The following is a 265532-nucleotide window of genomic DNA, read 5'->3' on the forward strand; positions in this document are numbered from 1 at the left end:
ATTAATTTGAGACACGTTTCCTATGTATGCTATTTCATATATGATGATGATGATGTCCCATACTCCGAGGAGCGTAGGGCACGATGTGGGAGGACCGCTGAGCAGACTAGGCAATGTCCAAGCGGAGGTGGTTTGCCATCGCCTTCCTCCGACCGTAATGAGAATGAATGACGATTATGATGACACAACAATACCCAGTCATCTCGAGGCAGGGAAAATCCCCGATCCCGCCGGGCATTGAAACCGAGACCCCGTGCGAGGGAAGCGGGAACGCTACCGCAAGACCACGAGCTGCGGATTTACATGAATGAGTTTGTATTTGTTCTTGATAACATTGTTATACAGCCCTTGACGCCAATAAACTCACCTACGATGCGTAATATACGTTGCCTTTTATATGTCCTTTTGGTAATATCCTTGGAACAATGAGTCCAACCACCACAACTCTAACGAACTTGCAAATAAGGATAGAACATCGCTCTTATAGCAAAATTTGGAGACATGATAAATCGCCATTCCACATATGAATCATCTTTATGCACAAATACATAACACAAAACTGCGATCGCTAGCAGCTTTCCAATGTAAGTATGGCTTTTAGTACCGGGAATCTACGAAGAGATGTCCGGCTCGCTTTCGATGGATCTCTTTTCATTTAAACAGAGGGGCTGCATCTTTAAGAACTGGAATCTGTCAAGAAAGAAAGGAGTTTGGAATGTATTGGCTGTGGCCTGTAGTAAAGGACCAATCCCGGAATTGTTTCTAGCTTGAGAATCGGAAACCACAGAAAACCATTTTCAAGGTTGCCAGCAGATGTATTAGAACTACTTCGCCTCCCGAATCCAGGGATTGCTAACTCAGAGCCTCACGGCGCAGAGCAGCCCAACACGGTGGCGAATTTGGAAAAACTGGTTGTATATTGTTTCCAAATAAAATAAAAGGAATCACAACAAAAGATAGAATTTTGATATTGCATGTTTTTCCTTTAAATCTACATGTTTCATCGTCTGATATTGCATGAATATATACATATTTTAAGATTTAGTTGTTCCTGGGATTCATGGCTTCAGATATTATACTATTATAACAGCGTAAATACATCTTAGACGAAATGGGAGGGGCACTCAGGGTACAGTCGGTTCGGGCGAATTCATGCAGCCCACTGAAAAAAAAATCACTTAGAAACGAACGAATGTGCTGTCATCGCAGAGTATTTCCGCTCTCCAGAACCCCCTTCCCATCGCTCCGTATCGGAACCGGTTTACAGAATTGAGTACCGTCCCGGTGATCAGACTGTACGATAATTTTGCCAATAATAATAGAATTCTGAGCAAATTTTTAAGGTAATTCAAAAATCAAATGGATCAAATGGCTCTGAGCACTATGGAATTTAACATGTGGGGTCATCAGTCCCCTAGAGCTTAGAACTACTTACTACTTCGAGCCTGCGACCGGAGCGGTTGCGCGGTTCCAGACTGAAGCGCCTAGAACCGCTCTGGCACACCGGTCGGCAAAGAAATGCAACCATCACCGTTTGGGCAACGTGTTTGTTGATCAACGCGATTTTTGGGATACACAAGAAATCCAAGTGTATTTTTATGCGCTGATTTTAATTTAATGTTTGTCTGTAACGATCCCTAGCGTTCCTCTGCTTTGTGAAGTACTGAAATATTGCCACCCGAAAGTTCTACCCGTCTCCAAATAACGACTCTAGTGCTATATGCACGTAATTAAGCTATGACAGTAGTGCTTACATATTTTTAAGTTGTCGTAACGCTACTGGGCGGATCAAAATTCGTTTTCCTCTTGTTTCTTATTAAAAACTTATCCATTATTAGAAACTATCAGAACACCACACAGCACGATAACAATAAACGGTAGCATTTACATTAACTTCAACTGCATGAACTAAAACTTATTAACACCTCAAGTAAGGTCAACAATGGACCATATTTGGTCCTGACTAAAGTAGGAACAGGCGATATCAGATAGTGCTATCGTCATACCGATAATTTAAATCTATCGATGGCCTTGGTGACTACCGATAGTGCGTATCCCTTTTTCATCGTATGATTGACAGTCAAAATATAAGAACGATCAGAAAGTCTCAGTTTGAAGACCCTACAGTCGAGAATTGATATGCCAGTCAGGCAAAATCGTCGTCGACATAGAGGTAATCATCCCACCGAAACATCAGATTGAAGATACCCGTTTGGTAATCCGTAACTGCACATCCTTGTCCGACGGGACTCGTTGGTCCTACAAGGCTTTTTTTTTTTAAAGGACCGATCGTGGATGCTCGAGTGTTTCCTTGGCGTAACTTCTGCGTCACGACATTTGCAACCCCTTCGCATCGTTCCACAAAGTTACTTTCAGACATACTTGCTGCCCTATACATATATTCACCCATAAATGTCTACCAGTGCTCTTCGGCAGCCAAGACAAGAATAACAGCACGTTGGTCCCGTTTGGACGAATTTGATAATATCGTCGCCATTTACCTCATGTACGTCGGAAAGACAACAATGACACACTAATCCCTTACTTACATGTCAATGCTTATATACCCACATCGGGTTCGGGCTACGTTTCAGATGCGCTGCAACAACGCCCTCAGACGGAAACTTTTTGACCTCTTCTTAAACCTTTCAATTTCACTACACGGCAACGAGGTCTTGTGTAATTTCATTTAGGTGATATGGGTTTAGCTAAGTCGTTGGAAGGACAAGGAATAAGCCAGAAACGATCGAAACGAAAGAAGTATATGTCCTGTCAGGTATTGTTCATAATCCATATGTTAGCATTTGACCTCCCTTGAATCTTGGAGCAATTTCCAAGTGCAGACGTGCATGACGTGGATGTAACACTATAGATTTCTTTATCACCAAGAAATTTCGGAGACACGGTGTGCTTACCTTTCTTTCTTAATGACATCATTAAAGTCGAAAATATATGGTGTGTATCTTCAGGTTATTAGTAACAGCTCTGCGGAAATTTTAGATAATCAATTAAACCAAACGATTCGAAACAAATAAAGAAAACCCGTCTGTTTCAGAAATTTTCGTTGTTTATTATTATTTCTCGCTTCACTTACGTTCCATACACATTACACTTCAAACATGGGCGCTAACACTGCGCAATACTTGACACACACCAGACTAAAGAAATAAATGTCTCATAACGCACCTAAGTAAGCCTTACGCTTAGGGTTGCCATATTTACCTGGGACCTCGTTGGGACAGTCTCATATGGGGGCGTAGAACTGAAGTAAAAAGAATTATTTAATATATTTACTTTTTATATGCAATACAATTATATCGAACTTGTTGCGGCAGAAGTACTTGGTACACTATATTTCTCGTAATATTTCACCTTTCTCATCAAATCTTTTTTCCCTTTTACGTACTTAAAAAACTCCTTTCGAGTCACCTTGTGGTTAAACGGACACTGTAAGATTGATTCCACAGTCCGTGACAGCAGTCGATTTCTTTCATGAGCCCACTGGGCCGACACCACTGAAAATACTCTTTCCACAGTAGCTTTGTGTCTGGTAATAGGAAACAAAAAATCATATAATTTTAGCAGTCGGCATTTGCGTTCAGGATTTTCGATTTCCTTAAGAAAGTAAATCCACCTTTCTTCCTCTGAGTGTTTAGACTTCTTTTCTTCCGAGTCAAGCTTAGTTCGTAAAAAGCTCTACAGATACATTTAACCCTGAAAACAATTGCGCCTGAAATTTTCACACAGTTTTCAAGTCAGATATGTATTAGTATTTTCAAGCATCACCCTATCTGGTATTTCAGATAGCATCATCCAAACAAATACTTGATATTCATGAAAAGAAAGGTCCCTTTTCTTAAAGTAATCAAATGTTATGATATAGAAAGCCATTGTCTCTTCCTCAAATTTCGAAACCAAATTGATTATTTCTAGGTTAGGGTCCTTATTCTTTAATTTCTTCAAATTCGTCTTGGTTTGCATGCCAATGAAATTGGCAGTCTTCCCTTTATTCAAACATTTTTGAGTGTCTATTAACATATTTCATATTTCAGTTATCGAGGCTTTATTCTTCTCCAGCCTTTTTATATTTTTTTCAAACAGGCTCGAGATTGACTGCAGAAACATGAAGCAAATTTCACTAATCGGACTACTGAAAAATACATGACATTATTTTAGGCGGCGTTTCTTCGGCGTAAAAATATTGTTGTGATGGGCATCAACGACAGTCGCGTTGTTCTTGAGTGAGATAGAAGAGTCTAATGATTGACATCAACGTTTAAGCAAAACTCTTTCAGCTTCTCTGTACCTACTCTGTATACTGAAAAATAGTTAAATATTTTCATGATGATTATTTCAATTAGACTGTTAAAATTCCAGCAGAGCGCTGTCATTCCTTCAACATGTGTTCCTAGTTCTTCTTTAATTTCGTGAAACATGATCCGTTGGCCGCGTCGATGAAACCCTCCTAAGTTGGCATTCCACCACAAAAAGCGATTAATTTGTGTAATGCAATTTTCAGTTGTGCTAAAGCGTCTAGACAAAGCTTTGCAATTGTCTCCGACGTTTCGTTGTTCAGCGAATGAAACTTCAATAGCGTCTGTTAGTTTCCGTCAGTTTCAGTAAAGTACTGAACAACTTTCCAGCTTTGTGGTACGATGCGTCGGTGCATGTGCCGTGAAACGATTCTTGCAGTTATTTTGTACATGCGGACACGGAGTGTAGTGGGATAATATTTTTTACAATCCCTGTAGCTTTGGTTCTGGCTGTAGACTGCTTTGCGGCGACTGTGGATTCAGGATACATTGTGGCATTTGGTTTCACGATACAGTCAAGTTAAACAAAGGATTGATTATGCTTGACAACCTTATAAGCTGCTGTTATTTCTGCAGCAGCAACGAACAATTCTTCCTGGGTATCATGTTTAATATGAATCTCGAAACAGGCTTTGATGTCGATGCTACTGCGAATCTGTTTGTATGATTCTTCGAAGAAATACGATGGCTCACATCTGCCTTACCTCCGTGAGTTACTGAAGTGAAACAGCTACAAATCTCGCACAACGTGATTGTGACACTTGTACTTGCATTTTTCTTTGATGGGACGTAGGACTTTTCTCAAAATCATTCTGATAACTAGAGTATGAATTTTTTTTTTCATTGACTTTGCTGAAATTGGACTGTGCGCGCCGAATTATTTTAAATGTAACGAATAATTTCGCTCTCATTCCAGAACAGTGACTTGCTGACCAATCAGCAGTAGAATCAGCCCAATAACAAATGAACTTATGCCTTATGATTAAATGAATACGTGGACACACTACAGCGAGTGGGAACGTGTCATTTAGAACAAACTTCGTTCTGTTTTGAGGTCTCTGCTTTTGAACTATAAATGCCGATCTTTTAACCGCTGCCATCTCCTCCATCGTTTTCAGAATTTAATGACCGCCTGGAATGCCATAGTGACCGGCTTAAGCCCAGTCCACACCATCAGCCAATGTTGTATCTGTTGCGCAGCTGAATCGAGCATGAATCTGCACTGCTACGTTTCAGACCCGCAACGTGTTCTCATGTCGCCGGAGTGTATAGTGAGTGTAAAGTGATACAAGATTTGAACCCCATCGAAAGGGCATTCTCTGAAACAATGTTGTACAACATTGCAGGTGTGGACGTGTTAAGGGGAAGTTTGGCTCAATCCGGCAAGCAGCCGTCAGTATTACTGTCTTGCGCTGACGTGGTTGTATTTTATATTTTCCAATACGTGAACGACTGAAATTACTTCCAAACTAACTGTAAATCTTCAGATAAACAACTGCTTATGGGATATTATACTCCAGCACGTGAATGACTGAAATTACTTTGAAACTAGTTGTAGGTATTCAAACGTACAACTGCTTGTGGCATATTACACATATTGAATAAGGAACAGCGGAAAACAAGGACACGCATAAAAATGGAAGAGAAATATACCTGTTGGGAACACAAGAAATTAAAAGAAAGCATCGAGAGTGAGTCTTCAAAAAAAAAAAAAAAAAAAAAGTTCATGAATGACTCGGATATGAACCTCTCATGTTCCCCCAACCCGCCAATCGAGAGACAGCTGTAGAACTGATGTAGAAGAATATATGTTACGATACTAGACTTTTTTTTAAGTTTGTGCTGAGGTCATCGGTCCCTAGGCTACTTAATCCAGCTTAACCTTCATGCGCTCGCGCGGGCGGTGAAGCGACCGCCTTTTTGCAATTTCGCGCCATACTATCTCCACAAAGGTAACGAGGCGGCGGGAGTGACATGTATTCTCTAGTTGCACATTTTTCCGACAGATGCTGCTCAAAGTTCGTCCAAGTCGCACCTCTCTGTCTCACAGAACAAGTTCAAATAGGTCTGAACACGTTCGGCGGTCAGTTTACCGCCTTGCCAGCGCTTACGAGACTTTGTTTTACTCGTCTACTTCGGAATGTAAGTATTTCTTTTTGTAATTCCCTTATAATTCCTCAATTTTATAGACTCTTCCAATTCTCTAGTGAATGTGCATTACTTTCTATAAATTTTTCCAGTCACAAATTCTGTTATTCTTTCTACTTTAGCACTTCATCATTCTAAGAAATTTCTGATGGCAAAAGTAACAATTATTTTTATTTTTTAAAGGGAACGACGAAACCTTACGTCTGATGACATACATAGAATCTTGCCTGAATTGGAGAAAGAGGAAGCAGAGGGGAAAGGCCATGAGGAATCCCTAGAAGATGACGTTCCCGATGACCCAGATTATAAACAAGAAGTGATTGAAGATAATATACATCAAAGTGAGTCGGAAATTGATTTCGAAAACGGGGGAGAAAATGACGTAGATCAACAGGAGCTACCAACAAATGACATCAGATTTTATATAGGTAAGGACATGCAAACTATTTGGGCTAGTAGTGCCAATATTACCAGCACAAAATTAAAGTCAAAAAATATAATCAAAACTCTATCAGGTCCTAGACGACAAGCCAGACAATGTGAAACTCGACTGGAAAGTTTTCAGTGTATAATAACTCCCGAAATGGTAGAAAGGATCGTAAGGTACACGAATATTTGTATTGAAAGGTAAAAATTGGCACGTCAAGCACTGGCAGAAGGAAGCAGTAACTCTGAAGTACGTGAAAGGAATTATAAGCCGACAACAACGGCTGAATTGCTAGCATTGTTTGGTGCTCTGTTTTTGATTGCGGTCAAAAGAGGAAACCGTGCAAATTTCTCTGAATATTTCAATAGCAATGGAACAGGTATGACAATTTTGCGAGCCAATTTCAGCCTAATAGATTTAGACTTTTGCTACGAGCTATAAGATTTGATAACATAACACGAGATTGGAACGTCAAGCAACGGACAAACTTGCTCCTATGCGAGAAATTTTGTCTTCTTTCATTGCTAACAGCCAAAAATCAATCAGTTTAGGGGAATTTGTCACTGTCGATAAGATGTTGGTTGCGTTTAGAGGACGATGTTCATTCATCCAGTGCACGTCTCAAAAACCAGCCAAATACGGGTTAAAATGTATGCATTGTGTGATGCACGCACTTTTTATACATATAATTTAGAAGTGTACTGCGGAAAACAAGTGCCAGGCCCTAACGTACTCTCCTACAAACCATACGACTTGGTTGCTAGATTGGTTGAATGCATAGAAGGAACAAATAGAAATGTAACAACTGATAATTATTTTTCAAGTTACCCGTTGGCTAAATACCTCCTTAGGAAAGGCCTCACTTTTTTAGGTAGGATGAGAAAAAATAAAAACGTTTGAAATATTGTGTGAGATATCCTATGTCTATATTCTATGGAAATATGACCTTTAAAAACGGAAAACCTCAAGAGATTGGTGATAACTCTCGGGCGGTCGGCCGACCGCCAGCGCGAGCGCACGCGTGACTATTTCGAGCGCGAGCGCATGAAGATTAAACTAACTTACGCTAAGGACAACACACACACCCCTGCCCGAGGGAGGACCCTAACCTCCACGGGGGGAAGCCGTGCGAACCGTGACGAGGCGCCTTGGATCCCGCGGCTACCTCGCGTGGTATACTAGAAAACTGACAACTGTTATGAAATTCAATACGGAATAAGAATAAGGAAATGGGAGCTCTAAATTCATTTCTGATTTCCTGTAATTCATTCGGATATCTCTGCAGTGTAGCCCGTAGCCCTAGAAATTGCGATTCTTTTAGTTCTAATGTGTACTCTCCATGTATAAATCTTCCATCAGAATCTTCCTTGCCAAAACTGCCAGATCAAGTGCATTTTTTTAATGGCATCATTAGAATTTATGCAAATACTCACTTGGAAGAACCACTGTCCCATTTAGTTGGGATTTAGTTTCAGTAAAACACGAAATTTTACGGCCCATATCCCAAAAACATTTTCAGTAATGCAGTGTGCATGGCTTAAGACTATATTTGACTAGTCTATCAGCAAGTGATAATGATAGGTTGTCGTAGTCAGGATATAGTTTTATGACATTTCATAACAGAGGAAACGCATCATCTGGTACAAACACGAAAGGGACAAGGATTTTTCTCCTTGGCAATGAGGTGATCTGAGGCAATCCCAGTAATCCGTTTTTGCAATGAAGCATTGCATATTAAAGTACTTCACCAACAGAAATTCTTCCTTGACAGCCCACATCCAAGTATAATAAACTGTATTTGGCATCAGCTACAGCAGGAAATACAATGCTGGAGAACCCGTTATAATAAAAATAAGCTTCTGCTGAGTACTGGAGCCACAGTCAGTACGCTTTTTTCATCGACACTGCCAGCACAGTTACGAAAATTCTATATTCTTGAGAAATCGTGAACCACTGTGAACCATTTAGAGCTCGTGGTGTGGATGTAAAACGTTAAAAACAAGATCATTACTATAAGTCTTTGCTCTTATGAACCTACCTAAATAAAAAGTGTGAATGATATGACTTTAAAAGGCACAGTGACACAAACGATTGTTTTGGTGAATACCATTTCTCGCATGTTTAGGGGATTTAACAATAATTATAAAAAACTAAGTTCCTTACTATTTTCAAATGTTTGTTGTTCTTGCGGAAAATAAGTTACCAACCTTCAAATTTATTTCAGGAGCTGAATGCTGAAAACAACGACGCAGACGTTTAAACATAATAGTCGAAGAACAAGACGAGGAAAAGGCACTATGTGAGACAGAAAGAAATGCTGCTTCCTTCCGTCTACCAATAGTTCGCTCAAAAAACAAAAACAAAAAAAACTCGTAAAAATCCGATGTTTTTACAACGAAGCACTGAAATGCATGAAAACTGTGACCCAAGCTCTGGAAAATAGAGACAGTTTTACAGTCTGTGGGGACTTTGTTGTAAACTCATTGAGGACGAGGTGGAGACCAAATATGAAAATAACAGCAAAAACAAATGTATATATTACCAGTATTCTATTCAGCTTGCAAAGAGGCGCTTATCAAGCGAATGACACGAGATATTTCATTCGACCTAATGATAATGTAAACTCTTTTCCTCTACACAACTTCACATTCCCTCCCCCAATCCAACAGGTAATCAATTTCTTGCGTGCAGTAGCGGTTTCAGCTCCCTCTACCAATTCTGAAAGCGCTTCTCATAGGTTTTCCACCGGTTTGGTGGACATGATTCATCACACTTGCGTTGGAAGTCCTCTGAATACGATTTAGAGAAGTCTTCTGTTAACGATTGCAGGTAGATAGCGCTCTAAGACACACACAGAACACGCATTTGTATATGAGTCAAACGCAGGCTATACCACACAACTGATACAAACCCAGAAAACAACGGAAGAAAAGATTGTGTCGTAAGTGATCTGCCGCAACATTCTCTAGACTGCATCATCAGTCTACCAGTATACAAAACCTCTTTCCAACCCCTCTCAGATGATTAATCCATCTACTTTCTAGCATCCTTTAACGCAGATCCATGTCTCTTTAGAGGCAGATGATTCTTTTTTCCAGGACAGCATTAAAGACAGCGGCCAACTTGTATGTAACTCTATTACCTCAATGGACATACAGCAGAATGCTGTTAAAAACCATGCAGTAACTGTGCTGTAAGGTGTTTGTTAACTGCCACCGCACGGTTGTGACTGTTAGAGAGTACAGAAGCAGAGAGTTTAAAACCGTATACCCACTCTATAAAAATCTATAAGATGGTTGCCGATAACTTGAGGGTCACGCCTGGGCTTTTGATGCGACATAAATTTATTTCTGTAGATTTGGTGGTCGCCCATTTAAACAATATTTTCCAGCTGTCTTATTGCCGTTTACGGAAAATGACTGTTTCCCTGGTTCCCGGTGCTTCCACGTAAACTTTTTCTCGTATTCCTCTTGCTATTACATCCTCGTTCCCATATACAAGAATTTTCCTGCAGGAAGCAGAAGATTGGCAAGTACTCCCTCATTCCCGCTCACTTTCCCCGCATTTTGGCGTATTTTCCCTCATCGTATCTTCCATCAATTTTCACAATTTTATCGATTTTCTACCGTACGATCATGACAAATTGTCGCCACGTATTTTACAATTGCCTGTAAATACAGGACAGTTCTCCAACCATAACTCAAATGCACTATTTTTCTGTATGTGTGTGTGCCTGTATGGGTTTCAGGTGCCCCCTCCCCCCCTCCCCATCAGACCATACTCCAAACCTACTGCTGGGCCGAGCCGAGCGGTCTAAGGCGCCATGTTATTACGGTCAGCGCGGCTCCCTCCGTCGGATGTTAGAGTTCTCCCTCGGGCATGGGTGTGTGTGTTGTCCTTAGCAGAAGTCAGTTTAAGTTAAATTAAGTTCAGAATGGTTCAAATGGCTCTGAGCGTTATGGGACTTAACATCTGAGGTCATCAGTCCCTAAATTAAGTAGTGTGTAAGCTTAAGGACCGATGATCTCAGCAGTTTGGTCCCATAAGACATTACCACAAATTTCCAATTTCCTACCGATCGTGAATCCACCTTCATACACTGCACCAGACGTACAGTGAGTACATCACCTTCGAATCATACCCCATGCATGGTGGATCCACCTTCGAACCCTATCCTGAACATAATGCGCGGTGGATCCACGCTCGATATCTATCTGTGACGTACGTAACCTTTTAGTGGATCCACCTACGACCTCTATCCTGATCCTATCCTGAATCTACCCTGTGCCATGGGGGGCCAGACATGTGCATGGAAGCATCTAAAGAGATTCCGTGATGTGAGTAAAATTGCTACAGAACAGTCTTCGCAGAACGGCAGTCACAGTACTGGAATGAGAATACTGCTCTATATCGTTAGCGTCAGTCAGTACAAGTTCATAACACACATAGTACCCTTTGCGAAAGCAAAATATCCAAATGCATTGATTAAGTGGAACTCGGCTCGTTCTGTTCCTTCACGAGACGTCGAATGTAGCAGGAGTAGTAGCCTCCTACTTCCAGTCAGTTACCAATTAAATCGGAGACAATGTTGAAGGAAGGTTGGTTAAAAACAGAGGAAGAATTATGAGATCCATAGAGAGAGGCCATCTAGAGTTTCTCTCAGGGTCCTTAGCCGATAGATTGAACGAAGGGGCTCGTTTCAAAATAGAGGCCAAGATGTTAGATCTATGAATCTCTGACTTTATCCTACAAATGTGAAAATAATTTGTGATTTCCTTCGACATGTGTGGAGATGGCAAATCGTAATAAAATCTTATCGAATTTATACCTTCTCTCTGCTGATGGGTATTTGCTACACAGAGAAACAGTGATGTAGGCTGTGTAACAGGGTTCGGAATATGTCCATACATATAAGACCCTCACAAAGTAATGGAGTTGGTGGTTTAGCAATGATACAGAAACTGAGAAAATGCTACAATGTCACTCGCTGATAGCATCACAAGATGTATTGCTGATGTGCCAATTCGTCAAGAGTGGTGGATTGCACCTCGAATAATTGGGTAAAATGCGTTAAAGTTACGTAAAACCTGGTAAAATTGCGAAAATTGAAGGAAAATACACAAAATTGATGAAAATAAGACAAAAAATGTAGAGAGGAAGGGTACTTACACGCTCGCTTGGGTGTATTAAAATGCTTCCATCAGTGGGGTTGACAACTGTCCCTGCTCTACGTGCTTAATTCCTGCAGAAGACCCCCTTGCTTCACGTGTGGTTATGCATTGTAAGTCATAAAAATGAAATACGCAGCATCCAAAGATTTCGGGTCATGGTGACTACCGCCCAGGACACCGAAACAGCACTCATATACTTGGGTGCAATATGCACCACTGATATCAGGAATTGATGCTCTGTGCCTTTTCAAACATAGAACACCGAGACATCTGCTACCCCCATCAATGCGGAAGACGAGATTAAATGTACTGTAGAGATGGCTGTTTGAAACACTCCACAATGCCGCAAACTCTTGCAGTTTCCAGTTCAGTTGTCTTCCAAATTTTTGTCAATAAGAAACACCGCAACTGTCGTTTATTTCAACCATCCTGTGTGTTGTGGTAGCAGCTTAGTTTTCACAATGCGAGGTTCAGCTTTCTGTGAGTCAATGGACTGAAGAATGTTAATGTCGATTTAGTACCTGACAAATACCTCCCAGTCATGCTAACAAAAAAAAAATAATAATAATGGATGTGTGCACAGTTGTAGTCATACATTGATTCGATCTATTACAGCAAAGCTACTGTTTCACACAGGTTATGAAACAGCTGCTGGTAAACCTTTCTGGATGTGAGGTTGGGGTCCAAGAAACTCTTGTGTTCCTGACGTTTCGTCCAGGACTACACTGCACATGCTCAGAGACGCTCCTCCGCTGATTCTTGCCGACTGGCCGGTCTGACGTCCCAGAGCAACATACGAGGTCTGTCCACAAAGTAAGATCCGTTTGGTTATGTAAAACAAACGTATGCAGATACAGAAAAAATATTTATTATACAAAAATCTACAACTGTTAATCTACTTTTCTAAAAAGCTTCCGAAATTTTATAGGCACTTGTCATACCGTGGTACAAGTTTTTGTATTCCTTCTTCATAGAAGGTTGCCGCCTGTGTATTCAACCATGTGGCAACATGTTCTTTCAGCTCGTCTTCATCGTTGAAGTGTTGACCACCAAGGACAGATTTTAGGTGTAAGAAGAGATGAAAGTCGCTAGGAGCGAGGTCCGGGTTGTACGGAGGATGATCAAACGCGTCTCAGTGAAATTCCTGTAAGAGTTGTTTGTTTCACCTTCTCCCTTTTCCTATCACCATACAATATAAACATGACATCATACACATCCATTACAGTCACATACACTCAACAGATACGACGCAAGTCTCGTACATTTGGACGAAAATGGTGTCTGCGTACGCGGGAGAAGAGAAGCCTTTCCCATTATGCGGGTGAAGCTGACTCTCGGGCTCACCCGGCTCGTAACGCCACACGACTCTTCCTTTGCTTTCTTTACCATGGAACATTACATTTGACGAGCATGCAAGTTATCTACTCAGATACTTTCCACGCTGCTCAGGAGAAACTAGGGATCTTGTATCAGAGATTTTGAATTTTATTTCGCTTCGATACTGATAGTTCCTACCAGTACTACATGTACACGCGTATTTGCACGCAGCGCCTTATGGCAGAGAACGCTAACAAGGTCCTTGTGAATGCCTCCCACATTAATGGCGACTGACCAGTCACCCAACGGCGCGTCTTCAGCGACGGCCAAGGCCAGCGAGAACACTGCGACGAGTGCCGTGTAACAACTGCCTCCCAGGAGCGCATGCTGTCTGCGACTGGTCGCGGACGCGCGGCCGCCGTCGCCAATCAAAACACCGGCAGCAGTAGCCTGTCCGCCTTCGGCTTTCGCAGAACGTGACGTCTCCAGAAGCCGGTTCCTGGAAGCATCCGACCGCTGCTGCAGCTTCTACCATCCTCAATGGGCGCACATTATGCATACTTCGTCGTGTCACCTCGCGAAATATCACGTCTCAGCAACTTCTTTTCCCGTGCTGCAAAATACGCCAAGGACTACAATTCTCGGGGTGGACGAAATATCAATGAGGCAGCTACTCAAGTAATGCGACTACGAAAGATTTCTACAGTGAGCTAAAAATATAAATAAAACACACGTTTCTTTTAAGTTACCGGGCCTGCTTTATATAGCATTCACATTTCAGTAACAGGTTTTAGCGTCATGAGGAGACGAAACTTTAAATTATTTGTGAGGAGGACTTGATATTAATAGCCGGTATGTACGCGACAGCATGTGTACATACTGTGTTCCAAAACGGCGCGCATAAAAACATAATTTTCCGTTGCTCATACCTCGGGTTCTATTGGCGACCAAAATGTAGGGTCAAGTGTTTTGAATAGCCCTTGGACTAGGAACCGTTTGTATACCCAACAGAATCATTGTCTTAATGTCATTATCCTACAATAAAGAGTGGAAGTGTGAATATTGCACACTTCTTCCTTCTTAGGCAAATGGAGCAGATCGATTGGTTCTTTCTGCATTTGATATGGACTACGGTGGACTTGGTGGGACCTACGTAGGCACCATTCCTTCGTGGGAAAATAAAAAAGGTTTTTTAAGTATTTTCGCCGTCACTAGCGAACCAAAACGCATCCGAAGATTACAAGACACCTACGCACAGCAAATGGCTGAAATTTTTACGAGATAATCATCAGATCCCGATTTCGAACAATCTTGAAAATTTTCTTTACATCTTTATCCGTTTCCAGGATGTTCAGAGTTACATTACTTTTTACATCCTGCTGCAGCAGAGAAAAGAAGGGAACTATTGCAAAAGTGCTCCTATCGGAGCACAAAAAATGCGAATGAGTACCAGTTTATTTAAAAGACTCTGACTGAAAAGGGGGTTTTTCAGCACCATTAAAAATTTTCCCAAAACTTTGGCATGCGAACAGTGGTTGTGTTATAGAAAGAGCGAAGAAAACAATGGAAGTGAGAGAGAAAGAGAGGGACACAATAGTAGTGTAACATAGTTGCCAATGTCAGAGCAGTGTTAGGAAAAGAGTGTAGGAGACAGTGCCGGGATAGCAGGAGGAATAAAGAGAAGGACAAAATGAAAGTGGATGTAGCCTGTGATAATGAGAGATCATATAACAATGGCAAAGACGAAGAGATAGATAGAGACATTGAGAAGAGACAACAGCAGCAGGAGGGAAGAAATGAGATAGCAGTAAGAGAGAGCAAGAGATAGAGACAATGACACTGAGAGGAGACTACAAGGTGCGGCGCTTAAATCCGGACAAACGAGTCTCTTTTTCAAAAGCAAATTTATTAAAACAAAATACAATGAAAATGAAAATGCATTTATATATAAGTAGTGGTATCTTTCAAAAGTAACATTACTCGATGTAACCCTTTCAGCCACCATGACCGTCTCCAATCATGTCCTGAAGCGATCGCACCCACTCTTTAAAACAGCGCTGTCAATCTTCGTGAATGGTGCTTCGATAGCGGAGCGTAGAGATGCGACATTAGGGTGCCTCCTCTTGTTGGTAACTCTTTCGACTACGCTCCAAATATAGTAGTCGAGGGGGCTCAGCCGGCCGAAGTGGCCGTGCGGTTAAAGGCGCTGCAGTCTGGAACCGCAAGGCCGCTACGGTCGCAGGTTCGAATCCTGCCTCGGGCATGGATATTTGTGATGTCCTTAGGTTAGTTAGGTTTAACTAGTTCTAAGTTCTAGGGGACTAATGACCTCAGCAGTTGAGTCCCATAGTGCTCAGAGCCATTTTCGAGGGGGCTCAAATCCGGCCTATTCGGAGGCCAGAAGTCTTTTGACCAGAACATTTCAACTTTATCCGAGAGCCAGTTTTGGACTAAATGGTTCCTATGAGCCGGTGCATCGTCCTGTTGGAAGACATATTGTCTCGCCCGAAGCTACAACGGTCGTCCATGGTTTCACGAAATTCGTCGAAACTTGCAAATAAACTTCTTTTGTGACAATTTGTCCCATTTCAAATAAATGTGGCGGCATGAAATCACCCTCACTGGACACAACACCTAGGACGTGAACCCCGGACTTCTCCGAAACATAATACTTCGCCCCAATGTCGTAGACAGTTGATCTCGGGTACTCGAAGAATTGAACTACCTCAGTGAACGCCCAGCGCGAAGACTTACGACAATCGCGGCTCTTCGGTTGTACTCATCTGTCCGTAGTATCTCGGCCATTTTGAGATTTTGACTGTTCACTAGATGCCTATGGCTTTCAAGAACGCTAATCGCGACCTCCGGCGGAACTACGATATGACCAAAAATTCAAATCGAAATTTGTCCGGATTTAAGCGCTACACCCTGTAGTAGTAAGACAGAAAGAAGGAGACTGAGGCTGTGAGCAGGCAATCAGAGAAAGACAGAGAGAAAATCAGATACCATGAATTGGGCTCAATGAGTGAGTGGAACAGGACAGCTGGGAGTGTATGGTGATGGGCGACTTACAATGACGGACTAATGGGTCTGAGTGAGTTACAATTAGGGGAGCTTGTGGCAGTTTGAGGTGAGCAACATGTTAAAAAAAGTGCGATTATGTTCGAATGCCCAAGTTTTTGGCAAACATTTGAAGGTGGTGAGGAAGGTTGAATGAGGCCGCTGGTACCCCAGTTTTCAGTCAGTCTTTTAAATAAACACTAGCATTGTGCTCCGTTAGGGGCATTTTTCCGCTGGTAATTATTATTATACGTCGTAGTACAACTTTTTACACTGGCATGTGACGTATCACAGTGCAAATAATTGCACGGACCGGTACAAACTGCACTAAAAATTAAATTTAAAAATAAATAAACGCATGATAAGTAGGTATACCAGTAGCTGAAGTTGTGTGATTTTTTTAGATCAGCTGCACTTACATTACACATATCCATCTGGTTGACTTCCTCAGGTTGCTGTGTGTGTACCAGTTTTTCGTACTGAAACACCCAAAACAGAAAAGAGCACACACACACACACACACACACACACACACACACACACACACACACACACACACACACACTGCACATCCCCAGCTTCTCCATATCCTTTCTCGTTGTACACATAATGAGATAATTAAAGATGTTAAACTTTTCTTTTTTCTAGATGTACACTCCTGGAAATTGAAATAAGAACACCGTGAATTCATTGTCCCAGGAAGGGGAAACTTTATTGACACATTCCTGGGGTCAGATACATCACATGATCACACTGACAGAACCACAGGCACATAGACACAGGCAACAGAGCATGCACAATGTCGGCACTAGTACAGTGTATATCCACCTTTCGCAGCAATGCAGGCTGCTATTCTCCCATGGAGACGATCGTAGAGATGCTGGATGTAGTCCTGTGGAACGGCTTGCCATGCCATTTCCACCTGGCGCCTCAGTTGGACCAGCGTTCGTGCTGGACGTGCAGACCGCGTGAGACGACGCTTCATCCAGTCCCAAACATGCTCAATGGGGGACAGATCCGGAGATCTTGCTGGCCAGGGTAGTTTACTTACACCTTCTAGAGCACGTTGGGTGGCACGGGATACATGCGGACGTGCATTGTCCTGTTGGAACAGCAAGTTCCCTTGCCGGTCTAGGAATGGTAGAACGATGGGTTCGATGACGGTTTGGATGTACCGTGCACTATTCAGTGTCCCCTCGACGATCACCAGTGGTGTACGGCCAGTGTAGGAGATCGCTCCCCACACCATGATGCCGGGTGTTGGCCCTGTGTGCCTCGGTCGTATGCAGTCCTGATTGTGGCGCTCACCTGCACGGCGCCAAACACGCATACGACCATCATTGGCACCAAGGCAGAAGCGACTCTCATCGCTGAAGACGACACGTCTCCATTCGTCCCTCCATTCACGCCTGTCGCGACACCACTGGAGGCGGGCTGCACGATGTTGGGGCGTGAGCGGAAGACGGCCTAACGGTGTGCGGGACCTTAGCCCAGCTTCATGGAGACGGTTGCGAATGGTCCTCGCCGATACCCCAGGAGCAACAGTGTCCCTAATTTGCTGGGAAGTGGCGGTGCGGTCCCCTACGGCACTGCGTAGGATCCTACGGTCTTGGCGTGCATCCGTGCGTCGCTGCGGTCCGGTCCCAGGTCGACGGGCACGTGCACCTTCCGCCGACCACTGGCGACAACATCGATGTACTGTGGAGACCTCACGCCCCACGTGTTGAGCAATTCGGCGGTACGTCCACCCGGCCTCCCGCATGCCCACTATACGCCCTCGCTCAAAGTCCGTCAACTGCACATACGGTTCACGTCCACGCTGTCGCGGCATGCTACCAGTGTTAAAGACTGCGATGGAGCTCCGTATGCCACGGCAAACTGGCTGACACTGACGGCGGCGGTGCACAAATGCTGCGCAGCTAGCGCCATTCGACGGCCAACACCGCGGTTCCTGGTGTGTCCGCTGTGCCGTGCGTGTGATCATTGCTTGTACAGCCCTCTCGCAGTGTCCGGAGCAAGTATGGTGGGTCTGACACACCGGTGTCAATGTGTTCTTTTTTCCATTTCCAGGAGTGTATTTTGAATGACATTTTATGCCGTCTTGCTCTTTAATGTCCAATATTATCATATGCTTATCACTAATTGCAGTCATTTTGTGCAAACGTGTATGTTTCAGAAAGTAGAAGCCTTTGTCAGTATGAGTAGTTGAAATACGGCTAAGTCCTAGAAAATTCATTACTATCAGGATATTTTTCTAATTATTCTTAAAATAAGTTATGTTTCATTCTCATTTATTTCTTTAGACAATGAACTGAATTTAATCTTTTCCGTTGTAGTGTCTTTCTGTGTACTTCTCTACCAAGAATTTTTTTTTTTATTTTTACTTCCACAAGCGCGATTAATGAGTTCTGTGAAGAGAGCTTGCTGTATTTTACATGACACCTGTTCTATAAGTCTATTCTGATCGCTTTTTAGCTTCAAGCAGCATTGTTTAATACAGATTCATCAAGGACTCATCTTTACGAATAATTATCGCATCAATCTTGTGTTCATGATTTCCTTGTAATTCTTTAAAGAAATATTGAAATAAATTTTTAAACATGAGGATGACTGCATCTCTCATTTAGTCTATTCATGTGCCACATCTAACTATGCCTTTACCGATCGCATGCAGTAATGCAAAAAACTATTTATTATTATTCAGTATTATATTATGTGTTACATTAGTTTCCTATTTCGCTGTCCTACCCAATACCGTTTCCTCCTTTAGGATAAAATACGCCGTACTACTTTTCATTAGTATAGTGTTCGATACCGAAACAATTTACGTGCAACCATCATGTACGTTAAGGACTCAAATAGTTTGTCTTCGGTCATGGAGACATATTTATAAGGAACAGTCAAATGAAAACGAGACAGATGCAAAAACGTCAGTAAACAGTTTATTATTTCAAAACTAATCGCCATAACTGTTTACACGTTAATCCTACTGCGAGACGGGACGGTCAGTACCCTCACGCGACTGCTACGGTCGCAGGATCGAATACTGCCTCGGGCATGGATGTGTGTGATGTCCTTAGGTTAGGTTTAAGTAGTTCTAAGTTCTAGGGGACTGATGACCTCAGATGTTAAGTTCCATAGTGCTCAGAGCCATTTTTTGAGTACCCTCACTGAAAATTGTTTGCGGTTGCGTGCGATACCCAGACACACACCTCTTCGTCTGAAGCAAATAGACAGCCACGAATGTCTTTCTTTGGGACTCCAAAAATACGGAAATCGCATGGGGAGACATCGGAACTGTATGGAGGATGTGTAGGCTTTTTTCCTGCTGCTTTTCCCGCTTACGTATGTATTTCACACGAATAATTTGACATACATTTAACATTTTTCACATATATTTGTACACATATTTCATTCGTATCTCCAGAGACTTTTGTCCTACAGTTTTAACTGAATCCTTACGAAACTCGGTATTTTGCCAGAAACTGATTATCATTTGAGGAAAAGGACTGTTGTTGGCAACTGTCTCATTCTCCTGTGGTTTACATCACACGACTCGTGAGAGGACGTTACATGTATCTACGGTATTGAGTTGTGTGCTTTATCTTTGGCCCCGAAATATGCTGGCACAGTTATTGGCTCATTGCAAAGTTCATTCTGATGATAAGGTTGATGCACTGTAGAAAGCAAATAAGAGACAGAAGGCGCCACATAATTTCAAAGAATACCAAGTCAAGCAATTGCAGGAAAGAAATACCAACAGTTCATTTTCGGGCGTTTCTAAATGTCACTCATTCTCATTTTCACCTCCACCCATAGTGGTGGTGGTGAAATTTCTATACACATAGAACTTTTATACAAATAATGAGTTATGTATGTATCACATTTCGTTGAAATTGCTCCAGCCGTCCCGAGTTATGCTTTTGTATCACCCCTTTTCACCAAAAGTGCTCAGTCGTAGCAGTTCTCGAAGTGTCTTACTGTTACACGAAGTGTTTCCAGACAGGAAGTGGCATGTGTGTGTATAAATTTCAGATCAGTGTCTATGCACCCGAGTCCCTCACCGGTCGAATCTTGTCTCTAATTCTAAAGGTGAAACGTCACCGTGACTGTCGCCAGTGAGTCTAGCGACTCCGAAAAGCATGAATTAGATTCTAATACCTCTCGTTATCGAATATTTTTACATGCTACGTAGTCTCGTAGTGGTGGTTGGGTACTTTATCCACACAATATTTTTATACAAATAATGAGGTATGTTAGCAGGGTGGTCAGAAACAGTTTGACAAGCTTGTAACGGTGTTACATGGTGGGTTGTGCTGAGAAAGATTTATCAAGGAAAAAATTCGATACGTTCCGATTTAATTGGCGCTGCACTTGGCCAGTCATGCCCTTGAGCGCGCAGATTGAAGCAGCCGCCAGAAGCAGTGCTGCCAAATGTGTTCTTCATTTGATTTCCTCAAACCGAACAAGAGAGCGATACGACAACTGGACGCTGGACGGTTGCAAGAATCGAACTCGATACCGTAGAATAGTTTCCCGCGTTTATTTATTGTCGTTTCCAGCTGTCTGCAAGTATCTCTTTGCCCCGCAGTCCCTGCTCATAGTGCGCCCTCTGACGCCCAGGCGACGCTCGCCTCGGCCGCCACCATGTTGGAAACTTTCGAAACTAGCAGCCGCGGAAGGGCGCCGGGTCCATCACGGCACATCCTTCTTCTCCCACAACGCCACCGTGGGGTAACCACTTCCTGGTCAGATAACTCAGAAAGACATTATTAGTGCCGCCACTCCACGGGGACCTACAGTTAAATTGCTTCAGCTCCTATTTCCTTTTAGCATACATTTGTCTCCATTTAAGAATTAAATTTAAAGATAGCGTGCGTAGAGATAGTGAAGATGTTACATAACTACCGTACCTCCCTTAACAATACAAAATGTAACATACACTATATCTGCCTGGGATGTTATCTCGCAACCTTGAGAAAATCTGAAAGTGAAATATATTGAATTATTCGTAGCCGCCCCGTAGCTCGTGGAATCTGAAAGAAAGTTTGGTGTCCTAACCGGCGGCACGTCTCGAAGATGAGCTGAAAGAAAATTAGTAATTATTTTCTAGTATGGCGCCTAGCAATGATCAGTGTTCCGTCTACTCAGGTCACGTCTACTCAGGACAAGCAAGGTTTATGTTTACATTTAATTATGTACCACACACCAGTTTGAAGTCATGAACAACTATATTTTACTTTCGTTTACAACTTACATAGACTGTTATAGCAAGATGAACCTCAAACAATCGTTCTTTCCTCTTCGAGTCGAAGAACAGAAGAAGTCAAACAGAATACCTAGTTCAGACACAGATTCTCGGATGTCCGTGGAATATTCATCAAGGCATACATTGCAACATAATGCATTTGTTTACTCTTTGGCATACATCGCCAGCCATTCATACAATAATTATCAATACATGACATTTACAAACTTCAAATTCATTACCACCCCAGGAGATACACTACAACCAGCTCAAAAAAGCTCATAGTTGAACACGATGATGTTCAAATTAACTCACACGATATAAAGAAAAATAACTCATACTCCTTCCTTCCTCAGATCCTTAAAACAAGCGGAAAAAGTTAAGAATCCTACTGTGAAGCACATTCAGACCTCTCGAAATACAAAATCAGTTCATAAGTTAAAGAACGGAAATGGTCGTTTACTAGCCAGAATCAAACATCTCCATGATCGAATACTACTTGTTATCCCAGGCAGGTCTGCCTTCTTCCAGAACTTGAGTAGAAATGTCCTGAGTCACTTCCTTGAGGCCGTCACTCAAGAAGACCGAGTCTCCATTTGACTTCCATAGTGTTCCACAACTGTCAGCTTTTCCATTGGCTGAAGGCCATCCCCACCAAAAATACATGTTCCTTAAACTCTACAGACATGATTTGACCACTTCCGAGACTAAGATAATATATTACAACGATATTTAAATAAACAAATCGTCTACTATAAATATAAGTAACAGTTGGTTCATAAATAAATATAAGTTGTTTAAACAATCATCCCTTTTTGACAGAAGCGTCTTTTGGTTCTCTTTTTCAATTGTAGCGACTGCTAACACATGTCATTGATCACTTTTAAATTAGCACAGTTTTAGTAGTACTTGCAATCAACATTTAAATAATGTTGTTGGCAAAATACTAAACCGTTCATTAAATAAATCCGCAAGAGTGACAAAATGTGAGGTACTGCTGCTGTGTTCAGTTGCTGTGTAAATGTGGGGTATACGGTGTTCGCCGTGCGGTGTGGCCGCGTCGTTTGAGGCGCCATGCCACGGATTGCGAGACCCCTCCCGCTGTAGGTTCGACTCCTTCCTCGGGCATGGGTGTGTGTGTTGTCCTTAGCATACGTTAGTTTAAGTAGTGTGTAAGTCTAGGGACAGATGACCTCAGTAGTTTGGTCCCTTAGGAATTCACATATATTTGAACATACGATGTTCTGACAAAAAACTTGTGTAATAAAATAGATATAAAAGACGTCATAAGTCAATAAATAAAATAGATACAGATGAGTGGCTTTCTCATATGATAGCCATAGTGCTATGCTCTCATCCGAGATATAGTATATTGAAGTCATATGAATCGAATAGAAGTTGTTAACTCAGAGGTTCATCGTGTAAATGTTTATTCACTTCTATACTTTTTAAGATATTGAAATATTGTTATATCACTGAGTGTGCCTCATTTTTCTAAAACCGCAAGTGTGTTTAGATCTGCATTAATATTTTATTTAAATTATTCTGGTGTCTCAGAGAGCTAGATTAGATTAGATTAGATTAGATTTTCGTTCCATAGATCCGTGCTGAGGAGATCCTCGTGGATGTGGAACATGTCAATTTTTTTTAAGCTGAAATAACAATACTAATAGTATGAATATATACAATACATCATTTGTTTCTATTAAAAAATTCGTCAATGGAGTAGAAGGAGTTGGCCACTTGTAAGTCTTTCAGGCTCCTTTTAAACTTATCTTTATTTGTAACTAAATTTTTTATGTTTACTGGCAAATTATTGAAGATGAGTATTCCTGAATAGTGGACCCCTTTTTGAACTAAAGTAAGTGCTTTTAAGTCCTTGTGCAGATCATTTTTGTTCCTGGTATTGTATGTATGAGCTGAGCTGTTTGTTGGAAAAAGAGATATATTATTTAGGACAAATTTCATTAATGAGTAAATATACTGAGAGACAGTAGTTAGTATTCCCAGTTCTTTGAAGAGGTTTCTACAGGACGTCCGTGAATTTACTCCACAAATAATACGCATTACACGCTTTTGGACTCTGAAAACTTTTGTTTGACTTGAAGAGTTACCCCAAAATATTATACCATATGACATTATGGAATGAAAGTAGGCAAAGTATGCAAGCTTTTTCATTTTTATGTCGCCTATGTCTGCTACCACTCGAATTACAAATATAGATTTGTTAAGGCTTTTCTGCAGTTCTGTGGTGTGCTCTTCCCAAGTGAATTTGTTATCAAGCTGTAATCCCAGGAATTTAAGACTGTCAACCTCTTCTGTCTACTCTTCTTCGTATTTTATGCATATGCTGGGTGGAAACCTCTTACAGGTTCTGAATTGCATATAGTGAGTCTTTTCGAAGTTTAATGTCAGTGAGTTGGCTTTAAACCATTTATTAATATCCATCAAAATATCATTAGCAGATCTTTCTAGAACTACACTTGACATACTATTTATTGCAATACTTGTGTCATCTGCAAACAAAACGAACTCTGCTTCTGGCAGTGTAACTGATGAGAGATCATTAATGTACACAAGAAAAAGCAATGGCCCTAAGATGGATCCTTGTGGGACACCACATCTAATTTCTTCCCATTCTGATGATGACTGATGACTTAATTCACTAGTCCCTTGCACTGACACCCTTTGTTTCCTGTTAGTGAGGTATGACTTGAACCATTTTGCAGCACTGCCTGTGACGCCATAGAATTCTAATTTACTTAAAAGGATGTTGTGGTTCACACAATCAAATGCCTTTGACAAATCACAGAAAATACCTGCTGCTTGTAATTTCTTATTTAATGAATTAAGTACATTTTCACTGTAGGTGTAAATAGCTTTCTCGATATCACAACCCTTCAGAAGTCCAAACTGTTTTCTTGATAATATGTTATTTGTGGTCAGATGGTTGAACAGCTGCCTGTACATTACTTTTTCTAAAATTTTTGAGAATGTTGGCAAAAGTGAAATCGGTCTGTAGTTTGATGGTATCTCTTTATCCCCTTTCTTGAATAGAGGCTTAACATCTGCATATTTTAGCCAGTCAGGAAATGTCCCAGTTATAATTGACTGGTTACACAAGTAACATAGAATTGTACTAAACTCACAAGAACATGCCTTAATTAACTTTGTTGATATTTCATCGTACCCACTAGAATGCTTTGTTTTTAAAGATTTTACTATGGAAGTTATTTCTTTTGGTGAAGTGAGTGATATATTCATGTACTTGAAGCTATTTGTGAAGGCTAGTTTCAAATATTCAATGGCATTATTTACTGATCCTGAAAGTCCCATTCTATCAGTAACGGATATAAAGTACTTGTTAAATAGATTTGCCACACTATGCCCATCAGTTACTAATGTGCCATCTACCCTTAGTGCTATTTGCTCCTGTTCCTTTCTGGTTCTACCAGTCTGCTCTTTCACTATATCCCATGTTGTTTTTATTTTGTTCCCTGACATTGCTATCTTCTTCTCGTAGTGCATTTGTTTAGACGTCTGAATTACTTTTTTTAATGTTTTACAGTATTCCTTGTATTTAGCTAAATCATCAGCACTGGAGATATTCTTGGTCGACAGATACATTTTCCTTTTTGTCTTACAGGAAATCTTTATTCCTTGTGTAATCCATGGTTTTATTATAGACTTCTGTTTAATTTGAGTAACTTTTAGAGGAAAACAGTTTTCAAACATGGTACTGACATTGTTCATGAATGTGTTATATTTTTCGTTCATGTCATGAGCATTATAAACATCTTTCCAGTTCATATCTTTGAGCAGTTTTCTGAAACACTCAATTTTTGGTTGATTGACTACTCTCCTGTACTCAGATTTATCAGTCTTGATAATCTGCTTAGAATTTACATCTAAAACAAGGAGCTGCATGTCATGATCTGATAGTCCATTTATAACGGGTTTTATGATATGATTTTGTTCCTTTGATTTGTCTATCAAAATTTTATCAATGGCTGTCCTTGAGGATTTAGTGGTCCTAGTTGAAAAGTTTACAGTGTGAGTTAGATTGAAAGACAACATTACTAACTGCAGTGAATGTTTACTGGAAGATTGCACTAGAAAATCTGTATTAAAGTCACCAGCAATCAAAATTTCTTTGTTTCTTCCTGTTAAATAACCCAAAAGAGCTTCTAGATGATCTAAGAATAGATTATAATTTCCTGCAGGTGCTCGGTAAATAGTTATTATTATATAGAATCTGTTATGGAACTCTACTTCTGTTGCACATGCTTCTAGATGCTGCTCTAAACAGAATTTATTAATGTCAATGTTCTTGAATTTATGGCAGTTTTTGATAAATGTGGCAACTCCTCCTCCATCCATATCTACTCTGCAGAAGTAGGAAGCTAGCTTAAATCCTGAAATGTCTAACATATCTATATCAGTGGTCACTTGATGTTCAGAGAGGCAGATTATGTCAATTTGGTTAGATGAATTCATTTCATCGATACAAATGAGTAGTTCATCAGCTATATGAAGCCGTCTTTCAGTTTCTCTCAAAGCCCGCCATTTCTGGGAGCATAGCCGGCTCCCTTAATCTATCGACGCGTCGCAAGTCAAATGTAGTCTTAGAAAGATCAGCCAATAAAATATTTGTGGACATTAATCACTGGTTCCTAGCCAATTCTTTGTCACTAAACTTTGAAAAAACACACTACATGCAGTTCAGAACTTGTAAGGGGTGTCCCAAGAGTATATGTCTAACATACGATGACAAGAAGATAGAAGAAGTGGACAGTGTTAAATTCTTGGGATTACAGCTTGATAATAAATTCAACTGGGAGGAGCACACCACAGAACTGCTGAAGCGTCTTAACAAATCTCTGTTTGCAATGCGAATTTTGTCAGACATAGGGGATATAAAAATGAAAAAGCTGGCATACTATGCTTACTTTCATTCCATAATGTCATATGGGATTATTTTTTGGGGTAATTCATCAAGCCAAGCTAAAGTTTTCCGGGCACAAAAACGTGCAGTGAGAGTTATATGTGGTGTGAACTCAAGAACATCCTGCAGAAGCCTGTTTAGGGAACTAGGGATACTAACTACTGCTTCCCAATATATTTATTCCTTAATGAAATTTGTCATTAAAAATATATCACTTTTTCAAACCAACAGCTCAATTCATGGAATCAATACTAGAAATAAGAATAATCTTCACAAGGATTTAAAGTCACTTACTCTTGTACAAAAAGGTGTGCATTATTCAGGAACACACATTTTCAATAACTTGCCAGCAGCCATAAAAATCTTAACAACCAATGAAATTCAGTTTAAGAGAAGCCTAAAGGATTTATTGGTGGCCAACTCCTTCTACTCCATTGATGAATTTCTTAGTAAAACCAACTGATTTGTATATAAGTACAACATAACTTCTGCACAATTTCAGTGCAGTAATGTGTTCATTGAAAATTTGTGTGTGTGTGTGTGTTAGTATAATCTAACTTCTGCACCATTTCAGTGCAGTAATGTGTTCATTGTAAATAAGTATTACAGTAGTTGTATTACCTTATAAATAAATAAAAAACTTTTTTATTTTAAATTCAGTGCATTAGTATTTGTAAAATTACTCTTAGTGTTCATTAAAAATGACGATCATTCCACTTGGGACCTGTGGAATGGTACATTAGCTTATTTGTTTTAATTGTAAATATTTGTCATGTATTGTTGTTTTTCTGACATGTTCCACATCCTGGAGGACCTCCTCACTACGGATCAATTGGAATGAAAGTAAATCTAATCTAATCTAATCTAATCCAAATTCCCCATACTGGATTTTCCGTACATCCGGTCCATCACAAACGCACGTGGGTCGCCTGAAGCAGCCTTGGCAGCCCATCCGGCCGCATCGTGCTCTTGGCCCTGGGACCTCACAGCACTGCAAACAAATTCATCTTACCTTGCGCCAATTCTAGGCGGCCGATTTGTTTGCCCACATATGTATAACGTTACAGACTACGGCGAAGATCCGAATTACCTATCTAGCGATACGTCCCTTCCACCTCGGTCTTACCAGCGTTCACTAACGGCTTCATTATCAGTTATGCAGTTTGAATGTTGAATAGACGGGGCTCCAGATACATAATGAATTTCTCAAGAGCAAACAGTATGGCCAACGCTTTCAATCCGTAAACCTTGGATCCGCAGCTTAGTGGTGAATTCCCCCAATACATGCAGCTTACCTTCGAATTACGAACTTCCGTACACAGTAGAATAAACCAACAAGATACTGGCACCTGTGATACTACTCTCGTGAAACGTAGGGCATAAAACGGTTCCTTCTTCGCACTAAGGAAAATAAATGGGAACAACCGACGAAACCATAATCCTATTAGAAACTGTGGGTCTTCTCACATTTACCTTACTCCTATCCCTCGCCTCTAGTCAGTCAGAATCCTCTATGTTTTTTGGCTGGATGCCTGGACAATTTCGTTTAAAATGGTCAGGACTCCCACATCTAAGATGCTTATACGTGGTCCCATTCTCTGTAAGGTGGCATTTCCACCCTCCTTAGCAGCATTCGAATCCTGTATCCCGGGTTTCAGTGTACCCGCCCGTAAAAGTTATTAGGAGCTGATACCAGTAAGTGCCCACTCGTAGAGTCACATGTGCCAAGCTAGAATTTTTGTCTAAGACGCATACGTAAAATGTGCTTTGGAATAAGTGTTCAGTTTTGTTATTTTGTTGCGAATTTTAAGCAAGCATTGTTGTTTCTGCATAGAGGCTGACATTTATTTCTGACGTTAATAGTTTTCCTGAGAATATTTCCCTCATCAAGCACAAAAATTATAATTTTGTAATGCGCTCCATGATATGGTATATCCTTCAATAAAAGTTATTCAATATAAGCCCACGTTTACGCTTCCTAAACCTCAAATTCTGTGCGACACGATCTAGCATTCATTTCATTGCAAAGAGTTAACAGCATTCTAATTTGTCTCCTTGTGAACGTTCAGTTTTCGCTAAGATTCAACAAAAATAATTTAGAATCTCGTATTTTAATGGCGCTGTTGACATATGATGCCGTTTCGATATATTTCCGCTTTCTTTTGTTTTCTTCATATCAAGTGTTATGAAATGTTTAATGATACCTTCATACATTTCTGAGTTGTTACAAGGTAAATTAAAGTTCCAGTTACTGGCGTCGCTTAATTACCCGTCTCCTGGTGTAAAATTGTTCAACGTATATTCAAAATGAAGATGCACAAGAAGAGTTTTTGAAACGTCTAAAATAGGCGTTAGTTCTGCTATGACTGTATAGCACACATCCTTAAGTTTATCTGATTCAGTAACAATTCTTTTGTCTGTTAATACAATGGCGCCTTCGAAATTATATTTAGCATAGCTACACTTTCGTGATGTTGCAGGGTCTCTCATCGTATTATGCATAGTTTTACCGAAACATTATCATTCACAAATTCGCATAACTTCTTTTAACAACCACAATTTGCATTCATGTATCTGTTAGTAGTGATATCAACGTTTATTTTCATCCATGGAATGTTTGGATGACAGTATTCTGCATACTTGAGACGAACGTCTGATTGAACTGCTTTCTGTTGTTGTAGCGAATTACACCCATTGCGTTCCTAGAAATCAGTATCTTTGGAGCACTGACGTCTTGCTGCTAGTTGGTGATACCATTTTTAGAGTAATGGTGGCAGACATAGCTGCAGTTAATGCACATGTTCATGGAATTTAAAGTACGCTTGCAAAATACGTCCTAAATCAGAATCATCTGGTGCTTTCCTGACATCAGGGCTTACAACTGTTCTTGGTTTTACCCAAGCAAAATTAACGTTCTGTAGATGCTAACAGAAAGTCAAGGACGTTAAATTAAAACGGGTGCATGAAAAAGATGAAAAAACTGGAAGAACTAATTCAGCATATAGAGAAGTCAAAATAACTTTCGGAGAATATAAGACAAAGGAAACGATCATATACAGGGAGAAAAACAAGTGGCTACCGTGACAGAAAACTAAATAAATGTCAAAAGACATATGGTGAACCAATACTAGAATTATAGTTTAACAGTGCTTTGAAAGACCTGTGATAAAACAAGGTACATAAAGGATCAATACCATTCCTTCTGAATTTCGAAAATCATTACGATAACTAATATCCAAAAGATTATATACAGTTGAATCTATGAGGCATGAGACGCAACAATAGACTTTTAGAAGAATATCGTCCACCTGATGCCGAAGGTGGTAACGACAATTAAATGCAAAGACTACCGCACATTTAACTTGCAATCTCACACATCTTAGCTGCTGACTAGAATAGTTTAAAATGTAATGAAGATCCGTTGCATGACAGTGAGTTTGGCTTTATTGATTGCAAAGGCACCGTAGGAGCAGTTCTTACACTATACATACTGTTATACTGCTAGAAAAATAATGTGTAAAACGGGGGCGGGGGGGGGGGGGGAGGATGGAGACAGGAAGTGGATAATGGACAACAAATCACGAAGACGTTAAGCGAATCTGCTAATTTGAGAGTACGAGATCAGAATAGGACAGAAAATCGTGGCAACCTACACAAATCAGTCAGAAAATTGATGGCCTTTCCCCCCACCCACCACCAACAAATACGTTTAATTCACCCACCTCCTACATCTGAATTTCCCTATCAGAATGCGAGGGCTCGCGGAAAATCTGAAACGACGATGGTCGTATTGCCTTCTCGGTAAAACTATTCTCAACCGCAGCAATTCTTATAGCTGCTCCAAAAATGTGAAGGAAATTATCCATATATCCTCACTGCTACCGCTGTGCATGCACTAAACCACAATGTATTGTGCATCTCCAGATGTTGGCATATTCGCGAAGGTTCATGCAACCCTCTTGCTAGTCGCTGTTTGAAATTAACAGCGTAAATGAAAGTGCAGTGGGATGAGTGGAAAATGTAAATTTTCACGGCCATAAATGTCACTCTTGCTAACGTATTCCCACTATAACCCCATAGTCGAGTGAATTTCCATCATGGGGTGACAGTAATAGTGAAAAGCAGCAATCGACAATAGCTCGAATTTTGAAAATATGTCAGGTCACGTCTCTGAGCGCCATTAGCAAACAAGGTGTGAAATCAGACATTCATCAAAGCTGCAACCCCCTTGAAGATGTTCACTGCACATGGGGACGCAACGTTGGTTATCCTCAAGAAATTCATTCAATCAAGCAACAGTAGCCCCGAATATTTTAATAAGCGTGGTTTCTTCGTGTGTTATTAATATGTACTTCATTCATACGCTGCTATTTATTTCCGCATTCCGCAAAAAGGAAAAAGGGCTAAAACCAGTGTGAAAAAACAGCGTCATTTTACATCAAAAATAAACGTTCTATGTGTTTAATATTTTCTATTTCCTTATAACTGGTATTCCAACACAATATCTAAAGAGGTTGAATAAATCTTTTCACTCATTCAGAGGCTTTATTGTTCTAGGTAAGCGTCATGGCGATGTATGCTGGCATCACTGAGAGGTGCATCCCCTCGCTCCAGTATGTGAACTGTTTGTATTTACGCTAAATACACAGGGGTTATGCTCTTAAGTTTCAGTTAACCGCCCAAAGATCTAGTGAGTTAATAGTCATTATACAATCATATTCAGAAAATAATATATAGGGTAAAAAGACAACAGTTTCGCAAAGTGGTTAGAACTCAGCAATTCACGTAAAAATTAATTTGTAGTGGAACTTTCTATATATTAATAAAAACAGTACCAACACTTGTGTATAGTGTATAGTGTATAGTAACACATCCTTGAAAGTCTTATACCAAAGAGAGATAGTTAAATCTGTGATGATTTGAATACGTAACGCGAGCTTTGACTTTGCTTACACGGAGTGTGACAATGACCTTTTGACTGCACAGCCAGCGTAATGAATATGTTTCCCCTCTCCATTCACGTCATTCCCTTTTTTGTGCTCCGTCATGAAGCAGCTCAGTGTCACAAAAGCAACAGCAACTGTTCATCGCAAAATGTTTTCCGGCTGTGGCGTAGTATAATAACCGCTACCAGTCACAATTTAACACATGGCCAATTTCGGGTTTATGCCCATCTCCAGATGATTTGGATTCAAATGCACGTTTCCATACTCAGTGTTGGAGATCACTGTGTAAACCAAAAAGAAATAATGTGATGTTGACTACATAGATATAATTGAAACATTACGTACTGAATAAGAGAATGTGTTGTAAAATATTATACGTAAGTACTATAATATTTTAAAACACATATCGCTTAGGCACTTCCTAATGTTTCATTTGTGTATATTTACTTGTCATCACATTATCTGTTTTTGATTTAAACAGTGATTTCTACTACTGAATATGGACTCATGTACATGAATATACAAACTAACTGAAGATGGGCATAAGCCCGAAACCATTCCTGTGTTAAGGCCAGGTTCTCATTCGAATGAGCAAAAAATAGGCAAAGCTTCTTTTTGAGACAATGAAAAGACATACAAAGGATCTGTTCAAATGGTTCAAATGACTCTAAGCACTATGGGACTTAACTTCTAAGGTCATCAGTCCCCTAGAACTTAGAACTAATGTAACCTAACTAACCTAAGGACATCACACACATCCATGCCCGAGGCAGGAATCGAACCTGAGGCCGTAGTGGTCGCGTGGCTCCAGACTGTAGAACAGCTCGGCCACCCCGGCCGGCTACAAAGGATCTGTTTGAGGAGTATAATTTATCATGCTTTCAACTTTATTTCAGATTTTCAGTGAAAAAAAATTAAATGACGCTGATAGTTATCATTTGATCAAAGGCCTGTGAGTTTGAAGTACGCAGACTGCGTGCAGTGTAACTCCTTTGGAGTTATCTAAAATCAGTCGATACTGCATTAAATTTATCGCAGCTGATATCTAAGCCCATTGAAATAAATTTAAATTTTTCAATCTTTACGGCCTTACCAAAATTGTTAATATTAACAAAATTCATATATTATTCGTATTAGCTCCCAAGAAAAATGTTTGCTTTTCGGCGGCCAAATATGGAAGTTAATAGATTGAACCACTTTTATTTTATGGTGCACACAGTTTTGAAAAATTTTTTGTCGAGAAAAACCTGTTTAAAGTTTTGGAAGAACTTTTATATGTATTATTAGTTCAGTTTGCGTAAAAACTACTTGTTATTATGTATATTTGATGTCGCTGAAGACGAATCTGGAGTTAGATTTTCAAAATTCATAATAGGTAATCCAAAATGGCGGACCAAAAATTTTTATAACCAGGTCTGATCAAAATTTTACTAAAAAAGTCTTTTCATTACTTAAGTTTAGTCTGCAGTTCCGGGGTCGTATATCAATCCTTCCTCTAACTTGGATGGGTCCTGGAGAGCAATCCCCTCGTTTTGTTGGCTAGAAAAGCCTATCTGCCTGAGCTGGATACTCTGCATTCGGCAGCCTGCACACGTTGTTCGTCAGCTTTTTCGGCCAATACTTTTGTATGCATACTGCAATGTAAATCATTTTGTGAACGTGCGTCACGGCACGACACTTTTCTACCTGAGCTGGGCGTCTCCGGCTTAGAGCGTCCCACGGCGGCCGTGACACTGCTTCAAACAATGGGCTCCAAAAACTTTTGTAACGCGCGGATTAAAAAACCTCTTCATCCCAACACTCCAGACGCATGTACCAGTCGAAGAATGCAACAAAGAAATCGAACTTTCGGCCATTTTGAATGAGAACCTGGCCTTAAATAAAACCAACTTCTATTGTGACTGGTAGCGGTTATTATCCTACACCCTACAAAGGAACAGTCACTGGGTTCAACGGCAACCATAATGGGTAAAATACGTTTTCCAGATGTTCTAGCAATAACAAGCAATGCCAGTGCTATAACATTCCTCTTCAGTAGGACAGGTGAGGTGAAGAGCGACTTCGGCGTCACTCACGTCCTTCACTTTGAAACTTAGATCACTGTTGCCAAGATCGGAACGGATATTACACTGAATGGACTGTCCTTCAAGCAGAAATTGACGCTTTTACTTCTTACACAGAGTATGTGGAGTAAGTATGGTTTGCAGATACGTGTCTTTTTTTTTTTTTTTTTTTTTGTATGACAGAGCTTACGAGGTGTGATAAAGGTAAGGGAAAATTTTGTTTTTCTTCAATAACCTTTAGTTATGCATCAACATAAACGTTTTCCCCTTCAAAGTAATTCCCCTCAAATACAATAAACTTGTTCAAATGGCTCTAAGCACTACGGCACTTAACATCTGAGGTCATCAGTCCCCTAGACTTAGAACTACTTAAACCTAACTAACCTAAGGACAGCACACACATCCATGCCCGAAGCAGGATTCGAACCTGCAACCGTAGCAGCAGCGTGGTTCCGGAGTGAAGCGCCTAGAACCGCTCGGCCACAGCGGCCGGCCAATACACTTGTGCCAGCGCTTTTTCCAATCTTGGAAGCACTTCTGATACTTACTTTTCGTTATGGAGTACAGCTTCTTCAGCGATTCTGTTTTCATTTCATAAGTACTGGCAAAACGACATCCTCTCATCCTTTACTTTAGCCTTGGGAGGAGAAAGAAATTTCAGGTGGCATATCCGAAGAATACTGTGGCTGAGGCAGCATCACGGTTTTATTTTTTGCCAAAAAATCAGGAACAAGCATTGATGTGTGAGCGGGAGCCTTATCGTGATGCTATTTCCACTGGTGGTTTTGCCACAATTGTGGTCGTTCTCTTCTGATTGCTTCATGCCTACGATGGATAACTTACGGGTAGTATTCCTTATCGCCCGTATGACCATGACGCAGGATCTCATGATGCACGATCCCATTGTAATCGAACTCGTCGAATTTTCTCGGTCTTGGTCCTACACGCAGTTTCCATTGGGATGACTGTGCCTTGGTTTCGATGGCATACCCATATACCAATGTTTCGTAAGCTTTTATGATTTTCTTTAGAAATTGTGGATCGCTGTGGACTTCATTCAGCAATTCCTGAGCGAAGTCCACGCAACGTCGTTTTCGGTCGAAATTCAACAATTTCGCAACAAACTTTGCTGCTATACGATTGATGTCCAAAATATCCGGAAAACGTGCTCGGCATGAGCCAAAGGATATGCCGACATCATCAGAAATCTGTCTGACAGAGATTCGGCGATTTTATAGAACAATTTTCTTTAATTCTTCCACACTGTTTTCAGTAACGGATGTGCTGGAGTGCCCAGGGCGGTCTTCGCCTTCAACGTCTTCTCCACCCAAATGAAATTTTTTTACTATTTATAAGCTCTTGTCTCACTCGTGGTAGATTCGTAGAAAGCCACATTCAAGATTTCGAAGACAGTGCTGCACTGTTTTTGCATTTTTCGACCAAAATTTAATGCAAATTCTTTGATCCATCTTTCTCGAAAGTACAATTTCGCCGATCAGTTGATAGCTTTTGCGACTGTCAACAGTAAACGAAATATTCAAAACAGCTGAAAATGCAGACATACATCAGGAACCAACAAGATGAAAAAAAATTTTGAAAACCGAATGTATGACTCCCGCGAAACCAAACAATTCTCGTAACTTTTCGATCACACCTCGTATATGCAGGACGAGTCAAAAGTAACTATACGCACTTCCTGGGTGTAATGAGTGAATAAAAATACCCGTAAAATGTTAAATAAAGTATTATCTCAAATTGTTTTCCTTCAGAGGTACGCAGTAGAGTAGGGAACACAAGTGCAACACTAACAAAATTAATTCTATTCAGAAAGCGAAGGAGTCCGAAATTCAGAACAACAACGTACTGTACATCATGCGGGCTTTCAGATAAAATGAAATGATGTGGATGGTGTGGTGGCCCTCAACTACGTACCCTCAGACTCAAAGTTGAAACATTAAAAGTTTGGGCTGGTTTCGTTGTCTAGGGGCTGGGATACGTAGTTGCCGCGTTAGAAGCCAAATACTGCTGAGTCTACAGTACACAATATGAATATACACATGAATCTAATGGTCGAAGGTTCCTATCACTCGGCAATCGCGAATGTAACGTAGAAATTTATAAGTAGAACATTAAATAGACAAAAAATTGTAATGAGCGTTTGACGCCACATGGGCGACCTGCGCGCCGGATGGGGATAAAATGATGATGGAAACAACAAACACCCAGTCCCTGAGCGGAGAAAATCCCCGACCCAGCCGGGAATCGAACCCAGGTCCCTTAAGACGGTAGTCCGTCACACTGAATATTCAGCTATTGGGGCGGACATAAAACAGACATATATCAAAGGACTAGCGCACAAAAGTAGGCCAGTAGCCTAACGTCTCTGTGCTTTCTAAAACATAGTAAATAATTGACCAGTTTCTTCATGAATAGTATATATCGGATATAAAGAAAGACATAGATGAATAAATATATTTATAAGCATTCTGCTACCGTTTTTTCGTGTAACTGTCGAGTACTTATGGCCTGATGAGACCGATAGTAATCGTCCACTTTGACCTCCAGTAAGTCATGTGCTATTCAAGCTGTTATTGTTGTTGTGGTCTTAAGTCCAGAGACTGGTTTGATGTAGCTCTCCATGCTTCTCTATCCTGTGCAAGATTCTTCATCTCCCAGTACCTACTGCAACCTACATCCTTCTAAATTCATCTCTTGGTCTCCCTCTACGATTTTTACCCTCCACACTGCCCTCCAGTCCTAAATTGGTGATCCCTTGATGCCTCAGAAGAATACGACATACCAACGGATCCCTTTTTCTAGTCAAGTTGTGCCACAAACGCCTCTTCTCCCCAATTCTATTCAATACCTCCCCATTAGTTATATGATCTACCCATGTAATGTTCTGCATTCTTCTGTAGCACCACATTTCGAAAGCTTCTATTCTCTTCTTGTCCAAACTATTTATCGTCCACGTTTCACTTCCATGCATGGCCACACTCCATACAAATTCTTTCAGAAACGACTTCCTGACACTTACATCTATACTCGATGTTAACAAATTTCTCTTCTTCAGAAACGTTTTTCTTGCCATTGCCAATCTACATATTATATCCTCTCTCCTTCGACCATCATCAGTTATTTTACTCCCTAAATAGCAAAACTCCTTTACTACTTTAAGTGTCTCATTTCCTAATCTAATCCCCTCAGCATCACCCGATTTAATTTGACTACATTCCATTATCCTCGTTTTGCTTTTGTTGATGTTCATCTTATATCCTCCTTTCAAGACACTGTCCATTCCGTTCAACTGCTCTTCCAAGTCCTTTGCTGTCTCTGACAGAATTACAATGTCATCGGCGAACCTCAAAGTTTTTACTTCTTCTCCATGAATTTTAATACCTACTCCGAATTTTTCTTTTGTTTCCTTTACTGCTTGCTCAATATACAGATTGAATAACATCGGGGAGAAGCTACAACCCTGTCTCAATTCTTTTCCCAACCACTGCTCCCCTTTCATGCCCCTCGACTCTTATAACTGCCATCTGGTTTCTGTACAAATTGTAAATAGCCTTTCGCTCCCTGTATTTTACCCCTGCCACCTTCAGAATTTGAAAGAGAGTATTCCAATTAACGTTGTCAAAAGCTTTCTCTAAGTCTACAAATGCTAGAAACGTATGTTTTCCTTTTCTTAATCTTTCTTCTAAGATAAGTCGTAAGGTTAGTATTGCCTCACGTGTTCCAACATTTCTACGGAATCCAAACTGATCTTCCCCGAGGTCCACTTCTACCAGTTTTTCCATTCGTCTGTAAAGAATTCGTGTTAGTATTTTGCAGCCGTGGCTTATTAAACTGATAGTTCGGTAATTTTCACATCTGTCAACACCTGCTTTCTTTGGGATTGGAATTATTACATTCTTCTGGAAGTCTGTGGGTATTTCTCCTGTCTCATACATCTTGCTCACCAGATGGTAGAGTTTTGTCATGACTGGCTCTCCCAAGGCCATCAGTAGTTCTAATGGAATGTTGTCTACTCCCGGGGCCTTGTTTCGACTCAGGTCTTTCAGTGCTCTGTCAAACTCTTCACGCAGTATTGTATCTCCCATTTCATCTTCATCTACATCCTCTTCCATTTCCATAATATTGTCCTCAAGTACATCGCCCTTGTATAAACCCTCTATATACTCCTTCTACCTTTCTGCCTTCCCTTCTTTGCTTAGAACTGGGTTGCCATCTGAGCTCTTGATATTCATACAAGTGGTTCTCTTCTCTCCAAAGGTCTCTTTAATTTTCCTGTAGGCAGTATCTATCTTACCCCTAGTGAGACAAGCCTCTACATCCTTACAGTTGTCCTCTAGCCATCCCAGCTTAGCCATTTTGCACTTCCTATCGATCTCATTTTTGAGACGTTTCTATTCCTTTTTGCCTGCTTCATTTACTGCATTTTTATATTTTCTCCTTTCATCAATTAAATTCAATATTTCTTCTGTTACCCAAGGATTTCTATTAGCCCTCGTCTTTTTACCTACTTGATCCTCTGCTGCCTTCACTACTTCATCCCTCAGAGCTACCCATTCTTCTTCTACTGTATTTCTTTCCCCCATTCCTGTCAATTGTTCCCTTATGCTCTCCCTGAAACTCTCTACAACCTCTGGTTCTTTCAGTTTATCCAGGTCCCACCTCCTTAAATTCCCACCTTTTTGCAGTTTCTTCAGTTTCAATCTGCAGTTCATAACCAATAGATTGTGGTCAGAATCCACATCTGCCCTTGGAAATGTCTTACAATTTAAAACCTGGTTCCTAAATCTCTGTCTTACCATTATATAATCTATGTGATACCTTTTTGTGTCTCCAGGATTCTTACAGGTATACAACCTTCTTTTATGATTCTTGAACCAAGTGTTAGCTATGATTAAGTTATGCTCTGTGCAAAATTCTACAAGGCGGCTTCCTCTTTCATTTCTTCCCCCCAATCCATATTCACCTACTATGTTTCCTTCTCTCCCTTTTCCTACTGACGAATTCCAGTCACCAATGACTATTAAATTTTCGTCTACCTTCACTACCTGAATAATTTCTTTTATCTCGTCATACATTTCATCAATTTCTTCATCATCTGCAGAGCTAGTTGGCATATAAACTTGTACTACTGTAGTAGGCATGGGCTTTGTGTCTATCTTGGCCACAATATTGCGTTAACTATGCTGTTTGTAGTAGCTAACCAGCACTCCTATTTTTTTTTATTCATTATTAAACCTACTCCTGCATTACCCCTATTTGATTTTGTATTTATAACCCTGTAATCACCTGACCAAAAGTCTTGTTCCCCCTGCCACCGAACTTCACTAATTCCCACTATATCTAACTTTAACCTATCCATTTCCCTTTTTAAATTTTCTAACCTACCTGCCCGATTAAGGGATCTGACATTCCACGCTCCGATCCGTAGAATGCCAGTTTTCTTTCTCCTGATAACGACGTCCTCTTGAGTAGTCCCCGCCCAGAGATCCGAATGGGGGACTATTTTACCTCCCGAATATTTCACCCAAGAGGACGCCATCATCATTTAATCATACAGTAAAGCTGCATGTCCTCGGGAAAAATTACGGCTGTAGTTTCCCCTTGCTTTCAGCCGTTCGCAGTACCAGCACAGCAAGGCCGTTTTGGTTACTGTTACATGGCCAAATCAGTCAATCATCCAGACTTGTTGCCCCTGCAACTACTGAAAAGGCTGCTGCCCCTCTTTAGGAACCACATGTTTGTCTGGCCTCTCAACAGATAACCCTCCGTTGTGGTTGCACCTACGGTACGGCCATCTGTATCGCTGAGGCACGCGAGCCTCCCCACCAACGGCAAGATCCATGGTTCATGGGGGAAGAAACTCTGATTACACCATCAGAATCATTGTGCAAATGATGGTAATGTACATGTTTCTTTTTGAGGTATCATGATTCATCTGGATACTACGAATTCTATACGAACTGTGGAACGTCTGCCATTAAGGTTTCACAAAGTCCGCCATCTTTGGCACTCCCGGCGTGTCTCCATCATCGACACAGCGTCCCCATGGAATTCCCAGCCACGCCGCTGGTGCTACCTCTGATGCTCAGCTAACGTTCTGCACTACGTGGGTGCTTCTGGGCCGCAGTCCAGGGTGCCACAACTCGCCCATTACCTCACAATCTACTCCAGAACATTTTCAAACTGATGCCCATTTACACAAAGACAGCGACATGGTCGACGTCTTCCTGTTTTAGGAAAGTTGCAAGCCCCATTTATCTCAGTCTGCATGGTTCATCTACCACCTGCATCTACATGCATTCTCTGCAAATGCCCGGTGCAGGATTCATCGAACCACCTTCACAGTAATTCTCTATTTCCAGTCTTGAACGTTGTGCAGAAGAAACGAACATAAAATCTTTCCATGTGTGCTCTGATCTCCCTTATTTTATTCTGATGATCGTTTCTCCCTATGTAGGTCAGCGACAACAAAATATTTCCGCATGCCGAGGAGAAAGGTGGTAATTCAACTGTCGTGCGAAGATTCTGCGGCAGCGAAAAACGACTGTTTCAATTATGCCCATCGTAAATCCTGTATCATGTCCGTAACAGTCTCTCCCCTATTTCTCGATGACACAAAACGTCTTGCTCTTCCTTGAACTTTCTCGATGTACTCCGCCTATCCTTTCTGGCAAGAATACCACACCGGCTGGCGGTACTCCAAAAGAGAACACACAAGTGTAATGTAGGCAGTCTCTTTAGGTGATCTGTTGCATCGTCAAAGTATTCTGCAAACAAAACACAGTCTTTATTTCACCTTCCCCACAACATTTTCTGTGTGTTCTTTTCAATTCAAGTTCTTCGTAACTGTAATTTCTAGGTATTTAATTGAATTTACGGCTTTTAGAGTTGTCTGACTTATCGTGTAACCGAAGTTTAAACGGGTACCTTTCAGCAGTCATGTGGATGACCTCATACTTTTCATTATTTAGTGGAAACTGCCACCATACACATGATGTTGTTGTTGTTGTTGTTGTCTTCAGTCCTGAGACTGGTTTGATGCAGCTCTCCATGCTACTCTATCCTGTGCAAGCTTCTTCATCTCCCAGTACTTACTGCAACCTACATCTTTCTGAATCTGCTTAGTGTATTCATCTCTTGGTCTCCCTCTATGATTTTTACCCTCCACGCTGCCCTCCAATGCTAAATTTGTAATCCCTTGATGCCTCAGAACATGTCCAACTAACCGGTCCCTTCTTCTTGTCAAGTTGTGCCACAAACTCCTCTTCTCCCCAATTCTATTCAATACCTACTCATTAGTTATGTGATCTACCCATCTAATCTTCAGCATTCTTCTGTAGCACCACATTTCGAAAGCTTCTATTCTCTTCTTGTCCAAACTATTTATCGCCCATGTTTCACTTCCATATGTGGCTACACTCCATACAAATACTTTCACAAACGACTTCCTGACACTTAAGTCTATACTCGATGTTAACAAATTTTTCTTCTTCAGAAACGCTTTCCTTGCCATTGCCAGTCTACATTTTATATTCTCTCTACTTCGACCATCATCAGTTATACCTTTTATAAATCGTTTTGCATTTTGTTTTGATCTTCTGATGACTTTACTAGACTATAAACGACAGCATCATCTGCTGAAAACCTAAGATTGTGTCTTAAATCTGTGACCTCTCTGATAGAAGCCGTCACATAACTGAGACGATATTTCGAAAGAACGCAGTCTGAGTACTTTCCGTTTGTGAGGTACAATGTGAAAAGCCTTCTGGATATCTAAAAACTGCTCAGGCATTTTCGGTCCGCTGCTGTAATAGTGTTACATTCTCAATTGTAACCCATGTACGAGCTCTAGGAGACGACCCTAAAGGTAGGAGTCTAGGGGGTTAAGATCATGAGATCTGGCGGACCATGCAGCTGGTCCTGCACTTATCGGGATAAGCAACGCTGACATACTCTCTTGCCTCTCCGATTGAAATATGCAGGAGCAGCGTCGTGCATAAATCATACGTTGGTTCTTGTAGCCAGTGGGACATCATGAAGCAGACCAGCCAGTTCATGTTCCAAAAACTGTCTATACACCCCGCCAGTCAGGCACTGTGGAATAACAACCTGTCCGGGTAACTGACTATGCACGGTACCAAATGTTCACTGAAAAACAACGTTGATATCCTCGTACTGCAACTACGCGAGGACGCTCACGTGCCCACATGTGCACATTACGAGCGTTCATGACACCCGCACGAGTAAAGAGGCTCTCATCCGTAAACAGTACCCCGACGACCGAACAGTGGATCAGTGACATGGAGCTCGAGTAACCACTGACAGAAATTCTGATGTCTACAGTAGTTCAAAAATGGTTCAACTGGCTCTGAGCACTATGGGACTTAACATCGGAGGTCATCAGTCACCTAGAACTTATAACTAATTAAAACTAACTAACCTAAGGACATCACGCACGTCTATGCCCGAGGCAGGATTCGAACGTGCGACCGTAGCGGTCGCGCGGTTCCAGACTGAAGTTCGTAGAACCGATCGGCCACACTGGCCGGCGTCTACAGTAGTCTATAGGCGTCAGGTCATGTACCTTTTGCAGGTGATACGGATGGAATTGCTCCTCCGATGCAGGCGCCACACTGTCGTTTGAGAAAGCCTTACCGTGGCGTACATACGGCGGGTACTTATTTCCAGTTGAGGCTGACCGAACCACGCCGCAACGCGAAAACCGTATTGCTTTAAACACCTGTCCACCTCTGTGAAAGTCTCATGGTTTGGTACTCTTCTGTATGGAAACATTTCCATATACTGTCGTCTTGCAGCTCGTGCATTGCCTTCTACTGCGCCGCACAGAAGATGCACACCCGCATATTCACCATTTTCTGCACTCATTGCATTACCGGCATAATGAATGTATACAATACGTCTGGTGCCGTTACACTACAACATCGCCATAGAGTACAAAGGAATGCACCAAAATCAAGTAAACAAAGGCATTTCGTTTCAAAATCAACAGTGCAGGCGAACATGACACGGCAAAAGCCTGGACTGCCCCATGAAGTAATGCCTTACACAAATGACGTTACCATCATAACTGGGAAATAAAGCAATTTCAGATAAACCTTTTTTTAAAGATTTTGTTTTTATTTTGATACATACAATTCACCCACAAAGTGTATATATTTATTTTTGAATCATCCTGTATATATCAGTACAGCTGGAAGAAACTGTCTGCAACAGTGGCAGCGCGAATGGTGGCTAATGAGGCATAACTGGTCGAGTATGCTGTAAAAGTACAGAACTGTCAACAGTGGTCGACACTCCATGCGATCGACTAATACTGCAAATAACCAACGATTTTTTTCCTACAACAGATAATACAGGCAGTCTAAGGGCACGACAATCTAACACCATTTTCCTATCTATATCTAGTTTAGAACCTTTAATTTGCATAATATCGTAATAAATCCATCGATTAGCCATGTAGTCACTTCCAGACACTTGAGCTCTGTAATGCCTCTATAGAGCAGAGTGGACGACTGCACCTGCAGACTGTGTTCATGTGTTCGTTTCTTGGTGATGTCTTCAAATGTGTAGGTGCTGCAGACTTTTGGTACAGAATCTGCTGTCACGCGATGCTAACTGGGAAGCTGCTTCAGTAAGTTAGGAGCTCCATTAACAGTATTGTTCCATTAGCCATATACAAGTCACTCCTCAGCGTATAGTGCCGACTGAGAAGCTCGTTAGCAAATAGTAACACTTTCAGCAAGTCCTGTCAGCCAAATAGGCCTATGTCATACGAAGCTGTACAATTACTTTAAATTAGTTAACGACGTAATATTACACTGTGCAGAGGCAGCAGTGATGAATTCTTCTCGGGTTATCAGCCGAGTGGTGGCGTCGTCTTGTCGTTGGCGTTGTCTTGTCACATCGCCAGAAGATGATGGGTACGAAACTCATTGAAACGTTGCGACAAGACGACGCCACCACTCGGCTGATAACCCGTGAAGAATTCGTCAGTGGAATACGCAGAGAAAGACTGAAATCGCATACAGAGGCTGCAGCATTGCAAATGTTATATCACTGACAATAGTTGGATCAACTCTATTTTAATTTGATTTTTGTGATACAGTTCTATTTAAACAGAAAAATTGCGTTTTAGATGCCTAAATTAAGTCTTCCAGCAGTTTCCTACTAAAATTTTGAATAGTAAAAATGTTTATATTTTTCGCTATTTTTCAATATCATCAGAGATTGTGTTAAACATGGTTTAAAGCACTTTCAACAGCTGTAAAACATCAACACTTTTCTATTATCACATATCGTATAGTTGCTCGACCGATTAACTTGCTGGTGTTAACTAAAAGAGATGCTGGGATAAATACACATACTCTCTATTGCTAACTGACGCCTCCGTAAATTTCCCGTTCTCCATGACACAGGAAGCAGTCAAGTAGAAAGATTAAATATTGTAGTGAGGTGTGTGACAGTTATTTAAAGTAATAGCCCAAGGTGCGAAGAAGTCATTACCTCTTTTTTTCCGAAACTATTGTGCTCAAGAACTTGCACACACAGTTCGCATGTTGTTCTATGAATAAACGAGAACTGCATCAGAGGTAGTAGCGCCAGAAAACACAGAGTAGATCTGTGGCGAGAGAACTAAACTAATTATTCTTATGTACTGCGTTCTGAGAGAATTTGGCTCAGCCGATATGGCCATGCAGGAAGCCAGTCGCTGTAAACCATTGCGTTTGGCGCCGGACTGCACGGCTACCAGCTGTCATGTTCCGGGGTGTGACGCCATCCTAGCAGACTGGCCTCGGGCCGCCAGCCAGCGGCCATCGGACTCCTGCAGTTAGACGATTAGTGCCCAGGTCCCTGCTGCCACGTAGCACAGCCGTTCTAGGTTCCACCCGGAACCAGACGTCGCTCTGTGCGTCATGTGGAGGGCTCCAATACAAAAGTGCTCTCACATCTTATCCAGTTCTACGAGCCATTGTTGGCTGTGCAATGACCCTGCCTTACTCTCTTCTCTTGTTCTTTATTTTCCACTTTCACCACTCCCTCAGAGTGGTATGAACAAAAACGTGGATGGGAGGACCCACAACCTGTTTATTTAACAATATATAATCATAAATTTGTTTTCTTTACAAATTAACAAATTTGTGAAATGAATAAGCTTTTACAAGAGATATCAAAAGAAAGACAACACAATAATTACAAGGGCCCGGACCTGCAGCCCGCCTGTTATCGGGTGAAACAGCGGTGTTTACTACCGCGCTGGACACAGTTACTCTTATTAAATGCCCTTCTGCAACACATTAAAACATATATAAGTAATATTTATGAGAAGATTGTTTCAATTACTCAAACAGATGACGTAACTTTTTTTAAAAATTTGGAAACTGTATGTCGGAAGTTTCGGGGTTAAGATGCGCACCTATACTTAAAGGTTAAACAAATTAGGAAACAATTATGACAATGATAAGGCTTGATTCAAAGCGAGCAACCTTTTCATTTCAATCAGCAACAAGGTGCGACTGGATCCCAACCAATCCCTTTTGACAATTTTATTCTGACTAAAGCCCTGGTGACAGTTGGCTGTTAATATGTCAAAAGTTAAATTGCTTCTCAGTTATGAATTCCGGTCTGAAGGAACGTTTTAAAACATTACGTATGAGCACTTATTACAAGAGAACTCATTCGTTGGAACCACAAGATCCAGTTAAAAATACACCAATAATGACCCGGTTTTTCAAAGACAGGGACGCACAGCTCAGTACAACAGGTAGTTCAGATTATCTGAAATACAATTTACAATCAACGAATTGAACTGGTTAACATCTAAATCTGCACACAAGACCCGTGTTTTTTAACGGCAACGTGCGCATTGGTAAAATTGTTCCGACTGTATTCCCGACCAGGAACTTATTCATTAAAACATAATGATAGGAAGTGAACTAGAAAGAAAGGGCAATATAATACTAGAAGAAATTTTCAAACGACAACTAGTATCTAGTACAATACTACGCTCTATATTTACGACCAAAGAGCCGACAGGGTAAAACTCTGAGGGTCCGGTACAAACCAGAAAATAATTAGGAGGCCGGGTAGACAATGACACCAATCACCACGAGGATTACAGAATGTTACTCCTCTTCATCACCGAGCAGCTCCATGGAGCCACGGTGCGTCGCGGCGGTTGCTGAGTGGTATCGACGACAGCCAGGTAGACGGGGGCAGGCTGGCCACGAGCGGTCGTCCGACACAAATATTGTCAAACAATTTTTATTTTTATGAGTCATTGTCATCTGACTGGTTTGATGCGGCCCGCCACGAATTCCACTCCTGTGCCAACCGCTTCATCTCAGGGCAGCACTTGCAACCTACAACCTCAATTATTTTCTGTATGTATTCCGATCTCTGTCTTCTTCCACAGTTTTTGACTTCTACGGCTTCCTCTAGTACCATCGAAGTCATTCCCTAATGTCTTAACAGATGTCCTATCATCCTGTTCCTTCCCTTTGTCCGTGTTTTCCACATATCCCTTTCCTCTTCATTTCTGTGCAAAACCTCCTCATTCTTTATCTTATCAGCCTGCCTAATTTTCAACATTCTTATGTAGGACAAAATCTCAAATGCGTGGATTCTATTTTGTTCAGGTTTTGCCACAGTCTATGTTTCACTACCATACAATGCTGTGCTCCAAACACATTCTCAGAAATTTCTTCCTCAAGTAAAGGCCTACTTTTTTTAATCGTCGTGACGAGGTATTCAACAAATAACATCAGCCACATACGTGGTCACGATGACTGAAAAAAAGAAAAAAGTATATATTCAAATCAAATCAAATAGAATAGCATAAAGCATGTGTCTCTTACGTGTTTCTGAATTTTGTGAAAAATTTTATGAAACTGGTTTTACCTATGCTTTAAAGATTAACAAAATAATTGGCTAACTGTGAGTGCATCTGGCCTTTTTTTTGTATCTCCTGATATTGAGTGTTAAATGTGACAATAAGTCAGCACAGCAACGTCAATAATTCTACTTGTATTTTATTTTACTTTATTTTATTCCTACACAGATTGTAAATTTTATTGGAGACCGTAACTGCTTTACTATGTAGACTATGTATTACGTGCCCGCCCGGCTAGCCACGTGGTCTAACGCGCTGCTTTCCGAGCAGGAAGGCGTGCCAGTCTCCAGCACGAATCCGCCCGGCGGATCTATGTCGAGGTCCGGTGTGCTGGCCAGCCTGTGGGTGGTTTTTAAGGCAGTGTTCCATCTACCTCGGCGAATGCGGGCTGGTTCCCCTTATTCCGGCACAGTTACACTGTGTCAGCGATTGCTGTGCAAACACCGTTTCAACGTACGCGTACACAATAATTGTTCTACCAAGCAAACGTTTGGGATTACACTGGTCTGGTATGAGACGTTCCCGTGGGATCCACTGAGGCCAAACTGCACAATAACCCTGGTTTTGTGTAGGGCGGCGGTGGGGTGGGTGGATTGCTGTGGCCTGTTGCGGGGTTGTAAACCACTGAGGGCTAAGGCAGGACGAAGCGTCTCCGTAGTTTCTAGGTCCCCGGTTTAATACACACTTGTATTACAGAATTCTTATAGACAGTGCCACATGACCCACCAATGTGTTCTCTGCAAAGCCTACCTTCATTACACAGTAGTCCTTAATGAATTATGACAAGAGCCTGAACAACAGAAGAAGACATCCTAGGGCATAAATAACATCTCCGAAAATGGTATGTAATTTACTGTACAAGCGATATAGGTTATGTCATAAGTAGCAATTTTTGTATGCCATGTTCTAATTAGGTTCTTCTAAAATAACTTTCATAATGACTAGTTACTAGGTGAAATCTTAGATGTGCTCTAATAAAGGTAGAACAGAAACGATGACTGGTTACTGCTCTTTACCATTTCTAAAGTTATATCACAGTCGTGGAGAGCATTCCACATACCTAATGATAGGAAATTCGATTTGCATTTTCGTTTTTGCAATTTCTGATCCTCATGTCTTTCATGCAACGCCCAGAATAAACAGAAAGGGTCCGTTTGTCTTCCAGTACAAACGAAATAATTTTAGAATTTGTGACGATTAGAGCGCTCCCTAATTAGTCTGGTATAATATTTGCTTAATCAACACTTATTTACAGGGGCAGTAAAATGCGAGAAACATACAGCAAACGTGTAGCAACACACAAGAGAATAGTCCAGTCCGACATGTCGAGACATGCCTTGAAATTTTTGATACTGGAAGAATGAAATACACTGTCAAAATTTTAGCTGTTAAGACTCAGGTGCAAGTGTTTTAAAAAATGTTGAAACTGTTTAAGTCGTAGCTCGACAGGCGGCTGGACCATTGTACACCCCTACCGCAGGTGTAGCAGAATGGACATGTGGAATATGGCAGGAGCAAATCCTTGAAGGCCCGTCGGCAACCAGGTGATGAGTATTATTTAGTTTCGGTCATTTATAACTTACCAGTCTGCATCAACACATTTTACGAACTGTTTACGTACAGCACAAAAAGCAGAGCAACGACCAGCACCACTTCTTGTTATTGTTGGGTCTTCATTCCAAAGACTGGTTTGATGCAGCTCTCGATGCTACTCTATCCTGTGCAAGCCTCTTCATCTCCGAGGAACTACTGCAACCTACATCCTTCTGAATCTGCTTACTGTATGTCCCGGCGTACATCAAGCGCCGGCACATCGGCCTGGAACGCTACAGCAGAGAGGGCTGTAAGACGACGTCAGTGAATAGTACACTGACTAGGACGATACCAAGACAAGAGCGGCATGTGTACGAAGGGAACATAAGCGCTGCACCGCCTAGCCGCGGGGCAGTGGAAGACGAGCCGTCTTACAAAGGCTCCAGCAGTGGCTTATGAACTGTTGTGTTTTGCTTGCATTTCACTTGTATATACCGAAGGACATTGATTATTTGCATGTCACCATTTGCTTGTGACACCCCTTTGAGAATACAAAAATTAACTATTGTCAATTTAACTTACTGTAATAAACTCCATTAGTACGATTTGCTTGAATTGTTGTCCAGAGATCCGAGAAAACAGCTTCCTTGGCACCCTAAATTAGATGAGTGGGCAGGATACTACATGGCGACGAGTTATAAGAAGAACACAGTGACCATGGATTTTTTTTTGTGTGTGTGTGTTTTATTGGCAGCTTAATTCGCTTAATTCTCTCTTCTCTTTTCTTTTCAGGGGTGTTGACTTGCTTAAGCAGTCTCTTATCATGTTTTCGCTAATCAGTGTTTTCAGGTGGGCGTAGCAGAAGTTTCCTTTGCTTTTGTACTTATTTTTCTTGCTTGCTCTGTCTGTTTCTTGTGTCTCTCCCAACATTCCCAACCCCCCTATGCCAACCCTGATCAGGAGCCACAAAAAAAAAAAAAAAAAAAAAAAGGCTCTGAGCACTATGGGACTTAACATCTATGGTCATCAGTCCCCTAAAACATAGAACTACTTAAACCTAACTAACCTAAGGACATCACACAACACCCAGTCATCACGAGGCAGAGAACAGGCGCCACAGCTGCCAGCATTAGATGCAATGCAATCAAGAAAAGGAATTGATCGAACGGTTGCAAGAGTTTGAAGCCCACGTAATTGCTCACAATGTACCAGGTACTGTGAGACTTCCTTATTTCTTGTCCACGGTAGGAAGTGTAGTGTTCCGCCTGCTACAGAACTTATTGGTTCAAATGTTCAAATGTGTGTGAAATCTTATGGGACTTAACTGCTAAGGTCATCAGTCCCTAAGCTTACACACCACTTAACCTAAATTATCCTAAGGACAAACACATACACCCATGCCCGAGGGAGGACTCGAACCTCCGCCGGGACCAGCCGCACAGTCCATGGCTGCAGCGCCCCAGACCGCTCGGCCAATCCCGCGCGGCAGAAGTTATTTCCTAACGCCACTGCTAGTGAACTTTCTTATGATCAGATTGTGGATTTGTTAATTAACTATTATGACCAACAAGTGAATGTCGTAGCAACTAGGTTTCAATTTTTTAATTGTAAAAAGCGCTCAGAACAAACTTATAGTGAGTTGTAACAGATTTTAAGAGTGTGTTGAGGAAATGCAAATTCAAATGTGCTTGTGGTGCTTTAGATTCAGATGTTATGTTGCGTGATGTGATCGTGTACAATGTAACTGATGTCAAACTCAGAAAAGAGATTTTGAAAAAGTCCGATCCATCATTTCAGCAAGGAGTGCAAATAGTAGATCTGTATGATTCCGGTGCCCTGTTTTCTCTGCCTCGTGATGACTGGGTGTTGTGTGATGTCCTTAAGTTAGTTAGGTTTAAGTAGTTCTAAGTTCTGGGGGACTGATGACCATAGATGTTAAGTCCCATAGTGCTCAGAGCCAGTTTTGAACCGGTGCCCTGTCGGCCGATAAATTTGAGCAGTCCGCAATTTGTCGGGTTGAATCCAATGTTTGCGATCGGCTCATTTGGCAGTGGCAACTTGCGCTCGGCACGCCATGTAAACACCTCTCCACACTTCGTAAGCAGCTCGCTGAACAGGCGGCTACACAGGTGAACAGAATTAAGACATACCCTCGGTATTATTCACGACTCAAATGCCAAGACTGCTCCTTCCGAGAAGCACTTTGCTACGCTTGCTGCAACAAAGGACATGTCCAATCCATATGTTTGCAACGGAACAAACACAATAATTCGGTACATTCACAAAAATCTAGTCACAAGGCCCATGTCATTAATGCAGTATATTCGAAGTCTGCAACAGGCATTAGAAAAACTAGCAAGAGAGTAGTATCTTCAGTGCTATGCTAGCTCAACAAACGTGTTGTTCATTTGCTTCCCTGTGCGAAATGTGGGAAATTTCACTTGGACACGGGTGCCTCTGCTACATTGCTGAATCGTTTCACGTATGAAGTGTTAGGCTCCCCACGCCTGCCTAAAATTAGCACGCACCTGATGACTTATAATGAACAAGACACTCCCATTCTCTGAAAATGTACTTTGCCCACCATGTACCGCTCGCATATGTGAACAGTGACTTTTACGGTTCTACAGTCCCACGTTTGTGAGAACGTATTTGGTCTTGAGTGATTTGATTTGTGTGGCTTTAACATCCAGGAAAATATGCTGTCAGTGTCTGCATTCCATGCAAAGGTCAGGGGAGCTAGCTTGCTGCAAGAATTCCCGGAACACTTTTTCTGAAGGTTTAGGCAAGGATAACAATTTTGTTGCACATATTACTCTGAAAGGCAATGCTTGGCCAAACTTTTGCCGGGCCAGAACTGTTCCCATTGCATTATGGGACAAAGTCGCTGCTGAACTTAAGAAATCGCAAGACAGCGGAGCTATTGCGCCCAAGCAAGCTAGTCAGTGGGCAAGTCCACTAGTTTTGCTCCCAAAGCTTCAGGTAGCATTCACCTCTGTGTTGACTTTAAGTCTACCGTCAACTCACTGTGACTGATATTTATCCATTGCCACGCCCAGAGAATCTCATCGACAGATTAGGCGCTGGTCGCTACTTTTCGAAAATTGATTTGCGCTACGCCTATTGTAACGTCTAGTAAGAAACAAAAACAACATATTATGTAGTAATTAGAAAATTAGGTGTATCATATTGTGTCATTGTATAAAATTATGTATTTTTTTTATTATTTATTTTTGAGAACGTCTGCGTCGGCGAGTAATAAAACCGACACAGAAGATAAATGTTAAACAGAGATTAAAAAAGGAACTAGTATATAATACGTGATGAATATGAATGTCTTTGTCTTCTTAATTTGGAAGTTGTGCGAGTAAGATCTCCTGTGTTGTCGTAGAGAACGCTAATGTAGCATTCTTTTGTCGAGACTAAGCAATGTACGCCATTACGTGTGAATTCACAAAGGTCTGTAATCACTGAGATATTTAAATGTTTTAATAGAGTTGTTTAAATGAAAACTTGTATTATTAATTGTTAAAGCTTGCTTGCCTATTATCCCATCCTGTTGAGACATTTTTCAGTTATATAAATATTATCTGTGGTGCTGAGCTGCGTGGAGAACGAAGAGCCGCTGCCGCGGCGTATTTAAACGACTTACAATATAGTCAAGCATACCGCAAGGAAGCGGTAAAATAATAGTAAAATAATATTATTTCTTTTAGCTCCCAGACTGGCAGTGCAGATCAGCAGATTTTATGATGTGTTGCAGGTTGACGCGGGCTGCTGATAGGATATAGTACCAAGTACAAATAAGTTAATGTACCTTCAGAATCTGATAGGAATCTTGCTGTGCTCCGTTCTGGTCTGGCAAACTTTATAGTGACAACGTATTTTTTTTTAATGAGAGTCTCATGTTCTTGGGCTAGTCGTGGTATGAAATAGTATTTTACCGAGAAATAAAATCCACTGCAAACTTGTGTTTTTGAACGATCATACGAACTGTAACATCAGTGTTCATAACAAAGTAATTTCAATTTTCAATAACTATGAAGTAGGGAAGATATATTGATTCTTAGCATGAGTTACAGTTACAAAAAACGTTCCTTTAATTATAGGCCAGATACAGAACAATAAGACTTCAATATATGTATATATATATATATATATATATATATATATATATATATATATATTATTTTGCTAAAAGGTAATGATGATAAAGAAATTCAAAGCACAGCAACGCAAAAAGTATTTCACGTAACTCTTTTCATATATGCGTTGGTACGCTAATAATAATAATAATAAAAATAAATAAACAAAAGAGCAACAATTTACAATCCACGAGTTACGTGAAACTGTCGCCCAAAAACGCGGGGCCCGAATTTGCAGTGGCCACAAACATAAAATTTTATGTATATTTCTTTCAGTGTCTATTGTTATGTATGTATATATATATATATATATATATATATATATATATATATATATATATATATGTATGTATGTATGTATTTAGTGATAAATGTATGTATGTATATCATGATCAATGCCATGTATTAATGAATGTGCAAACACTCTTTCATGACAAAACGTACTACTGCAAGCGAGTCTGAGAAGACGATCCTGATAGTACTGAGAAACTGTAACGACTACGTAATCCGGGGGCAGCCGAACCCCGAGATCAGATAAACTAAAGGTAAGACTACAGTGTAGTTGTCCTGTTTGTAGAAGTTGAGCTCCAGTGAAGTGATCTCATTTCGCTAGTGGTGTGCATATTGTGCGTAGTTTGATGTTAGTGTTTGTGACAGGACAAAGTTGATGGTAGATAGTAATTTTTAGTGTGCAGTGTAGGGTAGCTAAATTAACGTATTTTGTGTGCAAGGGGCAAAACTGTCAGATTTTGTGTTTTAGTAAGCAATTTAGGAATATGGTTAAGTTGCGTAGTCAGCGTCCGAGCAATATGGATACTGAGGAACAACAATTAGTTAGTGCAGGAAATGTAGAACCGGGTACCTTAAGCAGTACAAGTACTCTCTTTGAGGATATAACATGTGAGAATGTGGGGGCAGGGGCACAGGAAGTGGTGCCACCGCCCACTAGTGCTCAAGGAGATGTAGATAAAGAAATTGTACCACCACCAGAAAAGCAGGAACCAGAGAGTGGTAATCTGCCTGGTGGGTATTCACTTCAGGCTATCTTAGAGCGTGTGTTAGATTACCAGGCAAAATTTGCGCAACAACAAGCTGAAAAGGACGAGAAAATTGAGATTTTTCTCGCACAGCAAGCTGAGCGAGATCGCCAATTAACAGAAAATTTACTTGCCCAGCAAGCTGAGCGGGACCAGCAACTTGTGCAATCTTTAGAAATTATGAAAAAGGACATTGCCTGTATGAAACAGAGTTATGAGTCGATACCTAAGGCCGTGCAGGAGTTGACGGAACAGGTCAACAACCTGCAAGTAGCAAACACTAACATGGTAGATGAAATAGGTGTATTAGCCAACCGAGTAGAAAAGCTAGAAATAGATTCCACACAGCTTGTAGAGCAGAAGTGGAACGAACAAGCAACTAAAATCGAAACCGAATTATGGCTAGAAGTGAAGGAGAGTGAGATTGACAAAAATATTAATTCTAAAGTACAAGTAGCCATAGCAAATAGAGATTCCAAATCGTTCAGTACCGCAGTAAATAGTCAGGTACAGAACGATGTGCAAACCATCAAACAAATACTCAGTGAGGATATTCCGCAGTGGCAAGTGAATATGAACAAACGGATATCCGACCTGGAGAAGGGTTTAGCACAAAGCAGAAAGCATTTGGACCAGGAACCTATGTCGCCAACAGCCCATGGTTTTGGCAACGCACAAATTTATACGCGATACAACAATGGGGAATCTGTAGTCGATAATGCGAAGAGCTGTAGCTTCGGTTCGGAGCACACAGCATATGTCCCAGGAGCAAACCCATGTAGTTCAAAAATATTAGTTGAAGAAAGTTTAATCAAAAATAGGCAATTTCAAACATTTACTACTGAACGGAAATCAGTACACCCAGTAGTATTCATAAAAAGCTTTAAAAATATCTTGCCCAGTGTGTGGAACGAAACACAGAAAATTCAATACGTAATGTCATACACTCAAGGTGACGCAGCGTTGTGGGCTACAGAAGTAGCAGACAGCTGCAGGACATACGAACAGTTCGAAAGGGCATTTCTGTCGAAATATTGGTCGCCTTGTATACAAGAGCGGCTAAGAAAAGAAGTATATAATCCCGAACCGTACTCACCCCGTCTTGGGAATTTGAGGCGGTATTTTGAAAAGTATATAAACAAAACGCGCTACTGGGACGAGCCTATATCACCAAGAGACATAATAAGACTACTAAAATCACATTTACCCATTCATATCAAAGAGAAATTAATACATGTACCAGAAAGCGACATGGAAAACTTCCTGTCTGTTCTAGATTCAATAGACTTGATCCAGGAAGACGCAAAATCAGCGTGCGATCACTCGCGGAATAATGGGTCAGGATGTAAACACGACAGAAATAGTAGTGCACAAAACCACAACCATGGAAATGGTGGGGGTGGTAACAAGCGGCAAGAACATTCGCAAAATGGTAGTAATGGTAGAGGCCAGAACGGGTATGGACAACCAACTTATAACAAAAAGCGTCGATTTGACGACCGGTACGAATCCGGAATGTCAGGGACCAACCGCTGGAAAAATGCGCGAGGTCAGTGGCAGAGCAATTATAGTGATAGTAATCGAAATTGGCTGCAGAATCAGCGAAGAAGCCCAGAGCGACAGGGGAATGACCGGTATGACAACAATAGACCACCACCGCAAAACGCGCCTATTGCGCAGCCGTGGCGGCCTACAAATCAGAGTGTACATATAGTGGAGGTCGCGGACAATAGCCGTCCAAGTACCTCACAAGTAAACAATCCAACAAACTAGAATCGGCCTCGATATGCTCTCCATCGATGGCCGAGGGATGGAGTGAGAGCAACACGAGTCATAATAATATACCTGGGATACGTATGCTGCGATACAACGACGGTGTCAGTATGGATAAAGGTCTACTGAACGAACCGCACGAATGTAAGAAGGATAATAACGAAAATGTGCAAGCTATTATCGAAGCGAAAATCAATGATGTTGCAGTGAATATAATCATCGACACAGGTGCCTCAGTAAGTGTAATGAGTATGGAGTTATTTAAAGCACTGGGAAAAGGACATAGCATTCCGACTTTCCTGGTTAATAATTGTAAGGTGTCTGGAGCCATTAGTGCACAGAGCCAATTAGTACCAGGTGCAGGTGGAGATTTGTAAGGAGGGCGAAGCCATAGTGAGCTCGTTCCTCGTTGTTAAAGGATTAAAGGTGGCCTGCATTCTGGGAGTAGATTTTCTCCGTGAGAGGGACGCATTGATCGACCTCTCCTTGGGGAAATTAAGCATAGTTAATAGGGGTAGGAGGATTGAGTTATCTATGATGAAATCGAAGGAGGTACTTGTGCCGTGTTGTAATCGAATCAATATCACCTCGATGATTTTTCACATGCAGCAGACCTCTATTACCCGAATTTAGAGGATCGAAATTTTGAAACAAATGTTGAGGCATTTCAAACCAAAGTGCAGGAATCTGAAGGTTTAAGCGATACACAAAAGCAACAGTTGACGCAGCTGCTATCGGGATATACTATGGTATTTACCGACCGACTAGGAATAGTAAAAGGGTACCACTATCACATAGAGGTGATGCCCCACAAAACATACTGTCGCGCAACTTACTCCATCCCTTGGTCGAGGAGGGAATTAGTAGCTAAAGAGATTCGGAAGATGTTAGAGTGGGATATCATTGAGCCCTCCTTCTCTCCATACAGTAGTCCTCTTGTAGCAGTGGCGAAAGCTAATGGAAAAATCAGGCTAGTGTTAGATGCGAGGGACATCAACAAAATTATTATACCTGTCCGGACTCGTCCAGAGAATTTAGATGAGCAGATACAAAAATTTCATGGAGTGCAGTACTTGACCTCAATCGATCTTAAAAGTTCATATTGGCAAATCCCACTTACACCGGAATCCAGGAAGTACACAGCTTTCATATTCGGAGGGCGGAGTTACCAATTCAAGGTACTTCCCTTCGGATTGAATGTGAGTGCTGGAGTGTTTATTACTGCACTAGACACGGTACTGGGTCCAGACTTGTTAGAAAAAATCACAGTATATGTTGATGATCTGGTAATCGCTACTGCTACTTGGGATGAACATATGGAATTGTTGCATAGAGTACTAGAGAGATTTAGGCAAGCAGGGGTGACAGCAAACCTCGAAAAGTCAAAATTTGGACGAAATAAAATTAAATTTTTAGGCCATCTTATTACACCACTTGGTATCAGCCCAGACAACAAAAAACTAGAGGCGATCCGAGAATTTCCAAGCCCCCGCACTAAGAGACAATTGAAAGCGTTCCTTGGACTTACGTCTTTTTTCAGAAGGTTCGTGCCCAATCAGTTGTTAAATGACGCGTCACTACTAAATCTACTACGAAAAAATGTGCAGTGGGTTTGGACTGACAAATGTCAACAAGCTTTCGAAGCGATTAAAACCGCACTACTGAATGCAAATATTTTGCAGCACCCAGATCTGTCAAAAGATTTTTGTCTTGCGACGGATTCATGTTCCTATGGCTTGGGAGCGTGCCTGTTTCAGTGGGAGGAAGGAAACGACCCGACAACAATAAAGATTATCGGCTTCGCCAGTAGGACTTTAACTAGCTGCGAGAGAGCCTACTCGGCAACCGAACTGGAAGCGCTTGCAGTAGTCTGGGCTGTAAAAAAGTTTAATTATTATCTACAAGGGAAGGAGATTAGAGTGTATAGTGACCACCAGGCGTTAAGTTTTTTGATGTCATGCAAACTATTCCATACTAGACTGAGGAGATGGATGCTTATCTTACAAGAATACCGGATAAAGATTATGTACATAAAAGGCCAAGATAACGTAATAGCGGATGCTCTGTCGCGACTGCCGGTAGGATTACCGGAGTTAGCAGAAATGTTAGAGCAATCCGCGGAGTATAAAGTGCTGTTAGTGCGTGACAATACTTACATGAAGGATTTTCTATATATATGTAAAAACATGTTCGAATTACAGAGATCAGATCCGATGTGGAAAAAAATCATTAATAATATTGAAGAGGGTGTTAACAATAGAGATGAGCGAGGTTTTAAAATAGTGAACCATATTTTGTATCATAAACTTAGCACGAAAGAAGACTGCTGGGCAGTATGTATACCTAACCAGTCGGTAAAAGTTATGATATGGCACACGTACTTGGCATGGGGCCATGCAGGGATTGGAAAGTGTGCAGAAATCATGGCGAGATACTGCTACTTTCCCCGTATGAAACACCAGATTCAGGCAACAGTTAGAACTTGCGTGATATGTCAGAAAGCAAAACACTATAATAGATCCACTAAGTTTGAACTACATCCCATAGTTCCACTCAGGCCGCTTCAACTAGTATCTGTGGATGTAGCAGGTCCCTATCCCATGGCCAGAGGAGGTATGAAATATATACTGGCCATGTACGATATTTTTTCCAAATACTTAGCAATTTATTGCATAAAATCAGCTACTGCCAAAACCATGGTCAGGCGGATCAATCAAGAATACTTGCCTCAAGTGGGAAAACCCGAAGCCATAACGACTGATAATGCCTCTTATTTCACGGGTCGAACTTGGAAAAATTACCTACGGGAACAAAATATACAGCATATTCTGGTATCCCGGTTCCATCCAGAAGCAAGTCTAGTTGAAAGAATATTCAGAGAATTGAATAAGTTCCTTAGAATCTACCTAGGGAACCAACATACAAAATGGCCAGGGTTAGTACCTAAATTTGTAGAAATACACCATTTAACACCCCATTCAAGTACAGGCTACCCACCGGTAGAGATATTGAATGGAGTTACTGAGACACCGAATGAATGGCTCACGCCTTTACCGAGATTACCAGCCAAGGCAGAAACAAGGGAGGAAAAGATGAAAAAGATATGGAACAGACTAACTAGCTGTGCGGCAAAGAAAAAAAGAGGTACGATCGAGGTGTAACTAACGAACAGAAATATAATGTAGGAGACCTAGTACTTATTCGTAACCACCCTAAATCCTCAGCCACCTTAAAACAGAATAGTAAGTGGCAATTGCTATATTCAGGGCCCTTTGAAGTAATAAGCGTGCCACACGAATGTAGCTATTTGTTAGCACATCCCCATACGGGGAAGATCAAAGGATTGTATCCACGTAAAGATGTGAAGTTATTTATCCAGTGACATATCACATATAAAGAGTAATAGTTGTAAGAAGATTTTAATTATGTTTTAGAGTATAAGTATGTTAGTATTAAGGAAGAAATTTGTGTGTAATTAAACTTGGAGGAAGTGGAATCAGAAAGTGAACAATAGCTTACACAGGAAAGATTTTGTTTAAAAACAATTAAAGCCATTAAAATACTATATGCTCATTAAGCAACGAACAATCTTCTTGTTGATAAAGTGAGGATTAATTTCTTGAACCATTTTACAAAGGATTAATTTCTTGAACCATTTTCTATGTGTAGTATGTAAGTGCAATTAATGATGCAATCTTATATAGTAAGGTAACTGTTGTAGTTGTATTAGAATAAGGAACCCTGAGAGAGAGAGTCTCTACTAGCCAAACATTGACTTTGTAATATGCAACAATTATGTGATGTGATGTTTGCTGCCAGTAGTGATTTGAGAACGACACTGGAGCCGAAGCTAATTAAAAACAAGCCCGTTCCGTGGAAACTCCGCTTTGTATGTAGCAATGCTTCAATTGAAGCCTGTGTACTTGGTACACGCCCTTGAATATTCATTACGCGATACGCGAATTAAGTCAACCAATGCGGAACCTACACTGTAGTCATGTAGGAAAAATCATTAAAAATAATGCTAGTGCTAAATGAAGTATTTATTGAGCAATATGCCCAAGTCAAGCTGTCATGCACATGGTAAAATCTGTTTGCTAGATTGGTGATAACCAGGCAAGCTACACTGAAAGGAGGAAAGGAAAACTATGTAAAAAAAAAAAATCACACACCTTTAAAAAATTTACAAAAGGGCCATATACGCCTAGTAACAATATGAAAACTGTGTTGTGATAAGGTAAAAACAAATAGACGCCATGTAGATGAGAGTGATTATGCAAAGAACAGTTAAAAGGTATTAAAAAATAAACTGTGTGCATAAACAATTGAGGAAAGGACGGAATATTGTGTGTAGTAGGGACAGAAAATGACTGTTGTATCTGCACCAATATATACGTCGATAAGTCTAGTGTTGAGTGATAGACTGTCCTAGTGCAGTGCTCAACGAACAATAGACAGTGTATAAAAACAGTAGTTATTGATCCGTTCGGAGTCGATTCAAACAAACATCGCTCGACGGAGACATTTAGTATGTGTGTAACGAAACATTTTCGCGTGTTGAAAGACGCTCTGGCAGTGTATCAACCGTGGGAGTGAGTGAAAATGTGTAGTACAATGTGCGTGTGACGAACCCTGAATACCAGTGTCACAATGCCACAAGAAACCTGTTATCACGCCAAAACATCCTGTGCATACCAGTGAAGCGAAGGCTTACTGAACAATAAACGCTTTTAACAAGTTGCATTTTCTTCCACAGCTAGTAATCTGTGTCCTTAAAGACAGTACACCGTTGTGGAATGTTTGTTTCATGCGCTACGACGGGGAGCCATGCGGAGAAGCAGAGACGAGTGCCGTGCCGCCAGCCAGCCGGTCGCGGTAAACCACTGCAACTCGCCGACATCGGCGAATGGTTCGCCGCGGTTCGCGACTGCTTGGGCGCCACGTCAGCACGACGTCGCTGTTACTGAGAGCCGGTCGTCGAACCCAGCGGCCGTCGGCACGCGGCGTTCCAGACGACGCTACTCAACAATTGCTTCGCGCCGCCAGCTCCGTACAGCATTGTTGTCATTCAAATGAACTATCAACTATGTGTTTAATGTACTAATGAATAGGGTTTATTGGACACGAAATGACGTGACAAACATTTCTCTTTTTTCTTGAGTTACTCAATACAGACTCAAAGTATTCATTGGTTCAGTGATGTATAGATATAATATGTTTTCGTCATGTTAATGAAGTATACCCGCACGAATGCTAGAACATTTTAAAACAATTGTCGTTAGTAAGTGCAGAGACGATTCATTATACTACTGTAAAAATGTGTAATAAGTGACTTTCATTACAATCCAGAACACAAATATGAAAAAGGGGTAGAAAGTATATTGGTAACTAAGAGACTAAAAGTTTAACATGCTCTCACAAATAGCCTTTGTTATATGTGAACATTGGATAGAGTCTGAACTTTTTGTGATCAAACTGGGTATTAAAACAAACCAGGCGAGATGACCATGGCTCCGGCGCAGTTTTCCCAGGTTTTCTGATCGCACGTAGCCCGAATGCGGGAGCCAAATAAATGTAATGACCCTGGGACTAGGTTTACGGTCACCTCGCAAAGTGTAAGAACAGTATAAAAAGTGTAATTAAACCTACAGTGTAAAAGAACTAAGAAGTGTAAAGTGAATGTTCCAACCAAGGTAACAGACAATAACCAAACAGACGTTAGTGGCAGCATATTGCCGAACATTTTCAACGTTAGTCAATTGCTGCCAGGGGGCATTGTAACGTCTAGTAAGAAACAAAAACAACATATTATGTAGTAATTAGAAAATTAGGTGTATCATATTGTGTCATTGTATAAAATTATGTATTTTTTTTATTATTTATTTTTTGAACGTCTGCGTCGGCGAGTAATAAAACCGACACAGAAGATAAATGTTAAACAGAGATTAAAAAAGGAACTAGTATATAATACGTGATGAATATGAATGTCTTTGTCTTCTTAATTTGGAAGTTGTGCGAGTAAGATCTCCTGTGTTGTCGTAGAGAACGCTAATGTAGCATTCTTTTGTCGAGACTAAGCAATGTACGCCATTACGTGTGAATTCACAAAGGTCTGTAATCACTGAGATATTTAAATGTTTTAATAGAGTTGTTTAAATGAAAACTTGTATTATTAATTGTTAAAGCTTGCTTGCCTATTATCCCATCCTGTTGAGACATTTTTCAGTTATATAAATATTATCTGTGGTGCTGAGCTGCGTGGAGAACGAAGAGCCGCTGCCGCGGCGTATTTAAACGACTTACAATATAGTCAAGCATACCGCAAGGAAGCGGTAAAATAATAGTAAAATAATATTATTTCTTTTAGCTCCCAGACTGGCAGTGCAGATCAGCAGATTTTATGATGTGTTGCAGGTTGACGCGGGCTGCTGATAGGATATAGTACCAAGTACAAATAAGTTAATGTACCTTCAGAATCTGATAGGAATCTTGCTGTGCTCCGTTCTGGTCTGGCAAACTTTATAGTGACAACGTATTTTTTTTTAATGAGAGTCTCATGTTCTTGGGCTAGTCGTGGTATGAAATAGTATTTTACCGAGAAATAAAATCCACTGCAAACTTGTGTTTTTGAACGATCATACGAACTGTAACATCAGTGTTCATAACAAAGTAATTTCAATTTTCAATAACTATGAAGTAGGGAAGATATATTGATTCTTAGCATGAGTTACAGTTACAAAAAACGTTCCTTTAATTATAGGCCAGATACAGAACAATAAGACTTCAATATATATATATATATATATATATATATATATATATATATATATATATTATTTTGCTAAAAGGTAATGATGATAAAGAAATTCAAAGCACAGCAACGCAAAAAGTATTTCACGTAACTCTTTTCATATATGCGTTGGTACGCTAATAATAATAATAATAAAAATAAATAAACAAAAGAGCAACAATTTACAATCCACGAGTTACGTGAAACTATCTTCAAATACCGCTCGATGAAGATGTGTGCAATGAATTCTCATTTGGGCTTGTTTAAATATTTGCATTTGCTTTTGGCAGTATTTTCACAATCTCCTCTTTCCAACGGTGTTTGGAACAGCTGATGGTTCAAGTGCCAAACTGTTCAAACTGTTTGGACGATATTGTTGTAGCAAGTTGTACACCTGCAAATTTGCGTGCTTTATTTCGTGTGTTGTATGATGCATCACTAAAGTGTAGACTCGACAAGCATGATTTTTTTTAAAACCTTATTTGAAGCATCTTGGTCATGTCGTGAACAGTCAAGATTGACATCCTCTTCTTTCACATTTGTTAACCATACGAGATTTGACAGTTCCCCGCAATGTCATAGAACTGCAGTGAGTCTCAGGGAAAATGAACTATTATATTCGGTTCATACCGACTACTACACAAATCGAAGCCCCATTGCATCGCTTGCGTCGCAAGGATGTCCCCTTTGTTTGGACAGATGAGTGGCAAGTAGCTTTTCAAAAACTTAAAGATGCATTACTCAGTGATCGATGCTTAGTTCACTTTGATCCTGACAAACCAGTTGTGTTGCTAGTTGACGCTTCCTGCAGTGCTTTCGCACAGAACTGATGATAAAGACAGGCCTATCACTTTCGCATTAAAAGTGTTGTTCAAAACTCAGTGTAACGATTCACAAATTGAGAAAGAGGCTTTGGCTATTGTGTTTGGTGTCACCAAATTACACCACTATTTCTAAGGCAGAAACTTCTACTTAGTAACGGATCACAATCCACTGCAGTCCTTTTTTCATCTGACGAAACCTGTTCCACGTCCGAATTGCACAAAAATTGCAAAGATGGGCTTTATTGTTGTCTCAATACCAGTACGAGATTCTATATCATCCGACAGCTCAACAAGGTAATGTGGACGCACTTTCACGTCTTCCGATTGGCCCTGATACAGATTTTGACGCTTGTTCTGCATCTTGTTGTCACATTGATACTCAGGATTCTGAATTGCTTTAGTCTTTTCCGCTGAACTATAGACAAGTTGCACAGGCCACGGAAGCTGATTCAGATTTGAACATTTTGCTCACTTACATTCGCACATCTTGGTCTCGTTCCTTGCATAGCATGAAGAACTCTGTAGTGCTCCGATACTTTGCACGTCGGCATAGACTCGCTGTACAGAAAGGTTTAATTCTTGTCCAAGATGACACTGGACAGTCACGTGTGTTGATCCCTAAAATTTTGCAAAAAGAAGTGTTCCAGTTACTCCACCAAGTAAACTGTACTTAAGAAACAGGTAGCGCGACGACACTGTACTTGGCAGGGTATGTACACCCAAATAGAACAGATTACGTCACATTGTCATGCATGTGCGGAAAATGTGTCCGCTCCGCACAAAAATTCTCTGTTTGACCTAAGTCGCAATCACCATAGTAACGTGAACACATAGACTTTGCGGGACCTTTTTGGAACGCTCGTTGGTTGATTGTGGTTGACTCGTAAGGCAAGTTTCCTTTTGCTGTGCCAATGAACTCGAGATAGCACAATTCAGGTGTTGTCCTCTACTTTTTGCCTCGAAGGTTTACCTAAAGTCATAGTGTAGGACAATGGCCCTCATTTCACGTCAAATGAATCTGAAACATCTGTGAAGGCAATGGCATACAGTATCTAACTAGTAAACCGTTACATCTACGGTCAAACGGCGAAGCGGAACATTTTGTCAGAACCTTCAAGCAGCAGATGGCCAAACTTCTCTCCGCACACACCCCAGGGATTAAGTATTGCAACTATTTCTCGCCTCCTATCGTTCGCCATCCGTCGTCCGCTATCATGTGCACCGTAATCCTTCTAGGTCTCTTCCCCCAGATTCTAGGATTCCAAGGTCACCGCGGCCACAGCAGCTGCAAGAGAGTGTCATCACGACACCGCGAAACGACCCCATGGAGACGCAGCCTTCGTCTCCTCCACCTCCTCTCGTCCTGCCGATATAGCTGGACTCGCCCACATCGCATAAGCCGCCGCCTTTTACATCTGGTTATTGGCCTCCAGAGGTGGACGCGTACCCTTCTGGTCGTTTTTCGGGGGTCGTTTCCACCAGAGCGAAGGCTGTATGGCGGGGTCCAACCAGAAGCTTGACGTCCCCTGCAGCCACAGCTCCCGGCCCAGCGAAGCGTCCACCCTCCTGACTCTCCCACCGTTGTCGCGGTCCCTACACGACGACGGGTCGTCGCTTTGGAGAGGAGGAATGCTCCGGCGTAACATCAAGCGCCTGTACGTCGGCTTGGAACGTTACAGCAGAGAGGACTATAAGACGACGTCAGCCAATAGTACGCTGACTAGGACGAGACCGAGACAGGGGCGGCATCTATACGAGGAGAACATACGCGCTGCACCGTATAGTCGCGGTCAGTGGAAGACGAGCCGTCTTACAAACGCCCCAGCAGTGGCTTATGAACTATTGTGTTTTGTTTGCATTTAAGTTGTATATACCAAAGGAGATTGATTATTTGCATGTCGCCACCTCTTTGTGAATACGCAAAGTTGATTATTGTCAATCTAACTTACTGTAATAATCTCCATTAATATGATTTGCTTTAATTGTTGTCTAGCGTTCAGAGAAAACAGCTTCCTAGGCGCCTTATATTACACGAGTGGGCAGGATACTGCACTGTATTCATCTCTTGGTCTCCCTCTACGATTTTTACCCCCCACGCTCCGCTCCAGTACTAAACTGGTTATTCCTTGATGCCTCAGAATGTGTCCTAGCAGCCTATCCATTCTTCTAGTTAGGCTTACCACAAATTTCTCTTCTCCCCAGTTATATTCAGTACCTCATAGTTAGTTACGTGATCTATCCAATTAATCTTCATCTTTATTCTATATCACCACATTTAAAAAGCTTCTATTTTCTTCTAAACTGTTATCGTCTATGTTTCACTACCATGCACGGCTACATTCCATACAAATAATTTCAGGAATGCCTTCCTGACACCTAAATCTATGCACAATAATAACAATTTCTCTTCTTCAAAAACGGTTTTCTTGCCATTGCCAGTCTACATTTTATATCCTCCGCACTTCGACCATCATCAGTTATTTTGCTTCCCAAATACACACACCAAAAAGTTTTTCATCACCACAGTTCCCAGAACTCCTGAAGATAGATCTTAACTGTGGATATTGTAACACAGACACAGTCCCTTTGACTGTTCAGAGATATCACTAAACTCCTCCCAAAGATGTACACAACCCTGTACGAGCAGTGCCTATTAGACGATCAGTTCCAGTTATTCCACCAGGAAGGAGGTACACGGCACGTGTTGTCTGTAGTTCAACCATGCCTAGACGGTCAATACCGTGGTTCGATCGCGTCCGCATTGTTACTTTGTGACAGGAAGGGCTCTCAAGGAGGGAAGTGTCCAGGCGTCTCGGAGTGAACCAAAGCGATGTTGTTCGGACATGGAGGAGATACAAAGAGACTGGAACTGTCGATGATATGCCTCGCTCAGGTCGCACAAGGGCTACTACTGCAGTGGATGACCTCTACCTACGGATTATGACTCGGAGAAACCCTGATAGCGACGCCACCATGTTGAATAATGCTTTTCGTGCAGCCACAGGACACCGTGTTACGACTCAAACTGTGCGCAATAGGCTACATGGTGCGCATCTTCACTCCCAACGTCCATGGCGAGGTCCATCTTTGCAACCAAGACACCATGCAGCGCGGTGCAGATAGGCCCAACGAGATGCCGAATGGACCGCTCAGGATTGGCATCACGTTCTCTTCACTGATGAGTGTCGCATATGCCTTCAACCAGACAATCGTCGGTGACGTGTTTGGTGGCAACCCGGTCGGGCTTTACACGTTAGACACACTATCCAGCGAGTACAGCAAGGTGGAGGTTCCCTGTTGTTTTGGGGTGGCATTATGTGAGGTCGACGTACGCCGCTGGTGGTCATGGAAGGCGCCGTAACGGCTGTACGATACGCGAATGCTATCCTCCAACTGAGACTGTAACCATATTGGAGCACATTGGCGAGGCATTCGTCGTCATGGACGACAATTAGCACTCCCATGGTGCACATCTTGTGAATGACTTATTCGCTCGACTAGACTGGCCAGCATGTTCTCCAGACATAAACCCTATCGAACCTGCCTGGGATAGACTGAAAAGGGTTGTTTATGGATGACGTGACTTACCAACCACTCTGAGGGATCTACGCCAGTAGGACAATCTGGACCAACAGTGCCTTGATGAACTTGTGGAGAGTATGCCACGACGAATACAGATGTGCATCAATGCAAGAGGACATGCTACTGGGTATTAGATGTACCGGTGTGTGCAGCAATGTGGACCACCACCTCGGAAGGTCTCGCCGTATGATGGTACAACATGCAATGCATGGTTTTCATGAGCAATAAAAAGATCGGAAAAGATGTTTGTGTTGATCTCTGTTCCAATTTTCTGTACAGGTTCCTGAACTCTCGGAACCGAGGTGATGCAAACCTTTTATTGATGTGTGTAGCAAAACTGATCCATTACTTTAAGTGTCTCATTCCCCAGTATAATTCCTTCAGCATCGACTACATTGCATTATCCTCGTCTTGTTTTTGTGATATTCGTCTTACATCCTCTCATTCAAGATACTGTCCATTCCGTTCAACTGCTCTTCCAAATCCTTTGCTGTCTCTGACAGAATCGCAATGTCATCGGGAAACCTAAAAGTTTTTATTTTTTCTTCCTGGACTTTACTTCATACACCAAATTTTTCTTTGGTTTCACTTTCTGCTTGCACAATTTACAGATTGAATAACATCGTCCATAGCCTCTCTTCTCAACAATTGCTTCCCGTTTGTGCCCCTTGACTCTTATAACCGCTACCTGGTTTCTGTAAAAATTGTAGATAGCCTTTCGCACCTTTATTTTATCCCAGTCACCTTTAGAATTTGAAAGAGAGTATTCTAGTCAACATTGGCAAAAGCTTTCTCTAAGTCTATAAATGCTATAAATAGGTTTGTCTTTCCTTAACCTGTTTTCTACATTTCTTCATAATCCAAACTGATGTTTCCAAAGATCAGCTTCTTCGTTTCTCCATTCTTCTGTAAAGGATTTCTGTTAGTTTTTTGAAACAGTGACTTATTAAACTGATAGTGCGGTATAATTTTGACACCTATCAGCACCTGCTTTCTTTTGACCTGTAATTGTTATAATCTTCTATATAATCTTCTATATAATATTCTTCTATGCAATATTCTTCTATATAATCATTTATAGAGCTTTCATTTAAATCAACAGCACCATTATCCAGTTCAGACAGGAATATTAGAGAGGTGATGTGTAAACAAAAATGAAACATATGTCGCAGCAAACATTTATTTCGTGGAATTTCGCAGGATAGGAAAAAAGTTTACTCCTGTGTCCTTCACAGGAGCAAGCAAATTCACTGTGCATCCGTACAAAAGGTGACCCAGCGACAGACTAACGCTGCGCTGTGAGCAGCAGCCACCCATTCACCCACCGAGGCTGGTGTCCTGCGCCCCATCTGGACAGCACACTCCAACGAAGCTGCAACAGATTTGTCAGGATTACACACAGAACAAGTACACTTCTCGCATGATTTATGGGGAAAGGTAGGGCGAGGGCTCGGGGTGCGGGATAAGATTTATGCGTCGCTTCGAACAGCGAGAAAACATGCTGATGATCAGCGCTTGATACAAATTCACGCAGTTCATCGACAACACAGTTAAGTGTACTGCGTTATCGGCAATCAACCATCTGAATAACTTATGACCGTCCAAATATCTAGGAGCATCTACCTGGAGCGCCTGTGTATGGTACGAACGCAGAAATTAAGTTGTCGGTGTGGTGTCACCGCCAGACACCACACTTGCTAGGTGGTAGCCTTTAAGTCGGCCGCGGTCCCGTAGTATACGTCGGACCCGCGTGTCGCCACTATCAGGATTGCAGACCGAGTGCCGCCACACGGCAGGTCTAGAGAGACTTCCTAGCACTCGCTCCAATTGTACAGCCGACTTTGCTAGCGATGGTTCACTGCCTACTTACGTTCTCATTTGCCGAGACGATAGTTTAGCACAGCCTTCAGCTACGTCATTTGCTACGACCTAGCAAGGCGCCATTATCAGTTATTATTGATATTGTGAATCATGTACCGTCAAAACCGACGTTCATCATTAATGGATTAAAGTTGAGTATTCCACCAGCTACGTCCGTTTTTCTAAATTCTAATTTCCTTGTCCTGTTCCAGACCTCACGCCAGCCTGCATGAGCTAAAACGCGTGCATTTCGGCCTCCTCTAGTAACACGGTGTTGGCTCTCCTGCCAACCACAACATTGGCGACGAGGCAAAACCTCGTACTTCTCTAAACTGCCATGATTTACTTGTGTAATGGCTTCGCCACAATCTCCAGATGTACTGTCCGAATTTTATCGCTTACAGAATCAGCAGATGCAGGCATTACTGGATGCCCTTGGACAGCTCGTCCAGGGTCAACGTGCAATGCAAAACGATGCGGCAGCCGCCGCTCCACAGCTAACGCAGCCACAACACGCTGTTGCACCACCTTTTCGACCTTTTGATGCTGCACTGAAGAGCTGGACGGAGTGGTCACGCCAATTTGGATTCCATCTCGCCGCCTACAGAATTCAAGGTAACGAGCGGCAGCCTTATCTCTTATCATCGGTCGGCATGCAAAAGTACTGTGTGATAGTCAAATTATTTCCCCGACGCGACGTAGCAACTCTGTCCTACGAAGAAATTTTGTCTGCATTAGATGCATATTTCAAAGAATCAATCAATGTAGTTGCGAAACGGTATACCTTCTTTCGTACAAAACGTACGGCAGGTCAGACTAATCGAGAGTGGGTTGCAACCTTGCAACGCCTTACTAGGGATTATGCTTTTGAGTGTCAATGTGGACTCCCTTATTCAGATACTATGGTACGTGATGCAATTGCACAGAACGTTTCTGATGTTTGTATAAGGGAACAGATTTTGAAACTAGCCAATCCCTCCCTTCAACAAGTGATGGACATATTAGATCGGCAGGACACACTTGACTTTGCTCAGGAATCATTTGAAACTTCGCCACCCGTGTGTCAGGTTAACCAGCCCGCCGGGCGAGCTGCACGGAAAAGTAAACAGTCCTCGCACCCGGCCGCGCCGCTGCCGCCAGGCTCTCAGCCACGTGTGCCGCGCCAGCAAGCAAATGCAGTGCTAAAATCATGCCCGCAGTGCGCTACTAGACATTCGCATGAGAATTGCCCGTCACGCCAAGCTATCTGCTTTTTCTGTAATAAAAAAGGACATGTTCAGAGTGTTTGCCAGAAAAAGGTCAGATCGGAAACTCACAACCATTCCAGGCCTTTTGCTTCGCGCCGGATTCGAACCAAGGATACTCAGGCTCGTGAAATTCGCCCATGGAAATTCATGTAGTTCATTCCACTCCGCTCAGTGCCACTCTCTCTAACAGTGACTGTGTTCATCCCACAAATAGTGTGCGTCGACATCGCCGGAAATCCCGTAAAGTCGCCAGTGATTCTGTACCAATGGCAGTTCACGTTGCACGAGACAGTCGCTCTTGTCGTCAGCAGGACAATAAACTTTTTGTAGACTTGGACATTAACGGCAAAGTGATACCCATCCACCTCGATACCGGAGCTGAAGTTTCACTGATCAATCAATACACTTACAAACTGCTGGGCACACCTCCGTTGCGTGCCGCAAATGTTAACTAGCTATTCAGGTCAAGAGATCCCTGTGTTAGGACAGTGCAGCCTTCTTGCAACATACAAAGGGCAAACAAAACTTGTGTCATTTTACGTCCTTCATTCTTCTTCTGCAGTGAACTTGTTTGGTTTCGATTTATTTCAGTTGTTTAACTTGTCTATAGTAAATCAGGTCCTATCAGTGAACCAGACTGTGCCTTCAGACAGTGCTTCTCGTCTATGTGAAGAATTTGCAGACATTTTTGCACCGGGCCTCGGTTGCGCTAAGAACTATAAAGCACATTTGGAACTGAAAGTAAATGCGCAACCGAAATTTTTCAGAGCGCGCAATGTTCCCCACGCATTGCGTGATGAGGTCGCAAAAACATTACACAATTTGGAATCACAAGGTGTAATAGAACGTGTGCAGGCTTCTCTCTGGGCATCACACTTAGTAATTTTGCCAAAACCTTCCGGAAAATTGAGACTTTGTGTTGACTTCAAGGCAACAGTGAATCCACAACTAGTGATTGCAACTTTTCCTTTACCCCGCCCGGAAGATCTTTTTGACAAACTGTGCCCGGGTAAATATTTTTCGAAGTTGGACCTAGCAGATGCGTACTTGCAAATACCGGTGGATGAAGAATCCCATAATTTGAAGCAGCTACAGAGTGTGCTGGGAAAAATAAATTACTATAACAGATATGTGTCACATGCCTCTTCCATTTTAGCTCTGCTTCATCGCTTACGCCGTAAAGGTGTTCCATTCGTCTGGACGACGGAATGCGAACGCGCCTTTCGCCAGTTGAAATCGGCGTTGCTTTCCAATACTTACCATATGCCATTCGACCCCCAGAAGCCCCTTTTGTTGATGGTGGATGCATCGGATTTCGGGATCAATGCTGTGCTTGCGTTTACAAAGATGGATCGCACGATCGCCCTATTGCCTTTGCGTCCAAATTGCTCTCGTCTGCGCAAAGAAATTATTCAAAGATCGAGAAAGAAGCATTGGCTCTCGTATTTGGTGTTACAAAGTTTCATGATTTCTTGTGTGGTCGTCACTTTACGATCATCACAGACCACAAACCTTTGACATGCTTTTTCATCCGAACAAGCCTGTACCTCCATGTACAGCGCCGAAATTCATTCGCTGGTCTATTTTCCTCTCACAGTACCGCTACAATATCTTGTATCGGTCCACTGCTAAGCACGTAAACGCCGATGCGTTGTCCCGTTTGCCTGTTTCTGAGGATAGAGCATTCGATTCCTCCGAACTTGCTTGCATGTTCATTGATTCAGAAACCGATGACGTGGTCGAATCGTTTCCGATTGATTTTCGTCGTGTAGCTACAGCCACAGCTGCAGACCCTGTCCTTGCTACCGTTCTGCGTTTTGTTGCTACGGATCGGGGACCCGTTGGTTCGCCGATTTTTGCTCACAAGGAGAGACTTTTTGTTCGATGTGGTGTTTTGCTGTTGCGTTCTGATAATGATCAGTCCAGGGTCGTTACAGTCCTCTCTCTTACAGCTTATCCACCAAGGACATTGGGGTATAGTGAGAACGAAACAACTTGCTCGTCAGCACTGTACTTGGTTCGGAACGATGTCGCGATTACGAATATGTGCTCTTCTTGCATGGTGTGTGCTGAACAACAATAAGCACCACCGCAGAAATTCTTTGCATGGCCAAAAGCCACTTCCCCTTGACAACGCTTACACATCGATTTTACTGGTCCATTCTGGAATGCTCGATGGTTGGTTGTGGTAGATTCATTCAGTAATTTTCCTTTTGTTGTCCGGATGTCTTCCACGACGTCATCTGCCACCATCCAAGCGTTATCTGCTACCTTTTGCATTGAAGGTCTTCCACAGACTATTGTTTCCGACAATGGCCCACAATTCATGTCCGCAGAATTTCAGTCATTCTGCAAGGCCAATGGTATTCAACATCTGACGTCCGCGCCGTTTACGCCACAGTCAAACGGTGCCCCTGAACGATTGGTCAGGACTTTCAAGTCACAGATGTTGAAGTTGAAAGAGTCGCATTCTCGGGAGGACGCGTTATTGCTCTTTTTGTCCTCGTATCGCTCTCAGCCCCGAGATGGTCGCTCTCCGGCTGAGTTGCTCCACGGTCGTCATCATCGAACCTTGATGTCTTTGCTACATCCGCCGCATCAGGTTCCTGTGCAGCGGCAGACACCTGCTTTTGCTCCAGGCGACGTTGTCTACTATCGCCACTATCGAGGTTCACGGCGTTAGCTCGAAGGGCGCATTCTTCGCTGCCTTGGCCGCGCGATGTATCTGGTTTTGGGGGCCTCTGGTGAGGTGCGTCGGCATCTCAATCAGCTGCACGTCTGTCGTCGCACGGGATCTGCCGCTCCCCGTCTGCTTTCAGCGACTGTGCCGTCCGGTAGGCGCCCTGGGGACCCATCTACTGGCTCGCCTCAGCCCCAGGTGCTACCGACGCTGCCTTCCATTTTGCCACATGGCGACGCGCCGCCGCCGCCGCCTGTTCTCCCGCCGGCGACGCCCGCAGTGGACGCTTCGCTGTAGCCGCCGGGCGCCTTCCTCGGTCACGCGCCGCCGATCGCTTCCCGGGACCAGTTGTCCTCCGACATGGAACTCTTGCCCGCTCCGGACCATGTGTCGTCTTCGCCCGTCGGGTGCCCCGGCCCGACGGAGGTCGACCCTTCGGCCCCTCCTGTCTCTCTACGGGCGCATACACCGCATGTTGGCGTGCACCCTGGAGCAGGTTTTCAGGCGTTTCCAAGCTCCCCGCGGTCCGAATGGCAGGGTGCGGGTGGCACAGCCTCGCCTATTGTTAGGCTCCCCACCTCGTCGCATACGTCAACATGGGGTCCTCCCCACGCCGGGCGGAAGCCTTATACCACAACCGTACGCCGATTTACGGGGGAGGAACGTGGTGTCACCGCCAGACACCACACTTGCTAGGTGGTAGCCTTTAAGTCGGCCGCGGTCCGGTAGTATACGTCGGACCCGCGTGTCGCCACTATCAGGATTGCAGACCGAGTGCCGCCACACGGCAGGTCTAGAGAGATTTCCTAGCACTCGCCGCAGTTGTACAACCGACTTTGCTAGCGATGGTTCACTGCCTACTTACGTTCTCATTTGCCGAGACGATAGTTTAGCACAGCCTTCAGCTACGTCATTTGCTACGACCTAGCAAGGCGCCATTATCAGTTACTATTGATATTGTGAATCATGTACCGTCAAAACCGACGTTCATCATTAATGGATTAAAGTTAAGTATTCCACCGGCTACGTCCGTTTTTCTAAATTCTAATTTTCTTGTCCTGTTCCAGACCTCACGCCAGCCTGCGTGAGCTAAAACGCGTGCATTTCGGCCTCCTCTAGTAACACGGTGTTGGCTCTCCTGTCAACCACAACAGTCGGCATGGCAGAAACCAGTCAACGAAGGAATTCCGAAGAAGTGCAATTTACCTACGAAAGAGTTCAATTATATTCTAGTGAGACACTTATCAAGTAAGGGTCCAAGTACAAGAGCTCAAATGCAAGTAGCTACAGACTTTCGCATGTGAGAAAGTCGACACTTCATACAATTTATTCATATTATCTAACTCAGTTGAATTGTACATACTTGCCTTGATATTATCGTTACAGAAAATCTGAGGCATATGTGACATCGTCCCTCACGTTGACCTCAGGCGAATGGAAATGGAAGTCCAGTCAGTCATACAAATAGTCATACTGTCTTTTGAATTATACATGAAAATGCTGATGCAGATATCCGCCGTATGTTTCTCTGTTACGTCTCTCTTATACGCAAATCAGGAAAGTGTTGCATCAACTCAGCTCCAAGCTCTCCTGAACACTGACGATGAATGTGTATATTGCATCAATAACACAGTCCATCAGATTGCTCATAGATGTCACTGAAAACGCACAAAGATATAAACGACCATATATGCGCAGTGCATGCGACAGATTGGGAAATGCATGCGATCAGTTCCAGTCATAACACCAGGAAGGAAGTACACTAGTTGTGTCGTCTGTAGTTCGGCCACGCCTGGGAGGTCAATTCCTAAGTTTGATCGTTGTTAGAAAGGGCTCTCATCAAGGGAGGTTTCCAGACGTCTCAGAGGGAACCAAAGTGACGTCGTTCGGACATGGAGGAGGTACAGAGATAGAGGAACTGTCGTTAACTTGCCTCGCTCAGGCCGCCCAAAGGCTACTACTGCAGCTGATGACCGCTACGTATACGGATTTCAATTCGGAGGAACCCCGAGAGTAACGCCACCATTCTGAGTTATGATTTTCGTGAAGGCACAGGACGTCGTGTTTCTGCTCAAACTGTACGAAATAGACTGCATGACGTGCAACATCACTCCAGACGTCTATGGCGAAGTCCAACTTTGGCACCTAGACAACTTGGAGCATGGTAGAGATGGGCCCAACAACATACTCTTCAGAACTGGCATTAAGTTCTGTTCATAGATGAGATTCGCAAAAGCCTTCAACCAGACAGTCGTCGGAGACGTTTTTGGAGGCAGTCTGGTCAGCCTGAACATCTTAGACACAACTGTCCAGCGAGTGCAGCAAGTTTGTAGTTCCCTGATGTTTTCGGTTGGCATTATGTGGGGCCAACGTACGCCTAGGGTGGTCACTGATAGCAATCAAACGGCTATACAATACAGGGATGATATGCAGCATTTCGAAGATTGACTCGTCTTAATGGACGTCAATTCTCGCGCTTATGGAGTACATCTTATAAATGTGTTCCTTCATGATAACTAAACCGCTGGATTAGAATAACTAGCATGCTCTCCAGACATGAACCCTATCGCACATGCCTGGGATGCACAGTAATGGGCTGGCTTTCGATGAGATGAACCACCAACCAATCTGAGAGTTCTACGCCATATCGACGTTGAGGAATGGGGCAGTCTGAACCAACACTGCGTTGACGATCTAGTGGACAGTATGACACGACGAATACAGGAATGCTTGAATGCATGAGGACGTGTTACCAGGTATTAGACATACCGTTGTATACTGAAATCTGGAATACAAATTCAGAAAGTCTAGATTATTACTGTGCAACTTGCAATTTTTTTTGTTTTTAAGAGTAAAAAGCCGGAACTCCTACAACCATGGTGATACAAAACTGTTTTTGATGTGTGTATTTGTATGTGAACAGCGCGAGTATGAGTCTAATATTTGGGTTACACATTTCACAAATCAAGACGCCGCTGTTAGTCTGCGCAGAAACCCGCGGCCGGTAGGTGCGCACATAGCAGGGCACACATGGGGAGGGTTACGTCCAGGCGTGTAGAAGAAATGCGGAACACTGGAGGGGAAGTGTCATTCTAAACTGAAGCCTACGCTCGTATTTTTTGTAAATATTAAGTGGGGCCCCTCAACACCCACAATTGCGTGGTGGCCATTCAGAAATATCTGTCACCTCTGCTTTGGTTATTATCTAAAAGAATTCCGCCGAAAATACAGCAATTTATTTTCGCCTGGCATATTAACCATTTGTAACTTCCAGAGGAGCATCGTAAGTGGCGAATTTTGAGTAAAACCTATCACATTTCTCTGGCTGCCACGTTAAAATTTGCTTCTTTTGCCAAAATACACCTTGCTAACATGTTGTGCAGACACAATTGCGATAGAATTCTGAAACAGTGGTTTAATAAGTTTATTAAGTGAGGAACTGAGTTAAAGTAAGTACAACATTTCCGTGACTGTCTTATTCTGATTACGATGTAAAGTTCCTTTGGACATGCATGCATGTCCAAAGTATCAGACATTGCGGCGACTGCACCCGTTATGAAATACATTAAGCGTTTTCGCAACTGCGAATAAGGACAACCATCAGCTTTAGAATGGAATGACTCAAATGAAAATTTGTGCCTGACCGGGGCGCGAGCCTGAGGAAAAGTAAGATCAGCAGCTTATGAAAAAGCACATCGTGGGTACAAAAAACGTGTAATATCTTCACTTACGTTGTTCCAAAACCCATAACATTCCTCGTTTCACCAGCTATCGATGGCCCTTAAAAATTATATTCTTTCACCGAAAAATTCTGTAGTTAGTGGAATAACACGGTGGATAATGAAATTTTGTGTAATAAAGATAGGGCAATATACTCTCCTGTTTACGTGCTATCATTCTCAAAAATCTAATTTCAATATCTAAAACCATATATGAAATATGAGGAATGATGTGGATATTTTCCTCTGGCCTTATCGCTGGCGAGGCGCGATCGCAAATGAGTGTGCTCTGTCAGACCAATTTTCTCGAGATTGGTGACGGACAGACACGTCTACGCAAGTCTAAAAAAAATTAAATATGTTTGATAAATTTCATACGCAGCAACATGTAACATAACATTCATCAAACGAAAAATCATACCTACCTCTATTCTCCATTTCAAACTTTTCTGAATTTCGCGCAGAGCCTTACTTCCACATAAGTATCGCAATAACTGTGACTATTAACGAAATGATGGGCACATAATCATGAACCTGACAGACAAAGCAAACTTTTAACGGATAGTTTCTGGAAAATCGTTTGAGATAGATTGCAGGGCGTGTTCCTCGATTTTGTCATCGCCGACCGGCCGAAAGGTGGCAGACACTTGTCGCACTGCACTTTCAAGAAAACGAATGAACTCGTTCAGCGCTTTGCCTGAAAATTCGTCACTGTGCATCGGCCATCGTATCCTGCGCGAACTCTACATCAGTGCTGACGGGCTTCCTTCGTTCCAGCTGTAGATTGCTTCATACTGGTCGACTCGTTCTCTCTTTCTGAAGCATGCAGCAGTGTAAGGCAAGTCGTGACTTCTTGTTAGTAGATGAAAGGTATGAAATGTGTACGCAATTGCGAATATGAACTACCACCAACTGTATAATGGAATGATGACAATTAAAATTTGTACCGGACTGTGATTCGAACCCGGATTTCCCCGCTTATCGCCAGCGGTCGCCTTACCATTTGGCTATCCGAGCACGACTCACGGTAAGACCCAAACTTCCATATGTCGTCAACCACAACCTGTACTCGTACGTCCATTATAAGGGAGGCGTTATATCTGAAAGTCACTTGCTCGGTGTCGGCAGATAAATACAATACTGCAATGCCTATGTTATTCCGAAAAACTAGCCAAAGAAATTGGTACATCTGTCTAATATCGTGTAGGGCCCCCGCGAGCATGCATAAGTGCCGCAACAGAACGTAGCATGGACTCGGCTAATATCTGAAGCAGTGCTGGATGGAACTGACACCATGAATCCTGCAGGGCTGTCCATAAATCCGTAAGAGTACGAGGGGGTGGAGATCTCCTCTGAACAGCACGTTGCAAGGCATCCAAGATATGCTTAGTAATGTTCAGGTGTGGGAATTTGGTGGCCAGCGGGAGTGTTTAAACTCAGAAGAGTGATCCCGGAGCCACTCTGCAGCAATTCTGGATGTGTGGGGTGTCGCATTGTCCTGTTGGAATTGCCGAAGACCGTCGGAATGCACAATGGACCTGAATGGATGCAGGTGATCAGTCACATACGTGTCACCTGTCAGAGTCGTAACTAGACGCATCAGGGGCCCTATCACTCCACCTGCACACGCCCCCCCCCCTTTACAGAGCCACCATCGACTTGAACAGTCCCCTGCCGACCAGGCAACATGTTACCAGTCTTTAACAGTCCAATGTCAGTGTTGACTGGCCCAGACGAGGCGTAAAGCTTTGTATCGTGCAGTAATAAAGGGTACACGAGTGAGTAGACCTTCGGCTTCGAAAGCCCATGTCGAGAAGTTTCGTTGAATGGTTCGTACGTTGACACTTGTTGACGGCCCAGCACTGACATCTGCAGCAATTTTGCGGAAGAGTTGTACTTCTGTCGCGTTAAACAAGTCTCTTCAGTCGTCGATGGTCCCGTTCTCGCAGGATCTTTTTCCGACCGCAGCGATGTCGGAGATTTGATGTTTTATCGGATTCCTGATACTCACGGTACACTCGTGAAACGGTCGTACGGGAAAATCATCACTTCATCGCTACCTCGGAGATGCTGTGTCCCATTACTCTTGCGCCGACGCTAACACCACGCTCAAACTCACTTAAATATTGATAAGCTGTCAGTGTAGCAGCAGTAATAAGTGCGCCAGACACTTGTCTTATATAGGCCACAGAGGTATACTTCAAGAGTTCTATCCTTAATTCAACATCACTGAGGATTTTCACGAAGACACCTGTCTTAACCAGTGTGGACGTATTTGTTCTTCTACGGCATCCCAAATTTTTCTGTTAAGCAGATCGCTATTCCACTCAATACTATCTTCGTCTTACCTGTGTTTTCCCTCCACCCATTTTCTGCCAAAATGATTCCACAAGAAATCCACTTAATATTCTTCCAACTCTTCCTCAATTTGGCTAGAAGAGCTACAAACACCCTTAGCAATAGTATTTGCCACCTTAGAGATTTTATACGCCTTCCGGAATTTTATTTCGTTTCCTCGTCGCTTCTCCCGCCTAGAAGTTGCACAATAATGGCGGTTCACAGTAGCTCTGACGTACATCTTTCTTCACAAGAACTGTCTTTCTGGTTCCATGATTTCTTTTGCTCCCAGGAACAATGGCACGTCCATGTACTGCCACTTCACTATGCTCTGAATTTCGAACATCGTATTTCAGTTTCAATTGCCGACATTTTTCTATTCCCTACGTCTACAAGTGTTAGGAAGATATCCTGATTATTTCTCCACCGGTCTTCTATTACTAAGCGTAAATTCAGTACTTCTCGTGCAGTACCTTTGTCCCTCCTGAAATTAAACACGTCTCCGTGCTAATCTTCTCATCTCTACGTAACTACACTACTGGCCATTAAAATTGCTACACCACGAAGATGACGTGCTACAGACGCGAAATTTAACTGACAGGAAGAAGATGCTGTGATATGCAAATGATTAGTTTTTCAGAGCATTCACACAAGGTTGGCGCCGGTGGCGACACCTACAACGTGCTGACATGAGGGAAGTTTCCAACCGATTTCTCATACACAAACAGCAGTTGACCGGTCTTGCCTGGTGAAACGTTGTAGTGATGCCTTGTGTAAGGAGGAGAAATGCGTACCATCACGTTTCCGACTTTGATAAAGGTCGGATTGTAGCCTACCGCGATTGCGGTTTATCGTATCGCGACATTGCTGCTCGCGTTGGTCGAGATCCAATGACTGTTAGCAGAATATGGAATCGGTGGGTTCAGGAGGGTAATACGGAACGCCGTGCTGGATCCCAACGGCCTCGTATCACCAGCCGTCGAGATGACAGGCATCTTACCCGCATAGCTGTAACGGATCGTGCTGCCACGTCTCGATCCCTGAGTCAACAGATGGGGACGTTTGCAAGACAATAACCATCTGCACGAACAGTTCGACGACGTTTGCATCAGCATGGACTATCAGCTCGGAGACCATGGCTGCGGTTACCCTTGACGCTGCATCACATGCAGGAGCACCTGCGATGGTGTACTCAACGACGCATCTCGGTCCACGAATGGCAAAACGTCGTTTTTTCTGATGAACCCAGGTTCCGTTTACAGAATCATGATGGTCGCATCCGTGTTTGGCGACATCGCGGTGAACGCACATTGGAAGCGTGTATTCGTCATCGCCATACTGGCGTATCATCCGGCGTGATGGTATGTGGTGTCATTGGTTACACGTCTCGGTCACCTCTTGTTCTTATTGACGGCACTTTGAACAGTGGACGTTACATTTCAGATGTGTTACGACCCGTGGCTCTACCCTTCATTCGATCCCTGTAAACCCTACATTTCAGCAGGATAATGCACGACCGCATGTTGCAGATCCTGTACGGGCATTTCTGGATACAGAAAATGTTCGACTGCTGCCCTGGCCACCACATTCTTCAGATCTCTCACCAATTGAAAACGTCTGGTCAATGGTGGCCGAGCAACTGGCTCGACACAATACGCCAGTCACTACTCTTGATGAGCTGTGGCATCGTGTTGAAGCAGCTAGTTTCTTCTCCGCCTTCCTCATGTCCCACGTTTCAGTTGCATATGGTGCTATGTTCGAGATGTCGACTTTTAAGAATACGGTCCTCACTTATACATCAATGTCTCATACCACAAGAGTTCTTTTGTTGAAGACAACTTTCTTTGCCTGAACTAATCTACTTCATTCCTCCTCCTTCCTAATATTTTTCACCACTTTCGCCTCTGCTTTGTTTATCTTTAAGACTGTTCAGTATGTGTACGCTGCGCATTCCTTGCAATAGGTCTTGCAAGTTCTTCTTCCATCCAGCTAGAAGGGCTGCTTAAGAATAGGCGAGTAAAAAAGTTGAGAGCATGCAGAACACTGAATATCAGGTTCACATTTACCGGAGTGCCATATGCGTTTTAAACATGTGATAGAGTGCAAGATAGGGCTGGTCGCATGCCGTCAGCGCTACAGTTGCCATGATGTTTACCTGCCGAATCGGACCGCTGATAGCGCCAGAGCTTTGTGTTATAATCTGTGTGCACCACGAGTTCATAAACATAATTGCAGACGTCTAGCTGCACTACAAGAAAAAAGTCAGAACAATGAAATGCACACCAGTGTCCAGAGCAAAGAAAGTTGGGGAATTGCTTTTCCGGTACAGTTGTTTTTGATTCTTCGTTCTCTTTTTCTTACCTCCATAAACATTGTTAGAAGGAGATACTGACCTGTCATCGACCACGCAGAAGTAGGGCAGGAAGTCATCGAGGCTCTGAGTGAAGTTGGGCAGCACGCAGTTGGCGAGATGGCGGCACTGTCCGGGACCGCCTACAGCGGTTGTGCACTTACGCAGCTGCAACTCCGTCTGTGAAGAAGAGAAAAAGTCCCTCAGCTTCATGCTGGATATAATACAGGAGACATTGCAGGCGACATAACAACTCTCTGGTATCTTCGTTATCTTCCCCAAGCAAATAAGGGTATATGCCACTAGTCAAGAAATTATTCATTTTTACTATTTCCTCCTAGATGCTACATATACTTAATTTAAAAAAGAATTCAATTGGGGAAGTCCATATGTCATTGAGACCCACTCCTTAACTGTGATATTTCGCTCCTAATTTTATCAGTGGATTTTTGTAGCATTTCGTGAAGCAAAAGATTTTACTTAATACTGTGTATGGGCCATGCGCCTGGAAGACTGGCAATACTTCTCAAAGCATTGGTGTGCCAACAGCCTAATCTCTAAGGTGTTACATCAGCAGACGAAAGACCTTTAATCTTGCGTGCTGTCTAGGCCAGCAGCAGGCGGTGCAAGTGCCACCAGAGATAGCTGGACCTGCGGACCTGTTTGCCCCAATGGGCCACGTGATTACGAGTAGTTCCTGTAGTATTTCCACGTGGCCTGGGTATTTGGAGTGACATAAACTCGCTTCAAGGCATCTTCCGGAAAGATCTGGGGCAGATACTGGATGAGCCCACAGTACTTCAGAGTCTTGATTCGAACCTTCACTACATACGACGCTGCATCAGCCGCTGTCGACCAAGGGAGCCAGCGCATGTCTTCACCATCACCAGGACAAGGCCCCTGCATCGGAAATGACCAGGAGGTTGGTACCGGCTGTGGAACTTTTCTACATTGTTTTGTTGTACTTCCAAGTCAATATTAACTTTACTGTTTCGTCATTATGGCCGTCAGCCTAACTTTGGATTTTTGTGCATTCAGTGCTAACACTGAACTTAAAACTATTGTAATGATAAAGTTTTCTCCAGGAGAGGAGTGTTGTGGTGTATGTACTTTTCAATAAAACTGTTCTACCTTGTTTACCAGGTTTGTGTTCTCATTGTGCCTGCGCTTAACAGATTCGTATTACTGAGACGAAACTACCAACAACTGTATTTTGTTTTGCCGAAAGGAATCTGGAAATTTCGTGGCTGCTTGAAAATTGGGCACTCGATCACGTACCCCTCGCGCCCTCGGAATAGCGCCTCGTGGCTGAGTTGCGCAGAGAAGACGCTTCAGCCGAGGCACAGTATCTTCATTACAGTACACCTCTCGGTAATTTCACAAGACCCTGCATTTAAGTTAGTGTAAAACATTTTCTGTCCAAATTATCTCGAAGACCTGGACAGTGATGAAACAAGTAGCACCTTACCTGGTTGACAGCCAGTTCATAGGACTTTGCAGTTCCATTCACCTCCAGTGTGACGTGTGAGACGTTTTTGATGCTGTCGATCCAGGCGATGTCAGAGATATCCAGTCTCTTCTGCGGTTCTGTAACAGTAATTATCTTAATGAGTAACTGTTTCTTGTCGACTACAACATGTACTGGCCAGTTTTTTGAAACATTGGAGATCCTTACGTAGAGCGAACTGTAGGTTATGTTTGTCCCTTCGGTACACAGACGGGAAGGCAATCCAATTAGGAAGTGACATCCACCACGAAAGCCAGCCTTTTCCTTTTTCAACTATGTGTCCGTGAACCATCTCTGCACTTAAGTCGTCTTTTGTATGAATATCGCGGAATTTGATTTTAAGTTTTCCGTTTATCAGAATAATGAGTCTGTAATTATGCTCATTAACGTATGAATGGACTTGTCTAGACATTTCACACTTTAATCGCGCAAATATATGTATTTATTGCTCGGTGCACTATTTCAATATGTATGTTTGTGTTGATACTGCTGTTGGCTCTACAACAATATGCCCAATACCTGGTGCTTTTAAAATAATGTTCTTGGGGATACAGCCTAAACTCAGCTCTAATAGGATCTCAAATCAGTCACTCCAGTGCTAAAGGAAATACATGCTCAAATGTTAAAACCTCTCCTTCTTGCTTCATACTTCTCATTAGTTTTTAAGTTTCAGCTTGAGTTACCTTCGATTAATGTTAGCACGTATAGCTTACCTCCATGCCTTGTCAGTGTTATTCATAAATCTTTTCACGGCTATTTACAGCTGTCATTTCGAGGAAAAGCAGTTCATAAGAGGTCAGTCATCGAACGTGTGCATAAATAATATCTTTCGCTCTATCAGCATACCAAAGCCCTACCTTTAACCAAACACGTCGAGAAAAACTCAAGGACCACAAATGTGTTAATCATACAAAACATGTTAGTACACAAAACAGAAGACATGTAGCAGTCGAGCTATTATTGTGACATATATCAGCACTTAAAATAAATTCAGACTGAAACAATCATATTATTTACCTAAAACATATCAGTATAAAAAATTAAAGTAAAATTCAAACCTTCCAGATTTTGACAATATTCTCAAATGAACACAAACACTATTTGTAATGTGACAGTTACTTAAAAATATCATACATCAAAGAATGTACATTCGACACTATAGTTTTTTTTAATTTATTGGCCATTTCAAAACTGGAATGTCAATTACGATGATACGAACGTAAGGAAAATACAACAATCAGTCCCCTAGCAGAAAAAAATCTCCGAGCCGGCCGTGAGTCGAAACCGAGTCCCTTCATTTAGCAATCCGCGGCGCTAAACGCGCAGCTACGAGGCGAACGAAATCGACGCACTATTTAAGGATTATTATTACTTCCTACTACCTTATGTATCCAATAATGGTTTGTAAGTTTGATCTAAGAGGTCTGATGTCGAACGCGCGGTTAGAGGTAGTGTTTGACATGAGAGGCACGTGGTCATCACACCGATGTCCTAGCCGTTAAGGACGGCCATCCGTAGTGGAGTCGCTGCTTCACACTCTGTGGTATCGACAGCTACGATGCCACGGCGTAGGTGCAAGTTCGTAGGTTGGCACTACACTGACACCGACGGCAGCGCCCTCTAGCCTGCGCTGTGCAGCTCTACGAGCGCCGCTGAAGATTCAGCCCATTTGATTCCGAGTAGACGACCAAGCAACAATGTTTCTATTTCATAGTGGGCAAGCGTTTGTAACTCGGCGTACGGCTTTGCACCTACGTGCTCGTCTCAGCCAAAGTTAAGTACATAGTAAAACTATTTTTACTTGCAGTACAAAGTGTTCTACCTCGCCTGCTCCTCCTAGCTTCCTACATTCGGCCTACCGTCAGTTTTCAGGAGCAGACCCACGCGCTGCCTTCCAGGCGGGATAAAAAACAATCAAGCACTGTTGAACATTTTTCATTCCATAGCTCAATGGACTCGAATTTTTTCCACCAGCGGAAATTCGCAGCAGTGTCCGATATCCAAACTGTATCCTGCTTGTGACTGTGTGGCATACTGACCACTAAGCCACTACCTGAGTGCATCACCACGGAAAACTATCCAGAGTAAAGCACCTCATGTTGATGCACGAATTAAAAATTACGTTATCTTACTTAACGTGGGTTAACTTTCCGATTCGTAATTGGTTCGTAATACAAGAACGAAGTTTTTGGTGAAGTTCAAAATGGTTCAAATGGCTCTGAGCACTATGGGGACTTAACTGCTGTGGTCATCAGTCCCCTAGAAAAAAATGGTTCAAATGGCTCTGAGCGCTATGGGACTTAACATCTGTGGTCATCAGTCCCCTAGAACTCAGAACTACTTAAACCTAACTATCCTAAGGACAACACACACATCCATGCCCGAGGCAAGATTCGAACCTGCGACCGTAGCGGTTGCGCGGTTCCTGACTATAGCACCTAGAACCACTCGGCCACCCCGGTCGGCCTTTTGGTGAAGTCCTAGTGCGTAAAACAGGCGAGTATCCTTGTATGAGTAACTCTTGTCATTTACGTATGTAGTGTAACATACTAGTTAATTACTTTCCTTCGGGCAGGTATCACAGTCACACAAAATTTATGAAATGATGAAAGACGCACCATCCTCTTTAATTATTGTTTACTTTCCACTACTGACTAATTTTAGTCTATTATGCCATTTTCAAACGGTAGTTGACGGATGAGAACAAGTCAGCAGGCTGTCCAGTGACCAACATACGGAGGGGAAACAGAAAACTTACGACAAGTAGACGTGCACACAATTGGTACAAAAAGAAATTTATTTCTGGAATTCAAATTAACTATAATAGGTATAGATGTACTATCTAATGTGATATACGAAAATTTATGCCAGACCGGGACTCGAACCCTGATTTCCCGCTTGTACTGGCAGGAGAAAACGGACACATTTAGCTTCAGATTGGGTGAAGACAATGTGGGCAAGGATCTAATCCCGAGGCCTGGCCACGATGCCATCCCTCCGCCTCACATAGAGCCTCACATAGGACTGGCCTTTTTTTTCTAGTTTTAGAAAATAAAACATGATAGACATAAATTCAGAGGGAAACAATTCTTTTCGTCTAGGAAGAACGCAATGAGGGAAGGCTCCATAACAAGGGGATAAAGAAAACAGAACTATCGTACACCTTGACGAGTAAAGAAAAAGTGCAACATACTCGCAAATTAAGCACGACAACGTGGAAGCCTCTGCCCCATACACAGGCGAAAAACACGGCTTTCGGGATCCTTGTGACACCCTACTACGTGTTGGACGTAGTGTCTGAGGAGCCATAGGAGAGAATTAGTTTTCGTACGAGGGAAAAAAGAAAAGTCCGAACACAGAAGAAGTTCAACCAAGAAAGCAGTTTCAGCTGATTTGCTAAGGAAGCCAGTCGACGGATACAGTGCCCGTGTTCTCGTCCTGTGTGGTAATGCATCAAGTTGTGTATCGCAAAGACTATTCGCACGGGCGGGCCGAAGTGGCCGCGCGGTTCTGGCGCTGCAGTCTGGAACCGCGAGACCGCAACGGTCGCAGGTTCGAATCCTGCCTCGGGCATGGATGTGTGTGATGTCCTTAGGTTAGTTAGGTTTAACTAGTTCTAAGTTCTAGGGGACTAATGACCTCAGCAGTTGAGTCCCATAGTGCTCAGAGCCATTTGAACCATTTGACTATTCGGACGAGGACCAATGCGATGGAGGCGTTCGCTCTACACTCAGATTATGAATGACCCTATATCACTGGAGGATAGGAATACGAATGTGAAATCACACTGTTTCCCGAATATTAATGGCGCGGAAATTTCAGCAGGGTAGAGGGTTGATTGTACTCCAAAAGGGAAGCAAAGATTTGGTGGTAAGGTGTGTCAGTTACAAAATGTGGGCTCCCAGAAAACTTAGTATATTATAAAATTCACGAATGTGTCGCAATTTTGAGCGCATCCGGCCAACACATGCAGGGGAAGCCAGACTGGCCGGTCACAGACACTTAAATAAGCGATATGTAATGGAATGAGTAACTTGAGTATATATTAAGACGTTACACTGTGTAAACAATGTTGAAGCCTTTACTTTGATAACGGGAAGCTCCAATCCTCCAATGAAAAGGGGCCTCGCTACCACTTCACACTGGAGTAAAATATATGACTTTTCCATAGGATACCACCGAATAATTGGATCAATTTGCGCGATATCATAGTGAGAAGCTTAATTTCTGTGCAACGTAATATACGTTACAGGAAATATAAGAATGTAAGATCCGTTCTCTGTTAAGGAAGCTAAGGAAGCGAGGTTCGTGTGCACGAATTGCCCCTTCAATTCGATTCGTCACCTTTCACTCATTGGGTGCAGCCATTTTCATCGGGTAGCGATCCACGGCAATCCCTAACGATTTGCAGCGAACAACCACCGCTGCCCACGGAATGACAACTTGATGAAAACTCCGCAGGCCGAAAATGTACATACCATTCCTTAGGAATACCGTCGAGTCTCGCCGATTTTTTTGATGGTGAACCAACAATAAGGTGACACAGACCATCTTGAGTAAAGTCACTCAGAAATTCATTAATGCATTTAATGCATGAATAACCACGCAGTACAAGGGAGGAGTAAATGTATCAGGGAAATAATATCAGTAGCACGGACATCATAAAGGTCGGTAAAGTAACTATAGATCGCTCTGGAAATGTCAAGTTGCCAAGTCATTATGTGACCATAGGTGTGTGTGAGGGACGCGATACATTCTCTTTTTCGACGGACCTGCAACCGGATAAGTTGATATAAGGAGATAAATTCATCCCGTAGGAATGAGCCGGATTTTGCTCGCACTCTGAGCTCTTCCATTTAAATGAAAAAGCTTAGCCTTAACATGGCGGACATCCATAATCCATAGGTTATCTTATCTGGCACCTTAAAAAATTGTCGTAAGACGAAATAATAAGATTCCTGGGTCTGCGTGAGGTCCATCGTCATGTCAGCACCGTAACGCATTGACGCAATCCAGAGAAGCAGTTTTGCATCTCCTCACCACTATTCCATAAGAGAAAGCTAACAGTCCTGTAAATACAAGCTACGGGTCAAAACTACTCGAACGACAATCTCGAGGGAAGGATCCTTTAAAAAACTTGTAGTCAACATTCAAGGGAGGCGATACAGTTTTACTGGTTGCGGCACGTGATTTAAGATTACAGATAATTCACAGTGATTAGTGAAACAAGTGAGTATCATGTCCATCGCTAACAATTGCTCATATAAAGAATGAGAAAAATAAAAATTATCGAATTTGCTGATGGAAGTAGCCGTAAAATGAGTACACCTGAGGAGAGTAGGACAGTGACTGATCCACGTATCAGTTACTTGTGAGGAGCACAACAAATCATCCATTTCCTTACTGAAATTTAATATGGCGGTCTGATCCACAGGGCGCAAAACTCAATAAAAATCTACGCCTCACCGAAGTTGCTGCGGAATTTTGTGAAATAAAAGATCTAGATCCTCTTCGTAGAAATGTTGCCGTTGGTGGGGAGGCTTGCGTGCCTCAGCGATACAGATGGCCGTACCGTAGGTGCAACCACAACGGAGGGGTATCTGTTGAGAGGCCAGACAAACATGTGGTTCCTGAAGAGGGGCAGCAGCCTTTTCAGTAGTTGCAGGGGCAACAGTCTGGATGATTGACTAATCTGGCCTTGTAACATTAACCAAAACGGCCTTGCTGTGCTGGTACTGCGAACGGCTGAAAGCAAGGGGAAACTACGGCCGTAATTATTCCCGAGGACATGCAGCTTTACTGTATGATTAAATGATGATGGCGTACTCTTGGGTAAAATATTCCGGAGGTAAAATAGTCCCCCATTCGGATCTCCGGGCGGGGACTACTCAAGAGGACGTCGTTATCAGGAGAAAGAAAACTGGCATTCTACGGATCGGAGCGTGGAATGTCAGATCCCTTAATCGGGCAGGTAGGTTAGAAAATTTAAAAAGGGAAATGGATAGGTTAAAGTTAGATATAGTGGGAATTAGTGAAGTTCGGTGGCAGGAGGAACAAGACTTTTGGTCAGGTGATTACAGGGTTATAAATACAAAATCAAATAGGGGTAATGCAGGAGTAGGTTTAATAATGAATAAAAAAATAGGAGTGCGGGTTAGCTACTACAAACAGCATAGTGAACGCATTATTGTGGCCAAGATAGACACAAAGCCCATGCCTACTACAGTAGTACAAGTTTATATGCCAACTTGCTCTGCAGATGATGAAGAAATTGATGAAATGTATGACGAGATAAAAGAAATTATTCAGGTAGTGAAGGGAGACGAAAATTTAATAGTCATGGGTGACTGGAATTCGTCAGTAGGAAAAGGGAGAGAAGGAAACATAGTAGGTGAATATGGATTGGGGGGAAGAAATGAAAGAGGAAGCCGCCTTGTAGAATTTTGCACAGACCATAACTTAATCATAGCTAACACTTGGTTCAAGAATCATAAAAGAAGGTTGTATACATGGAAGAATCCTGGAGATACTAATAGGTATCAGATAGATTATATAATGGTAAGACAGAGGTTTAGGAACCAGGTTTTAAATTGTAAGACATTTCCAGGGGCAGATGTGGATTCTGACCACAATCTATTGGTTATGAACTGCAGATTGAAACTGAAGAAACTGCAAAAAGGTGTGAATTTAAGGAGATGGGACCTGGATAAACTGAAAGAACCAGAGGTTGTAAAGAGTTTCAGGGAGAGCATAAGGGAACAATTGACAGGAATGGGGGAAAGAAATACAGTAGAAGAAGAATGGGTGGCTCTGAGGGATGAAGTAGTGAAGGCAGCAGAGGATCAAGTAGGTAAAAAGACGAGGGCGAATAGAAATCCTTGGGTAACAGAAGAAATATTGAATTTAATTGATGAAAGGAGAAAATATAAAAATGCAGGAAATGAAGCAGGCAAAAGGGAATACAAACGCCTCAAAAATGAGATCGACAGAAAGTGCAAAATGGCTAAGCAGGGATGGCTAGAGGACAAATGTAAGGATGTAGAGGGTTGTCTCACTAGGGGTAAGATAGATACTGCCTACAGGAAAATTAAAGAGACCTTTGGAGAGAAGAGAACCACTTGTATGAATATCAAGAGCTCAGATGGCAACCCAGTTCTAAGCAAAGAAGGGAAGGCAGAAAGGTGGAAGGAGTATATAGAGGGTTTATACAAGGGCGATGTACTTGAGGACAATATTATGGAAATGGAAGAGGATGTAGATGAAGATGAAATGGGAGATAAGATACTGCGTGAAGAGTTTGACAGAGCACTGAAAGACCTGAGTCGAAACAAGGCCCCGGGAGTAGACAACATTCCATTAGAACTACTGATGGCCTTGGGAGAGCCAGTCATGACAAAACTCTACCATCTGGTGAGCAAGATGTATGAGACAGGCGAAATACCCACAGACTTCAAGAAGAATATAATAATCCCAATACCAAAGAAAGCAGGTGTTGACAGATGTGAAAATTACCGAACTATCAGTTTAATAAGTCACAGCTGCAAAATACTAACGCGAATTCTTTACAGACGAATGGAAAAACTGGTAGAAGCGGACCTCGGGGAAGATCAGTTTGGATTCCGTAGAAATGTTGGAACACGTGAGGCAATACTAACCTTACGACTTATCTTAGAAGAAAGATTAAGAAAAGGCAAACCTACGTTTCTAGCATTTGTAGACTTAGAGAAAGCTTTTGACAACGTTAACTGGAATACTCTCTTTCAAATTCTGAAGGTGGCAGGGGTAAAATACAGGGAGCGAAAGGCTATTTACAATTTGTACAGAAACCAGATGGCAGTTATAAGAGTCGAGGGGCATGAAAGGGAAGCAGGGGTTGGGAAAGGAGTGAGACAGGGTTGTAGCCTCTCCCCGATGTTATTCAATCTGTATATTGAGCAAGCAGTAAAGGAAACAAAAGAAAAATTCGGTGTAGGTATTAAAATTCATGGAGAAGAAGTAAAAACTTTGAGGTTCGCCGATGACATTGTAATTCTGTCAGAGACAGCAAAGGACTTGGAAGAGCAGTTGAACGGAATGGACAGTGTCTTGAAAGGAGGATATAAGATGAACATCAACAAAAGCAAAACGAGGATAATGGAATGTAGTCAAATTAAATCAGGTGATGCTGAGGGGATTAGATTAGGAAATGAGACACTTAAAGTAGTAAAGGAGTTTTGCTATTTAGGGAGTAAAATAACTGATGATGGTCGAAGTAGAGAGGATATAAAATTTAGACTGGCAATGGCAAGGAAAACATTTCTGAAGAAGAGAAATTTGTTAACATCGAGTATAGATTTAAGTGTCAGGAAGTCGTTTCTGAAAGTATTTGTATGGAGTGTAGCCATGTATGGAAGTGAAACATGGACGATAACCAGTTTGGACAAGAAGAGAATAGAAGCTTTCGAAATGTGGTGCTACAGAAGAATGCTGAAGATAAGGTGGGTAGATCACGTAACTAATGAGGAGGTATTGAATAGGATTGGGGAGAAGAGAAGTTTGTGGCACAACTTGACTAGAAGAAGGGATCGGTTGGTAGGACATGTTTTGAGGCATCAAGGGATCACAAATTTAGCATTGGAGGGCAGCGTGGAGGGTAAAAATCGTAGAGGGAGACCAAGAGATCAATACACTAAGCAGATTCAGAAGGATGTAGGTTGCAGTAGGTACTGGGAGATGAAGAAGCTTGCACAGGATAGAGTAGCATGGAGAGCTGCATCAAACCAGTCTCAGGACTGAAGACCACAACAACAACAACATGTGGAATGGCCAGATCCTGAAGGGGCATAAAGAAGAATTAAAAACTTACAAAAAGGGCAGGCTATTTCTCAGCCGCTATCAAGAATTTCGAAATCGGTCAGTGGTATTCCCTCTCTGTAAAATAACAAAGTATCAGTAGATAGTTTAGAAGTCACATCAAGGAAGTCAGAAAAGTCGGAAATAGAAAAATGATCAAATAACATTTCTTTAAAAGTATCACGTCTGCTCTTGAATCATAAATAGACTGCAGCAGCGCCGCAAGTCTAAGATCTGAACTAACTCTGTTCACATTCAAGGTAAGAAAAATACAGGCCTGCATCCTGGTATTACAAAACAATTCAGATGATTACTTGCAAGTGACCTTTAAGGTCGTATATCACAGTCCATGGCAGAGTTAATGGATGAATCGAATGTAAAGTGCTGGATCTCTCCCACCACCCTCTTGCAGCAACTCATGTCAAACTCGTTGTAAAACAAAGCTTAATTCGATAAATTTTAGAGCTGTATCTACATTTGGTGCATATGTAGATTTAGAGAAAGCCTTTGACGATGTTAATTGGACCACACTCCTTGAAATTTTGAAAGTAGCGAGAACAAAATATTGAAAGTAGCAAGGACAAAATAGAGTGAGAGAAAAGTTATTTACAACTTGAACAAAAACTGCAGTCGACGGACATGAAATTGAATTCAGGTAGATTACATTGTATACCCTATCCCCGACGTTATTTAGTCTGTAGCCTGAGCAAGCTATGAAGGAAGCCAAAGAAAAATTTGGAAAGTGAATTAAAGCACAGGGAAACAGAGATAAAAATTTTGAGGTTTGCCGACAATACTGTAATTCTGTCAGAGGCAGACAAGGACTTACGAGAGCAGTTAAACGGAACGGACAGTGTTTAGAAAATAGTTAATAATATCAACACCAACGAAAGTAAAATAAGGGTATGGGAATGTGCTCTAATTAAATCAGGCGATACTGAAGAAATCCGATTAGAAAATGAGATGCTAAAAGTAGTAAACAGTTTCTGGCCTTATCATAACAGTAAAAATAAACCACTCTTCCAGAAGTCTCTGAACATTTCCGTCATCAACAATACGCATCCACGTCTTCTAATGTCATCTGCACCTACCATCAGGTTGGTGCCTCTGTCTTTTCTCATTTCTTCGAATCCAGAGAAGCATTTCCATGGTTCGTCTCTTAACGTGGCTGCATGCTTTGACAACACCTATTCAATTTCCATTACGGTTTGCAGTAGCTTCCACAATGCAATTAATGTAATCTGAATAGAGAGCTAGTCTGCATTCCTAACTCGATTAAAATTCCACATGGCAAAGAAGAGAAAAACTGTGTTTTTAGTGCATGGTAAATAACACCAAACACCTGGAAATTTTGGAATTACAGAAGTCTTTATGAGAAAAGCAGTTGTGCCGTATAGGATTAAGTGTAAGATAACAGATCACGTCAACCACGCACACAAGGTAGCAGTTTGTGACGGTCATGTTTTGGAAACTGACTTTAAGGACCAAATGGTAGCAGATACTTGGAGTCTTTCACATAAACTTGAAACAAACAAGTTGAATCATCCACTGTATTATCAAATGTGAGACGTACCGATGGAACGATGACGACGGACTGGGAAGCATCAGCGCAGTGCTTACTCAGAGCTTTGCTGCCAGCCGATACGACGATGGATGTTACAGCGTTCCATCAGCAACCTCGTTTTGAATTACTAGAGCAGCGAGTGAGTAATAGTGTTGTGATTCCATTTACACAGGAGGTAGCGAAGCTGGAAATAACGAACTTAAACAAGATGAAAGCACCAGGGCGTGATAGAATTACTGAAGAAGTGTTGCATCATATATGTAACAGCGTTATTAAACGAATGTCTTTTGACAGGAAGGTTCCCAGAATCTGCAAAAATCTCTAATATCATTATACTAAAAAAAGGGGAAGGCAAAGATCGAAAGGAACCGAAATCTTACAGGTAGATTTGTTGGTAAATGTTCTGGCCCTAAGTACAGGAAAACCTGTGCCGCCGCCTGAGGGACCACAGACAGGTAGTAAGTAGGCAGAGTCCCCTGCAGTACGGGTCAGGAAAGGAAAGTTCATCAAGAATGCGATAAATGATTCACTGAACATTGTGAACACCTCAGACATCAACTATGTTATAGGCGTAGTGATTCATGTAGCTAGGGCGTTTGATGATCTATGGTAGCCTATGGTGTTCAAAAGACTCAAACAGATGGCCAGTCCAGGGTGTCTCTATCAAAGTCTACGAAACAGGCATGCTCAGTTACAGTGTTCCGGAAAAAAAATGTGAGAAACATCACCAGAAGACCACAGGGCTCCGTTTGCGGTCCAGAGTTCTGGGCTGTTGGCATGCCTAGAGCCTATGGTATATGCCAGTACAAGAGGTAAATTAGAGGAAAATAGCAGGGTAGTTCTTGAAAAACTGAATATCTGGTGCTTAGAAAACAGACTAACCATAGCAGCACACGAAACAATTTCCATGTTAGTAAAAGAAACATTATCAAGAACGAGAAACCTGAGAATCAAAATTAATGACCATCTTGTGAAAGGAGTATGTAGGTACCCCGGTATCAACAAGGACGAAAAGCAAAACTTTCATGCAAAAAGCAAAAGTTTCATGCACATATAGATCTACATCTACATCCATACTCCGCAAGCCACCTGACGGTGTGTGATGGAGGGTACATTGAGTACCTCTACCGGTTCTCTCTTCTATTCCAGTCTCTTATTGTTCGTGGAAAGAAAGATTGTCGGCATTCCTCTTTGTGGGCTCTAATCTCCTTGATTTTATCCTCATGGTCTCTTCGCGAGATATACGTAGGAGGGAGTACCGCTTTCGCGATTACTAAATGATCCTGTAACGAAGCGCGTTGCTCTCCGTTGGATCTTCTCTATATATTCTAGCAACCCTATCTGGTACGGATCCCACACCGGTGAGCAGTATTCAAGCAGAGGGCGGACAAGTGTACTGTCACCTACTTCCTTTCTTTCCGGACTGCATTTCCTTAGGATTCTTCCAATGAATCTCAGTCTGGCATCTGCTTTACGGACGATTAATTTTATATGGTCATTCCATTTTAAATCACTCTATGGTCATTCCATTTTAAATCACTCCTAATGCCTACTCCCAGATAATTTATGGGAATTAACTGCCTCCAGTTGCTGACCTGCTATATTGTAGCTAAATGATAAACGATCTTTCTTTCTCTGTATTCACAGCACATTACACTTGTCTACATTGAGATTCAATTGCCATTCCCTGCATCATGCGTCAGTTCGTTGCAGATCCTCGTGAATTTCAGTACAATATTCCATTGTTACAACCTCTCGATATACTACAGCATCATCCGCAAAAAGCCTCAGTGAACTTCCGATGTTATCCACAAGGTCATTTATATATATTGTGAATAGCAACGGTACTACGACACTCTTACTTCGGAAGATTTCTCTCCATTGAGAATATCTCCATTGAGATATCGCCTGCCAGAAAGGCATTAAAATCCTGAACAGTATAGCAACAACTGTCCAAAGAAGATTTCAACTGCCACCAAGTGCAATAAGAAAATACGCTATTGTGGGCTACGGGTCGAGCGTTTGGCTCATACAGTCAGAAAGTTTAAGGACACTACAGGCTGTACGGCGAACACAGACAAGTGTACTTCTGCGCCTGAAAGGAGCGTATAGAGCAACAGTGTCTGAGATGCTGCTAGTGATGAGGCTACGGCTAGAACTAGCTGTAAGAAAGAGAAGTGCACAATATTAGCTCCAAGAGAGTGAATATGGGAAGGTAAAGAAGAGCCACATTGAATAAAGCAATAAATGCATGCTTTGATAGGCAATGGTGAGAATGGGACAGAGCAGAAACATGGAGGAGATCTTACCAGTTACCTCATAACACATAAGAAAGTTCAAGAAAGTCACGCTTTCTTCCACCCAAGGGAGTTACACTGTGCCTGTCGAGACATGATCTGTATCCCAGTTGCTTACTGAAAATATCACAACGCGCGACAACCATTTGTGCATGTGAGCAGTAACCAGCTCCCCGAACCGTGTTGTGTGGGAATATCCCACTAGACAAGATGTTCCACACTACGGTCTTCGGTAATACAGCAGTCTATAACTTTTTTTTCTTAGTCAACTGTCTCCTGACTAGTTAGATGTGGCCGGCCACGAATTCCACTCCTGTCCCAACCTCTTCATTTCAGTGTAGCACTTGCAACCTACGTCCTCAATTATTTGCTGGATGTATTCGATTATATGTATATGAGTGGGGGTGGAGGATGAGGGCCAGAGGAATGACTTCACACAAAAATTATGAAATCATCATTGGAAGTTAACACAACCTTAAAAACAGGAAGTCTACATCAGACTTTCGAAAAATGATGGACAGCATGCTTGTCGAAGCAGCCAAATATAGAATTTTAAAAAGTGAGTACCTAGACTTATTTTAAGTCATCAGTCTTTTGATTGGTTTGATGTGGCCTGCCACGAATGCCTATCCTGTTCCAATCTCTTCATCTCAAAGTGGCACTTGCAACCTACGTCCTCAATTGTTTGATGTATGTATTCCAATCTCCGTCGTCCTCCACAGTTCTTACCCTATACAGCTCCCTCTTGTACAACAGAAGTTATTCCCTGATGTATTAACAGATGTCCTAACAACCTGTCCCTTCTTCTTGTCAGAGTTTTCCATATATTCCTTTTCTCACCGATTCTGGGGAGATCCTCCTCATTCCATACCTCATCAGTCCACTTAATTTTCAACATTCTCAAATGCTTCGATTCTCGATCTGTTCCGGTTTTGCCACAGTCCATGTTTCTCTTCCAAACATACGTTCTCAGAAATTTCTTCCTCAAGTTAAGGCCTATGATTGACACTAACAGACTTCTCTTGCCCAGGAATACCCTTTTCGACTGTGCTAGACTGCTTTTTATGTCTCCCTGCTCATCATGAATTATTTTGCTACCTAGGCAGCAGAATTCCTTTATTTCATATACTTTGTAATCATCAATCCTGATGTTAACTTTCCCGCTGTTCTCATTTCTCATTGCTACATACATTCAACATATCCTACAACTTAGCTTTCACTGAGGATAGCGATGTCATCAGCGAACCTTATCACCGATATCCTTTCATCTTGAGTTTTAATCCCACTCTTAAAACTTCCTTTAATTTCCTTCCTCGCTTCTTCGATGTACGAGTATAGACTGAACGCTAGGGGCGAAAGGTGACGTCCTTGTTTTACTCCCCTTTTAATCTTCGTCTTCCACCCTTCTTGTTCCCTCTTGGTTCTTGTACCTGCTGTATACCATCCGTCTTTCGCTATAGCTTACCCGTATTTTCCTCACAACTTCGAACATCTTGCACCATTTTACTTTGTCGAACGCTTTTCCCTGATCGACAAATCCAATGAAGGTGTCTTGATTTTTCTTTAGTCTTGATTTCACTATCAACCGCAACGTCAGAATTGCCTCTGTGATGCCCTTCTCTTTACTAAAGCCAACCGATCTTCACCTAACACATCCTCAATTTTCAATTTCCATTCTTCTGTATATTATTCCTGTCAGCAATTTAGATGCATGAGATGTTAAGCTGATTGTGTGATAATTCTCTCACTTTTCGACTCTTGCAATCTTCGGAATAGTGCCGATGATGTTTCTCCGAAAGGCAGATTGTATAACGCTAGACTCATACATCTACATACCAAAGTGTACTTTTTCTACTTATTCTCTTTCATCGATCAAGTGAAGTATTTGTTCTCTTATCCATGGTTTCTTCTGTTACCTTCTTTATATCTATGTTTTTCTTTCCAACTTCGGTGACTGCCCTATTTAGAGATGTCCATACCTCCTCAACGGAACTGCCTACTGAGCTCTTCATTATCGCAGTATCTATAGGCTCAGAATCTTCAAGTGTATCCCTTCATTCCTTAGTTCTTCCGTATCCGCCTTCTTTGTACATGGATTCTTCTTGACCAGTCTCTTAAACTCCAGCCTAGTCTTCATCATCTGATCTGTGATCTGAGTCTGTATCTGCTTCAGGGTGTGCCTTACAAACCAGTAACTTATTCCGGAGTCTCTGCCTGACTATGACGTGATCTAACTGAAATCTTCCCTTATCTCCCGGTCTCTTCCAAGTGGACCTCCTCCGCTTGTTATTCTTGGACAAAGTATTCACTATTACTAGCTAAAATTTATTGCAGAATTCAATTAGTCTTTGGCCTCTCTCATACCTAGTACGAAGCCCATATTCTCTCGTAACCCTTTTTTTCCACTCCTTCCCTGACAGCCACATTCCAGTCCCTCATGACCATTAGATTTCCGCCTCCTTTTATGTGCTGAATTACCCGTTCAGTACCCTCATATGCATTCTCTATCTCTTCATTTTCGGCTTTCGTCGTCGGCATGCATACGAGATCCATAGTTTTCGGTGGTGGTTTGCTGTCTGAACTGATGACAACAACCCTATCGCTGAACTGTTTGCAGTAATTCACTCTCTGCCCTGCCTTCCGATTCATAACGAATCCTACTAAAACTCATCTGACCAGAAATCCTTGTCCTCTTTCCATTTCCTTTCACTGACCCCCCACTACATCTTGATTAAGCGTCTGCTTTCCTACGATGCTCAAACTTTTGACATTCCACGCCTCGACTAGTAGAACGTTTTGCTTTCGTTGTTTATTCACTCTTTTTCTCATGGTCACCTCCCCCTTTTTCAGTCCCCTCTCGGACATCCGAATGTGGAACTACTCCGGGAATCTTTTGCCAATGGAGAGATCATCATGACACTTCTTCAATTACAGCTCACATGTCCTGTGGATACACGTTATGTGTCTTTAATACAGTGGTTTCTGTTGGCTTCTGCATCCTCATGCCATTGATCATGGCTGATTCTTCCACCTTTAGTGGCAGTTTCCACCCCAAGGTCAAGATAGTGCCCTGAAGCTCTGTCCGCTCCTCCTTTCTCTTTGACAAGGCCGTTGGCAGAACGACGGAGACTTTTTATACCGGAAGTTTTCGCCCTCCATTGACGATGATTTTTTATTCTGGTTTCGAAGGCAGGGTTGAGTTGTTTGGGGGAGAAGACCAAACAACTAGGTCATCGGTTTCATCGGATTCGGGATGAAGTCAGCAGTGCCCTTTCAAAAGAACCAACCTGGCATTTGCCTGGAGCAATTAAGGAAATCACGGAAAACCTAAATCAGGATGGCCGAACGCGGGATTGAACAGTCGTCCTCCAGAATGCGAATCCAGTGTGCTAACCACTGCGCCACCTCGCTCCGTCCGAAGGCAGGTTTCGAAGACGGGACTGAGGTCGTTTTGATTACTAATCAAAGAATTTAACCTTTTTTATTTCATTTTTTTCGTCACTGCTCCTTGCATTTGTTCGGGGCGGACGTCCCATGATACCCGTTCAAGTTCATCGTTGATCCATTCACTCAGTTCCTTATTATTATTTTTTTATTTATTATTACAGTGGGCAGCTAACTCCTAGACTGCGGGTAGTTTCTAATGCAGTAAGCAATGAGGAAGTGTGGCATAAGCTAAGCTCGCTGACTGCTAAAATATCGTCTTATGAACCGCATGCCAACATGGCTGAGAGACAAGGAAGAAGACGCCATACTTCATGACAACGGGGAGCTCTTTAGTAGAACAGCCACCTGCAACAACCTTCCGAAGGCTGTGAGGAGATGAGCCTCGGGCGGACCAGGAAGGATTTCCTGAGACGCTGACATCCATCTCCCAATCTCCTCACCTTGAGCGGCACAGGGGCATAGCCGCTGGGGATATTGAGTTGTGCCTCAAAGCACCACCGGATAGCTGTCTAGAATTATAAATTACAAAATTTGTGATCCAGTAATGAAACAGTGCGTAGTAGACCAGAAGCAAGTGCATTTTTTTTCTGGATGAACATATCTGTGTGCGCCAGATGGCCAAATGCTAGTATGTAAACTTTTTCCTGTTCTAAAAATGATTAACTTTTTAAATTTTGTACGTAGAAAATTTACGCAGATTTTTTCCCCTTAACCACCGTAATGCTTAGTTATACCAACCCCTTTTGAAATTATGCTAAAATTTTATGTGCTATATTCGTGTGGAACATTTTGTCTGTTGTAGTCTCTAGATGACAAACTGAAAGAAAATAGCAAATAAATAAACACATAGACAGCGGCTCTGAACACTGGTCTGATTAAATTAGTCAGATGATGGTTATCCCAACCGAAACTTGTCACCACGAATACAAAGAAAAGTAATTTCCGCTTAGATGTCTCTTATTATTCTCGCATAAAGTAAAAATCGCTGAAGTTCCAAAATGTTAATAAAATTTCTTATTCCTTTTTTCTCGTACTACTTTCAGTACCCGCTGCCGTCCCCTCATTGTTTATCCTGAACAGCCGAAATTGCAGATCATCACAAAGAAAATATATTTTCGTGATTGAAAAATGAGATCAATAGTACCCGTGTTCGTTGTGGACGGGATTTTAAAAGAAAAGAACTTTTTGATTCCACGATTGTCTCCCAACAGCTGAATCATAAATCGAGTGGAAATGATTTGAAACATAACCAAAAACAGCATCTGCATGAAATATCAAGAGTCTTTCGTTAAAAACTTTCAAGGCTGGTGAGGAATTGCAATCACATCGGGGACCTTTCGGGAGTGTAACTGGCTCAAACTTTCTCTTCATGGACGATAAAACTAAATGAGTCTGCTCTGATCTGTTCTGGAGAATGAATTCTTGTTGTTATCCATTGCAAGGCCTGACCATCGAGCTCTTCGGAAGGATGGATGGAACAGAAAAAAGAAAAGGCAGCCCATCAACCGCCTTAATCAATGGAATCGGTTTCCAGCAGCGCTCTTGAAACACATCACAAAGATCATGCCACGTTGATGGAAAGCTGTTTTGTCATTGTGCAGGAGTATTTCAGGTTTTGCCATTTTTAAACGTGCTTACGTTGGCTTGAAAACTCTTACAGTTACAGTTTTTGGACATTATTGGAGGCTAAATTGGGTGTAATAGATATTTACCTCGCTCTCTAGATCTTTACCTCGCTCTCTAACGCTCTCATCCTCCTGTACAAAAAAATATGCTGTCTTCTTCATTTTGTTTAATATTTGGAGTTTAGTGAAGTACAGTTTGCCAAGTCACCTGATATCTGCTTTTTGTGGATTTACACTCGATTTAAGTTAATTAAAATAAACACATGTACAACTTACTTTGAGGAATCTGTTGATGATGCGAAGGTCCGGAATTATGTGGGACGCTCCTCAAAGAAGACACTGTAACATACACACAGCAAAAATTATATTAACTTTTAAGATTCAACTGTGCATTTACTAAAATCTGAACATTGAATCAGGCAGTAGAATCATCATGCCTTTCCCACATGATGTAATTTCGGCAGGCAAGTGAAGAACCTAGCAGTACATTAAACACAGTGGTCAGTTTACAAACGTGATAGAACTGTAGTGTTTTAGTTAACCGTAGGGTTTTATCCAAACGTCCCAGAAGAAGTCATCAGTGATATTTTCAGTCTTCTCACTTGTTTGATATGACCCGCCACCAAATGCTCCCCTGCGTCAAGTTCTTCATCTCAGATTAGCTCTTACATCCGACGTCTTCAATTATTTGTTGGAAATACCACAATATAAGTGTTCCCTGTATATTTTACCCTCTACAGTTCCCTCTAGTACCATGGAAGTTATTCCCTGATGTCTTCACACATATCCTGTCTTCCTCTCCTTCTTATTGCTTCTTCTTGTCGGTGTTCTCCATGTGTTCCTTTTCTCGTCTATTCTGTTTGTACGTGACAGAGTAGCGCTGAAAGCTGCAACAAACCATTGAATACCATAACAACAACTACATCTGTTATTCACGTTAACAGGTATTATATTTTGTAACACCTTCAGTATAACGTAACTATTATTAGGTGAATCTTCAACGACTATCAAATTCATACCGAATTTAAGTAAATCTGACCCTTCACAACTGACTGAGGACACTTACGGGCGGAAAATACCAAGTTTCTGACATCATTATTAGCATACAAATTATTCTCTCTTTCATAATTCACTGTACATCCCCAACTTCAGATAAACACATCCATGTTTTCCAATATAATCTACCGCCTTCCATCAGTTGGCACTTCGGGCTTTGCTTATTTCATCGAATACTGAGAAGAATTTCTTTTTTCTTTCAACATGGCTGTATACACTAAATACAAGCATTTAATTTTCATTATAACTTGCAGTAGCTTCCACACTGTACACTATGTGATCAAAAGTATACAGACACCTCAGACACCTGGTTGAAAATGAGTTACAAGTTCGTGCCACCCTCCATCCCGTTATGCTGGAATTCAGTATGGTGTTGGCCCACCGTTACCCTTGATGAGAGCTTCCACTATTCCAGGCACACGTTCAATCAGGTGTGGAAGGTTTCTTGGGGAATGGCAGCTCTTTCTTCACGGAGTGCTGCACTGAGGAGAGGTATCGATGTTGGTCGGTGAGGCCTGGCACGAAGTCAGCGTTGTATAGGATACAGTTCAGGACACTGTGCAGGCCATTCCATTACAGGGATGTTATTGTCGTGTAATCACTCCGCCACAGGCCGTGCATTATGAACAGGTGCTCGATCGTGTTGAAAGATGCAATGGCCATCCCCGAATTAGTCTTCAACAGTGGAAAGCAAGAAGGTGCTTAAAACAACAATGTAGGCCTTTGCTATGATAGTGCCACGAAAAACAACAAGTGGTACAAGACCCCTCCACGAAAAACACGACCATACCATAAAACTACCGCTTCCGAATTTTACTGTTGGCACTACACACGCTGGCAGATGACGTCCACCGGGCATTCGCCATACCCACACCCTGCCAAGAACAGGAGCACGTGAGTTTCTTCTTCCTTCTACACAGGCCACACAGGAAGAAATTTTGCAACCAGCTACAAAGAACATATTGATGCCCTTCGACTCAAAAACTTAAGTAAGTCCAGTTTTGCATCACATGTTGCTCATAATAAACACTCTGTTGATGATATCAATAACAGTCTTTCTGTGCCCTGAGAAAGGACTACAGATGGACCTGCTTGAACAATTAGAAATTTTCATCCACAAATTAAAATCACCCCAAAAAAATCCTGAATGAACAGACTGAGTCAACGGAAAACCTTTTCTTCCAGAATTTCCAGGGTTTCTTGGCACCAAAAAACTCAAAAATGACAATAATTCATCGTCTTGCATCAATCTTGTTCTTCTTGGTGTGCAACGACTATGGTATTCCGTAACTTACAAAACGTTTTTAATTATGTATTAAATATTCACCTCTAGCTATTTACCTTTTCTATGCAGTTAGCAACATTTGCTGAAATGTAAAATCTATACTCGTAATATTAGTATAAAAAAAAATGCAACTCTGGCGATAGACTATTATGTATTAAAACGCAGTATCTGTCATATCCATATTCTTTGTAAAAACATCCAATGTTTACATCCTGTGAGCCAATTTCAAACCAAGAGTAGCTACATACTGTGTTTATTTGTGTACGAAGCTTAATAATGCACGTTATAAGAGCGATCTGATGTGAATACGACTAGGCAGTGCACTGTAAGTACCTAAAACATAAAAACTTTCTGATTCGTAAATTTTTCCTCACCGATTACTGAATTTCCGTCATTTCCGCCAGCAGCACCAGCACTGCATCTATCTACACTTGGTCCACAAGATAATGTTTCTGTAGCCCCTCCATCTGAAGATGAACCTGCAGTGGCTCGAAAACATGTTCATGGCTGAATAAATCATAAAAAAAAGTGACTGGTTGCTGATCTATTACCAGATAAACGATAAAATAAATTAATTGTGGTCAGATGGTGGTTATCATAACTGAAACTGGTCACCACCGATGGAAAATCAAAATCGTTGAAGTTCCAACACGTTACCAAAATTTCTTAGTCCTTTTCTCTTACGTCCCAGTCTTACTTTCACTTCCCATCGCCATTCCCTGATCATCTATCTTGAACAGCCACGAGCGTTCATCCTCACAAAGAAAATTGATTTTATTGGTTGAAAAATGGAGATAATAATACCTGTGTCCACTGTGCACAGATTTTTTCGAAAAAAACTATTTTGATTCGATGATTATCTACCTATTGCTGAAGAATGCATCCAATGGAATTGATTTGAAACATAATCAAACAAATTATATGCAATATATATTAACGGTCTTTCGTTGATAAATTCGAAGGGAATGAGACGAAACTCCATAAAGAAATTCACGTAAAAGCACGAAAGCGTGTACACAGGTTACAACGTAGAAACACTGGCACCATGATGCGTTAAGTGGGCGGGAACTTGAAAATGTGTAATAAAAGTTGGACTTGAAAAAAGTGATGAGGAGACTAAGCAGGACAGGGGCGTTGTCTGATCCAGCTGATCGGAAGACATTCATTTATTACAGAATTTACGACTGTATACGGTACTCAGTAAAAAGTACTACATGTCTTCCTACGGCTTTGAAGTAAGGTGGAAGGCGAAAGGGAGACGGGGGGAGGGGGGGAGGGGGGGAGGGGGGCGAGGAACCAACTGGTTAAACCCAATACCGGTATTTTAATTCTGAATAACTGATATTTTTCAGTTTTTGTTTCTTCTAGGTTATACCAGTTGGCTATTTTATTTTTTACTGATAACCGAGAAAAAAAAAACCGAAAAACTGATCAGTCATAGAAGCAGTGGTAAAATATTTCCTTTTTTTTAAGATAATTTTTATTCACAAAACTTCCATTTGTTTTAAATATTGCGTTGTCATATAAAATGGGAAAAGCGATCAGTGCCATTTGACTAACAATTCCGGCAGAGACGAGCAACCAACACATGACATAAGAACTGGTACAGCATTGCTGAGGCAGTAAAGTCCTTGTTGCCATGTTCCGTGCGCTTAAGGTACGATTGTATGTGCAGTGTGCAAGACTTACCCCACCTCGTCTGTACGGTAGTTTCTCGCACGTAACAGAATGAAAATAGAAAGTAGCTGATCTGTTGCCTGTGTCTACATAACACGCCTGTATATCCTTGCAGTCGTTGAAAACGGACAAATTACACTACTGGCCATTAAAATTGCTACACCAAGAAGAAATGCAGCTGATAAACGGGTATTCATTGGACAAATATATTATACTAGAACTGACATGTGATTACAAAAATGACTCTGAGCACTATGGGACTCAACATCTGTGGTCATAAGTCCCCTAGAACTTAGAACTACTTAAACCTAACTAACCTAAGGACATCACACACATCCATGCCCGAGGCAGGATTCGAACCTGCCACCGTAGCGGTCACGCGGTTCCAGACTGAAGCGCCTTTAACCGCACGGCCACACCGGCCGGCCATGTGATTACATTTTCGCGCAATTTGGGTGCATAGATCCTGAGAAATCAGTACCCAGAACAACCACCTCCGGCCGTAATAACGGCCTTGATACGCCTGGGTATTGAGTCAAACAGAGCTTGGATGGCGTGTACAGGTACACGATACCACAGTTCTTCAAGAGTAGTGATTGGCGTATTGTGGCGAGCCAGTTGCTCGGCCACCATTGACCAGACGTTTCCAATTGGTGAGAGATCTGGAGAATGTGCTGGCCAGGGCAGCAGTCGAACATTTTCTGTATCCATAAAGGCCCGTACAGGATCTGCAACATGCGGTCGTGCATTATCCTGCTGAAATGTAGGGTTTCGCAGGGATCGAATGAAGGGTAGAGCCACGGGTCGTAACACATCTGAAATGTAACGTCCACTGTTCAAAGTGCTGACAATGTGAACAAGAGGTGACCGAGACGTGTAACCAATGGCACCACATACCATCACGCCGGGTGATACGCCAGTATGGCGATGACGAATACACGCTTCCAATGTGCGTTCACCGCGATGTCGCCAAACACGGATGCGACCATCATGACGCTGTAAACAGAACCTGGATTCATCCGAAAAAATGACGTTTTGCCATTCGTGCACCCAGGTTCGTCGTTGAGTACACCATCGCAGGCCCTCCTGTCTGTGATGCAGCATCAAGGATAACCGCAGCCATGGTCTCCGAGCTGATAGTCCATGCTGATGCAAACGTCGTCGAACTGTTCGTGCAGATGGTTCTTGTCTTGCAAACGTCCCCATCTGTTGACTCAGGGATCGAGACGTGGCTGCACGATCGGTTACAGCCATGCGGTTAAGATGCCTGTCATATCGACTGCTAGTGATACGAGGCCGTTGGGATCCAGCACGGCGTTCCGTATTACCCTCCTGAACCCACCGATTCCATATTCTGCTAACAGTCATTGGATCTCGACCAACGCGAGCAGCAGTGTCGCGATACGATAAACCGCAATCGCGGTAGGCTGCAATCCGACCTTTATCAAAGTCGTAAACGTGATGGTACGCATTTCTCCTCCTTACACGAGGCATCACAACGTTTCACCAGGTAAAGCCGGTCAACTGCTGATTGTGTATGAGAAATCGGTTGGAAACTTCCCTCATGTCAGCACGTTGTAGGTGTCGCCAGCGGCGCCAACCTTGTGTGAATTCTCTGAAAATCTAATCATTTGCATATCACAGCATCTTCTTCCTGTCGGTTAAATTTGTCCGCAGCTCGTGGTCGTGCGGTAGCGTTCTCGCTTCCCACGCCCGGGTTCCCGGGTTCGATTCCCGGCGGGGTCAGGGATTTTCTCTGCCTCGTGATGACTGGGTGTTGTGTGATGTCCTTAGGTTCGTTAGGTTTAAGTAGTTCTAAGTTCTAGGGGACTGATGACCATAGAAGTTAAGTCCCATAGTGCTCAGAGCCATTAGAGCCATTTTTTTCGGTTAAATTTCGCGTCTGTAGCACCTTCACTTCGTGATGTAGCAATTTTAATGGCCAATAGTGTAGTTACGAAAAATAGAGTTCTTCATCTTCATTCTTCACCCTTTAGCACCGACTATCCGTAATGCCCAAACAGTGGTATGATCCCCGATTACGACATTATTTTCGAGCGTTTAAAAAAATTTGACATCAGTAGCGGAACAGTGATGACTCCTTGTAGCATTCAACCATGTACCACTTTTAGAGAAAATCAGTGACCAGTGGACAGATGAAGTTTTCTTTTATTTGGCTATTTAACTTAATATTTTGATTCTATTTATTTTGAAACTGAGTGAGTCTTCTAGTTTTTTTTTTTTTTTTTTTTTTTTCAATGTTTGATCGATTTCTGCGTTTACCACAGGAGTTAATGTGAACAAAAAACTGGAAATACGTTATTTCAGAAACTGGTTATTTTGAGCGGTTTTAACAGCAAGGTTAAAAAGACATGGAAAAAATGATATAACTGAAAACCGGATGTTTCAGCCATAACCGCCTACCGTGTTTGAAGTGTGTGGTGCCCGCATTTTTGTTTACTCAGTGTAATAATATATTGATACGGGTTATGCCTGTAGTCCCCACTCTCGCATTAGTCCAAAAACAATAGTAGCAGCGTCCCCACGGCTGAACAGTGCAGTCATATCACACAAATAGCATGTTGATTCAACAATACAGGATCTGTGGGTACCGTAAGGGGTGAAAGCACGAGTTTTTCGTCAGCGGGTATCTGAGGAATTGGTAATATGTAATAATCAGAACTAAAGTAATATATTCACAAACGCTATAATGTTTTTATTTCACAATCAATGGCGAAATGGCACTTACAAAAGAGGGGAAAGAGGCTTCTTACACTATTCATGCAGTACTTCATCAATTTTTATATCTAGATTTTTGTGAATATACATAACCAGTCCGTTTAATCATTTAACTCCCGCTGTGCTGCTTAAGTAAGTCTTAAAATACCACAATGTCGAGAACGAACGTTCAGGTGTTGCTGTAGTTATTGGAATTGTGCAGGTAAGTTTCAGGGTCTTATGGGCCTAGGGAAAAATAATTTCATTTTACCTATTTAAAGATATAATGAAATAAAATAAGTGAATATCTCCTTGGTTAAGGGAATTTCTTCTCTAAATCTTTGTTTCACTGAAGGAAGTCTCTGGTGATGCATCAACATCAGTAGGCCACTGATTTACTAGAGCGTCAACAGCAGTTCGTAAGTCTTTCTGGTAACAATGTTTGTAAGTTTTTTTGGATCCCCTTCCGGTTTAAAAACTTGTCTTTGACTGGCTAATCAAGTAGTCTGTGGAAAGATGAAAAACTGATAGCCTAAAGTACTCTCCAAGGCTCTCTGTTTCGAAGTTACGACGCTGTATTTGTCTCTCCGTGGTTCTTGAAATTATTTCCTTCTAATTCCAGTAAGTTGAGACACAATTTCTGCTTCCTTAGACACTGGATGTAAATTTTCTCGAAAAATTGTCCACTTCCTTTTCTTGAGTCTCACACATACCAATCATTGACAGTGTTTACTCTCGTTTTCTATTGCTCATTTGTGCATATTTCGTCTTTCTATGTTGCTGTGGATTTTTTATTCTGAAGTACGCGAACTTTGGATGCGTTCCCTTTGTTATCAATCTGAATGCACGCGTGCGCTTCTGTGTGTGTGTGTGTGTGTGTGTGTGTGTGTGTGTGTGTGTGTGCGCGCGTGTGTGTGTGTCTGTTTTATTTTGTCCTTGTCGATAGTTCTTTTAGAGTGTTGAATCGTGTTTTGTTACATAGTATTGTTTGGTCATTGATAAATTTTTTGCCCCGTGTTCTAGCTTTTTGGATGGCATAATTTTCTTCTGTTGTTAAAAATGGTACCGGTGATTAATGTGTTTTAGATTTTGGAGGTCAGTTTCTGTGACACTGGGGTGCGGTTGTTTTTAATGATGTGATCTGCAAATGTGGAATGTGCGCTGTCACTTTCCAGTGCTCTTAGAAGTTCTGTGTGTCTAATCGTGAAATTTCTGCATGCTTGTCAGATGTACATTGAATCACAATGTTCCCAGGTAAGTTCTCTTATACCTGCATTTTTAGTGTTGTTGAATATTTTTAATCATTTCTGCAGAGTGTTTGTTTCATATGCCACATGTAAATCTTGTTTTCTCACGGTGTTTCATATTCTGTGTATTACTTTGTTGACAAAAGTCAGGGTGTGCCATGTTTCTTGTTGCCTGTGGTTTCTTCATCTCGTGTGCCGTGTGTGTTCTCTGTTGTATGGTTATTGTTGGTGTGATGTGTCGTGACATTGCTGTGTTTGTTCAGTGTCAGTTGTGTTTTTATTTTATGGTTTATCTTGTCAGCAGTGTTTAAACATTTTCAGTGGCAATCTGACTCATTATGTTTAGTTCTTGTGTGTAGCTGTCTGTATCCACTGGAATTCTGTTCAGTCTGAGTAGGAGGTATCTGAGGCTGGCCTGCTTGTGGGCTGTCAGATAGAATGCCCTGTTGTGAATAACTGTACTGGTTGATTTAGGTTTCCTGTATACTGAGAAGTGGCGTTTATGGTTTTTGCTTTCTATTACGATGTCTAGGAAGTTTAGTTTGTCTTTTTCAGTTTCAAGGGTGAACTGTATTTTTGGATGAGCAGTATTGATGTCTGTGTGTAACTGCAGTATCTGGTCACATGTTCCTTCTGTCAAGAAAATTATCTCGTCGACATAGTGGTGCAAATGTATTATTTTGTACCATTTTGGATTCATATTTTGTTCAAAGATTTTGTTTCCGAGGTACCAATATGCAAAAAATGGTTCAAATGGCTCTGAGCACTATGGGACTTAACTCCTGAGGTCATCAGTCCCCTAGAACTTAGAACTACTTAAACCTAACTAACCTAAGGACATCACACACATCCATGCCCGAGGCAGGATTCGAAACTGCGACCGTAGCGGTCGCGCGGTGCCAGACTGTAGCGCCTAGAACCACTCAGCCACTCCGGTCGGCACCAATATGCAGTGCAGTTATTCTCAACAGGGAAAACCACCTAACAGCTCACAAGCACCTACACAGCTCCTACACAGACTGAATGGAATACCAACGGGAAAAAATGGCTACATACAAGAACTAAACACAGTCGGATAGACTCCCACACAAAATGGATAAAAATAAATATTGCTGACGGACTAAACCATAAAATAAAGTCACAGGTGACACCAAACAAACACAGCAGTGTCACGACACAAAACACCAGAAACAACCACACAATAGACAACACACAAGGCACAATAGGTATAGAAACCTCAAACAACAATAAAATATGGCACACCCTAACATTTGACAGCAAAATAACACACTAATAGGAAACACTGTGATAAAACAAGGTATACTTGTGGCTCATGTACTACACAATGGTCAGTGGATAGTACCAGCACAGTACAGAGACGAGGTACTGCAACCACATGGAGGCCTTTCGGGAGTACAATCGCCCCTGACTTCCTCTATATGGACGATAATTTTCAACTATTCTGCATTGATCTGTTCTGATGGATGAATTCCTCGTATACTCTCCACCTCAGGGACTGACCAGCGAGCTCTTGGTAGCGAATGGAGGCAAGAGGAAAAAGAAATGGTATCCTGTCTGCCCCCCTAAGCAATGGAACTGACTGCCAATAGGGCTTTCCAATCACTTCACAAAGATTATGCCATGTTGATGCAAAGATTTACTGTTGCTGTGCAACAGTTTTTCTAGTTTTGACATTTTTAAATGCGCTTGCATCGGCTTGAGAACTTGTATGCTAAGTGGCTTGTGATCTATCTTTCCTCATTCTCTAACCCTCCTAAATTCCTTTCAAAAATTATGTTGTTATATTCATTTTGTGGACTCTAGTGCAGTACATTTCCCTAAGTCACACGATACTTACAGTCTGTGGAGTTACATTTAATTTAAGTTAATTAAAATAAATACGTGTGCAACTTACTTTGAGGAATATACTGTTGGTGCGAAGGTCGGCGAGTACGTAGGCGGCTCCTCAATGCAGACACTGAAACATAAACACAGTGAAGCGTATCGAATGAATGTTAAAAGTGCACGTGTATACTGAATTAGGCAATAAAATCGTTACACATTTCCCAGACAATGTAATTACGAAAAACAAGTAAAAAACTTTGGACTGCATCAAACTCAACTGCCTGTCTGCAAAGTTGATAAAACCGTAGGGTTTTAGCTAAACCGTATGGTGTTAGGTAAATGTCCCAGAAGAAATCATCACTGACTACTTCAGTCTTGACTGATTCGTTGCAGCCAGTCACAGCTTCCTCTCCTGAGTCAACTTCTTCATGTCAGAGTAGCAGTTAAAGTCTACATCCTCAATTGTTTGCTGCATGTGTTCCAATCTCTGTCTTACTCCAGAGTTTTTACCCTCTTGTACCGTGGAAGTTATTCCCTGATGTCTTAACAATGATTTCTTGTCAGTGTTTCCCATACATTCCTTTCCTCGCCGATTCTGCGGAGAACCTACTCATTCCATATCTCACCATTCCACTTAATTTTCACTATTCTTACGAAGTACCGCATTTCAAATGCTTCGCTATGCTTCACGCCTCTTCTGGTATTCCCACAGTCCATGTTTCTCCACCATACTATGCAGTTCTCCAAACGTACTTTCTCAGAAATTTCTCCCTCAAATTAAGGCCTATGTTTAATACTAGAAGACATTTCTTTACCAGAGCCATTTTTTGGGTGCAGTCATTTCTTCGTCCGTCATGGGTTATTTTGCTGCCTAGGTAGCAGAATTCCGTAACTTCAGCGTGGTCACCAATTTCTCGTTTCCGCCATTTCTAATTACTTTCGTCTGACGTCCACTTACACTCAATCCTTATTCTCTAGTCATTAGAGTGTTCATTCTGTTCAACACATCCTGTAATTATTGTTCACTTTCACTGAGAATACCAGTGTGATCAACGAATCGTGTCACTGATATCCTTCCACCTTGAATTTTAATCGCATTCTTGAATCTTTCATTTCCGTCACTGCTTCTTCAAAAATGGTTCAAATGTTTCTGAGCACTGTGGGACTTAACATCTGAGGTCATCAGTCCCCTAGGACTTAGAACTACTTAAAGCTAACTAACCTAAGGACATCACACACCTCCATGCCCGAGGCAGGATTCGAACCTGTGACCGTAGCGGTCGCGCGGTTCCAGACTGAAGCGCCTAGAACCGCTCGGCCACATCGGCCGGCCAACTGCTTCTTCGATGTATACACTGAACAGTAGGGCGAAGACTACATTCCAGCCTTACACTCATTTTTATCCGTGCACTTCTTTATTGATCTTCCACACTCATTGTTCTCTCTTGGTTCTTGTACATATTGTACGTTACCCGTCTTTTCCTGTAGCTTACCCCTATTTTCCTCAGAGCTCCGGACACTTTGAGCCATTTTACATTGTCCAACGTTTTTCCATGTCGACAAATCCTACGAACGTGTCTTTATTTTTCTTCAGTGTTGCTTCCATTATCAACTGCAAAGTCAGAATTGCTTCTCTCGTGCCTTACCTCTCCTAAAGCCAAAGTGACAGGCATCTAACAGATCAATTTTCTTTTCCATTTTACCGTATATTATTGTTGTCACTAACTTAGCTGCATGAACTGTTAGCTTGCACTTGTCAGGTCTTTCAATCTTAAGAATTATGTGGATAATGTTTTTTTTTTTTTTTTTTCTAAAGTTTGATGACAAATCTTCAGTCTCATACAACGTACACACCAACGTGAATATTTGTTTTGTCCGTACTCCCCGCATCCCCCCCCCCCTTCCGCCCCCAAATGATTTTAGAAATTCAGACGGAAGTCATCTATCCTTCCGATCTTGTTATATTTTAAGTCTTCCAAATCTTTTTTTAAAATTATTATTCTAGTACTGGATCCTCTTCTCTCTTCCCCGTCGACTCCTGTTTCTTCTTATTTCATCACGCCATCAGACAAGTCTTCCCCCTCACAGCAGCCCTCCACCTATCTCCTCTCTTCTCTGCATTTAACAGTGGAATTCATGAAGGATGACTTGACTTTTCCTTCAGCTGAGTTAGTCCTTCCGACAATCGTTCCTTTTTCAGTTTCATCGCATTTTTCACACAGGCATTTCGCCTTAGCTTCCCTCGACTTCCTATTCATTTCATTCCTAAGTCAATTTTATTTCTGTATTCCTGAATTTTCCTGGGATTACTTTCTTCCTTCTTTCGTCGATCAACTGAAATACGAGTATTTCTCCTGTTACCTATGATTTCCCCGCGCTTAATATGTTTCCACAGGACATCTGGCCTGTAACTGAAAAGTATCCTGATTATATCACCATTGGCAAAAGTTTCCAGACTTGTCCCTCATTCGGATCTCCGGGAGGGGAGGCCAACGGGGAGGTGAGAATAAGACTGAATAATCAACGAAAGTGTAGCATTCTATGAGTGAGGAAGCTAAACAATCTGAAAAGGGGAATGCTATGGCTCAATCTGGATATATTGACCGTTAGTGAAGTGAAATAGAAAGAAGAGAGGATAATATTAACAGCAGCAGAAAACAGTAGAACCAAAGTAGGATTCGTTATTAATAGGAAGGTAGAACAGAGAGTTACTTTGAACTGTTTAGTGATAGGGTTATTCTCATCAGATTCTACAGCAATCCAACAACGACAACAATAGTTCAGGTATATATGCCGGTATATATGCCGACGTCGAAAGCAGGAAATGAAGATGTAAAGGGAGATGAAATCTAGTAGTCATGGGTATTGGAATGCGGTTGTAAGGGAAGGAGTGGAAAAAAGGCGCATGAGCGTACCCTCATAGAGGTCTTCAGTGTACTGTTTCCACCTAACCGCTCTCTTGGAATTCCTACTGAACTGTTAATGGTGTCGTTCTTGCTTTCAATTTCTTCGGAAGCTGTTTTTACTTATCTGCATGCTGAGTCAGTCCTGACAATCATTCCTTTTTGGATTTCTATACATTTAGCTTCCCAGTATTTCCTGTTAATTGACTTGTATTTTTGGACACCTGAATTTTCCTGCATATTTTTGTACTTCCTTCTTTCATCGATCAGCTGCAGTATCTCCTCTACTATCCACGTTTTTAGATACCTCCATTCCTCTTGAATCGAAATGCTTACTGAGCTGTTCCTTAGGTAACTTCAAGCGTATTTCCTCATTCCTTGATAATTTCGTACCCCTCTTCTTTGCTCATTGATTCTTCCCTACTGGTCTCTTAAAATTTAGCCTGCTCTTCATCACTGACCTGAGTCTACATCTTTTCCTGGGTACGCCTTCCCATTCAATATCTGATTTTGGAATCTCTACCTGATCATGATGTAATCTAACAGGAACTTTCTAGTATATCCCGGCTTTTTCCAAGTATACCTCCTCATTTGATTCTTGTACAGAGTATCCCCTATTAATTACTAACGGATATTTATTGCAGAACTCAATTAGTCTCTCTCCTCTCTCATTCCTACTACCAATCCCATGTTCTTCGACAAGCCTTTCTTCTACTCCCTCTCCTATTTTTTCCCATTTATTCTAAATGTAAGCAGTGGCAAGGTTCGAACCAGGAACCGAGAACGTTTTGGTTATTAGTCAAGGACGCCATCCCTAGACAAAGGATCGACAATTATTTTTTTAATGTACTCCAATCTACGTATTCCCCTGTAGTATTTACCATCTACAGTTTCGTCTGGTACCATGGAAGTTATTCACTGACGTCTCAAAACATATCCTGTCACCTTCTTCTTCTCAATGTTTTCCATATTCTCCTTTCCTCACCGATTCGGTGCTGAACCTCCTAAGTTCTAATCTGTCCATCTAACTTTCAACATCCTTTTAAAGCGCCACATCGCAAACGCAATGATTCTCTTCTTTTCCTTTTTTCCAACAGTCATTCCGTACTCATCAGATTGCTCATTCCTTTCAACACGCTCCGTAATTGTTCTTCAGTTTGAAGGAGGATAATCAACTCCATCAGTGAATCTTGTCATTGATATCCTCACACCCTTAATTTTAAGCCAACTACCGAATCTTACTTTTATTTCCGTCATTGTTACTTCGATGCATATATTGAATAGTAGGAATGAAAGACTGCACACTTGTCTTACTTTTTTTTTTTTTTTACCCGAGCACTTCGTTCTTCGTCTTCCATTTATATTTTTCCCTCTTGGTGTTCGTACATGTGGTGTGGAGTACAGTTTATTTCTCTTTTCTGAGAATTTCAAACGTCTTGCCGCATTTTACATTGTCCTACTCTTTTTCAAGATGGACAAGACCTATTAATGTATGTTACTTTTTCTTAAGTCTTGCTTCCATGAGAAATCACAATATCAGAATAGTCTTGCTGATGACTTTACTGCTATAATCGACTCCGACAGCGGTATGGAATTATCGCAGCTTGAGATATAATGGAAGTGATCGATTATGGGAGCGAATTCGTTTGCAACACGTTGCGACATACTCTTTGATTCGAACCTAACTTGATACTGCGGAAATTGTATTTTTGTTATATGCAAGACGCAACATTGCTGACTGCAGCTTCCGTGGATAACAAACAAACGCGAAATTGTTTTTTCAGATCTCTGTAACAAATATATATTTCGAATGTTGTAAGCAGGTAAATCCATTACCTCATATACCATAACTTAGGATCTATAACAACTAAAGATCACAGTACGGTAATAGGTATCGTCGGGAACCTTCTCTTTTGACTTATAACAAAACTGTATCACGTAGGGCCAAAGACTCCTCAGTGAAATATCAAAATCCAAATAAATGATGTTTTCTAATATATAAAACTTAAGTTACAGGACAACAGATCGTGTTTAATACCTACAACTGGATTGCAAAAGCATCAGAAGAATCAATATAAAAAAAATATTTGGACATGTTAATTTCAATAGTTTGTTATCCATAATTTTGGAACTATGATCGTTGCATGAAATCTGAAGACCAGTTTTGGAATTGCATGACAAATGCTTTAAGGTGATGCCCAACATTTTACAGTCACTTAAAATTTTGTAAAAATTCCTTTGTTTATTTTGCTAATATGGCACAACGAGACGTCTCAAGAATTGTTGTTACTACTTTTGTATACATTCCAACAGCTATAATTTGCAAATGGCAAACTTTTTTGTGTTAAGAGTATTATAAATCAAAGTATTGCTTGTCACGAGTGGGCTTATTTTTTACTATGAAGTTCATTCCTATACATCGTTTTAGTGACCTTACATCCTGTACTCTGGTGGGGAGAGACACGTCTATATGGCTCTGAGCACTATGGGACTTAATATCTGAGATCATCAGTCCCCTACACTTAGAAAAACCTAATTAACTGAAGGACATCACGCACATCCATGCCCGAGGCAGTATTCGAACCTGCGACAGTAGCAGCAGCTCGGCTCCGGACTGAAGTGTCTAGAACCACTCGGTCACAACGGCTGACTCGACACGCCTATATGTACATTTTTTAAAGACACCAACAGCAGTTCATTGTAGTATGTTATTAGTGTGGATCGCGTGACCTATCACTGATGTAATTTTTGTGAATATCTGGGAAAATTAAGTTGGTAACTATGAAACATTATGGCTGACACTTTCTTATCGTGCGAATCATGATATCTGTGAATTGTGTGAGCGATATTTACCAATAAAGCACATATGGTGAATTATTGTTTCGACTTATTTTATTATTCTTGGAACATAGCACAAGGGAACCCAGGCGCTAATCTCCTGGAATGGACTGCAGCAACTTTAAATACATCTGTGTAATCGATAAAATCCACTGAATGGAATTGTGGTGCCGTGTTAATTTAAGCGGGCTTAGAGCTTAATTTTTTTTTTTGTCACCCAACGATATGAGACTACCGCAGAAGTCGGAGATCGACCATGACACCCCCGTCCGCCCCGTCCCTCGCTATAGGCGACGCCACAGTCAACGTCAGTTCACCGTTAGCGGCGCTATCACATACGTCACACCCATGGACCTCAAGTCACATTACGTGGCGGGACCTCGTGAACCCTAACTGTGATCGTCTGCTGGAGCGGTCACTTTTACTCGGTCCACGCCTACGGAAACATTCGTACATCGGCCTGTTATTCTACGACTACAACTGGCTACGTTTCTGGACTTCCGTGGATTTTGTTTCGGCGGGCTGTATTCTCTTTCTGTCAGGTCAACCCTTCATAAACTTAGTTTAACCATGTGCGTATACAGTGGCGCAAAAATAGGAATGTTTTTTCCGACTACAAATTAATTATTGTTTTCATATTTACGCCATAGAAAAATGGTTCAAATAGCTCTGAGCACTATGGGACTTAACTGCTGTGGTCATCAGTCCCCTAGAACGTAGAACTACTTAAACCTAACTAACCTAAGGACATCACACACATCCATGCCCGAGGCAGGATTCGAACCTGCGACCGTATCGGTCGCGCGGTTCCAGACTGAAGCGCCTAGAACCGCTCGGCCACTCCGGCCGGCACGCCAAAGCAGACAACCTGAAATTTAATACGTAAAGTTTCCAAAGTGCTTTCCTTCTTCAGGATTGTGTAGAGCCGTGACTGAATTCCTTGATGATGTTGATCATTATCTTAGACTTCATGGATCACTCTAAAAATTGCAGTAAAAAGACCCTTGTAGTTTTGCAGATGCAACTTTGAAGTTGCAGATAACCGCATTAGAACTAATCACACGCTTCGAGGTCGGACCTGCAAGATTGTCATTCCGCACCATCTCCGGTGAATCCTACAGGGGAACGATATAATTTCTGAAGATCTCCTGAAAGAAATAGAAGACGCCCACAGTACGATGTGGACGTACTCCATCGCACATGGTGTGCACACTTCGCACGCAGCAGTAAGGAGAGCTGGGCTACAGAGTGTAGTGCTGAAACTGTCGTTGCAGGACAGCTGGACAGGAGCAGAAACTACAAGCGAACAAGTTACCAGAGAAAACAGAAGATTTGCTCGATACAAAGACTTGTTACACATAATGCAGCAAGAAATGGAGTCCAGCTCATTGAATAGCAGCGGGATGAGGCTCTCTATACTAAAGCACGCGACTAGAAGGAGCCGCGTAGCCTCATGTAGCGAAGGGGTTCCAAGTGGGAGTGGGCTGTGTGGCTGCCGCCGGCCGTCCTAAATGCGGCGGCAGAGGTACGGAGGCTCGTGGTATAGAGCGGCTGGAGCCATGGTTCGTCAGGCGCACACTTCTGAGTCCACCGGACACTGCGAGAACCCTGTCGGCGTCGGACGGAAACTTGCAATTCCTTTGCCAGCTTTGACGCCGCTAGGGTGGTGTCGATACATGATACTACACTGCGTAAGCCAGTAGTTTCGGAGCATTCAGTCATGTTGTACAGCCGGTACACATACAAATTCATGTTCCAGCATTTGTTTCTATTTGACCACTTTGACAGGTCCGTCAATAGATTTTTGCACAATAAATCACTGTGCACTGATTGTGCTCCAGTCAATAGCCTTCTGTTGATGAGGTGTAGAAGCAGCTTAGACTCTCAGTAACCCAGTGGGGTCAGTTCTGTTTGTTGACGTACCCACAGAGGTGAGTGTGCCTCATCACTAAACCACACATGATCCTAGGACAGTATTGCTTTTTGAAAGGTTTTAATCATCTCATTTTCAAAAGAATATCGTCGCTCCAGATACCTGTCCTGCAAAAGTTGAGATCGTTGAATTTTGTGAGGAATAAAGTTAAATTTCTCTTTCATTCACTTCTGCAGAGACCGTCTAGAAATCTTGAGCAACTGTGCTGCATGTCTTGTTGATGCAGTGGGCTCCTCACTGAATAAGGCTCGCACTCGTTCACATGCTCCAGGTTTATAACTGAGGCTGGTCGTTCCTGACTGGCCCTTTCTGGAATCACATAGCAATCTGATCTTTTCAAAACAATTCATCAGCCTGTTGAAACAACAGGGAAAACATCAAGCGAAATCTGTATCAAAGGATGCTTAAATTTTGTCAGCCCATTCTGACGTCAGTTCTATACTGTAATCTCAACGAGAAATGTTCATTCCTGATACTGCTGTTCTTGGACCATATGCTTTGTTGAATACACGCTTCACCACACCGATGCGTCCAGAATTTGCCTAATATGTCTTTACGATCAACAAATGCTTTTGCAGTGTTATTCCTTCCATACTGAAATATGAACTGAGACATCAGTGAGTAAGCCACAGAATTTTCAGAGCTACAATACAACAATATAAGAAGGAGAATCATTTATGGCATACAATTAAACCACAGTAGACAAATACTTTCTAACAGCTATTTCTCGTTTTGTGCCACTCTGTACTTTGTGTGTGGTACATTTAATAAATTTTGTTCGTAATTACAACGCTCTGCAGTGGCGACGAGTATTAGCGAACTCACAGTGCACCGATAAATCAGGAGAAATGGATCCGGGTTTTATGATATAGTGGTTCCTATAACAGCAGCAGCAACATCGACAGCAGCTGCCTTACTTCAGCAGCAAACGACAGCGTTGTCTATCAGAAACGAGAAACCTTCGGTAGTACCGGCGTTACCATCGCGCTACGTTAGAATTTTACCAGCGATGTAAGCGGCAGTCGGAATCCTATAAGGACTGTCGCACAGACCTTCAGGACCTTTGTTGTCAATGTGAATTCCTATGCTCCGAATAAACATGTAAAAATTTGTATACAGGCTCAATTATTAGTTGTAGTATCTGCAAGATGCACAGAAAGTGTAATTGATGGTCCTTTCCATTGAGATATTGATGCTCATTGTTGTTTGGAATGAGACGCCCCCACTTAAATCAAATGTTATAGAAATTATGTAAATTTAAAATGTGTGTCCACATGATGTAGGTACCTGATGTGAGGTGAAATTTAGGATGGAGATGTGTGTGTGAGGACGTGGCCCTTGCCTAAGCCATAGAATTAATTATTTCAGTCATATGTAGTGGAGAATAATGATAGTGAGGAAGTATGTATGTGTGATGGGATGCAAAAGTTGATTGATACCCCTGTTAGAGAAATAAGTTGTACTGATTTTGAGAACAGGAAATATTAAGAATATAGGTGATGAAGATGTGAAGCTTGATGTTGGTAATGAGAGTGGCTTTCTGGAATGGGATTGTGTTATTATTAATCTTTGTAGAAGTTATAAAGAGTCCTGTGTGCATGCAGGCTTTAGGACATCCTGATCTTTCTTTAGAAGTGTTGATTAGAATTGCTCAGGCTTTAGAATTCACACAAGGAACAGAAAGCGGCTGGAACGCTCAGTCCGTAGTATCCGCCTCACCGCTGGAGAGAAGGCAACCACTCCTCGTAAGCGGATCAGAAGAACCGAAGGGCTTCGGTAAACTTGCCAGTCCCCGGGAACTTCCCTTCCCGAAGCACTAAAGGCGACAGGCATGCGGACGGAGCAGCGCAACTTCACGTGCACCCGAACTGTTGTTCTCTAGTCGTAGTTTCACTTCTGAGAACTCAACAAGCTATGCACCCGAACGAAAATATTTGTCCAACTTGTTTCAGCCAACATCCTCGCTCCTGCTGTCCACATTGTTGGCTACCTATTTTGGTTGTGGGATTGAAGGTTACGATAGTAGTACATGAAAATCAGCCGCCTCTTGCCGGAACAGAAATAGAGACACGTCAGTGACAGTCGGTGTGATCCCAAGGAAGCAGTGCACAACAAACACACTTTAATAAATCTGGAAAAGTGAAAAACCTGTAACATTATTATTAACGTTAGGTAGGCGTGCCAATGCGGCCACCTTTCAAGTAGATACTTGTTCCCGTCAGATCATCGAAGTTTAGCACTGTCCGAGAATGTCGAGTGCTACTGGCAACCGGGCTGCACTCAGCCCTTGAGCCCTTGCCTTGTGAAGCCAGCCAGCTGAGCAGCCACCTGACTGGAAGTAGGGGCACCGGTCACAAAAACGGCTGGCTGAGTGTAGTACTGACCACGTGCCCCCCCCCCCCCCCCTCCCAACCCGTACCCTCATCCGATGACGCCTAAGGGCTGAGGATGGCACAGCCTCCGGCCTGTTCATATGCTCTTTGTTTGTTTCGTATAGTAGCAACTAGGATGAGGCTCGCTGTACCAAGTACAAACGACGGTGTCATAGCGGTGAGGCTCCAAGTGCAAGTGGGCTGTGTGGCTGCCGCTGGCCGTCCTACACTGCGGCGGCAGACGGCACTCGAAGCCCAGAGTCATTGGAGGCATGGCTCAGTGGGCGCGCACCATTGGGACCGCCAGATCCTGTTCCACCACTATCGGCGTCTAATAGAAACTTGCGATACCGTTACCAACTGTGGGACACCAGCGGGGTGGTATAGATATGAAACACCATGATTATACGTATAATTTAGTGGACACATCAAAGAGGAAGTATGACATGTTTCAGCTATCCGCACAATAGTCTACAGTTGTGAAGAACACAAATAAATAGCTTGCTTCCTACAAAATCAATTTGGTGTATCGATGTAATAGTTCTGTCCACAAAGTAAGATTCATTGTATCTGGTTTTAAGTGAACCAGATATATTTGACAGATTAGTCAACTCAGAGCCTACTGTCCGGATTGCATTGAATATCTCCGACATGATTTGGAACATTTGCATGATAAATCAACATTGCTGTGGAGATAGATGCACAATGTATTTTAAATTCTGGTCATCCGCAGCTGTTGAAAAGCATTATGTTAAGAAGATTTCCACTGAAAGCTGATAAAATTATTGATTTATTGATATACGACCGCTTTCGTTCCCTGAAATATATTAAAAAAGAAAAATGCTCTTTCCCATAGCGGATCAGAGACATATCTTATAATGCTTAGACCGACAGATCAGACAAAGAAACGCCCTGATTTTAGTAGAATACCTTATTTGAGCACACTATTCTAAAAAATAGACAAACGTATGAGGGCTAAAACCATCATTCCAGCCAATTTCACTTTCTCGAATCTAGGTAGCAAACTCAGGCAGAACGGAAAAGTTGTGGTAAATATAATGAGGCGAGTTTATACCGCATTACATAAAATGATTGTCCTAAGAAATACACTAAAGCCCCAAAGAAACTGGTGTCGTCATCCGTGTTCAAATACAGAAATATGTAAACAGGCACAATACGGCGCTACCGTCGGCAACTCCTATATAAGACAAGTGTCCGGCGCAGTTATTAGATCGCTTACTGCTGCTACAATGGCAGGTTATCATGATTTAAATGAGTTTGCACATGGTGTTATAGTTGGCGCACGAGCGATCCGGTAAAAAATCAAATCTCCGACATCGCTGCGGCCGGAAAAAGATCCTGCAAGAATGGGACCAACGACGACTGAAGATATTCAACGTGACAGAAGTGCAACACTTCCGCAAATTGCTGCAGATGTCAGTGCTGGGTCATCAATAAGTGTCAACGTGTGAACCATTCAACGAAATATCATCAATATGGGCTTTCGGAGCCGAAGGCCCACTCGTGTACCCTTGATGACTGCACGACACAAAGCTTTACGCCTCGCCAGGGCCCGTCAACACCGACATTGGACTGTTGATGATTGGAAACATGTTGCCTGGTCGGATGAATCTTGTTTCAAATTGTATCGAGTGGATGGATGTGTACGGGTATGGAGACAACCTCATGAATCCAAGAACCCTGCATGTCAGTAAGGGACTGTTCAAGCTGGTAGGGGCTCTGTAATGGTATAGGGAGTGTGCATTTAGAGTGATATGGGACCGCTGATACGTCTAAATACTACTTTGAGAGGTGACATGTACGTAAGCATCCTGTCTGATCTCCTGCATCCATTCATGTCCATTGTTCATTAAGACCGACTTGGGCAATTCCAGCAGGACAACGCAACACGCCTCCACGCGTCCAGAATAGCTACCGAGTGGCTCCAGGAACACTCTTCTGAGTTTAAGCATTTCCGCTGGCCACCAAACTCGCAAGACATGAACATTATTGAGCATATCTGGGATGCCTTGCAACGTGCTGTTTAGAAGAGATCTCCATCCCTCGTTCTCATTCGGATTTATGGACAGCCCTGCAGGATTCTTTGTGTCATTTCCCTCCAGCACTACTTCAGACATTAGTCGAGTCCATGCCACATCGTGTTGCGGCAGTTCTGCGTGTTGACGGGGGCCCTACACAATATTAGGCAGGTTTACCAGTTTCTTCTGCTCTTCAGTGTATATAGGACAAACTGGTAGGTCATTTCGCAAAATACTTCAAGAACACCTTAATTGAAGTAACCCCGGATCAGATTTAACAACACACTTACGTGAAACGGGACAAAGAGTGACAAGTCCATTAAAAAAGTTTAAAAATACTTTATGATAAAGAAAAAGCCCTATTTTGAATATGTTTGTGGAAGTACAATTTTTATATATAAAAATGAGAATGCACTGTTCAGGTTGAATAATCAATTAGAATTAAAGCAGCATGTCATTCTGGCTTGTTGATTATTTACGTGACTAAGTAACAGTACGTAGGAACATTCAGAAATAAACGGGCTTGTAAAGGGAGCGACCCAGCACTCAGCTTGTTAGTCCGTCTTAGTTGCTTGTGCGGGCCGCTTCCACTCTTCATTACACATTGTACCCTCCCGTCGCACCTGTAAGAAAGTTACACTTAATGCCAACCTACACCGTAAGTTGCACTGACCCCGAATAATCACCTTAGTAATGACTATTTTATAGCCCATTGATCTTTTACAAAAATTTCTCTAGTGGCCCCTCAATATACAATATTTTTTCCTTCTTTTAGATGCTGGAAAATCTTACAACAAGGATCTAAAACTACATTATCCACCCACCAGTAATATTAACGAAATTAATGGATCATGTCTTGGTCATCCTTCGTTTGTCAATGTAATGTAGGTAATATTCAATGAATAATACACGTTGACTAGGAGCGATTGGTGCACCTATGACCTTTAAAAATTGTGAGTAAGATATTACCTTTATTAATTTAATAATCCCCAAAGTTGAACCTTGTATATTCCTCTGTACCATCTATGTTGCTTCTGATGCTGGGGCTACAGGTCGCGAAACCGGTTGTTTACCAATAAAACAACAATTTTACCAGCAGTAAGCGGACTACTTCTTAACGAGGCGCACAACAGCATGGAAAGCAATCAGTGTGTGTGTGCAGCTAGGGCCTCCCATAGGGTAGACTGTTCGCCCAGTGCAAGTCATTTTAGATGACGCCACTTCGACGACTTGCGTGTCGATGAGGATGAAATGATGATGAAGACATCACAACACCCAGTCCCCGAGCGGAAAAAACCTCCGACCCGCCTAGGAATAGAATCCCGGCCCGTTGCATGATATTCTGTCACGCTCGTCACTCTGCTATCGTGGCGGACATATTGAAAGTAGAAGGCGTACAATCAAATTTTTTTATCGGGCGTGTTAGGGTACAGGAATAAAAAGAACCAAAGACGACTTACTTGAAGAAGAGTATCCATGGCGGAGAGCTGAACGCGCTGGGTATCCTGTAATTAAAAGACACATGCCATTTTACTCAACCAATAACCGATATAGTGTATTAGAAAGTTCTCTAAAGCATAGCCGCACTTGAATGCCATTGTATTCAACGAATAATTTAGAAGGAGTATTAGTAAGTTCTCTAAGGTATGACCGCACGTCTTTCGACCAAAAATTGAGTAATGTATTACGCATCCTATCTCGAGGAATAGACTGTTTCGCCATTATTTAATTTTCTCGATCGAACATTGAACGTTATTTGAACATATCCTGCACATCTCACAGAGTGGAAGCACGAGCACAGGATTATAAGCGTTGATGTAAATGATTGCTGAAATCTTGTGTTCTGATCAGAAGAAAATTTGAAAGAAACCTATTAGCAACACACTAATAGTGAAGAGTATTTTTGGTTTGTTGAGCAAGCTCCTGAAATCTGTGTCTGATAATTAGCGGTCACAACAGAGTTACATTTTTCGACAGATGATTAAGACTACTTTGATATTCCAAAGTATGAAATCTGTCATCAAACAGCAGTTTTCTCTTTTATTTCTTTAAAATGACGCGGCATAGAGCCACCATGTCAAACATAAGATGCTGTGAAAGTTGTTAGTTTGGGAACGGTTTATTATAAAACCTTTACGATTGAGCTGAAGATACTCACCTCTTCGGTTCCCTCCAGCACGTTCCAGGTCCACAGCAGACGTGTCGTTAGGCTTCACCACCACCAGTGATGTCACGGGAGTTACGAAGGAGTACTGAAACACACCACAGTGTCATCTCTCTAATCGTTGGTCTCATTCTACAAAGTCCAGTGTTCGTTAGCGCCAACTCCTATATTTCGTGTAAGTCTGTGTATTTATCAGGCCACCTTTAGTATGGATAGGAACTGTGATTGCTGTGTTAAATATGCGAATCGAGTTGATGACCCTTCACTCACGGCTCCATGCAGTGTTGACTTCGGTTTCGCATCTTGGGGCCGTTGCAGATGGGTACCACTGTGGCGGCCAGACAGGGAGATCCGAGGGACACTCAGCTCGAGCCACATCTTCCCTGATCAATCTACTACTGTGGCCACCTCAGGTACTGCCAGCACCTGCTGTCGAGTGGGAGGTCGTCCCATGGTGTGGCCTACACGGTTCGCTTAACGAACAGGTTTCAGCCACTATCTGTGGCTGACGAAGTCCTTGAGCCAAATGAAGTCGATCGCCCTGTTCCAGAGAAAGCCTCTCGGCATCATGCAGAGGGTGCGATTTCTGGCAATTGGGAGCTCCAACGTTAGGCACGTAATGGGGCCACTTAGGGATATGGCTGTGAAGGAGGAGAAGGTATCTAGTGTGCACTCTGTGTGCATAGCGGGAGGTGTCATTCCAAATGTTCGAAATGTGGAACAGGTGTTTCCAGATGCCATGAAGGGCACAGGGTGCAGCCAGCTGCAGGTGGTGGCTCATGTTGATACTAACGACGTGTGTCGCTTTGGATTGGTAGACATTCTCTCTGATTTTGGGTGGATTGCTGAAGTGGTAAAGACTGCCATTCTTGCTTGTGAATGAAGGCGGAGGTCACCACCTGTAGTACAGTCGACAGAACCGACTGTGATCCTTTGGTACAGAGCCAAGTGGAGGATCTAAATCAGAGTTCAGATGCTTCTGCGACCACGTAGGTTGCAGATTCCTCAACTTGTTCCGCAGAGTGGCGGATTTCCGGGTTCCACTAAATATATCAGGAGTCCACTACACACCGAAAGTGGCCCAACAGGTAGCAGGGCTGTGTGGAGGGGACTCGATGGTTTTTTAGGTTAGAGGGTCTCGAGAAAGTGCAGCAAGGGCTTTAGTTTCGAAGGGTGCAGGAAGAACACAGGACAAGGGTAGACATAACAACAATCAGTACTGTAGTAGTAAACTGTCGAAGCTGTGTTCAAAAAGAGCCAGAGCTCCAAGCGCTAAAAGAAAGCACTGAAGCTCAAACTGTTATAGTTACGGTAAGTTGGCTAAAGCCAGAAATGAGTTCAGCCGAAATCTTCGCAAAGGACCTAACCGTGTTCGGGAAGGATAGATTAGAGACAGTTGGTGATAGAATGTTTATCGCTGTGGGAAGTAATTTATCTTGTACACACCTGATCTCACCTCTTCGCAACAGAGAATCCTGACCAGATAGGGAGCATCATAACAGGTACAGGGAATTGTGACCACAAAGTTGTCATAGCTAGACTGAATATCGTAACAGCCGAACCCACCAAAAACAAACGCAAAATACACCTATTTTAAATAAGCAGATAAAATGTCGCTTGACACCTTTATAAGAGACATTCTCCACTCCTTACAGTCTCTCTATGAAAGCGTACACTAGATGTGGTTTAAACTCAAAGAAATAGTATCGATGGAAAGTGAGAGATATACGAAATAAATGGATAAGAGGTTGTACTGATCCGACTTGGTGCACAAAATGGGCCAGAACGCTGTTGAAAAAGCAACGAAAACGCATGGCAAATTTAAAAGAAAGCAAAATTCTCAAGATAGGCGATGTTTTACTGCAGCTTGAAATTTAGAACTGACTTCAACGCGAGATGCCTTTAATAGTTTTCACAACGAAACTCTGTCTTGAAACATGGCAGAAAACGAAAAGAGATTCTAGTCGTATGTAAGGTTCACCAGTGGCAAGACGCAATCAATGCCTTCACTGGGAGGTATCAATGGTTATTTACTGATGACAGAGCCATTTAAGCAGAGATACTAAACACAATTTTCTGAAATTCCTTCAGAAAAAAAGACGAAGCATAGATTTGCAGAATTCTGATCAAGAACAGCTACCAACATGAGGAACTTAGAAGTACAGCCGGTGAAGAATAGTCGGTGTAGCGATGCCCCTTAAAACACTTAAGTTAGGGAAGGCCTGCTGTCCATATTGTATATCAGTCAGGTTCCTTTCAGAGTATACTAATAAAATAGCTGCATACTTGGCTACCATATACGATCGCTCTTTCGAAGAAAGATTAGAAATTTGCTCAAGTCACACCAATACCAAAGAAAGGAAATAGGAATAATCCGCAAAATTACAGACTCATATTACTAACATCGATTTGCAGTAGTATTTTGAAATGCATGCTGTGATCGAACATTATGAATTACCTCGAAGAGAATGATTTATTGTCAAACAGCCAACACGGACTCAGTAAACATCGTTCCTTTGAAACCCAACTAGTTCTTTATTCTTGCGAAGTTGTGAGTGATATAGACAGAGGCTGTCGGATTGATTAAATATTTTTAGATTTCCAGAAGGCTTTTGACACCGTTCCTCACAAGCAACTTCTAATTAAATTGCGTGCCTATGGAATATCGTTTCAGTTGTGTGGCTGATTCGTGATTTCAGTCAGAAAGAGCACAGTTCGTAATATCTGATGGAAAGTCATCGAATAAAGTGGAAGTAATATCTGGTATTCCCTAAAGAAGTGTTATAGGGCCTCTGTTATTCCTGTTCTACATCAACGATTTAGAAGACAATCTGAGCGGTCCTCTTAGATTGTTTGCAGATGATGCTGTCATTCATCGTCATGTAATGTGATCAGATTACCACACCGAATTGTAAAATGATTTAGGCAAGATATCTGAATGGTGCAAAAAGTGGGAATTGACTCTAAATAATGAAAAGTGTGAAGTCATCCACATGAGCACGACAAAGAATCCGCTAAATTTATGTTACAGGATAAACCACACAAATCTAACGCTGTAAACAAGATTAAATACTTAGGGATTACAGTTACCAATAACTTAAATTGGAATAGTCACATAGATAATCTTCGGAGAAAGCAAATCAAAGACTGCAATTTATTGACAGAACACTTAGAAAATGTAACAGGTTTACTAAAGAGACCGCTTAAACTACACTTCTTCTCTCCCTCTTCTGGAGTATTGCTATGTAGCGTGGAATCCGCATTAGACAGGATCGACGGAGGACATAGAAAAAGTTCAAAGACGGGAAGCTCGTTTTGTACTACCGCGAAATAAGAGAGTGAGAGTGCCACGAATTGGGGTGACAGTCATTAAAACAAAGCCGTTTTTCACTACCGCAAGATTTCAGTCACTCAGTCACCAACTTTCTCCTGAGGGCGCGAAAATATTTTGTTGGCGCCCACTTGCTTAGGGAGAAATTATCATCGTAATGAAGTAAGAAAAATCGGAGCTCGCACGGAAAGATTTAAGGGTTTGCTTTTATCTCGCGCTGTCCGAGAGTGGAATGTTAGAAAAGTATCTTGAATGGGGTACGATGAACCATCTGTCAGGCAGTTAATTGTGAATTGCAGAGTAATCATGTATTTCGATTATAAAATCTGGAGATTAACTAAGATAACCCCACATGATAATTTCACGTTGTTTTCCCGTCGTTCAGTCTATTCCATCCCACTCCCATCGTTCTATCAGACATGCACCAGTGTGGCCAAGAATTTACTTTGGACCTTCTTACTGTGTGCAAGTATTTAATTTGAAGAGTATTTCATATCAAATAACTATGGTCGAGCAACAAAATTTATTCAACACACCAAGGAATGAAAGAAATTAGTTGCCAGTGGGCATTGGTTCGTATCAACTGGGCGAATTCAAAATTTGCGCCAGGCTGGAATTCGAACCTGGGCTTTCTACTTACTAGACATACGTGCTGAACAGCGGGCACAGCGGGCACCACAACTGCACGGACTAACCCTGTACGCCTCCCGTCAGACCCAAATTCTCAACTTACGCCATGTAGAGCCCTTTCTCGTTAGCCTCATTAGTTCCAGTACAGATGCACACGAAGCTCGAACTTAACGGAATCGGCGAGATGCCGTGAGTAATGAATGAGCCTCATGAGCAGGGGCACTACATCAGTGGCGTGTGGTATAAGTTGAGAATTTGGGTCTGTCCGATAGAACAGACACCACATATATAAAATTTAATCAGTTTCATGGTATCCTTTTGTATGTGAGTGATCAAAGGCCAGCAAAACAATTAGCTGATGTTTGTTATAGCGCTCTCACATAGGTGTTTAAAAGTCGAAACTTTGCTCAATTTGCCCATGACAGTACATCGTTCTGGGTGCCAGCACAGTGTCGTATAACTGCATGCAAGTGCTTGTAAGATGCCGTGCCATATATACTGATGATTGAAATAATCATATTCCGTCTGGAACCCATTGGTAATTCCTGTGTGACGAAGTCCCCTCTTTGCTAGGACACCAAACAGATTTTGTAGAAGGCAATATCACTGATTCTGTGAATTAGAGATTCGATCCAATCGTGATTTTAACTGTTGATTTATTTTACATGGCTTTTATTCCAGAATAAACGTAAATTTTATAAAGAATTTCTTTTTCATTGAAAATTTGAAACCATCCTCCCAAGAAGTAATTATCCTAAAAGAATATTTGCCCCCGTCATAAACGTTGATTGGAAGGAGTTTTGTTTACCGTTAACGTTTGCTTAGCAATGATAAATCAAAACGCATTTTAAGGAAAGAGGTACAGTCGTGCTCAAAAGTATCCGAACGACGTGAATTGCATTTCGCCTGATTCGCATGCAACCCACATAACGCAGCTGTCTAGCAGGTCCTTTAATCGCTCCTTGGTACAGTCGTTTGACTATTGAAAATGGTTCCAACAAGTCACCACTAGAAAACACTGCTCTGTATCGCAATAACTCAAGATGTAAAGTAATACTACGATACTACAAATATCAGGGAACATCTTATCACAGGTAAGCCTGTCCTTAAGGCTTGTAAGCTCACATTTATTACAATAAATGACATACCTGAAATGTTACCACTCTCATTATTACGTCAGATAGGTAATGCACGTAGTACATTCGTCGTATTCATGATTTCCTCTTCAAAGTAAGATACCGTACTTATTATTTAACACAAAATGGCATTAAAAATTTAAGTTATTCACGTGCAGCTAGTTGAGAATATGTATGAACTTCAAATGACACGACGAACCGTCTCGTTCTGCATATGGATTCAAACCCAGGTCATGCAGACTAAGCAAAGATTTCGTGACTAACAGTCATTCCTGATTAGGCATACAGAGAGTGATATACCTCGATTTTAGACAGTATCAGTTAGCAAATACCAACTTTAAATTACATAACGCAAACATTTTTAACGGACGCGAATTCCTACCCAGCACCCATTGTCCCTGTTAACAAACTACGAGAGATGTTAAATATTGCTTCTTAACAAATAACTTATTTGAAATGCCGTGAGGTAAAGCTTTGTGTTGGACAGAACCTAATAAGATAGATATCGCAGCACAATAAACTGCGACATATCGGATTTTCTCGGCAGTAGCTAGATGCTTTAACTGAAATGATGAGACGAAACATTAATTTATTCCTTCCCAGGACTCCAACCCGGCACCTATCGCTGTTATATTCTAGAGAAAATGAATGTTAAATATGGGTTTGTTGCACCAGCAGCGACATGTGAGCATGTTTGAACTAGAAATAATTTGACGAAGAGTTCAGTGCTGACTGGGAATAGAGCTCCACGCATATCGTTGTTGACTACACACAAAGAGACGTCAGCTACCTAATTTTTCTCCACCAGCAGCTCGGAATAACATCTTGAACTTACAGTGATCTCGCAAATAGTTCTGTGTCTCACTGGGAGTCAAAAACGTCAGATATAGTTAGTGTTGACAACGAATGAAAATACATTAAAAATCGAAATTATTATCCACCAGCAGATAGGTGTTCTCATGCTAGAGCTTGATAATACATAATGAAATCTTTAGTGCCGGGCCAGGATTCGAACCCATTCACGCGCAATGTGTGGAGATGCCCCCCCCCCCCCCCCAAAGAACCATGGACCTTGGTGTTGGTGGGGAGGCTTGCGTGCCTCAGTGATACACATAGCCGTACCGTAGGTGCAACCACAACGGAGAAGTATCTGTTGAGAGGCCAGACAAACGTGTGGATCGCGAAGAGGGGCAGCAGCCTTTTCAGTAGTTGCAGGGGCAACAGTCTGGATGATTGACTGATGTGGCCTTGTAACATTAACCAAAATAGTCTTGCTGTGCTGCTACTGCGAACGGCTGAAAGCAAGGTGAAACTACGGCCGTAATTTTTCCCGAGGGCATGCAGCTTTACTGTATGATTGATGATGATGGCGTCCTCTTGGGTAAAATATTCCGGAGGTAAAATAGTCCCCCATTCGGATCTCCGGGTGGGGACTACTCAAGAGGACGTCGTTATCAGGAGAAAGAAAACTGGCGTTCTACGGATCGGAGCGTGGAATGTCAGATCCCTTAATCGGGCAGGTAGGTTAGAAAATTTAAAAAGGGAAATGGATAGGTTAAAGTTAGATATATTGGGAATTAGTGAAGTTCGGTGGCAGCAGGAACAAGACTTCTGGTCAGGTGAATACAGGGTTATAAATACAAAATCAAATAGGGGTAATGCAGGAGTCGGTTTAATAATGAATAAAAAAATTGGAATGCGGGTAAGCTACTACAAACAGCATAGTGAACGCATTATTGTGGGCAAGATAGACACGAAGCCCATGCCTGCTACAGTAGCACAAGTTTATATGCCAACTAGCTCTGCAGATGACGAAGTAATTGAAGAAATGTATGATGAAATAAAATAAATTATTCAAATAGTGAAGGGAGACGAAAATTTAATAGTCATGGGTGACTGGAATTCGGTAGTAGGAAAAGGGAGAGAAGGAAACGTAGTGGGTGAATATGGATTGGGGGGAAGAAATGAAAGAGGAAGCCGCCTTGTAGAATTTTCCACAGAGCATGACTTAATTATAGCTAACACTTGGTTCAAGAATCATAAAAGAAGGTTGTATACCTGGAAGAATCCTGGAGATACTAAAAGATATCAGATAGATTATATAATGGTAAGACAGAGATTTAGGAACCAGGTTTTAAATTGTAAGACATATCCAGGGGCAGATGTGGACTCTGCTCACAATCTATTGGTTATGAACTGTAGATTAAAACTGAAGAAACTGCAAAAAGGTGGGAATTTAAGGAGATGGGACCTGGATAAACTGAAAGAACCAGAGGTTGTACAGAGTTTCAGGGAGAAGATAAGGGAACAATTGACAGGAATGGGGGAAAGAAATACAGTAGAAGAAGAATGGGTAGCTTTGAGAGATGAAGTAGTGAAGGCAGCAGAGGACCTAGTAGGTAAAAAGACGAGGGCTAGTAGAAATCCTTGGGTAACAGAAGAAATATTGAATTTAATTGATGAAAGGAGAAAATATAAAAATGCAGTAAATGAAGCAGGCAAAAGGGAATACAAACGTCTCAAAAACAAGATCGACAGGATGTGCAAAATGGCTAAGCGGGGATGGTTAGAGGACAAATGTATGGATGTAGAGGGTTATCTCACTAGGGGTAAGATAGATACTGCCTACAGGAAAATTAAAGAGACCTTTGGAGAACAGAGACCACTTGTATGAATATAAAGAGCTCAGATGGAAACCCAGTTCTAAGCAAAGAAGGGAAAGCAGAAAGGTGGAGGGAGTATATAGAGGGCCTATACAAGGGCAATGTACTTGAGGACAATATTGTGGAAATGGAAGAGGATGTAGATGAAGAGGAAGTGGGAGATACGATACTGCGTGAAGAGTTTGACAGAGCACTGAAACACCTGAGTCCAAACAAGGCCCTGGGAGTGGACAACGTTCCATTACAACTACTGACGGCCTTGGGAGAGCCAGTCCTGACAAAACTCTACCATCTGGTGAGCAAGATGTATGAGACAGGCGAAATACCCTCATACTTCAAGAAGAATATAATAATTCCGATCCCAAAGAAAACAGGTGCTGACAGATGTGAAAATTACCGAACAATCAGTTTAATAAGTCACGGATGCAAAATACTAACGCGTATTCTCTACAGACGAATGGAAAAACTGGTAGAAGCTGACCTCGGGGAGTCCATAGAAAAGTTGGAACACGTGAGGCAATACTGACCCTACGACTTATCTTAGAAGCTAGATTAAGGAAAGGCCAACCTACGTTTCTAGCATTTGGTGACTTAGAGAAAGCTTTTGACAATGTTGACTGGAATACTCTCTTTCAAATTCTGAAGGTGGCAGGGGTAAAATACAGGGAGCGAAAGGATATATACAATTTATACAGAAACCAGATGGCAGTTATAAGAGTCGAGGGGCACGAAAGGGAAGCAGTGGTTGGGAAGGGAGTGAGACAGGGTTGTAGCCTATCCCCGATGTTATTCAATCTGTATATTGAGCAGGCAGTGACGGAAACAAAAGAAAAATTCGGAGTAGGTATTAAAATCCATGGAGAAGAAATAAAAACTTTGAGGTTCGCCAATGACATTGTAATTCTGTCACAGACCGCAAAAGACTTGGAAGAGCAGTTGAGCGGAATGGATAGTGTCTTGAAAGGAGGATATAAGATGAACATCAACAAAAGCAAAACGAGGATAATGGAATGTAGTCGAATTAAGTCGGGTGATGCTGAGAGAATTAGATTAGGAAATGGGACACTTAAAGTAATAAAGGAGTTTTGCTATTTGGGGAGCAAAATAACTGATGATGGTCGAAGTAGAGAGGATATAAAATCTAGACTGGCAATGGCAAGGAAAGCGTTTCTGAAGAAGAGAAATTTGTTAACATCGAGTATAGATTTAAGTTCAGGAAGTCGTTTCTGAAAGTATTTGTATGGAGTGTAGCCATGTATGGAAGTGAAACATGGACGATAAATAGATTGGACAAGAAGAGAATAGAAGCTTTCGAAATGTGGTGCTACAGAAGAATGCTGAAGGTTAGATGGGTAGATCATATAACTAATGAGGAGGTGTTGAATAGGATTGGGGAGAAGAGTATTTTGTGGCACAACTTAACTAGAAGAAGGGATCGGTTGGTAGGACATGTTTTGAGGCATCAAGGGATCACAAATTTAGTATTGGAGGGCAGCGTGGAGGGTAAAAATCGTAGAGGGAGACCAAGAGATGAATACACTAAACAGATTCAAAAGGATGTAGGTTGCAGTAGGTACTGGGAGATGAAGAAGCTTGCACAGGACAGAGTAGCATGGAGAGCTGCATCAAACCAGTCTCAGGACTGAACACCACAACAACAACAACATGTAGAGATGTTGAGGAATCTGCAGTTTTGAACAAACAACAAACTGTAACCGAGCTGTATTGTCACGAAGGGATCAAATTCCGCGTTAAGGGCGGTCTGATTTGCATTCCCAGTTCAGAACCAATTTTATCGACATACAGAAGCTCAGAATAAGTGTCCTGTGAGCCTACACAGCATTTGTTTCGTCACTAGAAATAAATAACTAGTATAAGAAAGGTAGTATAAGAATACTTTCTACATGTCGCCACTCCTGACTTTATTGTGGCTCAACCTAACGTCTACTTGGTAGAGAAGGAATATCATTTTTAATGTGAATTTCAGACCACAATGCCATTATATCTTCTTCACTTGGTGTACCCAGAAGAGAATGGAATCTGTCTCTCCCTATCTACAATCATTGACCGAAGTTGGAATCGAACCCAGACCATAGATGTGTGAACCTATCATCAGCCCAACAGACCACCAAATCCTCTTCTCAGAGGCTCATTTTTCTATCATAACGTCGTTGTACGACACTGGCTGAGAAATCTGACACACAGGCTCCCTGTATCAATTTGCACCACGTTCAGTAAATTCATTTACCTGGTTGACCGAATCACCATGAACTAGCTGTCTCGGCTACCCAGTGCAAGCATTCATCTTTATTTTGTAATCACCAAAATAAAATCACGTAACTGCCACCAACACAGAACTGCCAACAGTGTAGGATGCAGAAATTAAAATTGGAAGTGTTCCATTCCACTTGAGGTACTCTATTGCGCTATCGGTTTGTTGAAAACGTCGTGCAGTGCAAAAGAAAAGGTATAACTGTTTGTCTCTCATAAGTATTGACCTGACGATATGCATTATCCCACAGCACTGTGGAATGCAGAACTTCTGGAGGAATTGTTCTTGACTTCCGAGGCTGTTATAGCTATGTGTCAGTCAGTGGCGTAATGGTAAGTATCGCGCGTGGTAGATAAGATGTCGCGAGTTCGAGTACATTAGCTGCTGTATTTTTTAAAACGCAATTCTGCTGTCTGCTAAAATTATCCATCTAATGGAGCTTGTAACATAATTTCCTTCACTTCTCAACCCAAAATAGTCGTATGTGGAAAAAGGGCTAACTTCTGCGACATTTTGTTCATTTCAGGTTTAATAGACAGCCAGACAGTAGATGTATCTCGAAACTTTTGTATTATGTATGGGTAGAGCGCATCGTGCCAAAATACGTCGGAAAAGTATTTTCTACATTATCTGTCGTCTGGTAGTGGCATTTTATTCTTCTTCAAACCTTGTTTGACAGCTTTAACTCAGAACAAGTTTTCTACATGCATGTAATCAATAAACTGCATGTGCATTTTCAGACTGTTATAGATGACATCAGAGAATTCGCTTATATCGTTGATGATTAATTTCTCTGTCATGTTTACTATTGTTTTAACAACATTAAAGGAAACCTTACGAAAATTGTGAACTGTATTATAAAAAATGACATAAAACTACCCACGATAACCTTATGACGAAAGTCTGTTTTAATAAAACTGAGTATCTGTACACAAGCGTGAGGCACTACTACTACTACTACTACTACTACTACTCACCTAGATTTTGATTGGGTCTGTGTTTAATTGGTATGCTGTGTCATACTCAATAGGTATGCAAATGTGGCATTTCATAAATAAAGTTATGTATTCCTAGAAACCCAAAATTAGCTTGTCAGCAGCGGAAAGAGGCGTTACCTGTTGTGCAGCATTTTAAGTTTTTCACCATTGCACTTTGAGCCGAATGTATTTTCTTGCGATTTCCTTATCGATGTTTGATCTGACTGCTTGTAGCTCTTTCACAGAAGGGATAAAAACGCTACACTCAGTGAGACTGGAACTGCGAACCATATCAGACACCTTTTCACAGGTCAGCACGTTACCACAGAGCTGGCGAAGAAGTATGTGTCTTACCTTCCTCTTACGAGAGCAATAATGGCTAGAACTCGTAAACCGCTATTTGAAGGACGAGACTAGTTGCGATTTACACGTGCAACGACTTTCCTGGGCTGAAAACCGTACATTTACAATCTTTTGTTACACCTCAAGTGATAATACCTCAGATTATTCAATGGAAATGACACGTAAAATCAAGTGAACTTTGAGGCTTAATTCCGTGCACACCGGGAAGTAACTCGTCGATCACAGAGTTGCCAAACATACCTTGCCTTGTTGCCAAATCTCAGTTACAATACCAGCAGGAAGAAGACGAACCGATGTGATCTTACAGCTGGCTGGGAAGTGACCATAGCTGGTGTCGCCAAGTCGCGGCTGCTACGGTCTGGAATACGTAATGTGTCTGATTCGCATTTCTGTAACTAGGTTTAGGGACTGGAGCGTAGTTACTAATAATACTCAGAACTGACTGCAAACTAAGCATCATAAATCAGTAACTCTCATAGTTGTTTTCATATTTCTTTCGTAAGTGTAGTCAAAACTAAGAAATTCTTTCACAGACGTTTTCGTGCCTCGCCGATAGTCGAGCACAACAAACAAATAAAAATAAAAAAGAATGTGTGTATGTGTGTGTGTGTGTGTGTGTGTGTGTCAGAGTGAGAGAGAGAGAGAGAGAGAGAGAGAGAGAGAGAGAGAGGGAGATAAAAATCAAAAAGAATGAGAGAGAAAGAGTGAAAAATAGTAAAGAAATTGAATCATGGTGTGTAAAGAAATCTTTCATTAAAATGACACATTCCACATCATTACGAACTATCGTATTCATGATCTATGAAACAAGAATTAATCTAATGTAACGTAATCTAATCATATCATATTGATGACTAGCCATGAAGAGTAATGAAGTATCGAAGTTTTTGCCAATACCAGTAACCAAATCTAAACTTGAAAATAAAACACGAAAGTTTTTGTAATAAACCGGGACTTCTATCAAGACCCTTTCGTCAATGTTAATTAACCACGAAAGATGTCTGATATACCTCTGTTCTGAAGTAACAGTGTGCATGCATTTAAAGATGAAGTGCAGGATGTGAAGTTCTGTGACGGAGATACGAACCCAACACGTAATCGGATTGTTAACTAAGTAAAATCAAATGTTACGTATCGGTTTTTCTTACCAGCTGCTAGGTGCTTGACTCTAAAATAAGGATACAAACATTTGTGCCCAAGCGACAATCGAACTGCTCACCTACCGTGCATCCATAAAGAGATACCGTGCTTAAGTATCAGTTGCTTACTCACCAATAGTAAGATGTGTACGTGTTTAACCAGAAATAACGACACCTATTGCGATTGTTGGCAACGCATGAACAGACATTAAAAATGCACGTTAATTTTCACTAACAGGCCGGTGTGCACGTGATAGGGCTTGAAATGAAATTATGAATGATTTTGTACTGGATCAGGATTCGGACCCATATACTAACCTTTGGAGGAGACATAGAGACGACTACAGTCTTGAGAAAAGGAACAAAATGATTGAACTATACTGTTCCGAGAGATTCAGATCCTCGAAAGAGGAGATACGAATTCGAATCACAGTCTAGCACCAAATTTTTCAACGTCTCTGGTTCAATCAAGTACAAGTAAAGTAAGAGCCCTGTTCCTTTAAATAGCTATCGGTTCATCAAATAAAATAAAATTTTCTAATGTAAGTAAGTTTACTGGCGACTGTATTTCTGTTTACCATGACTTCCGCTGTCATTTCCCAACGTAAACCGGCTCTGCCCAGTTAGTAATGAAGGAACGTGATGTTTAATGCGGATTCTGGATTATTTGATAACAAAAACTCGCTGCCTTTCTTCATTTACTTGCGCCTAGAAATGGCTATCGAGTACAGCCAAACCAAAAAACAAGAGATCTTACTGCCTTCCGATATACGTCGCTGTCAGTTCTTCCGTATGATTTGGTCGACATGACCTGTTTCAAGTTGTGTATGACAGACGATGTTTTAGAAAATCAATAGTTTTCCTTTGCAATAAACAGAAAGATTTTCATTCTAAACTATCCAAGTACAAAATTTTCGCAATATTAGTTCAAATTTAATATTCGCTTCTATAATGTAGGAAAGTATTTCACAGTTGCAAAACTCGCATCCGATTCATTGACCTTACACTTAGTCGCTGCCCATAAATTCTAGCTCAGAGTGACACCAGATTAAGTAGCGTAATGTAGCGAAAACTGTTTTCCAGTGACCTTTCTCACCGGGAAATACGCAATTCATTCATTGGGCTCCATAAGTACACTGTAACAGTAATTTCTGTGTGTATGCAACGCATAAGGATTAGAATTTAGTGGTGCTCTCTCTTCCACTTCTGTATACAATATGCCTGACCTAAACGGGCCTTTTATCATTACAGGCCCTGGGCAGTGCAACATCATTCTGACAACAGTAATGTGCTTATACTGACAACCTGACTGTTCGTTTTACCTGATTTTGTAATCATTTAAATAAAACAACATGACCTTCCAGTGGGAGACATTTCGTCACCCTTTTACTTCTGTGAAATTTGTCAGTAAGCTTTTTGCCTTCCAACCAGTGAAATGCGGTAGAGTACGGCCGGTAAATGATTCACAAACCACGATTTAGTGCTGTTAAGACGATTTATTTAAACGTCACAATACTCGAGGTGCAAATTGTTTGTTATCTTATTTTTGTGACAGGTGGGCATAAGTGATTTCCAAAGACTTTTTATTGTACTGAAATAATCTTTTGTCACAAAGTAACGAGGTAAGTGTTTTATTCGTATATATTTTGTAGGAAACTGTAATCGTGATGGAAGATTATACACCTGAATGTTTGACACAACTGGTAGGAGAAAACGCTGCATATTAACCAAACCCCACGCCTCCTCTCCGTATCCTCTAATGACACGAGCACGAGATTCTCCTCGCATACCGCTACAGAGCTGTTCCAAGCACAGCTGAGAATTGGCAACATCGTCACAAAGATTAGGCAACACTGTGACAGGACAATCACTTCCGCGTATGGTACTGAATTGAATCGCTAAATTCACTTGATATTCCCTTTCCATTTGAATGACTTGTGCTATATAATCCTCATGTAAACTAAGACACCTTGACAGAAAATTCAATTTTTTGCCTAAATAAATGCTATTATTCATATGAGTGACAACTTTTATTACCTTTCACGATGCGTGCTGTCAGCAGTGTGTCCGTAGCCTGGTGGTACCGCCCGTGTCTCGGGTCAGACCGGCACAATCAGTCGTCAGTTGAAACCGTGGTAGGGGCCAGCGTGAGTGAGCATTTTTTTTTTCTGTTATACTTTATGGAGCTGCGAATTTCCAGAAAAAATTCTGTATCGAAATCGGAAGGAAACCCTTATACATCAAATCCTCTTGGTAGTTCGACTCAGTAAGTTGTGTTAATGGTCATAGATCTTGGCTTTGTGACTGCCAAGCAGCTTCGCAATACCAGCGTCTCTGAAGAAATTCGAATCGACCATCAGCGATACGAATTTCAGTATCGTTCTTCACTTAAGACTCACATGCCAGGGTGATAAGTATGAAGGAAATGAACCTCTTGATTTACTATAGGGCCTCTTGCTTAATTTCCACAGTAGCAATTAGGAACTCCCTGCAGACATTTGCTAACAGCGGCTCTAGCAACTTGCTTTTTCTCCGGGTAGCTTCAAATATGGGCAATTTTCCAGAATGAGATTTTCACTCTGCAGCGGAGTGTGCGCTGATATGAAACTTCCTGGCAGATTAAAACTGTGTGCCCGACCGAGACTCGAACTCTGGACCTTTGCCTTTCGCGGGCAAGTGCTCTACCAACTGAGCTACCAAAGCACGACTCACGCCCGGTACTCACAGCTTCACTTCTACCAGTACCTCGTCTCCTACCTTCCAAACTTTACAGAAGCTCTCCTGTGAAACTTGCAGAACTAGCACTCCTGAAAGAAAGGATATTGCGGAGACACGGCTTAGCCACGGCTTGGTAGAGCACTTGCCCGCGAAAGGCAAAGGTCCCGAGTTCGAGTCTCGGTCGGGCACACAGTTTTAATCTGCCAGGAAGTTTCATGGGCAATTTTGTTGCCTTAAATCCAATTGAATATTTTAAATATCACTTGTGAACAGCGTTCACTTCTCCATTAATTAAGGTATAGACCTCAAAACAAGCAATTTGCCTGAGTAGCTATAGAGCAGGTTCTGATAGGTATTGACACAATCTTTTGCATCCATTTACCATAGAGAATCAAAGAAAGAAACCAAACACATTACATTGCATTTACTGTCTGTGCCTTGACTAACACATTTGAATCCATGACAATAATTAATTATTTGAGGAACCTCCCGTGAAAGGAAGAAGAACAGAATTTGTCGCTTTAATTGTAGTGCACTGGATCAGAAACAATGAAATTAATTCTGTGCCACATTGATGTATTGCATTCTAGTATAATAAAATAATCATCAAATAAAAACGGTTTTGTGCCTCCTTTGCTATCAAGAGTGAAACACAAATCGTAGACAGGGTTTATGGGTCACCGCTCAACAACATTAAAGCATTTTACATGGTCGAGAGTGCGGAGTGGAGCAGACGTTGTCGGCAAAAGGCGAGACAATGCAGTGCCTCAGCCACCGCCGGTAGGCAGTAAACGGGTCCCAGAGAACTCAGACGCATGCGGTGTTCAGAGGCAGATGGTCGGCAAAGAAATCTTTCGCTAAACTATTGTTGGACCAAACTATTATTACCAGTGTGACAGAAAGCGAAATCTATTGTAGATTCTCTTGAATTATACTCATAGCTTCAGCACCGAGAGGAAATGAACGATAAAAACATTGTCGACGTGTGCTTGTAGTTACCTGACGTCGTATTAGCTAGTCTCGCGTTTTACCTCAAGACTACGGTCGTCTCATCATTTCAGTTAAAACATCTAGCTACTGCCGAGAAAATCCGATATGTCACAGTTGATTGTGCTTCGATATCTATCTTATTAGGTTCTGTCCAACACAAAGCTTTACCTCACGGCATGTCAAATAAGCTACTTGTTAAGAAGCAATATGTAACATCTCTCGTAGTTTGTTAACAGGGACAATAGGTGCTGGGTAGGAATTCGCGTCCGTTAAAAATGTTTGCGTTATGTAATTTAAAGTTGGTATTTGCTAACTGATACTGTCTAAAATCGAGGTATATCACTCTCTGTATGCCTAATCAGGAATGACTGTTAGTTTCCGTCAGTCACGAAATCTTTGCTTAGTCTGCATGACCTGGGTTTGAATCCATATGCAGAACGATACGGTTCATCGTGTCATTTGAAGTTCATACATATTCTCAACTAGCTGCACGTGAATAACTTAAATTTTTAATGCCATTTTGTGTTAAATAATAAGTACGGTATGTTACTTTGAAGAGGAAATCATGAATACGACGAACGTACTACGTGCATTACCTATCTGACGTAATAATGAGAGTGGTAACATTTCAGGTATGTCATTTATTGTAATAAATGTGAGCTTACAAGCCTTAAGGACAGTCTTACCTGTGATAAGGTGTTCCCTGATATTTGTAGTATCGTAGTATTACTTTACATCTTGAGATATTGCGATACAGTGTTTTCTAGTGGTGACTTGTTGGAACCATTTTCAATAGTCAAACGACTGTACCAAGGAGCGATTAGAGGACCTGCTAGACAGCTGCGTTATGTGGGTTGCATGCGAATCAGGCGAAATGCAATTCACGTCGTTCGGACACTTTTGAGCATACTGTACATGCTCCATCTTCTGTGCATGGTGTTCTGTGATAGCTTGTTTTTCGTGCTTTATGCGTTGCGTTTCCCCATTAATTTCATTATGAGGAGAGAATCCATCCTCTACATGGGTACGAAGTGCACCCGCAAAGACTGCAGTCAAGGAGGAGTTTACACAGAACATCGTCGGCAAGTATAACCGCTACTGAAAACGCTACGGTTAACTATGGAGGGCTACGATCTGCCTTCGCCTTCGTCAGCAAGGAATTTCAGAAAGTCTGCCTCCTGGCTAATATGATAAATGGATGACTTTGAAGTCTCCAAATACACTGAGAACTGGAGTTGGCAGATCAAAGGTTAATTTGGAAAGCTGACGCTACACCGATCTGGATGATATTCATTGTGACTGTGGAGAAGAACAAACTGTTCATCATACGCTTGAAAGCCGACTGTTGTCAGCCTGCCTCTCAGAAGACAAACCTCTTCAAGGAACAGAAAGTGAATTGCAAGTGACCAAGTTTGGGGCAAAAGTAATGTAGTCAAAAATGCATATAATAAGGGTGTTCATAAATTAGTTGTAGAAACGTAAGCTTTCATTGTAAGAAGGATAAACAATTTAGAGAAATGTTTAGCATACCACTGAACGTAGTATACCCTCAATTTTTTTCCCGCCTTACAGTACTTTTGTGTAACGAATTAATAGACACCCTGCATGTACGTTTCTGATACGAGAATAAATAAATTATCAGATTGTGTCAGCGTTACACTGAACTCGTACATTAGTAAGATAATTGGGGCAGTTCGAAAGAATAGCATAAAGTCAAGTTATTGACTGTGTAATATAATGCTCTGTAGAACACGGAGCATTTTTATCACTGAATAACAACCAAATAGAAGCACACAAGAAGTAGAAGATATCCTTTCAGAGTGTACTTACCATTGTAAGGCTTCTTCATTTTCAGTTCGTATGTTGAGCACAGGAAGAATGATTGCTTGGATGCGAAATGGAGAGGGTTGCAAAATATTTCTAGGTTCCTCAGTTAATGCTGGAAAGTACTTTCCAAGTAGGCTTTTGCGGAACGATTGGCACCTACCGCTAAGGCTTTGCCAGGTCACGTTTCTCGGCGCCTCTTGAAGCTGTCCCACACACAGCAGCTTCCTACACGCCCTTGGCCTTTATTCCTTCCCCATTTACAACTACGCCTCCACTTTTCAAGCCAGCAAGTTAGTAAATGACGAAGGGTACGTTATATCAGTTTTAGCGATTTTCTGTCCACTCCATTCCTGTATAGAGAAAGGGTTCTCCGGAAAGGTGTTACCACTTATATGTGATTGACCCTTATTTTCTTTTAGTTTTTATTTCTTTTATTTTATTTATTTTAATATAAAAGCAAACACTTTGTACACAAGTCCAATAGAAACTAGTGTACTTCTTCGATCTGTACTCCTTCGTTCTCAAGGCATGTGCAGAGTCATTTCGCCACGCAGGCCATAGCTCGTTCACACATTTCCGTAGGTTTAGAACGGACAACTTGTATTATGCGTTCTTTGAGGCCATTAACGTCAGTAGGTCTTGTGGCACAAACGCCTTCTTTCACCATTCCCCATAGCCATTAACCACATGGAGTCTTCCAATCGAGCTTCTACCAAATATTTCATCCAGCCAATGTTGAATCTTTAAGGAATAACGTGGTGGTGCACCATCTTGCTGGAAGTAACAGCAAATGTCTGCAACATATCTAGGTGAGAGTTTACCGTTAGTCTTATCACTGAAAAAATATGTTCCAAGAACTCCAAACTTTGAAATGCCTCATTGTACTTTAACTTTCGGAGAGGATCGAATGTACTCTTGTATTTCACAGAGATAGTCTGTACTCCAAATGACGCAATTGTGCTTATTCACGTTGCCACTGACATGAAATGTGGGTTCATCTGACGTAAAAAAACACAATATTAGGGTGTGTGTCCGTTATTTCTAATAACACTTTTGCATCTCGTACAGGAGCAATTTTTCAGCGTCAGACAGGGACTGCATCATTTGAATGTGCTACTGCTTTATTCTCAGATCGGTGTGAAGAATTTTTTAGATACTTGTCCGCGCAATGCCGGTTTCCAATGCTAATCTAGTACTTTATTTTCCTGGACTCCTAATCATTGTACCTGGAACAGTTATGATGCCATGTTCAAATACTTCTTGGATGTCCCCTGTTCCTTTTACAGTCATCGGTCACATAACAAGTTTGCACAAATTTCGCATTCAGTCGAAGGATCGTTAAACGGCTTGAAGAATCCTTATGAAACCATTGCTAAATTGTTTTCCTTTCTATTGAGGGTGATAAGACACTTCCATCGAAGCTGCTGCCTTCGTTCTCTCTTCCAAAGAAAGTCGAGCCGTTATGTCTAGCTTGCAACAAAATAAAGTTTACAATTATGTAGTACCTTATGAGTGGCGACTTCTTTTTGAACAACACTGTATGACTGTCAACATATATATGTGTGCATGCTTATCTTACTCACATGAGCTCTACATGTGATATGTGAGGGACGCAGCAGGTTTGTTGCATTGTTTTCCTCTGATACGAGCGCACTGCATTTTTTAAATATGATGTTTCGAAAACACCATCTCCCAGAGTTCACCGATAGTGAAGGAATTCCGAGTTCGAACTAACAATGGTCTTTATCAGTTGACCACAGTAAGTACTTAGTACTCGTACATAGAGCTAAGCTTACAGATCACTTAAAGCATACTCACCTTAAGAGCGATTTCCTTGGCCCTGTCCTTGAGTGTCTGGTTGGGTGTGGCTGCGTCCATGTCCAGCAGCTGGCGCACAGTGAGGAAGGCCCAGAGGCGCTCTCCAGAGGAGGCCTTCTCCAGCCTGGCTGGCGACCTGTATCGCTGGCGGCCCTCCCCCACCACCACGGGCTCCAGCAACGGCGCCACAGGCCGCAGCCTGCCAGACACCACCAGCTCGCTGCCGCGGAACATAGTCGGGAACCTGGTGCGCGTCAGGGATTCCTCCTCCACCTGCCAGGGACACTCTCATTACTATAGGAGAAATCCGTATGAGGTTAGGTTTGTTCAGTTTGAGGAAAGGAAGTGAACACGTCAGGTAAAGCTGCACCTGGTAGGCTGGTTGAATTTAATGTGCAGCGTTCTGAATGGCGAACTTCAAAGCTAAATAACTCGAATGTTTATCTTAACAACCATTTTTCAGCACAACCTCCCCTGCGACATCCTTACAAACTTTCCAGGCATCTTCTGTACCGTGCTACATACTGGCAATGCCACCACGGAGCAATCAGTCTCACAGTGGACAGTGGTTATTATGTTTTGACTAATGAGTGTCCCATATTTGAAGAACAGAGGCTAGTGCACAAACCCAAATTGAGGTGGCTGAGTTAGTTGACAGCTGTCACACAGACATTTAGTTGTTCGATTTACGAGTATTAGAAATGATATCTTGTTTACGTCCACTCATGGGCGATGCAACAATCATTGCTGTCGAATGTTTTTATACATGTGTGGGAAGATGGGCAATGTAACAATATTTGCTTATTGATTAACATTGCCAGATTATTAAAAAAACACGATTTCAACTTAGAAGTTTTCATTTTACTAGAGCGAATTATCTGTAAGAAATACTATGATCTATATAGAGTGTCACATACTGAATCACACTTTAAATTGATCTGAAGATTACTCAGTAATGAGCCGAAACCGGTAATCAGTAAAGAAAATCTGCGATCGTGACGTAGCATACTTATCCACACGTTCCCAGTCTACTGTCACTGCTTCTTTGCTGATTAGCACAACACTCCCTCCCTCCTTTCATATACTGTCTGGTCCGCCTGTCGCGATATCTGGCGAAGAATGCGGCGTTACCAGAATGAGATTTTCACTCTGTAGCGGCGTGTGCGCCGATATGAAACTTCCTGGCAGATTAAAACTGTGTGCCGGATGGAGACTCGAACTCGGGACCTTTGCCTTTCGCGGACAAATGCACTACCATCTGAGCTACCCAAGCACGACTCACGCCCCGTTCTCACACGTTTGCTTCTGCCAGTACCTCGTCTCCTACCTTCCAAACTTTACAGAAGCTCTCCTGCGAACCTTGCAGAACTAAGGATATTGCGGAGACATGGCTTAGCCAGAGCCTGGGGGATGTTTCCAGAATGAGATTTTCACTCTGAAGCGGAGTGTGCGCTGATATGAAACAATTCGACGTTACATTAAAATGTCCGGATTCTTTCGATCAGACAGTGGGCATTTAAGTGAAATCGAATGAATATTTTTTGCAACACCTAGTACGTGGAAGTTGTAGCGTCAGGCTCTCGAACTCACCTGTCCATCGCCGTACGTGAAGTTGACGCTGGAGAGGAGTGGCGACGCGACCTGCCGGTAGAAGTTGCGCAGCTGCAGGTGGGCGTCCGCCGCCTCGTAGATGCGCCTGCCGAAGCCTCCGTTGCGCAGAGCCAGCCTCCGCAGGAAGCCGAAGTCCGCGTCTTCGCCGAACGCCAGCGTAAACAGCGTCGCTCCCCTCTCCGCGTTGGCGGCGCTGAAGTCGCGCTCGATGTCGTCCGGCGACCCGCTGGGCTGTCCGTCCGTCAGCAGCACCAGCTGCGCCGCCCCCGCCACCTTCTCCGACACCCGGAGCGCCGTCTCCAGCGCGCCGTGCATCGCCGTACCTGCAAGCCGCTCCGTGCTGTCAGCGTACCCTCATTCGTGCGTTCGATTTCCCCGGTTTGGAATGTCTGTTTGGAACACTGTTTGTACAAAAGTGTAGCGAGGACTGTAGGAAAACCGGACAGAAGAGAACTGAAGCGTTTGTGACACGGTACTTGTAACCGATGTTGTAAGCCTCCCTGGCTCAACAAGTAAAATTACGTTAAGATTTCCAAAAGGCTTTCGAAATCGTATCTCAAAATCGGCTTGTAATGAAATTGCGTCTTTGTAGAATATCGTCTCAGTTATGCGAGTGTATTCGTAATTTCCTATCAGAAAGGACGCAGTTCGTACTAACTGACGGAATGGCATAAAATGAAGCAGAACTGATTTCTTCCGTTCCCCAACGCTCCCTGCTCTTCCTTCTCTATACTGTATAAATGATTTGGGAGACAATCTGAGCAGCCATCTTAGATTGATTGCAATGACCCTGTCGTTTACTGACAAGCAAAGTCATCAGAATATCAAAACAAATACTAAACGATTTCGAAAACATATCTGTATAGTGTGAAAATTGGCAATTGGTACTAATTAATGAAAAGTGTGATGTCATCCACATGAGTACTAATAGGAATCCACTAAACTTGTGTTACACAATAACTCAGTTGAATCTAAAGGCCGTAACCAGAATGAGATTTTCACTCTGCAGCGGAGGGTTCGCTGATGTAAAACTTCCTGGCCGATTAAAACTGTGTGCCGGACCGAGACTCGAACTCGGGACCTTTGCCCTACGCGGTTCTCTACCAACTGAGCTACCCAAGCACGACTCATGCCGCGTCCTTACAGATTTACTTCTGCCACTATCTCGTCTCCTACCTTCCAAACTTTACAGAAGCTCTCCTGCAAACCTTTCAGAACTAGCACTCCTGATAGAAAGGATATATTAAGTATGTCGTCGACCAAAAGGACCAAGTACCTCATTATATGCCATGCATGGAACTGCGTGCTTTGATTACCGAAATGGCGCTTCTGGATACCTGTGAACTGCAGCATGGCGACAGTCCGGGTTATACGTATGTAACGGGACACTCGGCGAGTAGACTTGATAGAGTGTATGTGACACGAGCTCTACGGACAGCGATACTGGATGCCGAAATCTGGCCAGCGGCTTTTACGGGATCATATGGCGTACGTCTGTACGATTTCACTAACGCGTCAGAAGACATGGCGGAGTAAGGGTCACTGGAAAATGAACAGTGCACTTTAAAGTGACGCTGCATGTCGCCGGTCGATAGAGGCGGTCTGGGAGACCTGAGTTCGCCGCCAACGAGCATACACCTCGGTTCTCCAGTGGTGGATGAAATGCGCAAAACCAACGTTACGGAGAACATTGATACGATACGGGCAGGACAAATCGCAGTGGAACCGCACGACGGCAGATTTTTATTTTACAGCCCTAAGGGAGCTGATGACCCACCAACCATCGCCGGAAAGGCATACGGCCATGCGCAGGATAAAAGTCAAGTTATTACAGCTGACGAGACTAAGAATGGAAGGGATAACGGTCCGGGCGAGATTGACGGACACAGTTGCTGCCGAAGCCCCCTTCATGCACCACGTAGTACGTGAACGCCAACGACGACGAAAGACATTGATCAAGGAACTAATCTCTGAAACTGGCCAGCAAGTTGTGAACCAGCGTGATATTGCGCATGTGTTTACTGACTATTTCCGCCAGTTATATTGACCTGTACAAGTGAACCACGAGACACTACATGATGTCATCTCGGAAATGCCAGATAGAGGACCACTACTGAATGCAGAGACTTTCATCACAGCGATAACGGAGGACGAGCTGACAGACGCAATTGCCAGGGGGCTCCGAACAAGTCCCCAGGACAGGACGGCTTCCCAATTGAATTTTACCGCGCCTTTGCATACCTCATGGAACGGACCTGGTTTCAGATGTACAACGAACTCCTGTTACCGCAGACTAAGATACCTGCCGAATTCACGGAGGGTACCATCATCCCAATACCCAAACCACGCGGTGGCAGAAGGCCAGGAGATTATAGACCACTCACTCTCTTGAACTGCGACTATAAGATTTTCGCGCGCATCCTTGGGGCTCGCCTGCGGTCTCCACTTTCTGACTCCTCATAGATTAAACATGCCTCGGCGGTAAGAGTAACGCACAATCGGCGCTCGGTGACTACCGAGATATCATCGCATTAGCAGCGGCATGCCGAGTGCGTGGGGCACTAGTCGCTATTGACTTCGGTCATGCGCTCGACAGAGTGGATCATATCTTTCTGCACGCAGTGATGGGTAGGTTGGGAATCCCACAGGCCTTCATTCTAGTGATCATGTGACTGTTACACGGCTTGCGATCAAAGGTCTCGGTGAATGGGCGGGGCACTGACTACATTCTTGTTTCAAGGTCAGTTCGTCATGGTTGCCCCCTTTCAATATTTTTGTATGCAATGGCTTTGGAACCCTGTCTATATGGTCTCCGAAGACGGTTGGAGGGAGTGCCGTTGCCACAACTGACCTTTCATTGCCGGGCTTATGCTAACGATGTGATGCTAGTGGCAAGGACAGGCGACGAAGTACGTACAGCGTTGGCTAGGATACAGCGACACGGGATGGCGGCAGGAAGCGTGCTTAATCTACAGAAGTCACGCTGCATGAATGTCGGTCGAGGATTCCAACCGGGGAAGGAAGGCCCGCTCATGTTAGTTAAGACCATGAAACGTCTAGGTGTTAAGTTCCACACGGATGTGCAGCGGACAGCAGCGCATAACTACCGACGCATATTGAAGCTGATGCGGACAATGGTGCTGTTACAGAAATTAAGAGCGTTGGATATGATTCAGAGGGTGACCTATGTTAACGTATACCTAGCACCGAGACTCACTCACCTAGCGCATGTCCTGCCTTTAACGCGCACAATGGCATCACGGATACAAGCAACTTTCGGAACCTACGTGAGTGTGGGACAACTGTTTAAGACCCAATACACAACGCTTACGCTACCACCTGGAGAGGGTGGACTAGGTCTAGTGAACGTATATGAAAAGGCACGGGCGTTATTCGTCAGTACGATTTTCCGACAGTGGCGCGGTCAATTCCGCAATATCTCGGGTGCGTTGGCCGATGTACTAGCGCCCACTTTAACGCGGCCCCCAGTCAATGTGGACCATATTTCGCCGAAGATATTTTTTTTTTTAGCTATGTCAGAGAATCCTTCCCATCAACACGACTACCGACGACGCGAGATGTATACCAACTCTTACTGCGCCGGTGCCCCAGAAATACCCTGGAAAAGAAGTACCCAGACAAGAACTGGCGACAGATATGGCGCGTTATACGGAACGTTTACCTCCCAACGTCGGTACGCTCAACATGGTATGTGGTGGTAAATAGGAAGTTCGCAACGAATCAACGGCGGCACGCGATTCATTTGGCAGACACTCCACTATGTTTAGGCTCCGCAACAGTGGACACTGATGAACATCGTTTAGCATGTAGTGGGACGGCTCTGGTGTGGCACTTGGCACAACAGATATTGGCGTTCCTGTTACGCTCCGCCCCTCACACAATTTGATCAAACACTTTTTTTTCCAAGAATCTTATTTTCCGGTCCAAAAAAACCAATGCAGTGGCATGGGTACGGGGAATGGTTGTGGGCTACGTCTATAACGAATCGCAAAAGGACCAAATGGATTTTTGGCATTTTCTCCTGGATGGACACACGAAGCTGCAACAGCATAAGAAATATAGGCAAGACTTAGCTAGTTACTTGCGACTTACATTTGCCGACCCGCCGACCAGATGGGGTGTGACAGGTGAGAGATGAGATAGACGAAGAAGCCGAGATAGACATCGATCACACTTACGGACCCTTAGTTAATTTCGAGAAGACGACCCAGTCTTACACCAACGTCTGGAGAACGAGTCGATAGATGGCTCTCTTGCTCTATCGAACGTCGGGTCGTGAGCAGGTGTCGCCCCCGACACGAATTTCATTTCATTGCTACAGGAGCATGTTTCTTTTGTATTTGTACTATCCGCGATGTCTTCATGTCTTTCATTTGGACATTTTCAGTTTTATTCGTTTCCTTACTTAATTAATTTTCTAACTAGCCACTATTTGTCAACATTTCGACATTGTAGATACTATTTATGCGATAGTACAACAAAATATATGTCAGCAAAGGTTGTAAGTCCGACGTTGAATAACAAAAATAGTTGGTAGAGAACATGCCCGCGAAAGGCAAAGGTCCCGAGTTCGAGCCAAGGTCCGGCACACAGTTTTGATCTGCCATGAAGTTTCCTAAAAGCCGTAACTTAACTAAATACCTGGGAATTACAATTACGAACAACTTAAAATGGAAAGAACACACTGGAAACGTTGTGGCGAAGGGGAACCGAAGATTGCGTTTCGCTGGCAGAACGCTTAGAAGATGGAACAGATCTACTGAAGAGACTGCCTAGACTAAGCTTGTCCGTTTTCTTTTTGCGTATTGTTGCATGGATTAACGGAGTACATTCAGAAAGGTCAAAGAAGGGCAGCACGTTTTGTACTGTCAAGAAATAGGGGAGAGAATGTGACGGACATGATACAGGATTTCGGGTGGACATCATTGAAGCAAAGGCGTTTCTCGTTGCGGCGCGATCTTCTCACGAAATTTCAATCACAGCTTTGTCCTCTGAATGTGAAAATATTTTGTTGACGCCAACCTACATAGGGAGAGACTATCATCGTAACAAAAAAGGGAAATCAGAGTTCGCACTGGAGGATCGTTTTCCTTCGGGCTGTTAGAGAGTGGAATAACAGAGAATTTTTGTGAAGGTGGTTCGATGATCCCTCTGCCAGGTACTTAGGTGTGAATTTCAGAGTATCCATGGAGATGCAGATGTATATGTAAAACAGAAAAATATTTTTTGTACTGAAAAAATTAATAATTGAGGAGTTTGTACAAAAAAGTGCAAAATTAATATTAAGAGAAATAAGCACAATTTTCGTTTAAAAATAGAGAATACGCTATGTTCTTTTATAAACTCTGTACTAGTAGTACATAGGTCGTAACTAATAAGAATCTTGTGTCTTCGTGTCTTTTGACATTCTTGTCTGTCTTGTGTATCTTATCGATCTTGTAAGCATGAATTATTTTCGGAGTGTAAAATATGTATCTCAAAGGGATTCGGTTTATTCTTTCATGAGAATTATTCGTCCACATATGAGCCCGAGATGTTAATTTTTCGTGATCATGACGCTGACTAGCCATGTATTCACGTATGAAATAAGAGATTGAAAACAGTTCGACATTTATAGTGAAAGTTAATTTTACTGTTCATAGGGGAAAAGGTGATACGTTTTTAAAACATAAATATCAGTGACAGTGTGGGAACCCTTTCATTTAATTGCGAAGACTCATTAACGTCATAGTATTCGATCACCTACTTCTATTCCCGTAGCCAATTGAACAAGAGTGTGTACAATAACTGGCCCGGCTCTCGGCAAATTTCAGTGTTATTTGTGAACTTCAGTTTACTTAATTGTGGGTCGGTGTTAATAAAATATTGGGGACTTTGCATAAGAAAGTGACTAATAAATTAACAACAAGGACAGATAAGCATAAGCACTATTTCTTATTTTTATGAGGTTACCCCAAACCTGACAATATAAACCTCAGGCCACGTCGCAACACCGAGGACTAAAGTACAACAACACAAAGAAACATCATTCACTGTGGAAGGATGTTGAAAATCAGGTGAACTGATAAAGACTAAAAAGGTTCTCCGCACAATCAGTGACCAGAGAAACACGTGCAAAGATTGACAAGAAGAAGTGACTGGACGGTGCATGCGTTATGAGTTCAAGGAACAATTTACATGGTACTTGACGGCCCTGTAGAGAGTAAACGCTGTAGGGGAATACGGAAATTAGGATGTGTTGTGTATGAGATTTCAGTCTTTCTCGGCGTATTCCACAGATGAATTTTTCTCGGGTTATCAGCCGAGTGGTGGCGTCGTCACCACTCGGCTGATAACCCGAGAAAAATTCATCAGAATGTCTTGTGGTCTTCAATTCGAGGACTGATCTGAAGCAGCTCTCCATGCTACTGTATCCTGTGCAAGCCTCTTCATTTCCGAACAACTACTGCAATCTACATCCTTCTGAATCTACTTAGTGTACTCATCTCTTTGTTTCCCTCAAATAACGAACTGGTGGTCCCTTGATGTCCCAGAATGTGTCCTATCAACCGACCCCTTCTTTTAGTAAAGTTTTGCTACAAATTTGTCTTCAGAATTCTGACAGTGCCTCCTTATTAGTTACATGATCTACCTGCCTAATCTTTAGCATTGTTCTGTAACATTACATTTCAAAACATTCTACTCCCTTTTTGTCTACACTGTTTGTCGTTCATGTTTCGCTTCCATACATGGCTAAACCTCAAAAAATACGTTAAAAAAAGACTTCCTATTCTCGATGTTAACAAATTTCTTATCTTGAGAAACACTTTCCTTGCTATTGCCAGTCTACACTTTAAAAATCCTCTTTGCTCCAGCCATCACCAGTTATTTTCCTGCCAAAATAGCAAAACTCATCTACTGTTTCAAGTATCTCGCTTCCTACTCCAATCCCTCAGCATCTATTCATTTACGTCGACTACATTCCATTATCCTTGTTTTGTTTTTGTTGCTGTTTATCTTACATTCTCCTTTCAAGTGTCTGCCTATTCCGTTCATAAGCTCTTCAAAAGTCAGGGTTTTTATTTCTTCTACCACAACTTTTATTCCTGCTCCAAATATTTGTTTGGTTTCCTTTACCGCTTGCTCAATGTACAGGTTGAATAGTATCGGGGATAGGCTACAACCCTCTTTCACTCCCTTCTTAACCACTGCTTTCCTTTCATGCCTCTCGAACCTTATAACTGCTGTCTGGTTTCTGCAAGTTGCAAACAGCCTTTCGCTCTTTGTATTTTACCCATGATCCCTTCAGAATTTTAGAGAGGAAAGCAGAATATATCGAGCAAAACATTGAGGGCCGTGGGTGCTAGGGCTACTATGAGATGAGGGCACTGGCACAGGAAAGGAATCAGTGAAGCGCTGTTCCAGTCCAGTCATACGACGGACTGGAGCCCGGATTTTTACGTAAGTGTAGACTGTGGACCCATGCCATGTATCAGAGAGATAGCAGCGAGGAAGGTGGAAGCGCGCGGATCGGCAGGCGACAGTCAATCGAACTGGCGACGCCGGCGATCCGGAACAGCGGCTTGGACTCGCCAACGAGACAGCGTTTCTGCGCCGGCGCCAAGTTATTTTGCGCGAGCTGTACCACCAATCACCTCGTCACGCAATATTTCACGGAAGCTCAAGCGGAAGTATATCACAGGCTAAAGAAACCCTTTCCAAATGTTACTATACGTAATACAGGGTAATCCAACTATTTAACGCATGGCGATACATCGATAACAATAACAGAGGATGTGGACGAAATTCAAAATTTCCATCGCTGTCGCCCAAGCGCAGTGAAGCGAAATCTGGTGCTTGCATGTCGATGCATAAGTGAGATATCTCCTGTCATACGTGAAATGACTGATTCTGTGCATCAGCCATTTTATTTGTTAGAAGTTAACAAACGCCGTTTTGTCATAAACACAGAGAACATTTTGTCAGCGATGAAATCAAAAATATCCAAATGTCAACAATGTTCACAGATGGCCTCAGCAGTTTGAAGATTCAGCATGTTTGTACAAAGAAAAAGTTACCGGTTGGCCAAGTTTAACGGCACAAAACGTTGAAAGAATAGCACGTTGTTCGTGTGACTAAGTTGAGTCATATACAGCATCTATAAAGTTTGTAAAAATGTTTCGAACATCCTTTTAAACACTCTCGAGTTCTTATAGATTTATCGATATATGTTGTAATAGTTATACTAATTTTAAATTACCCCTTACAATCAACTGGGCAACGGCTTTGCCGCAGTGGATACACCGGTTCCCGTGAGATCACTAAAGTTAAGCGCTGTTGGGCGTGGCCGGCACTTTGATGGGTGACCATCCAGCCGCCATGTGCTATTGCCATTTTTCGGGGTGCACTCAGCCTCCTTATGCCAATTGAGGAGCTACTCGACCGAACAGTTTCGGCTTCGGTCAAGAATACCATCATAACGGCCGGGAGAGCGGTGTGCTGACCCCACGCCGCTCCCATCCTCATCCTCCTCTGAGGATGACAAGGCGGTCGGATGGTCCCGGTAGGCCACTCGTGGCCTGAAGACGGAGTGCCTTACAATCAACTACGTAAGATATTCAGATTTATTGGCGCAGTTGATATACAAGCCACGTACCAAAGTGACGTGGGTATAAGAATGCAGCCCTTAAGAGCTTTTTATTAATTTATTGTTGTTATACAGGATGGTCAGAAACAGATTCAAAATCTGTGATGCAGTTGCACGAAAGGCTGCGCTGAGAAGTAATCATTAAGAAAAAAAATATTCGAATACGTTGTTCTGTTTCCGAGTTAATTAGTATTGAAGTTAGCCAATCATGCCGTTGGGCGCGCAAATTCAAGCGGTCCGCCAGAGATAGTGTCACCACACGTGTGCTTGGTTCGGAAATGAGAGGGATACAAAAATTGGGCTTCGGATGGTAGTAACGATCGAACCAGAGCCTAAGGCTGACCAGCCCCGTGCGCTGTGAGAACAACTGACACTGGGTGTGTCTGGAGAGCCGCTTGAATTTGAGCACCCAACGGCATGACTGGCTAACTTCAATACTAATTAACTCGCAAACGGCACAACGTATCGAATTTTTTCTTAACAATTACTTCTGAGCACAACCTACCCTGTAACACCTTTACAAGATTTTCAGACTGCTTCTAACCACCGAGTATAGGGAGACTTAGAAAAGAAGGAAACTTCCGTGGCACTTTATTAGGAATACTCCAGCAAAGGGAAATATTAATTGCCTTGTCACAAGCCGGCGAAGATTACGGCAGGAGGCCGTTATTTTGTTACTGTTTGCAAAGTTCCTGTTAGCAACCCTACTGGCGAGGATTTAACGCCAGAGAGATAGCTACGTAATTTATTAATATTTGCCTTAGTGTTTTACTGACTTTGGATTTATTCCCAGTCATTTTTTTCGTTATCAAGCAGTGTGCAAGAACAAGACTACAGGAACAAAGTAGAATTGTGATGACGATACGGCACTCTCTAAGAAGAAAGAAAAGCAGGACGACAACCACACTAGTGAAAGATATGTAAAGAAGAAATTTTGCTGAACGAAATGAAGAGCTAGACGAGGAGCAAAGGAGGTGAAAATAAAAGTCAAATAACTTAAAAAAGTGTAGCCTATTTAGTAGTGCGCCAGACTCCGAAACACACACACGAGAAGATTTGCGATCCTTGGTCTGGTACAACAGCCAATTGTCCTTAGACGGTATCTCACCCTCGTTTAGGTAAGTCCTGGAATGGTTCCCGGTCATTGCTCAGGAAATATGATACATACAAATAGTTAACATTTAATGACACACAGAACAAAATTACCACTACTCATACAGAGATTGCGCACACTACTTCCTTCCCTCCTCATTAGTTGCGTGATCTACCCACCTTATCTTCAGCATTCTTCTGTAGCACCACATTTCGAAAGCTTCTATTCTCTTCTTGTCCAAACTGGTTATCGTCCATGTTTCACTTCCATACATGGCTACACTCCATACAAATACTTTCAGAAACGACTTCCTGACATTTAAATCTATACTCGATGTTAACAAATTTCTCTTCTTCAGAAAGGCTTTCCTTGCCATTGCCAGTCTACATTTTATATCCTCTCTACTTCGACCATCATCATAGGATTGGGGAGAAGAGAAGTTTGTGGCACAACTTGACAAGAAGAAGGGATCGGTTGGTAGCACATGTTTTGAGGCATCAAGGGATCACAAATTTAGCATTGGAGGGCAGCGTGGAGGGTAAAAATCGTAGAGGGAGACCAAGAGATGAATACACTAAGCAGATTCAGAAGGATGTAGGTTGCAGTAGGTACTGGGAGATGAAGAAGCTTGCACAGGATAGAGTAGCATGGAGAACTGCATCAAACCAGTCTCAGGACTGAAGACCACAACAACAACAACTTCCTTCTCTTTGGTTACCTGACGACAGAAAGCTCATCAGGCCACAGAGTTAACATTAAAATTTGCCAAATCATGAAAACAGTGGACGTCACACGATGGATAAGAGCCAAAAAAAAAAAAAAAAACAAAAAAAAAAGAGAGGTGCAGGATGTTACAGCATCAGTGTACTGGATACCTCAAATTCGAAACACCAAACAGACAGTTATTGCAAAACTCACCAAGAATCCAACTACGTGCAATATTTGCAACAACACCCAACCCACGTACTCACATAAATGTAAGACACTCCTCCTATTCCAAATAGAAACTGAGAATAGAATCAGAAGAGAAGGAGGTATATTTGGGAAAGGCCGGGAGATACGGGAAGATTTCAGTTAGATTTCATCATGGTCAGACAGATTTCGAAACCAGATAAAGATTCGGATCACAGTTTAGTAGTGATGAAGAGTACGCTGAAGTTTAAGAGATTGGTCAGAAAGATTCAATACGCAAAGAAGTGGAATACAGACGAACTAAGGAATTAAGAGTTATTCTTGAAGTTCTCCCAAGCTTCAGATACTGCAGTAAGGAATAGTTCAGTGAGCAGTTCAGCTGAAGACGAATGGACATCTCTAAAAGGGCCAATCACGAAAGTTGGAGAGAAAAACGTAGATACAAAGAAGAAACCATGAGAAACTGCGAAGAAACCATGAGTAACACAAGAAATACTTCAGCTGATCGACGAAAGAAGAAATGCAAACAATTTTCAGGGAAATTAAGGAATACAAAAATACAAGTCACAGGAATGGAATAAATTGGCAATGCAGGAAAGCTAGGGCGAAATGGTTGCATGGAAAATGTGAAGAATTCGATAAAGAAGTAAGTGTCGGAAGAACTAACTCAGCATATAGAAAACGCAAAACATCCTTCGGTGACATTAATACCTAGGGTTGCAATGAGAACTCCGCTGTCAAATGCAGAGGAGAGCGCGTATAGGTGGAAAGATTACTCTGGAGACATCCATGAGGGGGAAGACATGCCTGATGCCTTGACAGAAGAAGAAACAGGAGCCGATGTGGAAGAGTTAGGGGATCCAATATTAGAATCAGAATTTAAATGAGCTTTGGAACACTTAGATCGAATAAGACACAAGGGATAGATAATAATCCATCAGAATTTCTAAAATCATTGAGGAAAGTGGCAACAAAAGGATTACTCATGTTGGTGTATAGAATGTATGAGCCTGGCGATATACCATCTGCCTTTCGGAAAAGCATCATCCACACGATTCCGAAGACTGCAAGTAGCAACAAGTGAGAGATTTATTGCACAGTCATGATAACAGCTCATGCATTCCAGTTGCTAACAAGAATAATACGCAGAAGAATGGAAAAGAAAAATGCTGATGTGTTGTATGACTATCATTTTGGCTTTAGAAACGGAATCGGCGCCAGAGTGGCAACTCTGGCGTTGCAGTTGATAATGGAAGCAAGACTAAAGAAAAATCAAGACACGTTCACAGGATCTGCCGACCTGTGAAAAGCGTTCGTCAATATCAAATTGTTCAAGATGTTCGAAATTCTGATAAAAATAGGGGTGAGCTACAGGGAGAGATGAGTAATACGACCGATGGACGGGCCAGGAGGACTAGCCACAGAAAAGGGGCATTCCTGGCCAACAAAAGTCTACTAGAATCAAACATCGGCCTTATTTTGGAAGACAAATTTCTGAGAATCTTTTTCTGGATCACAGAATTGTATGGTAGTGAAACATGGCTACGGGAAAACTGGAATAGAAGAGAAGAGAAGCATTTGAGATGTGCAGCGACAAAGAATGTAGAAAATTAACTGGACTTACAAGGTAAGGAATGAAGAGGTTCTTCGCAGACTCGGCAAGCAAAGGAATGTACGGTAAACGCTGATAAGAAGAAGGGACAGGATGGTACGACATCTGTTAAGATATCAGGGAATAACTTACATTGTACTAAAGGGAGCTGTAGAGGTTAGGATACATCCAGCGTAGAACTGAGGACGTGGGTTGGAATCGCTGCTCTGAGATGAAGAGGATGACACGGAAGGGGAGTTCAAGGGGAGGGGGGGCATGAAACCATTCAGAAAACTGATGAATAAAACAAAGGAAAGTAGCCATCTGTCAAAGAAAGAAATACCGAGACTGCCAACTTCTTTGGTAAAAAGTCGGATACTGTAGGACAGTACTCTTTAAGCGATTTTTCCCTTCAAAGATGCCTGCATTTACTTTTCATTCGGCCGGCCGAAGTGGACGTGCGGTTCTAGGCGCTGCAGTCTGGAACCGCGAGAACGCTACGGTCGCAGGTTCGAATCCTGCCTCGGGCATGGATGTGTGTGATGTCCTTAGGTTAGTTAGGTTTAACTAGTTCTAAGTTCTAGGGGAATAATGACCTGAGAAGTTGAGTCCCATAGTGCTCAGAGCCATTTGAACCATTTGAACTTTTCAGTCAGTGGACTGGATTTCTGGAGTCTTGAATTAGGTGGAAAGTCGAGCACGGAGTTTCATGGTAACACACAGCAGTAATTAATATGACATGTGAGAATAATTCAAACGCTGAGTAACGTGGGGAAACGTTCCGCTGGTGAAGAGATTGTGGTAGGAAATTATTACCGAGGTAATAAGGTGATTCAGAGTAAATGAAACAATTACGGATAACATAAGCGCGACATTTATAAGGAATGTTAGCTTACGTCATTTACACTAAATCTCTCGGGTGTAACTGTACTCTTTAAATCAAGATGAACAGTAAACTACTTTCTATAAATATCATTTGGTAATAATCCAAAATACTTGCCCATAGTGAAGGTTTTATCGAAATAATGGTGAAGAGTGTGAGTAATAACTTCAACTGTTGGGCCTTAGACTTCATGCTTGTCAAATAAATAGTCACTTTATTACTTGCTTGACTTGGCCTAAATTATGTAACACGGAGATTCCACTACAGCTGATCATCTGAATTAATATTGCTGATGATTGTTTAAATTGAGAAATAAACTGCGTGGCTGCTCCCGTCGGGGTTCGAGTCCTCCCTCGGGCATGGGTGTGTGTGTTGTCCACAGCGTAAGTTAGTTTAAGTTAGATTAAGTAGTGCGTAAGCTTAGGGACCGATGACCTCAGCAGTTTAGTCCCATAAGATATTACCACAAAACTTTTTGTCAACGTTCGTGTTTTTAATTGTATGTGAACTCTACGACCAAAATAAAAGTAATAAAGTCTGATTGCCTTAATTAAACCGGGGGCATATAGCATCCGGAAAATATAGGGACAGGACTGGGGGCTAACATTTTTCAGAACAGTCTAATAATCACAGGGTAGAAGGAGCATCGGCGAAATAATGCTTTCCAGTAGGTAACAGGTCAGTTAGTTGTGGAGATCCTGCAACATGTCAACATTCAGCATCTTTTCTTTCAGTGACAGTCCATATCTAGTTAGTAATTAACTAGTGTTTATACAATCCCGAAGCAGCCTCTGAAGGCAGGTAGTGACCACCAAGTGGGTATATATTGAATGGGGACTGATACTGCACCAGTGTTACAAGAAAAAACATAACTCGTTGAATTAAGCTCTTCCGCTTCTCTTGGATAAGAGAGCGACAGTAACTCATGGTGAATTACTGTCGTTCTCTTCCCAATCAGACGCGGAAGAACGTAATTCTACATCTACATCTACATCCATACTCCGCAAGCCACCTGACGGTGTGTGGCGGAGGATACCTTGAGTACCTCTATCGTTTCTCCCTTCTATTCCAGTCTCGTATCGTTCGTGGAAAGAAGGATTGTCGGTATGCCTCTGTGTAGGTTCTAACCTCTTTGATTTTATCCTCATGGTCTCTTCGCGAGATATACGTAGGAGGGAGCAATCTACTGCTTGACTCCTCGGTGAAGGTATGTTCTCGAAACTTCAACAAAAGCCCGTACCGAGCTACTGAGCGTCTCTCCTGCAGAGTCTTCCACTGGAGTTTATGTATCATATCCGTAACGCTTTCGCGATTAATAAATGATCCTGTAACGAAGCGCGCTGCTCTCCGTTGGATCTTCTCTATCTCTTCTATCAACCCTATCTGGTACGGATATCACACTGCTGAGCAGTATTCAAGCAGTGGGCGAACAAGCGTACTGTAACCTACTTCCTTTGTTTTCGGATTGCGTTTCCTCGGGATTCTTCCAATGAATCTCAGTCTGGCATCTACTTTACCGACGATCAACTTCATATGATCATTCCATTTTAAATCACTCCTAATGCGTACTCCCAGATAATTTATGGAATTAACTGCTTCCAGTTGCTGACCTGGTATATTGTAGCTAAATGATAAGGGATCTTTCTTTCTATGTATTCGCAGCACATTACACTTTTCTACATTGAGATTCAATTGCCATTCCCTGCACCATGCGTCAATTCGCTGCAGATCCTCCTACATTTCAGTACAATTTTCCAGTGTTACAACCTCTCGATATACGAGAGCATCATCCGCAAAAAGCCTCAGTGAACTTCCGATGTCATCCACAAGGTGATTTATACATATTGCGAATAGCAACGGTCCTACGACACTCCCCTGCGGCACACCTGAAATCACTCTTACTTCGGAAGACTTCTCTCTATTGGGAATGACATGCTGCGTTGTGTTATCTAGGAACTCTTCAATCCAATCACACAATTGGTCTGATAGTCCATATGCTCTTACTTTGTTCATTAAACGACTGTGGGGAACTGTATCGAACGCCTTGCGGAAGTCAAGAAACACGGCATCTACCTGTGAACCCGTGTCTATTGCCCTCTGAGTCTCGTGGACGAATAGCGCGAGCTGGGTTTCACACGATCGCCTTTTTCGAAACCCATGCTGATTCCTAAAGAGTTAATTTCTAGTCTCCAGAAAAGTCATTATACTCGAACATAATACGTGTTCCAAAATTCTACATCTGATCGACGTTAGACATATAGGTCTACAGTTCTGCACATCTGTTCGACGTCCCTTCTTGAAAACGGGGATTACTGTGCCCTTTTCCAATCCTTTGGAACGCTACGCTCTTCTAGAGACCTACGGTACACCGCTGCAAGAAGGGGGGCAAAGTCCTTCGCGTACTCTGTGTAAAATCGAACTGGTATCCCATCAGGTCCAGCGGCCTTTCCTCTCTTGAGCGATTTTAATTGTTTCTCTATCCCTCTGTCGTCTATTTCGATATCTACCATTTTGTCATCTGTGCGACAATGTGCGACATGTTGGTTCTTGTAACATTTGAGCAGTATCAGTCCCTATTCAATAGGATATACACTAGGTGGTCACTACAAACCTCCGAAGGATTTTATAAGACTGTACAAACACTGCGCTGAATTTAATGTCAGAATTTGACAAGGAACTCGAAGTATTCTCAGAGTGCACAGCTCACCTCCCCCGGCCTTCAGAGATGTGACGTAGTCCTTAGCGAGCACGACGTTTTCAGGGGTGGCGGCGACCACAGCGGCGGTGTCGTCGCCTTCACCGGACACGTGCTGGTCAGGCGAGGAGGGAGGGACCTCCACGTCGGCACCTGGCCACCACACCTGTCGACAAAGCCAATGTATTCCCTTGTGTAAACGCGACACGTTTTCAGAGGATTGCCGTGAATATATCGAACAAAGGTGTCGAACAGGAGAGATGAAGCTACCAAAAATCAGAAATTAATTCACTGTATTCTTTGTGCAACTGTGTGCAAGGTGTGTATTGTTACACTTCCTAAAAAAAATAGTGAAGTATCCAGAAGACATGGTCGGATATCAATATTACTTAGTACAAACCATTTGCAAATAAATAACAGATTAGAATTGCAATTGACTGTGAGAGGCAGAACGGCCGCCGAGTGCAATATTTTTGTTCGTGATTAGCGGTGCTGCCGAGCCTGAGAGGGCATATAAGAGGCGTGAAGAGCGTCAGATGTTGACTAATAACTGTGAAGGACATGCAAATGCAGCCTGCTCGTGGAAGAAAACGTTATCGGCGCCATGACAGACTTTGAAAAGGACCTCTTGTGGATCTCCGTTTCCCCAGCTGGTAGAATGGCGCATTATCAAGAATTGTGGAGCGGTCGGATGTGACAGTAAATCGATGATCGACTACGTGGGAATGCGAGGACAGCGTACTCGTCGTCAAGATTCCGGTCGGCCATGTCTGGCCATCGAAGGGAGGATGGCGTATTGAGCACCAAACATGTTGTAAGCCCTTCCACCTGTGCCTGCCATCCGCGAACAAGTACACTACTGGCCATTAAAATTGCTACACCACGAAGATGACGTGCTACAGACGCGAAATTTAACCGACAGGAAGAAGATGCTGTGATATGCAAATGATTAGCTTTTCAGAGCATTCACACAAGGTTGGCGCCGGTGGCGACACCTACAACGCGCTGACATGAGGAAAGTTTCCATCCGATTTCTCATACACAAACAGCAGTTGACCGGCGTTGCCTGGTGAAACGTTCTTGTGATGCCTCGTGTAAGTTGGAGAAATGAGTACCATCATGTTTCCGACTTTGCTAAAGGTCGGATTGTAGCCTATCGCCATTGCGGTTTATCGCATCGCGACATTGCTGCTCGCGTTGGTCGAGATCCAGTGACTGTTAGCAGAATATGGAATCGGTGTGTTCAGGAGGGTAATACGGAACGCCGTGCTGGATCCAAACGGCCTCGTATCATTAGCAGTCGAGTTGACAGGCGTCTTATCCGCATGGCTGTAACGGATCGTGCAGCCACGTCTCGATACCTGAGTCAACAGATGGGGACGTTTGCAAGACAACAACCACCTGCACGAACAGTTCGACGACGTTTGCAGCAGCATGGACTATCAGCTCGGAGACAATGGCTGCGGTTACCCTCGACGCTGCATCGCAGACAGGAGCGCCTGTGGTGTTGTACTCAACGACGAACCTGAGTGCACGAATGGCAAAACTTCATTTTTTCGGATGAACCCAGGTTCTGTTTACAGCATCACGATGGATGGCGGCGTATGACCCGGCGTGATGGTATGGGGTGCCATTGGTTACACTTCTCGGTCACCTCTTGTTCGCATTGACGCCACTTAGAACAGTGGACGTTACATTTCAGATGTGTTACAACCCGTGGCTCTACCCTTCATTCGATCCCTGCGAAACCCTACATTTCAGCAGGATAGTGCACGACCACATGTTTCAGGTCCTGTGCGGGCCTTTCTGGATACATAAAATGTTCGACTGCTACCCTGGCTAGCACATTCTCCAGATCTCTCACCAATTGGAAACGTCTGGTCAATGGTGGCCGAGCAACTGGCTCGTCACAATACGCCAGTCACTACTCTTGATGAACTGTGGTATCGTGTTGAAGCAGTATGGGCAGCTGCACCTGTACACGCCATCCAAGCTCTGTTTGACTCAATGCCCAGGCGAATCAAAGCCGTTATTACGGCCAGAGGCGGTTGTTCTGGGTACTGATTTGTCAGGATCTATGCACCCAAATTGCGTGGAAATGTAATCACATGTCAGTTCTAGTGTAACATATTTGTCCAATGAATACCCGTTTATCGTCTGCACTTCTTCTTGGTTTAGCAATTTTAATGGCCAGTAGTGTAATTGCCTGCCTGCAAAATTCTGTGTCATCCTGCACCATTGGCTGGAGAACAGCAACAGCCAGAAACGGCAATTAGTATCGTAGGCTGATCAGCAGAAGTATCACACAAAGGCCACGAGGAGGAAATTTCTGAGAATATACGTTTGGAGCGCAGTACTACGTATGGTAGTGAAACATGGACTGTGGGAAATGTGCTGGCGCAAGCTGTCACCAGGACACCAATTTTGCCAGCTTCATAATAAGTGCCCTAATGAGTGTCTCTTTTGTTTCGATACTCGAGTACTCGAACCGGACACCTAAAAAGTATGTGTTAGGTACCTCTGCTACGGCGACGAGTTTTGGTTAGACACGACTGAAAATTTAGATTCTATTGAACTCAGTGATTTACCAAAACTGAGGAAAAATGGGTGCCATATTACAATTAATTTTTGCTCGTTTGGTTAATAGTATGGCACTAAAACAGCACAAAGTAAGAATATAAATTTAATTTGTCATAATAAAAGAGCTACAGATTGGTGTTCGAAGAAAAATTTGTATATCTTAATTTTAATTCAAAAAGGTCTCGAACATAACCCAACAACAAATGGACTATCAATTGGACAGAACACGTGCACACGTGGAACTGCCAGAAATTTCCTTTCCTAACGTATGAAAATTTTTAAAGTTAGTTACAAAACATGGAAAATCTGTAAATAAATTCCTAACAAAAAAGTTTCTCCAAAAAGTAGCAATAGACAATGTGGTAGGATTCTGATGTTGTATGAATAGCATCCAAAGACACTACAAACATACTTTTTTATCTGTGGTTGTAATTACTATCGAAATATGTTGAGCTGATAAAGCTGTAAATGCAAAATATTCAAAGCATGAAGATTTTCCTCGTTGCGAAAATCAGCAGAACAGATTGGGAAATCCATTACCGCGATCAGCTAACTGAAATCCATTATATACTTGTACGATGTTACTGTGTATATGAGGATGATTTACTCGTTTAGGATGTGAGGCATGGTGACGTATGTGCAGGTCAGAAGAAAGAAGATAGAATGCTTTCTTTTGAGGTAATAGTTTAAATTATAGAGTTTCTTTTTGAATAACTGCCTACGTTAAACATCATTATGTTATTAACCATCAAATTTATAAATTTTTATATACAATTTTAAGTAATAATCGTAAGACAACTTCAGTGACGAGGGATGCCCTAGATTTAAGTAGAGAATAATAACAGGTTACGTTTATGTTAGCATTGAATACGATACTCAAACATTCTATGTAAGTTATTTTACACAGTCTAAGCTTTGATTCCTCTTTTGTCAGCACAGCTTAACGCAGTGCCATATTAACACCGTGTTTCAGCAGATGCCACTAGCTGCTCTGTCGAAGGTTTCTCAGAGAGATGTTTATTTACGTTTCTTTTCTATTTTTGATAAAGTAGAATTATTAAGTTTTTTTGGAGCTGGTAATCGAACACACTCGGTGTACTTTACACACCAATATGTTATTAACATCGTAAAAACTTTTGTCACTGCCTGTATGCATAAGATACCATCCTTGTGAGGAAAATAAATTATTATTAAGGGACAAACACATAATTCCCGCAATATATGAGGTTTCAGATGCTTTTGGCCACACGTAAACGTATGTTCGTCCTTACCCGCGATGCAGAGGAGAACGTGATGAGCGTGAAGTTATCTTGCGGGCGCAGCTCGTCCAGGATGGAGACCATGGCCTGCCTCAGCTGGTCTATCTTGCGGCCGCCCATCGACCCACTCACGTCCAGCACGAACACGACGTACTTGGGCAGCGGCGGCAGGTCCGCCGGCGAGTAGAAGTGCACGAAGTAGCCGTCATCACTAACCTGCTCAGAGGAAATATGACAACTGCGGCACAACGACATGGCAGTACTAAGTAATAGCCTGGAAAAGCAACGTTATCCATATGAGAAAGATCTGGTGGCCACAGCGAAAGGAGAGCCAAGATAAAAGTAACCGAGTGCCGTTAGGAATGAAGCAACGTATAACAGAGTAGGCAGTGTCATGCAACAGCGGAAAGGTCCTCCGACGTTGTAAAAGAGAAACGTACATATCTGACTGGTGTCTGTTCTGTCGGACATGTCCGCACAACAGATGCCACTCAGATATCTACGTTTATGAAAGAAGAGGGGCAAGCGTCCTCAACGTTTGTTTCAGTGCGGATGCACAAATATCATCCCAACTCCTACGGAAATTAAGATTTGAAGAGGGATGCTGCACTGCAGCGTGCAATATATTCGAAATTTTACTCGGTCAGGGACCGCGTCCACGCGTTCGAAGCGGTTGCTGTTCAAGAATCAGTACGAGATCCTCACTCTCCCGCGGTGCAGGGGCGGTTTAGGCTTGTACCATGTCCCTGGCAAAGCGATAGCCCTTTTTGTCAGCTCTCAAAGGTGCTGTGGCGCCGTTGTCCCACGTTGCTCGCCAGCCTGTTGCTGGAAGCCCTTGCACCACGCTCTCTCTCGGCCCGTATCTAGCTTTCAGACATCCTATCGTCCTTCTTTTACATCCGCCATTTTTCCTCGAACTGCTATGTCCGTACTGCGACACTGCCAACGCGCCTCGTGTCTATGTGAACTACAGCTTTCTTCACCAAGAGAGGACGCAGAATGTGGTTGACGGAAAGCATCCCCACGTCGACTGGAGTGCATCTGGCGAACGCTATGCGCTCCTTGTATTGCCTCTGACGTCCAGTCTACATGTTACCTTACGGTGAATTAGAAGCAAGTATACCGATTATGCCTTCACGGGATTCACCTTTACGGACTCAGGATACTTCACACAAACGACGACGAGCTCCTTGAAGTGGATTTGAGGACACGCAGTTCACTACTTGTTTGCTATCGGCGAGAAAAAGACCTTCAATTTCGGGAATTCCTTAATGAATAACATTGTGCAGTTGTCATCAACCCCAAATACAGACTGTTTTCTTTGTAGTGTTTTTCTTAACTCGCTCCGAAGTTAGGGTGTAAGTGATCCATGCCTTTTTTTACTCTTGCTATGTAATGTTCGTCCCCGAGAAAATATGAATCGATAGCCCCACTCAGTGTCCGAATTGGTGTTGCCTCCTCCTCGCGATGCCGGTTTCCTGTTACGCGTGGCGATGTTAACGAAACAATAGCAAAAAATACAAAACCGCTAGTGAATTGTGGTGCGGATATCTTGCTGTTAATTGATATTTATTCGATGCAGCCAAATGACACGATCTCTTGAAGTCAACAAATTATGCAAAAATGTTCGCGACATCGCCTACCGTAACTCTAGCTACAAGTATGCACAAAAATGACTAGTGATGTGAAGTAATTTCAAAGTCCCTAAACTTTGTCTTAATTACTGAATAACTTAAACAGTTTCATCATACATGACGTAATGTTTTCCAGACTAAATACGAGCCAAGTCTACCTTCCCATCAGTCGCTAAATTTTAGCTTTAGAATTTCGACAGTTTTCATGCAAACTGCGGCCCTTTCCTACTGAATAGCACGCCGTCAATTGTTTCATAAACCTTTAAATTCTCTGTTAATTAGAAATAGAATTAATAAATCAAATTTATGAGGATATTTATCCTTTACTCAACATTTGTGGCCGTGGCCTATTAAGTTTAATGTTCTCACGATGAATTTTCACTCTTGAGCGACGAGTGCACTGATTAGAAACTTCATGGAAATGAAAACTATGTGGCGGTCCTCGTGTCTTAAGAGCGGCACCTGTCGCAGGTAGGTGTTCTACCGACTGAGCACTACTCTCGACTCGCCCTCACAGCTTTACTTCCTCGAGTATCTCTCTCATAAATATCCTGCGGCACTAGAACTTCTGGAAGAAAAGACCTGGCGTAAAAGTAGCCTATGCGATTGTTTCCAAGATGAGTTTCCATTCTGCAGCGTTGAGAGGTTTGTCAGAGCTCTACTCGGACTCGAGTCCCGCTCTGGCGCACAGTTTTAATCTGCCATGAAATTTCAAATCAGTGTACATTCCGGCCCAAATCCGATCGGGGACCTACAATTTTTATCCTGGAATCCGAACCACAAGTCCTGGCGAATTTTCACATCATTATTAAGCGAAGTTTCATATCAGTGCGCACTCCGCTGCAGAGTGAAAATGTCATTCCGTAAGCGAAGCCTAGGTTAAATACTGGTCTGCAATATTTCGTGCTCCGACTGAAATTCGACCTCTTGATCTTTCGGCTTCCAGGGAAGGTCTTACCATTAGATGATTATGCCCCATTCATAGCGTTAAACCACCCAGGGGCTCATGGTTCTATCATGAGCGTGTGCACGGCACCCACAGGACCCCGAGCTTTTGCAGCACGTTCTTCCCTTCTGGGCTGCATTTCCTTCCCCATCCCCCCTCACTCCCCATCCTTGCTCTTTCCGTGCTGCTCCCTCCTACCTCTCTCACAGTGTTCGTGATTACGTCGACCTTGCTATCCATATGATTTCCTGTATCCCTTGCAGTTTTGTTGCCCATGTCTTTTCTCTTTCCTTGCTGACGTCCTTGGTCTCCATTTGGGGTTGGGCCTCCACTTCTAAATTTTCTGTCTGCAGTGTGAGCCATTCGGGGAAGAACTTCTTTCCTTGGTTCCGCTCCTCCCTTCCTTCCCCTCTTCCTTCCTTGCGGTAGCCCCCCCCCCCCCTCTACCCTGCAATGTCACCAACATGTGTAACCAATCCGTGTGGTGGGGATGTTACGTACTCATCTAGCTGAGTCCCCTGACAATACAGCTATCGCACTTTTAATACCTGAGTTGTTTACTCCCCGTGTATGCCCAGAAGTGGTTGCTTATCATTCTGGAGCGTTGTAACTCCCAGCAACAGCCACCATACCAGATGGTGCTTGCTGAGGCTGTGGGGGCCCCATGGGGAGAGCCTCTGATCGGAGTGGATGTATGAGGGCCGAAGGTTTGAATATGAAACGTATAAGCTCCAAAAATCTGGCCATTCTTCTACAGCCATCTCTTCGAATGGTAACAGATCATTGAATGCTCCTTTCTTATGACCCTTCCCTGACTAGGCTCGCCGGATTGGGATGAAACAGTTCCCGCTACCTGGTCTGCTTTAGGATGGACGGGACCACCACAAACTTTTTTTCTTTTTTTAAGTAAAATATCGAAGCGCAGTCTCTCAATAAGATGGTTTCCCTGTTGACCAAAACTTGCCACCCAGTCTGCAGCTTTCGTACTTGTGGTCGTCTTGGCGATATCCCGTGTCCATTATACCCCACCAGTCACTGAATATGGTCCACTTTTTTTCATAGGAATTGAGGCGTAGCGCCGTATAACGATCCTGCCTTGGAGGCAGGGAGATGTGTCTAAGAGCTGGATAGTGACAGATGGTGGTGCGAGACTGGACGCGCACGTAGTTTATGTGTCAGCCGATAGAGGACAATATTGGATAGGGGACTGATCTAATTTCGATTGTGCCCACTGGAGTGCACTAAAGTAATAGAACGTTTTTCATAAACTTTTCTAGTATTTTCATAAAATGTTATTATGTCATTTTGTGTATGTAAAATGTTATAAATGTGATTTAGCCGTATGAATGATGCGTGAGTGTGGTTTAAGGTTAATATGAAGATAATTGTTTAACGAGTTATCTAGTAGGATTTAGTGTGGGAACATCTCAAAGAAGTATGGATATGAACAAAGGGGATTTTTGTAGAATAGGTTTGCAAAGTAAGTTTATGGTAAAGGGAAAGTTAATTCAGGTATAAATAACAATAATAAATATGCATAAACAAAGCTTCAGCATATTAGACAATTACGTCGGTAAAAGTTGTAGTCGTTAGATTTACTATTTTGCGATTGGTTATTGATGAAAAGCGCGGACTGACGCGGGATAATGTTGTTTTGCTATTGGCTGTTGAGTAAATTGACCAATGGTAAAGCAATATTCTTCGCGCGCCTTTCTCTGCTGGTAGAGAAGACAGAGTATTCTAGAGAAGGGTCGAAGCCTAGCCATGAAAGAGATTGGACGTGTGCAGTAGTAGTTCCGATGGAAATGATAAGTTGCCGGATCTAGCAAGTGTTTCATACATCAAAAGTGTTGTAAGGTGACGGCAGAATTATTCCGATGTGTGTGTAGAATTTTCGGAATTTTTAAGTGAATTTTGTGACGAGAAAAGACATAAATTCCGCGTGGAGTATTGAGCAGGTCGATTATGAGTGACTGTGTCAAGTCCGGATTATGAGTGACTGTGTCAAGACTAGCACAGGCTTGGCAGTGATACTTGTTCATCTAAGTTTCAGAATATATTAATTGAGGACAAAATTTCCAAACTTTCATTGGTGTGAAAACTTTCTCCCGAAACGTAGATTAGTAATTTAAATTGCAGCCTGGTTCACGTCGAAGTACAGTAGGTTTCATTCATCTTTCCTACTGATGATCTGCTGAGACAATGTTCACAGGTAGGTGCAGGTCCGTCGTAAAGGGACGGAAAGAACCGTGCCGCCGCAGAATGTCTCCTTTAAACTGATAAGGAACTGCAGGTCAATCTGAAATGACGGTGTGTTCATTTTATTTGTGTTGTGGAGAAAGGTCATAAGGACAATGGCACCGATATCGGCATATTTATTCTGTTTGAGAAAGATATCCTTCCAGGAAGATCAAGGTTACGCGTCATCAGTGTGACGTGAAGCCATACATCCCACCACCCATGAGGTGCTTCTGGTGCTTGCATTTTGAGCACACGTCTTCCTGATGCACGGCGGCCTCTCTGTGTGGTGACTGTGGACACTCACTCCACGAGGGGAGCCCCTGTGTTGTACTGTCTGTGTGTGTTAATTGTCAAGGCATTGACTCTCCACGCTCACCAGGTTTCCCAGCTAATAAAAGAGGAAAGAAAATACAAGAGTATGACTGAAGCTCGTCAGAAATTTTACCGACTTTGTCCTGTTTGATGACTTCTACTTTTGCCTCTGTTACTTCCTTTCCCCATCCTCCCCCTTCTTTACCTCTGTCCAGGCCCCCTCTCCTCTCCCTTTTCCTGGCAATTCCCACGTCCTTCCCTCTGGGTGCCATTCCCCCTCCCTGGCCGAAGAAGTGCCCCTGTTCTTCGGCGCCCGCCAATGATAGGGCTCCCTCAGAGGATGCCTCTTTGAGGTCAGAGGCCAAGGCACACACTTTTTCCATAAGATGAGTGCAACAGCCATAAGTGTTTTATAAAATGCATTTTAACCATCAGCTGTTTATTTGTCCTATTATATACCGGTTTCAGTTATTAACCATCATCCAGGATGTAGGGTACAACAGATTTCACTTGATAATTTCGATATGGTCCAGCTTCAGAGGAATTTGGAATGCTTTAAAGCAAACTATTGTACCCTACATCCTGGATAGTGGTTAATAACTGGAACCGGTAGATGATTAATAGGGCAAATAAACAGCTGATGTTTAAAAGACATTTTATAGAATGGCACACACAGTCTGTGTGCCCAGAATTCGCCTGCTCTCTTTCAGTTCCCGATCTTGCAGAAGCCTGCTCTCTCTCTGTGCCCTGCCTCCTAAACCTATGAAAGAGAAGAAGAAGAAACACAAGTTCTAGGACAAACCCCGATCCGCCTTTCAATGGCCCAAGACGTACCATCTCACCCCTCCCCCAATAACCTCATATTTATGGGTGTCACGCCATCCTCATTGGTGACAAATGGTGACTCAGTGTCATGATTGGCTCCAGCCCATTTGCCTCCCATCTGGATTCCCGTTCCTATGCTTACTCAGTAGAACTGTAATTGATACTGCCGTCAACTCCCAGAGTTGCAATCCCTTATTGCCCTTTACACAGCAGCTCCAGAAATCTCACTGTATTAATGCTCAGTCACACACCCTTTGTGGGTTCTGTGTTTTATGTTCAAACTGGGTGGGTCCTTTGAGGGCTTCCAGTGGTGTGAACACTTTGGTCCATATGGATATTGTTGTTACATGGATCCCATTTCATACCACTCTGGAAGTAGTTGCTGTCCAAGTCAACTTGGACTCTGTAGTCACAGACAGGTCACATAATTCTTCTGCCCCAACTGGCAGTTCCCCTTTCTCTTCCCCTTCCTTGGAGATTTGAATGCCCATCATCCTTTGTGAGTCAGTGCTTTTTCATCTAGTCACTGGCTCCTCTTTGATCATTTTCTTGGGGACCATGACCTGTGTCTTTTTAATAACGGTTCCCTTACGCATTTTAGTGTTGCATATGGCACTTTTTCTGCCATTGATCTGTCACTCTAATCTCCTCCTCTTCATCCTTCTTTACACTGGCCACAACACGATGATCTGTGTGACAAAGATCACTTCCCGTTGATTCTCTCGTATCCTTTCCGGCTCCTGGTGACCAGGTTACCCCACTGGACTTTCCATCGTGCTGACTGGCCTCTATACACCTCCCAGATAGTTTCCCCACAACCTTTGCCGAGTACTATTGATGACATCGCCCATGATCTGTCCAATAAGATAACAAAGACTGCTGGCGTCGCCATTCCTAACTTGACAGGCCTCGTTCACCGTCGGCCAGTTCCATAGTGGATCTTGGCCATTGCTACCACTATCCATGATCATAGTCGCACCTTGCAACATCTTAAGCAGCACCCATCCTCTGCTGGTCTTATTACTTTTAAATGTCTTCATGCCAAACCAATTACTTACTTAAACGGAGAAAATGGGTGTATTGGGAACGCTTTGTCTCCTTTGTAGGTTCTTCTGTCTCTTCATCATGTGTGTGGGCTACACTCCACACCTCACAAGGTTGTCAGTGGCAGTCTTACATTCCAGGCCTTGCCCTTCGAGGTGGCCTTTGTACAGATCCATTAGTTCTCATGGAACACCTCATGACCCATTTTGTGATGGGTCAGCATCAGCCTCCTATCAAGCAGCCTTCCTTTTCAAGAAACAGTGGTCTGAAGCTTCCCACTTATATTTTATTCCTTGTCAGACGGAATCCTTCAGTGAACCTTTTAATGAATGGAAGCTTCTTCTGGCCCTCTCTGGTTCCTACATTTCAGCTCCTGGCCTGATTCTATACATAACTAATTGCTTCAACACCTCATTTCTCCACAACGACAGGTGTTTAACTGTATTTGGCTCCGAGGTATTTTCCCCTCTCAATGAAGAGATAGTATGAAGAGACAATATTGTGGTTCCTGCTCTTAAGCCTGGCAAGGATCCATCGTCTCTTGATAGTTACCAGCCAGTGAGCCTGACTGATGTCTCTGTCAGTTACTAAACTGCTGGCGGCTTGTCAGCTCAATCAGGTCTTTACCTCTTGAGACATCTTCTTACCAGTGCATCGTTTTGGAGGGGAGGTCTCTAATCAGTCATCTGCTTTGACTGGAAACCGCTATTCGACAGGCCTTTTCTCAGTGTTGCTATCTTATCACAGTCCTCTTCAATCTTCATAAGGAAAACGACAAAGCTTGGCGCCATCACATCCTCCTTACGCTGCATGAGTGGGGCCTATGGGGCCCCCTTCCAGTTTTTATTTAACCATTCCTGTCCCACCAGTCATTTGGCGTCTGGGTTGGTATTGTTCTCGGCTCTACGCAGACCCAGGATAATGGCATTCCATAGGGCTCCACATTAAGTGTTCCCCTTTTTCTCATAGCTATTGATGGTCTTGTGGCCTCTGCTGGACCATTGGTATGTGGACATTTCGTGTATTTGGGCTGCCTCCCACTCGGTGGTCTCTGCAGAAGAGTGGCTCCAGGATGCCATCCAGCACGCTTCCACTGTTTTCAGTTCTCTCCCTTAAGTCGAGGGTGGTGCATTTCTGTCACCATACTATGGCCCATCCTGATTTACAGCTCTACCTCAAAGCCCGCCACCTGACCATGGTGCCCCAGTTCTGTTTCTTAGGTCTGCTTGGTGACAAGAAGATCACTTGATTGCCCATATTGATCATCTGAATATTGGCTGCTTTCGTAAACTCACTGTTCTTCACTTCCTTGCTCATAGCTCTTGGGGTGCAGATTGTCTGATCCTTCTCCATCTACAATGGGCAGTAGTTCTGTCTCATCTGGACACTGGTTGTCAAGTTTGTGGATCAGTTGCCCCTTCCACACCACTCCTCTTGGACCTGGTTCACCATTGTGGTATCTGTTTAGCAACTAATGCGTCCCACAGTGGCCCTGGTGAAGGTCTTCTGGTTGACACTGGGATTCCGCCCCGTTCAATTCTGTAGTGCCATCTCTGATTTCCTGTGGCATCACTATCTGATTTTTCGCTGCTCCTCGCTTCTACTCTATTCTTTTCATTGCTCTACACCGTCACACACCCACTGCCTCAGCTGGGTTTACTGGTTGGGTTCCATCTTGCTTCTCTCAGCCTTGACTTCCATCTTCCCTCGTCCGCTTCCTCACATTCTCTCCCGATCACCCTCCCCCCCCCCCCTCCTCCCTTGGTTAGTTCCTCAGCCCCAGATTCATATGGATTTCTGAGGTTTGAAAGCTTTTATTGCTCCAGTGGTGTTCCATTGTTTGCTCTGAACCCTCTTACAGGAGTTTCAAGATGCCATTGTTCCCTACACCTTTGGCTCTAAATCCACCAATTATGTACAACATGCCTTCATGTCTTCTGTTAGCAAGGAACACCATCTCTCGTCGCCACGTGTGGTGGTGTTTATTGCGGAATTGATGAAAATCTATAGAACCATCTGCTTCATTAAACAGTCCTCACTCACCCAAGTTTTGTTATGTACAGACTCAATGAGTAGCTTCATAGTTTTTGCCACAACTCCTTGGACTCTGCCATGCATGATCTTCTCGTATATCTTGTTGATGCTGCTTGTTTGGTTGATTTCCTGGACACATAGGTACTGATCGTCTGGCTCAGGGGGCGACCACCTACCCCCCATTGTCCGTGACCCCTCTGGGGTGGGTTTGGGGCTTTGTATCAAATCCCTTTTTACTCAATCGTGGGCCAGATCTTGGGAGGCTACCTCACTGTCCAATAAACTTCGCGCCATCAAGAAGACCCACCATATGGCTTCTTCCCTCTACCTCTCCCAGCTGGAATCTACCATCCTCTGCCATCTTTGTATTGACCATACTAGGCTGACTCATGGGTTTTTGTGCAATGAGTCACCCGCAGGCCTCTCCTTTTAGTGACCCATATTTTGCTGGACTTCCCCCACGTTTTGGCCCTTCACACTAAACGTGTCCTCCCACCGTCTTTGTCTCGGTTGTTAGCTGACGACTGTCACATGGTTACATCCGTCCTCAGTTTTCTTCCAAAAAGTGGTTTCTCGACTGAGGTATCAGTCGAATTTTCCTCTGGAATTTAACTAGGGTAGGCCTTAATTATAGAGATCCTGACCTTGCCTCCACACCGGCTCTCCCAGCCTTTTCCCCACATTAGTCCATTGTCCTGTTTTGTTTCCCCTTTTCTTGGGTCTTCTTCCCCTGGAGCTGTCCGCATTGCATGGTCATAATGGTCTGGTATGGTATGGTTGTCGGGACAAGTCGGTGGCGGTGCTCTTCCTGTTTCCATCCATCCCCCCCCCCCCCCCCACCCTGCTCTTTACTTTTATTGCTGCCCTGACATCCCTCTTCCCTCTTTGTTTGCACGTTATCCCTTTACCTTGACTGAACTGTGCTCTTTGTGTTGTTCCCCCCTTGATTACTGCCATCTTAGACCGTGGGACCGATGACCTCACTGTCTGATTTCCCTCTTCCCCAAAAAAATCAGCCAACCACCAACCATAACATTGAACAATACAATACACCTAGGAAGTGAATGTTACCGTTATGCTAAGCAAAAGAAAGGTTTGGAGCACCTTTTGAAGCGGTACTGTGAGTACGCTTTGTGAATAATGCAGCTAATGGGCATGTGGAAGGCAACAAGCTTTTTATTCCGATTACTTTTCAATGTGTCACACTTCGTCGTCCTCTCTGTATCTTTCTAGTATGTATGAGGGCATGCTGTGTGAATGTCTTCTGCTTAGATAGGTGAAGGGCTGTTTAAAAGGATCGTCAGTAGATGCGATAGGCTTCTCAAAAGAGAAACTAGGGAAGCTTGAGGCACTTCGGAAAAGTCGGTTCTGAGGGTGGAGGTTGGCCTTCAGCCAATAGGAACGTGGCAGTTCGAACGACGGCAGGGGTCGCCGGTAGGTAGCGTGGCGGAGAGTGTGGTGGCCCGGACAGCTGAGGAGAGGACGCAGTGCGGAGACGCTCCGTCTGGAAGGTGGTGAGACGTGAAATGCAGTACACCACAGCAGATACAGTTCGCGAACCAACTTTCCCTCTTAGGCTCGTCTCACGAGCGTACTTGAAAATTATGTGCTCAAACTTCTCTGTGGGTAGCTTCCCAGCTCTAAGCGGTCGCGCTTTTCCATTTCTGTAGTAGCGGTATTTTGCGCAGTGTTTCGCGGTGTGCTTCAGCGTGGCGACTCATGGAAGGGTTGTGCACTGGCGTGCGATACTGAATTCTCTCCATCTCCTCATAGTGTGACCATTGATAGGCTGATAATACGAGACCAATTAGTCATCTTACGAGTAATACTTGTCAGCATCCTTGATGGTACGGACCAGTGATTCCAAATTATGTTCAATTATAACATCTAAATTTGTAATAAAATTTCAGTCACCTAAAAAAAAAAGAAGAAAAAACAGTTGAAATTTTCAGATAATTACCTCTCGTCTCCCAAAGCTCAAATCCTTAATTGCAAGAGTAAGAACCTCCTTATTACCTTAGTAAATAATGCCAAATCAACTAACATTCCCCCCGTTTTTTGGTAACACAGTAGGAATGTGGACGCAGGCCTGAAAAAATGCTAGCGATTGCGTCCCCCGTTACTGAGTGCGTTGGTTCTGTGTGCGTGTCTTGTTATCCGTTGCATGCACTAGTGTTTTATCAGTAATTAAAAATCAGGGTCGTACTCTCACGAAATATTATCATACACATTCAACAATGGCATCCAATAGGGGAGATAAGAATATTGTGTCATACTAGTGTATGAGCACCAAATAACCAAGCAGGCAAGCAGCGCAGACCACCAACGTAAACCAGAAAGTCGGTTACCGCGCATTTTGTGTGTGTGCGTGTTTTTTTTTTCTGAATCCCACAGTCCTACGTAATTCAAAAGTGATATAACCACTATTGATTGCCCCCAGTTTTGAAATGCGGAATAAATTAGATACAGTAGTGGAATGAGTATGTACCATTCTAGGACTACAAGAAACGGATGCCGTAAGAACGAAAACAATCGGTAAATGTACTAACACTTGATTTTGTGTAACTGATCATTCACAATCTAAAATTAATGACAACAATAAATTATTGTATTTGTATGCAGTGACACTGATGCCCGACTGTCTGTTAAAGAAAAGAAACAAAGAATGCTAATCCTCATCGCTGTTTTATTCGTGAAATGTTATGAAAAAATATACATGAAAAACTCAAAAATGATGCGATTGGAGACGAATTTAGGGTGACGCATACTAGTTTATTTGTTTCACCCACCCAAACAAGGGATGTCTGGGATCCGTTTCCTATGTTTCTTCTTCTCCGCTTCTGCACCTGCTTTCCTGCGAATACTTAGTGGTGCTATATCCATAATTTGGTGCATTTTACTGACAGCAGTTGGTCGTAGACAACCTGTCACAGCGCGACAAGAGTCGTTCAAACCTGTATCAACGTGTTTGGCATGTACACACTTTTGCCAGACTGGAGCAGAATACTCCACTGCGGAGAAACATAGCGCCAGGGCAGATGTTCGAAAAGCTTTTGGCTGAGCGCCCCAGGTGGTTCCTGCAAGGAGACGGATGGTGTTGTTGTGCGCAGGCACTTCGAGCTGTACTTCTTCGCAGTGAACTTATAACGTAAGGGAGCAGTCCCTTACTCCAAGGTATTTGGGAGTATCGCAGTGGTATTGAAAGGTCTCTGTTGGATTCCTTTCATGTTTAATTTCTCAAATTTGTTGTCTTTTAAGGAATAAATTCCTCTTCTAAATTTACTGTGGCGTTTCTGACTATCTGGGAGGAGACTGAGTAGTGGAACGTGTTACTTTTACACGTAAACAAGAACGATCTCTCACACTACTACACTTTAAAGCACAGTTTATATGTAATTCTTATATGTAATTCATGTCACACAGTCTCATACGGAACCTACATCCGCTTTCTGTTATATACTGTATATGATAAGATACTGTCATCCCCCTTCCCTTCTGTGTGAGAGGATGAATGATCAAATGTGTTTGTAGCTGCATGCTTGAGGGTAGCAGACAAGGCTGTCTGCTAGAGAACAGTAGGACCAACGTTGAAACAGGTAGCTACGCTTCCTAAAAGCAGAGAGGTTTCCATTCTTAGTATGGTCCGGTCCGTCCCCTGTCATGTTGGTATAGGAAGCTGCCCCTCTGGCGCCTTCCGTTGGTCTTTGTGAGCGACTCTCAGGAGCACGCTGGGTAGTTCGGTGGTAGTCGGCAGTTGGAGTCCAGTAGTAGCGCAGGGCAGTCCAGCAGTTGCAGTCTGGCGGTGCGAGCGTCTGAAGTGGTAAGATCTCCGGCCAAGCGAGTGTCTGTTAAGTCCATAGGACAATGGATTTGTTAAGTTCAGGTTAACTGAGAATTTAATCATTTTATTTCGGGTTAGCTTTAAAATAGCTAAGGTTATCTTTAATTGCAGCGGAGTGTAGTTCTCGTGTCCAGTTCAGATTAATTTGCGGTAGTTGCTTTGTTACTACTTTGTGAGTAAAGTGGAACCACGTGTTGGTCAGTAACTCTAAGTAAGATCAATCTTAAATGCAAATGCTTGTGTGATTATAACGTATCGTCTTGAAAAGATTTTGAATATACCAACTTTTCTTTATGTTCAACCCACGTGGCGTGTACTTTGTGAGACCAGTACCACGTGCTTATATAACTGTTTGACCCATCAGGTTAATAGTAGGACGTTAGTAACCAGTTCGAGGTTTTTGTTTTGTAATTCGCTTTTTGATCTAATTTATTTTTATTATCTAAATTATTGCGGAGTTATACGCTTTCTGTAAACCAAGTTGACCACGTGAAGGGTAATTACAAGACGGACAGGATTGTGCTATGAAAGTAATCTCTGAATCTGTTTGTAGTGATTAACTTTCTCTTGCATGCGTTTCAATGTTCTTTGTGTGTTGTTTTATGAATGCAGTGTTATATCCAGTCTCCCAATCTTGACTCCATATTTTATGTGTTCCGTAATATTCCAATCTCACAGTCTCACAATCGTAAATAAGGCACCAGCTCAGTTATAACTCACGTATAATATGCTGAAATTTCAATGAACAATCTTTAAAATAAATTTGCAAATATAAACTGATTTCTTTCTTTTTATTTAAATTCTCCTTTTATATAGATATATTACCGGTTGTTGTATGACTGTAAAAGATTATAATCAATGATAGTCTGATTGGTAATGTGGTAAACCTAGACTAGTTACCCAGTCGTGAAACAGTGGGCCAGTAAACGCACGGTTAACCTCACAAGACAGCTCACAGTTTTAAACCGCTTTCATGGTCTAATTAGCACCCGATTTCAGCATACCAAATTCAAGTCACAATCTTACGCAATTCAGCAAAGCAAATTAGAGTTACAATCTTTCACATGGCGACCCTGTTCTGTGATTCCGCTAGACTCTGGAATCTCTGAGACGTTAGATTGCGAGCGTGTTATAATCTTAATTTTTTTCCCCTACAGCGCTCAAACAACTTTTGCGTTGTTTCCGAGCAGACGTTCAAAAGATTCACGGCGTTGTTGAGCGGCGTTGTGTTGTTTGGCTTGTTGTTTTGTTTTCTATATTTGTGTGTTTTATATGTGTGTGTGTTTTTTTGTTCTCGCTTGTACATTGCACTGTTTCGATCAAAGAGAAAAATTTGTTTTGCGTGTGAAAAAGTGCGTACTAGGTTGGGTATCTTTCTTGTGACTGTCGTAATTTTTGGGGGACACATTTATTGAGATTAGTGTGTTGCGTACTGGGTGTAAATTGCACTAATGCTGACACGTAACCAAGCTAAAAGTAAGCGGTCCGACAACTTAAGCAACATGGACCAAGGGGATAATTTGATTTCCAATATTAACGCGTCGGGCGGTTCCGAAAATGCAATGGGGAATACTTCAGACGAAATGCAAAACAGCACGAACGGCCTCACATCAGAGTCACAAATTAATGTGCCTCCAACTAACCAAATTGATTTGGCAGAACTCGTGAAAGCCTTATTACAACAAAATAAAGAATCGTTTCGAGAACAAAAAGAATTATCAGAAAAATTGTTCCGAGAACAAAAAGAATCCGAAAAATCGATCCGCGAGCTAGGCGAACAAATGACGCAGAAATCTGAAAAATCGATCCGCGAGCTAGGCGAACAAATAGACGAAAAATTAATCCAGCAGACAAATAAAGTTGACAAGTCGATGCAGAGAGTGTCCGATGATATCTCACAAAGAATAAACAATCTGGCAAGTGAAATAAAAAGCGATATTATGAAAGAATTAGGCCGTACATTTGAACAAATCGATGACCGTCTGCAAGCCCTAGAACAGAGCAAGCGGTGTGGCGAGGCCGAATCTAAAGAAAGCGAAGAACGGCTACTTAGGAATTTCCAAGAGCTGAGAGAACAATGCCAAAGAGATCGTCAGCAGGTACTCTCGAGGGTCCAGAAGGCTGAAACGCATTGTCCCACGGTCGTTAGCAACACAATAGCGGACAACAGTTTAGCGATCCACGCGTTGGAACTGCAGGTCGAACAATTGAAGCAGACTGGGGCGGAGGACAAGAGACAAATAGATGAGAAGATCGCGGCATTAGCGGACATTGTAGGCACGATGAAGCTGACGGAAAGCGAGAACAATATCACACAGGTAGCGGCCGCAGAGACCGAAGAAGTGCGTTCGCTTCTTAAATTCCAGAAGGGACAGTTTGAAGTGAACAGACAGCACAAAGCTGTAACAGGCGATTTACAAGAACGCGTGGCGCATCTGGAAAACCGCATGGCGTGTGATTCCGAACTCGCCAATAGCAATAAAAATAGCCGTACGAACAGTGCAGAGAGGGACTCCGGCCACGAGGGAGATTTTGACGACAGGGAAGAATGTAATTTAAGGGGCAGACATGAGACAAATAGAAACATTCAAGGGCCTCGCCAGGAGGAAATGCGGGGATTTGATTTCAAACATTTCCTTACGGTAAGAAAATTTGAGATATTCCGAAATTCTCAAAAAGGCATACATCCACGAGCATGGCTCGAGCAATTTGAGTTCTGTCTTCCTCCCGACTGGGCAAGTTCACATAAAATAGAGTATATGTGTGGCTATTTGGAAGGCGAACCGGCGAGTCGTATGAGGTCGGCAGCGCGTCACTGCAACTCCACTCGGGAGTTTCGACAAGCCTTTCTCTCCGCCTATTGGTCGGAAGCGGCACAAGATAGGGTCAAACATGGCATAATTATGCTACCAAATTGGAACCAGTCTGGTTTCGGCAGCCCTGCACGCCTATTCGACCACATGCTGCAGGCAAATCAATTTTTATACGACCCATACGGGCCTGCGGAACTAATTAGGATATGCATCACCAAATTGCCGATGCACTTGCGGCACGTCATTCTTGCGGGACGATGCAAAGAGGACGTGGAAACGTTTAAAACGCTTCTCCAAGAGTTGGAATACAATACACCAGAATGCCCGCCTAATCAGGCACAAAGTTATTACGGGGCTCAGCAGCGCGATCGCAGTCGTGGCCGTATTACTAATCAACGGCGCGACTGGTCGTCGCGACGCGAACGAAACAATAATCGAGACAGGCCGTATAGAAACTGGGGTAACAGTCGCGAACACAGATGGAGCAACAGAAATGATAGAGGATGGGGACAAGATCGTGAACGCAACAGGTACGGCAACCAGCATCGTTACTACGATGAACACGGTGGGAGTAGAATTGTAGGCGGAGCCCCACATGATGTCGAAATTCGGCCGGCCAACCCTAGACATAATCCAGTAAATGGAAATGAACGAAACCGGCAATGACAAACGATCAGCCCAGAAGGCGCCAATCGGAACAAATGAGCGACATGGCAAATGAGTACATAGGATTTATAGAGAGGAGAATGAATTGATTAGTTTAAATTTGTGGCGTATGAATTTTGAATAATATGTTAGTAAAAATAATGATAAAGATATTTTTATGTGATTGATTGAAGTGATGTTGTTAATTTGTTTTCTTTCCTTGTGCAATTAGGATTTAGTTTGATTCAAACGTAAAGATAAAAGGTTTCCTTGTGAACAAGTGAAATGCTTTTTTTTGTGTCAATTGAAAAGAGTCGCTCCTGAGAGAAGCAAGATCGTTGCTGAAATTGCAAGAACTCAGGGGAATATCCGATCTGTGGGTATTATGGGTCTGGCAAACCCAGGTCCCCAGCTGTTAGTAGCCGTGTTTCCAATTTTCTGTTTTCAGTGCTACTATCTATCTATTACTATTCTATATCTGTCAGTATAAATGAGGATCTCTTACTATAGTATGCGTGCTGTATGAATATTTTAAGATAGGAGAACTCTGAGAAAGGAATGAGTAAGTTTGGAATCTTGAAAACAGGATGCGATAATACGATTGTTTAACCATTGGCTTCCCAATATGCGATGATATGTTAATATTGATGATATATGTTTTTTTGTTCTTTATAGCTGAGTACGTAAAGTGATGTCTGTGGATTTCGTAAGTAGTATATTGATTCCCTTCAAGGTGAAAGAAGAATTGTGGTTTGTGTAATTTACGTGGTCCTAAAATATTATTGTGGTAGTCAAATATGAGAAGTTTTTTTTTTTCAGCAAATGGAGAATGGAACGGAAATGTGGATCCTTTTTGTAGTCTTCACTGATGTTGAGCCAAAGCCTGAAAAATTATTCTGCGTTAATACTTGTCCTAGAAAAGCGACGTTTATGTGTTTTGCTGATGCTGTGAGCATTACAGCCTACTGTTTTCGCTGGTGCGGGATGCACTGCAGCTTATATGATTTGTACTGAGGAAATTTCCCCCTTGAAGGTAGAGGATGATTAAATAATTTTGATTATGGGAACGAAGGAAAGCTTGGTTTAAGGTAATAAGGATGAAGCAAAACATTTGTCATTTAAACTACAGGAGGATTCGGATCTTTTGTGTCTGTTGTAAGTTCAATATGTTAAGATGATACTGTTTTACAGAATAGAGGTGACCACAATTTTGCCATTCATGAGAAATGAATCCAGAATAACCACCACAGGAGAAATAACTGATTTGAAGGCGAAAGGTAACGTAAAGAAGGAACGAAATCGAAGCAAAATGGGTAAGAGAATGTAATATAACCTGTATAATGCAAATAATTTAACCTTCTCAGAGCCATCTGTGTGATTAATTCTAGTGATAACGTAATTTTAGATGAAATTTTCTTACTGTTTTATGCGTGAATCTATGAGTATGATAAATGTATTATTGCGAGTCTCTTTTCAGGTGTGCGAACTGGTATAAATGTTTTTGTGTGTAAATAACCATTGTTCTTTTTACTGTGTATGTTTAAGGAAAGTTTCTCCATATTTATCATGTGACAAGACGTAGGCAGCGAGCGTCAAGAAGAGTACGAAGTAAAAAAAAATGTTGTAGTGGTATATACACGGTGTTGAAATAGCATTGAAGTAGCTTGTTGGATAATTAGTAGTGGATAGAAGTAGAATATTGAGTAATGCATGTTTAGGGGTAGTTAGTTTGTAGAATAGACAACAGGTGTGCATGTGTGTGTGTAAATAACATGTGAACCCCATGCTCTCCTAACCTATACTTGCGCAAGACATAACCCTATTCATTTTAGTGAATTAATAAGTGGCATTTGATTTATTAAAACACAAGTGAACCACATTAGTGATGTGGATTTAAATATTATGTTGTCAATTCATTTAATTTTTATTTTTACATTGTAAAGTCATTTCACTTTTATTTTTTATATTGTCAAGTCATTTAACTTTTAATTTTATATTGTCGATTCATATAACTTTGTTCTTAAAAATTGTGAAAGACAATACTAAGTGGTATTATGTATGACATTGTGTAATCACATAAGGATGATAAAAAAAAAAAAAAAAAAAATTTCTGTGAATGCAGTTGAGAACGTGAAAGCGAACCGGCAAAACTCTTAAGAGACAGCGGGAGCAGCCAGCTAGTTGTAAACTGGCGGGTTTCCCAGCGGGACACGCTGTCAGCCAGGCCACTTCGGGAGCGCGGCCGACAACAAAAGACCCTACGCCGCAAACACTTTCCTTATACCTGCAGCTAATGGGCGGCCGCCCCGCGCGACCCTAGCTGAAGGGAATGACCTGAGATGGGCGAGCGGTCCACCGCGCGGAAATCCATCTCCTGGCAACGCACCTCACGCACGCGACCGTGACGAGACGGCCGCGGTGAAACAAAACAAGGGGCGTGGAGCCTTTTGACAGGTACTGTCCAAAGAAACTTGCAGACGTCAACGACGCCTATCGACATTTCCTGACGGATGCCTACTGTCAAGCGACAGTAATTCATGGTTAGATGTTCTCTGGTCGCTAAGGGTGACACGAAGAAGAGCCATTGAAGTGTCATCCTTGCCCAGGAATATCAACCTGGCATGTCAATCGAGGATACTGCACGAATTTGACAATACAAACATGGAACAAAATCGAGATGTACGTGACACAAGAGAAACTTCATGAGAGGGCAGAGACGGCGGGATCGCACGCAACAGATGGACAAAAATCCCTACTGACAGCTGCGACGACGAACCCCCTCCCCCTCCCCTTATATTGTGCCACGGAACAGTGTAACTAGTGAGTGTATCAGTGAACAGTGATTATACGGTTCTTAGTTCAATGCATATACGTGTGTTTCTGTCACAGAAACTTTGACTCGTGTGTTTTGCAGGGACTCGATTTATTGATGTTTATTAAACTCTGACTCTTGTATTTTGCAGGTGTTCTATATTTTTGTTTTGTTTTGAAACTTTGACTCTTGCATTTTGCAGGTGTTTTATTTATTGGTGTTTTGTTTTAGATGTTGACTATTGTACTGTTTTATTGATCAATGTTTGTTCTTGTGTTAGCTATTAGATTTGTGTTATTTTGTTTGGTAAATTCATTGCTGTGGCACTGCTTCCTTTATCAGTCAGATTGCTATTCATTCTCATTGGACTGTGATCGATTAGCCTTTGCATGGGGCATATTTATTGTGAGGAACCCCTTAAGGGTAACAATCACACAATTATTGTACTTTCAGTATAATGACACAGTGCTCATTGTTTGCTAACTAACTGAAATATTGTAGAGTGATTAAATTAGTGCCACATAGTTAGGTTAATCCTACAGATTATTAGTTTTATAAGATATAGAATTTTTTTGCGATAACCACTTAGTAAAACATGTTTTTTTTTGTCGATTTTTTGCTTTTGCGAATTGTGCATTGTAATGTTCTACTTTATGATACTGATGTTATTTGATGTTCTTTTTTTTAATTGCTGTGGCACCTTTGCTATTTTCATAAATTTTGCCTGTTAATAAACAGTCATAAATTCGCCTGTGATCAGTTGGCTCTTGCAATGAGCAAATACTGGTGAACTCCATAAGGGTAACAACCAGAAATTGTTTTCATATTAATGACACAGGAACCATTGTTTTTACTTGCTGACCGATTTAGGTCTACATGATCTTTTAAATAGGTGTCACAGATTGTGTGTTTTTATTTTTCTCTCTTTGAAATTGGTAGATTGTAAAGATGTTTGAAATTATTGTGTTTTAGCAAGTAGCTGGTGACCTTTTGCCTTTTTCTTTACACTTTTGGTTTAAGTAGGGTGTGAGAAGCCTGCTTGGGAATGTCCTAGCATGGCCAGAAAATTCCCTGCACAGTCTTTTCCCGGAGCGTTGGGGTTATGAAAGGTCTCTGTTGGATTCCTTTCATGTTTAATTTCTCAAATTTGTTGTCTTTTAAGGAATAAATTCCTCTTCTAAATTTACTGTGGCGTTTCTGACTATCTGGGAGGAGACTGAGTAGTGGAACGTGTTACTTTTACACGTAAACAAGAACGATCTCTCACACTACTACACTTTAAAGCACAGTTTATATGTAATTCTTATATGTAATTCATGTCACACAGTCTCATACGGAACCTACATCCGCTTTCTGTTATATACTGTATATGATAAGATACTGTCATCCCCCTTCCCTTCTGTGTGAGAGGATGAATGATCAAATGTGTTTGTAGCTGCATGCTTGAGGGTAGCAGACAAGGCTGTCTGCTAGAGAACAGTAGGACCAACGTTGAAACAGGTAGCTACGCTTCCTAAAAGCAGAGAGGTTTCCATTCTTAGTATGGTCCGGTCCGTCCCCTGTCATGTTGGTATAGGAAGCTGCCCCTCTGGCGCCTTCCGTTGGTCTTTGTGAGCGACTCTCAGGAGCACGCTGGGTAGTTCGGTGGTAGTCGGCAGTTGGAGTCCAGTAGTAGCGCAGGGCAGTCCAGCAGTTGCAGTCTGGCGGTGCGAGCGTCTGAAGTGGTAAGATCTCCGGCCAAGCGCGTGTCTGTTAAGTCCATAGGACAATGGATTTGTTAAGTTCAGGTTAACTGAGAATTTAATCATTTTATTTCGGGTTAGCTTTAAAATAGCTAAGGTTATCTTTAATTGCAGCGGAGTGTAGTTCTCGTGTCCAGTTCAGATTAATTTGCGGTAGTTGCTTTGTTACTACTTTGTGAGTAAAGTGGAACCACGTGTTGGTCAGTAACTCTAAGTAAGATCAATCTTAAATGCAAATGCTTGTGTGATTATAACGTATCGTCTTGAAAAGATTTTGAATATACCAACTTTTCTTTATGTTCAACCCACGTGGCGTGTACTTTGTGAGACCAGTACCACGTGCTTATATAACTGTTTGACCCATCAGGTTAATAGTAGGACGTTAGTAACCAGTTCGAGGTTTTTGTTTTGTAATTCGCTTTTTGATCTAATTTATTTTTATTATCTAAATTATTGCGGAGTTATACGCTTTCTGTAAACCAAGTTGACCACGTGAAGGGTAATTACAAGACGGACAGGATTGTGCTATGAAAGTAATCTCTGAATCTGTTTGTAGTGATTAACTTTCTCTTGCATGCGTTTCAATGTTCTTTGTGTGTTGTTTTATGAATGCAGTGTTATATCCAGTCTCCCAATCTTGACTCCATATTTTATGTGTTCCGTAATATTCCAATCTCACAGTCTCACAATCGTAAATAAGGCACCAGCTCAGTTATAACTCACGTATAATATGCTGAAATTTCAATGAACAATCTTTAAAATAAATTTGCAAATATAAACTGATTTCTTTCTTTTTATTTAAATTCTCCTTTTATATAGATATATTACCGGTTGTTGTATGACTGTAAAAGATTATAATCAATGATAGTCTGATTGGTAATGTGGTAAACCTAGACTAGTTACCCAGTCGTGAAACAGTGGGCCAGTAAACGCACGGTTAACCTCACAAGACAGCTCACAGTTTTAAACCGCTTTCATGGTCTAATTAGCACCCGATTTCAGCATACCAAATTCAAGTCACAATCTTACGCAATTCAGCAAAGCAAATTAGAGTTACAATCTTTCAGTATAGCTGTTCTCCTCTCCAAGTGAAGTTCAGTTTTATTTTAGCATTTCTATTTCATATAGGGTGAACAATTTGTGTCATTGCAGGATTTGGCCTTAGCTGGTTAACATTATAGTACTTAGCCAGCTTTCTGAGATCTCTTGTTCCAGGTTCTCCACCTCCTCAAAGGTTTTACCTTGGGCAGCAATTGCTGTTTCGTCAGCACAAATAAATCCTCTACTTGGTTGGTTGGTTGTTCGTGTGAACCTTATACAACAACGGTGATAGCACGATTCCCTGAGGGAAACTATTTTTCTGAATCTTCCATCGACTTTTCTTATTTTATAGTGTGACGAAGGATCTCCTACTTTGCAGAAAACATTGGATGAACTGTGTTAAACGACAATCCTTTGTTGTTGGATACACTTTTCAAAGCAGATTTTTCGGGTTGGCCATATCGTAAGGTGCAGAGAGTTCAACGAAAACAACACCTGTGACTTGACCTGTTTCATAGCCATCCTCAATGTGTTGGACTAAATTAAGGATCTGTTCACAACAAGTCATTCCTTGATGAAAGCCTGACTGCTCTTGTGAGCCTTTTGTCGATTTAGAATCAACCTTTCGAGTATCTTGCACAAATGGCAAAGAAGAGAAACTGGACGAACGTTTTTGGTTCTGTTAGCTCATTCCAGGCTTTAGAAGTTCTACTACTTTGTCTTTGCAACAAATCTTGAGACTTTGAAATTTTGAAATACAGGTGTTCATACGATTTAATGTCCACTGTTTTGTAGTAGTTCAAAACAATGTAATTTGTTCTGTCCGTAGTTCGTCTAAGCCTACAGCTGTATGGTTCTCATAGGCTTGAATACTGTATTCAGTACGTTTAAGTTGAAAGGAGTAGCGGAGCAGTCTTTCTCATCAGCAAGTCTCGGGTGATTGAAATATATAGCTTTTGGTTTGCAATTGAGAACTGATTGATGGACAGTTTTATAAAATCTTCAAGAGATTAGGAGCAGCAATTGTTGGGTTACTTTGAGGGTATTCAAGAATATCCATACTTTTCGATTGTTCTCTTTCATATATAGATTTGGTACTAGGTCGCATCGTTTTTTACTTCTGGAAGCTAATTCAATATAAGGGAGATCTTCACCTGTTTGGATTCTTTCCTCAGAGAATGGATCATTCTCTCCAAGAGAGTCCTGAAATCTTGAAGTCCTGGTATGTGGTTCGTTCTTCATCATCTTGGGATACACTTGTGAGATGACTTGAACTTATTTAATATATTCGCCATACATCTCCGGATATGGACCGAGTTTTAGGACTTCCATATCAAGTTACTGTGTGAAATTCTCCCATTGTGCTGTTTGAAGTAGACAATCTCTGGTTTCATACCTGCTTCATCCGAAGAAATAATAGGTCGATGTTGCATGTGCTTCACTGACTTGCAAACATTCTTACTTACTTGCTGTGCAAGAGGTTTACTGACAAAAGTGTTATCTGAGTTATATCCACGACGCCATATGGCACTGCTGAAGGATGGTGACATCTTCAGGTCATTGATTAACACCAGCCCCATTTGTTAATCCAGTCTTCCACTTCTTCTCCAGTTTTATATGTTTAACTTTAGCCCCGTGATGTACTGTGGCAGTTAAAGTCACCAACTGACTGTGAGTGTAAGTTAGGCAGTTCAAGTGGCTCCATGAAGCCTAAGTTAGGTGGTTTACCGACAGAGGTCACCATGCATGACTGGATCTCAACCGCCAGGAGCTCTATGTCGTAAAGTGATGTTGGGCCTACTGAAATGATGTTTGGACCACGTTTTACTGTACACTGCTCTACCATTCTTTGTATTTCATCTTTCATTGATGAGATTCATTCCACTAATTTTGTATGAGTTTAAACGTTCGTAAAATAACCATAATCAGTTCGAACTCCACAGCTGATTGACGTCAACGTGTATGACTTACGAGAAACACAACAACTACATTGATACACATTCATGAATGCCTCGTTATGACCGTTTCTTGATTTAAGACGTATAGGTGTCTCGTGTAAAACAATATAGGCAAAATCTGGAGATGTCATATAAACATTCTGCCGACCGCATGTCGGAAGTAGGGCGAGCAGTAAGTGCATGAGACACAGCACCCATGTCTTTACACGTCTTTCGACAGAATGTTTATATACTGACGGAAAGAGTTGTGCGACATAAACGAAAGATGTTAGGCGTGTTTCTACATCTGAAACATGATTTCTATTCCATTTTCGTGTTAGTCGCATAATAATCGCTTTAGTACGCCACTATAAGGCTGCAAATCATGTTTGGTTTAAGTATACGCTGTGATGGTCGAAGGTGTTTGTTACCTATGAGAGTGGATATAGTGAGACGGCGTTACTCAAGGACGTCTTTAAGGTGAAAAAGGTTCATTTATCAACACCTCACTGAGTTTGAATAAGATCGTGTAATAAATCTACCAGAAGCTGAATGTTCCTTTTCCAATATTGCAGAAAGACTTGCCAAAATTGTGGCAGTGGTGGTCATGAGAATGCAGATTCGCAAGGAGACCGGACTCCAAATGTCCACAAGGCACTACCAGCAACGAAGACAATAAGTACGGTGTATGGGTCTGGTGCATCGTGCTGCATCTGCAGCAGCAATTTGAGGAGCATTTGGCACCACGCTGACACCACGAACTATTCGATTACTTCAATGACAACTCTGAACCACATGCGCGATAGCGTGTATTCCCCAGACCCCAGATCACTGCCATTTGTGACATCAATAGTTTCAAGCGAGAGCTAGTTAGAGGGCAGGGCGGACGTCTGTTGTGTATTCTCACGAAAGCTTGTTCCGCCTCGTTGGCTGTGATGGCCGTGTATAGGTTAGAAGGAGGCCAATTAATGGCCTGCAATCAACCTTTCTTCGTGCTAGACTCACTGGATCTGCACCTGGGGTTATCGTCTGGGGTGAGATTTCGTAGGACAGCAGGAGCACTCTCGTGGTTATTCCACGCACCCTGGCAGCAAATTTGCACGTCAGTCTGCTGGTTCGATGTTAGGTGCTGCCATTCATGAATGCCATTTCAGGGGGTGTTTCCCAATAAGATAACGCTCGCCCACGTATCGCTGTTGTAACCCAGCATGCTCTAAGAGCGTTGACATGTTTTCTTGGCCTGCTGGATCACCAGATCTGCCTCCAGTCGAGCACATGGTGCATCATCGGACGACAACTCCAGCTTCATCCACAAACAGCATTAACCTTTGCTGTATTGACCTACCAAATGCAACAGGCATAGAACTTCATGCCACAATATGACATGCGGATCTGTACAACACAATGTATGCACGTTTGCATGCTTGCATTCAGCATTCTGGCAGTTACACAGGTTATTAATGTACCAGCATTTCACGTTAGCAGTGGCTTATCTTGTGCATACATTAACCTATGATCTTTCAGTGTTAAACATTTAAATATGTTATTTAGACAAATGTATTCCAGAAATTTCATTACTCTGGATAAATTTTTTTTTGGTGTTGCGATTTTTTTTCCGTCAGTGCATTATCCTCGTATCCAGTTTTTGCCTCTAAAGTTACACAGCACAACTCGGCATCATGATGATGTTCTAACGAACGAAACCGGTCGTAATACAAAAAATATGTATCAACGGGGCTGTGGTGGTTCGCATTAACTATTAATATTGGTATCTAAGTTAAGGACGATGAGCTGCCAGAAATTGTTGATGAACGACGAGAGGGGTGACTCACGAGTATCTGGTTGGGGCTGGCGGCGTGGTCGACGTCGTACCGCACCAGCAGCTGTCCCTGCACGCCCTCCGCCCTCAGCGCCGCCTGCTCCTCCCTGCTGGGAGACCACCGCACCACGGCTGTCGTGGGCGAAGGCCTCTCCGTGTGCGCCAGAGGGTTAGCTGCAGGAAGAATCATATGTAGTACGCGTTACGGCATACTATTAAATTGTTCTTTATTCGCTACTTCAATCCTCGTTACTGTAAGAAACTGCAAGTAGGCACCACACAGTTATCCACGAAATGATTTACAGTAGGGTAGATTATTAAGACAAATACAACGTGTGATTTAGATTATCGCACTATGTTGAAATAGAGGTCGAAGAATCCAAGTAATGAAAGCTACTGACCGATGAGATGCGTGAACGCACGAATGGGAGGATTTGCTACATACACTGACGGAAAAAAAAGATCGCAGCACCAAGTAACAGTTGCGTGACATAAACGAAAGTTGCTGGGCGAGTTTCTGCATCTGAAAGATTATGTCTATTCAAATTTTGCGGCCGTCGCCTAAGAGTGGCACTAGTAGCCTCTCTATGAGGCTGCAAATCATTTTCAAGGGTGAGACTGGACGTAGTAAGTTGATGTCAGTCAAGAATGCCTGCCGGCCGCTGTGGCCGAGCGGTTCTAGGCGCTTCAGTCTGGAACCGCGTGACCGCTACGGTCGCAGGTTCTAATCCTGCCTCGGGCGTGGATGTTGTGATGTCCTTAGGTTGGTTAGGTTTAAGTAGTTCCATGTTTTAGGGAACTCATGACCTGAGATGTTAAGCCCCATAGTGCTCAGAGCCATTTGAACCATTTTGAACCAAGAATGCCTTTAGGGCGACAAAGACCCTTTATCAACACCGAACTGCGTTTCAACGTGATCGTGTAAATACGGCTACGAGGAGTTGGATGTTATTCCTGCGATATTGCAGAATGACTTGTCAGGAATCTACACACTGACAGCGGTGGTCAAGAGAAATTCTGGTCGCACGAAGAGCGGACTACGGACGGCTACGTGGCACTATCGAGAGATGTGTGGCTCTGGCGCATCGTACTGCATCTGTAGCACCAATTTAAGCAGCCTTTGGCATCACAGCGACACAGTGAACTATTACAAATCGGTTACTTCAAAGTCAGCTCTAACGTGTACTCCACAAACCACCAACATCTGCGACTTCAGTATTATCAAGCGAGAGCTCCTTGGATGGCAGAGTGGAGGTATGTTTTGTTGTCTGATGAAGACTGTTTCTGCCTCGCTGCCAGTGATGGCCGTACTTTGGTTAACAGGAGGCCTTTTACGACCTGCAACCAACTTGTCCGTGTGCTAGATACACTGGACCAGGCACACCTGAGGAAATGGTCTGGAGTGCGATTTCGAATGACAGCTGGAGCGCTCTCGTGGTTATCCGATGCGCCCTGACTGCAAACTTGTACGTCATTTCGGTGATTCGATCTGTTGTGCTGCCATTTATGAAAAGCCATCCAGGGGTGTTTTTCAATAGGATAAAGATTTCCCCCATTCACCTGTGAGAAGCCAACATGCTTTGTAGAGTGTCGACATGTTGCCTTGGCCTGTTCGAGCACATATGGGACATCTTCGGACAACAACTCCAGCATCATCCACAAACAGTATTAACCGTCCCTGTATTGACCGATCGAGTGCAACAGGCATGGAACTCCATCCAGCATACGTATATTACAATGCGTGCACGTTTGCATCCTTGCATTCCACATTCTGGCCGCTACACCGGTTGTCGACATACCAGCATTTCATATTTGCAATGGCTTATATCGCGGTTTCATTAACCTACGATCTTGCAATGCTAATCACATAAATACGTTACTAGACAAATGTGCTCCCGAAATTTCGTTTCTCTATATTAATTACTTTTTGGTGTTGCGATTTTTTCCGCCAGTGTAGTACTACACTCACGTGCCAAGTTTCTGAGCTTTGGGGAGACGAAGGGAGGGGGAAGGGGGCGGGGGAAGAGTCTCTTATTACTGACCACATAGGACAGCCAATTGTTGTAGACATCGGCGATGATTCCTAGCACATTTCTAATTACCTATTTTGGCCATAGCCATCATCAGATCAAAATAAAACTCAGTTTCATGGAAGTGTGCAGCGAAAGACGGACAGTTTCTTACAAAATAAACCTCAGTGGCATAGAAAAACAAAATTTAGTAATCATCAGACTTATTAATGTTACCACTTTATAACAGATACTTACCGAGCCAGTACTGTTTATATGAATTTCTGACATATTTGGCCCTCAGGTAGGAAACGGTCATATACAACATTCTCTACGGCAACATTTTTATTAATTTAGGTCACTGAGTGGTACACTAGGAAAAAAAACATCGTGAACTGAAGCTACAACAACACTGGAACCTTTTAGACTTCAGGACCATCTGGCATTTTTTTTTTTTTTTTTTTTTTTCCGAAGCCAAGTGGTTTTAAGATTCAGGCCAGCTGGACCAGCGACAGAAATACAGAATACCGTCTGCTATCTGCTGTCGTTGTGGGCCCGGGATGTAGTAAGGAATTTTTACAAGGAAGTAGATACGAATCGGGAATTACTATACAGACGATTCTGGCCACAAACGGAGAAGTCCACTGGCATAAACGACTTTCACAAAGAGCAGACTGTAGTGGCCCCGATCGTGAACTGAAGCTACAACAACACTGCGAATCACAACATCACAAACGGCGAAGTTCGTTGGCCGTTCGCGTGCTACTATCGTGAGCATCTGTGGAAAGTGGTTGTAGGACGGTAAAGTCAGGAGTAGGCAACAACGTGTTAGAAGTCCAAGCGTCATTACGAACCTTTGGAAGTCGGAGAATTGCCCAGTATGCAAAGCAGGATACGCAGCGATCTACGGCAGATGTGGTCACACAGTACTATGCTGGTGCAGGTACAAGCGCCCCCGACCAAACTTCACCGCACATTGTTCGAGATGACGCTTCGCATTAACGACCCCTAAGTGTTCTCTCTTTGACCCAACGACGTCGTCCATTAACACTGCAATGGTCACGGTATCATCGATATTGTACAGTCGATCAATAGAAACGGGTCCCCTGGTCGGATGAACTACGTTTCTTATTACATCAGGTCGATGGTGATGTCGGGGTGCTCGAAACGTGCACCGCGGCACGGACACAGACTGGTGGAGCCAGCGTTACACCATGGGGACGTTGACCCCAATTTCCATTGGACATGTGATGGCAGTCGAAGGCACCAAGACAGGTGTGGACTACATGAAGATTACCATGGATCACCTGCATCATCCGTAGTGTCCTTCCAGTCTGTGACAGCGTCTTCCCGCAGCATAACTGTCTGTGTCACAGGTCCAGAATCTGGTTACAGTGTGCCGGCCGCGGTGGCCGTGCGGTTCTAGGCGCTTCAGTCCGGAACCGCGGGACTGCTACGGTCGCAGGTTCGAATCCTGCCTCGGGCATGGATGTGTGTGATGTCCTTAGGTTAGTTAGGTTTAAGTAGTTCTAAGTTCAAGGGGACTGATGACCTAATATGTTAAGTCCCATAGTGCTCCGAGCCATCTGGTTACAGTGATTAGAGGGTCGTGACAGTGACCTCACGTTGATGTCTTGGCCACCAAATTCGCCTCATCTGAATTCGCATCTGAGACGCTACCGTGTGCCAGCTGCGCCCTACGTATCACCGGCCCACAATTTTCGTGAATTGCCTGACATGTACGTAGACATCTGGTACCACATACCTGCGGAAGTCTACAAAGGATACGTCGAATCCGTGCAATGCAGAATCGCTGCTGGTCCAGCAAGCTATTAAGAACGTGGTCATAATGTTTTGGCTCGCCAGTGTCTTTCTCCCATGTGCTATAGCTAAGCAACTAAGTTTTTATCAAACAGTATAAATCACAGTATCTGTTGTCAGTGTGTATTTCTTTATATTATTCTACACAATACCACACAAAATTCTAAATGTACGTGTGGAATGGAGGTGTGAATTAGGTGATTTTACCTGTAAGTATATGTCATCAGTGCATACACACAAATTGCAAATGAAACAGCAGAAGTTGGTAGCAATGGTGTACTTACTAGAGTTCTCTTCGTCTAAGACCTCGTTGCTCTGCTGCAGACTGGGGACTTCGAGGAGGGTGATGTCACTCGTCTCGTTGATGTGCACCTCCACAGATAAGTCGTTCACGATCTGTGTCAAAAGATGGAAGTAAAGCGCTGCGAACGCACTGTCACTGGGTAAACAAAGTTCTATGAAAATATTCATGCACCTAACTTAAGTTCAATACGTTAGTGACAATAACTGGTAATGTTGAGTACAATCAGATCCTCGATTTTGATTCCACACATTTCAAGCAAAATTTGTACAACAGGACTTCACAACGCATCTTGCATACTAAAAACATGTATGCAACATGATTTCGTCTTGCAAATGTTTTCAGGACAAAGAGGCCGTCAAAGAATGACAGTTTGACAACACTGTAATCACCTGTGCGACAGTAAAGTCTACTCCAGACAACTGTCATTCTAGCAGTTGAACAAATTATCATTTGTGTGATGGTAGGGTGTATGGCTTGATGCGGACGCTGCTCAGGCCTGAAGTCTCAAACGGACAACAATTCAAAGATAACTTTAAATATTCCATGAAAGCTTTTATGCATCGAGCCAACGTCACATCACGTTCCACACTTCATTTCTTCTATTATCGCTTACAGTTATTTACAAAGAAACTGGACTGCACATTCCCTGTCGAAAATGTGAAGTGCATAAATTAAAATGTCACTCACAGTAATCTCTATTAGCTACATGTTAGTGAACACGTAAATGGTAAAACATTCATCCTAAATAAAGACAAACGAAGACCACATTATAAGTCAAAACAGCCATCCTTGCGATACACAAGTTTTTAACTTGATAACAGGTCGGAAAAAGGTAACTCCCACCTTGTACAGGACTGGCCTTAAAGGCTCAAGCATTAGTGTACGGCAATGACTTCTACTTTTGGAAACTGGAAATTTGCGGTAAGGTCTTACGGGACGAAACTGCTGGGGTCCTCAGTCCCTAAGCTTACGCACTACTTAATCTAACTTAAACGAACTTACGCTAAGGATAACACACACACCCATGCCCGAGGGAGGACTCGAACCTCCGACGGTGGGAGCCGCGTGGACCGTGACAAGGCGCCTAAGACCGAGCGGCTACCCCGCGCGGCACTTCTATTTTTGGTATCACGTTAGCTGGGAGACCTTGAGACACAGCTTCAGACGTCTAACTGAAAATGGTTTTCCTTCCTTCGTAAATATTATACCTACGACTCCAAATTTGTCCCAAGTGAATCAGGTTAATATAGTTGTCTGATTTTTTATGTCGAAGAGAATGTACAAATTCCAATGTTAGCATATAATTTGCTCTTGATTAGCACCAAGGTCCTAAGCTCAATGTCCCAGTCATATGTATCTATCACCACCACCAGGGTCACTTGCCTCCTTTCCATAAAACCGTTCTGAGATTTAACTCGGACTGTAGCTTGCAGTATCATTTCAGTGTGACGCACAGTGCTTCCAAAGTCTAAGCACTGGTGCAGTTTGGAGTTGAGTGCAACAATGATCTACTCAGATAATGCACAACTCATTAACCCACGCGGCTCGTCTGTTCTGTGGTAGAATGAGAATGACAACTAACTGCAGTTACTGAGTAGAGCAGACGTACCTGTCCGGGATTGAGGTTGACGCGCAGGTGGTAGACGCCCAGCTCCCTCTGCAGCAGCTCCTCGTACGTCAGGTTGAAGGTCACCTTCTCCTGAGCCTCTACATTCACCGACACGGACACCACGTTTGAGTCCCTGGTGCTGAAACGTAGAAATGTTGCATCTGTAAACCATTGTTCTAAGCAACTGATCGTCGCTTAAGGGCTGATGGATATCCAGCCTAACACGATAAAAGAAGAGAGCTCACTATCTGTGCCCTTTGTCAAACTCTGAAAACACTAAGCACATCGACTGCAAGAAAGCCAATTACTTGTATGTGGCAAATTTCTGACATAGACACTTCCATTTTACTGTGACCGCCTTATTGCAGTCTTGCTGTCTAATCTTTTGACATTTATCTTCCTGCTACTGTTTTTGGGTTAACAATCTACTTGTTGGTTCAATGCGGCACTCCCCGAATTCCACTCATGTTCCACCCGCTTCAACTCGGAGCAGCCTACGTTCTCAATTATTTGCTGGACATAGCTTCTACTCTGCACAAGTCCCTTCACTGATATTCCCCACTAGTGCTGTCACCGTTTCTTCGCCTTGTCAGTGTTTTGCTTACGTTACGTCATCCTCCAGTTCTCGAGAAAACAACCTTATTGGTTACCTTGTAAGTCCCCTTGTTTTAAAATTGCTCTACAGCTAATGTTCAACATTCGTCTGCAGCATCACATCTCAAACGCTACAACTCTCTTCTTTTTCTTTTCCCCAGTACATAACCAACATAAAATGATGTGCTCCAAATGTACATTCTCAGAAATTTTCCTCGACAGTTTGAGGCCGATGTTTGGTACATGTAAACTTCTCTTGGCCAGGAGTGCCCTTATTGCCAGTGCTAATCTGCTTTTTATGTTTATTCCTTGCTTCGCTCGTCATACAGTGTTTAGCTTCCAAGGTAGCAGAATTCGTTAATTTCCGTAACTTCGTGGTCCCCAATTTTGATGTTAATTTCATCGCTAGTCTCATTTCTATTAATCCTCATTTGTTTCGCCTTTTTAGGATCTACAATCAGTCCATATTTTGTAATCATGAGACTGTTCGTTCTGTTCAACACGTTCTGTAATTCTTCTTCATTTTGACTGAGGATTGTAATGTCATCAGTGACTTTTATCAATGATATTCTTTCACCCTGAATTTTAATCCCATTTTTAAGTCTTTCTTCTATTTCCGTCATTGCTTCTCCGATGTATAGATTGAACAGTAAGGGCGAAAGACTATACTCCTGTCTTATAGTCTTTCCAATCTGAGCACTTCATTCTCGGTCTTTTAGTCTTATTGTTCCTTCTTGCTTCTTGTACAAACTGTATATTATCTGTTTCTTTCTGTAGTTTCCTTCTATTTTTTTTTAAGAATTTCGGACGCGTTGCACCATTTTACATCGTCTAGCGCTTTTTCCAGGTCGACAAACCCTATAACCCTTGAGGTTTTTAAGTCTTGCTTCCATTGTCATTCCCAACGTCATAACTGCCTGCCTGGTACGCTTACCTTTCCGAAAGCTCATATCGCTGCAGCATATCCTCTACATCGCCGATATGCGCACAATCCCTGTTCATCTCCTCTAGTATGCGCGTGACACCACTTTCCAATCTCTTATTCAGCGTTACTGAAAACCCGGCCCCCTCTCCAACTCCATTTTAAGTATTTTGCATCCCAGTGCACCGATAGGTCGTACAGACGAAACTTTCCAAAACCAAGTCAATAACTACAGGATGAGCCATTCGTAGCTCTTCTGATCAGCACTTCCACAGTAACCACTCATGGCCACTCCACTCAATTCACTGAAGCTCGAACAATGCCGCAGAAGTTGTGAAGCGCGTCCTTCAAGTACGAGCTACAGAAGTACAGATTGCTGCCCCGGAAATGAGCTGCTGTTATAACCAGTGGTAAGTATATCGGTATTATTATCCGGGCACCACAGACTTTGAATTTGAGCGTTAAAGTCAGTAACCAGTGTTCGTTACTGCTTACATTCCTACGACAAATGCTCCGTATTTCCAAACTTACTAGGCTACGAGTGCAACATTACTCGTTAACTACGTGGTAGAAGTAACCACGCTGAGGCCCCTACCTGAGCTGTACGTGCGCGGCGCCCTGCCCGGCCTGCACGGCCTGCTGGTACTCGTCTCGCGCCTCCTCCTTCCCCTTCACGTACGCCTCGTACGCCTTGCCGTCCATCTCTCTGCAACAAGACAACACGTCACCTTACAGTGCACACCCTGTCACTGGCGCAATTCGTGACACCACACATAAGAGAAGTTTCGCTGGTAGCTGGTCTGCAACTCACATGACGAATCCCGATATGAAGGCAGTCTCCGGCAGGACGGCGTCGAAGCTGATTTCTCTGGACACGTTGGCGGTGTTGGCCACCCTGCTGGTCACCACAGTCTTGGCGTACCGGTTCCGCACGTGGCTCACCACATGGAGGCTGTACACGTCCGGCGGTGGATACTCCTGAAACAAGGCGTAAATCTAGTGTTATGTATAAGAAAAAAAGTTATGATTTAAAATATCACTGACTTTGGAGGCGACTCTCTGGCCATTCTGTGGCAACCAAATCAGAATTTTCAGTGGGTTTTCCTTTTCCTGACCTTGTCCCGTGTCTTCGCAGTAGGCTTGTTGAAAGTGTCCACTATAATTGGCCATCATCCATTTATTTTGTTCTTATATAGCTTCCTCTCGCGAGCAGTCTTTGCTATCATATCTGTGACACACTCATCCCCTTCGTCATTTCCATGGCCACTTGAGCTATATAAGTCTATCTGCCTGAGGCCTTTGAGGCATCGGCCAACGCCTAGCCTTGCAGGTTGTAAGGAAAACAAGGCGTTCTGCTTCAGTCTATTCCGTATGGGCTGTCCCGGGAGTAAAGGTTTGTTTTCCTCTTGTCGTATATTGAGAGGGAGCAAGCCATGCATGGAAGCAACGGGCTTCTATTAACGATATCAAACATACACAGCCCATCTCTACGCGCCTCTTCCGCAATACAAGGTAACGCGTTTCTTTATTTACAACCTGCCACACTATACTGGAAATCTGTGGTCGCTTAGGGTATGTTGTCGAATGAGTATTTGACAGAAAGCCACGGTTACAATCAATGTGGCGCAGATCCCGTTCTGTTTATGTGCTGTTTGATTCGTGATACTCTGCGGCAAGACCATACCTCATTCACCAAATGTTTTCCTTTATATATTCGTTTTAATACTCGCTGTAACGATTTTAAGTGTTTATTACCCCTGAGATTGGACATGGTGAATTGTTGTTAGTCAAGAATAGCTTCAAGGCGAAAAAACGCCAATATAAAAACCTCACTGAGTTTGAACGAGATCATGCAATAGCGGTACGAGAAGCTGGATGTTTCTTCTGCGATACTGCAGAAAGACTTGGCAGGAACGAGCCACTATATGTGACTGCTGGCACCGTTAGTCACGAGACTGCCAAGTGGCACTACCCAGAGGGAAGACCATCATATCCGGCTTATGGTTCTGGCTCGTCGTACTGCATCTGCAGCTGCAATTTGATTAGACATTTGCACCAAAATGACGGAGCTAACTGTTAGAAATGAACTTGTTGTAGCTGGGATTTACAGTCATAAATTTTTTTTAAGGACATCATCTTTCTGCCAGTGACTGTTATAAGTTTTTATTACACTATTGCAATTTCGGCCTTAGGCCATTATCAAGTGCTGCTGAAAAATACAATTTAAAAAATTATTTTACAGATTCATTATGTATCTCGATGTTGTGCCTATTATACAAGACATTTAAACTATGTAGCCACGTTACTTACATATTATAACTTTAAGCCATGTCAATGTAATGTATGCACCGGCTGGCAGCAGCGTAATATGCTGTTCTACAGCCTACCGAAAAGTTAAAAAACATAATAAGAATAGAAACAAACAAGAAAAACAGGCGATAAAACTTTGACATTGCAAAAAACTGTAAAATGGTGGTAAGATGTGGAATTTAAAATATAAAAACACTCCAGTGACAATGCGGATGAAGAAGCAGACAGGCACAATTAAAAAACACGGCGACAGTCTGGTTTCCATTCGCACGAAATAAAAAACACAACTAGTGACAGTACGGCAGCTGTTCGCAACACTGACAGGGTACGCACAACACTGAACACTCACTCATAACAGCACTATACAGGTGACACGGCGGCAGATGGCGGGACGGGGGACGGGGGGGGGGGGGGGAGGAGGAGGACCCGGACCTATGATGGGGAAGCCAATGGAGGGAGTGGACAAAGAAAAGAGGGGGCTGGGTGGCGCGAGAAGGAGTGGGAAAGGCAGTGGAGGGGAGAGCAGAAAGGACTCAAGGGAGCGAAGGGAGGCAGAGAGAGGGTAGGCAGGGAAAAAACAGGGTGAAGGGGGGAAGAGGGAGCCCAGGGAAACGACAAAGGAAAGGAGGGGGAGGTGAGGATTAGAGTTGATAGCAGTGATAAATGGAGGGAGAGAGGTATCATCCGGGAGGGTTTGTATATCTTTTTTTTTCTTTATTGTTATTTTTAAACCTGTTTACAGGCAGGCCAGCAGCAGCATACTACGCCGCTCTTTGACCTCAGAGAAACACAAAAGATACAAATGAAGACATTTAGAGAAAAAAACATGGTGGACATAGAAACGGAGACAAACACTTTTTAAAATACATGGAGCCATTCACGGGCGTAGAGTCCAAGATAAAATTTGGTCAGACACCTGGACACATACATAGACGAAGAGTGTTACACGTGAATTTAGGTGCACAAAACTAATAACACTGAACCACTGCACAAAATGACGGGACACACTGAAACACGAGGCGTTGATCTCCGGCGCGCGAAAGTTCACTAACCATGTATGAGTCCGGGGACCTGCCAAGAAAGGAGGAGGGGGTGGGAGAGGGAGAGGGGAGAGCAGATGCCATGGGCAGGGGAGATAGGGGGAAGGGAGGAAGGGGGAGGGGAAGCCCGGGGGAAGAGGGGTGGAGGAAGGGGAGGGTGGAAAAGGAAAGAGAAGGGAGGGAGGGTGCCTAAAGGAAAGGACACAGGAAGTAGGGGGGGAGGATCAAAGTTGATAGGAGGGGTAGATGGAGGGGAGGAGGACATCATCAGGGAGGGGGATCTGGCGGAAGCCACCTTGGGAGAGGGTAAGGAGGGTGGAGAGATGGAGACCGGATGGGACGTAGAAATACAGGCGAGGCAGCAGGCGGGGGTGGGAGAGGATGGGTGAGACAAGCGGGTGAGGAGGATCGAGTTTGCGGGAGGTGTACAGGATCCATATCCTTTCAAGGAAAAGGAGGAGGTGGGGGAAGGGGATGAGATCATACAGGATCCGCGTGGGGGAGGGAAGACGGATGCGATAGGCCAGGCGGAGAGCATGGCGTTCAAGGATTTGGAGGGATTTATAAAAGGTAGGGGGGTCAGAGATCCAAGCCAGATAGGCGTAACAAAGGATAGGGCGGATGAGGGATTTATGGGAGGATGGTGGAGGGGTCCAGACCCCACGTACGGCCGGAAAGGAGTTTGAGGAGACGGAGTCGGGAGCGTGCCTTGGCTTGGATTGTCCGGAGATGGGGAGTCCAGGAGAGGCGATGGTCGAGGGTGACGCCAAGATACACTCCTGGAAATGGAAAAAAGAACACATTGACACCGGTGTGTCAGATCCACCATACTTGCTCCGGACATTGCGAGAGGGCTGTACAAGCAATGATCACACGCACGGCACAGCGGACACACCAGGAACCGCGGTGTTAGCCGTCGAATGGCGCTAGCTGCGCAGCATTTGTGCACCGCCGCCGTCAGTGTCAGCCAGTTTGCCGTGGCATACGGAGCTCCATCGCAGTCTTTAACACTGGTAGCATGCCGCGACAGCGTGGACGTGAACCGTATGTGCAGTTGACGGACTTTGAGCGAGGGCGTATAGTGGGCATGCGGGAGGCCGGGTGGACGTACCGCCGAATTGCTCAACACGTGGGGCGTGAGGTCTCCACAGTACATCGATGTTGTCGCCAGTGGTCGGCGGAAGGTGCACGTGCCCGTCGACCTGGGACCGCACCGCAGCGACGCACGGATGCACGCCAAGACCGTAGGATCCTACGCAGTGCCGTAGGGGACCGCACCGCCACTTCCCAGCAAATTAGGGACACTGTTGCTCCTGGGGTATCGGCGAGGACCATTCGCAACCGTCTCCATGAAGCTGGGCTACGGTCCCGCACACTATTAGGCCGTCTTCCGCTCACGCCCCTACATCGTGCAGCCCGCCTCCAGTGGTGTCGCGACAGGCGTGAATGGAGGGACGAATGGAGACGTGTCGTCTTCAGCGATGAGAGTCGCTTCTGCCTTGGTGCTAATGATGGTCGTATGCGTGTTTGGCGCCGTGCAGGTGAGCGCCACAATCAGGACTGCATACGACCGAGGCACACAGGGCCAACACCCGGCATCATGGTGTGGGGAGCGATCTCCTACACTGGCCGTACACCACTGGTGATCGTCGAGGGGACACTGAATAGTGCATGGTACATCCAAACCGTCATCGAACCCATCGTTCTACCATTCCTAGACCGGCAAGGGAACTTGCTGTTCCAACAGGACAAGGCACATCCGCATGTATCCCGTGCCACCCAACGTGCTCTAGAAGGTGTAAGTGAACTACCCTGGCCAGCAAGATCTCCGGATCTGTCCCCCATTGAGCATGTTTGGGACTGGATGAAGCGTCGTCTCACGCGGTCTGCACGTCCAGCACGAACGCTGGTCCAACTGAGGCGCCAGGTGGAAATGGCATGGCAAGCCGTTCCACAGGACTACATCCAGCATCTCTACGATCGTCTCCATGGGAGAATAGCAGCCTGCATTGCTGCGAAAGGTGGATATACACTGTACTAGTGCCGACATTGTGCATGCTCTGTTGCCTGTGTCTATGTGCCTGTGGTTCTGTCAGTGTGATCATGTGATGTATCTGACCCCAGGAATGTGTCAATAAAGTTTCCCCTTCCTGGGACAATGAATTCACGGTGTTCTTATTTCAATTTCCAGGAGTGTACTTAAGGGTGGGAGTGAGGGCAATAGGACGGCCATAGATGGTGAGATAGAAATCAAGGAGGCGGAAGGAAGGGGTGGTTTTGCCTGCAATGATCGCCTGGGTTTTGGAGGGATTGACCTTGAGCAACCACTGGTTACACCAAGCGGTGAACCGGTCAAGATGGGATTGGAGAAGGTGTTGGTAGCGCTGCAAGGTGGGGGCAAGGGCAAGGAAGGCGGTGTCATCGGCAAACTGGAGAAGGTGGACGGGGGGTGACGGCGGCGGCATGTCTGCTGTGTACAAAAGGTACAGAAGGGGAGAGAGGACGGAGCCTTGGGGCACACCGGCGGAGGGGAAAAAGGTGTAGGAATCCGTGTTATGGATGGTGACGTAGGAAGGACGGTGGGAGAGAAAGGAGCCGATCAGACGGACGTAGGTAATGGGAAGGGCGAAGGCTTGGAGCTTGAAGAGGAGACCGGAATGCCATATGCAGTCATAAGCACGTTCGAGGTCCAGGGAGAAGAAGATTGCAGAGTGACGGGAATTAAGCTGTACTTTGTATATCGTTGTCAATGCTGTTAAATACACTTGTGACATTGTTACACAGTGCGAGCATACATATTCAAACATCGTAAAACAACATAATCTGAGCCGGCCGCGGTGGTCTAGCGGTTCTAGGCGCTCAGTCCGGAACCGCGGGACTGCTACGGTCGCAGGTTCGAATCCTGCCTCGGGCATGGATGTGTGTGATGTCCTTAGGTTAGTTAGGTTTAAGTAGTTCTAAGTTCTAGGGGAATGATGACCATAGCTGTTAAGTCCCATAGTGCTCAGAGCCATTTGAACATAATCTGTAAGTGCACATGTTCGTTAAACCATCACTAGTCACAAATGCATTAGACCACAGCTGCACACTACCATTTGCAATCTACTAATAACCGTTTTGGTGCGTAAACGGATTACAAATAGTGTTTTGCTATGTATGGAGCGCCATTGCAGTCCAGCGACTGTACTAGGAAGCAAAAAGTATGCCCTTGTTGCGCAATTATGAAGTCTGCTATAAAATCTTATGTGACTTATTCTTAAACCATCGTACATAAACGTGAGAATTACGCATCGAATTACTTACAAATGAATTACTTCACGGACAACTCCGAGCCAGACGTCCTAAGGCGTGCATTCCACTTATCACAAACCACCGCCATTTGCGACTTCAGTGGTGCCAAGCGAGTGCCCATTGGAGGGCAGGGTGGAGGTCTGTTGCGTTTTTCTTAGGGAAGCTTATTCTGCTCTGGTGGCCGTGATGTCCGTGTGTTGGATAGGAGTAGGCCACTTGTGTGCCTGCTACCAACCTGTCTCCATGCTAGACTCGCTGTACCTACACCTGGGATCATGGTCAGGGGTGCGATTGCATATGATAGTAGGAGCACTCTAGTGGTTCCCAAGCACACTGATTGCAAATCTGTACGTCAGTCTGACGATTCGGCCCATTGTGCTGCAATTTATGAACAGCATTCGAGGAAGTGTTTTCTAACAGGATAACGCTCCCCCACATACGGCTGTTGTAACCCAGCATGGTCTACCGTGTGTCGACATGTTATCTTGGCCTGCTCGATCACCAGATCTGTCTCAAAACGAACACATATTGGACATAATTGGTTGACAACTCCAGCACTAAACGTCCCTGATTAACCGACCAAGTAGAACAGGTATGGAACTCCATCCCACAAACTGACAGCCGACACCTGTACAACTCAATGCATACACGTTTGCATGCTTACATTTAACATTCTGATGATTACACCGGTTGTTAATGAACCAGCATTTCGCATTTGTAATGGCTTTTCTCGCGCTTACCTGTGATCTTGCAGTGTTAATCACTTAAATACGTTACTCCGACAAATGTATTTCACAAATCTCATTACATTAATCACTTGTTGGTGTTGCAATTTTTTCCCTCAGTATATACGCAGGGTGTCCGTAGTTAAAGTTTCTGTTTCTTGTAGAAAGAGAATCACTGCTCTAAACGACGCTAAATTTGAACAACATGCTATTGACGCAGGGGTAACGTCATGCAACAAAATGAATGTGTAAATGGGATCAGCGAAAGGTGTCTTCTGCGAATATTGCTTTCTATCGCATTCAGTCCTTTCCACAGCTCCATGTACAGTTTCATGCTAATAACATCAAAACCAGTTACAATTCTTCGAGTGGTGGCTTCGAAAATTGCAAAGTGATGCGACGTTTCTGTGTCACGTTCTGTATACGGATGAAGCGTCGTTAACAAACCACGGGCAAATCGATCTGAGTTACACAACCGGTCGCTTGAAAATCTGCGCTGGCTGAGAGAAGTGAATACACAACGAAAATGGTCTGTCAACACGTGGTTCAGGCTTCTCAAGAATATCATCATTTGTCCCTGTTTTAGTGATGGTGTCCTAAATCCCCATAAGTTCCTAACAGATACGCTGCAGCAATTCTTGGAACATATCCCTCTGCACATAATGCAATATATGTGGTACCAACATATCGGATGTTCTGCCCATGCCGCACAGATGATCTCAGACATCCTTAACTGAACATTTGAAGGTCGTTGGATCGGTGATGCAGGAGACGCCAAATGCTTTGCCTATTCACGTCAGCAAACGACTCTTACAGAACTAAGTGAACAGGGCGAGCGTGGAACATCGCATCCCAAGACGGTATTCGCCATCTGTACGGGCGACTGGGCGCCACAGTCAGCGCCTGCTTTGCCGCCGGTGGAGCTTCACCACGTAATAATATGGGTGTTTGAGCACGGGCCGATATCTGGCTCCTGAGAACCGTACGTGCTATTGATCTGTAAATCACTCCATATGAACTGTTGCAGCTATAAATCTTGAGAGAATTGGTAAGCTCTAAAAAGGTGTACTAATTTTTTTTCAGGCAGTATATGTCCGTGTATCAGGACGCATTCGGTTCATTTATGTGGATGCCAAAGCCTGTTCCCGAAGAGCTGGTTGAGTTGCAGACATTCCGGGTAGTTGGGACATGATGCGACTGAGTTTGCTTCCATATTCACCGGATGTGAAGCTAGCTGGTTGTGTCCTCAATGCTCTAAAGAAGCCGTATTGCTTCTACTTTGGATCCTTCGCGACAGAAAAGCGCTCTGACGAGAACATTGTTCAAAAATGTTCAAATGTTTGGGAAACCTTATGGGACTTAACTGCTAAGGTCATCAGTCCCTAAGCTTACACACTACTTAACCTAAATTATCCTACGGACAAAACATACACACCCATGCCCGAGGGAGGACTCGAACCTCCGCCGGGACGAGTCGCACAGTCCGTAACTGTAGCGCCTTAGACCGGACGAGAACATTCTCATACCTGCCGATCTTGCATTTTTACCTGTCTTGACCACAAACAATGCTGATGTACCGGCAACACATACGTTGCAATCCTATGATACAATTCTAGTATAGCTTTCCGTTTTTTTTATATACTACGTCCGTCCAAAGTAAAGTTCTTGTCATATTGAGTAAATAGCAAATCATGAAATATTTTTAATCCTTTTTTGACGTTCCAGTAATCAAGCTGACAACAGCTCCAACCCAGCATTTGAATATTTTTCCTTTACGATATGCTTTATTACACCATCTAGATTTCAACCTCAAGTCATTTTCAAGTGCTACAAATATCAAAAATCATCGAACTTGTATGGAACACAACTCATCGTTACAATATATCGTGTTTATAAAACCGAAACTGTATAGTGTAACTATGACTTGTGTTCCACATAGGTCACTTGACAATTGAAAATGGCCTAAGGCTGAAATCTATATCTTGTAATAGAGAATATTATTTAGTTAAATGGCGGTTATATCTTTACAGTATTTGAAGGTCCCTTACCAACTGTCGAGTATGTAGAAAAACCGATCGACACCCTGTTGTGAAATGAAGCAAGGTAGTACTTTCTCTGTAATGTCGCTTGAACAGCCAGTCATTTCGTTTTATTTTAAAATACGAAACCTGTTATCCCTTGTAGTAGTTTTTGCTATTTTGAACACTATTTTGAACACTATTTTGAACATTCGTAACAATTTTTGACTAGGCAGCAGCAATAAACTGACTCTCTTAGTGTCTTCTGGCACGTTCTAGCGAAACTCAGTTGGAAGAACTCTGTCCCGCAAGTACCTATATCCATTTCCAGAATGAATTTTTCGTCCTTTAGCAGTGTGTGCACTGATTTGAAATTTCCTGACAGATTAAAACGTTGTGCCGCACAGAGACTCGAACCTGAGACCTTTGCCTTTTGAAGGCAAATGCTCTGCCGGCTGAGCGATTCAAGTACAACTTACGACCCGCCCTCACAGCGAAGGGCACAGGAAAAGGAAAAGGTCCTAGATTCGATTGTGGGTCCGGCACAAAGTTTTAACCTGTCAGGAAGTTATATATATTCTCATTCGATTTTCAGCTCGACACACACTACTGAGTTGTGTGCTTCGGTCCATACAGAGAAACCTTTGGTACGGACTAAACCAAACTTAACTTAGACCTCTTTCAAAAAAAAATGCATAGTGATACACTGCAGATAAATAAATGGATAACCAGATCACAAAATGGTTCAAATGGCTCTGAGCACTATGGGACTCAACTGCTGAGGTCATAAGTCCCCTAGAACTTAGAACTACTTAAACCTAACTAACCTAAGGACAACACACACATCCATGCCCGAGGCAGAATTCGAACCTGCGACCGTAGCGGTCGCGCGGTTCCAGGCTGTAGCGCCAGAACCGCTCGGCCACCAGCGGCCGGCAACCAGATCACATTTTAACGAGTGTGAAACTTAATTTTCTGAAGTTCACAAATCCACAGCGGGCGTGGAGGTGTTCAGCAACAGTCTCTCCACCGACGGTCTCAAGAGAAATACGGCCCTGCAACGAACTTGTCACGAAAGTCAGGTCGTCCGCCACACTTCGCGAACGCATGGCTCCGTACAGAGCCCACGGGAAATCAGTACGTAACAGGAAAGGTACCAAATGAAGACCTTAACTTTGTCGCAGAGAACTTGCATGAAATGCTTTTTTATTCCAGTCTCCTATCACAAATGAATTCTTTAGACGATGACCGGTTTCAGTATGTAATGACCATCCTCAGATCTAAAATATATACATCTAGTGAGCAGTGTGTCTTTTAACATGAAACAGCAATATGTATCACAATATACTGTCATATAACCAGGGAAATGTAAAGGTAAAATATGTTATAACCGCAAATTCACCATAAAAAAGGGTCGGACGTATACTCTTCATATATTCCTTTTAATAATTTTACGTGGGTAACTGCATTTATCTTTTAATGTATCACAATTGGTTTCTATGATAGTCATCAATTTTAATAAGTCTGCTACATGCATGTTATCTAATGTGCTTTTATCAGATTATGTTTTTGCGTAAATGATGACTACATATAAGCAAGCCCACAGTAGCGACATCTAGGGAGGGTGTAGGCAAACAAGTTTCTGGATGCTACTGTACCTCAGTAGCTAGTTGTCAATAATCACTATGTGGACGATGTGGCCTATTCTACAACATATTTTAAATCTATGTGACGATGCTGTGCTGATTATATTTATATGTTTTGACGATACCATTATGGCCGTATCACTTTAGGATATGGTGTAAAAAAGGTAGGTTATACCATATTTTATCTGAACATTTCCCTGGTTGTATGACAGTATATTGTGATAAATATTGCTGTTTTATGTTAAAAGACACACTGCTCACTAGATGTATATATTTATATATTTTAGACCTGAGGATGGTCATCGTCTAAAGAATTCATTTGTGATCAGAGACTGGAATAAAAAAGCATTTTACAGTATTGAATCACTGTTTGTATACGCGATTATGTCGCAGTTGGTGGAACTTGCATGAATTTAAAAGCGCAGCCAAGAATTATTTAACTCGTCTGAAATAGTTACTCGCTGTCCGCCAGAGGCCGCTGCTGGCACTCGTAAGACATGCAGCGTCACGTGCTGAGTGTGGGGTACGCGCCTCGGCCTGTCTTTCTCGTCGGCCTCGCTTCTCCGCGTCTGTTGTCAATAGCTTTCGTCACAGGCTCTCTGATGTCATGCGTATGCTGCCGCTTTCCCCAACGGCGTCAGCGCGAGAGAAGAGCGTACTGCGTTCCGGCCGCATTTCATAATCGGGAACAAGAAAATAGTGTACAGATAAACGCCAACACTCTGTCACAAAACCTGTGTCAAATATAAGACATATCCAACAAGATATTGATTTTTTTCTGTTCCTAACATGCATAAGTGAAGCCGAAAATATTAGCTCATCGTAAGAATATGTTATATTTCATGTAGGTTCTTTTGTGTATCGTTCAAGAACGACCACTTTTAAATTGTAGAGAAAATTATCACATGTATGTAAAAAACTGTACTCTGAGATGTATAGTGTGAAAGTAAATCAGAATTTTAGTAATAATTATGCATAAAACTTTAGTATTGTAGAACGTATAATCTTCAGTTTATCTAATAATTATCATTTTAATCATCAGATGCGCAGCTAAAACAAACTCTGAGAGGTTACTTAAAATAAACTATTATAATGTCGTAGGACTTTGTAAATTAAAAAAGGAAATTCTTTCCTATAATGTTCCTACTGCTGACATAACTAAAACAGCTGTTATGAAATAATCTTTTTAATGAGCAATTTTAGGCAATATATTTGCACTAGAATGCAAGTCAGTATTAGCAATTCAAATGGCTCTGAGCACTATGGGACTTAACTTCTAAGGTCATCAGTCCCCTAGAACTTAGAACTACTTAAACCTAACTAACCTAAGGACATCACACACATCCATGCCCGAGGCAGGATTCGAACCTGCGACCGTAGCGGTCACGCGGTTCCAGACTGTAGCGCCTTTAACCGCTTGGCCACACCGGCCGGCCAGTATTAGCAGATGTAGGTTAAAAAGACAGTCATGCAAAATAATGAGTGTCGTTCATGTAATACCCTGGTGAAACTATAAAATCCGACCTTACTTCTCTTCCGTTAAAAAAAAATTTAACTGATTTCAGAAGAGGAATGACGAGTTACAAACATTGAAAGAAATATGTGTGGATTCTACACATGTCACGATTAATTCTGATATGCTTATCATTTACTTCTCTCACCGGAAACTTAAAACCTAGTGAAGCAAAATTAGCAGCAAGTAATAATGTCGGGCTTATATAGAAGGCGGTCAAATGAAAGCATGTAAAGCATTCATTATTTCAAAAGTGATCGCCATAACTGTTAATGCAATTATCCCACTGTGACACAGATTGTGAGATAGACGGTCAATGTCATCAAGGACAAGTGTTTGCGGTTGCCCACGGAAGCGTGATTGTACTCAGGCGTGGACCTCTTCGTCCAAGCAGACCTACGGCCACGAATGTCTGTTTTCAGGACTGCAGAAATCTGGAAATCCCCCGAGCAGAGATCGGGACTTAATGGCAGCTATGTAAGGGTGGGGCCACATATTCCCACGGTTGTTTCGACTGATCTGCAGAAGTTTCACTGGGAGGCCTTTACACGTCCTTCAGACAGTCCCAATCTTTCGTCATACGACCTCCATATTTTTGAAATCCTAAAGAAATAGCTTCGTGGCCGTGGATTTGCTTCGGACGAGGAGATGCAGGCTTGTACAAAATCACAGTGCTGTAGGCAACCGCAGACATTTTACCTTGAAAACGCTGTGCGTCTTGTCTCACAGGGCGATAAATGTATGAAGAGCTATGACGATTACTTTGTAAATAATAAATAGTTTACTTACTTTTGTTTTCCATCTATCTCGTTTTCATTTAACTGTCACTTCTATAGCATTATACAGGGTGAGGCAGCTAAGTCATAGCACCCCTTGTATCTCCCCAACCGTAATAGATACATAGATGCCGTTTGGACAGTGAATTGCAGTGACAGGGGCTACTTGAATACATCACATTTCATATTTGTGCTATTTTTTATTACAGAGATATGAGGGAATCTTTGGTTTTTTAAATGGAACCCTATGTTAAATTTTCGCGTAACATAATGGGCTTAAAAAGACGGTTTCAAATACGTGTATGTCATAATATTTAGGCGAATAGTTTTTGAGACACAGATATGTTGTCGTATCGTGTTCGTCCTTCGAAGCGACGTTGTACGATGCGACCTTTCCTGTTGACCACTGGGGGACTTAACAGGGAAGGCGCTGTTTTCCTGCTTTTCGATAAGGCCGCAAGGTGACGCACGAGGTAGCTGGAGTAATGAGACATCACATTTCCGCCACAGTTTCTTGGAGCAGACATTTACACCAACGAAGAAGAGTTAGATATTCTTCCAGTGTATGGTGAAAGCAGAAGAAATGCTGTTACAGGAATAAAGCGATATGGCGAGCTGTATCCTGATCGTGAGCGTCCTACGCGCCAGCTTCTTGCACGTATTTGCAAGAAACTACTTGAATCGGGATCAAGGAACGCCATACAGAGGACGAGGCAGAAAACTGCAACTGGCGAGGTACTTGAAGCCCGTTCTAGCGTTGACGCAAACGACCCTACCGTTTCGTCGCGACGTATCGCCTCGGAATGTCGTATAAGTCAGAGAAGCGCTCTACGCATATTGCACCGGCAAAGATTTCACCCGTTTCACCTCTCATTATGTCCGACCCGGTAGCTCAGTGGTCAGCGTGACAGACTGAAATCCTAAGGGCCCGGGTTCGATTCCCGGCTGGGTCGGAGATTTTCTCCGCTCAGGGACTGGGTGTTCTGTTGTCCTAATCATCATCATTTCATCCCCATCGACGCGCAGGTCGCCGAAGTGGCGTCAAATCGAAAGACTTGCACCAGGCGAACGGTCTACCCGACGGGAGGCCCTAGCCACACGACATTTCCATTACCTCTCATTATATCAAGCACTCTCCGGTGCGGATTTCTAACGGCGCTTACAAGATGATCCAACGTATTTTCACCGGATGCTTTTTACTGATGAAGCGATTGGTTGGTTGGTTGGTTGGTTGTTTTCGGGGAAGGAGACCAGACAGCGAGGTCATCGGTCTCATCGGATTAGGGAAGGATGGGGAAGGAATTCGGCCGTGCCCTTTCAGAGGAACCATCCCGGCATTTGCCTGGAGTGATTTAGGGAAATCACGGAAAACCTAAATCAGGATGGCCGGACGCGGGATTGAACCGTCGTCCTCCCGAATGCGAGTCCAGTGTCTAACCACTGCGCCACCTCGCTCGGTGATGAAGCGACTTTCACCAACCACGGTAATGTGAATTTGCATAATATGCATTACTAGTCAATAGAGAACCCTCATTGACTTCGAAAGGGACAGCATGAGCTACCGTGGAGTGTTAACGTGTGGTAAGGCATCGTCGGAAATGTCATTGTGGGGCCGTACGTCATTCCGTGAATACTAAATGGCAATAACTATGCACAGTTCCTCCGAAACGTTCTGCCTATTTTGCTGGAAGAGGTACCACTAACTACGCGTCAGTGCATGTGGTTCCAACATGACGGCTGTCCTGCTCACCCTGCCCGATCTCCTGCTTTGATCCCTCTTGACTATTTTCTGTGGGGAGCAATCAAACATAAAGTGTATGCTCAAATAACAACTACGCCAGAAGATATGATGCAACGTATCAAAATAGTTCAAATGGATCTGAGCACTATGGGACTTAACATCTATGGTCATCAGTCCCCTAGAACTTAGAACTACTTAAACCTAACTAACCTAAGGACACCACACACATCCATGTCCGAGGCAGGATTCGAACCTGCGACCGTAGCAGTCGCGCGGTTCCGGACTGAGCGCCTAGAACCGCGAGACCACCGCGGCCGGCAACGTATCATCGAAGCGTGCACTGATGTCTCACGTGACACCCTCGCAGCCGTTCACAAATTATTCGAACGGCGACTACAAACGTGCATTCCAGCAGAGGGGAAGCATTTTGAGCACATGCTTCAGTAAAGTTTTGTATCATGTATAGTATGTATTTTGCATCTTTGTGTGTATCTGCTTCGTATTGTGAGCAATAGTAAATATTTTCAAACAAAAAACCGAAACAATTGTGACCAATAAGGGCCTCCTCGTTTACATTTGTATTTCTGTTACTTAAAATGTATTAACATCTTGTAGCATTTTAATACTGTATGTTGTCTACTGTTTTGGTATCACAGTTGTCAAATAACTGAATAATATTTGCGCGACATCATCAGTTAATTTTTGCGCAAAATATCGCAGTATGTATTACTATTGTCGGGTAAATGGGTGTGTTTGTGTTAAGGTCTGACTCTCGACGTTTACCATGTACTCTACACAACAGGAAAGGTCGCATTGGAGAATGCCGCTTCGAAGGACGAAAACGGTACGAGAACATATCTGTGTCTCAAAAACTATTAGTCTAAATATTATGATATACATATATGTGAAACCGCCTTTTTAAGCCCATCATGTTACACGAAAATTTAACATAGGGTTCCATTAAAAAAACCAAAGATGACCTCATATCTCTGTAATAAAAATAATGAAAACATGAAATGTGGTGTATTCAAGTAGCCCCTGTCCCTGCAATTCACTGTCCAAACGGCATCTTTGTATCTATTACGGTTGGGGAGATACAAGGGGTGCTATGACTTAGCTGCCTCACCCTGTATAAAGACAAGTCGTTGTTTAACGTTGTTTCCAAGAATATTCAAAAGGACTTGATCGATTCACTTCAAAGTTTAAGGCGTTACTCTGATGAACATTCAGACGGACATATAATAGGGAAATGTAGTTTTCAAAATTATCGACAAGTTATAGACCGATTTACTTCAGATTTTCACACAATACACAATACACGAGTAACAATTCAGAATCACATGGACTACATTTTTTTAAAACGATAATGTGCAGGTTGTCTGTTAAAACTGCGAGAAGAAAAATGCTGTGCTGCAAAAATATGCATCTAAGTTTTGTTTCTTGCTATCACTTTCGACTACGATAGCAAGGCATGTGAGCCATTAGACAAACTGTTTCTCATTTACATATGTATAGACAACAATGTCATTATTTTCGTTTTCCTTCTTGCCAGCGGTTTTACAGAAAACATGTAAGATGTATCTATCGATTATGATTAGAATACTATTACAAAATTCTCCGAAACTTTTTAATGCTACCCATTGGCAGATGCAGAGCTGGAAAGGTCTCTTTCTCATAACATGTATACTAATTGTCCCAACCGGTTTACTCACTCATGTTAAGCGACTTCAGTTCCCAGTGAAGATGTCGTTTGCAATAACAATAAACAAAGGTCAAGGTGAGGGAGAGGAGTAAGGAAGGGGGAGGGGGAGTGGGGAGGTGATAAACTTAGTGGTGGGGGAGGGGATGGGCAGGAAGAGGGGGAAAGAGTTTTAGGATGTATACCCAATTCCTACACACATTTAGCAATTCCGAAACACTGCCGCATTGACCAGTAAATCATTAAGTGAATTTGTATGAAAGGGACAAATAACAGCAATCATATAGTTTTCTTTATATACGTAACAGATGTGTCGTTCAAACAGTGAGCTTTCATGACGTGTCCCAACAAAATTATCTACATGTACACCTACTCTCCGCAAGGCAGCCTTGGTGTGTGGCGAAGGATATTTTGAGTACCGCTGTCGCTTTCGCGTTGGGGTCGCGAAGGGTGTGCAGGGAGAACGAACGCTGGTAAGCCTCTGCGTGAGCTCGAATCTCTAATTTTCCCTTCGTGGTGTTTTCGCGAGATGTGTGCAGGACTTAGCATCAAACTGGATAGCTCTTCTAGGAACTGTTCTTTAACAACAGACCACTCCGTGACGCACAACACCTCTGTTGTAGCGTCTGGCACCGGCATTGGACGAGTATCTCCGTGACCCTGTAACGAAACACGCTGCCGCTCTTGGTTCGGGTCTTCTCTTTTTCCTCTGTGAAGTGGTTCCATTGATGGTTCGGCAATCGTGTAATCATACAATAACGAGTCTTTCCGCCTATGTATGGGCAACACACTCATCCTTAAATATTTCACCATGTCCTTACTTTTCCTCATATTTATAGGACATTGCAATAACATAATGAACAAATTATTATCTACGAAACATCATTACAAATGTATTAGACGTGTTTTATTGTCAATATTTGAACGGTATGTTTCTAAATATGACACAGATAAAGAGAAAAAAGACTATAGAACGACGCACACACTCAGAGCCAGTTCGAGAACATTTTTCCACCCAAGGGACTAATCATTTGGCTCCCCCCTTTTCTCTTGTACGCTTTCGGTTAGTTTTCGCTACTAACTGTGGTATACACTGTATACGAATCTTGCACTGGGCGCCCCCCGCGGCCGTACTAAATTATGATACGTTCTATACAGAAATTTTAGAATTGTCGCGCCTCTTCTCAGGTTGGTGCCCCAAGCGACAGTTTGTGTCGCTGTGGCCTTAAAGCGGCTTTGCATAAATTGCAGCTAAGATTTATAGAATTGCAAGCTGAGAAATAAGCGATGCTTCTCAGAAAAAGGCTTAAAACGCATACAACATGATACAGAGGTACAACGGTGTGCCATCCAGGAGCATCCCACTGACTTCTGGCTGAGCGAAAACTCACCGGCACGTCTTGTGAAGAGACCCACGTAGCGACCAAGGCCATTGCAAGGACCGCAACAGTAGCTGCCGTCTCGGTCCGCATGTTGTCTGCGACTGGCCGGAGACGCGCCGCCACCGCCGTATAAGCACGGACAGCACCCAGCAGCTGACGCGTTTCTGTCCCGGGCTACTTGGAAACGGCGCCAGTTGCAAGTTCTGAGAAGCTGGCATACCATTCTTCTGTGTAGATTAGCTGACCAATTCTTGTATTTCAACAAAATGCGTCTACACTGAATGCGCTAGCGATACGCACATACGCGCTACAGACTGGAACCGCGCGACCGCTACGGTCGCAGGTTCGAATCCTGCCTCGGGCATGGATGTGTGTGATGTCCTTAGGTTAGCTTTAAGTAGTTCTAAGTTCTAGGGGAATGATGACCTCAGAAGTTAAGTCTCATAGTGCTCAGAGCCATTTTTTTTTTTTTATACGCACACATACAGATGGCGGTAGCATCGCGTACACAAGGTATATAAGGGCAGTGCATTGGCGGAGCTGTCATTTGTACTCAGGTGATGTACGTGAAAAATTGTGCCACTTGATTGGCCGCTCGACCCGGAATTTACAGACTTTGAACGCGGAAAGTTAGTTGGTCCTAGGCACATAGGACATTCCATTTCAGAAATCGGTAGGAAATCCAATAATCTGAGATCCACAGTGTCAACAGTGTGCCGCGAATACCACATTTCAGGGATTACCTATCACAACGGACAACGACCTAGAGCCCCAGCGTTTGCGTAGAGGTTCAAAGGCTCTGAGCACTATGGGACTTAACTTCTGAGGTCATCAGTCCCCTAGAACTTAGAACTACTTAAACCTAACTAACCTAACTAACACACATCCATGCCCGAGGCAGGATTCGAACCTGCGACCGTAGCGGTCGCGCGGTTCCAGGCTGTAGCGCCTAGAACCGCTCGGCCATCCCGGCCGGCGTTTGGTATAGATGTCGGTGCTAACAGACAAGCAATATTGCGTGTAACAACAGCAGAAATAAACTTGAGGGGGTACGAAGGATGTATCCGTTGATATAGTGAGGCCAAATTTGTCGTTAATGGTCTGTGGCAGCATACGAATGACCCTAATGGCTTTGCTAACAGCACGACATCGCCTACCACTCGTCTGCTGGACTCGTCACCATATCGGTTGGACGCTGCACGACTGGATCACTGTGGTCTGGTCAGATGATTCCCGATTTCAGTTGATGACAGTTGTAGCTTTCGAGTATGGCGCGAACCCCACGGAGCCTTGGACCCAAGTTGTTAACTAGGCACTGTGCAAGCTCGTGGGGATTGTGTGTGCTGTGTTTACAAGGAATGGATTGGGTTTTCTGGATGTGCGTCCACTTGGAGATCATTTGCCGCCATTCGTGGACGTTATATTCCCAAACAACGACTGAATTTTCATGGGTGACAATGCACCATATCACCGGGCCACTCTTGTTCGCGTTTGCTTCGAAGAACATCCTGAACCATTCGAGCGAATGATTTGGCCACCCAGATCACCCTACATGAAGCACATCGAACATTCATGGGGCATAATCGACATGTCAGTTCGTGCACAAAATTCTGCACTGGCAACCTGTTCGCAATTGTGGACGGTTGTGGAGGCAACATTCCTCAGTGTTTCTACAGGGGACTTCCAATGACTTGTTGAGACCATGTCACCTTGAACTGCTGCACTACGCCGGGAAAGAGAAGGCCCAACACATTATTATAACGTATCAGATGACTTTTGTCACCTCTACGTACGTCTGTTTATTAGTAGCCTCGTTACAAACACGGCCCATTTAGTTCCTTCCGAAATCGATTTTTAGTGAATTCATACTCTAAAGATGATGTAGGATCTGAATGTAAAAGTATTTTTTGACAAAAAGGGGGTAGGTGTAAGTTAATTTAGCGTTAGAAAATCTATCGCAGGTAAAAAAAAACCTAGTTGCAGATTGCAGATCGGTAAATCTATCCAAAGGAGGCACGTGTTTTGGAAAATCGCACATCGCAGAGATCGACCGCTGATGGCTCTTAATTTCCAAGTAATCCGATGAATCGCATGCCACGAAAAGGCTATGTACGGCATTATGGTTCCCTGTCTACAACTCGTTTGTCTAATTGTTAGGCATTGTTGTGTGCTTCCGCTTCGCCAAGCACAAATTGAAGGAATGAAAGAAATGGTTACGGGAGAATATGGGCTTGGCAGCAGAAATGAGAAAGGAGAAAGACTGAGTGATTTCTAAAATAAATTTTAGACGACAGTAGCAAATACTCTGCTCAAAACTCACGAGAGGAGGAGATGGTGTACTTGGAAAAGACCCGGCAACCCGGGAAGGTTACAAATGGATTATATTATGGTCAGTCAAAGATTGCGAAATCAGATACTGCACTGTAAGGCATACCCAACTGCATATATATCAAATCACAATTTAGTAATGACGAAGGGTAAACTGAAGTTGAAGATAATCGTCTGGAAGAAATTGCGTGGAATGAATACTGTAATGATGAGGGGGGGGGGGGGGACGAAACGCGTTTCAAATTCGCTAAAGAGGTAATTTCTACGACGAGGTATAACATACTAGGCAGCTCAGTCGAAGACGAGTGGATACCTAGAAAAAACAACCACAGATGTTGGAAAGACAAATATTGGTAAGAGAAATGTTACACAGGAGAAACCTCGGGTAACAGAGGAAATACATCAATTGATCAACGAAAGAAAGAAGTGCAAAGTTATTCAGGTAAAGACAGGAATACAATGTATATAAATCATTTAGGAATGAAATAAATGAGAAGTGTTGGACAGCCAAGGCGAAACGGCTACTGGTCAGATGTGAAGAAATCGAAACAGAAATGATTTTCGGGATGACTGACTCAGCGCACAGAAAAGTTCAAACAATCATTGGTGAAATTAAAAGTGATGGTGGTAACATTAAGAGTGCAATGGGAGTGCCACTGTGAAACGTAGAGACAGCAGATGGGCTGAAAGAGTTCACTGAAGGCCTCTATATGAGAGGACGTGCCTCATGGTGGGAAAGAAGAAGACATTGGAGTCGATATGGATGACATAGGAGATCCAGAATTGGAATCAAATTTAAAAGAGGTCTGAGATCAAATAAGGCAGATGGGACAGGTAACATTCAGTCGGAATTTCTAAAATCGGCCAAACGACTATTCAGTTTGGTGTGTACAATATATGACTCTGGCCATGTTCCATCCGACTTTCGGGAAATCATCCACACAATTCAGAAGACAGCATGGACAGATAAGTGCGAGAAGTATCACTCAATCGACTTAAAAGCTCATGTATCCAAGATGCTGACAAGAATAATATACAGAAGAATGGAGAAAAATATTGAGAATCTCTTTGATGATGCTGAGTTTGGCTTTACGGAAGGTCTAAGCAACAGAGAGGCAGTTCTGACGTTACGCGTGATAATGGGACCAACACTGAAGAAAAATCAAGATACGCTCAATAGGATTTGTGGACCTGGAAACAGCGTTCGACAATTTGAAATGGTGCAAGATGTTCGAAATTCTGAGAAAAATAGAAGAAAGCTATAGGGAAAGACGAGTAATACGGAATACGTAAAAGAATAAAGAGGGGTCAGTAAGACTGGAAGACAAAGAACGAAGTGCTCGGATTGAAAAGGACGTAAGACAAAAATGCTATCTTTCGCCCCTGCTGTTGAATTTATGCACCGAAGAAATAAAACAAAGGTTCAAGAGTGGCATTAAAATACATAGTGAGAGCACATCAATGATAAGATTTCCTGATGACGTTTCTATCCTCATTGAAGATGAGGAGGAACTAAAGATTCTGGTGAATGGCATCAACGGTCTAAGAAACAAATGTAGGGACTGAGATTAAACAGGAAAATAACCAGAGCTGTGAGAAGTAGCAGAAATGAGAGAGCGAACAACTTAAAATCAAAATGGGTGATCACGAACTAGACAACGTTAAGGAGTTCTCTATCTTCAATGCAAAACAGCACTTATGGATGAAGCAAGAAAGACGTAACAAGCAGACTATGACAGGCAAAGGAGGCATTGGTGAGCAAAAGAAATCTACTGGTATCAAACATCGATTTCATTTTGAGAAAGAAATTTCTGAGTATGTACGTTTGGAGCACAGCATTATGAACAGTGGAAAACCGGAACAGGAGAGAATTGAAGCGTTTGAGGTCTGATGCTACAGGAGAATGCTGAAAATTAGATGGATTGATAGGTTAAGAAATGAGAAAGAAACAGCGAGGAACGTATGGAGACCAGTGAAAAGAAGAAGGAACAGGATGATAGGATGTATGTTAAGACATCAGGGAATAACCTCCATGCTATGAGGTGGGAACTATAAAGGGTAAGAACTGTAGGGGAAGACAATTACTGGAAAACATCCAGCAAATAATTGAGTATGTAGGACGCAAGATGAACAGGTTAGCACATACCTCACTTCATCCAAACCAGGACACACAAATGTTTTGTTTTTTTTTTTCCCCCTTGCTCCAGCCTCAGATCCCCAAGCTGTTGAAGCTGAAGAAAACGATTTTTGGACAACTTAATTCGTTAACGAGAAATTACAGAAAGTGTGCAAGGCATCTTGAGATTCATAGCGCCTGACAGACAGCATGCTGATTCTTGACAACATACTAAGGATATGCGACCACCGTTATCGTTTTAGTAAGAGATTGAAGAGTTAAATAAACAAATGCATTACAAAAAATTCATATGCATTTTTACAAAAAAAAATAGTTTTTCTGCTGATAAAAGCTCGACGTAAGATAAAGTCTGTGGCGTATTCGCGTGACCGATCTGTCGCTCTGACGACAGCTAGAGTGCAGCTCTTCTGGCCGCTGTGCCACTAGGCGGGGAAGAGCTGGTGAGCTCCTCATCCCGGCCACCTCGTACCCCCAGGAAACGTCCTCGGTGTAAATTTTGACAGGAGGCTGTGAGAAGTCGGGGCCGTTCTGGAGAGATTGTAACGAGGAAAAATCCCCTCCCCGCCCCCACCCACAGTCGAACCCAGGGCCGCAGACCAGTGCTCTACCCGATAAATAAACACGGCCACTTTTTCTGCTAGTGTTTACACTAATACTGGATGAAAACAAGAAAAAAGTCAAAAAATTATTTACAAATTTCAAATTTCCATGAGTATGTCTCAACTTTTTGTTCTTTGTTAAAAAATGTAACTGTTATATAACAAACCTTAACTGTGGCGTTAAATATTGACCAGTAGTAAAGTAGCAGACTGTAGATACAAAGCTCTCGAGTTAGATTCCCTAATTTTTATTTGTCACTAGCTGTACCCGGCCACGCTTTGCTGTGGATCAGCCGGCCGAAGTGGCCGCGCGGTTCTGGCGCTGCAGTCTGGAACCGCGAGACCGCTACGGTCGCAGGTTCGAATCCTGCCTCGGGCATGGATGTGTGTGATGTCCTTAGGTTGGTTAGGTTTAACTAGTTCTAAGTTCTAGGGGACTAATGACCTCAGCAGTTGAGTCCCATAGTGCTCAGAGAAAGCCCACGTTCCTAATATGTGTGGGAGTTGGATAGGCACCCCAATCTCCTTCTCTCCCGTGTCTCTATCCATCTCCCCATCCCCCTTTCTTTGTTCGTCCCCTCCTCCTCTTGCTTCTCCCTGTCCATCAACTCCTCCCTCTCTCTCTCTCTCTCTCTCTCTCTCTCTCTCTCTCTCTCTGTCCATCTTCTCTTCCTCTATATCTCCCCATCTCCTCCTCTGTCCATCTCTTCCTTTCCATGCTCTATGTCCAATTACTCACACCCCTCCGTCCTCTTCCCCCCTCTCTCCGACCTTGAGACTTGTTTATTGTTATTACAAATTCATACTCTTCAGTGTCATTGTAATTATAGACCAATAAGTCAATAATACAACTTTCCTGTTTGCTGACATCGTTTCACCATTGTATATTATATAAATATTAAAAAGTTAATAGCCTATATCTGACTAAAAGTTTGTTACAGTAACGTGTAAAAATGTGAGGTAAATCGGAAAGGTACAGTCGTGGACAAAACGAGTGAGACCCCTCGACTTTTCGTTATGCTGATCCGCACAGCCTTAAAGTCTTCTACACATAACCGGCAAGGCGACGAAGTGCTACCAACATACTATGCACAGGCGCGAAAAAGAAAAACTATCCGAACTTTGTCAGTTTTCAATCATGTATAAGACTATATTAATGCTGATTTGTGTTTTAAACACAACACGTAAATATAAGATATAAATGAAAGAAGAAACGCTAATTAGTATGAACTGTACTAATGAAAATGAATTTCACCTTATCGAGATAACTGTTTTAGTAAGACAAAGTACCCCAGATCGTTACGAATTAGCAAAATATTATGCGCATTCGGCCGCCAAACGGTCTGTGTCAACGTTCAGACCAGTCATACTGGATTACCGTTGCTGAAGTTTGTCGTCCATCCTAGGACTGAAGCCAACACTCTGTTTTACATAAAGAATATAACCTTTAAAATTTATGTAGCAGCACAGAATATTAATACACAGTGTATAAATCAGGAGCCTAATCCCACTGCCTTTTTTTTATTCTCACGGATGAAATGGAGACAGCAAATAACAAGAGAAATAACAAAACTCTCAGAATCAATATCGAGAATTCAAGTGTCCAATGGATTCAAAAGTTTGCTATAATAGCGAATAATTGCTTTTACTGACTCCTTCATGCCTACGTTTTCTCAGTCAGACGATGTTTGAAACTAGGACTAACAAGGTAAAACAATTTTCCACAAATTGGCAAATTGGAAGTCGAAGAATAAGTTACATAAATTACGATGACAACAAACGTTTTTCAAGTAGACTGATCACTGTAGGCATCCAACGCTTTTATTGTGTGTTTCTTGCACAGTATGTAAACTGGCAACGCCACCAACACACAATACCACTAAGCTATGTGCCAACTGTAGCAAAACAGAGCATCCTCGTTGTCCATGTGATGCATAAGACGACTAATTCGCAACATAAATGTCAATGTAAGCAGCAGTCTCTGTTGGAACGTGCTTCCTGGACCAAATATAATACATTTCCTACGTCTTCAGTGCGAATCATGTAGCAAAATAAAAATATCGAGTGAATTTACTAACATAATGATGAACCACTCAAGAACGTAAATCGATGGTCACATAGTTGTCAAACGTATTCTGCGCTGTTGCCATTCCCCATTAGACGAGCAGCAGGAAGAAAACGTTCGCTCGGCTGATGTGCTGAGATAGCACTAGCGAAGCTCGCGCTTCGAAGATGCCACAGCATCGTCTGCCACCACTTCGTGGGAAACGAAATACCTCAAGTATAAGCCAATGTGTTGTATTCGCATATCAGTGACTATGACTTGGCGCTAAAGTATGGTTATGGGTTGTACGTATGTTCAGATTGCGAATCTAACATCATAAATAAAGACGAGGGGAAATGAATTAGGCGTCCTTCCTCTTCCCTAACATCAAATATATTTTATTTATTCTATCCTAAATGAACTGCGCAGAAAATCATTCACCAGAAGGGAATACCTTTTCAGCAACACCAGACGATATTAACAGCTTGCCGACGCGGGTTAGCCGTGCGTTCAACGGCGTCATATCGCGGACCGCCCGGCTACTTGCGCCGTCAATTCGAATCCTTCCCCGTTCATGGATGTGTGTTATGTTAGGTAGGTTTAAGTAGTCTAGGGGACAGATGACCTAAGCAGTTTAGTCGCATAGTTATTAGAGCCATTTTTTGACCTTGCGCGTAAATTTTCTTTACATAAACGGCCGTATCTTTAGATTGCGTTGACATAGAAGCTCACTTTTTACACCAACAAGGGACCGTATAACGCAGGAAGTGCGATATATTTCCGCTTATTATGTCTACCCGTACTCTAGGTAAACGGGTTTCAAGGGTTGGGTAGACAGATAGACGTTCAGGAAAGTGAGACTAGTAGGGTTTCAATTTTACCGATTTAGGTGACGAAATCCCAACAACGAAAATAGCTACGACACTTACTGAAGATGAGGGCCGCATAAATAATTCCCCGTATTCTTTATTCGAAATGCTCTAGTTGCAGTCGATACATCAGCATATTAATTGTAGCTACGCTTTCGATCCTAATCGTGTTTACAGGAATGCAAATAAAATCCATTTGCCTACACACGTGGTAATTCAGATTCCTGTATTAATGCCATCGCGTTTTAGAAGTACGAGAATTCCAAACATTGTAGAATACGTTTGGCAGCTATGTAGCCGTTTATTTCCTGGGGTGGTGCAGAATTATCCTACTAAATTTACTCGCTAATAACAGTATTTTGTTATTTCGATAAACATCCCGCATGATTGTGACATCAAAGGTGACATGAAGGTAGAAAACTCATGTTTTTGAGTCCAGAAAACTCTACGCAACAGAAACTGCAGAACAATTTGCCATTTTCATTGCGAACTTGCCGGCTTCTTCATGTCTGGGGTAATAATAGAGGGCTGTTTACCCGGGCTGTCTGCTAGCGTAGTGAAAGGTGTTTGCTACTGCAAGGGAGGTATGGTTTGTTTTCGGTTCTAATCTCGATGGAGGCAGACTATCAGTAAAGCAATTTTAAGAAATTCTCGCGTCCCCAATACGTTTTATTGATACCTTTATTCTGTACCGGCGCCCTGTGGATGTTAATATGAAACTCTCGTAGAATTTCATAATTGTTACTGCCTACTTTTTCCGCTTCTGTCAATAATTGAAATGACTTAAGTGTGAAACTGAATTATTTTTAACTGAATTTCGTTATGAATCTTCACGCACTGCTAAATTTGCACACTTTCATGGTAGGTCAGCAACGGTAATCCAGTATGACTGGTCTGAACATTGACACAGACCGTTTGGCGGCCGAAGGCGCATAATATTTTGCTAATTCGTAACGATCTGGGGTACTTTGTCTTACTAAAACAGTACGTTATCTCGATAAGGTGAAATTCATTTTCATTAGTACAGTTCATGCTAATTAGCGTTTCTTCTTTCATTTATATCTTACATTTACGTGTTGTGTTTAACACACAAATCAGCATTAATATAGTCTTACACATGACTGAAAACAGTCTGACAAAGTTCGGATAGTTTTTCTTTTTCGCGCCTGTGCATAGTATGTTGGTAGCACTTCGTCGCCTTGCCTGTTATGTTGTGTAGCAGACTTTAAGGCTGTGCGGATCAGCATAACGAAAAGGCGAGATGTCTCGCTCGTTTTGTTCACGGCTGTACATCTTGACATTTTTTACAACAATTTTTTGCCTTTAAATGTTACATGTATATATTTAGAATTTATATGTATTAAAAATAAACATATATTCAAGAATTAGGTACCTAAAAACACGCCTGTATTAGAATTCAACGTTGTGACCATACTTCAAAGAAATCTATAGAAATTAACGGAGATTTGAGATTATGAAGAAACGAACATCTACGTTTCTACTCGTATAGAAAAAATTTTCACCAATTGCTTTCAAATTTTGACACAACGTTCCAATGATATACGCGGGTGTTTTTATTTATCTGTTTTTTTTTAAATATGTGGTATTCATATGTTTATATATTTAGTAACAAAGAAATGTTACAAATTTTCAAAAAGCTACATGTACTTGTAATGTTAAACATATATTAAAGAATCAGGCACCTAAAAACACGCTAGTATTACATTTCAACGTTGTGTCAAAATTTCAAAGAAATCGGTGAAGAACTTTCGGGGATACATAATTTTATACAAACGAACATCTACACTTTTTATATAGATTTATCATTTTTTCCTCACCTGAGGAAATGTTTGTTAATGCGAAAGATGATAAGCTGCACCATGGCACGCAGCAAAAGTTAAATTGTAACTGGCGAGGTAAGTCATCAGAGGTCGCAGGAAGGCGACGCAAAACGCGTCCAGCTGGACTATGCCCAGTAAAGCACTGTTATGTTCAAACCAAGCTTCGGGTTGGTGAAGCTGTACCTTTCCTTATAAACTTTTGCAAACTGATGTGAAATTGTATTTTTTGGACGGTTAGCTACCACAGTATTTTGCAGTTTTTATGTCGCAGAATGCCACGTTTATAACCGTTGAGCGCCTGTTGCTACGTGCCCCTTTAGTGTGGCTACATTGAAGATCGAACCTGCAGCATGTGTTTTGACCAGAAGATGTGGTGGAATAAATGTCAGAAGATCCCAAATTATGGTATTTTTGTTACTTTTTATGTGGTGTGTAACCATAGCCTGTCACCATGTAACTATAAAACATCTATTGTGTGAAATATCAAAAAATTACAGGAAATATTAACATATTATATCAAAATATTACGCTACACTGTGTAAAACAGCACAAAATCGTCGTGAAATAGTTATTTTAGCATTTCACGTGAAATATAACGAGAACAGTCATCAGATGCAGTCCCCAGCAGATATTATATATGTCACGACAACGTAGAAGTAAGTCTCCCTCGTACTTACATTAATTAGAAATATAAAAATTAATTACAGCGCAGCTGTTTCTGTAACTCGTGATGCTGAAAATTATGTCTGCAATTTTAGTTTTACCTCAATAATTCACGAAATTCTGTATTTATATTAAAAAAAACTAAGTCTAAAATTCCTGAAGCACTACCGAAAATTGTAAGTTTCAAACTTTGTACGAGCAGGTTCTTGAAAATGGAAATCTTCCGAAACAGCTGTATTAATAATCAGTAAATGTTTTAAGCAGTGATACTGGAACCTTAATTATAATTTCCTTTCATGACGTATATTTCACTGCAGGCCCAGTAATCAAAAACTAACGACTCCTAATTATTTCATTGCTATTTTCGAAGGCTCTAGCGACGTTTACAAAAGAGAAATGCTCGTTGCACAATCTTCCATCCTGAATTTCCTGACGTTCGCAAGTTATTTTTATAGTTTACAGTCGTCGAATTACGACATCAACTTTGCTTCTTTTTTCTAATAAAACTACATACCTTTTTTCTGTGGCATTTGAAAGAAGCTGCTAAGACAGCTTCAGCGACATAACGTGTACGGGACTTGATCAAATAGTGTCAAGATAACAGCACCGCAAACTACTGTCCGTCGTCAGGAGAAGACGTTCCACAAACGTCTGCCCTATTATACCAAATGTAAGCAGTCACGCAACTCAGGTACGATTCATGAGTTTATTATCTGTCATACCAAGTGCTCAAAATGATGATGTTGAGCACTGCTGCACGCTATAACGTGATTCTGGAGAATCAATAGTGCACAATAAATTTCCGCTGGCGTTGACGGCAGCGAAGGCCCGTCTTATAAGCCATTTCATGCCTATAGGAATCGTCGGTGTTTCCTAATACACCTCTTGCTTTAATATTCGCCACAGATAGAAGTAAGGAAGCATTAAGTTCAGTGGGTGTGCAGAGCATTTTGCGCTTCTGGAACGACCGCTCCAATGTCCTCCAGATATTCTCTTAAGGGGGTTCGTCATTACATATGTGGAAGGGACATCCGTCTTGTTGCTACCACACTGATTGCCTTACGTCCAGCGGGATATCTTCCAATAACTGAGTCAGCATATATTTAGATTCCCATCAATAAAACATGGACCAATGTTGCGGGTCTTGAAAGACACGCATCGAAAGGTGATGGACAAAAAGTTGTTGTATTCATTCACTTCTTTAAGTCACCGTGGGTTTTCAGCTGACAATTAATTGCATATTAGTGCACCTGTCCATGGTTTGTAAACGATGCTTCTTCCTTAAAGAAAACTTTGCATAGTTATAGCACATCACTTTGCACTTTTCGTAGATAACGTTCGGATAACTGCAACCAATTTTGGGTGTCATTGCCATGTAGCTGTAGATTCAGTGAAAATTGCAATTGATGAAATGCGACGGAATGTAGTGTTCGCGGAACACTTGTTTGAATGATCCCTCCCGCACTACAGAGGTCCCTCTTAGTCACATCTGGATTGTATCTTACTGCCGCTAATGTGTTAATTTCATTTCTTTCATCAGTTGCTCTTATTTTCTTTGGCGTGCTTTATTCCTTACACTTCCAGTTTCTAGAACTGTTTTTGATAATGTTTGCAAAGACAGATAGCGCTTGGCACGATCTGGATACTTTTCAGCATTCAAACGCTCCGCCGATATGATAGTTTGGCGGCATTTGACATAAAAGATATTCACTTTTTCGACTATCGTATACATTGTCAATGTCTCAGTAGCTCTACGAGCAAGTTAATCGATTGATACAACAGCAGAACACTGACTGATGGGCTTCAAGCGCTCAGGTAAACACAAGAACCATTCCTGATTTACGTGTTTGCTTATATTTGGTGTAATACGGTAGGCGTTCGTGGAACCTCTTCTCCTAAGGGCAGGACAGTTGTTTACGACGCTATTATTTTGATACCATTTGATCAAGTCTCATACATGGTATGTCGTCAAGTTTTCTTAGAAGCTTCTTTCAAATATCAGTTGCTGTCGTAATTCGGCGACTATAAACGATGAAAATTACTTGCGAATATCAGGAAATTCGCCACACTGTCCTCTATAACTTGGCTAAAACTGCAACTCAATATTCTGGATATATTTGGGGTGACAGCTTCAATATTAAAATGGAAATTGCAATGTGGTTTCAGTAAACAAACACCCGGTTAACAATGAGGAACTGACATTAAATGATTATGAATTGGTAACTAGCTACTGTAGAGCAAGGAGTTTTCTGTCTATGTCAAACATAGTATGAACATAATGTATTACGTTACAGATGTAAGTGAACTGTGACAGAAGCAAAATTTAAAGCTGCAGGCGCAATATAGCCAAAACAGGAAATTGTAGTTGCTTCAGTATATTTCCAGCCAAATCACCATAAAGGCTTGTTTGTGTAATTGCCGGAGAAACTGATATTATTTCTATTTGGACATAAAAATTATATCATATTAATATTTGGTGATATCAGTAACGACATTACGCAAAATAATAGAATTGTTATCCATTTGGTAAACACCTTAAGATTTCTTAACTCCTGTCTAAATGACAAACCCACAAGGTGGAAAGTATGCTTAGTCTAAACAAAAGCGAATTTGACACAGTCAGACAGTGCATTTCTAACAGGAAGGAAGTCATCAGTCAGCCGCGATTCAGTCTGTACTTTATTGCAGAACTAGATTTCAGTTACAGTATAGCTACCATCAGCGCTTATGAAGTGGAGTAACGTAGATTTAGAAGGCTACGTATACGCTAAGGCCATATAATAAAATGCGCATTTACATGTCTTTTAAGTCTACATGACTACTTCATCCACACTAATGACAGCTATGCTATAACTGAAATCTATTTCTGTAACTGATTGAAGACTTCCTTGCTGTTTGAACTATATCACAGTCGTTGTGCACAAGTGTTCTAATGGAATACAACTTGAAAACTAAGCATTTCTGATCATAAGGGCTGATGGCTCAGACAACTCTTAACAGTAAAATAATAATTTTAACCTGTACTGAACACAGAAGAATTATAGGCCAATCTATGCCTAAAACCAGTCGATAAGTAAACTGAATTCAACAAAATGAAATAAAATAACGAACACTGCAGACGCTAATGAATCGGTCAACAGATTTTAGCCCTTGTTAACGGAAAATTTTTAAGCATGTTGTTCTAAACGCTACAAGAAGCAAATCGAAAATGTTTAATTTTGCTGTACTGGAACAACAAGCAACATGAAAGGCAAGCGGGAAATTGAAACAACTCCTCACCTCTAGCAGAAATTGTATTTAACATAAGAAGATACTTGTACAACAGAAAACAGTTAGTGAAAACAAGTAATCCAGTTGTAAAGGGTGTATCTCAGGGATCTGTTCTTGGCCCGTTTGTTTTAATTACAATCTCGCGTTTATATAAATGATTTACCCCCGTTTCTTGAAGTGGTGCAATGATATGTCCAGAGGAGACAACACTCATCACAAATAATACCAACTCTGAAAATCTGAAACACAGCATGGCTCTAACGATGTAGAGATGTGAAAAATGTACTGCAGAAAAATGGCAGTAAAACTAAAGACACTGTATTCAGTGTGAATGCTCCCATTCATGATAACAAAACAGTGAATGTATTAACTCATGCATCGAAAGCACGTCGTACTGTGACAGACAAGCTTATTTCATCTGTCTACTGTACAAGATGAGCAGTATCAGTTGTACATTGGTACATGTTTCGTACAATCCCAGAAGAGTCATGAATACTACAGTGAAGTAATTCTGTAGGCCCAGTATCGGAGTATAAATAGGAAGAGGACGCTGTCAGGTGCATAGCAAGACTTAGTTCACGAGAATCATGTAGAGATTATTTCGAACAATTAAATATAATGACTGTACCTAGCCTGTTTATCTACAACTGCCTTGTCTACGTTAAAGAAGATCCAAGTAAGTTTGACTTAAGGACAATTCATCATCATAACACAAGAAGTGGGCATGCAATAACTGTGCTATAGGCTAGGCTAGCAAATCTACAAATATCTTGGCCCAGTCTACTTCAACAAATTTCCTGGAAATGTCTGCACAGTGCAGTAAATATATTCAAAACTGCTGTTGTGAAATGGATGAAAGTAAATAATTTTACTCTGCTCAAGAGTTCCTTGAGTCTGTGAAAAATTACCTGCACTTCTTATGAGAACGAACTACTTATAAATAAACAAGAGAATTAATTTTGTTTACCGCAACTCCGTATGACATGCTGTGTACCTATTTTATTTTTGTCTTCAACTGATCGTCATTTAAAATGTTAATTATCAATTGTCTTTGACATTCACCTAGCTATGTAGTGCATTTATCTTGAAAATTGATTTATTGTATAATTATTTACAGTTAGTGTCACTTCATTATAGAGTTTATGTATCTCCTATTTTCTTGTAGTTGGTGGCCTTTGGGCTAATAATTTTTTTAAACAATTGGCGGCACAGAGTAGATGTAAAGATGTTTAAAGGTTAATATATATTATTTGCATTTGATCGAATTTTTCCGTTGCGGTAGTGTACTTCAGAAGTGACGAAAGTCAGAGCCAACGAAAGCTAGCAAGACTGTCGCGCTGCTCTGTTTCGAACTACGGAACTGCTGGTGCGCTTCATGACGTAATCTCCTTCCCGCGGTAGCCGCTAGAGGGCTGTCCGAGGCTAGCACGGCATCGGCTGCGAGCTGCGTCTTCTTACCAGGCCGTTCAAACACGGGCCGATCTGTTACCACCCACCATGTGCGTCAACTACGCAAATAGCTAAGATATTATTTCGGAATAACAGTCTAGCTTGCTTCAGTAGCACAGAATTTTTTTGGTTGTCATCAGTATTCTGGCTGGTTTGATTGGCCCCACCATGGATTCCCCTGCCATGCAAAATTCATCATCTCACAGTAATAGTGCATCCAAAACCTGAAATTATTTCTTGAATACATTTCAGTCTCTATGAGACATGAATTTTTCCCGGCGTGAACAATGTTCAAATTACTTGCGAAAATGCATCCGAATGACCTCGTCCACAACCGCCGATATTCCGACAAGTAAACATAGGATCACATTTTCAAGCCAAAATTTCAGCAAGGAAGCGCGGTGTAAGGAAATTAAACCCAAGCAGTACCAATGTACTTTTGATAACGCATTACCAGGGGGAAGGGTGAGGGTACTTTATGCCCACCGAAGAAAAAGTTAAAAGAAAAACTAAATTCGGTAATTGTTGTTGACATACTTATTAAAGAAGTACTGATGAGTTAGTACTGCCAGAACATAAAAGTATCTTTGAATGCATCTTGGCAACATAAACAAATTTTCACTAACGTGTACTACTAAAGGGAAAGGGGGGACACTTCGTGTCTACCCAAAAAAAAAATTTTAATGCAAATTTCCTGAACTATTGTTGACGTTTATTCACAGCAGCATACTTTTTTTAAAGATATGATGATGTGTCAGTAAGAGTCCGAACCTGAAAACATAGAAAAAGATTTTCACTGAGGAAACTGACATCTGCTACTGATACTAAAATTTTTGGGTTAAATTTCTCTGAAAAATTTAAATCATTTATGGAATCAGGTAGGAGAATTCATTACAGAAAATAGACACTTTAAAAAAAAACTTAAAATATAAAGTACGAGGGCAGTTCAATAAGTAATGCAACACATTTTTTTTCTCGGCCAATTTTGGTTGAAAAAACCGGAAATTTCTTGTGGAATATTTTCAAACATTCCCGCTTCGTCTCGTACAGTTTCATTGACTTCCGGCAGGTGGCAGCGCTGTACGGAGCTGTTAAAATGGCGTCTGTAACGGATGTGCATTGCAAACAACGGGCAGTGATCGAGTTTCTTTTGGCGGAAAACCAGGGCATCTCAGATATTCATAGGCGCTTGCAGAATGTCTACGGTGATCTGGCAGTGGACAAAAGCACGGTGAGTCGTTGGGCAAAGCGTGTGTCATCATCGCCGCAAGGTCAAGCAAGACTGTCTGATCTCCCGCGTGCGGGCCGGCCGTGCACAGCTGTGACTCCTGCAATGGCGGAGCGTGCGAACACACTCGTTCGAGATGATCGACGGATCACCATCAAACAACTCAGTGCTCAACTTGACATCTCTGTTGGTAGTGCTGTCACAATTGTTCACCAGTTGGGATATTCAAAGGTTTGTTCCCGCTGGGTCCCTCGTTGTCTAACCGAACACCATAAAGAGCAAAGGAGAACCATTTCTGCGGAATTGCTTGCTCGTCATGTGGCTGAGGGTGACAATTTCTTGTCAAAGATTGTTACAGGCGATGAAACATGGGTTCATCACTTCGAACCTGAAACAAAACGGCAATCAATGGAGTGGCGCCACACCCACTCCCCTACCAAGAAAAAGTTTAAAGCCATACCCTCAGCCGGTAAAGTCGTGGTTACAGTCTTCTGGGACGCTGAAGGGGTTATTCTGTTCGATGTCCTTCCCCATGGTCAAACGATCAACTCTGAAGTGTATTGTGCTACTCTTCAGAAATTGAAGAAACGACTTCAGCGTGTTCGTAGGCACAAAAATCAGAACGAACTTCTCCTTCTTCATGACAACGCAAGACCTCACACAAGTCTTCGCACCCGAGAGGAGCTCACAAAACTTCAGTGGACTGTTCTTCCTCATGCACCCTACAGCCCCGATCTCGCACCGTCGGATTTCCATATGTTTGGCCCAATGAAGGACGCAATCCGTGGGACGCACTACGCGGATGATGAAGAAGTTATCGATGCAGTACGACGTTGGCTCCGACATCGACCAGTGGAATGGTACCGTGCAGGCATACAGGCCCTCATTTCAAGGTGGCGTAAGGCCGTAGCATTGAATGGAGATTACGTTGAAAAATAGTGTTGTGTAGCTAAAAGATTGGGGAATAACCTGGTGTATTTCAATGCTGAATAAAACAACCCCTGTTTCAGAAAAAAAATGTGTTGCATTACTTATTGAACTGCCCTCGTAATTGACTAGATTATTATACATCCAAAAGGTGGCCACAAAGTAGCCTCCCCCCTCAAACAGTGCTAGCGCTACTATTTACAGTAATAGTAGCGCTAGCACACAACCAAAGATGAGCGACGTCACAAGTTATCGATAGTGAAAATAAATAACCGACGGAGCAGGTAGCACTAACTATGTCCCTTTTTTCTGACAAGGGAGAGAGCGGTATCCCACGCAGAATTTAAGCAAAAACCACCATCTCTATTTATAAGGTTACTTTCTAACTTAAACTGCTTTCTTAACAAAACTGTCCCAACAGCTGGAAGTGCGGGCCAACCATAGGATGGCTGGTGCCAAGACAATGTTCTGCAATAGCATAACTGATCGGCTATTGTAAGCCCGTGTGACGCTTATGCTCGGCACACAGATCCTCCACGATTCTGATAGGCTTACCAACATATTACACGCCGCAGCTGGAAGGAATACGACGGACACCAGCATTACACCCTGTACGGAACGTGAAAGAACCTAAATCTTAGATGATGGTCGAGATACACGTTTCACGCCATATTTTCGCAAAACACGATCAATCCTGTCGGAAATACTCCCTGCGGAAGGCAAAAAGGTCTTAGAGAAATGTTGATGTAACTGTATTTTCTGGACAACACAACTGAACACACTTTAAGCAGAATGGGTATCCACAGCCTACGGGTTGTTTACAGGCAATCTGTCAAATAAAAGTATTGCTTCATTCAACCAAATGCTGCCATTTCCGTTTTCGTTGACAGTTTGATGATTTAAGATCGTCCATTTCTTGAAGCATTGTTACAGACTTAATTACACATACAAGCGGTTATTGCACTATTACAGAATACCGTTATGATTAATACAAAACCCTTCTATAATTCCCTTTTTTTTCTTTTTTTTTTTTTTTTTTTTGACCGAGCGTGGTGGCGCAGTGGTTAGCACACTGGACTCGCATTCGGGAGGACGACGGTTCAATCCCGTCTCCAGCCATCCTGATTTAGGTTTTCCGTGATTTCCCTAAATCGCTTCAGGCAAATGCCGGGATGGTTCCTTTGAAAGGGCACGGCCGATTTCCTTCCCCATCCTTCCCTCTCCCGAGCTTGCGCTCCGTCTCTAATGACCTCGTTGTCGACGGGACGTTAAACACTAAGCTCCTCCTCCTCCTCCTCCTTCTCCTCCTCCTCATTTTTTGTGTGTATCTATGTTGATATTTTTCCATACTGTAATTATAAAGACAAACTCTGTTCCAGAAGAAAATGTTAGCAGGCTGTTATTCACTTTTATTGATTATCAGAGGAAAATTAGTGTCATAAATGAGAATCAGAGACAGTGTTTTACAAATAGATACAGACGCTTGAGTCCCAAATTCATTTACAAAATCTGTGCAGATAAACTATGCACAGATTTTGTAAATGAATTTGGGACTCAAGCGTCTGTATCTATTTGTAAAACACTGTCTCTGATTCTCATTTATGACACTAATTTTCCTCTGATAATCAATAAAAGTGAATAACAGCCTGCTAACATTTTCTTCTGGAACAGAGTTTGTCTTTATAATTACAGTATGGAAAAATATCACAAGACGGAAAGAGATCTTACAGTTTCAGAAACCTAAGAGTAAATATTTTATCACGGTGCGGGTTCTTTTGACCACGATCATGGTCTTGTTGGAGGTGTTAGGGCTTGACTTACTCCATGCGGCGTCACAGGCGAACTTCACAAAAATTTCTCCTGGATTTTATTAACGTAAATACACTCCTGGAAATTGAAATAAGAACACCGTGAATTCATTGTCCCAGGAAGGGGAAACTTTATTGACACATTCCTGGGGTCAGATACATCACATGATCACACTGACAGAACCACAGGCACATAGACACAGGCAACAGAGCATGCACAATGTCGGCACTAGTACAGTGTATATCCACCTTTCGCAGCAATGCAGGCTGCTATTCTCCCATGGAGACGATCGTAGAGATGCTGGATGTAGTCCTGTGGAACGGCTTGCCATGCCATTTCCACCTGGCGCCTCAGTTGGACCAGCGTTCGTGCTGGACGTGCAGACCGCGTGAGACGACGCTTCATCCAGTCCCAAACATGCTCAATGGGGGACAGATCCGGAGATCTTGCTGGCCAGGGTAGTTGACTTACACCTTCTAGAGCACGTTGGGTGGCACGGGATACATGCGGACGTGCATTGTCCTGTTGGAACAGCAAGTTCCCTTGCCGGTCTAGGAATGGTAGAACGATGGGTTCGATGACGGTTTGGATGTACTGTGCACTATTCAGTGTCCCCTCGACGATCACCAGTAGTGTACGGCCAGTGTAGGAGATCGCTCCCCACACCATGATGCCGGGTGTTGGCCCTGTGTGCCTCGGTCGTATGCAGTCCTGATTGTGGCGCTCTCCTGCACTGCGCCAAACACGCATACGATCATCATTGGCACCAAGGCAGAAGCGACTCTCATCGCTGAAGACGACACGTCTCCATTCGTCCCTCCATTCACGCCTGTCGCGACACCACTGGAGGCGGGCTGCACGATGTTGGGGCGTGAGCGGAAGACGGCCTAACGGTGTGCGGGACCGTAGCCCAGCTTCATGGAGACGGTTGCGAATGGTCCTCGCCGATACCCCAGGAGCAACAGTGTCCCTAATTTGCTGGGAAGTGGCGGTGCGGTCCCCTACGGCACTGCGTAGGATCCTACGGTCTTGGCGTGCATCCGTGCGTCGCTGCGGTCCGGTCCCAGGTCGACGGGCACGTGCACCTTCCGCCGACCACTGGCGACAACATCGATGTACTGTGGAGACCTCACGCCCCACGTGTTGAGCAATTCGGCGGTACGTCCACCCGGCCTCCCGCATGCCCACTATACGCCCTCGCTCAAAGTCCGTCAACTGCACATACGGTTCACGTCCACGCTGTCGCGGCATGCTACCAGTGTTAAAGACTGCGATGGAGCTCCGTATGCCACGGCAAACTGGCTAACACTGACGGCGGCGGTGCACAAATGCTGCGCAGCTAGCGCCATTCGACGGCCAACACCGCGGTTCCTGGTGTGTCCGCTGTGCCGTGCGTGTGATCATTGCTTGTACAGCCCTCTCGCAGTGTCCGGAGCAAGTATGGTGGGTCTGACACACCGGTGTCAATGTGTTCTTTTTTCCATTTCCAGGAGTGTATGTGCTAACACGCTCTGTAAAGAGTACAAATTAAAAGGATAAAACTTCAGGAGACCAGAGTTGTAACCAAAATGTAATCTACAAATGAACAAAGATTAGCGACATGTGATCATATAAACAATAGTGCAAGGGCCCTCGACCTCACTTTTTTATATAATTTTTTATTTTGCTCGCTTACTTGGTTCTCTTGCTCGATTCTGATTTACACTGATTTTGACCTGATGTCAATTTATCTGGGTGTTCAGCATTCGATCTTATCTGAAGAATAAATGTTTAATTAGGTTCTGGGAATAATAAAATGTACAGGAATCATATAAAAGTATCATGTTCACAGACAAAATTTCTTTTATGTTTCGTCTTACGTGTCACCTAGTCGCAGTGGTGACTAAATGTACGTTGCGTGTGTCAGTTATTGTAAAAACATATTGTTAAATTCATTTCTTATTTCATTTAAAATACCACTCCTTTCCTTAGAAGGTTAGAAATTGTGCATTAATTAACTAAGGAACCTTTTCTTTTGCCCCGCGTAATTTTCAGGCGCCGTTTCATGCGCAGCTCTCTTTTATCTCTAAATTTCGATAGAACCTGCAATCATTTTTACATTACGAAGATCAGTGGTGAATTATATATTCCTTCCCGAAAGGAAACAGCATTACATTTCACAATCAATTTACTGATTACCAAAAAGAACAGTCTTCCAAACTGTGAGCCGCAGCTGTAGTATAGTTGCTACTGAAATTGTTTAATAATTCACGAAAAAGCATAAACAATAGAATGAAAAAACTATATTTCATGGAAAAAGGCCCCAGTTTTCTTTGGCGTTGCAGTTATTGCTAATTCTTTCAAGTCAGAATATATGGAAAGTTAATATTTGCATTCCTCAGTTATTTTATGTAACTTCAATTGATTTAAAGAGAGGTGGTGACGTTAAATCCGACTCTCAAACTGACTTCCCCCAGCCAGTTGGGTGTAATCTACATTTCTTAATGTGGACTCCGAAGCACAGTGAAAATCGGACTTCTTCACATTGACAAACGCCGCCAGGGAAAAAGGACGTGAGAAGTAACAGCCAAGAGTCCTGGATCTGGTCACTGTGGGAAAGCTCGAAGGGTTTCCTTTACGATGGAACGGGTGAAGTGTAGGGTACGGTTGAACTCAGATAAAATTATCTGCGCTTCTCCGTACGCCTTCGCGACTTTCACTACTGGAACTGTTAAAGAAGGGCAGCATGGAGTTGGAAATAAGGGCTGTTAAAATTCAGCTAGCAATGGTGACACGTGTCTGTTTTGAAACAGCATGCAATAATAGGTGTTCACTTCTTACCCCGTAGTCCTACAGTCATTTTCTCTTTGCTGCAAACACACTAAACTAGCCATATTGCGGAAAGCCTACGACTCTTCCTCTGATCAGTGGCGCCGCATCTATTGTCACGAAAAGCGTGACTCTAACGTGGTGTACATCAGTGAGCAAGAAACAAGATTTCTGTTCAGCGTAAACTCATATTTTGCAACCGACAGGTAAGCAATTTCAATAACAGTTACTGTCGTAGTCTGCAATCCGAAGATTGGTTTGTTGCAGCTCTCCATGCAAGCCTCTTCAGCTCTGCGTAGCTATTGCACCCTACATCCATTTGAACCTGCTTACCTTTATTCAGGCCTTTGTCTTCCTCTGCGGTTTTCACTCTCCCCCCCCCCCCAAACTTCCTTCCGTTAGCAAATTGGTGATTCCGTGATTCCTCAGGTTGTGGGCTCTCAGCCAATTCCTTCTTTCAGTCAACTTGTCACACAAATTTGTTTTTCCCCATTTCAGTTCAGTGTCTCATTAGTTGATCAGATAAACGCATCTAATCTACAACATTCTTCTGTAGTACCACATTTCAGAATCTTTTATTCTCTTTAACTACATATCGCCCATTCTTCACTTACGTACTAGACAGAACTCTACCCAAGTACTATCAGAAAAGAATTCCGGACACTTAATTTTGCATTCGAAGTGAAGTTCACATTTTTCAGAAACGCTTTTCTTGCTGTTCTCCGTTTATATTTTATATTCTGTCTGGATATCATCGGTATTTTTCCTGCTCAAGTAGCAGATCTCTTCTGTAACTTTACTATTTCGTTCCTAATATCATTCCATCAGCATCGACTGATTTAATGCCCCCTACATTCCAGTACAGCTGTAATCTCTTGTATACTGTTTTATGATTTATTTTATACTCTCCACTCCGTTCAACTGTTCTTCCGAGTATTTTTATGTCTCTGAGAGCATTACAGTACCATCGGCAAAGCTCTATGTCTTTATTTCTTCCCACTGCACCTCAATTGTCTTTCTGGATTTCTTTTCGCTCTCCTTTAGTACTTGCTCAGTGTATAGATTGAATAACATCGAGGATAAGCCTCAACCCTGTCCCACTCCCTTCTCAACTAATGCTTTTCTTTGATGTTCTTCGGCTCTTATTACAGCAGTCGGCTTTCTGTACAACTTTTAGACAATCTTTCATTCCCTGTATTTTATCCGTGCTACCTTCATATTTTGAAAGGGTGTATTTCAGTCAACATTATCAAAAGCTTTCCCTAAATCTATAAATACTGTTAAAGTACCTGTTCCTTCCTTAAGATTAGTCACTGGGTCATTATTGCCTCGAGTGCAACTACATTTCTCGAAAACCCAAAACTTCTTTCCCCTAAGTGACAGCCTACCATTTCCATTCATGCCTAAATAATTTATGTCATCATTTAGAAACAATGACTTACTAAACTGATAGGTCGATAAATTCACATCTGTCAGCAGCAGTCTTCTTTGATATTGTAATCATCATATTCATAAGTCCGGAGGTATTTCATATGTCTCATATATTTTTCATTACAAAATGAATATTGCGTTCACGAAATGATCTTAATAATTCTGCCGGAATCTTTTGTGCTTCATTTATTTTGTTTTGACATACTCCCAGCACTTTATCATATTCTTCTAGCAATATCATATCTCCTATATCCATCTACTTCTTCTTCCTTTACTGTAATATAATCTTCAACGTTGTGTCCATTGTATTGCCGTCCCCTGCATTCCTTTTGAATTTCTAAAATGTTTGAGGCAGCTGAACGACCATACAAGTTCCTTAATAGAATTTATGAGATACGGGCTATATCAGCAGACAACAGGAAAAATATCATCCACACAATTCAAAAATGGTTCAAATGGCTCTGAGCACTATGGACTTAACAGCTATGGTCATCAGTCCCCTAGAACTCAGAACTACTTAAACCTAACTAACCTAAGGACATTACACACATCCATGCCCGAGGCAGGATTCGAACCTGCGACCGTAGCAGTCGCGCGGTTCCGCATCCACACAATTCCGAAGATGGCAAGGCCAGATAATTTGAAGATCTTTCGCACTATCAACTTAACAGCTCATACATACAAGTTGATGCCAAGAATAATACATAGAAGAATGGAAAAGAAAAGTAAGGATTATTACAATGGCCATGGGTTTGGCATTAGGAAGCGTAAAAGCCTAATAGAGGTAGTTCTGACGAGCCCAATAATGAAAGGAAGAAAAATCAACACACCGTCACAGGAACCGTAGACTTAGAAAAAGCTTTCGACAAAATAAAATGGTGCAGTTTGTAGGAAATATCCAGGAAAATAGGTATAATAATTGGGAAAGACGGATAATATCCAATACGTACAACAACGAAGAGGGAAAAATAAGAATGAAAGAGGAAGAATGAAATGTTTGAATTAGAAAAATTACAGGACAGGAATGTACTATTCAATTTATGCTTCGAAGACAGAGTTACATAAATAAAAGAAAGGTTCAGAAGTGGGATAAAAATTCAGGGTTTGTAGGATATTAACGATAATATTCTGCTGGAGTTGTTCTCTGTTTGATGTAACAGAGGTTCCTCAAACTCGGAAGTTCATACACTGCAAGACCTGGTCTAAAGGATCCTGTTTTCATAATGACGAGCACTAGGTTTCTGAAAAGTGACATGACCCGGTAACAACAGTCCTGGAAATCATTCAGGCGCCTTGCTGTTGGTCCGCCTCCCTATAAATGATGAGCATGACAGCTACCTTGATCAGCCATCGAAAACCTGTAAGTATCAGTAGAAACTTTCGTGTAAACACAACATAACAAAAAGAATAATAATGCGAGCGTTTATCCAAAGACGTGGGTACAGCTAGCACTGATGAAAACTTATTCCTCCTAGCCGGAAGATGTAATTATGTTCATTTTAGATTCCAGTGACAACGCGTTGTATATGAAGCAATCAAAACAGCTGTGAACGTGGTTCCAAGAGGACGTCCAGCACCTTCAGTGACAACTAGTGGTGAAACGGTGCCCTGTGACATTTGTGTAGGGTAAAAAAGTGTTTATTTTTGTCTCCTTTAATACACAGTTCTTTTAAATCTCGCATATTCCTATAGGTGGCGTCTATCGTTCCCATAGTCATCCATACCTTTGAAGGTATCCTGCATTTGATTTCTCCTTTCGTCATTTAAATTCAAATGGTTCAAATGGCTCTGAGCACTATGGGACTCAACATCTTAGGTCATAAGTCCCCTAGAACTTGGAACTACTTAAACCTAACTAACCTAAGGACATCACACACACCCATGCCCAAGGCAGGATTCGAACCTGCGACCGTAGCAGTCCCGCGGTTCCGGACTGCAGCGCCAGAACCACACGGCCACCGCGGCCGGCGATTTAAATTCAATTTGTGTGTGTGTGTGTGTGTGTGTGTGTGTGTGTGTGTGTGTGTGTGTGTGTGTGTGTTATCAAAGAAATTCTACTCGCTGTTCTTTTAAATTCCTTCCCCAGTTTTCTAAACCCCTCTTTGAAACTCTCAACAACCTCTGATGCTTTCGATATACCCATGACCCATCTTAATTTCCTTCCTTTCTGCAATCTGTTCGGTTTTAGTCTGCCGTTCATAACTCAGAAATTATGGTCAGAACCCACATCGGCCCCTGGATGTATTTTAAAGTTTAAAATCTGTTTTAGAAATGGTTTTCTTACCGTTACATAATCAATCTGAAATCACGTGATGCCTGCAGGTATCTTCCACGTATACAAGCTTCTTTCATGATTCTTGTTCCGTTATACAGAAGTGAAACGTGGACGATAAGTAGCGCAGACAACATTAGAATATCACACGGATTTTTCTAAATACGGTATACTATAAAAAAACTATCAGTGGTAAAACCATTGTTTCATCCACGTCTATAGTGGCCTTCTTATGGCTCTACTGGTGTGTTTTTGCTGCCCAGAGTGATTTATATTTTGTCATGAGTGTCACTGATCATGATCTTGCGTCATAATTTTTAAAAAAGTTGATTTAATTGGTCACATCGTGTGGAAGGTGGGAGAACTTTATTGCAATAAGTTACTATGGTGGAGGAAGAAGGTACCTGATATGTATTGCTACTAGTGTGCCCCGATTGGCAGTCATCGACGAGTGAGGCGTGGGCTCCTGTTTCCCTCCGGCTGGACGCAGGTAGCGCTCGCGTCTCACGTCGTTGGTGCGACCCGTTGGACTCTGTGAGCTGGCAGCCAGGATGGGACATGCCTGAGTCCATCGTCTCGATTCACCTTGTCAGGGAATTTTACTATTTCGACGATGACTTTCCTAATCTTGCGTTTCACCACCCCTGGCTGCTTGGCACGTATGCAGATTTCGATATATTTTATTTCCCTGGCGCATTCTCTCAGGTGTCCGGCCACTACAGATTTATGGTGCTGCCAACGCCGTGCTTCCGTATGAGCGTTTTTATGTTGGTCTGCTGGTCTCCCCAAAGAAGACTTCTCCACACTCACAGTTCACTTTGTACACGCCTGCTATGTTCAAAGCATCTATCTTGGTCTTGGAGTTACGTATCACATTCTGGATCTTCTGGCTACTAAAATAAAATGTCCATTACTTCTGCATCAAATGACCATTATCTCAGCGTTTGAGTGTATAATTAGAACGTAATTTCATGCTCAGTAAACAGTAATGGTAAAATATTAGGTTGGTGCATAAGATCGTAACATTTTTGTTTTGCATATTGTAATTCCGCATGCTATGGGTTTATTTACCGGCTGTCACTTTTTATTTGTAGTTCATATATTTTTATTTTGCCTTCTGGATATAGTGAGTGGAGCTTTGGGTGTTAGAAAATGGAGAGCAGAGTGGAGAAATTGGAACATTTCCGACATATTCTCATGTTTGATTCCATTCAACGAATAAGAGCAGCGGAGGTACGTAGAAATATTCACGCTGTGTATGGGGATAATACCATTGGGCAGAGCACGGGATGAAAATCGTTTTCTCGTTTTAAGGAGAATCCTTTAGACATTATTAACTATCCACGTTCAGGAAGACTTTAGGAGTTTGAAGAAGATCGTTTAAACGCATTAATCCACAATTATCCACGTTAGTATACTAGATAACTGGCAGACGTGAAGAACTACGATCATTCCACCATTGTGTGACATTTTCGTGGAATGGAGAAGGTTCAAAAATCGGGTGTATGGGTATCCTACCATATGTTCTACGCCAAAATCACAAAAATCAGAGAGTGGTCATATATACATCTCTGCTTCCTCGTCATCAAAGGGCTCGTGAACAACAGTGACCATCCGTATCCCTTATCGTTACTGATGAAGATAAATGGAGTCTTTACGCTAACATAAAGAAAGGAAAAGAACGGTTGAACCCGAACTAAGTGGAAATTCCCCGTACGAAGAGCTGCTCGCATCCACAAAAGTTAATGCTATGCGTCTGGAGGAACAGCGTGAACTACGAATTGCTTCCTCGAGAAGTAACCGTCACTGCTGATATTTATTGTCAACAACAAAGAGGTCTTGCAGATGTAATCCAAGTACAACCACCAGGACGACTGTGTGAAGTGGTGCTATTCAACAATAACGCCCACGCACTTTCTGCTAGATTGGCAAAAAACACGATACAGGGGTTGGATTGGTAAGCCATTCCGCACCCACCTTTTCACCTGATGCCGGCCGGAGTGGCCGTGCGATTCTAGACGCTACAGTCTGGAACCGAGCGAAAGCTACGGTCGCAGGTTCGAATCCTGCCTCGGGCATGGATGTGTGTGATGTCCTTAGGTTAGTTAGGTTTAATTAGTTCTAAGTTCTAGGCGACTGATGACCTCAGAAGCTAAGTCGCATAGTGCTCAGAGCCATTTGAACCATTTTCACCTGATCATGCGGTCTGAGATTTTCACCTTTTCCGCTCTCTATCGAACAACCTTCAAGGAAGTTACCATTCGGATCAAGATGAGCTCAACCAGGGCTCGAGCAGTTCTTCGCCTCAAACCCACGTGATTTCTACAGTCGCAGATTCGGAAAGTTACCCCAGCGCTACCAGACCATTGTAAATACACTACTGGCCATTAGAATTGTTACACCAAGAAGAAATGCAGATGATAAAGGGGTATTCATTGGACAGATATATTATACTAGAACTGACATGTGATTACATTTTCACGCAATTTGGGTGCATAGATCCTGAGAAATCAGTACCCAGAACAACCACCTTTGGCCGTAATAACGGCCTTGATACGCCTGGGCATTGAGTCAAACAGAGCTTGGATGGCGCGTACAGATACAGCTGCCCATGCAGCTTCAACACGATACCACAGTTCATCAAGAGTAGTGACTGGCGTATTGTGACGAGCCAGTTGCTCGGCCACCATTGACCAGACGTTTTCAATTGGTGAGAGATCTGGAGAATGTGTGGCAAGGGCAGCAGTCGAACATTTTCTGTGTCCAGAAAGGCCCGTAGAGGACCTGCAACATGCAGTCGTGCATTATCCTGCTGAAATATAAGGTTTCGCAGGGCTCGAATGGAGGGTAGAGCCACGGGTCGTAACACATCTGAAATGTAACGTCCACTGTTCAAAGTGCCGTCATTGCGAACAAGAGGTGACCGAGACGTGTAACCAATGGCACCGCATAGCATCACGCCGGGTGATACGCCAGTATGGCGATGACGAATACACTCTTCCAATAGGCGTTCACCGCGATGTCGCCAAATACGGATGCGACCATCCGAAAAACTGACGTTTTGCCATTCGTGCACTCAGGTTCGTCGTTGAGTGCAACATCGCAGGCGCTCCTATCTGTGATGCAGCGTCAAGGGTAACCGCAGCCATGGTCTCCGAGCTGATAGTCCATGCTGCTGCAAACGTCATCGAACTATTCGTGCAGATAGCTGTTGTCTTGCAAACGTCCCCATTTGTTGACTCAGGGATCGAGACGTGGCTGCACGATCCGTTACAGCCATGCGGATAAGATGTCCTGTCATCTCGACTGCTAGTGATACGAGGCCGTTGGGATCCAGCACGGCGTTCCGTATTACCCTCCTGAACCCATCGATTCCATAGTCTGCTAACAGTCATTGGATCTCGACTAACGCGAGCAGCAGTGTCGCGATACGATAAACCGCAATCGCGATAGGCTACAATCCGACCTTTATCAAAGTCGGAAACGAGATGGTACGCATTTCTCCTCCTTACACGAGGCATCACAACAACGTTTCACTAGGCAACGCCGGTCAACTGCTGTTTGTGTATGAGAAATCGGTTGGAAACTATCCTCATGTCAGCACGTTGTAGGTGTCGCCACCGGCGCCAACCTTGTGTGAATGCTCTGAAAAGCTAATCATTTGCATATCACAGCATCTTCTTCCTGTCGGTTAAATTTCGCGTCTGTAGCACGTCATCTTCGTGGTGTAGCAATTTCAATGGCCAGTAGTGTAGTAAAGGGGAATACATTATTGATGACTAAAGCTCTGTTATGTGTGTCTGTTGTGTTTATTAAACAATTGAAAAAACGCTAGCAACTTATACACTAACCTAATATAAGTGACTCTAGACAGTCGAAGCACGCCAGCAGATCCAGAAGGAGGCCACTGTAGCCATGGTCGAAACATTGGTTTCACCAGTGGTAGTTGTTTTCAATATGACGCGGTACCATAACCAGGAAAGTTACATCGCCAACTGACACTGTCCGCATAAGCATACGCAATTAATATTAGAATAGCTTTCGAACTATGGTGCAGCAGAAGAATACTGAGTCAGATATTGGTTGATCGAGTACTTAACGAAATAGCACCACTCAGACTAGAGAGGGAAGATCCTTATAGTAAAACTCGACTAAAAGAAGGAATATTTTGCTATGACTCATCCTCAGTTAACAAGGACTAGTTTATTGATGTGGGGAGTGTGGGGTATAAAAATTGTGGAGTCTCAAATAGAAATCTGGGGAGCAGTTGCGAAACTGCTTACAGAAGACAGACTAGCATGTAGAGCAACACCAAGCCTATCTTAAGACAGAGAAGAATCGCTGAAGAATTCTCTTGGACATGATTGAAGCCGGAAAGAAGCGCAAAAATAAAACTGTGGTACGTGTTTTTCAACATATTCCATATTAAAATAACATCGAGCTTACATTCTTTCGTGTGTTTGTTATCTCGTTCCTACCAATGCGAATTGGTTGTGATTTTCACAGAGCTTGTAGATTCTGCCTCCATCACACACTTGTCATCAGTCGATCGATTATGCTTGGTGTAAAATGTGTCTACGGATTTAATTACAAATACCATACAAACGAAAACGTATTAAACAGTCAGAGGCCAAATATTTTTATTAGTAAAGACTCATTTCAATAATTTCCCTCCCCTTCCCTTCAGAAGATGTTACTCATCTTCTAATTACTTCGCGTCGCAAAATAAGTTAAAGGATCAGAGTGTTAAGAAAATTATGAGTAACTTCAGGTATAGAAAAGCGCTATATTTAATTGTTACTCAAAGGACTGTATCTTGCTTGCCGTGTTACAACTGACTGAGATTCTGCGTGTTTAGATGTTACATCTTCTGACCACAGTTTTAGCTTTAATAGTCGCATAGCACAGAATGATTGCCCGTGCAACTACATCCTCGAGGGGAGTTCAATAAGTAATGCAACACTTTTTTCTGAAAGTAGGTTGGTTTTATTCAGGATTCCAACAGATCATATTTTTCCTCTCTCTTTTGTTTACCAAACCCTATTTTTCAACATAATCTCCGTTGAACACGAGGGCCTTACGCCACCGTACTGGGAGAAATTGCAGTCCCGCGTGGAGCCACTCTAATGGTCGTCTTGCTGCATCAATAACCTCCCGATCATCCGCGTACTGCTTCCAGCGGAGTGCATCCACCATTCGCCAAAGAGATGCAAGTCGGACGGTGCGAGATTCGGCTGTGGGGTGGGTGAGGGAGAACTGTCCAATGAAGTTCTGTGTTCTCTCGGATGCGCAGGTCTGTGACGGCCCTTGCGTTGTCACGGAAAAGTAGAAGTTCGTTTGTATTTTTGTGGCGACGAACACGTTGAAGTCGTTTCTTCAATATCCCGAGTGCCGACCGCCACACTGTAGGTGGGACCGGTTTGCATTATCTGCTTGCGATGATGACAGACGTCTTGCCCAAAGAGTCACCGTGCTTTTCTTCACTGCCAGGTCTCCGTGGACATTCTGCAAGCGCCTATGAACATCTGCGATGCTCTGGTTTTGCACCAAAAGAATCTCAGTGTTAGTTCTCTGCATGAAACGCACCTGAGTGTCAGGAGCCATTTTGAAGGCTACGAATAGCGCCGTCACCTATCGGAACTCCATGAAACTATGGGTGTTGAAGCGGGAATGTTCCATGATGTCCCACAACAAATTCCGTATTTTTCAACCGAAACTGACCGAGAAAACAGCTGTGTTGCGTTACTTATTGATCGGCCCTTGTACACAGGGTGTGTTCACTACTCATGTTAGACACTTCTAGAGGTTGTAGAGGGGACTTAGTAGATCACGTTTTACACGGGAGCCCATGTTCGGAAACGTCATCCAACGACGTTACAGGGTGTCGAAGTTATATGCGCCGGCGCCTGTAAATCTATGTATATACATGGTGATTCCTAGATGACGTTACAAGCTTTCAAGGATGATGGAGAAGGATAAACGTATGAACTTGAGTTAAGGTTCCCTGTACCGGAAAACACGAGTCGAAAGTTGCAAGCGTAAACCGTTCTAATGCCTCTGAAAGTGGAATACATGTACCGATAGTGTTGCTGGAAATGTTTGGAAATTTGTGGTAAGTTCTTATGGGACCAAACTACTGAGGTCATCGGTCCCTACACACTACTTAACCTAACTTAAACTACATGGTACACGTTATTGACAAACACACCAACCCTTCCCTTAGCTCTGTCCCCAGTCAGGAACATCCTTTTGGTGAAGGCTATAGCCCTATAGTGCAGGGGCATCAGTGGCTTTAAAATGTGTTTCTTGTAAACACAGACACATGAGGTATGCCTGTGCCACGAGTCTCAATTCCTCCACAAGTGTCCTGAATCCATTAATCCATTAATTCATCAAGGAGGTCGATCCTCCGACGGGGGGAGCCGTACGGACCGTGACAAGACGACCTAGACCGCGCGGCGATTATGTTACTGCTCATTGTATCGTAGGAAACTTTCAGAGGTGGTAGTATGAACCAAAACAAGAAAAAGTGTCCAGTAAACATAGTCTCTAAAATGCATACCTTAACAACTATGTTTCACACTAGCGAAGATGAACAAGGGCTCACAGCTCCTCAGGTATGCATTTTAGACATTTTTCCTTGTGTTGGTCCGTACTACCTCCTCTGCAAGTTATATGTCCTACATTCTTAACGACAACAGTACTGATACATATATTCCACTGTCAGAGGGATCAGAAAGGTTTCCGCCTATAACTTTCGACTTGTTCGATTGCGGTACAGAGATCCTTAAATAGATACATTTATACTTCTCCATCATGTTTGAAAATCTGTAACATCATCACGAAATCACCCTGTATATACATACATTTACAGGCGCCGGCGCCTATAACTTTGACACTCTGTAGCGTCATTGGATGACGTTTTCGGACGTGGGTTCCTATGTAAAATTCGATTTATTAAATCCCTTTACAAACTTTAGAAGTGCGTGACATGAATTGTGAAACACCTTGTATATGCATTTTTAGTTCGAGTCAGAGTAGTATTGGCAGGAGGTGACCTATAGAGAGTGTGAAATATACTTCTGCAAAATTGGGACAAATTCCTTACACCAAAACAAGAAAAAAGTTCATATAAGCATGTATCGTAAAATCCATCGCTTTCGAGATATTAATGAAAGTCTTTAATTTAGGTGATTGAAGCTCATCAACACATAATCTCATAATAAATGCTCGAAATGTCCTCCTCTTACTTCTAAACCCACATGCACCCGTCGAATCATGGACTGTCGCTCCTGTCCAAATACTGCCTGGCTGTTCTGAATGGTTACACAGGTCTCTGTGACACGTCAATGGAAAGCTTCTGCATTCCGCTGGTTTATTGCATAAACCAGCTGTTTAAGGTTCACCTACAGATAATGAATCGAAGGATTTAGCTCAAGTCGCGTGCTGGCCACGGAATTGATCCCCCTGTACCTATTTATCTGCTCATCGTGACATTACCAACTCTCTGGCCGCCGTACGCACTGAATTTGTCAGAAACGTTCAAAGGTCTGCCGTGCCTTGTCCTCATTGGATTCTAAAATACATGAGTGACTCTCCCCTTGTTGAGAGCACTATTTATTTCCAATAATGACGCAGGTCAAGCCCGAAAATATGGTCGTGAGGTCGATTCCCTTTCATATCGTGCCCGAAAATTTCGCTGCACCAAGATGTGGGACTTTGTCCCTATGGTGTTACAATTTTTCGTCACATATGCGACATCTGAAAAACAGAAAAAACTTCATGAGTTGTCGTCTCACATGATGTTGCTACTGTGTAGTAGCCCACATAAAGTTATTCGAGTCTAAATGTGTAAAGATAATTTATGGACGCTCTGCATTTCTTCCCTGTGTCACGCTGAAAAGTGACTGCCTACACATTTGTTTAATTTACGATCGCAGCTGTTAAGCGACGCTTCTAACGAAGGGAATACTTAGAACGCTCAGAGAAAGCAAGCGCTTGGAATTTAGAAAGTATCTCATTAGGTTATACATGAGGTATACAATACGCGTCTCCTACTGAAACTGCATGAGCATTCCCTTTCCGCTCTCGAGACGACCACGCAAGAGCCTTACAACTTACAGGACTAATGTTTGAATGTTTTCAGTTCCGTCAGCTATTCCGGCTTCAGTAAGACTGTACATACAGAAGGTATTCTAAGCGATGAATCATACCATTGCCATGTTACCGACTATTTTGATAATAATTTACATCTTATTTTTACCAGTGGACAATTATCAATTTTTAGAGCTCTTCCCAACAAATCTACAATGGTCCTTTTTAGTTACACCGCTTTCCAACAGAGTTGATGACAGCTGTATGTCGATCTTCTATTCGTGAACATAAAGTATGTGAAGAGTTAGAACAACGTATAAACTGCTGTATGCGTGCAGTAGTTAAGCCTGCTACTAACGCTCCTATAGATATTCAGTCCATACAAATGGAATTTACAGACAGAGTATTAAAGTATATCATTGCTCCTACTGGTTTGAATACCACAGAAGCTGAGTTTTTAAGCAATTTTTTTAGAATGTAAGGAAAAATTAATGAGAAATATAATAACAGTATATTTATTTCTGAATAAAAAACATTAATAAACAATGTCATTTGAAATATGTATTTGGTGTTTTACTGAAGCATTCCAATGGCAATTTTCTTCTGTGGTGTCACCGCCAGACACCACACTTGCTAGGTGGTAGCTTAAATCGGCCGCGGTCCATTAGTACATGTCGGACCCGCGTGTCGCCACTGTCAGGATCGCAGACCGAGCGCCACCACAAGGCAGGTCTCGAGAGACGTACTAGCACTCGCCCCAGTTGTACGACGACGTTGCTAGCGACTACACTGACGAAGCCTTTCTCTCATTTGCCGAGAGACAGTTAGAATAGCCTTCAGCTAAGTTAATGGCTACGACCTAGCAAGGCGCCATTTGTACCATTGCATGTACCTCAAGATAGTCTCACTTGTATCATCAAGAATGCTGTATACCAAAGGACGATATAAAAGTTAAGTGTTCTAGTAGCTACGTTCTTTTCTTTATCACATTCATTACGAATCCTGTTCCATACTTACACCAGTCGGCGTGTGTGTACGTGTGCCCTTTCGGCTACCCGTCTCTGTGGACTGGCTGCCTTGTCAGTCCACTACATCTTCCATTATTTATTTACAAAGAAAAAAATATGGCTATGTATGACCAGCAGCAGGAAATCTAGCTAATGCATACACAGTATGCACAATATACATGCAACTGCGATAAACAGGTCATATTATTCCGCACACACACATACGACGAAGATATTCATTCAGTGAATAGTGTGAGTGTGGTAAAGCTTCAACACCATTCTCACAAATGAATGGTTTATCACGAAATCAAGATAGTCTGATCTCAGTTGCAATACAGTACGCATTATAAATTTTGCGATTCAAAATAGACTTGCACCAAATGTGGAACAGGCAGAGCAGCGCCAGCACCAACACCATCATCACACAGGCACTTCAAGTAAATCATCACCCACGAGATTCTTTATGACCGCACGACATTATCCCATCTGCGGGCTGCACCTGCGTCGGCATGACATACGTACATTTTACTACGAAGACCTACAAACTACTAGATATGCAACACATTCGACTCGCCCTTCATTAGACCGATAACCTTACTGCTTACAGGCTTTCTTCCATAACGATTATCAGCCGCATATCCAGACATACCAAATTCGACGGAACTGGACCTTATCACGTCGTGTGGATCACACACTTTCAACAAGTAAATGAAGCTCCCAATATCCATATTAAGTAACATACTGCCTTCAAAATGAGGTTTTTAAAACTCAAAATGAAACCGGTACATATGGGGTTTAGAAGGAACTAATAACTATGTAAACGGGTTTCCAACTGTGGCGAAACTTTCTCCAGCTCCACAGCAGCCAGTTTGAAATCTAGCTTGGTTGTCGACGGTCTTGTGGCACGACAGCAACCCTGTGTACTGGCTAATAAAAAACATTGTGATTTCAAAGATTTTCCACGGTTTTCCGGAAAACAGCATTTTTCTTTAGTTTGTACAAATTCTTCTCAAATAAATACTTTGCTGAAGCCATCTTAATAGTATTTAAACTAACGTACTTCTTTAACTAGGGAGACTGATCGAATTTAACAACACTATTGGATCTACACAGTTTCATCGCCAGCTTTAGGCTCTGTTCAACGTATCTTTAATGTATAATGTATTTTCTTTTTCCTTCCACCGAACTTGGAGACATTAGTTTTCTCCTCTTCGACAATATGATGAAACCACTCTTTTAAATTTCTACAGCTGTGATGGCGTTTCTGAACAGTAATATGCTGGACGAACCGGACACACCACGGCGGTGATAAACCCTCGAGCCTGGTGATTATGGAAACTATCTTGGAGACTGCAGTTCTGCCGGGATGGAACGACACAGTGTGGGTAGGTCTCATGAAAGCAGCGAGAATCAGCGAACTCGTCTTGGTAAGAATTTAAAAAATATTGTTTTCCCACACTTGCTTTACAGATATATCGAACTGAGAATTGTAATCTACATTGTTGTAAAAAAATTAGTACATTCTTTTAGAGGTTTCCCTTTCACTCAAGATTTATTGCTGCAACAGTGCGTATGGAATACGTGAAATGATTACATTTACTGATAAGTGACACAAGCGGTTCTGAGGTACCAGGTATCGACCCATGATGCAACACCCACATCAGTACGTCGCGTAACCTCCAAGAGCGGCAGTGCAGGAGTTGACTTCTGTATCGAGTCGCACCTGCCAGGGAAGTTGCACGTCTTGCAGAGCACGTTGATTTTCAGAGACAGTGTGTGGGCGAGCAGTATCCTGTTAGAACAATACAGGACCTTCCTGTTGCAGTGTTGTAAGCAATGAAAAAGAAAGGGTCTAATAAATTTCTACGCTACCGAGCACTGATTAGCGTCTGAACCATGGATTTACTTTCAAAATCCTTTCTTAAAGAATTTACTTTATTTACTCGCGATTCATCAAGAACATTAACACATTTAATAACACTATGTGAGTGTGGAAGTAGTTGCCAGTGGGTAACTGATGAAAACAAATTTCTTTCAACAAATGGAAATTTTATTCCTAAAAACCCCTTCCTCTTTTTTAATTAAAAAAACAGATTTAAAAATTATAATCAGAAAGCACCCTCTAAACATCAATTTACAATTTATTCAGAGGCAGAAATAACAATTTTTTTTCTTTTTTCACAGTATGAGCTTTCGGGCTGAGAACCTTGCCGCTCCCTTTTAACACCGCCGTAGTCACGACCGCTCACAACAACCTCTGAAAGGCTACACTGGTGCAAATCTGCAACACACCAGATTACTTTCAACTAAAAATTTTAACAACTCACACAAACACATAAACTATGCACCCCGTAGGAAGGATGGAAATGGTACAAAACACTCACATTAAAAATTATTTGCCACCGAAAGTGCAACTTGTTTTTAAAAGAAAACTCTTACGGTGGAAGGATGGCAACTTTATATCCAAAAATGACGATTTAAATAAAAACCCATGAAATGCAGTCTTACATAAAATGTACAAACATGCTCTACGATACACATATTCCGCCTCTCAAGATGATAGGCAAGATAAAAGCATATTTCAGGAATTCGGCCTTTACACCTTAAGCAATAAATTCATTAACACCGAATCCGACAAACATGACAGTGGCAGCTATTAACGTACGGCAGACCGACAGACAGACAGACAGACACTAACTGCCTAACAAATGCGGACGGGAGACAGACGGGCAAGCTGGGGACGAGAGACTGAGCAAGAAAACAAGTAGAATTTAACAAGTAAATGAAACAACATATCACGAATCACTTAACTTCTAAAAAACTGCGATGTCTGGCGAAGACCTGGCGCAGCACCCCCGAAACGCTCTCCCGAACCGTCCGCTGCCAGCCGCTTCAACGGACGCAGGAAGGCTTGCCGATCTCCCGTCTCACGGCGTCGCAGCTCGCACCGGCCAGATCGCTGCCGCGGGTCGACTCCTGTTACTCTCGTGTCGGCTGCGAAGCCACTGCCCCTCGCTATACGGCGCGTCAGAATTGACTGACGTGGCGACCTCACATGCGCCGACGCTCAAGGCGGACAAGTCATCTCGTGTCTCAGTGCGCGACCGACCAACCGATCGATCTAACCGCCAATGACCATTGCCTGAACAAACTCGAGCAAACTGGCTGCCTAACACATACTAACACTCCGGACTGCCCCACACTGACCCGGCTGACCAACTGACCAGACTCTCCCCAGACTGACAGACCGACCGACTGCCGAGCTAATAGCGCCCCTTAAATGCACGTGAACTGGCAACTTGCTGCAAGCTGCAATTGCCACAGCGGCGTCACCGCCAGAAACGGAAGGCGACTGCTTTACACTACGCGCTGCGGCGCGCTCATCAAAACAAATTTTGCCACGGGTCAGCGTCCCTTCCAGAAACACCATTTTTGAATTAGATTTGTAGCTTATCGCACCCCAGACCATAAGGCCTGGGGTGGTTCCAGTGTGTCTTGGACGAATCGCCTCTACGAGACAGCGCTCACCAGGTCCACACTGTCACGCTGTACGGGCAAACGACCATCACTTTCATCGCTGAAGACTCACAGTGCGCCATTCCATCTTGCAAGTTATCGTCTGAAGGTACCACTCGAGCCGTGTATATCGATACTATGGCGTGGGTGGAAGACGGGTGCGTGTGGCCTGAGTCTCATTGCTAACAGCCGGTTTACAACAGTTCACGCGTCTCGGCTCACAAGCTCTCTCATCTGTGCTGTGGTGGCTGTACGACCTGCCACTGCTGCCACTACAGTACAACAATCCTGGCGGACGTCCGTGCTGCCGTGCCTCGTCTACGGGTGTGAGAATGTTTACCTGGCATCTGATACCAGCATGGTTGCAGAGATGATGCAGCACGGCCTACTTATGTGGCAATTCTCTGAAAGAACCGTTCTCCCCACTGGCGGCAATCTGAGCGCTGTGAAACTCGCTCAGCTGGCCTTAGGAAGCACGAGTACGTCTCCGTAGCATGGTTGCTTCCTTCTTCACACGTCTGCATCACATTGAGCCTTCTGGCTGTGAGCAATCCCTATTAAAGGGTGGACACAGACAGCGCTCTAGTAGATACGCCACTACGCTGTCTGTTGGCGGACGTCGCTGGAACCAGAATCAGTACATCCATGATAGTCGAGGTGGCGCAGGCTGACATCAGACGAAAATCGATGTCGTCTTTCCAGGTGTCCATTTTTTACGGCAGTATACAATTTGCGATTAAATGATTTATTATTGCTATAAAGAAAAGTATTATAATGTCATTATCGCATTTAATTGTTTTTCACAAGCTTTTGTAATTTAAAAGGAGTTCAGTTTCCTAAAAAAAGGAGTAAAATTATAAAAAATAGTAAAAAAAAGGCCAAATCAAAATTTAAACTAATAAAAGAATACGTTCATTATGAATCAGATTTCACCAAAAAATATAATTTAAATAGTAAACCATTAAGGCTGTTACCACGAAAGAAACATATACATGACCATCATTAAATTTTCTCTGGAGATTTTCCACTCACTTTGAAAAATGCGCGTTCAGTGATTTGGTCAGCTTTTATACTAGATACCTCAAATGTCAACAAAATATATAAGTTTCATCATTCACAAGGGATTTGCAAGTATGGTTCTCGGTCGAAACATCGGATGTTGGTCCGAAAATTCCACAATATCTTGTCCGCGCAACTGACCGACGTCTTCAGGTGTGGCGAACACACTGTTCAGGCTGTGACGAATCCACCTATTTGCAAGAATCGGTGAAGAAACTGCGCTGGCGCGAATGCGCCAAATTTCGGTGACGGAATAGAGCAGATTTGCATAATCGGTAGCGGGAGAGACAACTACGCCATCTGTCGGACGACGCCCACAGGCGCAGCGGCTGTCAGGCTACCGTCGGCCACCCGGCGAGTCGTGTGAAGTTAGCACCCCTTTTACAGGATTATATATTTTTTCACAGTTCTTATTAGATGTGCCATAGTTCTAGAGTTCTTTGCACAAAATTTCAATAGTTCTGCAGAATGTAACGACGAAAACAACAATACTCGAAAAAATTTTCATATCGAAAACATTCTTTGTCGATTTCCGCATAATGTAAATAAGTGCAAGAGTTCTGAGCACAGTTCTGAACAGAGCTCCAAGAGTTCTATCGAAAATCACAGTAACATTTTTTTGTGCAGCTAATAGTTTACGAGATAATTGCAATGTAAGGAGAAAATCTTTTCACTTACTGTGAAGTTGGCACCCTTTTTTCAGAAATGTATATTTTTTTCAGAGTTCTTGATAGATATGAAATAGTTCTAGAGTTCTTTGTACAAAATTTGAATAGTTCTGCAGAATTTAGCGAATATATCAACAATATTCGAAAAAATTTTCGTACTGAAAATACTCTTTGTCAATTTTCGCAAATTGTAAATAAGTACAACAGTTCTAAGCATAGTTCTGAACAGAACTCCTAGAGTTCTATCGAAAATCCAAGTAACATTTTTTTGTGCAGCTAATAGTTTACGAGATAATCGCAATTTAAGGAGAAAATCTTTTCACTTACTGTGAAGTTAGCACTCTTTTTTCAGAAATGTATATTTTTTTTCAAAGTTATTGATAGATATGCCATAGTTCTAGACTTCTTTGTACAAAATTTGAATAGTTCTGCAGAATTTAACGAAGAAAACAACAATAATCGAAAAAATTTTCGTATCGAAAACATTCTTTGTCAAGTTTCGCAAAAATTAAACTCGTACAATAGTTCTGAGGACAGTTCTGAACAGAACCCCAAGAGCTCTATCGAAAATCCCAATAACATTTTTCTATGGCGATAATAGTTTATGAGATAAACTGATTTAATGTGGGACACACTTTCTCTACAGAAAATATAAATATATTCGTACAACAGTTCTGATGATAGTTCTGGACACCACATGATGAGTTCTATCGAAAATCCTAGTAGCATTTTTTTGTGCAGGTAATAGTTTAAGAGGTAATTGCAACTTAATTAAGAACTCCATAAGAGCTCCTACTGTGAAGCTGGCACCCTTTTTTTTCAGAAATATATATTTTTTTCAGAGTTCTTGATAGATAAGCCATACTTCTAGAGTTCTTTGTGCAAAATTTGAATAGTTCTGCAGACTTTAACGAAGAAAACAACGATACTCGTAAAAATTGTGGTATCGAAACCATTTTTTGTCGATTTTCGCAAAAAGTAAATTCGTTCAACAGTTCTGAGGACAGTTCTGAACAGAGCCCCAATAGTTCTCTCGAAAATCCAAATAACATTTTTTTTGTGCAGCTAATAGTTTGCGAGATAATTGTAATTTAAGAAGAAAATCTTTTCACTTACTGTGAAGTTGGCACCCTTTTTTTCAGAAATATATATTTTTTTCAGAGTTCTTGATAGATATGCCATAGTTCTAGAGTTCTTTGTACAAAATTTCGATAGTTCTGCAGAATATAGCGAAGAAAACAACAACGTATAACATAGCTGATTCTTCTGATACAATTCTTACTCTTGCCACAATAAATCACTTGTACATATATTCCAACCGTATTGATCATTACAAAAATATAACCATTGACCAACGGCGCATATTTCTTGCAGCGTTGTACAAAGCATTCAGCTTATCCGCTGTGAAAATACCACACTTAACGCTATTGTAAAATTTGCAATGGATGACTTCCGTTTTCTACAGTGTCATCATTTATCAAATTATCTTCATGCAAACGTGATGCCAGGATCACACACTTCCCCTTTGTAGGTACGGGGGAAACTAGAGTTCAGTCTTGTGGAAGCTAAAACAGGAACTTTGGGCAGCCCTTCTTTTACTGATAGCAAACTCTAGAGAAATCTCACGCTTGTTTTTCTCCATCGTGCCAACAATATAAAAATTCTCCCTTCATAGCTCTAATACCATTCCAGTACTAGCAAACCAGTTGTCCGCTTTCACATTTCGACCTGACTGATGTATAGGTTTACACAGTCACAGAACAACATCAAAATGTTTATTGCTCAGTTAGTAAATCCTTCTGGTTGCAACACAGCGTATATTTCCAAATTGTACAGGTAAAATACTTAAGAATCCGCAAAAGCATAAATTTTAAATCCATATTTGTATGTTTTGATAGGTACATATCTGCGAAAACTGCACCTTCCACAGAATCCTTCCAGCTTCTTGTCTACTGTAACATTTTCTCCGAGGGTATAAGATATCTGCTATTTCTGTACAAACACAGTAAATATTTCCCGAATTGCTATTAGCTTGTCTAATTGTCTCCTTTCATCACGAACAGCGTGACTGTAAAATCTAAGGCACTCCAAAATAAATTTGAAACGTTTTATGTTCATTTTCGAGGTGAAATTTTTCAATGCCATCCCCATCAGTTCCACACAGATCTTCCAGGCTTTATCTGCTACTTTTGTTAACAACAATTAAAAACAAGAGACTGATGAAGGCTTTCAATTCAATAACATCTATTGATTTTACCCCTCTCTCACGCTGAAATGAAGCTCTGACGCTCTCAAAATGCTGATTGGAATACAATAGACAAATATCGTTATCTATGAGGCAATTACAGCATCACAAAGGCTGCTTTGGCTGCGCCTATTGGTCCAGGTAGATTTCTAATTATACTATCCTCTTCGAACAATATGCTTTGGATTTCTTCAACATGATCTAGTACATCCCACTTAAAATAATAAAATTCCTATAAAATAACGCGACCAGGTGCAGTGCATGAATTTGATATTTGACGTTCAGACAGCGGACACTGACGATTAAACAGTTCAAACAGAATTTAAGAGCATTTTACATTCTGGATTAGCTTTGTACTACCTACTACGTTGATAAACAAATAAATTAATTGCTGAAATGAAATACGAATGGGCACAGTGGATAAAAACGAGCAATCGGCTCATATCTCATCAAGAGAGCATTCGCGTCGATACTGAATCATACCACAATGAGAGGCATACAGAGAAAGGAAGCTATAACGAGAAGGCGCCAGTGCTGCCAATTGTTGGCAAGTAATTTACAGAATCATACAACAATGAAAAGCATATGGAGATGGGAAGCTATTAACGAGAAGGCGCCAATACTGCAAAATGCTGAAAAGTAATTTAGAGAAAATTTCGACATGTATCAATCTGAACAGCTGCGCCCGATGGAAGGATAATAAAAACTATGATACGTCCCTGAGACCTCTCAAGACCAAAAAATAATTAACAAAGCACAGCAACAATGCAAAAGTCGTGGCACTACATCTGGAAACAATGAACACGTGAACTGCGTCTTCTAAACAATCGGCAAGTGACGTCAGAATAGCAGTTACGATAGAGGTAGCATCAAAGCTTCTCGCGGTAGCATCAAAGCTAATGACAACAACAACTGCACTTTTTGGGTGGCGCGTGCCGCGTCGTGTGGAGGCGCCCGCCAGCGCTGCATTTCGCTCCTTGATCTGCCCCTAATGACTAAACGTAACAATACTACTCACTCTCATGCGAATAATCATTATGCTCGTTAAGTCAGAGCTCTTATGCAGTCGGTGCTTGTTGTGCAGTCGGTGCTGTTGCGTAAGTGATATTTATGGACCATAATACCCATAAAAATGTACAATCTACCAGAATTGAAACGTCTTTCAGCATGGAGGGATTTAAAGTAATCGATGATAGAGGCATTCAATTCACTCCGTCTCATCCGGTCTTCCAAAAAACGGTCCGATGCCATGACCGACATCGACTCGAAAATGTCTTCAAAACATATTTACATAACAATTAAAGAAGATCGTCATGATCTGCTTACTTTTGTTAGAAACACCTTCAGGCTGGAATGTTTCGTTGAAGAAAAAGACGACGACAGCAAAGATGAGTCGTGGAATGGTTTTGGTTCTTCGTGCAACAAGAACATGATAAAGCAATTTGACTTACTACTGTCAGCAGAAAAATGGTCTACCATAAAACCAACAAAGAGGAAAGTTGAAAAGCCTTCAAGAGTGGAAATAGGGAAATGGACCGATTTGATGGCTGATAAAATTTATGAACATCACAAAATTCCATGTGCCTTTTCTTTCAAATACGCGAAAGGTGTGAAAGTTCAAGTTCAAAGTACTTCTTGAAGATCAAAGGAAGATGTACAGAATGCGGAGCCACTTTCGAAGGGATTGCTCTGAAGAAGCCAAAAAAGGACAACGATATTATTCTGAACAGCAGACTTTCAAACTTTTCAGACGATAGTAATCACCTGAAAAGAAGACAACTTCGTGGCACGAGAAGACAACAGGTAGCTGCTAAATTCGTTGGTAACAGGATGCCTGCAGCTCTTTGCGAAATGATGAAGCGAAAAATATGTCTTTCAGAGACATGATTCCTCCAAATTTACCAAATGCTGATGTCTTGAGAAATGCTAAAGAAGAGGAAAGGGACAAACGATTTGGTACAACAACTAGTAAGCCTGTTGAAAAGCTGCAAATCGCAAAACATACAACCCATCGGGACGAAATTCATGCAATTGGATTGGACCCATTCTTCTGTATATATTGGCTGAAAGGTCAAAGTCAGTTGCACAGATACTGTCATCAAATCAATAGCAGTGTATACGATTCATGTTTCAGGTGATGTGTACCAGCTGGGAGTCACATTTAAATTGCATGTTCTTCCAGCTGATCTTCCATTTGGGGCAACTGTTTATTTAAGCGTCATTCTCAATGTTTTTCCTCGTATGTGTCAGCTGCGAATCACATTTAAGTTGCTTGCCTTCCCAGCTTTGCTTGTATTTTGGGGGATTGTGAATTTTATTGTTGCAGGTGGCGTTGCATTTCGAGTTATTTCACGATTTGGGGATCTGTCAGACAGGGCTGACTGTGTGGAAATTAAGTCAAAGTACATATACCTGTATCAGTAAATGTGCATCTGCGAAGAAAAGGTCACTAGTAAAGATCCGAATATCATCAATCGATCATCAATCAGTTTGCCCAACTTATCAGATGATATCCTCTAGGCATGGCGCATCATTCTTGTCATTTTTCTTTATGGAAATCGTCAGATCTGGAGCTCCCAGACCAAAAGTCATGGTAACTGATTTTGGAATGGCTTTGTTGGTTGCCATTTCTAGACCAATAGCCAATTGCTCGGACTTAACAGATTTGAATAGGTGTTATAGTCATATTGTTTTGCATGAAAGAGGAACTATATCCTCGTGTTGTTTGAGAATAGATTTAAACCATTTTATGGTCATGATTTCGAGGTGGAAATGCTTCTCAAGAGGTGAATCACAAGTCAAACAACTTTATCTTCAAGTTTTGGCCCATATTTACATGATGACAGATTTTCGTGATATTGAAAGCGCTTTGCGCTCAGTTTTGGTTGTTGCGTTGAGTGAACATCTTGGTATTAATGAGTGTGGTTCAAGAATATTCATCAATGGAACATCAGCACCACCTTGATAACATTATCAGAGGTGGTCCACGTCATTCATATATTGACGAAAAGAAAGATGATGACAAGAAAAGTGATGATGTTGAAAACAGTGATGACTGTCTTTTGAAGTCAATTTTGAACTCAGGAATCTACTGCAAACGCGTGGATTGATAGGGCAAAACGTATCTCCAATGAAGCTGAAGTCATCGCGAATCAGACTAAGGATGACAATCTCTTTTATGTGAATCCGTAAAACATTCCTAATGCTCAGAGATGCTGAAAGAGTTGATGTACTATATACCACTGTGGACAGCTGTTATGTATCCTTCTTCCCATATTCCTTTATCTATTCGTTCGTCAGCAGCGATTGAAGGACAGTTTTCAAAATTAAAGACAATGGGCTTTGACAAGCTGCCTTTACGAGTAGACAAATTCATTTTTCAATATTTGAAGTGCCTGCGTGAGGAAACAAACCGTTAGCGCCACTTATGAAGAAAAAACAAGATTCAAAGCAAGCTGTGAAGCACAAACCAACAGAAGCATCATTGCCTTACCATGAAGAAGAAAACTGGAGAGGAAAAAATAAGAAGCTGAAGATAAAAAACCCCAAAAGCAATCATATACTCGATAATTCTGAGAGCACACGGAACAGTACCTTATGATGTGAGACCCAACACGAAGATGGCAAATGAGACAGAGTTAAACAAAATTTTTAATAGTTTTGAATACAGATTTTCTCCTACTTCGAGCTCACTTGTTATGAATGCGGAGAACAACAGTCTCTCAGTCAAGAGTGATAGTGTGTGTTTTCAGCGCTCTTCAGATAATAATTTACTGCCGAATTTGGAATCTAAAGAGATATTTCATTCCACAAAAGACTATCCAAAATCATACTTCACCAGGGATGTCACTGAAATTTCATCCTGTGGTTAGAAAACAGAAGAAAACCGAGAGACCTGTAACAATAAAATGGAGGAGAGTGCAATGCTGAAAAAGCTTCAAAATGAAATCATTGTCACATCCGAGCGTGCAAACTAAGAGCAAGAAAAACTACTTAGATGATTGCCCAAACTGGAATTCGACTAAGAAATTCATAGACATTAATTTGCCACTTTTCCCAAATGGGTCCTCAAGCAAATTCAAATCTGCTACCTACAACTTGAAGGGAACGTGCGGTTTCGATTCTTTGATGACCTTATTCATGCAAGCGATGTCACTCACTGATGATTTCAAAAGTACCATTCAAATGGTGAGCCATCCATTTTTGGATCTGGCTTTGGATGTTTTGGACAAAAAAATTACAAACTCCCAGCATTTTAAGCAGAGATTTGATATTTTATATTTGATACCGTTCCTAAAAAGGGAGTAATCTCTCGAAAAATATTGTCTCTGAATGCAGAGTCGAATGTTGGGGAATTATGCGAGACAATATTAGAAGATATCCCGATTTGCAACAAAAAGACATCGTGTCTGACGTGCCTAAATTCACGCTATGTGAAACAACATTATATTTCCGTTGATAAGTATGTGCTTTTCAGACTTGGTTATAATTTCATGCAAGAGGCTGTAGATGCCACAAATGGAGGTCTAAAGACTATCATAAAATGCAAGAAATGTAAAGGAGAAGCAGTCGAAGAAAAGAAATTCGGATGCTACTTGATGATGGATACTAGTATAACAGCTTGTCCGCTAACTGAAGATCAGTTTTCTCCGAATCAGAGGAATAAATGTGTGTTGCAAACGATCACGAAAGAAATCTTAGTCAACAATCAAGAGTACACTCTTGTTGGTGCCATTCATTATAATAGCTCCATCAAACACTACACGGCATATGTCTTCAATTGAACCTACTGGAAGCAGTACGATGACCTGTATAAAGATGTACAGAGAGTTTCAAAAGAAACGATAATTTCTCCACACCTGTTCATGTATGTCAAGACAGGAAAATTTTCAAATGGCAGCTACAAGACCGACGAGACGAAACAAGTAGTTTTTACATAGGAACTATGCTTTATAAGGTAAGCAACTGCTAAAAGTTGATATCTAAATATTACAAATACAGCTCTTATGTTAATTCTTAGTATCTTTGTTTCTGGAACCACAGCCCTCCTGTTTTAGTTACTAGAATAAGAGCATTTTATAACCTAAATTTCACGTACATATTTTTGTACTTATTTTTCTTAGTTGTTTCACACCTCATAAATTCGATGCTTATTTATTACTGAATTCCCTACATATGTATTTCCTTATGAGTTTTAGTGTATCCTGAAGAAGAGCTGTTAAGGGGACCTGTACATCACGGCCTGTAGCTTTTACTGGTACTTCGAAATTTAATAATGCGAGACTGTCAATAGATTCAGGAATGATATCAAAGAATTGATATAATGTGAGCTCTAGGTGAAAAAAAATTGCAAATCTGTGGAATACATTGTGCAGTGAATATTGATGTTTTTCTTACATACTGAATTACACGTAATTATTATTTTAGGTTCAATTTACTTAAACGCTACTCTAAATAAAAGATAAAAAACAAATTTTATTCTTTGAATTATTACCTTGTTGAAACAGCAAACCAGTAATATTTACCAGTTTCATGTTTTGATCATTTAAAAAAAATGTATTTTAAGAATCAATTTTTTCTCCTAATAATTTAAGAACATAACGTGACATACTGCAGTTTACAATATTTAATCCATTGTTAAATAAAGTGGTTCAGTGTGTAGGCAAGCACTATATTATTATTCACCCATGGCTTTGTTTATGTAGCTTTAATAGTGGATAAGATACCGGTAACAGTATCTCTATAAGCAAACACGTTGATTACAGAAAATTGAAACTAAAGATTTGTACGTCATTTTCTTCTCAATGACGACATTGCAAACCATTCCTGCTCCATAATCTTGTTGATACCTTTCGTGTTCTTTTCATTTTCTTTAGTTTTACTTCTTTTCTTTGTTATTATTGCCTCCTTTTTCATGCTTTCAGCAGCTTTTTCAGTTTATGTGACATGTTGCCTTTGCGCCCATACCAGCACAATTTTCATGTTGTTCCTAGTTTTGATGCCTGTTCTGCTCATTTTTTTTAATCTTTACTCCATCAGGCCGGCCGGAGTGGATGAGCGGTTCTAGGCGCTACAGTCTGGAACCGCGCGACCGCTCCGGTCGCAAGTTCGAATCCTGCCTCGTGCATGAATGAGTGTGATGTCCTTAGGTTAGTTAGGTTTAAGTAGTTCTAAGTTCTTGGGGACTTATGACCTCAGAAGTTAAGTCCCATAGTGCTCAGAGCCATTTGAACCATTTTTGCTCCATCATTAAAACGTATTGCAACTGCTGAAACGCAATTTGAGTTTATTTTATGCCGTGTAAACATTTTTCCTGCACATACGACAGTCGACAGGTTCTTCAAAGATAGTACATAAACGAGGTTCTACGGAAACTGCGGCGCCCAAATTAAACGAAATGACATTTAATCACGAGAATGACGAGGTAGTCTACTGTACATGAAGTGTATATTTTTAGAATCAAGAAGAACCAGAAGAATTTTATTATGTAAAACAGTAATTGTTTTGAGCTCTCATGATATCCAGGACCCAATAACAGCTAAAAATATGACCAAGACCCTCATTGATGAAAGTTAGGTGGTAACAGCACCAGACGCTAGGATACATAAATACATGTGCTGTCTGTAACGAACAAATTTGAAATTGCAATCATTAATATTGTTGCAAACATTTGTTCTAGTTAGAAAGGAAGTGTGAAAGTTTGATGAGTTACACTACAGCGAGAGTCAAAAGTCTTTACAATGTGTAGAAATGTAAGAATATTTAAATGAATATATTGTACAAATGAACTAAGTAGTATGTTTAAATCCTAATTCAGTACAAGACTGATAGAGAAGTTATTATGTTGAGGGGATACAGTATTAACGTTAATAAGGAGTTCGAAATTTGTGAACAAGAACCTCGTTTATTTGGTCCTCACTAATCCGGATTTCCGGTTTATCCGGATTCATATTTTGTGTCCCTTGGTATTTTTCTCTTTTTTTCTTATAACACGAAGATATGTAGTCGATGAGGTACATAGTCTGCTTATCACTAGGCCGGTAATTTAGTCTAGTACTGAGTGATTAAGGAACTCAGAGTGTGCGAATGACATTGTTTCTCAAGTATTGTACATTAATATAATGGTGTATTGGTGCCCATCAAGTAAGTTGCATAGTAACCACGCCAACAACACTCCACCACAGCTCATTGTACCTCTGGTGCGCTTCTCGACAGGTGTGCCACCATCTGGTTAGTGGCGTGTGTGAATGTATCT

At 42.4% G+C, this 265532-nt stretch overlaps 1 protein-coding gene across 2 annotated transcripts; it reads right to left on the reverse strand.

Annotated features, from left to right (window-relative positions):
• Positions 1-67412: 67412 nt before the first annotated feature.
• Positions 67413-216111, reverse strand: LOC126261577 (inter-alpha-trypsin inhibitor heavy chain H4-like). 2 transcript variants are annotated; one of them, XM_049958553.1, is made up of 17 exons: positions 216023-216111; positions 198684-198850; positions 198468-198578; positions 196357-196495; positions 194728-194839; positions 190627-190787; positions 164940-165143; positions 161101-161254; positions 145247-145590; positions 143657-143929; positions 123787-123880; positions 123089-123133; positions 109614-109676; positions 99992-100054; positions 81912-82030; positions 80487-80623; positions 67413-67622 (listed from the first exon to the last, which is right to left on the reverse strand). In XM_049958553.1, the coding sequence occupies exons 1-17, from the start codon at positions 216101-216103 to the stop codon at positions 67568-67570; spliced, it is 2322 nt and encodes a 773-aa protein (XP_049814510.1). In that variant the 5' UTR covers positions 216104-216111; the 3' UTR covers positions 67413-67567. The 2 variants fall into 2 exon arrangements, with proteins under 2 accessions (XP_049814510.1, XP_049814509.1); XM_049958552.1 differs by having other exon boundaries at positions 123089-123139.
• Between the last annotated feature and the right edge of the window lie 49421 nt (positions 216112-265532).

Source organism: Schistocerca nitens, chromosome 1 (genome assembly GCF_023898315.1).
Source record: "Schistocerca nitens isolate TAMUIC-IGC-003100 chromosome 1, iqSchNite1.1, whole genome shotgun sequence".
NCBI classification, from domain to species: domain Eukaryota; kingdom Metazoa; phylum Arthropoda; class Insecta; order Orthoptera; family Acrididae; genus Schistocerca; species Schistocerca nitens.

Bases quoted from the DNA above. Each gene is read 5' to 3' on its own strand.
- LOC126261577 (XM_049958552.1), bottom strand. From the start codon at position 216,103: ATGCGGACCGAGACGGCAGCTACTGTTGCGGTCCTTGCAATGGCCTTG. The intron at 190,788-194,727 runs GTAAGTACACCA...TTCTTCCTGCAG, and splicing joins CTTAGACGAAGAGAACTCTA to CTAACCCTCTGGCGCACACG. The intron at 143,930-145,246 runs GTGAGTTCGAGA...TGTCCCTGGCAG, and splicing joins TCACGTACGGCGATGGACAG to GTGGAGGAGGAATCCCTGAC.